The following is a 286845-nucleotide window of genomic DNA, read 5'->3' as shown; positions in this document are numbered from 1 at the left end:
GAGGAATGTTGTGAAAATCCAGCTGATAGATGTATGAGTGTGCTGTTCACATCTCAGGACACAAGGCAGTCACAAGATCAGAGTCCTGACATCCCCAAGATAATTTAAAAATGACTCAAGTTCTTCACTTGTGATTTAGAGCAACTAGAAGGGACATGGAGTTAGAAATTCTTCCTAATATTTCCCTCTCTTCAACCAGCAACCTCTCTCACCACCATCACTATCATCTCTTTTGGGGTTCCTCTTTCTCCAAAGTCTCTTCATTCAGCTCAGTATTTACTGAGTACCTACTATGTGCTAGGAGCTGTTCTAGATACTTAGGATAGAGCAGGGAACAAAACAAATAGGAATCCTCACCATCCACATGACCACATGGAGATTACAGAGCCATTCCTGGAGCTAGCTCAGCCAGGTTGCTTGGGGGCTTATAGAAGTCACATGGTTCCATCCCTTTTGAGGCCTCCACCTGGCCAGTCTCTCAAGGCGCCTCTATGAGCTCCATGGGACAGGCAGTGGGTGTGGTGGGGGAGGCCAGAGTTTGGACTTGTCCTCAGTCCTACCCCTTAGGAGCTGTGAGGTCAACAACCTTCCTGACCCTGGGTGTCTCTGTCTGCAAAAATGCAAACGTTAACCCCTTCCTTGGCAGAGAGGATTAAATGAAATGTGGCACATAGAAATATTTTGCCTGTCTGTCCTTTTCTTTCACAAAAGAAGCCTTCATCTTCAGACTATCAGACACCAGCACACTGCCATTTGTGGTCTTTATTATTGTGGTCACCTCAGTCCTTCAGAGCCACATGTACGTGTGCACCACACCTACACACAGACCCTTATGAGTATTGTACCCATCGGGGTTTCTAGTTGCAAGCAACAGAAAACAACTGTGGCTGATATGAGCAGAAAAGGAATTTATGGCAAGGATAAAAGTTTGACTTATGAAATTGATACAGGACAGGGCACATTCCCCCAAGTGACAGGGGAGACCAATCCCTGCATGGAAAGAAGAGGGCCCTTTGGTGGAGAATTTAGAAAGAATTCAACACACACACCAAAGTTAGAGTCAAAAGGAAAGTTAATTAGAAAAAGGGTAACACTCCACAGAGTGTGGTCTCCTCTCAGAGACAGAGTGAGAGGGACAGTGGGAGGGTCAGTAAAGGCAGAGAGAGGGACCCTAAGTGTTTGGGGAATTCAGTTTATATATCGTTCTTTAGTTCCTGTGAGTTATAGTTTAAAAGACTTCGTTAACCCGTTTCCCTTGACATGGACATACAGTGAGGAAAGGGAAGGGTATGTAGCCTGAAAAGGTAAGAATATGTAGAGTGAAAGGCCTGCTGGCAGGTCCCATAAGTTCCCATTGGTTTTAGCCATAGGGAATGGCTCTCAGTTCCTGTTTCCCCTTCACAGGTGCGGGGAATGGGTTATTAGCCATCCCAGCGGAAATCTTCCTTTGTTCTGAAGGTGTCCTCCTGGCTTGGCCGCAGGGCTGATCAGCATATTGCAGTCTCTAAATGTAGCTTGATTTAACATTTTGATTCTCTTGCCTCCTCCCTATATTAAAATCATAGAAGTTCTCCAGGCCTCTACCCCGAAGGCAGAATGAACTCCATCAGAATTAACTAGGAGGCACAGGTAGCCTCGTGCCTTCCGTAGAGCTGGTACTCCTTTGATGTTATCTAATAATAATAAAAGCTCATCTTCTTATGTGATTCCTCTGCTTAAAATCCTTTAATAGTTCCTGCTGTCACCAGAAAAGTCCTGGCTGTAGACATCCGTGGTGGGGTTGGAGATGAAGGCTCTGAATTCTTTCCAAGGATCTGCAAACCCGGAGAGTAACGAAGCTTTGTCTGGAGGCCAGCACACATGCCCAAGTGAGGGAAGAAACACTCTCACCCCCACCTGCTTCTCCGCTGTCCCGACTCTCCTTTCCCCTCCTGTAGGAATCTGGAATTGCTACTCTGATTGGCTGGATTCTAGGACATTGATTGGCCCTTGTTTTCCAGTGGGCAGGAGTCTCTGTGCTACAGGGCCACACACCCGAGTGCCCTTTCTCTGTTCTTGAAATTGTACCATGTGACTGGGAAGCTAAGCGAGCTTTCTGCCCCCTCTCCTCCACCCAAGCCAGCCATCCTGAGCTTTCTCCCTTACACAGCCAGCCAAAGACTTGGAGGCGAAGGGTCTGGCAGTGGGTTGAGGCCAGCCTCAGCCATTGGCCCCTGGCCCAGCTGACTATGAATCAGTACTTTGTTTCTGAGCATGGTAGTTTCTGGGTTCAACTCCCCAGGTAGTGGGGGCCAAGGGGCAAGGAAATAGCAGGACGAGTTTTGGCGTGCAGAGGTCCCTTAGCCAAACAATATCAAATGTCATCAAATATACCCTGGCTCTCCTTACTTCAAATGTCTGTAACTGGGGAGCTAAAATTTGCAAATTCATTTAGAAGGGTTGCTAAATTTGCAGTGGCTTTTTTAAAAAAATTTTCCCCCCAACTTAACTGGTTGCAAACCTAACTATTATTATGGGAGAACCCTCCTACTTGAAAAATTGGGGGAGGGGTCACTGGCCTCCAAGAACCAGACCACATCATGACCTCATGGCCCAGCCCCCACCATGTCCCCCCACCTTGCAAACCCGCACTGCAGGCCCCCGGGAGTCCCACCCTCAGTGCCTTTACTTGAGCTCTTCCCTCCGCCCGGCCTGCCCTTCTCCCACCTTCAGCTCAGGAGACGTGTTGCGCCAAAAGCCCTGGCATTCTCTTCCATCGCAGAACCTAACAGGAAGTGCTCCCTTGCTCATTTTGAAGCCTCTAACATCCCTTTGCCACTCCTCAGTGTGTGGCCTTGGGCAAGCTACTTAACTTCTCGGAGCCTCAATTTTCTCAGCTGTGAAATGGAGCCAATGAGATCGACTTTCAGGAACAGGTGAGGATGAAAAGAGAACGTTAGCCAAGGGCTTGGCTTGGTTTCTGGTGTGGTTCAAGCCCTTCAAAGATGAAGGATCCTGGGGCAAAGACTCATCCAAGTTCGCATAGCCATGTAGAGGCGAGACAGGTCTCAAAGACATTCCTCACTGACCTCTCTCTAGTCCAGGCCTGTCGGTGTACCTAGACAGGGCAGAGCTAGGCAAGAACCAGTTCCCTTTTTACTAGCAACAGTTCCCTTTGGGACCAACTATTGGCCCCCTGGGGCTGACTGAGCACACATACCTATTTCCTAATGGGACTGAGGGGAAATGACTCTGGGCGTCCAGGCCCTGGGAAGTTTGGCAAGTGCCTTTTGCTTTACACATCCTGTGATTCTCCCTGGGGCTGGAGGAGGCCCAGCCTACTGCAGCCAACACTATAACACGAGCAGAGCTCTTCAGTTTCCAGAGAAAGGAGAAGTGAGAGGACACTCTCCCTCCCCTCTGTTCCCCAGAGTGACTTCCTTTCTGTTTTCCTTTCCCCTCAGCCTTCAGCTTTCTTGAGAAATTGTCCTTCTTGCAAAGCTAATGCTTTCAGTATCAGAAGCAGCCCTCCTTCCGTCAGCCCTGAGACAGCGAAGTAGGCTGCCATCCCAGGCCTAAAGTCTATTCTCACCTCCCCCTGGAAGCCTGGGGGGATTGCCAGGTCAGGCTGAGCTTGTCTTTCTCAGGCTCCAAGCAGTTATCGTCTGGGATTTATGCTCTGGGTTCTGACCCTTTTTCATTTATCCACTATTAAATATATCTCGTGATCTAATCTGAGACTGCAGTAATAATAATAATTATAATAATATAATAATAATGAATAATGCCATGAGAAAGACGTGCCCCCACCTCCAAGGTACATACCCAAAGGGGCCTTTTATGAGACTCGAGGCTCAAGAGACAGACATTTTTTAAGCATAACAAGATAGGGGAGACGACCTCTCAAGACAGGGCAAGTGAAGGAAAGGAAGAATGGAAGAATCCAGGGCCAAGGGGCAGGAGGCTTACGAGGCCTCAGCAGACCACAGGGATGATGGCCTCATGGTCAAACCTGAGCATCTGGGCCTAACGGAGGGCCTGCACGTGAAGAGGGAGCATGGGGACAAATAAGAGAACTGAGGTTCGGCAAGGTTAAGCTCAAACTCACACAGTGAGCTAAGTGGCAAGCTGGGATTTGTACTCAGGTCTGCAAGGTCCCAGCCCACAGCTTAACTGCCATGCTGTACTGGGACTGGCCACTTCTCACAGTGGTGACCGAGTGGCAGGCTCACGGACGCAATGCAAGCCGTGGATTCCTTTCTCTTTGCGTGTATCCAGCCCAAACCCGAAGACCAGAGCGCCTAGATCTCACCTTGTGGTGCCTCCCGTGTGTTTTCCTGGGGGCCCCAGGGCCCTCCAGCCAGCTAGTGATGAAAGGTGAATTATGACTGTTTACTGAGCACCTTCTCCATGCAAATTAATTCACACTTATTATCTCCTTTAATCCTCAGAACAACCCCCACGACAGCCATTGTTTCTCTATCTTTAATAAGAAATCCAAATTTCCGAAGGCTCAAGAACAGAGTCACATACAGCATAAGTAGCCTGGCTGGGACTATAAACCTTGGTCTGCAGGCTCTAAACCCAATGCATTTACTTATGGAAATAAAGACCAGAAGAGGACTGCAGAATAGAAAGATGGACAGCCCCTGAATTAAGCAACTCTTGATCCAACTCACTTTTGAATTCCTGCAGAGATAACGTATTTTCCTTACGAGTTAAGCCATGTTGAGTTGGGGATAGCAGGAGAGAGTTAGAGGGGATGATGGAATTATCCTATATCCTTATCGTGGTCCGGGTTACACATAGCTGTACATGTATTAAAATTCACAGAACTAGAAGAAATTGTAAGGAGTAAATATGGCATTATGTTAAGACTTTGTAAACCTGGGTAGTCTGTTCTTATCTATATATTTGAAATATTTTGCAATAATAATAAGGACCAGAAAAGAAGAGGAAGGAGAGAAAGAAGAGGAGCAGGAGGAGGAGACATTGGAACGATCCTGTTTAGACGCGATGGCTGGAGCTGCTGCAGCCATCTCATGACCATGAAAAAAGCAGTGTGAGGGTAAGTCTGAGACATTACAGTGGCAGAGCTGAGAGATGAGAGAGGGCAACTGTCTGTTAGCTGCTGAATCAAACAGAACCTCAGATGTACCCTTTCTCTGGACTTCTTCTCTGAGGTAATAAATATATTTATAACTGAAGCCAATGTAAGTTGGAGATTTCTGCTACTTGGGTCGAAGACACTGTCACTCATACAGAGTAGAGAGTCAGATCCGAAACAGTGGGGAAACTCCATGGCCAGTGGCGGTACTGAAAGAGAGGTCAATAGGTCACTAATGGACTCATCTGGATTTGGCTGGGCATGAACCATCAGGGGAAGTGGTAGTTAGTTGGTTTTAAGATTCTGATTTTGTAGCAATGTAAGTCATAGTCATGTGAATTTCTTTTTAAATGCTCTTTTCCTGTCTGACACTCTTACATAATGCCACATCTGCCTGGGCCCAGGGGATTCAGGAATTTTGCGCAGTTAGAGCTGTAGGTATTCAAAACTAAGTAAGATAATTTTTCAAAAATCTAATTTTCTGACAGGTCGCCCATCTGTGTGTTTTGGCTGCTACTTAAACCTATCTTCCTTGTACAGATACAAATATCTGACTCTGGGGGCCCAGGAAGGTAGAGATAAGATGAGGACCCAGGGTGACAAGTTCTCCTGGCAACTGCCCTGGTAGGGAGAGGAAGTCTTCTCTCCATGAAAGATAGTATGACCTGGACAGGGACATAATTGCTCTGTGCCTCAGTTTCTTCGTCTCTAAAATGGAGACGAATTATCCCTCCCTCATTGTTTGTTTTTAGGCTTGGAGAAAATAAATGAAAGTGTCTGGTATATAAAGATGCTCTACATAGGTACTGTTTTCATTCTCAAGCAAGCCAGAAGGATTCCTGATGTTGTGGATGGGGGCACATCCTTTTAAAATCAGGCAAAGAAAAGAAAAAAAAAAAAAACCTCAGGAGATCTCCCATCCTCTTGCCTCAGGGGGCTTCATTAGACTTTCAGAAAATCAGAGTGGGGAGACAGGGCACCAGGGGGCTGATGGGGACCCAGCAGGAGAGAAGCTGGCCTCCCCCTCTGCAGGCCCACCCGTCCTCTCATCACCATGGAGACTGAGCTGCCTGCCCTGCAGGGTTCCCACCCACCCACGGCCTGAGGCTGCTGCAAAGGGAGGGGCAGGAGCCCAGTAGACAGAGACCTGTCTGGAAAGCTGGAGGAAGGGGGGAGGATCTATGCCTCCCCCAAACCCCCAAGGTGCTGAAGGACTCAGGCTGGTGTGGGATGCATCTGGAGACTGAATCTCAGCTCAGCCCCTAGCTGCGTGACTGTGGGAAGAACAGTTTCCCCCTTCAAGCCTCGGGTTTCACAATCTGTCAAAGGAAGGGGTAACAAGAATAAAAACAAAAGCTCGATGAAGAAAGCTGTGGAATGAGAAAGCAGTGAAATATGGCACATGTAAAATATTTAGTGCTGGGGAGAACATTCCCTACGTATTGTTTATTAAAAAAGGGAACTTTACAAACCGTCCAGTATGATCCCGCTTTTATTGATTCAAAAACAAACAAAAAAACAAAAAAACAAAACAAAACAAAACAAAAAACAAACTACTATTTTATGCTTACAAAAAAAGAGAGGAGGAGAAATACTCTAAAATACACTTCTACTTGTTGTCTCCGGAATGGGGATTGCACATCATTTTTATCCTCTTGGTTCTTTCTCAAATTTTGGCCAACGAACATGGATTACTTTTAAAGTCAGAGTGAATTAATAGCTACCATTTGTGCACTTATTATGCAGAGGCATTGTGCTAAGTGCTTTACATGGTTTAAAACCCTTTCTATCTTCATAATCATCCAGGGAGGGAAAGTACTCTGATTATCCCCACTTTACAGAAGAGGAAGTTGAGATTCAGAGAGGTTAAGGAGCTTGACCAAGGTCAAACCACTAGAGAGAGTAGTGGAATTGAGATTTAAAATCACAACTGAGTTATCGGACTTCAAAATTCAAGCATTTAATTATTACCACTACTGCCCCTCGGGATAAGAAAATGCTAAAGGTTCTGTTTTCTTAAATGTTTTGCTATAGAAAATATCGAGAAAGTCAGAAGTAGAAAGAAAAATTTATCTTTCAATTATAAAATGAGTAAGTTCTGGGGATCTAATGTACAGCATGGTGACTGTAGTTAAGAAAACTATATTGTACACTCGGAATTTGTTAAGAGAATAAACCTTAAGCATTCTCACCGTACACAAATAAATGATAACTCGTGAGATGCTGGATGTGTTAATTAGTTTGGTTGTGGCAATCACTTCACAATGTATATATACATTTTTCAAATCATCACGTCAGATACTTTAAATGTATGTAATTTTATTATAGATGTCAATTACATCTTAATAGAGCAGAAGAACAATATATAATGAACACTAATGTACCCACCACCCAGTTTTAGGAGAGGAACGATGCCAGGAGCCAGAGTTCTGAGCTTACACACGCACACACACACACACACACACACCTCACTTACACACCTCACTTCCACACACCACATGCACACACTTCCCAGGCTCCATTTCTGGCCGCCTCTGGGGCTGAAACCCCGACCGGGATGGGGAACGGGAAGCAGCCGTCCTCCCGTCTCCCGCCCCCACCCAGGTTCCTTCCTCCTTTCTACATTCTAGTGACTTGCATTTCCACAGCCAGCTCCTTTATAGGTCCCTGGTTCCCCGCCAAGGCCTCGAGGCTTTGGCAGCTCTGGAGCACGCAGACATGGCCAGCGGCCCTGACAACACGAGGAGGTGGGCAGCCCTGGTGGTGCTGGCCACCCTGAGCACAGCTGTGACAGCAACCACGAACCCCGGCGTCGTGGCCAGGATCACCCAGAAGGGCCTGGACTACGGTAATCAGATGCCTTTCTTCCTACCTCTCCCATCTCTGAGGGGCATTTATTGAGCCCTTGCTGTGTGTAGCCCTTTAAATCCAGGGCACGGCATGCTCACAGCTTCTTAAAGCAGGCCCTCTCACCTCGTCTCACATCTGCAGAAACCGAGGCGAGGCAAGATGCCCTAGAACACAGGGTCAGGGAGCGGCAGGGCTGAGGCTGGAGTCCTGGGCCTGGAGGACTCCAGGTCCAGGACTCAGGTCCCTGAGGGTCCTCACGGTCCCCTCCTTTCCTCTATCCCAAGCCCAACTCGGGCTTTTGGGCCCTTTACTGCCTTCCAAAGCTGGTTCTCAGCCCTGCCATTTGCTTCGAAGTCGCCGGCTCAGCTTTGAGCGTGGGCAGAGCTCACTCAGGCTGTGAGGAGGCTGAGCAGGCAGCAGGGGAAGCGTGGGGAGGGCCCTTCTTAACGGTCTCCCTCAGGGCAGCCACTACCCATCTGTGCACACTACCCATCTGGGTGACCCAGAGAGGGTCCCTCAGACCACGCATCCAGGCCCAGGCAGAGGAAACCTGCTGACCTGCTCAGATCTGTGCCAGGCACTGTGCTAGGAGCTTTGAACGCACGATCTAGTTTCATTGTCATTTCAACCCCGGGCGGGACACACTGTTACTAGCAACATTTACAGATGAGCAAACTGAAACTTGGAGAAGGTACTGCGTAGGCCAGAGAGGGCAGCCTGGATTTGAGTTCTGGTCTGATGTCCCAGCGTAGGGTTGTTCGATGCTGCCTCCCAGTGGCATAAAGGTGAACTGCAGAACAGTTGGGGGCTGGCCAATCCCAGAGAAATCCCACTGAGAAGGCGGAACCTTGTCCGCTGGTGTACTACGGGGCTCATCGGGACAGGACTCAGGGGGACCTGGTGTATCATCTCTGAATTCCTATCCAAGCCCAGGCAGGACACCTCTGAATCCCAAGGGGGCAGACAGAAAACCACATGAGCTAGGAGAAAGGAGTATGGCCCTGCTCTGAACGCAGTGCTGGGGTGGCCCTGAAGCCTTCCCAGGGAGCAGAGGCTTGGGCTCAGCCTTCAGGCCCAGAAGTCTTCATATTCTGTCACAGCAGCCTCAGTCTCCCCTTCTGCTCACACCCCATAGGGCAACCACAATGGGTTTTCTGAAATGCAGCAAATCTGCTCATGTCAGTGATTCCCTCAGGCCCTCGGAAGATGTCCGCATTCCTTGGCATAGCATTCGAGACCCTTCAAAACCTGGTCCCTGCTAACTCACAGATCCTGGCCATCCCACATTTTCTTTCCTCTCTAGGCAGTGCCAATGTATGTGTCGTTTACTTTTGAATTCCCAGAAGACTTATCTCAAGTCACAGGCTCTAGGCCTAGATTCAGATCCTGCCCTCATCCCTTGTCAGTTGTGTGCCCACTTTTGTGAATCTTAGCTTCCTCATCTGAAAATTGGGGTTGGTAATGGACTTACTTCCTACGATTGTTCAAGATCAGTAACCTAATCCATGTACAGAGCCCAGAACAGTGCCTGGCACACAGTAAGAGCTTAAAAAAAGTTTATTGTTGTTGTTGTTGTTATTGTTATTATTATTTCCTAACTGGCTCTTAGAAAACACAAAGCCTGGGATCCTTCATTTTGCTAATTACTCCTTCTCAGGTAATGTTTGCCTTTTAAATGGTTATTCGATGATGTTAGCCACGTGATAACTGATAGTAGAATTCCTAACATTGGGACAGTTACTCATTTATTGATTCAACAAATATTAAGTGCATTATAATATTAAGAGCCAGTCACTGTGGTAAATGTAGGAAACATTTATTTACATTAGTAAATAAAATAGACATTGTCACTGACCTTCGAGGGTAGGGAGAGATATTAGTCAAGAAGTCACATGGATAAATGCATAGTTACAAACAGTGTTGGAAGCTCCAAAGGAGATGCCCACACCATCATAAGAATGATAATGAGGGGGCTTGCTTTCATCTACTGAGTCAGAGAAAGTTCCTGGAAGAAGTGATGGTCAAACTGACTAGAAGTCAACCGTGTGAAGATGGGAGGAAGGGTTTCTTAAGCAGCAGGAATGGCATGTGCAAAAGTCCTGGGGTAAGAGAGTCCAAAAGCCAGAGAGATGGAGCACCTATGAGGGCACAGCACAGAGCAGGTGTTCAATAGATACCCATAGGATGCAGGACTGGGTGTTTGGAGGGCGGTGATATTTTAGACCAGGGGTTGGCAAACTATAGCCCACAGGCTAAATCTGGTATAGTGCATGAAATAAGAATGACTTTTACATTTTTAAATAGTTGAAAAACGTTTTTAAAAAAAGATCTTACAACACATGAAAAGTATATGAAATTCACATTTCAGTGTTCATAAATAAAGTTTTATTGGAACACAGCCACCCCCATTCATTTACATTCCGTCTATGGTTGTTTGGGGGCAATAACATCAGACCTGAATGGTTGTGACAGAGACAGTATAACCGATGGAGCTGAACATCTTTACCATCTGGCCCTTTACAGAAAACCTCGGCTTTAGATCTCTTCAGTCTCACTGTCCCTGTAATGGACAGGGGCAAGGGCCCAGAGCTTGCCCTGCCATGCCAGCTCAGGCTCCTGGGCTGCATCTGTGACCATTGCTCCCTGCTCTTTCCCCTCAGCCTGCCAGCAGGGAGTGGCCATGCTGCAGCAAGAGCTGGAGAAGATCGAGATTCCCTCTTTCTCAGGAAGCTTTAAGATCAAGCATTTGGGGAAAGGTGAATATAGCTTCTACAGGTGAGGCCTGTCTAGCTCGATCCTCAGTATGCAGGACCTTGTAGTGTTCTGGGGACACCAAGGCCTAGAATCGCAGAGCCACAGACTCCTAAACTCAGAGAGGTTAGGATCCCAAAACTAGTTTTTACAACATCCCTAGGAGATACAATCCCCCAGGCCGAGTGTGGAGGAAACCATGAAAATTGTCTTTCAGGGATTCACCATGTTTCTTGGAGGGGATGTCATGACCCCTAAAACCCTGTGCCAGGCCCATATATCAATTAGGATTTGGGGGAGGAAGGTTCAAGGACAGAATCTGAAACCACCTAAGCCAGAATTTATTGGCTCACATAACTGAGATGTCCCTGAAATAGTCTGGCTTTAGGTTCAGCTTGAGTTAGGCTCAAATGCCACCGGACCCTGTTTCTCTCTTGCCACCTCTCAGTATCACTTCCTTTGAGGAGGTCTAACTCTCATGGAGGGTATCAGCACCTTCTCCAAGCAAAAACCTAAGATTCACTCTGATTGGTCCATCTTAGGTTATGTACACACTTCTGAACCAATCACTGTGGTCAGGGGAATAGAATATGTTAAATAGCTGATGCCCACATCATAAGCTCCACCCCTTGAAGATGGAGGTGAAGTTAACTTTCTTTAGAGTAACATGAAATATATGTGGGAAGGGGATTCCTTCAAGTTAGATGGCAGTTCTATTACCATATGAAGGGAGTGCGGGTGCTGGGCAGAAAATTCATAAATGTCCTATAGAGAATTTTATATACCAATTCATTCAGCAAATATTTTTGAGCACTTATTATGTGTCAAACAAAGTAGGTTTTGCCACAAGGATGAAAAAAGACAGACACATTCTGCCCCTTTACAAAACTTATAGTCAATGGGTTAATATTTGTTATCTTCATTGATAGTCACACATCCTGCAAGACAGAAATTATTGTGTCAATTTTGCAAATGAGGAAACTGAGGCTCAGGATGATTAAGTGACATGCCCAGGGTCACATAACAATAAAATGAAGAGCAGGATTAACATGCAGACTTGTCTGACTTCAAAGCCTAGCCACTCCGCCCAATGCCCACAGAGTTCCCAAGACTGCTCTCGTAGCTTCTGGGTTGTCCTGGAATGTACGGGGTGAAGGGCTGAGGTGGGGGAGGGGTGAGGCTACATTAACTATTGACTGAGTCCTTGCGTGGGTTCATAGGAGGCTAATTGAACATTTTTTTCTTTGCAGCATGGTTATCCGTAGCATCCAGTTCCCCAGTTCCCAGATAAGACTATTGCCCAATGAAGGTCTTGAGCTCTCCATAACAAATGCCAATGTCAAGATCAGTGGAAAATGGAAGGCACGAAAGAATTTCATGTGTGTTTCCAAGCTTGGGTTTGTTGAGTGTATGGGTAAGCTCTTGGTGGTACTAGAAAGGATAAGAGCCAGGATCTCAGGAATGACCGATTTTTGCCTTGTTCATAACTACTTGTCCCCACAGGGTTCCTGGGGGTGTTTTTTAAGTAAGAAGGTTCAATATAACCCTTGGCTAATAGTTGCACATTTGTCCTCATCTCGATGAAGAACACTGGCAAGACTAAATTCATGCCATGTGGCTTAGGATGAAAGGCTAACTGGGACCTTTACTTTATACCTTTATTAGTTAGCTATTGCTGTGTAACAAGCATGCCAAACTCGGTGACTTGAAACAGGTCATATATTATCATTTATGTATCTCTGTGTTTGCTGGGATTCCCTGATCTAGGTTGGGCTCAGCCGTGCTCCACCCGTGTCTCCTCCTCCCTGGATCAGCGGGCTACCCAGAGCATGTTCTCGATGATGTTAGGGGAGCCAAAAGGACAACCAAAAACATGCAGATTCCCTTAAGGTCTAAACTCAGAACTGGCTCACGGTCACATTCACTGATATGCCATTGGCCAAAGCAAGTCACATGGCTAAGCCAAAAGTGAAGAGCATAGAAATGCACCAATCCCCATCCCCGCCACCAGCACAGGCAAGAGTGAGCACAGGGCTGCACGGAGGGGTGAAAAATTGGGGCAAATCATCCAAACCACAACTCCGAAACAGAATACTGGGCTCTCACCACAGTCACCCTGTCTGCTAATGGTAGTGGCCTCGGACTGACCAAGCACTTCAGCAAATTCTCTTTTGTGGGAAATCCAGGGAAAAAAATGGAAGAGAAGACACTTTGATGGGGAGAGAGTTGTGAATCTTCTCTCCCCTACAAGGACCCTCACTTAACTCTTTACTGGGGCCCTTTTGCTTCTCACTTCACTCACTGACCATAAAAATATATATATATGAATACTTCATTACATTATATAAGAGTTGACAAACTATATTATGTCCACTGCCTTATCTAAAATATTTCATCTCCGAGGGAGGAATTATTCACTCCACTTAATGAACAAGAGCATTCATTAATTAAAGTCATTGGCCCGAAACACCCAGCTTTTTAGTGGCAAAACTGGTGTCTCACTTCTGATCTGGGGTCTGAAGTTCAGAGAGGTTAAGAAAACACTTTCAAAGCCACATGGCTTGGGCAGAGGCTGAGGCAGTGGGGAAGAGTGGGATTCTGTCAGGTGGACCTGGCTCTCACTCAGCTGCTGTGTGACCTTGGGCAAGCAGCCTCCCTCTCTGAACTCCATTTCCACACCTGGAGTGGGAATAACAGAAAAACTACCTTCCAGCATTGAAGTGAATTTCGAACGGCAGTGGGGAAGAAAGTGCTTGCTTCGACTCTTTCCTCTTTGTCTCCCTTTAGAAAAACCAAAGGCAACTTTGACCTGAGCGTGGAGGGCGTCTTTATTTCAGCTGATCTGAAGCTGAGCTGTGACCCTACCTCTGGCCACTCCACCATCTCCTGCACCAGCTGCAGTGACCACATTGACAGTGTCAACATACACATCTCAGGCGGCAGCCTGGGGTACGTATGACTTCCTGGGACTGTGGATGGGAGGATGGACATCAAGGAGAACTGTCCTAATCATCCCCATATTCAGAAAACATGCACTGAGTGCAACCTCCATGCCAGGCCTTGTTCAGAGACCTTGGGTGTAGGGGAGGGACAAGGGTCCACAGATGAAGTGGACACCACCCCTACCTTGAGGGGTCTCTTGTTCATTCAACATGCATTCAGCAAACTTTACTGAGCACTTACTATATGCCCCAGGCTTTGGGCTAAACACCGTATTTGCACTAAGTTATACAATCCTCACCGTAAAGCTATAGGCATTCATCCATTCACCAGTCAACAAACATCAACTAAGAATCTCCTATGCACCAGGCTTGTGCAATGTGCTAGGGAAACAGCAGTGGCCAATAACAATTTAGAAATAGCTAACGGCTATTGGAAGCTTACGGTGCGCCCAGCGCTGTTTTAAGCATGTGCCTTATCCCATTCAATCCACACAATGACTATGAGGTTAGTGTACTATTACCCATTTTATATAATAATGGCAAACCAAGACATGGACAGAATAGGAAATAACTTGGCAAGTACTGGGAGGGATTCGGCCCAGGGATATCTGGCCCCAGATTATTAGCCACACAGTCCCTATTCTCTTGAAGCTTCCAGCCCAGTGGGGAAGACAAGCATTAACCAAATCATTGCATTAATGAGTGGCTCATAAAGCATTTCAAAAGGGTATAAGAACTAAGAAAAAGAGGCACAGAGTGCTGCGGACACATAGAACAAGAAGATCTGAACTAGTCTGGGAGCTGGCCAGTCCTTCCTTTGTGAAAAGACATTTGAATTAAGATGAAAAGAACAAGTAGGAGTTAATTAGATAGGTATTGGGGATGGGGGTGTTTTCGGCAGCGGGAACGGCATGTGCAAAGGCCCTGTAGTGGGAGGAGGCGCAGCACACAAGAGGACATGGCAGAGCAGTGTGGCTGCTGTGCAGAGAGGAAAGGGAGCAGTGAGGAATGAGGCTGAGAGCGGCAGGAGCCCAGCCGTGGCCCTACTGAAGAAACAACCTCATAAACAGGTAACGCACACAGTGGGAGAGGTGTCTAATGGGTCATGCGCAGTTGCAGCCCGGGGACAAGGGTGCCTAGGTCTGTTTGGAATAGGAAGGACAGCTTCCCAGATGAGGCAGCCTACCTAGTACAGCTCAGGGACACCTGGGAAGCCTCATACCTGTCTCCACGTGTCAATCTCCAGGTGGCTGATCCAACTCTTCCACAAAAAAATCGAGTCTTCGCTGCGAGACACCATGAACAACAAGGTAAGAGGGGCTCGGGTTCTCCTCCCCGGTCAGAGCAGGCGGGGCCCTCCCTACCCACACACCTCGTGCATCTCCGGACACTTCTGCTCTCGCCCAGGCCTCTCCAGCAGTCCTTATGGCCCTTTGAAATGACGAGTCCAGATCTAAAATTCAGTCATGTCTATTTTTCTGTGGAGTCCAGCGAGAGACTAGGAAAGGGTCACATCACAACCCGACAACCCCCGCCCCCGCCCATGTCCCCTTCTGCTCTCCCCCCGAGATTCCTGCCTTCGGAGAAACCTCTATCCTCTCCCCCAATCCTCTCTTTCCCATCCCCACTGCACCCTGAGCCCCTTTCGTGGTGCTCCCCACCCAGAAAACATGCGATTAATGAAGCTGCTAGACTGGCGTGTGGCCAAACGGTTTCCGGAAGCTAGAACCGGCCAGTGCTCTAACCCGGCCTTCACCCTAACCTGCCGCCCCCTACCCCAGCCGACTTCAGTGGAGAAAAGGGGCCATTCATTGGGCTGGATTTCCATTAACAAACCATCGACTTCTAGAAATCCCATGGGCCTGTCTTGCAAGCCAAGTGAGCTTGGGCTTTCTCCAGAGGGCAGTGGGGAGGTTCAAGGCAAAGGGGTGACCTGGCCAGGTTTGTGCTTTAGAACAATTTCTGTGGCTGCTGTGAAATGGCTAGAAGTGTCAAGAGTGGGGGTAGCACTCTTGGGGGAGACTGAGGAGTCTTTTAGATGGGAGATGCTGGGTTTCTCAGTCAAAGGCACAAACAATGTGGGTAGGAAGACATCAAACAAATGAGATCATTTATCTGAAGGCACACTGTCAAAAAAAAAATTTTTTTAATCAGTGCATGGTTGTCAAAATGCATAACAGTGGATTATAGAATAGCTATTAGAGTCAGAATCTCAGGATTTTAATTCTGACTCTCAGGATTAAATAGCCGCGTAACTGTGAATCAAATTACTTGACCTTTCTGAACCTCGTTTCCATCATCTGTAAAATGGGGGCATTATACCTTCTTCCCCAAGCTATTGTAAGGATTACTGCTATCCTTAGTATGCTCGCCCATAGTTCAACTGTCTTTGTAATTAAGTAATGATCTGAGGGGAGTGTTAGCTCATATTTAACATTTGGAACTATTAAAACAAGTAATTTCTTGATAATACCTTAAGAGTGGCCTCTCAATAGCAGCCTACCTAAAAAGTGAAAATGCTGCTGCTTCTCACGAAGATGATGATGATAATGGCGGTGGTGAAGATGATGGTGGTGAAGATTATGGTGGTGAAGATGATGGGGGGGAGGATGGCTGTGGTGATGAAGATGATGGCGATGATGATTATGGTGGTGAAGATGGCGGTGGTGGAGATGATGGTGGGGAAGATGGCGGTGGTGAAGATGATGGTGGGGAAGATGATGGTGGTGATGATGATGGTGGGGAAGATGGCGGTGGTGGAGATGATGGTGGTGGAGATGATGGTGGTGAAGATGATGGTGGTGATGATGATGGTGGGGAAGATGGCGGTGGTGGAGATGATGGTGGTGAAGATGATGGTGGTGATGATGATGGTGGGGAAGATGGCGGTGTTGGAGATGATAGTGGGGAAGATGATGGTGGGGAAGATGGCGGTGGTGATGATGATGGTGGTGGAGATGATGGTGGTGATGATGATGGTGGGGAAGATGGCGGTGGTGAAGATTATGGTGGTGATGATGATGGTGGGGAAGATGATGGTGGTGATGATGATGGTGGGGAAGATGATGGTGGTGGAGATGATGGTGGTGGAGATGATGGTGGTGAAGATGATGGTGGGGAAGATGGCGGTGGTGGAGATGATGGTGGGAAAGATGATGGTGGTGAAGATGATGGTGGGGAAGATGATGGTGGGGAAGATGGCGGTGGTGGAGATGATGGTGGTGGAGATGATGGTGGGGAAGATGGCGGTGGTGGAGATGATGGTGGGGAAGATGGCGGTGGTGGAGATGATGGTGGGGAAGATGATGGTGGTGATGATGATGGTGGGGAAGATGGCGGTGGTGGAGATGATGGTGGTGGAGATGATGGTGGTGATGGGGAGGAGGAGCAGGATGGCCTTCATAGGCTGAGTGCTTACAGTGGGCTTTGGCACTATGTTAAAAGCTCTTCACAAGGGTTCTAGAATTTAACCCACACAAAATCCTTACAAGAGGGCTGTCACGGTTGTCCCCACTTCACAGATGAATAAACTGAGACACAGAGAGGGGAAGTGACAGTGCCGGGATGCCAACCGGGCCACCCCGTCTCAGAGGCAAAGCTCTTAAGCATAACAAGGTGTTGTTTAGAAGCGAGCACTGGCCTGAATGAATGAATTGACAAGTGGATGAAAGAATGAATGAGGTGACCAGGTTGTCCATGATGCTAGGAAGGGCCGGAAATGGGGAGGAGTGAGCTGGGGAGTGGAGTCCCAAGGAATCCAGAGTGAAGGGTGGGTATCTGGGGGAAGGAAGAGCCTGCCTGAGTCTGTGTCAGGTAGGTATGTGGGGAGTCTGATGGAATGGAGCACGGGAAGTGGGGGCCAGCAGCAGGAAGCCCGGATCCAGGCTGTGATGTGATTTGCTGTGGTTTGGAGCCATCTGGTGGCTCATGGGTGAGCGGCGTTGGAGGCCTGCGGCAGAGGGACAGGCAGCCTGAGTCCAGCTGGCCCCAGCTGCCAGACGTGCTGCCCCTTGCACCTTTGGGCCACTTGGAGAAGAGGTACAGGCTCCTTAGAGAATAGCATTCTAAGTCCTTTTAGGACATCTGGAGTCTTATGTGATAGAAACACACTCCAGGAAACCAAATGTTCTCCCTCCTTCATTCTTTTCCTCTTCCCTTCGTCCCCCAAATGAAATAACTTGATTGACAGAGGGGAAGGAGGGAGGGAAGTGTGGAAGATGCCCTCTGGGCAGACAGGGAGCAGCCCTGAGCAGGAGTAAGAAACTGAGGGGTTTAGTTGGGATGAGTTGGCCTTGGGGGCCTGTGGCTGGCGCTCAGGGGAAAAGTGTGGGCTGCACACCCAGTTCCGTGTGCTGGCCATGTGGCAGGAGCAAGGAGGAGGTGACTTTCTTGGGTCTACCTCAGGCAGGTGCTGAGACAAAGATTCGGGTGCAAGAAGTTTATTAGGAGGCCAACCAGGCAGCGCAGCTAGGAGCGTGGGGGGAGCAGGGACCGGAGCGTTACTGAGTGGGCTGCTGCTGCAAGCAACTGGGCTCAGTCTTGTAGATGATTCTCAGAGGAACCGTGGGACACATGCCTCAGAACTGCCCCCAAAGGGTGAGGAAGCTGGGAAATTTATGCACCCACCCTCACCCCTTTTTGGTTGGGGCTGTTACTGGCAGCTTTAATGCCTTGGCCCTTGGGAACAAGGACTAGGGAGCAGGGAAGGTCCTCAGGCAGAGAGAGTTGCCAGGTGTGTGGAGAGCCGTTCACACAAGGTGCAGGTGACCTGCGGATGGACCGTCCAGGGGCCATGGGTGCGTGTGGCGGGGCTCTGGGAGAGCCTGTGGGTGCAAGCCCCGAGGAGCTCTGATCCTCAAGAGGGAAGAGCAGCTCACCCAGGTGTCCAGGGAAGAGCTGGTAAACGGACAGGCAGAGGGTTGTTGGTCTGAGGACTCTAGAAAGAGAATTTCTAAGAGACAGTGATCTACCATGCCAAGGGCTGCCAGCAGTCAGAAAAGGCAAAGACTGGAGACACTCAGTTGGATTAATGAGGCGAAGGTCATTTGAGACTTGCGCTGAGCAACATGGTGAAGGTGAGAACTTATCTGGCCACCCCACCCCCAGGCCTCATGCCTTCACGTTAGGGAAGCCTGTGATATTAATCCTGTTTTCCAGCTATCAGTTCGAAACAAATAGCCCTAAATATAGAGTCATAAAACAACTACCACTTTATAATACTCACGCATTCCGTGGATCAGGAAATCAACAGGCACAGTAGGGCTGGCTTAGCTTGTCTCTGCTCCATGATGTCTGGGTCTCATCTGGGAAGACCCGAAGCTCAGGACTGGAACCACCCACATCTATGATGCCTGGGCTGGGAAGACTTGAAGATTCCACTCAGGTGGGACTGCTGACCAGAGCAATTACTCACGGCCTCACCATGGAGCTGGGGCTTCTCACAGCTAGGTTCCCAGAGGGAGAGACCAGAGAGGCAGCATTTCGAGACAAAAATAGAAGCTGCACAACCTTTTGTGACCTCATCTTTGAAATTATACGATTTCACTTCTGCTGCAAGTCACCATGTCCTCCCAGATTCGAGGGGAGAATGCACAGACTCCATCTCTTGATGGCGTGTGAGAAGAGCAAGTGGAATGGAAAATACAACCTGCCACATTCCATTTTCCAGATGAGAAAATAGAGGTCTAGAGAAGTGGAGTAACTTCATCAATAGGAAAAGTAGCATGTGACCCAGGTCTTCTTAGACCTGTGCTTATTCCCCTGTGGGTCAAGTGAGGGGCGGGGAGGCTCCTCTGGCCACCCTCAGCCAAGGTGATAGTGCCCACCCAGGCTTGAGCAGAGAGCCCACCTCCTGCTCCCACAAGCACAGACAGAAGGCTGACCACTGATCACCTCCGGCTGTTTTTTCACTTCATTCCACGAAGGATCTGAGACAGTAAAAACAAACCAATAAACACAAACAAACAAACAAAACACTCACATTAAATAGAAAACATAAATACCCATTAGGAAAGTTTCATACTACAGTAGGAAATAAAGAGCAGACATGTAGATCATCCAGTCATATATAGTTACTATTTCCAAGCTACGTGTTGGACTCTGAGCTTCCTGGTGGCCAAAGAGAAAAGGGAAACTTGATTAGTTTCATGATTTTGGAGGAAACATTTCAGGAAAGCAAAACATGTTTAGATCATTATTCCCAAAAGACATTTTCCACTATGGGAAGCCTTCACTGATCACTTCTTTCATTCTTCCCAGATCTGCGAGGTAATAACCAGTTCTGTGTCCTCCAAGCTGGAACCTTATTTCCAGACACTGACAAGTGAGTGCTGGGCAGGGCTAAGGAAGTTGGCATGGAGGGGGTTGGGGAAGGGAGACAGAAAGAGTGTAATGGAGCCAGAAATTTTCCCAGACAGGCCTGGGCTTGGGCAGGAATGAATGGAACAGATTATTTTCGAATGGCCGTTGGTGTTGGATATCTATTGCCCCAGGTCCTTTTGGCAGGTCCAGACGTGAGGCAGAAATGCAGCCCACACCTGCTCGTTCCCCTATCGCTCACAGGCCACAAAATCAAATACCCCCAGCTCTCTGAGGCCAGACGTACATAACCGACCTCGGATTTGAGGCTGGTCATTTCACCTCCCTGGGCCCCAGTTTCCATATCTTTAAAATGGGGACCATTCTCTTTAACCTCAAGTGCTTGGTAAACTGTGAAGAGCCATTGTGAGGGAGGGAGGGCCCCTCTGGCCTAGTGCTCATTATGGGCCACGCACCCAGCAGAATGGTCTCCTCTCAGCTTCCCTATTTTACCACGAGGAAACTGAGGCTCGGAATGGAGCTGTGACTTGCCCAAGATCACAAAGCCAGTAAGAAGCAGAAGCAGGATCCAAATTCAGGTTTCCTTACTCCAGAGGCGCAGCTGCTACTTTGACTTCCTCTCTGGAAAGCCTGGCATGGAATGCACATAGTCCATGCCCATTGACAATGCAGTGCCTTCCACTGGGCACCACCCACCCTCTCCAGGGGCAGAGCCCATCCTGGGGGTGTTCAATGCCATCGCAGTGTCTAAAGTTCAACTTCATCAGGCAGGAAAAAGATATTGGTTTGAACCTCAGCTCCATCACTCACCAGATGTGCCATCTTGGACAGGTTGCCATTTTTGAGCCTCTAACGTGGGAAGGAGGGGCTAAAGGAAGGACCAATATTTATTTCATTCTCATTGGTGACTCTGGGAAACAGAGAAACCATTCAGACCTGAGCCAGCCTGGGCTCAGCCTGGGATATTATCACTGCTAATAGCAATGCCTTCTGGCTCTCAAGGCCCTACCATGTACAAGGCATTAGGCACACACCTCCTCATTCACTTCTCCAGAACCAACGAGCCACCAGTATTAACCCATTTTACAAATAACAAAAAGTGGCTTAGAGAAGCAAAAGGACATGTCCAAGGTTATACAGAGTCTGATTCAAGTCCAGGTCTCTCTGCTCCTTGATCCTGTGTTTAGGAGCTATTGGAAGGAGAGAGGAAGATGGTGTCTGTGAGTGTGGGATGTGGGTGCATTTTCCTTTAAAGGGAGCTCAGGGTGGGCTCCCTAGAGGAGGTGCAAATGGAACTAGCACTGTAGTTTTTGATTCAACTTTAGAGGATGATGACCCTGCGTCCCAAAGATGCTGCCCTGGGGAGCCAGCTCATAGTCCATCTTCTTCCCCTCTAGTGACAGCCAAGATAGATAACGTGGCTGGGATCGATTACTCACTGTTGACACCTCCGACAGTCACGGCCGAGACCTTGGACGTGCAGCTGAAGGTGAGACTTACTCTTGAGAATCATATACCCTCACTCCAGGGGCTCCCCATCATCATCCGAAGCAAATCTTCCAATGATTCCACCCCCTTCCTTTCTGTCCTCAAGCATTCCCCCACTCCACTCTCTGCATCTTCTGCTCCAGTCGCCCTGGCCTCCCCGCCATCCTGAAATGCACTTTGCCTGCCCTCTCCCCAGGTCCTTTGCTCCTTCTGCCCAGGAGGCTCTTGCCCAGATACCCACATAAACTCTCACTGCCTTCCTTCAAGTCTTTGCTCAAACATCTTCTTCCTAGAGATGACTTCTCAGATCATTGTTGCTGAAACAGCTCCCTTTTTTTCCCCCATACCCTGCTTTATTTTTCTCAGCAGCACTTATTACTAACACACACACACACACACACACACACACACACACACACACAGTCACAAGTCTATCTCCCTCACTAGGATGAAAGAGAAGGGGCTATGACTGCTTTGTTCTTTATTGTATGTACAGCACCTAGAACTGCGCTTGGCGTATAGTAGATGCTCAATAAATAATTATTGGCTGGATGAAAGGACGAATGGATGGAGTTTCATTTTATGCCCCTTCCTCCTCACTCACCACACTCTAACCAGATACACTGGACTTGTACTTTCTCAACACATCGCACTTGTTTCCTCATCAGGGACCTTGCCATATCCAGTCCCTCTGCCTGAACTCCCCTCCCCCCTCTACCCGCTGGCTTCTTTTACACTCCAGGTGGGTCTGTGCTAAACATTACTCTCAGGCAGCTTCCCCCGCCCCTCATCACCCCAGCTGGAGTGGGTTCCACTTCCTGAATTCTTTCTGGGTGTACCTCATTCAGGCTCTCCGCAGTTGGCGATTATCTTGCTCTTTACTGTTTACTCGTTTGTTCTAAAACACATTTGTTAACAAAAAAGAAAAAGAAAAGAAACTTTAGAAACTACAGAGGAGCAGAGAAATAAATAAATGGGAAGGAGGAAAGAGAAAGATTACCCAAATACTGCAACTCAGAGGTATGCACTACTGACACACAAGTTAGATTCCTCCAACCCTCCAGTCCTTGTCTATGCCAAGACCCAGGAACACACACACACACACACACACACACACACACACACACGATACAGAAGCAAATACACACAAAAACCACATACAGACATAGAAATGAATATACACATTTTTACGTGAGTGATGTTAGACACGTTGTTTTACAACTTTTTAAAAACAGAACAGTGAATTGGGCTCATCTTTCCAGGACGTCCTCCTATAGCCCTCAAACTGGCTCTTGGGTCTCTCAGTGATGTGGTGACATTTGGGCTCTTTCCATGTTTTCCCCACAAACATAACCGGAGCTGCTGTGAACATCTTAGTAGGCAGATCCCTGCCCATCTTAGACTATTGTCTAGAAGTGAAATTATTGGACAAAATAGTATATTTTTTAAAAAAAAAAATCTAAGTAAATATAGTCAATAATATTATAATAACTATGTATGGTGGCAAATGGGTACTAAACTTATCAGGAGATCCCTTCATAAATTATATAAATGTCTAACCACTATGCTGTACATCTGAGACTAATATAAAATAATATCGAATGTCAAAAAAAATAAAGAGGAAAAAAAGAAAAATCTAAGTAATACAACAGAATAAAGGATTTAAAGGATACATACTTATCCCTAAGGAATAGGAGATGAGAGGGTCCTGTTCCCCACCTCTGCCCTACTCCCCTACCCCTTTAACAACCCCCTCCCCAAGTCTCCTACTCAAAAGTAATGACCGTCATCCCTGGGGGGGGAGGGGGGTGTTAACCCTCCAGTTTCCTGGTTCTAGGCATTCGAATACACAATCATGAAAACCCATCTAGGTTTTCCTGAAGATCTGTTCCCCTGAATGGATCCACACCGTTCTTCCACTTGCTTTTCTCACCGAACGACATATCTTAACGATGAACCCTGGTTGGTACATATGTCCATCTTATTATTTTTAAGAGTTGCCTGGAATTCTATAATGTAGGTGTCATGGTTGTTAATTTTCAGTGATGAAATGATTCGGAGGTACAAAGACTATTACACACTCTCATGAAACCACCACTCAGATTTAAGAAATGTTACCATTTTGTCCTATTTGCCTCCGATATTTTGGGAAATGAAATGTCATAGAAATAAATAGTTCAGGCCCCCTTGGGCCCCCTCTCCAAACCGGCTCATCCCATACCCCTGAGGAAATCACACTGATGACTCCAGTGTGTGTCCTTCATGCCTGCGTTTTCTTTTACTCCATACTTTTTGTGTGTCGATAATTCTTATGCGGTGTGTTTTATAGGCCTCTAAATTTTACATAAATGGTATCCTACCACATGTATCCATCTACGATTTGCTTGTTTATAACTCAGTGTTATTTTTTTAGCTAAATAAATGATCTGCTTTTGTAGCATGTTGCCAAATTGCCCATCAGAAAAACTATAAACATACATTCTCCAGCAGTATGTGAACACTCACCAAAAACTGGATAGCGTAGATTTAAATGACATATACAACACAAAAGTTTACTTCTCTTTTTAAAAATCATTGCTAATTTGATAGGTTAAAAATAAAACACACAGAGCCTGTTGTTCTTTTAAAGTAGAATTTCTGTGCTTCCTGGCAAAGTTGAGGCAGAGCCAATACAATGGATAGGATTGTGCTCCCGGACCCTGGAGGCCGGGGTTCAATTCCAGTTTGCCACTTACCCCTGAGTGACCTAGTGCAAGTCACTTCACCCACGAGGCATGCGATGCCGCTGCTGGTCTCTGGCCCTGGCTTCCTGCTCTGTGAACGTGTGGTTGGTGCCCACGGCCGTTCCCCCCACCCGCCCCATCAAGTTATAATTCCTGAAGGATGCCGGTCTCACTGTGTCGCCTCCACCCCCAGGGAGAGTTTTTCAGTCTGGCCCACCGCAGCCCCCCTCCCTTTGCCCCGCCGGCACTGGCCTTTCCCACCGACCACGACCTCATGGTGTACCTGGGCATCTCTGACTACTTCTTCAACACGGCCGGGCTCGTGTACCAACAGTCTGGAGTCCTGAACCTGACCCTCAAGGATGACATGGTAAGGCCGGGCTGGGGTGGGTATGGGAAGAGGACTCAGAGTGCAGCAGACGGTCTGGTTTGGGGGAGATCAAGGTCTGGTATCTAGAGGCAGCCGGACCCAAGTTCAAATATCGGCCCCCGCTTTTGCAGCTGGGTTACTTGCTACAGATTCGTCCAGTTATGCAACTTTTCAGAACCTCACTTTCCTTACCTATAAAATACCAAGAACAATATCATCCTCTCAAGGGGGTAATGAGGATTAAATGAGATATAAACACATGAAAAGCACTCAGCACAGGCTTAGCAGGTAGGAAGTACTCGATGTGTAATACAAGTACAGCTAACATTGAATGAGTACTTGCTGCACGCCAGGCTCTGTAATCCAGTCTTAGCATCATATTGCCATTATCGTCATCACTGTCATTGTCTCAGTCTGTATGTTTGTGGCCGAGTCCTGCTCTGGGCCTCAGTTTTCCCATGTGTAAAATGAGGAGATGACCATCCTCTCCAGAGTCTAGATGCAACCGGATCCCAACGCAGTCACCAAACGCGAGGGGTTCCTCTGATGCTGCTCCTGGAAGAGATGTCAGTTCTCCCTCTCCGTAGGGCCACCACAGGGGTGCCGAGCCCCACCTGTGCCCTACGGAAGTAAACAAAGGCCACTCATTAAGAACTCTTCAGTGTAAGGGGGTCAGCCACCATCACGTGCATTTGGCAGAGACTCAAAGGCAGGCAAAGGGGTGGGAAGACTTTATAGTGAGAAAAAGAGAGGGCTTCAGGTATGCACTTAGGGAGGTTGTTGACTTGGGGAAGGTGGATGTAGGCTAATAGAAACTGAGCATCCTATGTGATTGATTTGGAAGCATATCTGGCTTTTTCGAGGGCAAAAAAATTGGGAAGCTGGCAGTCATTGACCAGTATTGACTGTTTTGGGTTGATTGCTGCAGAAGGTGTGGGTCAGCATTCCATTGTCGTATGTGGTCTGGCCATTGTCTGTTCATATATTCAACCTCTCACCCCTCATGTGGAATTTGCTCACCCCCACTTTATAACATAATCCCCCAGAATGTTCTTCTCTTCTTCCCTTGCTACAGATTCCAAAGGAATCCAAATTCCGACTGACGACCAAATTCTTTGGAACTCTCATACCGCAGGTAAGAAAAGGCTTGCTTCCTTTTATAAAGTCAGCTCATGAGGTGGTCTTGGGGCGTTAGGAGGACAGGGATCTGCTGAGTGGCCTGATGAGAGCCCCCTCCAGATCCAGGGGCAGCCCAGTAGCTTTGTGCAGCCCATCCCCTAAACAGAGAAATGCTCCCAGCAGCCAGGTGCCCAGGTGTGAAGGTGGATGCTGCGGCTCATCCATTCAACAAATATTTTCTGAGGCCCCACCACATGCCAGGGGTCCCGTGCTGGGCATCCAGCAAAACAAACTACGTTCCTACCCTCTCGGAGTTCCAATCCAGTAGAGAGAAAAACTTATTTTTCAGGCACCCAAAACAATGCAAAAGGAAATGCAAACTGTGATAAGTGAAGCCAAAAGGTTGATGAGATCACTTTAGACAAGGTGACCAAGGAAAGCTTCTGTTTCATTCTGTTCAGTCTGCCATAAGCAAATGCCACGGACTAGGTGGCTTAAACAGTAGAAAGTTATTTCTCACAGTTCTGGATGCTGAGAAGTCCAAAACTAAAGTGGCAGCAGATTCAGTTTTTGGTGAGGGCTCTTTACCTGGCCGGTAGATGGCCACCTTCTTGCTGTGTCCTCAGATGACCTTTCCAGTGAGCACCTATGGAGAGAGTGAGCTCTCTGGTGTCTCTTCTTATAAGGAAGCTATTGAATCAGGGCCCCGCCCTTGTGCACTTAATCATTCTTAATTGCTTCCTTAGAGCCTCATCTCTAAATACAGCCACAGTGAGGATTAGGGCTTCAATATATGAATTTGGGGGCCAGGGGGACATTCAGTCCTTAACATCCTCTCCAGTGGTGACACTTTCAGAAATTTTTGTACAGGAGGTACTGGCGTGGAGGAAGTGTGACTCATAAGCTTAATTTGCATAACGATCACATTGTTTTTAGTCAGACTGTGAGTGAGTTTACTTGGGGGAGGACTGGAGGCCAGCAGAGATGGAGTGTCACCAAAGCCCTCTTCGTTCCCCCTTGAAGTCACCACTGCTTTTTGAGGAGGTGACATTCGAACTAAAACCTGAGGAAAAGGAAGGAGCCAGGGTAGGGAAGAATGGAGGGACAAGCACTCAGGGAAAGAAGGCGGAGAGTGCAAAGGGTCTCGGGAAGACAACATGTCCTATTTGAGGAGCAGGAGTCCCACGTGGCTGGCGTTGGAGGCGCGTTGGGTGAGGCTGGCAGGGTACCAGCTACCAGATCGTGCAGTCTTCAGGATTTAGTTAAAAAGCAATGAGAAGACATTAGAGGTATTAATGTGGGTCCAGGACAAGGCAGGATTTAGAAACATTTAAATAAAATTGCTCCTTTTGTTGGTCGCCCCGCTGGGGACTGCAGGTGGCCACAATGTTCCCTGACATGAAGGTGCAGCTTCTCCTCTGGGTCTCCTCCCCACCGCGCCTCACCATATCCCCTTCTGGCCTTGCCCTCACCCCTGCGCTGGAGACCCAGGCCTTTGCTGTCCTCCCAAACTCCTCCTTGGCCCCGCTCTTCCTGCTTGGCATGGTAAGCTGTTCCCGAGTGTGGGCAAACGGGGGGCCCCGGTCAGGGCCAAGAGCACTGCTCTCAGAGTCAGGGGGACCAGTGTGAATCCAGTCCAGATTCAAACCTGGACTGCGTGGCGGCAGGACCCGAGATTGGAGCCAACATACTAACTGCTTCGGGCTCCTATAGCAATTCATTCATTCAATTATTCATTCCGATGTTGACTTGGAATACGTGTACCGTTTCTGATTCATTCGCTCACGTCTTTGGTCATTTAATTATGCATTTGTGTATTGTTCATTTATTAATGTATTTATTCAATTATTACTTTATTCAATTATTCATTAGATTGCTAACTTGAAAGATGCTATACCTTTTCTGGTTCATACAGGCATCATTATTCATTTATTCGTTTACTTATATCTTTGTTCAACTGAGCATTCATTTCTATACTTACTTGTTCACTTATTCATCACGTCTTCATCCACACATGTCTTGGTTTATTCTTTCATTTTTGTGTTTAATCCTTCACTTATTCCATTGTTGATTTGTGGCTTCTTTCGATCATTCCACGAATATTTGCCGGCACCCGCTCTAGCCACTGGGAGTGAGGGTCAGACTCTCTATCAGTTAGGAGATACTCCCAGGCCTCAGGCAGTTCTGCCTGGTCTCAAGTTGAGGCCCATTTTGTCCACTTTGCAGATTTAATAGTTTCTGGGTGTTGCCCAAGGTCACACAGACAGTGGGCAGGAAAGCTGAGGCACGAACCTCTGTTTTCTGACTCAAATATTTGTTGAATGAATAAATGAATGAATGGCTCTAAGAATAGGACTGGCCTGGACTCCAGCCCCATGGTCTGGCTAACATAAGCCTCAGGAGTAGGCTGAGAACTCTGACATGGTCTCAGAAGCCTGGGAGAAAATGGTACTTGGTCGACAGTCCGGGATTCATCCACAAACATGAAGCAAAGGAAGAGGCCCCTCCTCCTTTGGTTCTGTGGGTCTGACCTGGCCATCTTGGCTCCTCTGCTGGCCTTTCTGAAGCTGACCTTTCTGGTCCTGGAGGACTTCCAGAGCCCCCAGGCCCTGGGTCAGGACTTTACTTCCTAGGCTGTTACTTTGCAGAGCACGAACATTTCTGTGGAAGTTGGCACCAGGTCCAATAGGCTTGTTGGAGAGCTCAGCTTGGACAAGTAAGTGAGCCTGTGGGGATAGGAAGGGGGGCTGCCCATCTGTTCTTGGTGTCCATAGGCTAGCGATGACTTTATGATGTCATCTTTGCTTTCCTGTGTCATTGCTTTCCTGTTCACTCATCACATTTAAGCTTCAAATAGTGTGCAGATGGCACAATATCCCCATTCTGCAGACAGTAGTAAATTGAATGCTCAGAGACGAAGTGACTTGCCCGAGGCCACACATTGTAGGGTGACCAGCCATCTCAGTTTGCCTGGAGTTTCCCAGTTTTAGCACTGAACGTCCCACATCCCAGGACACACCCCTCATTCCTGAGCCCACTTATGACTGGACAGTGCAGGCCGATGATCCACTCCACAGTGAACCACAGCAGCTCCCAGCCGCCCCACGTCCCCGGCCTTCCATGGCACTTTGAAAACCCTCTTCAACTTCTTTGTCCCTACCCTTGGGATTTCACCAACCCTCCCCCTGCTGGGGGAGTCTGTGATCCATGTGGGATCCGACATTGAGGCTGCCGGAATTTGAAGAAAATTCACCTTGGCAGGCACCAAACTCTCCAAACTTCAGTGTCCCTGGCTGTAAAATAAGCCTAATAATTGTTCTTTGCTAACAGCATCATCGTGAGGATAAAATGAGGTATTATTATGTGCTGAAGTGTTTGGAACACTGCAAGGGATGAAGTAAGTACTCAATAAGCAAGAGGGAAAGACAAAGAAAGACACACGGACAAAGAGAGATGCAGAAATGGAGGGAGAGAGGAGAAAAAGATAGACACAGAGACAGACGCTCAGAGACACATACACACAAAGGAAAGGAGGAAGGGGAGAGACAGAGCAAGAGAGACAGACAGACAGACACGTCAAGAGGGAGCCTCTCAGAAGAAGACGGAAAAACACAAAAGGGGGAAAGAAGGAGAGAGAGGGAAACCCTCGGAGAGAATGGGTGTGACGACCCCAACATTTAGACCTGGCCTCTGACTCTTAATCATGTTCACACTGTTCAGCTTGAGTCTTGGCCCACATTCCTGCCCATATCAGCCTTCTCCCTGACACGGAACTGTCCTTAACCTTGAGATCAGCTCCTGAGGTTTACATGCTGCTCATTTCCAGGGGCATCATTCTGACAAGTGTTACTGCTTTGGAAACATGTGGATTTAATTTTCCTTGAAACACCTGTGGGCTTCTCACGTAGAGGAGCCGGAGAGGATACAGCTGGATTATGGCTGAGCACAGACTTTCTGAAATATGCAGCAGTGGGGGTTGAGAATCCATAGGGCAAGAGTCTTGGGGCTCCCAACTGTTAGAGAAAAAGAGTGAGTTTTGCAAGTTTTCAAGTTTTGAAGGGTATTGGAGACAATAAGAGTTTGGGCACCAGGGAGATCTGTTTGAAATCTTACTTTGCTAATTGTTAACTGTGTGACCTTGGACAGATCGCTTGACCTCTCTGAGTGTCAGTGTTCTTATCTGTAAAATGGGAGTGTGATGGCCCTTGCCTCTTGGAGTGTTATAGACACTTTTATATAGACACTTCCTGTAACACTTTTCCCAGTGTTATAGGAATTCACTGGGAAAAGTACTCGATATAGTGAATGATAGGGGTTCAATAAAGTGCTATGTATTACCCTCTTTCTCTGAGATCACTGTTAAAATGTCATACAGGCTATAAAGAGGGGATAGTTTATTGGCTCAGATCATTGAAAAGTCTAAGGATTTCAGGCAAGAGTGGATCCAGATGCTTAAATAATGTCCTTGTGACTGACTCTCTCCATCTCTTAGTTCTACTTCCCCTCTGGCTGGCTTCGTTTCCTAGCAGGCTGTCACTAAGTGGTGGGAAAAAAAAAATGGTTACTGGCAGCTCCCTAATTTTCCTGTAGGAAAGAGAACACCTCAGTCCCAGTACTTCCAGTAGAGGTGCGGGTCACAGGTCCATCCCTGAAGCAATTACTGTGGCAAGGGAGGTGGACTCTGCCCTTCGGCCAGCCCACCCCAGAGCCTAGCACTAACCATGCAGAAAATGAGTGACTCCTCCAAAGGAAAAATCAGGGAACTATGACTAGAGGAAGGGGGATGGATGCTTAGTGGAAAAACGAGACGACATCCAGTAGAGCAAGCCTCTTCTCCCCAGTAACTGGACCCTCATATGGGTCCTGTACATGGTGGTCTCAGCCTCCCGCACCCCTTCTTGCAGGCTGCTCCTAGAACTGAAGCACTCGGACATCGGCCCCTTCTCGGTGAGTCTGAGGCCTTTGGTGGCTCCTTCCTTCCCCCGACCTTGAGATAACTGTCCTGAGGGCCACTCAAGCTCATGGCATCATTTAAGGAGGCCACTTGTTTATTTGCATATGATTTGCATATGAGGTAATGATGGGAGGAGCTTTGTGGGCTAGAGACCTGAGCTAGAATTGCTTTTCTGTGCTTACTCACGTCACTGTGGGGTTTGGGCAAGTCATTTCCCCTTTTGGAAACTTAGCCCTTCCCCACAAATAAGGAATAATCCTTTCCACTCAAGTTAGCATGGTGAGGTTTAAATGGGATTAAATGTGCACAAACTAGTACAGAAAATCTGCTCAACAAGTATTTGTTGAATGAACAGTGAATTAGTTTACTGAGCACCTACTAGGTGGCAGGCATTATCCCAAGTGTGGGGATATGTTCATGAAGAAAACAGGCAAGTGACCCCATGTAGAGCCTTATAGCATTGTGGAGAAACAGACAATAAGAAACGAAGATCATTTCAGTCCAGATCCATACTATAAAAACAAGACAGGGGTGAGGTAGAAAGTGACAAGGAAGTTTGAAGATTATGATATGGTGTGACCAGGGAAAGCCTCTCTAAGGAGGTGATGTTTGGGCCACGGGGGCCAGCAAGAAGATCTGCTGTGGGCAGAGGAAATCGCAGGGGCAAAGGCCCTGGGGCCGGTTTCACCCCCAGCCTTCTAGGCTAGAATAGATTTGGTTTGAAGGGCAGTGAGAAGCGGTGAACTGTTTCATGCAGGAAGTGACATGAGCTGATTTATTTATATCTTTATGAAAGATGTCCCCAGGTGGGGTTAGAAGAATGGATTACAGGGGACAAGAGTAGAACATGTGGAGAGGCATCTGTACTCGTCCATCTAAATGGAGAAGCAGGTATATTTGTCCATCTAAGAGATGATGGGGCTGGGACTCAGCCAGGAAGGAAGGGATAAATGGCCGATTGGGGACATACGGTACTTTTGAAGTAGGATTAGACAGAACTTGGTGAGATATTTGATATGTATGGCGAGGGAAGGGGCAATGAAGAATGACACCTATATTTTTGGCTTCAGCAGCTGGGTAAATGACAAAGTCACTCACTAAGCTGGAGATGGACAGGTGGAGGGGAGAGAGACAGGTATCTTGACAGACCAGGTAGATGATTTCCCTACCTGGAATCATTGACCATCGTTAAGTAGACTCACTCCTGCCTCCCCTGCCCAAGGAGGGCACTGGGGGTGAGTGGCCCACTCAGTAGAAGCTTAAATGCTCTTCGACAGCCATCCTCAACGAGCACCAAGATTGTAACTTCCACTGGAAGTCACGGCATGCGTCTTACTACGTGTGGCCTGAGTCTCCCAGGAACCTCTTGTTGAACCCTGGAGAACATTTCCTTGGACCTCTGAAATGCTCCCTCCAAGATCTCCCCCAAGTGGGTGCCTTGTAAGCCACCCAACCCCAAAATCAGACTGTCCCCATGTCCCCTCTCAATCTAATAGAAATACAGCCAGCCATTTCCAGCAGATGAGATCACAACAGACCGACTCAAAGCAATCTCACTGTAATTTCACGGATTTACTGGTGATAAGCCTCTCCTAGTGACTTGACTCAGTGTGTAACTAACTTCTGCTTCTACAGAAAATAAAAATTTTAAGTTCCTAGATTCATGGGAAGAAAGGCACCACATTTGATGAGCCCAGAGAATTATAGTGTGGGGAAGGAAACTCAATTGTTCTGGAAACAAAAATGTACATATTTACAAGTCGTAAATGTCACCACTACAGGCAATCCTCTTGAGGGTGTTATATTATTGTTGAATTTTTTTCATCATTGCAAAAGCAAAACATATACATTATGGGACAATCAGACCCTAGAGGTTTGCAAAACAACATATTTCCTATTTTCACCACTTAGTTAATAATTTGGAGTCTCTATCCTTCCTGACCTTTTGCTATGCATATTTGATAACAAAATGGAATTACATAGTTTCTACAGACTGTTTTTTCACACTCAAAAATAGATTATGACTATCTCTGTAATGATAAATATATTTCTACATTATTATTCAAAACCTTTGAATAGTGTTTCCTAGTATCAAAGTGCCACCATGTCCCGCAGACGATTCCCCAAGTTTTGGACATATAGATTGCTTTTAATTTACTGTTTTGGTTATATTGATCGCTCTGGTGAGCATCTAAGTTTATGCTCACACCCCTTGTCATTTCCTTAAGATAAATGCCTTGGAGGCATGTTTGTAGCCCACCAGGCAAACACATTTTTAAGGCTTTTGATGAACATCATGGAATAGCTCTCAAAAAGATTAAACCCCTTTACCCCTCTAGCCCGTAACATCTGAGATAATGAGATTACACGCAGGTTTTTCATGTTTAAATACTCTCTGCTGACCTTCCTTATTTCTGCCTTATACCTTATGGTTCAGCATTCGCTTTGTATCTGGAAATTTTAGGGCAAAAGAGATCATTGCCGTGACCTTGGTCTCGCTGCAGGGTTCCATGTCATCACCTGGGTCCATCTCGCCACGGTTTTCCAGCCCTGAGGTTGCCCTGCACGGGAGGGAGGGTGGCAGAAGACCGCGGATGCCTCAGTGCCCTGACACGGGTCCCATCCCTTTTCTGACTTCCAGGTTGAATTGCTACAGACCATCATGAACTACGTGGTGCCCGCTGCTGTGCTTCCCAAGCTTAATGGTGAGGAGCTTTGGAGAAACAATTGATTTTTAGTCCTAGGGGAACTGGTGGGGTTAATTCCTAATTGACCTAATGCCTGGTCTCGGTTGTGGGAGCTGAGGGATGGTCACCCCAAATGAACCTTAACTTGCATCTGACACAGAAAAGGAATGGGAAAAGGGCACCCCACCCAAGTGGAGTTCCTACTACATGCCCATCTAATCCTTATGACAGCCCCATGAGATGGGGGATTATCGCTATCTCCAGTTTTCATGGGAGGAGATCAGAGAAGTTAAGAGACTTATTCCAGGTCACAGAGCAGGCGAGATGGAACTTGGATTCGATTCCACCTCTGAGGCCTGAGACCTCAGGCTTTTCCCAGCTCTGGGAGGAAGGCCAAGGAAGAAGGGCCTCAGCTAAGAGCTTATTATGCTCACCGCACTTGTAAAGGCTCTAGGCAGGCCTGCTCATTACCTTGGCAGGGTCAGGGGCAACGGTACACATAGAGGCCCACATAACGTGTGACTAGAATATTTAATGATAAATTAATCTTAACGAATGTAGCTTCATAATCACCTAGGAGACCAGGTTTGAATTAAGGGTTCTCTAGAGTTCCGTTTCAAAGTGCGATGGTATGTGAGGAGCCTCCCCCGGCCACCACCCAGCTCTGGTTTCATCCTGAACACTGAGGGACTTCACACGGACATGAGTAGACCCCCTAATCACATGTCCGCAGGCTCTCCGCACCCCTATGAGCAGCCTCCCCTGACTGTCGCTCAGGCTTGGTGTCCACCAGCAGTACTGCCCATCACCCTCCGGAGGGCGGTCGTGGGCAACACTCCTGCACAGGTCCTGGGTGTGAGCTTGGGTGATGGGGTGGAAATGTCAGGGTCCCAGGTCCCTGGAGCGTGGTGGAGAACAGGGTGGGAGACTCTAGGGTAGCCTTCTTTGAAGGCCAGCGCACCCATGCCAATCCCTACCCAGAGCCGGGCACACCGGTTCAGGGAGGCCACCCACCTGGCTCTCTTGGGCTCCCTTCTCCTCTCCTATCCTTATCTTTACCTCCATTGCAGAGAGGCTGCAGAAAGGCATTCCTCTCCCATTGCCTGACCACATGCAGCTCTTCAACCTAGAACTTCAGTCTCGCCAGGTAAGTCCCAAAGCTCCCTTTTCACCAAATCTCCCACCACTATAGCAACCTGGTGCTAAAAGCTTTCTCTGTTGCAAGCCCCATGTCGAGTGCTTTCTACCCTTAAAACAACCCTGGAAAGTGGGTGCTCTTAATAAAAAGGGAAAAAAGACTAAACTCAGAAACGCCAAACAGCTGCTGAATAAAGTCCAGTTCCAAAGCCAGGTCCTTGCTTTTAACCATTGCCTGCATCATTCCCACATGATACTAGGTAAAAATGGAACTCACATGGTGGCCAGGCTCTCTTTCATAAGATAGCTCCATTTAAATACTGACATGTGTGTTGCGTGCCTTCCTTTGCATCCAGAGTCACTCTAGGCCCATGGGTTATAAAGCGTGGTCAGCATCTGGAAGGTTTAGATGCCAGAATGGACAGCCTCCTCTTGCCTTTCCCCCAGCCTGACTTCCAGCAGCACCGGACACTATTTACCTCATCTGTGGGAGCTTTCTTCCCTTAGTTTGGATGCGCCCCCCACCCCCACACCCACCGTTTTCCAGCCACTCCTCACCAGGCTTTTGCATTCTCTTTTTCCCGGCTTCCTCTTTCTCCTTCCTTCCCAAGGTGAGTTCTCCAGGGTTCCTGCCCAGGCCTCTTCCCTTTCCCCCACTTCTGGCTTTCCCCAGGCACCTCCATCAACTCAGGCTGACGGGCCACCTTTGTGCCACCCAGAGAGTGACTCAGCTGCACTTCCAGTTTCTGCTACCTTCCCGACTTGTGCATCAGCTGGCTTCCTTGGCACCTCCACCCCAGGGGCCCCTAAAAACCAGCACATCCCAACGGAGCTGATCACTGCAACGTAACCTTCACCCCCTGCTCCATTCCTTACCTTGGTCAATGGCTATCCTGATAACCTCGTGGCCCTCATGGAAAACTCCCGTCACCCAAATTCCTTGATTTCCCTCACTCCCAATGTCCAATCAATCCCTAGTTCCTTAGACCAGGGAACTAAGGGAGCTGAGAGCCTGTGGAATAATAGCTGAGAGAACAGAGGAAACACATTCGACTATGTTCCCCACCTTTAAGCCAGTTTATCCTTAAAAAAAAAAAAAAAATGACCCCCATGGCACAATTTAATTTCTTCATCTCTGAAAATTCCAAGTGAAGAGCACGAAGGAGCAAAGAGAAGTGGCTTTGCAGTCTTGCCTGGAACGAGGTCCCTTAAGCTGCCATGAAGCTAGGAGGACAAACGAAGGCCTCCAGAGCTGCCCGGGGGGTCTCCACGTCTGAGAAGGAAGCGGCTGCCAGGGAAGCTGCTGACAGATTCACAGGCCCTGGCAGCCCCTGTCGTGCAGACTCCAGAGGGAGCCCCCGAGTGCGCCCCGCTCTCTCCTGCCTTTCTGTCAGCGGGACAGGCCCAACTCCGCTCTCTCTCCTTTCCAGCAGGCAGGCTCCCCTGAGTTTCCTTCTAAAAACCCGGCAGCCCCACCCTCACCACAAGGGTGCACTTCCGTCTGATGACAGGGTTCCCATCTCTCCCTAGGATTTCCTGCTGTTTGGCGCGGATGTTCACTACGGCTGAAGTCACCGCGGGAGCCAGGGGTTGTCAGCTGCGCCAGGAGGTGATAGCTTGTCAGCACCCATTCCTGACGGGCCCATGGGGCACAGGCCACTTTCTCCAGGCGTCCCTCTCTAGCTCTTGACCCAGACACCCTTGCAAACTTCTCTGAACTCAGGTTCAAAAATGATTTAAACACAGGGAGCCTTGTTCCTTGGAAAAGTGCGTGATATATATTTTAGGGATTATGAGCTTCTTTCAAAGGTTAAGCCTGCATGGACGTTTCCTCCAGGGGTTGCGTTTCAGTTATAACCACAATATTTCTCTTTGTACTTTGCAAAAATAAAAAATATATGTTTTTTCCTTTGGAATTCTGTGTGCTAGCATTGTTTCTTGTTTTATGTCCATTGATTCATTCATTGGCTATGATCGGCATGGCCTTCGGTGCTAGTGTACGACACAAATGCAGTCACCTCTTTATTTCTCTAATTACTCTCTTGAGCGCCCCCACACCTGTGTTAGTAAAAACTGCCATCGTTCCTTTTTGAGGATGCTCATCCCACACTGCCCAAGAGTACTTGGTGTCGCTGTTGAACAGCTATCCTACACAGCCTGTCTTCCCTGCGCCACCCGCCCCTCCCCCCCATCCTCCCCTCCCCCCCCCCCCCGCACCTGGTCTCTATAGTGATGGTCCCCTTAATCTATGCTCCCCTCCCCTACCCAGCCATTGAGCTCAAAGCAGAACACTGGGCCAGGGGACAGAGGTCACTGGAGTTTTCAGTCAGTCACATTCTCCGCTTCAATTAGCACTTCCCCATGACTCTCCAGACTGGTGTGGAAGCCAGATCGCCAGCCCAGATGTTCCTTGGAGTCTTGGTGAGTTTCCTCCAGGGCTTTGGGACATTTCTTGCCATGGGACATCAGGTGTGCCTATCTCAGGCCATTAGATGGGTCCTAAGAACATTTTACTTCAGATCAATTGAGCATCCCTAGAAGGTCCCTTCGAGCTGTTGGCATTTGATCTGAGACCAGAAGGATGAGGAAGAGTTTGAAGCAGGCAGTGGCACGTAGGGTAATTTAGTTTAAAAAATGTTTTGTTGTGACTTCTGAAAGCATTGGAAGGGCAAGAGTGGAAAGGGGTGGGCACAAATTAGGAATCTGTTGTTTTTATTCAGACTTTGTATAGGTTGGTGACAATAAAAATGGAGAGAAGCATTTGCAGCACTTTAAAGAAAAGTACACACACGTCTGCTAACATCATCGATTCTCTGTTAAATAGAGGTAGAGGCTCTGGGGCCACACAGGGGAAGGGAGGGACGTTGACCAAGCACAGCACATGAATGATTTTATTTAATCCCTCAGTGCTCTCTGTCCCCCAAGGTGGGAAGTGTTCAATCCTTTTAGATGGAATCACCGTCCCTGAACCACACAGCTGGCAAGAGGCAGAGCCGGGATTCCCACCCTCCCCGGGATGCCCACCCTCCCTGACGTCAGAGCTCATGCTCTTTCCACCCCTCTCGGGTGTCAAAATCTTACCTGTTTGGTGCTTGGCATGTGTAAGGCAGGACTACCGTGTTTAGTTGCACAGGTTGCACACTGTAAAAAAAAAAAAAAGCACCAGGCTGAGGGAACAAAATCCTTTCTCCAATTTGTCCACCAAGAGGATGGAACCTTTTTCTACTTGTCCAGGGGAGTCTCTGATAGGAACGGACAAGCAGCCAGTGAGGCTGGAAGGAAGAGGGCAAATGGGAGCACAACATGGCATGAGGCTGGGAGGCCTTGAAGGCTGTTAAGGACTCTGAATTTTATTCCAAAAATGAATGAATGATGAATGAATGAATGAATAAGAGACGTCATTGGAGAGTTTTGAGCAGGAGGTTAACACAATCCAATTTGCATTTTTTAAAAGACCCCTCTGCTGGAGTGGGGGGCAGAGCTGGTAAGTACAGGACACTGCCCTGCCTTCCCCCACCCTCACCTCCTCTACCCCCATTCTCTTTGGACATAGTTAGCCACCTCCCACATCTCCCCTCTACTTTTCAAAACATTCAGGTAGCCCCTGCCTGCTCTCTACAAGAAAAAAAAAAAAAGCAATATTTCTTGAACCTAAAGACTGGTGAGTGGACCATACTGTGCCCTGGGGACCTTTCTCTAATGGCTGAGAAAGGAGCAGTTGTTTGGAGGTGTGATTCAAGGAGCATTCTCCAAGACAATCCAAATTATCTGCCAGGCTGCCTACAAAACCACTATTTGAGTAGCCTCTCTCCCTTTGGGCTAAGCATTGCCTGCTCCACATGACTGCTAATGTGCACGGGATTTCTTTGAGGGATGTTGAAAGTGTTCTAAAATTAGATTGTGGTGATAGTTGCACAACTCTATGACCATAGTAAAAGCTACTGAACTGTTCACTTTAAGTGGGTGAATGTTATGGTATGTGAAATATTTGTCAATAAAGCTGTTAAAAAACAAAAAGGATTGCCCGCTCCGGACTGCCTGAAAGCTCACCATTCAAGCAGCTTCCCTTCTGGGTTTGGCACTGCCCTCTTGGGGTCCCTTCTGGAAATGCTGATATTAAATATGATGGAGGGATACCCTACGTGAGGAGAGGAGGGGCGGGCCACGGGGAGACTAACCACTGTGTTCATTTTGCCACATCCATTAATGGCCCTGAGTGCCCCTGCCCTGGGCTGATCGCTTCATGCTGTTTATCTCATTTAATCTTCGTGACACCTCCAAAAGTAGACGAGGGTTCCCCCACTTTCCAGATGAGGAGTTGGATGTTTAGGGAGGTAATGTGGCCTGCCTGAAACCACACAGTTCAGTATTCAAAGCCTGGGCTGTGGAGTCACCTCACCCTGGTTTCAAATGCCAACCCAGCCCCCCATGGGCTGTGCAACTTTCCAGGTGCTACTTGACCTCTCTGATTTTCTATTACTTCCTCTGAAAATTAGAGATAAAACCTTGCCCTTGTCTTTGGTATGAGGTTGTTGGTCAGTGGTATAATTAAGAAGCTCATGGTGTGATGGTTAACAGTATGAACTGTGCTCCATGACACCTTGGGCTCAGATCCCAGCTCTACTGTTTACCTGCTGTATGACCTTGGGTAATTCAGCTGTGTGACCTTGAGTAATTAACTCTCTAGGCTTTCATCTTCTCATCTGTAAAGTGAAGATCATAATAGTACCTACCTCACAGAGTTGTTATGAGAATCAAATTTATGTGAAATCTGTGGCTCAGGACCTGACAAGTAGTCATCAAAGGTAGCTCTAAATATTAGTAAACACGGTTCCTCTCCCTGTACTGTAAGGATGATTTCTGGCATGCCGTAGTTGTATTCATCATGCCAGGCATACAATAAGCACTCTGTAAATGTTCAGTTTTTAAACGATCTGGGATTCGAACCCACATCTGAGTGACTTAAAGCCACTCTGTCAGTGATTCTCAAAGCATGACCCAGGGCTGCCTGCCTGAATAGCCCTGACCCCAAGAATCAGAACTGCAGCCTGGCTGGAAATCTGGGTTCAGTCCTGGACTCACAGTGTGACTTGGGCCAGTCCTTCGCCGCCTCTGGGTCTCAGTTTCCCCACATGTAACAACAGCAAGGGCCCTCTGGAATTCCAGGAAAGGAATCCAATAAAGTGAGCTCTGGCAAATATTAAAGAATCTTTTCTTGCTGAAATTTTGCATTTTAGCAGAAGTTCTTTAGGGGTCCCCAAAGCTATCAAGACCCAGCGAAAGGAGGCCACTGCTGGGATTTTAGATACTGTCAATTGCAGAGGCAAAGGAGGTGGGGAGGGAGAGATGGGAGAGCTCGCAGGTTCCTGAGAGTCCCCCTGGGGCAAGGGGCTGTGTATCCATATGGCCAGCCTTGCTTCAGGGCATTTCTTAGCATCCCAAGTAGGAGACACACAATCTCCAAACCACACTGGATCATCAGCGACATCACTATTTTTCTTCTGTAAATAGATATGCCTCGGGGCTGTGTGTGTGTGTGTGTATATGTGTGTGTGTGTGTGTGTGTGTGTGTGTGTGTGTGCACGCGCAGCTCTGCAGATGATGGGCTGGGAGAGGGGACTGCTAGCAATGTCAAATCCTCAAATACAAAGTACCCTACAGGGATCCAGAACGGCCGGTCTTCATAACATCGTTCTCTTTCAGCGAGAGCGCGTGTTCTCAGGAGTGTGGGCACCATTAGAGAAATCTGCACCGAAGACAAAAGGGAACAGAGTTATAGAACTGCTGGGCTTGGAGCAAACTGGGAGCTCATTTAGTCCCTTGTTCTCAAAAGGTCCGACATCAGCACCGCCTGGGAGCTTGTTAGAAATGCAGTGTTGGCCCCAAAGAGAACATGATGAATCAGAATTTGCGTTTAGACAAGATCCCTGGTATATATACACCACGAAGTCATTATCCATTCATCCATCAGTGAAAACTTAGGTTGCTTCTGTATCTTGGCTGCTGTGAATAATGCTGCAATGAACATGGAGGTGCAGGTATCTCTTCGATCCTGTTTTCATTTCCTTTGGATATATACCCAGAAGTGGAAATGCTGGGCCATGTATGGTAGTTTTGTTTTTGATTTTTTGAGGAACTACTATTTTCTGTACCAATGTATATTCCCACCAACAGTGTACAAGGGTTTCCTTATCTCCACAGCCAGAAATTATGGTATGTGTATAATAACGGAATATTATTCAGCCATGAGAAAGAAGGAAATACTGCCATTTGTGACAACATGAGTGAAAGTTGAGGGCATTATGCTAAGTGAAATAAGTCAGATGGAGAAAGACAGGTACTGTATGATCTTAGTCATACGAGGAATCTAAGAAAGCTAAAATCATGAAAACCGAGTAGGATGATGGTCATCAGAGGCTGGGGTGGGAGAAACGGGGGAGATGTCGTTTAAGGGGATGAACTTAGAACTAGTAGATAAATAAGTCCTGGAGATCTAATGCACAGCAGAGTGATCAGAGACAACAATACTGTATTATAAATGTCAAAATTGCTAATGAACTAGATCTTAATTGTTCCCACTACAAAAAAGGAATGATAGTTATGCGATGTACTAGAGGCGTCAGCTAACACCACGGTTGGTGGTCATCATATTGCAATATGAAAATGTATCTAATCAATACCTTGTATACGTTAAACATATGTCAACTATACCACAATAAAAATAAATTTCTAAACAAACAAGAGTCCCTGGATGATTCGAGAACTCTGTCCTGGTCCAACAGCTTCCCCTGTATTTGGAGGAAAAGCTAGGATCAGCGAGGGGCATGTTTGCCCATGTCACACACCTCACCAGGGACAGAGCTTAGACAGGGACCCAGGCTTCCTTGCTGCCAGTCCTTCCCATTTCACAGCTGTGATTCAGCACATGCTGCTCCCTCCTCCCGGACTGCCCTTCGCGCTCTCCTCCACAAAACCTCCACGTGATCTTCTTCGAACTTCGAGATCCAGCAGGATGTCACCTCTCTCTCCACGAAGGCTTCTTCAGTGGCCACGGAGACTCCCCTGGTGGCAGAGCATGAGTTGCTGCTGTGTATTTTTAGCTCTCTCTTTCTCAGTCTACTGTCCCCATACAAGACCTGTACAGATTTTGGAAAAGAATTCAGCTCTCTCCAGGAGAGGAAGGCATTTGCTACAAAAGATCAATAATGCAGAAGAAATGCTCAGTGTGCTAACTGTGACGACCAGAGTTCAGGCAGGAAACCAGAATCCAGCTCAGATGGTTCTTGGGATTCAAACGAAGAGGCCGTTTACAGAGCTGGGGGACAGGCTTAAAGAAACCGGCAAAGGATATTGAGGCCCCAGGAACTAGCATCCGTAGGCTTGAGGAGCAAAGAAAGGAATCAGTTATCCCAGCCCAGCAAGGGCTGGAGTCCCGTCGGTGAGGGGGTCAGGAGTGATACAGCCACTGCCAGAACCCAGATGCAAACCAGGAGGGAGCAAGGGAGAAGTGCCCTGACTCCTCTCTTCCTGACCTCTGACCTCCTGCTGTTCCGCCTTTTGGCTGAGCCCTACTACAGATGGGGAAACTGAATTACAGAGTGCCCAAGGTCACCCAGTGGGCGAGTCAGGATTCGAACCCAGGCCGTCTGGTCCCAGAGTCCATGCCCTTGCCCTTACACTGTCTTCTGCTTTATGTTCATTCACTCTTTCAACAATTATCTGCTGTGTGCCACTCAGTATTCCAGGCACTGTGGCTTCCCAATTATGGCTTTTCCAAATTCTTTTCAACTGACATCTCTGTAATCGGAACCCAATTAATATTGTTCTTGTTGAAAGGGAGAACATTTTCACTACTGTAGGACTTGATGGTTGCCGGGGTGACAACGACAATGGCTTTCGTGAATGTGGATGGACAGCCTGGTAGAGGAAAGGCCTGGAGGTTCTGACCAGCCCTGGGGTCAAGCTGCTGCCAGGGGCCTCTCCTGAGCCATAGGTCACTGCCAGGGACCTTGATCAGAGTTAGGTACCTATGGGAGTGGAAGCCTGACCTGGGGCCACGTGGCATACAGGCTCATGAAGGTCTAAGGTCTAAAGGTCACAGCTGTGGGAATTCCCACCCCTGCAAATGGCCCCACCCTGGGACATCCTCAAACCGCCACTAGAAGAGTGACATCTGTGTCCCCTCAAAGTTCTCACTCTTCAGACTATCCTCTCCCACTCTCTTAGCTGGAAGAGCCCATGGGAGCCACTTTCTCTGTCCTCCTTGTTTTACACAGGGAAACTGAGGCATAAGAAGGAAACAAGGTTTGCCGAGGGCCCCATGGCCAGGCAGGGCTGAACCAGGTGGGAGCCCTGTTTTCCAACCTCCAACCTCCCAGCCTAGGACTCATCCCCACCTCAGCAGACTGAGTCCAGGAAGCAGACACCGCCCACATGGCTGAGTCCACTCAGCCCTGCCCTAAGGGCACCCAAGCTGGTGGGGTGACAGGCAGAACCCCAAGAAACCTTGGCCTGATGACAGGAATGCCAGAGTACAGAGGAGCAGAGAGGCCCATGCTCAGTATGGGACATTCTCATCTTAACCCCAATTCCAGTGCCTTTGATGACCCACTGGGAAGAAACTGTATTACTCCCACCACATTCAATTTGTTGACAGTCAAAAGACCCAGCTAATTTCAAGGAAGAGGGCACAGAGAGTCCACCTTTTGATGGGGGGGAGTAGCAAAGAATTTGTGGACATACTTTTAAAGGACCATAATTACAAAAAAAGCAGACAGTGGTCAAAGCTATGATGGAGAAAGTGCAGAGGATTGTGGGACCTCAGAAGGAAATGTGGAGGTGATCAGGGAAGACTTCCTGAAAGTGAGGGTAGAACAAAGTTCACCTATATAGGGAGTCCTGGGGTATCCCTATGAATTAAGCACAATCTCTGCTGTAAGTTTTGTTTTCCAAAATGAAATTTTATCTTTACTACTGCAAAGGACCACACCTCAAAGAAATAAAAATTAAAATAATGACAAGCAAAAAGATTTTCTAAATATCTATAATTCTGCCCATCCAACCAGAGATAGCCCTTAGTAACTCCTTGCTAAGAATTTTCCAGATTGGCTTACATGGGAATAAAACAAAGAAATAGAACCCTACTACATGGTGCTGTTAGAAACAGACCTCTCATGACCATCTTTCCTTATCAAGTTATACATTGATTTCTGCTGCCTCACTTTAAGTGTCTATATCATGCTTAATTTAATCAATGTCCTTTCGTTGGACACTTTAGATTGGGTCCCCCTCCTCCCTTGACTATTTCACATAGCACAGCGATGGTGCCGTGACTTATTTGTTCACGAGCTTAATTATGGACTTAGGGTCAAGTTCCAGAAGTAGAATTTCTGGGTCACCGGGCGTATAGGTGTTTAATGATTTGCCAAGTTGCCTTCCCGAAAATTTTACCTCCAGCAAGGTTTGAGAACACCTGTTTTCCCGTGGTGGGAGGGGAAGGCGAGCTGGTTCTTTTTTAAATAAATAGAGTCAAGTCTACAAAGGAGAGAATGTGGATGGCGCCAGCCCTGGTTTTGACTCCTAGCTCTACCACTTGCCAGGTGTGTTATCTCGAGCAAGTGACTTGGCCTCTCTGAGCCTCAGTTTCCTAATCTGTAAAACTAGGCCTTTCTAGCAATGCATAAAGGGTCTTCCTGTGGTAAGGGTGGACAGATATTGTGACCCAGAGTCAGGCCAACCTGCCTTCTGACCCAGGATGGCGACAATTAGCTTTTAAGTATGACCCGTGACCCCAACAGTGTCGCAAGCAGATTCCAGTCCCTGTGCCTCCCTTTCCCGTCCTGATCCCAGGAACCCGCCCCACTCGGGAGCTGCCCCAGGCCTCAGTTCTCCGCTACTTAAGGGAGGGGGCACGGTCGCAGTTGCGACAATCCTGGCCAACCCCACTGGAAATCCAGGATGGCAGCTTTGACCAGGGTGCTGTCCTTTCTTCTGCTGCTGGGACTACTGCTTGCATTTTCCCCAGAGGCCCTGTGTGTCAATCCTGGCCTGGTCGCCAGGATCACAGCCAAAGGCCTGGAGTATGGTAAGAAGCTGTGGCCCTCGGCTGGACTGGCTGACCTGCTTGGCCTGGCACCAGACTGCTCTGGGTACTACTCCGGGGGCCCTGACTGGGCACCCTCCCAGAGACAGCCCTGGCTCGGACTCTGTGCCACTTGGGCACTTACTTGTCTTAGCTGGGTTCCCACCAGCCAACAGAGACAAAGATTTGGGTGCAAGTAGTTGATCTAGGAGATGATTCTAGGGCACACCATAAGGGAGAGGGAATGTGAGAGAGGAAAGGGAAGGCAGGCAGGATGGGGGATGTTACAAAACCAGCTATCACCCAGTGACTAGAACAATTCCACTAGGAAAATTCTTGGTAAAGTTTGAAAATATATGTCTTAAAACCGGAAGTCAGAATGGGAGTTACCTGTGGAGGCCAGGGCAGACCCAGAAGGAGTTCGAGGGAGCCCGTAGTGTGCTACGTCTAGATCTGGGTGGTGGCCATGGGGATGTCCCAAAATGTTTAAATTACTGAACAATACCTTGAGATTAGCGTCCTTTAGGTGCTTCGCTACGTTATGTATCCATTTTAAAGAACAGGCAAAAGTAAGACTTTATTTTTTAAAGATGCCGAAATGAAGCCTCAGAATTAATCTGTCCAAGAGGCAAGAGACCCTGGGGTTTTACGCACCACTCCCCACGGTAATTGATCGGGGGCCGCTCCTCACGTTTGTGGAGCCTCAATTGCCTTATTTGCTAAATGGGGTCATAACATTCCCTCAGGTAGGGTTGTTTTCCCGGAGAAGGAGCGGTAAGGTGGAAAAGGTAAGTGGGAATTAGCCAGAGACAAGGGGAGTAGCATTCTGACAAAGAGACTGTCACATGCATTTGTGTGCAAGTTGGAAAAATACAGCAGGGGAGGCTGCTGGTGATCGAGTACACGTGCCCTCCCTGAGGGCAGAATCCTCGCTCCCTCGCATCTTAGAGCAAATGGAAGGTCCTAATAAACATTGTTTATATGGAAACTATAAATCAGGCAAAATTTGCCTTTTGTTCCTTTCCTTATGGGAATGTACCATGTTCAGTAAACTGATCCTCTAGAGTTGGAGATTTTGGTCCTTTCCATTTTTTTTTATAATTTAAACACTGCCTTGCTGTTCCTGGCATTTACTGAGGTCCTGCTGTGTGCCAGGCACCAAGCCAAGCATGTTTTTGACCCTCCCAGTCCCCTTTAGGCTGTGCAATGCTCTCTCCTTAATCCTCACGCACCTTAATGAGAAAAGTGTTGTTATCATTGCATTTTGACAGATGGAGAATGTGAAGGCTGAGGACTTGCTCAAGGTCACCTAGTTAGAAAGATGCCAAAACCAAGATTCCATCCCTAATATCCTTACAGTTGCTTCTACACAGGCCAGATGCCATAAAGCAGTGGTCCCCAACCTTTTTGGCACCAGGCACCACTGCTCTTATGAGAATCTAAAGCCTAATGATCTGAGGTGGAGCTGAGGTGGTGATGCTAGCGCTGGGGAGCGGCTGCAAGTACGAGGTGAAGCTTCGCTCACTTGTCTGTCGCTCACGTCCTGTTGTGAAGCCCCATATCTAACAGGTCACAGACTGGGACAAGTCCATGGCCTGGGGGTTGGGGACCCCTGCTAAAGGACAGAAAAGAGGACCACCACCCAGGCACACAGCCCTCTTCCCCTTGTGGAGTGACGAAACAGGCATTCTGCTTCATCAGCCATAAAATGGGCATGCATATAACACCACCACACGAAATGCAGGATGCCACCTGGTACACAGAGGGCTCACTAACCTGTAACTGTAATTAATGCTAATCAGGAAGTCAGCTTCTCTCCCCAGATGGGTGGGAGCCATCAAAGAGATTAGAGGAGAAGGAAACAGACCAGGCTGACTGCCAGCTTTTTCCTATCCACAGTGGCCAAGGAGGGGCGGGTGGCCCTGCAGACTGAGCTGCGCAGAATTATGCTGCCCGACTTCACCGGAGACTTCAAGATCAAACATGTCGGCCGTGGGCACTATGAGTTCCACAGGTGGGGAGCCTGAGGTGGTGGGGCAGGGACAGGAGCCTGGAGAGGGAGGGAAAGCCGTGGGAATGGGTAGAGACCCCTCTGGGACAGAGAGTAAAGTAGTTCCTCACAGCGGTCAGAGGGAAGTTCTGGGAGGGAATTGGGCTCCTTCATTCACTCGTGTAACGAATGTTAATGAAGACCTACTAGTTGTGTGAGCTGAATCTCAGTTTCCTTATCCGTAAAGTGAAAACGACACTGGTATCTCCTTTGAGGAATAATCCAGGCTCCGGTCCGACCACTGGATATAGTCTGGAAGGGAAGATAGACCTTAAACTTTAAATAGAGTAGCTCAACTGTTAGAGCTGAGGTTTGTATGTACATCTGCGGGAGTTAAGGAAGGCTTCTCAGAGGAGGTGACATTTGATTTGCATCTTTAAAGGATCATTAGATACCAGCAACTGATGCCAAAAAAGAAAAGGCATGGAACATTGAGGGACAGACAATGGAGGGAGAGCAGTTCAGGCCATAGCTTATCACCTCCCCGCACCCCACCCCTGCCCGCCCCTGCTCACTACCATTGATTGCTTCCTTCCTTTCTACTTTTATTCAGTCCATCAGCAAACATTTATTGAGCACCAGTTATGTGCCAGGCAAATAAAATAGAACTTGACCATTCTTTTCCCAGTGACAGCCCCACAATAGTGTGTCATCTTGGTTTCCTGCCCTCAGCCCTTTTTTGTGTGTTTTCTTGAGCTGCCTTGGCCTCCCCTGAATCTGATGTGTCTAGGGAGGAGATGGCTGGGAGAAGGAGCTACAAACCCAGAGGGGTGTGCGTACTGACGGATCACACCCATGATCTCGAGATTCGTGGGCTCTGATCCTGAGTATGATTTAGGGCGAGCGCATCCTTTCCATGAGGTTCTATTGCTTCCTGTGTGAAAAGGGAGCAAAAACAGTGCTGACCTGTTCCGCGAGGCCTAAGTGACACCATCGATGTAAAATGCTTAGCATGGCGTGTGGTCAGCGTGGGGCACAGGAGGCACTCAGGGAGTGGGGGTACCCAGACATCTGCCTGAAGCAGCCCTACTGGTCCAGACCCCTCGGGGAAGAAGGTACAAAGGTGAGCAAGATCCCTGCTGAGGCTGGCCCCAGGCCGGGGCTGATGCTGCCCTCCATTTTTCTCTCTCCAGCCTGGACATCCGCAGCTGTGAGCTGCTGGGCTCTACGTTGACACCCCTCCCCGGCCAGGGCCTGAGTTTTTCCATCTCTGACTCCTTCATCCAGGTCCGGGGCAAGTGGAAGGTGCGCAAGTCATTTCTGTAAGTTGGCTCGGCTCCCAGGCTCTCGGGTCCTCGGCCTTGGCCTCGTTCCCATTCTTCTTGGGTCCAAGGGGTTCCTAGCTCACAAGAAAGAACACAGGATGGAGGGAGGGAGCCCAAGCCCAGAGGTCACCCGGGTTCCAAGTCCTGGCTCTTGGACCAGTCTCTTTCCCTCTTCTGCCTCCCTAATGAGGTTGTGGGTAAACTAAGTGAGGTAATAGTGTATCTTCTTGGTTTGCTTCCCCCAGCAGCAGACCCCAAGGCAAGAATTCAGGTGCAAGTGCTTTATCTGGGAAATGATCTAAGGAAATATCCATAGGGGTGTGGAGACAGTGTGGATGGAGCCGCACCTCTGAGTTACCCAATTGCAGATATGCGACCCTATCTTCCTATTTGCCATTGATCAAGGGCAGCTCCCCAGGCACTAACTTTCCAGCCCTTTGAATTGTTCTCTGACCTCCAATGTCCTTGGATGGAAGCGGGGTTTGTCTGTAGAGGCTGCCATAACGAAATGTCACAGACACGTGATTTAAACAACATTTATTTTAAACAAAATTTATTTTTCTCACACTTTTGGAGGCGCGCGTCCAAGATTAAGTTGTTAGCAGATCTGGTTTCTTCTGAGTCCTCTCTCCTTGGCTTTCAACATAAGAAATCTCATTAATAATTTTTATGTTCATTACATGTTGAGATGATACTACTAAATTAATTTTACCTCTTCCTTTTTGCCTTTTTAAATGTGGTTCCTAGAAAAATTTAAATTAACTTATGTGACTCATATTATACTTGTATTAAACAACAATGCTTTAGAAAGATCCTCAGTATATATATAATAACATATATATATATATATATATCAACTATGTATGTACATTTATTCAATTTCCTCATAAAAGAAATTAGGCCACATTCTTCTGTCCTGGCTTTTTTCAATGAAATATATTAAAGATCTCTTCATACGAGCATGTGTTAATTTTCTCATTCTTTTTTTTAACCTCTTTTTAATGTAATATTTTTATTGAGATGAAATTCACATAACACAAAATTAACCATTTTAAAGTATATAATTTAGTGGCATTTAGTACACTCATGACATTATGCAATCACAACCTCTACCTAGTTCCAAAACATTTTTGTCACCCAAAGAGATAACTCCTCACCCATCAGGCAGTCACCTCCCACTTCCCCTTTCTTCAGCCCAGGGCAAGCCTGTGGGTTCAGGACATTTCACATAAATGGAATCCTACAATATGTGACATTTTGTGTCTGGCTTCTTTCACTTAGCATAATGTTTTTGAGGTTTATCCACATTATATAGCACATGTCAGGACTTTATTCCTTTTAATGGATGGGTAATATTCCCTCGTCTAGGTAGGCCACATTTGGCTTTATTCTTTTCGAAGGCTGCACAGCATAGATAAATGCCCACAACTTATTGGATCTGTCCCTACTAGCTGACATGTGAGTCATTTCCTCATTTTTTGCTATTACTCATGACACTTCAGTGAGCTGCCCCACACATATTTATTTATATTGGACAAAAGAACTACAGAATAAAGGCTTAGAAATTAAACTTCTGGGCCAAAGATATGTGTGTGAGATTAGGATAAATCCATGAATTCGTGTCTGGAGGTGTTTACCCAGCCCCAGCGTCTGAGATTTCTGTCTGCCCGTGCCTTCACTAGCACCGAGGATTAAAATTTCAAAAGTTTTATCAATGTGATAGCTGAATACTGGCATCGTTATGATTTATTTGCATTTTTAATAATGTTTTGCATGCTTATTTGCAATCGAACTTCCTGTTCATATCTTTAATCTCTCTTTTTTTTTTCTTTTGGGTTGTTTTATCCTTTTCTTATTAAGTAGTATAGGTTTGTTCTTTGTGTATTAAGGAAATTAGCTCATATGTTAAGGAAATTAGTTCTTTGGCTTGCTCACGATGAAATTTTTTATTTTATTTTTTTTTTTACTTTGCATATGGCATTTTGTTGTTGTTGTTCATTGAAGTTTTAATTTTCTGTGCTGGCAAGTGCATCAACCATTTCCTGTGTGGCTTCTGAGACTTAGATCCTGCCTAGAAAGGCCTTAGCCCATCCCTGACTATAAATAAGTGAATGCAGGGTTTTTTTTCCTAGATTCTTTAAGGTCTTATTTGTAATAAATTTTTGCTTTGTAATAAATATTTGTAATAATTTTTTGTGATTAATTATTTGCTCCAGCTTCATTTATTTGGGAGTGAGAACTGCGTTTCATGTTTTCCCCCAAAATGGCCAGGCCTAGCCTGGGAATTGGTCATTGTTTCTCTTGTCTCCTCCAGGAAACTACAGGGCTCCTTTGACCTTCAGGTCAAGGGCATCACCATTTCGGCCAATCTCCTCTTGGGCAGCGAGCCCTTGGGGAAGCCCACGGTCACTGCCTCCAGTTGCAGCAGCCACATCCATGACATAGAGGTGGACATGTCGGAAGGTTTGGGGTAGGTCACCACCGGGACAGTGGCCAGTTTGACCCCTGGTTGCCACCCAAGTTCCCACCAGCCAGCAGCCTGGCCTTTGATAAACAAAAGGGTCGAGGTGAAATGCACAGGCACTTGGAGGTCATTCTTTGGGGGACATTGCTGAGACTAACGGATGCAGATTCGAGGCCAGGGTAATGGTGTGCCATTTCTACTAAAAAATTAATGTCAAGAAACCATCATCAGGCGAATGAAATTCAACTATTAGAGGAAAACAAGGGCTTTTGGCCAAAAGAGAGTTTGCGAAAAATATATAAGCCTTTGGGCAAGCCTCTTTGAGTCAAGTTTCCTTGATTAGAAAAATATTGATTCTCAAGCCCCTTCCCCCAACCACCCCCCCACCCACCCACCCCCAAAAAAATCTATCGAATTTGCTTGGTACGAAGCAGGGGAGTGGGATGCCTTGAATCAGTGAGTGTGCTGGGAGTTGGGACTCTGGGACCCAGGAGGGTACCAGGATGGGGTGGGGAGAACTGCCATGGGAATTGGCCTAGCCAGAAGCCAGGGCCTGGCTTTCCCTGCTGCCCCGCCATCACTGTGTTCAGAGACACATAAGCGACCATCCACTGTGCTCCTCTCCCCAGGTGGCTGCTGAATCTCTTCCACAACCAAATTGAGTCCAAACTCCAAAAACTATTGGAGAACAAGGTAGGATTGTCTGCGCTGCTGACATCTGCTGAGCCATGCAAGGGCTGGGCTCAAGTCCTCACTGACCCCTGGCCCGGGACAGCCATGCGGCCTAAGGCCCACAGAGGACAAATCATTTGCTGAAGGTCACAGAGCTGATGTATGGCAAAGCTGGGGACAAAACGTAGGTGTCTAGACCTTGAGTCTGTCCAGTGAGGCAGCGGATGGCTAGATGCTTGGCCAACAGTAAAACAGCAGAGGCCAAACAGATTCCTGCCCCTCCCTCTGCTTGCCCTTGCTCACTGCCCCCCACTGCCCTGCATTCCACAAAGGCCGAAAAGGAAATCAACACTGAGGTGCCTGCAGAGCCCAGGTGGGAAACTTTAGGCGTGCGTGAACTAGGGGAGAACCCTGATTCCTACCTGGGCAAGCTCATGAGCACCTGCCCTGGATGGGAAGGCGGCCGCGAAGTGTCCGTTTTTTTGTATTAAAAAAATTACGTAAAATCTCTGAAATTTGGAATCTGGCTAAAACAAAGAAGTTTCCATGTTAACCTTCAGTTCTCCCAAACACTCACTTCATACCAAAATCCCATTTTCCAGGTATCATACACCTGGAGCTGTCGGTAGCAATGACTGTGCTTAGCAAGGTAGAAAGTAATGAAGAAGAAAAGGGAAAAAGACACACAGACACGCGCCCCTCTCTCTCTCTCTCTCTCTCTCTCTTTTTCTGTCCAGTGTCTGGTTTGGCTTTGAGCGCTCACTGGTGATTCATCAGGAATAACAGGCAGACTCTACAGAGTGGGCATGGCAAGCTACATTCTGTTCCTTTCCTTGTTCTGGGGTTCTGGGGTCTCAGGGAGCTTGGGAAACCTGACGGCCTCCTTCTCCAGCACCTTTTTGCCATGTCGTAGTGCATTAGGGGAAACAGAGAACATTGATCAATCTGACCAAGTAGATACCAAGTGATGGCATTTAAAAAGTAGCTACATTAATTATACACTTATTTGTGTGGCTATTTATACTTACTATCTAGTTCTGCTATTCAGCTCTAAATTCTGGGAGTTCAGGGCCTCCCACAGGAAAACATCTTTAATGATGGGGTTCCAGGCGGTGCCTCCAGCCGATGCCCCTCATCAGGCCAACTACCTAGCTCAGATGTCCAGCTCTGGCATCAACTTTGGAAGGTCCAATTGGACCCTAGTGGGGTCCACATGGGGAACTACATGGTTTTGATTATTTTTGTTCATTCAGAACCCGGCACATGCTAAGTACTTACACATATTTGTAGAATTAATGAGCAATGAGCAAATATGTGAAATAATGTGACTAAAGCAATTAGCACAGTGCCAGACCAAAGCCAGGGAACTCCCTCAGCCTTTCTCTTCCTATTTTTTTTTTCCAGATCTGCGAAATGCTCCAGAAATCGGTGACCTCTGACTTACAGCCTTATCTCCAAACTCTGCCAAGTAGGGTATCTTACCCAACTCTGGAACAATGTATTTCTATCAATTTTTTAAGAGCATATACATACCTTATAAAACCTTAAATGGGATAGAAGTACAGAAAGTAAAAATTGAAAGTCTCTTTTCTCCCCAAATTTTCTTCGAAGAGGTAACCTCTGTGTTGGGTATATCTTCTCAGATATTTTCTTGCATATACCAATATAAATATATGTAAGCATATGAATATATATTCACATATGTATTCCTTTTATATGAATATATGTGTATATGCATAATTACGAATAGATATTAGTCTGTAGATAGCATAGGTATATTATCCTTTTGTAACTTAAAGAATTTTCACAAACAGCATGCATATACCAGCTCCCAGATCAATATACAGAATGCGACTGGCCTTTCGGAGACCCCTCATGTGTCCTTTGTCAAGACCCAATCAAGGGTAACCGCTATCCCAACTATTACTGGCAAACATTAGTTTTACTCTTCGTATTTGAGTGGAACCTTACAGTATTTAGAAGAAAGTATTTAGAAGACTTTCTCTGTTCAACTTTAAAATGCAAGTTCGATCCATATTGTTGCACATAGTGAGTTCATTCGTTCTCTTCGCTGTATCATAGTCCACTGCCTTTGTCTCTCCATTTATTTCCATTCTACTATTGAAGCTATTTGGGTAGTTTCAGTTTTAGACCATTACGGTTAGTGCAGCTATAAATATTCTAGTACAACGTGGATGCATTTCTTGGGATTATATCCAGGAGTAAAATTGCAAGCTCATGTGGTATGCATCAGTTCAGCATTATCAGATCCTGCAAACATTTTTTCAAAGGACGATAACAGACCTCATTTTAATAACTGTGTAGTATTCCACCCTGTGGATATGCCATCATTTATTTAATAAGTTCCCGATTGCTGGACATGTAGGCCTGCTGCCGTCCTTTGCTATTGCCAACATGAGGTAAGGGACAACTTCTTTGCCCCAGCGTGTAAGTGTGCCATAGAGCAATCTTCTACATGGAGGCACTGGATCTAGGGTGCACACATAAAGTTTGGAGGGACAGTCCCTGACAAATGGTCTGAGATGTTCTCTGATGCCGTGACCCCCAGGTCCCCCACTCATTTGTTAATATCCCTCTTCTCTGGAGGCCCAGGTGGGCACAGATAACCCAGTGCATGGGACATAGATCTCCTGTTCCTCCAGGACTTTGGGGGGAAGTGTCTGAGCCCCCTGGATAAGCCTGACCTTCCTAGTTATTGGTTCAAGTTGATAGGAGGCTAATTTCCCCAAAGGTCAAGGCTTCAGTTGTAAACTTGGGAGCAATACCCTTGGTTGGAGGATTCTCCCCACTATGTGGCTTTCTTGGCATGAAGCTCCAGGTGTGGATGGGCTGCCAGACCTGGGCTCCTCCAGCTGTGTGTGTGTGTGTGAGAGAGAGAGAGAGAGAGAGAGAGACAGAGAGACAGAGAGACAGAGAGACAGAGAGAGAGACGCTATAACCTGCTCAGGCCCCAGACTGAGCAAACCCCCCATACACACGGCTAATCCACCAGTGGGAAAAAAGAACCCAGGTCATCTCTTTCTTGATGAAACATTTCTTTGCCCCCGGGGCTGGGCTGGGTGGAGGGTCTTTCAGGGGGCAATAAAGACTGTCTCGGAAGTACAGGTCACCCCTTCTCCATCTCCTGGCACCTAATTCTGCCTCTCCCCTGGTTCACAGTCACCACGGAGATCGACAGTTTTGCCAGCATTGATTACAGCTTAATGGAGGCCCCTCGGGCAACGGCCCAAATGCTGGACGTGATGTTGAAGGTGAGGGTTCTGGAGCCAGGACTCGGTGGGTCCTGCCTCCACGTGGCATCTCCTCAGTGTTAGCCCTTTCTTGGGTCTTCCTGTCTCTCTGGCTTCAAATCTGTGCTCATCTAAACTTGCAGTTCCAGCTGTGTCCAGGGCAGGGCAATATGCAGTGGTGGGGTGTGTTCCCTGAGCCAGAATCCTCTCACAAGTGTTGTACAACTCTTAGGCCTTGAAACTTCCCCTTCTCCTTCTTCCCCTCCTTTGCCTTGCCCACCATGCCGGCAAGGTCAATCACAGTTGGCCCACGGTGGTGTAGAGGGGCTGGTCGGTAGGTCTTATGGGTTAGTATAACAAAGCTAGGAAGTTATTTATTAAGAGATTCTGGACATGTAACACTTTGACCCAAAGGAAAGCATCTTTAATGGTGGAGTTTCAGGCAGCGTCTTTAGCCAGTGCCTCTTTATCAGGCTGTATAGACAAATACCTAGCTCAGACGTTCAACCCTGGGATGCACTTTGAATGTTCAAATGAACGTTATTTTCTCTCTCCAGGCTGAAATTTTTAACCATGACCACCGCTCCCCAGTTGCCATTCTTGCTCCTGTCATGAGCCTTCCTGAGGAACATGACCGAATGGTCTACTTTGCCATCTCTGATTATGTCTTCAACACAGCCAGCCTAGTATATCACAAGGCAGGATACCTGAACTTGTCCATCACAGATGATATGGTGAGGATAGTGACAGAATAATGCTCACAGATAACAATGTAACCTGGCTTTCCTTCCATATTTCCTTTCCACACCATTTGCATTAGTGAAATAGTCAATATAACTAAGAGAAAAGACAAAGGCTAGGAAAAGTATAAATTAGCACAATTTCTGTTTTCACTTTGGCTGCCAGGAAGCTCAAAATCAAAGTTCTTTCTCCCTTACTACAACCGTGGAAGATTTTATGGTTTACTTGTCTGTGTTTTACTTTCCCTCAGTCTAGACCTGTTTTCTAATTCCTATTTTCTCTCATTCTGATGGTTTATGGAGGGTTAAAAAAAAAAAAGATTTTAGTGAATGAGGCAGGATAATAGATATACTGACAAATGGATAAAGTTACATAGACTAGACTAAGTTAAAGATAAAACACAATTATGAAGACTTTGGACCTATAAATTGATTTTTTTCTTTCCAAATCACGAATCTGTCTGGGAGCTTCCTTGTGGCCAAAATGGAAAAGGTACGTGAATTAGTGATTCATAGTGAAAAGAAGACAAAGTGTTCCTAGCACTTACGTCTAAAACAACTCTCTCAAATGTGGTTTTGTAAAGGGATACTAAATTTTGTAGCAGATTGCATCTTTAGTATTGTCTCTTTAATACTTCTGGGTTTCAGAAAGTCGTTGCTTACAGCTCTTTGTAAAAGCCGAGGCCTCGTGAACTGTTAGGATGGTGAGGGAAACACAGCACGGTCCAATCTGGATGATCCAGTGTCCCTGATCAAGTACATTCTGGTGGATGGGCGGAGTAATTTATTGCCCTTTGAACGATTTCTCACGCATGAGCAGGCCTTTTCCTTCTATCATGTTTGATTCGCGGTGCAGTCCTTTCTTTTAGTGGATAGGATCATATAACTATGTTTTATTGAGCACTCATTATATGCTAGGCCTGGTACTAAATGTTTTGTGCCCACCATCTCAGTTAGCCCTCACAATGACTTGGTAGGTGGAGACTATTATTATCCTCCTTTGACAGGTAAAGAAATCAAGACTCAGAGAGGTGAATGCAGGACAGGCATCTCCTCACTGCCATGGCAACCCCCGGCAGTCAAGAAGTCACAGTCCTGGACATTCCCCACCTCCCTCTTTAGACCTTCAGCTCTGGTGGGAGCACCTACAATTTCTTTGTGTCTCTTTGCTGTAGGTTCCACCCACTTCTACTCTCAGACTGACCACCAAGTCCTTCCGCGGCATCATCCCCCGGGTAAGACTTCCCTCAGCCCACGGGAAGTGTTGGCTGAGTCTTCAGGGGCTTCCCCTTAAGCATTTGAGATCTTGCTCCCCCACATATGTCGTGAATTTTGCTCAGATAAACTCTTATAAAAATTGAAAATCAAAAACAAAACCTCAAAAACCTGTGCACTACTCTTAGGTTGACCAGGAGTCAGAAGGCCAGCAGGGAGGCCCCCAGTAAAGGCAGGGCCACTGCAGGCTCTGGAGCTTTCTTCCCTTCAAAGCCCAAATAACACAGGCCTGAGTTCTGTGTCTTGTGGGACCTCAGGTTGCCCAGTCTTTTCTTGGTGACATCTGAGAATCCCAAGGAATGCCAACGTGTCCCATGAAATGTACCCTAAGTAATAACACCAATTAGAGAGGATGTACTAGGGACCAGGCACTGTTCTTGATTCATTAAAAAATTATATTTTGACTGGATAATACATTCTTATGGGTCAACATTCAAATAGCATAAAAAGGTATGGAATGGAAAGTCCCCAGTCTACTCCTGTTCCCCAACTGCCCTATTCCCATCCCAGGTGTACCAATACTATCAGAGTGTACACATCTTTCTGGGGACATTCTGTGTTTATACAAACAAATTTGTGTCTCTTTCACTCATTTCTTTACTCAACGGGAGGCATATTATACACACCATTGTGCACCTTATGTTTTCCCTTTCCGTACCGGGAGATCATTCCACATAGGTAGATAAAGACCTTCCTCACTCTTGCTGTCATGCGCATGCAGTCTGCCATTGTAAGAACTGACCAGAGCTTGCTTAACCCGTGCCCCATGGAAGGCGGTGGAGGTTGCTTCCAGTCTTTTGCTACATCAGCGTTGCAGTGAATAGCTTGCAGCTCTGTCATGTGCAGCATCTCATTTAATCTCACAGAAATCCACCTGTTCTCTCCCTCACATTTGGAGTCCCTCCAAAACATAGGTCAGATAGGCTGTAGTGTTTGATGTGCCTTGTGAAAGGCTAGATGATAGTTGAGAGGATTTACAATGGTGAGAAATTTTTTAAGCTTCAAGTTTTGCATTGCCTGTCCTTCCCTAAGGCACTCCCTACAGACCCCTTCTCTCCCTAGAGCCTGCAAGAGCTCAACCTCCACTGTGTTGTCAGGGCTAGCTTTGGAGGGCCCTTGGAAACTTTCTGGCTCCAACATTACCTTTGTCCCAGAAAGAGGAGGAAACTCTACCTCTTCCTTCCTGCTCACATCTTCCTCAACCCGGCAAAGCAGCAACTCATCCCACCTTCTTAGTAAAGCGGTTTACCTCCTAAACTTTCTAAACATCTTTTTACAATAGGAGGTAGATTAGATTTTATATTTGCATTAGCCAAAGTCTCACGGGACCGTTGCTATTCCACCAACTTCCCCTTGAAAAGAAGCAGTCTTGCCCCCAATTTAATTCTGTACCTACCTCTAGTTAAACAGAAAATTATGCGTGCTTTTGAAATGGAGGGATATAGCTGTGTCATATTTCAAAGACACTGGTATCTGGTCTCTGTATATACAGTTACCTGAGTGTGATGAGGGTGTGTAGAAACAATAGTTCCCACCCATCACCTGGGGTAGGGTGGGGAGTGAAAAAATTTGGTTAGAACTTTCTGGAGGGTAGTTTGCTGATTCTTGTCAGAGAGCTTTAAAAATATCCCTACCCTTTGACTCAGCATTTCCGCTTCTAGGAATGTATCCCCTCCCCCCCCCCAAAAAAAATAGCAAGAGTACACGGGGTGGGGGTGGTCATTATAACAGCAAAACCTTGGAGACAATTTGATGCCCAATAAGGCTAGATCGATGACAGTACCCATGCACAATGCAATACAATGCAGCCATGAAAAGGATGATGCAGACTCTCTATGTCCGACATGGAAAGATACCCAGTTATACCCTTATGAGAAAAAAGCACAGAGCATTTTGTGGGTGTAAAATCAACCAAAAAGCATTGTTAGCTTTATCTGACTCCCTTCAGGCTTTTCCCGCAAACCCGTATATTTTCTTCTCTTGATGTAATTGCCTCATTCTTCCCCTAGTTAGCCAGACAGTACCCCAACATGAAGATGGAGCTCCAGGGAGCAGTGATCTCTGCCCCATTCCTGAACTTCAGCCCTGGGAATCTGTCCTTGGCCCCCCAGATGGAGATTGAGGCCTTTGTGCTCTTGCCCAGCTCCGGCAGGGAGTCTGTCTTCCGGCTTGGTGTGGTAAGTTTCAAAACCTTTGCAAATGCTGTTCCTTTTTCTGGTGTGCATCCCCCTGCCCCCTGCTCCAACTCATACCTTGGCTAATTTCTTCAGATCTCAGCTTAAATAGCATTTCCTCAGAGAGGCCTTTCTTGATTGCCTTTAACCCTGATCTACCTTAGGCCCCTTGTCATTTTTCTCTTATAACATCTTATTATTTTTCTTCATTGCATTTGTTATAAAGATGCTTATGTAGCTGTTTGCAGGTTTATTCATTTAATGTATGTATCCCCCACTAAGTGAGCCTGGGCTACTGTAGGGAGAAAGGTATAGGGATGCTTTGACCTGTCTGCTCTGCCCTGTAACTGTATCTCACCCCCAAAGACTACATTTCCCAGGCTCCCTTGCGCTCTGACTTACAGCTAGGTCAGCCAATGGAAGGCACTGCCAGGAGAATGGAGGCTAGGAGGAAAGAAGAAGCCAGGGAATTGTTTCTTTCCTCTTTGACTTGGACAGAGACTTGGGCAGTGACTGTATCTTCTCCACGGTGGCTCCCATAACCCCAACTCATCCCTCTGTTCTTCTGGTCCTGGGGTGAAAACAGCTTGCCTCTGCTAATCCGAGTTGCCTCTCCAACTCTTTTTGGCTTCTCAGCAATTCCATCACTTGCATAACCAATTCTCTGTATTAATTTCTCTGCGAGTTAAATATGGAAAGTAGTTTCTACTTTTCCAATGGATCCTATCTAATAGAGAAGGGATTCTGAGTCTTTTGGGGCTCCTGCTCACTTGAACAATTTTGCTCTCTTGTTTAAGGTTTGAAACTCAACAAGACAAATTCCTGGAAGGGTGATTGCTCCCAGATGCCAAATCTCCAATTCAATATTGTTATTGTTATGAAAATTATTGTGATAAATCTATTTCAAATTAAACATAATCTATTATTATTACTATGGCTGAATCTTGACCATGAGATAGCTAGAAATGATCCCTTTAGAGATCTCCAGGGATATGCACGCACACCTTCTGGTAGTCTCTTCAAAGTTTAATTGCTATCATAGTCAGAAATCTCAAGTACAGATGTTCAAATTCAAGTTTAAACATTTATCGAGCATCTACAATGAGCCTTTGGGGAGTCTATAGTCTAGTGAGTAAGTTCCTGCTTTAAATCATTGAGCTTTTTGTTTAGAGAAGACAGCTTGTATTCATAGTTGTCCTTGTACATGACAACCTCCCTCATTCAGACCTGTTCCCTTCTACTGGTATTTCCAGACTGCTAATGTATCTGCCATATTGACCTTCAACGCCAGCAAGATCACCGGGTTCCTGAAGCCAGAAAAGTAAGTCAGCCTCCTACCCTCACGGGAGCATTCAACTGAGCTTGCTCCATCTGGCACTGTAGCTGATTCCACAAACTTCCTTTCCACCTAAACCCATTACTTCCAAATTTCCACAGAACTTACTAATACTGATTTTTCTTAATCTATGGATTTTAGACATCAGCTATACTGACTTCCTGAAGAGACAGATAAAGATTGAGCTCTTTTATACTACCCACTTCTCTTCAAGTCTCCCCAATAAGGTTAAATCATTGTTTTGGGTTACTCAGTCATTTTTTTCACTTCCACTCCTACCCCACCCTTAGCCCTGTGCCTTCTCAAGTCAGTGCCTACTTCTTCCTGGGGATCCCCACATTGCTTAGGCATCCCATGGGCATCATGCCCACACCTTTGAACCTTATCTGATTCATTATAGGGTACAAGTGGAACTGAAGGAATCTAAAGTCGGAGTAATCAATGTAAGTTATTATTGTTTTTATTTATGAAATAATTTAGGTATTAATTAATTCAGAGTGTTTACTAAGCAATGCTATGACACCTACAGTAGAAAATAGAGAAAGAGAGAGCTGCTCTCCATCCTAGAGGAGTGTAAAAGTTCTCAAGGACATAAAACATAGGGCCAAGCAAAGGTTACATCCCAATATTAGGCACTACTATATAATTAAATCTTATATATAATATATAATTAAATATAATATATAATTAAATCTTCCATTGGAGATAATTCTTTTAATTGCAAGAAATGGAAACAACTTATAATGTCTTAGTCATACAGGACAAATGTATAGAGTCGTATAATTAAAAAGAAAGAAAGAAAGAAAGAAAGAAAGAAAGAAAGAAAGAAAGAAGAAAAGACAGGGGAAGACGTAAAGAAAAGAAAGAGAAAGAGGGAAGTGAAGTAAGGAGACGGACTAAGGAAGACTCCTTCCATTCCTTCATTCCGGCCTCCCTTCCTCCCCTCCCTCCTCCATCAAGCCCTCGACTCCCTCCCTCCCCTCACTCCCGACCCTCCCTCCCTCACTCCCTCCCTCCCCTCCCTCCGCACTCCCTCCCTCCATCAGAAATAGAAAGAAAGAAAACTAAGGTTAGAGGTTTCAGGCAAAGCTGGATCCCGGTACTCAAATTAGTTCACCAAGACTCTCTTCATCTGTCTGTCTGTTTTCATTTGTGTTGACTTCGTTCTCAGGCAGGTTTTTCCATTAGTGAAGAAACAAAATTTCCTGTAGTATCATTTTTTAAAAAACTGATAAAATAATAATTTTTGAAAATCCTTGTGCTAGCTCTCATTGGATTAATCTTAGTCATGTGACCATTCTTTAGCCAATCACTGTGGCCAGAAATTCTACAAAGCCAATTGACCAAAGATACATTTCTTAGATCCAGAATTTTCAGTCCCTAGCACTATGGACTAAAATTGGAAAGGAGGGCTTCCCAGGGGGAAATAGGGACTCTGTTATTAAAACGAGAGGAATCGATTGCTGGGCTGACAAAACTGAGATGATTTCCGCAAAGAGGAAAAAGTGGCGAAATGGACAGCTCACCACTAAAGGAGGATAGAGAGTGGAAAGATCGGTGTGAGCTGAAGTGATCAAGGAGAGATTTCTGAAAAGAGGGAAGTGGGGTGATGGCAGCTCCCCCTCGCAGGCAGAAGAGGGTATGGGAAGACTTTATCTTGCAGTCATTGTCTTCCTTTTTACCATCCTATACATGCCGGCTTCCTCTGACCACCCTCACACTGCCAGACTTTCCCTAAAGAACTTACGAAGGAGAAATAAGCACGTAAAGTGCAGGGAGAGACACCATCCCTAGAGATCCCACGGATGATTCCTTTCAGAGAATGAAGAAAAATGTGACTAATGACACACTAATAGTGTGTCTGTGCATAGCATGTAAAAATGTTTCATAAAGTAAAACATTCATATGTAAAGACACACACACACACACACACACACACACACACACACACCCCCTATCACGATTTCAGAACATGGACTATAAAAAGCCATTGATCTGTAGAATCAGATAAACCTGGATTCGAATTCTGGCCCCGCGACCCAATTTCTAGCAAGTTGCTTTTATTCTGTGGGCCTCAGTTTCCTCATCCGTGAAAGAGGGACTTTAGTACAGACATCGAGGAGTCATTGTGAAGGTTGAATCCGATATGTACGGAATGCCCTGAACCTATACCTGGCACATAGTGAGCATTAAAAGTTGTGTTTCATAATTTTCATTCTGACTTAAAATTTTTTGTATTGCATAAGTAATTTAGGAAAACATTATCACTATTAAAAAAAATTAAATACCAAAGATAAGGTTAAGCCAAACCTTAATGTTCTTCCTAGAGAAGAGACAGTTGGGTACATAGTTTTCCAAAATTTTTCTATCACTTTTCAGCATGTAAACGTGCACCTCAAAATAGTCTTATCTTAAAAAATAGTGGCATGATGTAGGTGTCTGAAATTTGCTTTTTTCAAGTCTTTTGTCATGTCAGCAAAATGAATCACCCCACCCCCAGGGTGGCTGTTTGAAGGTTTACTGGTAGGCACGAGATGGCACATGTGCTCACCGTGGACCTCTTCTGTTCTCTACCAGATCGAGCTATTGGAGGCACTGCTCAACTACTACGTTCTCTACACCTTTTACCCTGAGATCAATGGTAAGAATCACTATGGATTTTGAGTGGACACTGCTTTTGTGGGGAAAGAGAGCTGAACTTGGAATTGGGAAACAGGCCTCTCCTGTAGGCTACGAGACCTTGGGCGAGTCATTTCTCTCTGAGCTTCAGTGGCCTGTAAGATGGAGGTATTGTAGTCAACCCCATCTCCTTCCAGGGCTTAAAGGAGAGTTGGGAACGGGGGCAGCTCTTTAGAGCACAGGAAACTCCTAAGAGGAGGGACTCACAAGAGTGCACCTTTTACCCCGAAGTGGCAAGTGAAAGATTAAGAACCAAGTTGATATATAGGGCACAAGACATCCCACCTCTGAATTCACATGCCCAAGACAATTGCCAACTCCCTAGTTAAAAAATAAAGCATAAAGACCTAAACCCTGTTTTCACGAAGCTCTACTTCATTTGGCTGCAATAGAAAGCAAGACAGGGACGAAGGGCAGAGAGCAGATTCCCATCAAGCTTCTCATGTGCTCCACACCTACCACTCCTCCACACAGCCTCATGGCCGAGAGCTAAGGCTCCTGGGACAGGCTGCCTGGGTTCGAACCCCGGTTCTGCTGCTTTCTAGCTGTGTGACCTAAGTTCCTTGGCCACTCTGTGCCTCAATTTCCTTATCCGTAAAATGAGAATAATAATATCTACCTCACAGTCTTAGGTGATAATTAAATAAAAATATACTGTGTAGAGAGTCTGCATGGAGGATTTTTTTTAACTTTGTCTATAATTGTTATTTATTAACAAATGTCTCTCAACTTGTGTCTCAACCTCCAGATAAGTTGGAGAAAGGCTTTCCTCTTCCTCTTCTAAAGCGTATTCAGCTCTACAATCCTGTGTTCCAGATCCACAAGGTCAGTGGGTTCGAGGGCCTCTGAGGAATTGGGGAGGGGCATTGGTTAGCTTTTCAGTGGGTGGAACCCAGCCCAGTCCTGCAGCTGGGAATCCTAGCCTGGGGTGGGATGCTCCCAGCATGGCTAGAGGCCACGAAGCCATCCTCATCTCCTTCAGAAGTGGCACCTCTACTAGGGCAAGAAGTAGTTACATAGTCTGTGCCATACTGCCTTCCACCCCTGACCATGGGTGACCAGCTCATTTTAAAATAGTGCAATCCTAGATATGCCAGCAGGTCAGGTTCTGAAAGCCACTTGTACAATTTTAAATTGTCTTCTAAATTCTTAATTGGAAGAGTTTCATTATTAATATATGCTTGGCATGCTCCCCCTCCAAGACCCATTGTCCCACCACACCCACAGTTTGTATTTTGGTGTACTTCCTCCAGTCCTTTTCTTTTCTCTAAGCATTTTAAAAAGTTACTTGTTTGGGGCAATTGCATTGCTCGCATATATTTTCTTTTCTTTTTTCTATTTGTTGCAAACTAGTTCCTCCCCCACCCCAATGTTAAGTACTGTCCCATCCATCAAACGGACCACAATTTACTTAACTAATTTAATCCCAAGGAATTATGTCTGATTCTTCACTATTCTGACCAAGCATTTTATGATCCCCTGCCCTACAGTTCAGGTTATCCTTCTAGGACAGGGCCTGTAAGGTGGGATGAGTGGGTTGGCGGGCTTGGGAGCATTAAAGGAGATGCTGCACTGTGCCTGGTACATCGTCAGCATCTAGCAAATTAACAGCTACTGACAAAAGTGAAGGGCAGCAGAGTGGTCAGGAACATGATAACTCTGACTGACTGTTGTATTTGAACAACAAATGTCCAAAGAACTTTTGGGCCCAGACATACTCGACATCCAACTACTGTTGAGTGTTTACAAGGAGTTGGGCCAATCATTGTTCAAAGCAAAGCCTGAGTGACAATTCACATGGCCGGCTTGAGTTTTTCCCTCTATAAAAATGGGGTGCATTTTAAACCTCGCTGGGCTCTCATGAAGATGAGAGACCAAGTATGAAAGCTTCCAGCTCAGTTTGGCACATGGGAAGTCATGAGAAGATTTGTTGTATGGGATCATATTCATTAGAATTTTGAGGTCAGTGCTGTTCATTTGTTTGACCTCCAAAGGCAGGGGGTGGATCGCTATGGGAAACAATAGGACTTGGTCTTGAGTTCAGAATTCTTGCCCCTTTGGGTGACGGAAACTTTGGAGGAAGTCAGAACATAAACCTCAGCAGCTCACAATTTTGTATTATTCGCCAAGGGAAGAAAATGTAGGTGACACAAAGGACATTTTTGAGGCCTGCCAGGAAGCAGCAGTTTGGAAAATGACATAAATCGCCACCTTAGAGAAGACAGCTGCCAAAAGCTGTACTTTATGGAGAACTCGGGGACAGAGGGACACTCACCACTTATGCACTGATCTGGTTTCTGGCAGAGCGTGTGCTTCCCCAGATGTGAGTTTCCCTTTAAAACAGAGATGCATCTTTTTGGAGTAGAGGATGCTTTTACCATCCAGTTCTGTCTTGTCTCTCCTAGGACTTCCTGTTCTTGGGCACCGACATCCAGTACATGAGAGTTTGAGGTCAAGGAAAAAGACGGAGCTTGAAGGCCATGGCTGGATCAGCAAGTTGCATTTCCGGATATGCAGGATATTCCCAGATCTTCTGGGAGGATGAAGACTTCTGTTCTCAGCTCTGGGGGCGAGGTCTGCCTGGCCCCTTCCCCACACTCCTCCTCTTCTAGAGGTGTACCCACACCTTCTCTGACTCTGGAGTTGTCTTTCACCTCCAGAACAGACAATTCTCCCCACTGGCCTGTATGATCTTTAAGGATAAGCACCATCTTTTTTATTCACCGTCTGATCCTTGTGTGTGCTCAATAAATATTTATTGTATGGTTCAATGAATGAGCCACCTGAACCTCCCAGCTGAACCTCCCTACCTCCCACCCTCTGTCCTACAGGGTCTTTGGATGGTCGGCTCCATCTGTGGTCTCCAAGGCTCCACCCTGTCCGTACTCCCCTTTATCATCAGGCGCTGCTGGGCGGACCTCAATGAGAGAATGAGGAATTCTGCTCCCCATCCAACTCTGGGCCTGGTGCTGGTGCCCGCCTTCTAAGGTGCTTGTCCATCATGGTTCACGAACAGTTCATGGGCAGTTCATGGGCTCACTTTGCTAGGTGGCCCCTCCCTCACGTCTTGCCTGCAGTGGATAGCAGAGCCAGTGAGTTTCCCAGTACAAAAACTCAGCCTCCTGCTGTTTCCCTATTGAAATGGATGTAAATTAGGAGGAAATGGATGGGCCAGGCTTTTGGTCCAACGCAGATAAAAAGCTTATCCAATGGTCGTTTAAGAGTTAGGCCTGGAGGAAAAGGCCTTGATTTCTAATTACCACACCACCAGCCTTAGATCACACTTGCTAAAGAGTCGTTTCCAAGATATATAGTTGGGTCCTCAGGGACTGGAAATCAGAAGCCTGGTTTGATATTTTTTTATTGTGTTAATGAGCAGATGGATGGAGCTGCCGGCTAACAGATAATTTACAGGGAATAGACCCACTTACCCATATGTAACAGAGATGCATTCCAAGATGGGACAATGTGCAGTCACCCACCTAACAGCAGGATAAACCTTGGCTTCCCCTCCTCCCTCCTCTCTCCTTTTGTCCAGTTGTCCACCATCATCCATCCCTATGGTGGCCTGGAGAAGGGCTCAGACTTTGTCCAGTACTAGCCATGTGGCACTGAGCAGGTCCTTTTCCCCCTCAGGGTCTTCATCTATTAAACAAGGATAATAGTAATAGTAGCCACTTCCTACGGCTGTTATAGTGATGATGTTAGGTAATCCATGTCAAAGGATTTATTTAGCCATAGTGGGCTTCAATATTTATTGGCTGGACATACTTACCTGTTTCCTATTTGCGAGCATTGAGCTGTTTGGCATGGGGGAAGTAAAAGCAGCTCAGACCTAGTTCCAGTGCCTCGGGTATGGTGGAAAGAGCTAATCTTGATTCCAACTTATTTGCTTTTGGTTCCTGGCAAGGCATCACTAAGCCTCAGGGTCCTCAAGTGTCAAATGTGACTGGGAACCCCTCCTTACAGGGACTAGGGACTTGATGGGTTCATGTCAAGCTTTCAGGGGTGCCCAGGGCATGACCTAGTTGATATAATTATCACCTGCCTCACTTTGGGGTACCGGAAGCAGACCCATATTTGAATTCCTAGCCCAGGCACCTTCGCTTCTCAGGTCTTCTCCAGGTGCCTCTGCCAAGGATTCTATCAGGGAGAGAGGGGGAAACCCTGGAGACACTTTTTCCCACCATGACTCAGTGCTCAATAGTTTTCTACTCCCATCCCTGCCCCCTTTCTCTCCCCTCTGGCCCAGCATCCATAAAACTGCCAGGGGCTTCTGTTTGGGGCTTCCTCACCAGTGACACGACCCCAGATCCACCTGGTCTACCGGCATGCTATTTAATAGGGAAAACGGAACTGGACCAGGGCATGTGGGGGGAGTCAGTGCTTTCTCTGGTTTGAGCTTCTTGCTTATACCATCAGAGTGAGTGACTAAATGCCTCACTGGTAATTTCATTTTGGCTTCTTGTTGCTTTAATCAACTGCTCTGACACCTGGCAACTCAGCTCTCTCTCCAGCTCTGCCGAGCTCTTGACAATAAATAGAGCTTCGGTGAACAGCTGCATCCATACGTCAATTCTTATTCACACACCCATACAGGTATAATGCAGGCACTAAACGTCCAGAAATGAAACCAAATCATTTAAAGAGACTGTTCCATTAGTTTAGCAATTGAGCATTTGCTTAGTCTCTCTCTTCTTTCACACTTGCTCCTTCTCCTGAAGCGGTGTCTGAGTGTATAGGGGAGGGAGCTCACATGGAATTATGGCAGTGGAGCAGGGTAGGGAGATTGCATAGTAAAGAATTCAGCCTTGCTCAAAGAGAGGTCTGGTCTTTGCCCTCATGAGGGGTCATCTCTAAGACCTTGGGAAGTCCTGCCTGATAAGAGTGTTTTTGTCTACCTAAGGCCATTGGACCATGCCAGACAGTCTAACAGTGTGATCTATGGTGGGGGCTTTGGGTACCATAGTAACATCTGGACCTCCAAAGTGGCTAGAGACTGCAGTCACCGATGTGGGTGATCAATCACCAATAAAAATTCTAGACTCTAAGGCTTGGGTGAGCTTCCCCAGTCAGCAATGCTGCATACATATTGTCACACGCTGGTACCAGGAGAATGAGGCCAGCCACAAACCCACAGGGAGACAGCAACTTGAAGCTGTGAGCTTGGAACTTTCCCAGAATCTGCCCAATGCACTTCTTCCCTTGACCGATTTTGAATGGTATCCTTTTCCTTTAATGAACTGTTAACCGTGAGTATGACAGTTTTCCGTGAGTCTTGTGAGTCCTTCTAGTGAATTGTGGAACTTATGGGTGGTCTTGGGGGACCCTGTGTCATAAGTTGCAATTGATATTAGAAATAAGGTTGGTCTTATGGACTGTATCACCTCTGACTTCGCAAGGGGTCTCCTGTTCTCCAGCTCCTTTGGTCAATAGACACACTGCTGGCCTCAGACACTGAGCATGAGGCCAATGACACATCCGTTCTCTGTGGCCTGGCTGAGCCCAGAGGGTCCCCACCTCCTGCTTCCAGATGACTCATCCTCAGCGCTGCTCTTGTTGGTTCTGTAAATCCTGTATTGATCAGGCTCCCTCACTACACACTTCAGAATCCTCTCTGGTTAGTATAAGCAAAAAGGGGGGTTCAGTCTTCAAGGCTTTGAAGACTATCAGTGGATGCAACACCCCCATGTACAGTAAGTCCTCACTTAACATCGTCAATATGTCCTGCAACCTTAAGCAAAATGACATATAGTGAAACTAATTTCGCTATTGATATAAACAAGAGTTAAGTTCCTGTGGCATCTCAACAATGTTATAATGAAATGATGTTGATGACATTACTCAAGGATCTGCTGCATATGTCTTTGGTCCAGACCTTCTTCCAAGATCTCAGCCTGTCCCCTAATTACAGGCTTGACATCCCCCTCAGGCTGACTGGATTTGGGGGCTGCACCTGGTTCACATGACGAAGGAATCTGGAAAGGCATCCTGAGGATCTCCCCCTTGAGTCTGGTGCATAAATCCGCCTCCCCCATCACATCTACCTGGGTCTTCTCCCAGCCCGCAGAGAAATGCAAGCAGTAAAACACAGAATACAGCTGCTTTATGGGCCAGAAGAAACTGATTTCCCACCTGGGGCCACTAAAGAATCCAGAGTTGTATTCTCTACTTTCCTCGAAGAAGAATTTCCCCCGCTGCAAGTGATCTCATGAGACCCTTAATGCAGACCTATCAGCAGAAATCCCAAAGCAGGTAGGCAGGCTGTTTTTAAAAAGATGCTCTCATCACTACCACCTCATCTTGGCTGCCGCGGTAGACCTAGAGCCATCACCTGCTCACCTCCCCACCCCACCCCCGCCCCCGCCCCCGCCCCCGCCAATCCAATCAAGCACAACTTGCTTTTAGCCCCACCCCTCCACCCCAGCGAGCTTTGTGGACCTGAAGTTCGATCAACAGTGGTTCTCTAAGAACTGCCCCCACAGTTCTTTTTAAGAGTCAGCAGAGATCCAGTCAAGATGCAGGGATAAGTAAATGCTGTGCTTGCCTCTTCCTTTGACTGCATTAAAATTACAACGAAACTATAGAACGATTAACCTGGAGGACCACCTGAAGACTAGCTGAATGTAACTCTTATAACTGAGGTTATAAAGAAGAGGCCACATCAACTTTCTCTTTATGCCCATGAGAGGTCTTCTCTAAGCCCTTGGGAGATGGTTGGCACCCCGCGAAGGTGCAGTAATGTGTTCTGAGCAGAAGAAAACTAGAAACACACAACAATGAACAAAAACGTCGCCTCCTACCCTTATTTGCATCCACTAATTGCCGTGCCTCCAAGGTCCTGGATACTGAGAGGTCGAGAGAAGTCCCTGGGGGATGGAGATGACCAGCTTGCACTCCTCACCCTCTACCTGTTGCTGTCGTCCGCCTCCTTTGCCTTTTATGCTCACCTGGAATCCCAATCCCTGAGTTGGTGGAGGCGCCCCCTGGTAGCCATGAGGGTCATAGCCACCAGCTGGAGAAAGGCCCAGGAGCTTGGGTCCGCTGCTCTGCTTCTGCGTCCTTATCTTTTAGTATCTTTATGTGAAGAAAGACCCCTGTGCTGGTTTATGCCACTATTTTTTTTTTTAATTTTAACTTTAAAATAACTGTAATTCCATAGGAAGTTGCAGGAATAGTACAGAGAGGTCCTGTGTGCCCTCGCCCCAGCTTCCCCCAGCAGTAACATCTTACAGAGATGTAGTACGATGTCAAAACAGGAGATGGCCTTTGGTACAGACCACAAGCCTTATTCAGATTTTGTCAGTTTTACATGCAAGCATGTGTGAGTGTGTGTGTGTGTGTGTGTGTAAGTTCTGTGCTATTTTATAACACATAGATTCATGCGACTGCCACCAAAATCAGGAACCACCACTGTTCATTGTCTCAAAGATGCCCCCCTCAAAGTCACTGTTTTAAGGATGCTTGAACTCCCTGACACATCCATTACTTTCCCGTTAAATTCTCTATGTGGGTTTGTCCTGAAAGTATTTTTTCTAATTGTTGGTTTAAGCATTTTATGTAAGTCCATTAGATTAAGCTATGAGAAAACTTGAAAACACCCTTAGTAACTAAAAAAAAAAAAAAAAGGAGGCTACGTCAAGAGTGACCAAAAAACATTAAACGAATTTAGTAAAAGTCAAAAAGAAAGTCAATATAAATATAAAATGGCTGAAATGAAAAACAGACAAAATCTAAGTGTTGACAAGAATGTAGAGTAACTGCAACAGTTGCCCACCGCTGTTGGGAGTGTTAACTGGTACAGTCATTGGAAGCATCTATGAATTTTGAACATGCTTGTTCCCGTGACCCAGCAACTCCACCCCTTAAGATATGCACCCAAGTGAAATCCCTGCACCTGTTCAACAAAAGGCAAAAGCTGGTATGTTCACGAAGCACTCTTTATAATAAGCCCTAACTGAAAATAACCTAAATGTCCATCCGGAGTGGGTAGATAAATTGTGGAATATTCACACCATGAAATAGTAAACAGCACTGAGCACAAATGCACTTTGGCTGCATGCAGTCACAGATGGATCCGGCAAACAGATGCTGAGTCAAAGAAACCCGATACAAAATGGCTCATTCTCTTTGATTCTATTGGTACAAAGTTCAAAAACAGGCAAAAAGAATTCATGGATGTCAAAGTCAGGAGATTGCTCACGCTGCCAAGGAGGAGGAGTAAGTGGAAAAGGGTCTCTTGGGGTTGTTATACTGTTCTGCTTCTTGATCCCTGAGCTGGTTATACGGGTGAGTTTACCCGGTGAACATCCATGTACACTTATTATACACACACTTTTCTGCACCTTTGTTATACTTCAAAGAAGTATACGTAAGACAAGTCTATCTGTATTTACGAGACTTCTTATAGTTTTTTTTTTGATTACTTAGGCTATCAATAAAGTTCCATTTCTCCAGATTTATTCATCTAATATACCCGCATTTGTGTACCTTGTATAGGCTGTTAATCATGGCATTGTTAGTAATAGCAAAACAATAACAAAACACAACCAAATGAAAACTGAAAGCAACCTGTATGACCTTTGGTAAGGACTAGTAGATAAATTTTTTATGGAGCATCTATGCAAAGGAATACTATGCAGCTATTAAGAAGAATGACCATATATGCCAACATGAAAAGCTGTCAAAAGGATTATTAAGTGGAAAGAGTAAGTTAGGTAGGTATAGTGTTCTCTTCTTTTATTTAAAGTGATATAGACACATACATACGTGTGTGTGTGTGTGTGTGTATATATATATATATATATATATATATATACAGCAAATATCTAGGAGGTTATCTAAGATATTGGAAAGAGAAGTTACTTCTGGAGAGTAGATAGGAAAGGTTCATAAAGTTGGAAAGTTTTTGTTTTCTTATGCTTGTTTGAATTTTCATATACAAACAAATATTACTTTTTAAAAAAATTTAATGTAAATCAAAGTAATGTAGGCACATGCTTAAAAATCAAATGTACAAAGGGCTTATAATAAGAAGCCATGGTCTCAGAGGGAACAACTTTTAATTCCTTATATGTTTCTATTTTTACTTCTTTTGGTAAATGTCTCCAAATATAAAATAATGTTCCTATTTTTCTTTTTTAATTTACAAACTTTAAACAAAATTCTTATCTTTGTGAGGATGAAGCTCATTAACCTGCTCCATTTGCCTTCCTTCTCTCAAAATAGTTATATAACAATATTTTTGGTTTTTCTATCGGTAAATTTATAATTTTACATATTATATTCACACATATATTTTTTTCTCCATTGACAAGATATATATTGTCTCTTCTCTTTACTCGCTGTGATCTTGGCCCTTTATGAGCCAAGTTTTCCTCATCTGAAAAGCAAACTAGATAGCTATCCACAGAACTATTTATCTTTCTTTCTGAGCACACAGCTACATTTCCTAGACTCCCTTGCAGTTGGGTGTGGCCATCCAGCTGAGTCTGGGCAAATGGAATGTGGGCAGAAGTGACGTATACTACTCTAGCCATACCCCAGGAACACCACCCATATAAATCTCATTCTCTCTCCCCACCCCTCTTTTTCTGTCTCTGAAAATTGACACCCAAGGTGACTTGAGATAAATGTATTGAACATAGCAGAGCTTCCAGAAGCCTGGCTCCCTGAACGATTGCATGGAGCAGAGCTCCTTCCACCCCCAACCATCATTTGGACTTTACAAAAGCAGAAATGAACCTCCGTCATATTTAGCCACCGAGATCTGGGGATTTATCTATTGCAGAAGCTGGTTTTGGTTTTAATTGGTACAGAAGGTAACAATAGCAACCCATGAGACTACTGAAAGACTCGAATAAGTATAAGTATGTAAATTATCAAATTTGTAGTAAATGTTCAATAAATGAGAGTTATTATTATTGATAACATACTCCTTGAGCATCAGACTTCATGGTGGTGGACAGGAGGAATTGGGAGAAATGACATGTTCTGTACTAGCATGTTCCTATGTAGGAGACACTGTTAGATGTAACCATTGTCACATGTGTGTAGTTTATTCAACATTACTGTTATATACAGTGGACAAACTTAAGTTCTTATTTGAAACATCTAGTCTTTCTAGATTTTTAGAAGTGCAGAAAATATGTTAAAAGTAGAGGTAGTAAAACAACACATTTTGTAGATATCCCTTTGTCAAAATTCATATGAAACACTATATTTTGGAGATGGGATGATCAAAATGATCAAACCACCTCTCTGAGCAGTACACGTCATTATGTTTGTGCTGGTTCAGGAAGGAAAGAGAAGAAAATGCAAAGGGCTTTATACTAGTATGTTTATAGTTAGGCAAGATTTACCATCATTTCATATGTTTGTGTATTTTGTTTTACTTAACTGTGTATATAGTGTATATAAAGGACAAATGTCATAATTTAAACATCTAGTCTTTCTAGATATTAAAAAGATTGCCAGTGTATCACAGAAGAAGAGTTAGTGAATGAATACATTGCGTACAGTTTGTGTTAAAATTCCTGGGAAAGGCTTCTGAAAATGAGGTGAGGAAGTGAAATTGTTTTTAAAAAAAACTCCCCTTTAAACATTACAGATGTTTATTATACTTGTCCTCTGGGTTGAAAGAGATGAGAAGGGAAAGGGTTCTAGGTCAGAATGTTCCTATTTAGCCTTTCAGGTTATAGCCTTTGAGTGTGGTTTATTCAATGCTACTGTGTACATAGTGGGCCAACTTAAATCCTTATTTGAAACGTCTAGTCTTTCTAGATGTTTAAAAGTGTACAACATGTTAAAAATAGACAGGTTAAAGTAACACGCTTTTATCTGTTAATTCCTAGAAATGATTGTATTTTGGGAATGCAACTGTTAAACCTGATGTCTTGGAGAGTATGCTGACTATTCACAGAGCGGTGGGGGTAGGGAAGAAAGTACAGAGAGATGGGTTCTGTGCCATGAGTCTTTAGACAAGTTCAGATTGTCTAACCATTGTTACATGTGTCCATTTTAGTTAATATTGCTACGTATTCAAGTATAAAAAAAAGTCCTAATGCTCAAAGTATATGAAAAGTAGAGGTAGTAAAATAATGACTTTATAAATGCCCTTTTGTTAGTTTTGTTACGTAGGACTGTCTTTAGGGAATGCCTTTGTTAATCCACCTCTTGGAGCTAGACGTGGTCCTGTGCTTAGTCGTTGAAGTGGTGGAGGAGGGAGAAGGGGAAGGGTGTAGGGAAGGGCTTTTTGCTAGTATCTCCATATGTAGAAGACAGTTTTAGGTTGTAATCATAGGTCTATGTGTGCATTTTTATAAAGTACCTCTGTTTATCGTGGACAAGGTACATTCTTTATTTTCAACATTTGAGCTTTTTAGATGTCCCAAGATGACTATGATAAAAAGTAGAGCTAGTGAAATAATCAATTTGTAAATATCTTTTTTTTGTTATAATTGATAGAAAAGAAGCATCTTGGACATGGAATTGTTAAACCATCTCTGAGAAATGGATGTCAGGACTTGTTCATTATATTGCCAGCAGAGGGGCAGAAGGAAGGCTAGAGGGAGAGGGGCGTGTATAGGTGTGTTAATATTTACATCGTGATGATAACCATTAATGTTCGAGCATCTCTTGGCTGTACTATAGGAATACATTGTTAAGTATTTCAGTGGAAACTTTCCTTCTTGTTAATATTTTAAAGTATAGACCATAATGAATTCTCTAAGAATCATTATACTTTGTGTATTCTGTTGCTTTATATCTCATTTTTAATTGAACATTAAAGGAATGTTCAGTATTTTAATTGTAACGCTGCCAATATCTTTATCTAGAGGACTATTGCCATTTTTGCCAGTTATGAAATTTTTGTTGCCAGGAAAGACAGAATTACAATTTCTTTTCTTCTAGATTGAGTTGGAGTATATTTCTGGTTATCAAAATACTCAGATGGCTTTGGGACTTTGAAATAGTAAATATTCATGATGTGTGAAAAAGCATGATATATAACTGTATGATCTTAATTACTTCGAAATAAAATACTATTTATGCAGATACACATGGGGACCTAGAAGGACACATCTAACTATAAATTGCTTGTGATTATAGATGACTTTGTGCTCTGCTTCTTGCATTTTTCGGTTTCCTATTATATGCACATGTTAACCTTCTAAAATAATTGTTATTTTAAAAACCTAAAATAAAAATCTAATTTTATTTTCTTGCATCTGGATATCCAGTTTTCCCTGCATAATTTGTTAAAGATACTTTACCCACTGTGTAGTCTTGACACCTTTGTCAAAGATCATTTGACCATATACGTGTGGGTTTGTTTCTGAGCTCTGTTCTCTTCCATTGGTCTATATGTCTGTCTTTATGTTAGTACCATACTGTTTTTATTACTGTAGCTTTGTAATACATTTGAAGTCAGGAATTATAAGGCCTCCAGCTTTGTTCTTCTTTTCCAAGATTGTATTGGTTATTCAGGATCCTTTTAGTTCTATATAAATTATAGGATTGTTTTTCTACTTCTGTAAAATAATGCCATTTAGATTTTGATAGGGATTACATTGAATCTATATATTGCTTTGAATAGTATGAACGTTTTGACAATATTAAATCTTGTAATCCATGAACATGAGATGTCTCTCCATTTGTCTGTGTGTTCTTTAATTTTTTTCAGCAATGTTATTCAGTTTTCAGTAAACAAAGTCTTCTTTTTCCTTGGATAAGTTTATTCTTAAGTAGTTTATTCTTCTCAATGCTATTGTAAATGGGATTGTTTTCTTAATTTCTTTTTCAGATTATCCACTTTTAGTGTATTAAAATATGACTAATCTTTGTATGTTGACTTCATAACCTGCAACTTTGTTGAAGTTGTTTATTAGTTCTAACAGTTTTGTGTACATGTGGAATTTTTAGTGTTTTCTACATAAAATACCATGTCATCTTTGAACAAAAATAATTTCACTTCTTCCTTTCTGATTTGGATGCCTTTTTTTCTCATATTTCTTGCCTAATTTCTCTAGCTAGGACTTCCAGCACTATGTTGGATAGAAGTGGTGATACTCGGCATTCTTACCTTGTTCCTAATTTTAGAGGAAAAGTTTTTTGTCTTTCACCATTGAATATGTTAAGTGGGCTTTTTATACATGGGCTTTATTGTGTTGAGTTAGTCTTCTTTTCCTAATTTGTTGAGTATTTTTATCATGAAAAATCTTGAACTTTGTCAAATGTTTTTTCTATATCTATTGAGATGATCATGTGATTTTTATCCTTCATTCTGTAAATGTGGTACACGATGTGTGTATGTTGAACCATTTTTGCATCCCACGGATACATCCTAGTTGGCCATGGTGTAGGGTCATTTTAGCGTGCTGTTGAATTGGATTCACTAGTATTTTGTTCAAGATTTTCGCATCTATAGTCGTCAGAGATATTGGCCTGTAGTTTTCTTTTCTTTAATTGTCTTTGTCTGGCTTTGTCATCGGGGTAACACTGACCTCATAAAGTGAGTTCGTTTGTGTTCTCTCCTCTTTAATATTTTGGAAGAGTTTGAGAAGGATTGGCATTAATTCTTTTCTAAATGTTTGGTGGAATTCTCAATGAAGCCATCAGGTCCTGAGATTCTCTTTGTTGGGATATTTTGGATTACTGATTCAGTCTTCTTACTAGTTGCAGATCTGCTCGGATTTCCTATTTCTTCAAGATTCACTCTCGATTGGTCGTATATTTCTGGGAATGTATTCATTTCTTATCCAATTTGTTGGTATATAGTGTTGTTCGTAGTAGTCTCACAAAATCCTTTTTATTTCTGTCATCAGATATAATGTCTCCTCTTTCATTTAGATTTTGAGTATTTTCTCTTTTATTTTAGTCTAGCTAAAAGTTTATCAATTTTTTTTGATATCTGTAAAAAAAATCACCTCTTAATTTTATTGATTTGCTCTGCTCAGTTAACCCTTCCTTTCCTGCAGTAAGAAAGTATGTACCTCTCTAGACCATAAATAACCAAATAGTCTCTCCTGGATCAGAAGTCTAGAAGCCTATTTTCAGCTCTATAGTTCGTTCAGCAACGGCTTGTGTGGTATTGTGAATTGCTCTTTAAATATTTTGTCATCTAACTTCCCTTGAGTTTTAATTGTAATTTACTCTCTAAGTAGATTGTAATTTCCCTGTGGGCAAGGAAATCACCACAGCCCATTGCAGTATTGATATATATCTGGTGATTTGATGTGAAGTCTCTTGTCACTTAACCTAACACTCCAATCTTTCTTCTGGTTATGGACTGCCCTGGGCCCTTGTCACAGAGCTCCTCCAATTTGTTGTTAATTGTCTTCATATCCTCGTTTATGTTACACGTGCTTGGTTAGCCCAGCATTTCACTTTCGTTTCACTCCTACTCAGATCACAGAGCTGCCCAAAGGATCCCTCACCCTGTTCTCACTCTTTTGATGATCCCAAGCTGTCTAACCAGACTCCAGAGGGTACTCGAGAGGTAGATGAACCATGACATTTTAACTCAGGAGTGTGGAAACCCAGGGCAGCAGGGGTGGGAGGCCTAGTAGACTGAGGTGATCTTTACCATAGCTGATATTTTGATGGATTTCCTTGACAATTTCCCATTTCACGAGGGCCTGGCGGAAGTCACGCAGAGCAGCAGTATCAAGTGGGTTGGCTCCAAGAGAAAACATCCTTTTTAATTCTAACATTTCATGATTTGCAGTTACTTACTGCTATGAATTGTGTGCCCCCCAAAAGATATGCTGAAGTCCTACCCCCTAACACCTCAAGCTGTGACTTTCTTTCAGAAATAGAGTCTTGATAGAGGTAATCTATTTAAAATGAGGTCATTAGGATGGGCCCTAATCCAATATGACTGGTGTCCTTATAAAAAGGGGAGGAGGAGATCGGGACACAGAAACAGACACATGCAGGCGAGATGATGTGCAGATAGTTATATGATGCTGGAGGCAGAGGCTGGACTGATAGAGTTGCAAGCCTAGGAACATGTGCTGCTACCGGAAGCTAGGAAGAGGCAGGAAGGAGTCTCCCCGAAGTCTTGGAAGGAGCATGGCCCTTCTGTGGGTACCTTGATTTCAGACTTCTGGCCTCCAAAACTGGGAGACAATAAATTTCTGTTGTTTTAAATCACCCAGTTTGTGGCACTTTTTTATGGTAGCTGTAGTAAACTAATACGCTTATCTTGTCCATGCTTCTTTTCCCTTATCCATAAAATGGGGATTTAACGTTCACTTCTCAAGAGTGGAGAGGGTTTCGGCTGAGATACAGATATCAATGGGCTTAAATTAGCCATGCAAAGGTCAGCTTTCTCACTGAGATCACCACACCTGTTCCAAGCATCCTTTTGAGAGGAAAATCTTCCAAAGCCTTCGTTCCTCGGGAGATGGGCTCTCAGGTTGCCATGTTCTTGCCTCAGGGGATCATCCTAGATGGCTCAGCTCCCTCAGGATCATTTCTGCTTGCCATGGGAATCTCAGAGGTGCTGTGGCAGAGAATCAGATAGTGGTAGCTGCCGATATTTGGTGTTTAATTATTTGGAAAATTCCTTTTGTTTTCATTTGAACATTTAGTTTCCCCAAACTATGTGCCAGGGTGGAAAGAAGAGAAAATGCACTCATTCCACAAATATTTATTGAGTCTGCAACTCTCTGCCAGGTGCTGTTAGGGTACTTGGGATATATCAGTAAACAAAACAGCCCCCCAAATCCCCACCTCTGTAAAGCTTTTATTCTAGTGGGAGAGAGAAGCAATAAACAAAAACATAATAAGTTAATTATAGAGTCGGCTAAGAGATGATCATTGTTATGGGAGAAAATAGAACAGGGTTATAATTCAATCTTTATTTTGTTGCTCAAATAGTCCCAGCTTTAAAAAGCATTAGGAATTTCTTCAATTTGGCTCCTGTGTCCTTTCACGAGGTCCCCACCATTTTCTGAGAACTTCCTTACTCTCCAACATGACGATGTGTTCCAGAATCATTTTACTTTCCCTCCCCAAGCTCTGGAATCAAACATTTCTCCGAGGAACTTAAGTTTGGTTTTGTTTTTTGTTTTTTGCTTTGTTTGTTTGTTTGTTTTTTAGAAAATGGCATTTAGAAAGCACGGTCTGGGCACTAGATATCTAGACGTGCTCATCGCTACTGGGATGTCACTGTCTTCTGAGAGGACAGAACTAGGAAATACACGTGGGTGGACTAACACATTCAAACACACATCCATATTTATTTCTATGTTTATCCATCGGTAAATATATTAAAAGCCATAGATTCACACTTATATTTTTGACCCAATTCCAACGCCACGCAGCTCTTATTTCTAGTTTATTTTTCTGACAGTGAGAAACCAGGCTCTCGTTGTTCAGAACACATTTCCTTTTTTGCCGAATACTAGTATACATTTATTTATTAAATGGAGTGCAATATATGTCTGTAGCTGTATGTTATTCAATCAAATACTATTTTCCTAAGTTACTTGGGTTAGTTTTTTTATTCCTTATGTTCTTCAGGAGGATTATTTTGTTCACTTGTAACACTGGTTTATTTGCTATTCTTTGCATGCCACTTTGGGTTTCTCCCATCTATCCTGGCTGGTTTGGGTTATTTGTTTATTGGGTTTGTGAAATATTACCATGGTTCTGAGAGTTAAGGCTATACAAAAAGATCTACTCACCAGCACTTGGTATTGTCAGTATTTTTAATTTTAGCCATCCCAATAACTATGTCATAATATCTCATTGTGACTTTAACTTGCATTTTCCTAACAGCTAATGATGTGAAACATCTTTTCATGTTTTTATTTGCCATTTTTATATCTTCTTTGGTGAAGGATCTTTATACATTTTCTAATTGGATCATTATCTTAATGTTGGGTTTAGAGAGTTCTTCATATATTCTGGAAACAAGTCTTTTGTCAGATATGTGATTTGCACATATTTTCTCTCAGATTGATGCTTGTCTATTTAATTTTTTAATTTTTTAATTACAGTAGGCATACAATATCATATTGGTTTCAGATATACAACATAGTGATTCGACATTTATATAACTTATGAAGCGATCACCCCAATAAATCTAGTACCCGTCTGACATCATACATAGTTATTACAAATTATTAACTACATTCCTTATACTGTACTTTACATCCCCATGACTATTTTGTAACTACCAATTTGTACTTCTTAATCCCTTCCCCCTTTTCACGCACTCCCAACCCTCTCCCATCTGGCAACCATCAAAATGTTCTCTGTGTCTATGAGTTTGTTTCTGTTTTGTTTGTTCATTTATTTTGTTATTTAGATTTCTGTATTAGTGAAATCGCATGGCATTTGTCTTTCTCTGCCTGATTTACTCCACGCAGCACAATACCCTCTAGTTTCATCCATTTGTTGCAGATGGCAAAATTTTGTTCTTTTATTTATGGCTGAGTTATAGTTCACTGTATACATGCAGAACCTCTTCTTTATCCATTCATCCATTGATTAACATCCTCGTTGCCTCTATATCTTGGCTATTATAAATAATGCTACAGTGAACATATGAATTCACATGTCCCTTGTCCTTTTATTTTCTAAACGGGTCTTCACAGACCAAAAGTTTTAAAATTTGACAATTATCAATTTACCAATTATTTTTCTTTTGTGGTTTGTGCTTTTGATGCCAAGCCTTAGATCATGAAGATTTTCTTATGTTTTCTTCTAAAAGTTTTATATCTTGTATTTAGATCTATGATTCATTTTGAGTTAATTTTTGTATATATTGTACAGTTTGGTTTGAGGTTTATTTTTGCTTTTGTAAGTCCATTGTGCCAAAACTGTTGAAAGAATTATTCTTTCTCCACTGAGTTGCTTTTGCAACCCTGTCAAGAATCCATTGGTCATACTTGTGTAGGTCTGTTTCTGGATTTCATTTTGTTCCCTTGGTCTATGTGTCTGTCCCTACACCAACACCACCATTGATTATTGTGGTGACATAATAAGTAGAAAAATCAGGTAGTGTAATCTCTCTAACTTTATTCTTCATTTTCAAGTGTTTTAACTATTCTAACCCCTTTGCCTTTATGTATACATTCTGGAATCAGCTTGTCTGTAGTTACAAAAATTCCTGGAACTTTGATAAGAATTACGTTAAACCTATAAATAAATTTGGGGAGAAATGTTATTTTTGTTATGTTGAATCATCCAATCTATGAACACAGTCTGTCTCTCCATTATTAAGGTCTTTGATTTCATAATTTCGTAGTTTTCATCAGATAGATCCTGTACATGTTTTATTTGATATATACTACGTATTGCTTTTTCGGAGCCATTGTAAATGGCATTGTGTTTAATTTGTTTCCAATTGTTCATTGGTAATATATAGAACTATGACTGACACAACTGATTGCTGTGTGTTAACCTTCCACTGTTTGGCTCATTTGAATGTAGCTTGTTATTCTTTAATTATATTACTGGATTCTACTCCTTAATCTTTCATAGAGAAGTTCTGCTTCAACATTCATAGGTGAAATTAGTCTGTAAATTTCATTTTGCTGCCTTGTCAGATTTTGTTGTCTTTGTCAGCTCAGGCTGCTATAACACAATGCCAAAGATAGGGTGGCTTGCTTAAACAACAGAAATTTATGTCTCACAGTTCTGGAGGCTGGGAAGTTCAAGACCAAGGTGCTGGCTAATTTGGTTCCTGGTTAGGGTTTAATTCCTGGTTTGCAGATGGCTGCATCTTACTGTGGTGGATAGGGAGGGAGATCTCTTTCACATCTCCTCTTCTAAGGGCACTAATCCCATCGTGAGGGCTCCACCCTCCTGACCTCATCTAATCCCAACCATCTGCAAATACCTTCACACTGGGAGCTGGGGCGTCAACATATGAATTTAGGAGGAAGACACATTTCATTCCTTGCAATATTGGTAGCCTTCATCAAAATAACTGGACAGTTTTCCTTATTTATGCTCTGGAACAATTTAATGAGCTTTGGAATTATCTGTCACTTGTAGATGTGAAAGAAACTGTGGAGTTCTCTTGGACAATTTTCTTAGCTACTTCCATAGTTATTAGTCTGTTTAGGTTTTCTATTTCTTCTTAAGTCAATTTTGGTAATTTGTATTTTTTAAAACTTAATTGGGTTTTAAATCATTCTAATTTTCAGGAGCATTAATGCGGCATTGTGATAAATAAGCTTTTATAATTCTGTTTTCCCCCTTTTATATTTTATAATATCATGCAACAGTTAAAGAGAATAACATAGATCTATATATGCTGGTGTGGAAAGATCTACAAGACATAATGGGAGAAAAGAGCAAGTCTCAGAAAAATAGAGAATACATTTTTTTAAAATAGGCTTTTATTTTGGAATTCAAATCTCATTTTTATATGTAAAATGGATGTAAAATGGTCTGAAAAGATACCCACTAATAACTAGCGGTGGCAGTATCACCCTTCGACCTGAGCGAGAAGGACCTCTGCCTTGAGCTCGCATTTTACAGGGGCCTGCTCAAGCTCCCTCCAGATGCACTTCACCCCACAGGGAACACACTCATCTAAAGCCCAAGACTTCCTTCTAAACCAGGCTCTGCATGCCTGCGACCCCAAAATTCCTTCCAAGGTCTGGAAGGGCCTCACCCCGGGTGCATCCTCCTGAGGATGGAGAGCACCACGGCTGGGACCACGGCTGGGACCACGGCTGGGCCCAACTAGTAAAGAGGTGTTGTTCAAAGAGGATGCAAAGGAACTCGGATTGCACATGGGAGTCTCCACACGTGTGCACGAGGCCCTCATGGTGCCGGTGGAGTGAGCATGGGAAGAGAAGGGAGGCCCTGCTGCCATGTTCTACCAAGCGACTCTGGAGAGCCTAGAAATTCTAAATCTGAACCTGGCATATTTATTTGTCCAGGTGGAAAGATATGACATTTTAATTTAACTGTTAGCTGGATTTACAAAAGAAAAAAGAAAAAAAAATGTAGCCATATGGCATGGGGGCCTCAGTTTGACGCTTGTCCTAGGCCCCACAAATGTCATGGAAAAGCCTGGTTAATGATGTTACTTCTGGGAAGAGACGTGGGACTTGAGGAAGGAGGAGTGAAAGAAGGTGTTATGGACTGAACTGTGACCACCCCACCCCCAATTTCATATGTTAAAGACCTGACCCCTAGTACATCTGAATGTGACTGCATTTGGAGATAGGATGCTTAAATAAATAAGTGATTAAGTTAAAATGAGGCTGCTAGAACGGACCCTAATTCAAACTGCTGTCTTTATAAGAGGAGGAAATTCAGACACACAAAGAGATACCAGGGGCCCTTGTGTACAGAGGAAAGACCCTGTGAAGAGGCAGCAAGAGAGCGGACATCTGCAAGCCAAGGAGAGAGGCTTCGGAAGAAACCAATCCTGCTGACACGTTCATCTTGGACTTCTGGCCTCCAGAATTGTTCTATAAACCACCCAGTCTGGTGTTTTTTGTTTTGTTTTGTTTTTTTGTTTTTTTGGTTTTTTTTGTTTTTTTTTTTTTTATGGTGGCCCTAGCAAGCTGATACAGAGAGCTTTTAACTTTTTGCTTTCTTTTTATTTATTTGACTTTTATGTTAACAGCACATGTATCCGTGCATTATTTATGTAATTTAAAAATGCATATTACAATGTTCTCTTATTGTGCTTCTCTATCATTTCTCATTCCTAATTGTGCCTTCCCTGTATGTGTTTTTCTTCTCTGATTAAGCGGCTAGTGGCTTATCTATTTTACTCTGTGTGATTTTTTTCCACAATGAATAAGAACTTCAATTTATCATTTCTACCTTTGTTTTGTTTTCTGATTCATTATTTTCTGTTTGTCTTTATCTTGTCCTTGTATTTCTTTTATTGCTCATTTTATATCTTCCCGGGTTGAATATTTGATTTATGTATCTTTTTTTCTCAGAATGTAAGTGTTTAAGACTAAATTTTCCTTCAATACGGTTTTAACTGTGTCTCGTTGCTTTTCACACACCTAAATTTTGACTTCCTTTTGTTCTCATATGGAGTTTTAAATTTTGTAAAGAGGGTTTTACATTTTCCATGTGGTTGATTTTCATGTCATTTCTACTTTTGTTTTAATTTCTGGTTTTATTACTTGGTGATGAGAGAGGTCTCTACTATTTCTACTTTGGGAAAAGGTACTGATATTTTCTTTCGAGCCATGGTCAATTTTTGTAAATGCTCTCATAGGTGTTTAGGATAAGGTAATATGACCACTAACATTAACCTGATTAGTTATTTGATTCAGATCCTCTTTATCCCTTCGTGAGCTGTGGTTCATGGTAAAGCCTTGAGCCTCCCTTTATCCAGTGTGGTTCAATTTATGTATCTATGGTCAACCGGCACTGTGAAAGGGTGATGTCAGAGTGCCGCTCCCATCTCTCTCATCCCCACCCTGCACCCAGGTTGACGACTTGGGTTAGGAGCCCAGCTCGGAAAAACCAAGGGTGGCAAGGTTACAGGCTCCCATTGTCGTGAGGCTTGAAGACAGGCCCAAGGTGTGACCTTCCCTAATTCTCTTGAGCTTACCTCCTGCCCTGAGTCCTCAGCCAAGCGAAGATATGTTGGCCAGACCCTCCTGGGTCCTCTCGCTTACTTTAAGGAACCTGCCCTACTAATTCCCAGGAGGTAAAATCCAAGGTTTTCCTTAATGTGTTGCTGGTGTCTCAGTGTATCTGGAAGGTACTGTTGCCGATTCTCTCGAATCTGCCAAGTTCCCTACAGGCGGCATGTTCTTCTGTTACTTGCTCCGTCATCTTGTCTCTGCTACTGCTGTTGTTCATCCGAGGGGAGCCACTGGGGCTTTCCCTCTGCCATCTTCTCCTCCTCGTTTCCCATCTGAGCCAATTGCTTCTGTCTGTTGCTGCACTCTGTGGAAGCCAATATCTGGATCCTCGCTAAACGGAGAGACTATGTGTGGAAGTGTCTGACTCAAAATAAAAGTTATTAACTTTGTGGGTCCCTGGGGACACCTTGAAGGTCATTCTGAAACTGGAGTTCAGCAAGAAGTCTATGTGCCTGCCTGCTGATGAGGACAGACAAGGCTTGTTGAGGTGCTGTTGAGAGAGAATACAGTGACTTCGAATTATAAGTCTCGAGGACAGGGAGATGTTCACAGTTGCATCTCACACAGGCAATTTGACATGGCCTCCAGGGAAGCAGCAACCAGGCTTTATTGGTTTAATAATATTCTTTTTATTTTCCTGAACAATATCAGGGAGTCTGTTGAATTGTATATAAACACTGTATTCTCAAATTTTCTTTGTTTTTCCTTTCATATTTTAACTTTATCTTTCTCCTTTCCATTTTGCTCTTTTCATTCCTTCTCATGATCCTGTAACAAATATGTAAGCCCTAGAATTTCTAATGTCCAGGAAACATTTTTCCCTTTTCCTCTGAATAAGATCTTATTAGCTCTTTTTTTTTTTAACCATAATTCCTACCTTCTCATTGTCTTTTAGAAACAGAAGAATCTTCTGTTTATTTTAACTGGCAGTGACTGTGTAAAACATTCCTCGTGTGTGTTAGGTTTCACCAGGTTATGCTGCAGAACAAACAACCCAAGGTCTTAGCGGCTGACGACCACGATGGTTTATTTCTCAGATTACGTGCCAGCTGCAGCTCTGCTCCAAGCCCACTGCATTCTGGATCCAGGCTGCAGGAGGAAAGGGAAGATCGAAGTGCAAAAGGGACAAGCTGCCCATATCTAATCCCTTTAAAAGGGTTTTCCCCAGAGCCCATCCCTTCCTGGTTCAGTTGCGCTCACTTGGTGGCCTCCTACAGTAAAGCAGCAACTCTAGCCCCTGGTTCCTGGAAGGTATGGCATCCAACAGCACCTGGTTGCCAGTAGCTGCCCCCAGCATTCCCACCTCTGGCGATTTTTGTATCCAAGTGCCTCTACTGAGACACCGCCCTAGTAACAGCTTTCCCTGGCATCACAGTTTTCTGAGAAGTTCCTGAAGACGGATTTCCAGCAAGTTCCACCAGCGCAAAGCACAGTGACTTCTCTGCCACAGCCATGTCCTCTTCAGGAAAATCTGGATGTCAGCCCCGCAGGGAGAGAAAGGGAGAGGGAAGAACTCCCCTCCCTTCCCAGGACACTCCCAGAGCTCTCTGAGCACAGGCCTGCCTGCGAGGGACATCTTTGTTGCCCATCCCTTCCTCTAACCCAAGCACCAGTGCCAGGCAAGATGGAAACCAGAGGTGGTGACAGTGACTCGCTGTGTGAGTTGGGCAGGTTCTTGCCTCTGTAACCACCCCCTCCTCAGGGCGGGGGTTTGTGAGCCTTAAATGAGAAAGAGAATGAACCGCACTTGTCACAGTCCCTAGCACACAGTGAACTCTCAGTTAATGCTAGTTGCGGGTATTATTACTAGTATTATTTTAATAGCTCCTGGGTAGCTCTTCAGAAAGAGGGTCTTTCACCTCGAGCAGTGGGTCATCTCTGGCTTAGGAACCTCCAGGTGAGTCCTGACAGCTTCGAGGGTCCTGGGGCATCCAGAGAATCATTCTGAAGGGACAGGAAGGGAGAGCAGGAGGCAGGAGGCATAAGCAGCCAAGCTCTCCTGGTAAGACAATAGCTTGAATTCACAGGAAGCATCAGTGAGATCTTTCCAGAAATAGAGACGCTGCATTGAAAGCCCAGACTGCAGCGCCACCTACTGGCCATGTCTCAATCACTGTACTGTAACTATATAATATGCACAGAAATACTTAGGGGTAAAGGCCCACCGGGTCTGCACCTGACTTGCATACAGTTCAGGAAGAAAAAATATATACTTAATTATAGAGTTCTCATTTTATATGTATAATCTTGGTGAATGGTGTTCAGGAATTCTTTGTACTGTTTCTGCAACTTTTTCTAACAGTCTGAAATTATACTAAAACAAGAAGTTTAAAATTTTTTCACAGCCCTTCTGAGAAAATAAAGTGATATAATGCCACCATAATTCAGTTACACATTGAAATGATAACACCTCGCCTTTTTATGGAGCCCTTTAGTAGGTGTGTACTATTTACTTTTTGTGGTTTATCTCATTTAATCTTCACAGCAAGAGATGCTATGATTACGCCCCAATTTTCAGGTAAAGAAACCTTCACCTCAGAGAGGTGAAGTGACCTGCCCAAGGTCACATAGCTCATAAATACTGGAACAAGGATGATCACTCTGAATCCAGAGTCATAAATATCCAAATAGCAGCACTCAGGGTCCACAACACTGGGTGACAGGGTTGTCACTATTGAAAGGACTTGGGGACCATTCCTGTGGCTGCAAGACTGAACTCGTAAACAATATAAATGGAGCCACTTTAAAATGGAGCCAGAGCTGCCAAGCCAGAGGAACTGCCTTGCACGTTTTATGTCTCAAACCTTTGGAATGTTAAAATGGCAAAATAACCTTTAGTCTGGGCCTAAAGTAACACTGTGTCCCAAAGAACTGTTTGCAAAGATAACAAGAAAGCAAATATTATCTCTACCTCCTGATTGATGACTACCGGACTGAAAATTAAAAGCATTGGTTAGAATTAGTGTCACCGTGTTATAGAAATGCCTTCCTTCTACTGATGCAATGGTTCCCCTTTCCTTTCTCATAAATACCTCTTGCCTTTGTCTCCGAATCGGAACACCCCTTCGGCATCTGCCTGAATCAGTGCTCCCCAAATAGCTATTCTTTTTTTATGTGTATGTATATCAAATAAATGCTTGTTGCCTCTCACTTTGGCCTTTTATTTTAGGTTAACAAACTCTACACTCTCCTTTGCCCTTGGTCCTGCCTCTGCCCTTGCCATTGCTCCCTTCTCACTGTTTCCCATGTCCCTCCCCTACTTCCTCTCTGCCCCCAGTTTCTTCCCAAGCCGTCTACTTGGGAGGGCACCTCCTCCCTCCTCTGCAGTCCCATAGCCCTATTTCTGTCCCCTCTCTTAAAGACTATCCAACTCTCCATCTCCTGTTATATAATTCCTTTGGCAGAGGCAGCAGAGTCTAGCTGTTGCTAGCTGCAACTCTGAACCCAGACAAGCCTGGATTCAAAACTCAGCTCTGTCATTTACTGGCTGTGTGATCCTGGGCAAGTCACTTCACCTCTCTGGTCATCTTTTAAGTAAAACAGAGCTATTATAACTCAACTCATTATAAAGAGAAAGTAACCTGAGCTCTACAACACCTTTCATATAACACCTGACAAGCAGCAAGAATTTAATCATAGTTGCTTTTCCTATGTCCCATCTCCATAATGACTGTTTTAAATTTTTTCAGATAAATTACTTAAAGCATGTGTCAACGTTTTATTTCAATCTTGCCACAAAGCCAAGTCAGAATTCCCTTCACAGGAAAAGAGAATGGTTGGGTAGTCATTATTAAAATGAATACAAGACAAAGAATGTCTGATAATCAGCTGAGTGTTTGGGTAGCTGATTTCCCCAAAGAGGTTTTAATCTTGTTAAAGTTTATCAGAAAATTGCTGAAGCATTTATCAGGGATGCTAATTTCCTCCCAGAAGGAGGCACGAATTGCATCAAGCGAGAAAGTTCTATACTGGGCTATGGTTGGGACACTTTTCCTAATCACATCCATAAGCATCAAGGCTGACGTTTCCTGAGGCCTCACTGTGGGCCCAGCTCGGAGCTGTGTCACAGGCCTAGCCTTGAAGCAGATGCCGAATGCATGTCATCGTTGCCCCCCTGGCCCACTCCTACTTAGCACGGTCCCACTTACTTCAGGGTCAGACTAGGCAGGGGGCTACTAAATACTGATGGAATGGGTGAATGGGAGTAGTGGCCATCACATCCCAGGCCTTTGTACAGTGTGGGACACACACCCTCTCCTGTCCTCCGCACCATCAAGAAGGAAATAAACGTGTTTCTGAGAGTAGAAACCATCTGGTGCTCCCCCAGCATAGTGTGGTCTAAGTAGGTGCTTTTCAGGAGAATGTGATTCGGTTAGACTTTCTTGGACAATACCATTGGGTAAGGTCTTTATCAGCTAGATGACAGGTGGTTTACCCTGGCCACAGACTCAGCGGAGCGACCAAAGGCTTGTTACCAAGCATGGATGCCTTTCCTCTGACAGACAATGAAGAGTTGGATCCAAGTTGCTCATTAACTTCTTTAGGGATTTGTTGGACATCTTGTTACTGTATGAACAAACAGATGGACTTGGCTGTTGGCTGCAAGAATATTTTGGAAGGAGCAGATATTCCCATTCATTATAAAAAGCAAAACCCTGGAAGGGGTGTGCTGCCTCCAGGCTGGTTTCACATGAGGTCAGGGGTCTTCAAAGTGTAGTCCCTGGACCAGCAGTATCAGCATTGCACCTGGGAACATTTGTTGGATATGAGAAGTCTCGGTCCCACCCCAAACTTACTGAATCACAAACTCTGAGGCAGGGCCTAGAAACGTGTGCTTTAAGAAGCTTTCTAGGTGATTTGGATGCAAATTCAAATTTGAGTTAAGTTCGGGTAAGTTGTGATATCTTTTCCTTTTTCCATCTTCTCTCATTTTCTACCACCTTCTCTTCCTCCTCATTGTCCTCCGTCCTTCTTCTCCTACAAACCAGTACCTTCTCAAAAGCCCCTAGGATTCAATCTAAGTGCCCAGCTGGATTGTGAGACCCCTCAGTGGATCACCAAGGAAGACGGAAGATTATCAAGCTCCAGAAAATTGTCACTTTCTCCCAGCTGAACGTTTGCCAGCAGGCCTGCCAGAAGACATTTTAATGGCATCTGAGTCCATGGCTCCACATGCTTCTAAAGCAGCAGTGAGATCAGGCCAGAGTATGAAGAATACGGGGCCTGGAGCCAGCCTTAGCTGATCATAAGGATGCATGAAGCAAAATGGCTTAGGAGAAGAACAGCAACCTAGAGAAGAGGTAAAGAAGTGGCAGAAGGTGACCTCAAAGGGCCTGGAGCAATGGAAACATTCAGAGAAAAAAAAAAACACAGCAAACAGCTGCAGGAGGAATCCGTACACATGAGCCTGTACTAGGCTCTCGAACGAATTTCCTGATCTGGAGGCTAATAATATTCAGTGGCTGTTCAAGGAAAGGGTGACTCCTGAAGGCTGGAGCACTTGGGACACTCATATGACGCTCAAAAAAGAAGACACAGACCAACTGATTCTTTTAATAAACATTTGCAATTCGCCATGGTGCCTGCCAGATTTTAAGCAGAGTGCAGATCTAGTACCTCAGTCCGTACAGCGGTGCCTTCTGGCAAGCTCTCCAACCAGCTCCACAGCCATCTCTGGGTCTGCTTAGACCACTCAGGATCCCCAGGCAACCCAGAGAAACTAATTTCAAGGCCTCCTGCTCTGGACTGAATTGCGTAACCCCAAAATTTGTTGAAACCTAACGCCCAATGTGATTGTATCTGGAGTAAGGAAGTCATTAAGGTTAAATGAGGTCATCAGGGTGAAGCTCTAACCCAGTAAGATTAGTGTCCTTATAAGAAGAGACACCAGACCAGGGACAATACTCTCTCTCTCCCTCCCTCTCTCTCTCTCTCTTTCTCTGCCATGGGAGTACACAATGAGAAGGCAACCATCAGCAAACCAGGTAGAGTGCCCTCACCAGAAACCAAATTGGCTGGCAATCTTGATCTTAGACTTCCCCACCTCCGGAATGTGAGAAAATATGTTCTGTTGTTTAAGTCACCCAGTCTATGGTATTATTATGACAGCCCAAGCTGACTAAGACACCTCCTTCTGCCTGACCACACTAAGCTGTCCAGTTGTCCTGGCTATGCCACAGGTTAGGGCAGAGGACGGCCCGGAGATGGCCTCTTTCAGAGTATTATTTAGGAAACAAAGTCAGCAATTCCCCTCCTTGTCCTCAGTGTTTTCTCTAATACGCTTTTCCCTTTTCCCCTGAAAGCCAAAGTTCACAGAAAGGAACCTGAAAATAAGAAATAAGAAGGCCCACAGAAGAAAAATAGGGTACCCATCTTAGCCTTTTGTCACCTGTTTCTCTGTTCCCCTTCTCCTTCCTCAGTCCCCCAAGGTCAAAATACGGTAGGCTTTTCTTTTGTAATTCCTAATTATGTCTTTATTCTTCCTGGCTCCAGCTAAGCCTGAATGGTAGGCAGAAATATTTAGTCCACATCCCTGAAAAATCCTATGGAAACAGATTCTTCCTTATTGGTATAAGGAAGAGATAAAAGAATTGTGAGAATTCTGCCTTGCAAGGCTATTGTCCTGTTGCATAATCTTATTTTTGAATGGTAAAAGCTGACACTGTGATTTTCCTTGACATTCTTCTTGTAACAAATTTGAACTTCTTCATTTATTAACAGTCCAGAAGTCCCCAAATGGAAAAGGTCTGAATTTGTTAAAAGGCTCAAAATTGTTCTTGGTTATGCGCAATTATGGGTATTTCTTTTGGGGGTGGGGTGAATAAAATGTTCTGAAATTAGATAATGGTGATTGTTATACAGCTCTGTGAATCTCCCCCTGGCCAAAATTCTGAATGGGTTTACAGATTTAATTTATAAAATTTATAAAAATTTAAATACTTATATTTAATAATAAACTATTAAAATATTCACACACAAAAATACCTTGAAAAATAATTATCATATTCATATAAGTATAGAGTCTGGTTTTTTTTTCTTTAATTAATTCATAGTGAACCAGAGACACTGTTGGCCCAGTAAAGAGACGATTAACCTACTGAGAGTCTAAATCAAGAAGCCCTTTGAGAAAGGGGAGCTCAGTAAAATACGGCCTTTTTCCTGCCCTCACCCATCCCTACCCATCCTAGGCCTTACTAAGGTTATTTTGGGATTATGGAATACTGTTATAAATATTATAAATGTTAAGTGTTATAAATATAGATAATAGGGAAGTAACTACCAAAAAGGGACTGAATTTTATTTAATATTATTTTTAATCTAATTTTTCTAATTAGAAGAGTATGTGATGACACTTATCCACCCCTTCTTACAGTAATGCCAATTTTCTCAGTCCTGTATGCCTACAGGCTTCTTCCCTGCAAGGTTCAATATTTCTTTACATTGAATGCAAGAAAAAAGGAAATTGGGGCATCTCTTGGCAAATGGACTATGGTAGCCAGTCTTTATAATGAAGAGGGGCCAACCTCTCTCACTGAGTCAGTATAGGCCTTATGTGGTTTTGATTTTGTCATAACAGATATGGGGAGCCATCGAAGTATTTTAAACAAGGAAGAAACATAATCAGATTAATGTTTTTAAAAGGATGATCTGCCTGCTATGTGGCAAATAGGCTATAGAGGAGCAAGAATGGAACCAGGAAGACTAAATAAGAAGTTATTTGCCATAGTCCAAGCAACCGATATGGTGGTAGCTTGGATGACCAGGGGGAATGTTAAGAAGTGGCCAGATTCTGGACACTTGCATTGATGAGATTTGCTAATGGACTGAAGTAGGGTCTTCTTCCCCCTAAGTATTTGGCTTAATTGCTGGATGGATGTGTGATAGAGTTGTCTGAGATGCCTATGAGACATCTGAGTAGAGAATTTGGGTAGAAATTTGGTGCTGTGGGTCTGGAGCTCAGGGGAGAGATAAGAGCTAGAAATATAATGTGGGGTCTTCTACATATAAGAAGATACTTGAAGCTAAGAGCCTTGATGGGGTCACCTAGTAAGTAAGAGAATAAAGAAAAGCCAAGCCTGGAGCTCAGGACTCTCCAACATTTAGAAGTTGGGAAAAGGGGCAGATGTGAGAAAAAGACCCTCAGAACAAATGGTAAATGAGGTAGGGGGGGGGGGTGCTGTCAGGAGAAGGTAGTGTCCCAGAAGCTAGGTGAAGAAAATGTTTCAGTCAGCTGTGTCAGATGATACTGAGATTGGCCAAGACGAGAATGAGAATTGACCACTAGATTTGGGATGATGGAGTTTGTAGGTGACCTCAACAAGAGCAGCTTTGGCGAAGTGGTAAAACCTGATTACCTCAAGTTAAGAACAGAAGAAGAAAAAGGTAGTGAGTCCATGCAACTAACTCAGTAAAGGAGTTTTGCAATGAGCCATTAATTTTCTATGGACCTTCCTGGTGCACACTATTCTTCTCCACTCTGCTCTGTGCCTAGGGAAGCCTACACCAGTAGGCTCCTTACCCTCTGGCTTCCAAATGAGTCTGGCAGGAGATGGGAGGGAGGATAATGAGTGGGATACAACTCTCTTCTTCCAGGTCCGGTTACTGCTTCCTCCCGACTCCCTTTGTGCCTGGGGATATGACAGTTCAACTGTCAGTAACTCCAGGATTCTGCCCTGTCCCTTGTGGTTCCTCCATACCTTGCCCATACCTTTGAAAACAGTCCCTTAGTAAATAAACCCTCTTTGAAGTATCCTAATTTAAATGTATCTTCTATTTCCTGTTGAGACACTGACTTATATAAGCTATAAGCCAAAAACTGAGCAGTAGAAAACCTTGTAAAATAACTTTTTTTATTATTAAAAATTTCAAGATGTATCAGAGTAGAAAGAATTTTATAATAAATTCCCATGGATGCATGACCTAGCTTCAGCAACTAATTTATGGCCACTCTCATTTTATTTAACCCCGGCCCAATTCTCATCTCTGCCACTGGATTATTTTAAAGAAGATCCTGGACATCCTAGACGTTCATCCATAAGTAGTTCAGTATAGATATCTAAAAAGTAAGAACCGTTTATATAACCACAACACCATTGTTGCACCTTAAAATTTAACACTAATTCGTTAATATGAAAATACCCAGGTGGTGTTTGCATTTCCCCAATTGTCTCATAAATGTTTTTCCCTATTCAATTGTTTTGTACCAGGATCCAAACAACCTCTCTTAAGTCTCATAAGTTTCTAAATGTCCCCTACATCCATCTACTTTTTTTCTTTGCCATTTTTTGGTTGAAGAAATTAAATCATTTGTCCTGTAGAATTTCCCAAATTTTTTTCTAACTGTGTCAGAATGGGGTTATTGAACATATTCTCTTCCCCCTGTATGTTCAGTAAATTATTAATAAGATTTAGAGGCTGGTCAGATTCAGATTTGAGTTTGAGGCAAAAAATATATATGTATACAGAGGTGTTTCTCTGTACTTCTATTAGCATCTTATCAGGAGTTACATAATATCTTTTTGAGTGCAATAAGTACACCTATTATCCAGATCTTCATTTCTAAATATTATTTTCCACTAAAATGAACCAGGCTCCTTGGAGAAATGACTGATACGAAAGCTGAGGCAGCAACTATAAGATGAGCATGAAATGTCTTCTTGCACCAGAAGTAAATAAGTAAATAAGAAGGAAACACTCTTCCTTATAGTAGAATGTCAATTAATATGTAATTATATGTTTTGGTAGCTTTTTATCTTGAAATAATTTAAAACTCACAGAAAAGTTGCAAAAATAATACAAAAATCTCCTACAGACCTTTCACCGAGATTCCTCAATTGTTAATATTTTACTAGACCTAGTTTAACTATCAAAACATAAAGTTAACATTCTTGTGTAAGTTGAATTATAGTATGCAAATTTCCATCCCCATTTTCCAACCAATGCCTCCTTCTACATGTATATTGCCAAAGATACGAAAGAATATCCTTACAATAATTTCTTGGCAATGGAATTAATGGGTCAAAATAACTTAAATAAATATTATCAAATCACCCACTGTGAGTGAATACGAACAAAAACCTGGTTTTGCTTGCAGTAAAATGGCTTTGGTTTAGGTGGCTAATCTGCTCTATTATACATTCATTTCTTCAAGGCCCATTTGACTGTGAAAGAAGAAAAGTCAAGGTCTTAAGTTTATCAGTCTCCATTCATTCATTCAGTCAGTAATTCATTTATCAAATATTTATTGGGTGCCTACTGTGTGTCAGAGAGTGTGATGGGAGGTAGGTTATAGAGTTGTAAATAAGATAAGGAAAACTTTCTATACCATAAATGTTTGTGTTTTTGTTAGTTTAGCACCAAATATTTTTTAGAGGGGGAAAAAGTTTATAAAAAAGTGGTCCACTTAGAAAGGAGGTAGACATGTCCAAGCTACAAATGAGAAATGGGCTCCATCTCCTGGTCTAAGTTTCAGATGCGTAACCTCCAGCCCTTCCCAGAATGAAATAGCCAGATGCAAACGAGTTCAACTTGTTAGAAGGGAATATAACAAAAATCTAACATAACTTGTAAATGCAAATAGCCCACCAGCTAGAACATTTGCTTCTAAGAATAATTCCGACAGATATATTCGCACTTGCACACAAATACTTTTGCACAATGATATCATTTTGAGTGTAGTTTGTCATAGCAAGAATGGAACTAATCCAAACATCTATCAGGAGATGGGTTAAATAAATTGTAGACGTCTGCATAATGAAATAATCTGCAGCTATTAAAATAGATAAGCCAGATCTGCATGTGCTGGTATGAAACCATCTCCAAGCTCTATTATTAAGTGCAAAAAGCAAGGTGTAGAGAACTTGTGTTACCTTGTGTGCTTCTGTGGTCACAAAGTGCTCCTGGAAGCAGAGAAAGACATTAACTCTGGGGAAGGGAGATGGAAGAAAGATAGTTTCACCCTTTTATACCTTTTGTGCCATTTTTATCATGAATAGATGTTGCCTATGAAGATATTTTTAATCACATAAGCTAGAGCTTCAGCCCAGTCCTGGAAACAGATAAATAGAAGTGAGCTTGGATAAAGAACCAGTGACAGGCACAATGCCCCTGCTGCAGGTCAAGGTCTGTGCAGACCTGGGTGGATCTAGAATAGAGGTCAAGTTGTCCCAATTAGGGGAAGAAGAAAAAAGCCAAGGCTAGGCCACTCATGGGTGTTCACAGATTGGAGTGAGCTCCCTGTCCTTGGGAGAAGGATTTGTGTGGAGGGCAGGGGGAGACCAATCTCAAGTAACATTAAATCAGACCTGTTGAAGGTGCTCTGGAGGGCTCAATGAAGAAGACGACACCTGTAAAACTAGCTCGAAGGCACATTTTCAGCCCAGAGTTTTTGAGTTCTAAAGCATAAGCTTTCAATTTCTTGTCCCTAACCTCAAGTGTTGGCCAAAGAAAAAGCAAAAACTTCAATTAGGAGTTTTTCTCTACTGCTGGTTCCACATTTTCAGCAAGATCTGATATCTCAGGAAGCCAGCTCAGGGGATGGTCCTGACACAGGTGAACTAACTGTCCAGGCTCAGCGCTCAGTGCATTTCCAGATGTTATCTTATTTGACCCCCATAAAAACCCTGCAAGGCTGGTAGTATCATGCCCATTTGGGACATAGGATGAGATACAAGGTCATGAAGAAACAGTCACACAGACCTTGACTCGAATTTCAGCACCACCATGACTTTATCTGCTATCCTAACAGCCGATGGGACACTCTTATGGGTTGAATTGTGTCCCACCCCCAAATTCATATATTGAAGTCCTCACCTCCAGGACCTCAGAATGTGACCTTATTTTGAAAGAGGGTCATTGCAGATATAGTTAAGATGGGTCATTAGGGCGGGTCCCTAATCCAACATGACAGGTATCATTATAAAAGGGAAAGTTGGAAACAGACACACCCAGGAAGAACAAGATAAAGGCAGAATTCGGGGTAATGCATTTACAAGCCATAGAATGCCAATGATTGTCAGCAAACTACCAGAAGCAAAGGAAGAGGACCATAACAGAGTCTCCCTACAGTTCTGAGAAGGAGCCGATGCCACTGGCACCTCAATCTCAGACATCTACCCTCCAGAAGCCTGAGAAAACTAATTTGTTATTGAAGCCACTCAGCTTGTGACACCCTGTTATGGAAGCCCTAGCACACTAATACAGGCAGTATTTTCTGTCTTCTAATCATGATGGTGTCCCGCTCTGTGGGCATCCTTAATGCAGATCTGCTCCATCCTCCAACTGGGGCTGGACCTCCTGACCACTCTCCTGATTAAATTATGTCCTGGCAGTTGTAAAGACTCTCAGCTATCCTTTCCCCACACCATCCTATGGAAGAGGGGAAAGCATTCTTGATTGGTTGGTTCCTCTAAACTACGCCAAGGATGAAGGGCCCCCAAAGGAACTGCTCCTAAACATGTAGGGGCTCTGCACCAAGCAGACTGACATCTCATTTCCTCATTGCTTATGAGTCCAGGACTTGTTGAGTGGCCTGGTGACCCACAGCAGGAGAAAAGAACATTGCTCAAGGATGTGATGGTGCTATGGACAAAGAAGAGGCAAGGACCGCCTCCCTGAGAGCCCATCTTCTAAAGGGATGGAAAACTGGACTCAATTCTGGCCATGGGGCTAGGGCTGAGGGCATGAAATTGGGGGCTGCAGGGAGATGATTGTTTCAAGGACTGATATTTGCCTAGAGCTGATTGAAATTGAGGGGGCCTCTGTTTACCCACCCTGAGCTGACAGACATTGGCTTGGTCAGTAGTAATGACCCTCAGTAAGGGTCACCTCACCACCACTGAGATAAACAAAAGAGGATAGATACCAAACTACCCCAAGCAGCCTGCTTCTCCCTTACAGAAACAGAGCAGGAAAGAGGGACAGGTATGTGAAAGAGAAGACTCCCCCAACACACACACGCACATGCCCACACATACATGCAAGCACAGGCACATAGACACTCATGTGCAAACATGCACACATGTGCACACACACACACAGACACACAAGCTTGAGCACCTCTATGTCTGTGCTCCCATAAGTCCTAGAAAATAAGCTCTCAAAGCACCTTCTATGTCTCCTAGCACTTACCACAGTGGAATTTTATGTTGATTTGATGGGGAGGAGATAGGAACTGGGAAGTTGCAAAAGAGGGATGAGCATGAAATTGTTCACTGTACATGTTATTGATCGAATTTTTGAACCATGCATATATTTCCTATTTGAAGGACATTTTAAATACAATAAAATAAAATAATTGTTCTTACTACTTTGTGGAGTATTACCCCACAATTTAAAAAAAAAAAATGAATTGTCGATAAACAAAACAGCATGGATTAGTCTCAAAACATAAAGCTACATGAGAGAAGCCAGTCAAAAAAAGAATACATATTGATGGGAGGCATAGAACCGGCAAAATCGATCAATGGTAACAAAGCAGGTCAGTGGTTTTGGAGTAAGAAGTGAGGAAGGAGATTAGGAAGAAGCACTGGTTTTAATCTTGATTATAATGTAGTTGCATGGATGTAGACATGTGTCCAAACTAATCGCACTGTATACTTAAAATGTGTGCATTTTATTGCATATAAATTATACCTTAATAAAGATGATACAATATAGGCAAGAGAAAACTCAAAAGTGTCTAGAGCTTAGAGTTGCAGGATCCATCTGTGCTATTTGCAGGCTGAATTGAGATGGCCTTGCATAATTTCAGTGAACAGCAGATTCTAGCAAAGCCAAAGTGAAGGTGCAGTGAGCTAGGGCAGTGGAAGGTCCAGCTGGAGAGGTGCATTGCAGCCAAGTCGCAGCAGTCTTTACTGGTAGGCTGGGTGTTAGGTTTCAGTCTGTAGATAATGGGGAATGAATGGATGGTGTCCAGGGAGAGAGAGGTATGGTGGGGAGGATCCTCTGGCAGCTCTGGGCAGCAGAGTGCTGGAAGAAAAAGAGCTTGGAGACTGTGGCACCACTTCTACTATCCTCGGGCCAGAAATAAACCACAAATGGTTTCATAAGTAAACTCTCCCTATCTCAAATTGCTGAAACTTGAGTTGCCTCAAAGCCTTAAACCTTCCCCTCCTTCCTTCCCAGCTGGCTCAGTTCTTCATCTGGCCCCTAGCTTTATAAGCACCTCTCTCAGCCTCTGTAGTCACATTCAGTAAGGGAGGCTACTACAAAGAGACTCTGACCAACCCCTGCCCTGGGAGGAGCTCAGAACAGGATGATGGCCAGACCATACTGTGTGGCCCTACTGTTGCTGGCAGAGGTCTTCGGGCTTGGAGATGGGGCATCGAATCCTGGGTGTGTGGCCAGAATCACCAGAAAAGGCCTGGATTATGGTAAGGGGGTTTGGTCATTCCTCTGGTGCTCACTGTTGCCCACCAGAGTGGTGTAAACAGGGCAAAAAGTCACAGGCTTGGGTTCTGCACCTGTCTGGCTTAGAAACTTTGACTACATCATCCTTTGGGCTTCAGTTTCCTCATCTTAAGTATCAGAGGCTAAGGATAGGACTAGATCAGCATTTTTCCCAGGGTGGTCTGTGGGCCGCCCACATTAGCATTGCTGGAACACTTGTTAAAATACAGATTCCAGAGATCTACCCAAGACTGACAAGCCAGGCCTGGGAATCTGCATTGTTGACATTATGGCCCAAGCAACAGTGAAAAGTCCTAAGGCTTGACCATACTACAGTAAATGATTCTTCAAAAGCCCCACTATATTCCATCATTGCTTTCACAATCTGGTTGAATGAATAAATAACAATGATTGCCATTTACCTGGCACTTTGAGTTTAATTCTCAGGCTCAGGTTGATATTAGTATCATCATTTACATGTGGGGGAACGGAGCATCAAGGAATTTAAGGGACTCTCTTGGGATTACACCGATAGTAAACTGTGAATCCTGCATTCAATCCCAGCCTTTATGATTGCAAAGCCTGGCCACCCAATTGTAATGCTTAGCTACTTCCCACTAAACGAGCTAATCCCTCTATTTGCCTCCAGCCCACCAATATGGAGTAGCCGCCCTGCAGACGGAGTTGTCCACCATCAAGTTGCCTGATCTTTCAGGAAGCTTCGAAGTCGGTTGGATTGGAAGTGTGAGCTATGAATTTACGAGGTGAGGTTTTCATTCTCCACCACAGGGGCAGTGAAGAAGGAAAAATGGGGGCCTGAGGTCATGAGGAAAGCGGATAAACACGCGATCATCACTTGGACTAAAGGCAAAGGAACCATGGTCGGCTCACATTTTATCAGCACACTCTCTCTTGAGGAAAGCATCCACAATGTCCCCAGTGAGGAATGAAGCAGGGGGCCACCTGTCCCCTGGTAAACAGGCCCTGGTCCTCATCTCGCTCTTCGTAAGACTTAACTGACCCTAATAACCCTCTGCCTTTCACATATTCAGTCTTAGAGTCCTTGGCTGCAGATTTTCCTTCCCCAGTCTCTTCAGTGTCCAGAATAGGTCCTTGGGGATCATTTATCCATCAGCGATAGAAAAGGCTGCCTCTTGGAATCCTCCCCAAGTCTCTGGAGACAATTTCCTGAACACAGTGGACAAAGAGGAACTATTTTAAATTTGTGCATGTGTGTGTATGCATGGTGTGTGCGTGTGCATGCATGTGTATGCACGTGTGCACGCACGCGCACACACACTATCTAGGCCATAACATGTGGAGGGCATTGCCCCTTAGCACAGCCCTAGAATGGCCCTTTGGTCCTGGTTTTCACAGTAGGTTACTGTGGTCTGTTAACACATCCAGATCTACCACCAACTGTGAGATTTTCAAGATCTGGGACTGAGTTTTGAATCTCTGTGGCTTCTGTGCCTGGAGCCAGGTCAGACAGAGCGGGATCTCAATGAGTGTTTGATGAGGGAACTAATGAGTATTAATGTGACAAGAGCTACAAACTCAAAAGGCCACAGGGAAGTGGGTAATGCAGATGAGGGTACCAGGCAAGGACAAGCCAGGAACGCAGAACCCACAACAGAAACTTCATTGGAGGGAATTTAATATAGAGAACTTTCTTCAAAGGTGTTGTTGGTAGAGCTGAAAAGCCAAATAGGGAATGATAAAGCAACTCAGAAATCAGCCACAACAAACAAAGTCACTAACATCCCTAAAGCTAGAGAGACGAAAAGAGGAGAAGGTATCAACAGAGCCAGGGTCTCTAAGTAGGAACTAAGAACATGAAGAAAGGGATGTCTGACAGGAGCTGGCCCCAACATGGAAATATAACCACTGCCAAAGACACAACTCCAGGCAGAGAGAGAAAGGAAAGAAATACCTTGGCTTCTCCCTTTTTCCTGTCCACTCACTTTCCCTCGAGGACTTCCCATTGGCCGATCCTAACTAAAAGCGGGCTGCAAAGGAACCTGGGAAATGTCATTTTCAGAGGTCAGTCCCTTCCAACCTAGGTCAGAGCAAGAGAAGGAAAAGGAATGAACCGAGAGCTAACAGGGCACAGGACCAGTGCAATATCTACCTGGAGGACCCCTGCCCCCATTTAAACGGGGGCACCTGCTCTTCACCTGCAGTTGATTGACGCTGTAAGGAAATATGAACATTGCCTTTTGATCTTTTTCAAGAGAAGTCAGACATCTAGGGGTTTTTTCTTTACGTTTTTAGTATAAAATTTCCTAATTTAAAAATGTTGGTGATGGATTCAAAGTTTTAAGAACACTATAGGAAAAAGCATGTCTATAGCATATCTATCAGCTATATGGCCCACAGATTACTGGCAGGTAATCTCAGATCTAAATTGTGAGCCTGTATTTGTATTTGAAGTGCAAGAAGCAGAGAGGAGAAGCTGTATCCTGGAGAAGCTCAGGCCCCAGCTGTAAAGACAGGACACATAATGTGAAGTCATCTCACAGGATCCTAAAGGTGGTGAGGATCCAGTGAGTTGAGACAGGCCAAGAGCAGCTAATGGCGGTGGGTGTCAAAGTAGAGGGGAAGGTCTTTGGTCTTGAAGGTTGTGGATGGCTTCTTAAAGGATGAGGAGCCTGTGCTGATCTTGAAGGATGTGAATGCAATTGCTTGATTGTCCTTTGTGGTTTAAGTCAATAAATTTGAAAGAGAATGTGAGAAACAGGAGGGGATTCTGGGGACTCATTCAGAGAACTGATGTGCTGCTAACCTTTCTGGGTTTGATAAGTCTGCCTTCCTTCCCTAGCTTAAGGATCCCTAGCTTCAAACTCCAGAACTCAGATCTGACTCTACACCCAGGGCAGGGTGTCAGAGCCTCCCTGTCCAATACCTACGTGTCTGTCAGAGGGAACTGGAAGGTGCAAAAGAGTTTCATGTAAGTAGTACTTAGATTAGAATGTCTCTCAGCTTTGGGCCAGGGCATGACCTCCCACCCTGGACTTCCATTTTCAGGTTCTTAAATGTCCAGTCTATAAAGGACCCAGATCTGACTAACTCTAAGCCTCAGTTTCATTATCTGTGAAATGGGGTTAATAAGAACTCGACTCAGATGCAGCTGCGGATGAAATAAAATAACATACGTAAGGCATTTAGCCATATGTCTGGCACACAGCAAATACTCAGTAAACTGGCTGCCTTAATAGCTGATGCTTTCAAAACAATACAAATGGAGCCACTTTAAAATGGAGCCAGAGCTGCCATGCCGGGGCAACTGCCTCGCACATCTTACGTCTCAAAACTTTCGAATGTTAAAACGGGGTAAAATAACCTTTGGGTTGGGCCTAAAGCAACTTGGTGCCCCAGAGAACTTTTTGCAAAGATACCAGACTGATCACTCCTGGACTGAAATTTTAACACATTATTTAGAATTAATATCAATATGTTATGTTCACCGATAGAAATGCTTTCCATTAATATAATTGTTCCCCTTACCTTTCTCATAAATACCCATTGCCTTTGTCTCCTAATTGGAACATTATTTGGGCTTCTGCCTAAATCAAAGATTCCTAAACAGCTATCCTTATTGATCTCAAACAAATGCTTGTTGCCTCTCACCTTGGAAGGCCTTTTTTTTTAGGTCACCAAGGCTGACAGGATACATAGCTTGTTAGTGGAGAACTGGGAGACAAACCTAGGTCTGCATTCTCTGGCTCCTCTTCCTGTAGGTGACAATTATCCACCATTTGGTTTTCATTTCTCCCAACCAGCACTCTAAAGGGTACTTTTGATCTGAGTGTGTACAGGATTTCCATCTCAGTTTCTCTGAAAATGAACAAGGACCATTATGGACGACCCACTGTATCAGTGGCTCACTGCAGCAACTCCATTGGCCATGTCAGCATTGACATTTCCGGAAACCTAAGGTAGGTCACCCCATACACTTGCTGGAGGTTGTCAGGACCACCTTGGCATCTGGCTCAGCATCCAGGGGATGGTCCTAATGGGGCAGAATAATGAGATTTAAGATCATTGAGATCAGAAGTCAGTGAACTAAAGGCTGTGGGCCCAATCTAGTCTGCCACCTGCTTTTGTAAATAAAGTTTCATTGGAACACAGTCATGATCATTTGTTTACATTTATCTGCAGCTGCTTTAGCACTACATCAGTAGAGTTAAGCAGTTGCAGCAGAGACTGTATAGCATGCAATGCCAAAAATATTTACTATCTGGCCCTTTAAGAAAAAGTTTGCCTGACTCTTTGGCAAGATTGCCTTTAACGGCAACCCAGCATCCCAAAGCAACTTGCCTGGAAGGGAAGCTAAGTGAATTTCGAATGAATGAAGGGTGACCGCCTTCCTACTCTGTTTTGGTTGGCACTGCATCACTCAGATCCTGACAGGAAAGAGGGCAATTCAAAAGGCACTGGCAAGACTCTAATGAAAGAAATATTAACCAGAGACTAACAACAGTAGGGAGCTATTACCACCCCTAGGATTGAAGGTGAGAGGGAAAGGAAGGGTGTTACCAGAGCCTAAAAAGGCCTGGAACCTTGGAGAAGGGGCCCTGGGACAGGAGTATAGCAGTATGGCAGGCAGAGAGGGATCCGGGTGTAAACACCCCAACTCCCTTCTCTTTCCTGTCTGCGCCTCCCATAAGCCCAGCCAGAAGGCAGACAGCAAGAAGTGTTGACAGATGAATTTATAGTTGACTGTCCCCCCAGGATGCTTTCTGCAGAACCCTGAGAAGCACTCGTGTCTGATATTACTACATGAATTTATAATACACATAAATTTCTAATATGCACCACTAATCATTCAATCAGCAAGCATTGAATGGTAAAAACTTTATGGGAGAAAAAATTTTACTGGAAGTAATTCCACTAACGTAGTTCACTTATTTCCCATAACCTCTCACCCTCACCACCAGGTGAGAACATAAGTGTGAAAGGCTCTGTTCTGGGCCATGATATTCAAGGTCTGGTGTTTATGGCTGGGAGGGACTCTCAGTGGGCAGCTTGGCCTGAAGTGGATTAGAATCACCTCATGAGCTCCATGAAGTTATTCGCCAATGTCCCTCAACACTTAACTGGTGCTCAGCGGGTAGGAGGGGCTCAGTACATGTTTGTTGAATGAATAAGTGAGTGAATGACTAATTGCCAACTGCCAGGTGAGTTGTTTGGCAGATTTGGAGGGTTATAAAAAATAGGCCAACTCCCCTTTTAATGTTTAATGTTTTTGAGTAGGTAATTCATTGGCATAGTTCAAAATTCAAAAAGTACAAAGGGTACAGAAAGAAAAAATCTCTCTCCACTCTGGTTCTCCCACCAACCAGCTCGCGTTGACCCAGCAACCAATGCTAACCGTGTCTGACGTCTCTTTTTATTTTATTTCATTTCTGTGTGTGTGTGATAATTCTACTCTGCCATCTTGACCAGACCGAATGTCTCATTCTTGAGAGTTATGCAGGCACACTTAGATATTTTGCCTTTGTTTACACAAATGGTAGCATGCTATCTAGAGTATTATGTCCCTAGCTTTTCTTACTTAACAATGTATTTGTAAGCCCTTCACACAAGAATACAAGAGCTCCCTTTTCAAAGTACTTTATTATGTAAAAACACTAAAATGTATATTATTAGTTTCTATTGATAGACTTTGTTTTTAGTTTGGGTTTTTTTTCTTCCAGTGTTCTGCTACTACAAATAATGCTGTAAAGGATAACCTAGTGCATAATACCATTTTTTGCCTGGGCAGATAAATTGTAAGATAAATTCTTAAAATTGTATGTGCATTTTGACATTTCAATATATACTAACAAATTGCTCTCCATAGAGTTTGCTAGTTTCCACTGCCACTAACAAGGGATGGAAGTGTCTTGTTCCCTCCCACTATCCCCAACACAGCATATCAAAGATTTAGCTTTTTGTCAATCTGAAGGGTGAGGGTATCTCAGTTCTAATTAGTGTTTATCTTGTTGTGAATGATGATGAGTATCTTAATATATGTTTGAGAGCCAGGTATTTTGTTTTTCTGAATAGTCTATTTGTATCTATTCCTATCCTTCTCATCTATTTTTCCCCCCTCCCCAAACAGTCCTCAAGACTTCTGATCTCTAAATTCACCAACCTCCTTTACGGTGCAAGTTATAAAAAATTCATCTCAGATGTTGAAGCATTAAAATGGATTTGATCAGCTCACATGCACCTGTAAAGTCCATGATATTGATCCAAAGTGGTGACTGGACCAGCATCACCAGGAATCTGTTTCTTGAGTGCGTTTTACTCTCAGTCAGGGTCCTCCACCCTTAGAAGTGGCAAAGAGAGCCGCCAGAAGCTCTAGGTTTCTTGGCCCTTACTGTCTGTCAACTTAGCGGAAGCAGTCTTTTCCCCATAGCACTCAGAGGGAAAGCCCCAGAGAAGGCTCTCATTGGTCAATGTGGGTCACGTGCCCATCTGGGCCAACTATTATGGACTCTTATTGGCTGAGCCAGGGTCTAGGACCCGCCTTTAGACCTGGGTGTAGTCCCATTGAACCACAAGGACTGGAAATGGAGAAGTGGGTTTTAAGAAAGGAAAAAGATGCTGGAGGAGTTAAAACCACAGATGTATATAGTTAACACCCCAACCCTAACGGGCCTACTACTACTTAACATTTTGATTCAAGAGAATACTATGGGTCGCCCACCCTTGGATTAAATTCACCTGGTTGTGTCCCTTCTTGGAATAAAATGGGAAATGTCACCTCCGCGGGAGTTTCAGTTAGTCATAAAGTGGATCCTGACCCTCTTTATTCTTTTTTCCAGCTGGCTCCTGAACCTGTTCCATACGAGAATTGAAAGCAATATCAAAAATATCTTGAACCAAGAGGTAAACAAAAGATAAACAGATTTGTAGTTAAAGATCATTGGCATGTACATATTTGATATTTGGAAACAGCTTTGTCTCTTAAGTATGTTGCCATTTGAATTTGTTTAGCAAAACCTTCCTCCTTGCGAAGACAAACCTTAAGGCTTTCCCCAGGTAGTATGATCACATATGCTAAATCAGCATTTGAAACTGGCAAAGTGTTTGGTATCTAGTTGTAGATAATATTAGATATGAAGAAGTGACTTTGGATCCCTCACACCAATCACAAAAATCAACTCTTGGTGGGTTAGTATTTAAATGCCAAAACGAATCTAAAACTTTTTAGGAGAAAACCTAGGATATCTTTCTCACTTTGAGGATAGGAAAATGTTTATTAAATAAGACTACCCCACCCCCCTCCAAAAAAATGCATCATATTGAGAACAGCACTAGGGGTGGCCCTCAGCATCTCTCATCTCTGGAAAAAGGCTTGATCTTGGAGGCAAAGGGGTATCTCTTACATTTACCCTTTGTGTATCTCTGGGCAAGTTGATGCACCCTCTGATGCCACTTCCTGCCACTTAGCCACCAAGGGACCATGACCTTAGCAGACCCAAGGGCAGTGCTACCTTGACCACCATCTATTTTTAATGTGGGTTCCAGAAAAGTCTAGGAACTTAAGTTGGGCCCACATGTGAGAGGCCACCCCAAATGTTGACCAAGTGTTGATGGGGGTATTAGTTTCTTTCCCTTTTCACCATGTTCTCCCTCCCACCCCACCCCCACACACACCTACCTACAAGGTGGAGATATAACCCATTACAGTCCCTGGAGTGGTAGCAGGGAGGGGTGGGACATTGCCAAGGAGAGGCGGAGGAGGGACTCACCTGGCTTTCTCATCCACTTTCGGCAGATCTGCAAAATGGTCCGGAAGTCAACAACCTCATACCTGAAGCCCTATCTCCAGACTCTGCCAGGTTTGGAGCCCTCACCCCACTTCTCTGGGTGCCTTCAGATGCCATGACACCTAGTACCCCTGGAACCACCCCCCCTCAAGAGCCCTGGGAGAATTTTCCCCTGTTGAGTACCTCTCCATCCTACAGAGTTGAATATGGAGTGACCACCTCTCTTTGGGGTCTGTTCTCTGGAGGTGGGGGAGTAAGACAATCTACCTTCTGGGAGCATGAGGTGGGCAGAGGATTAGGTATACGTGTTAGCTCTGTACTGGCTGCTTTAACAAAACAGGGGTGCTCCGAGCAACCTGTGCAGGGCTGGATACCCTCCCAGCCCTGCCCCTCCAGCTGCCACTGGGACCTTTTGCAATCACAATCAGATCATGTCTCCCCCTCTTCTTGAAATCCATCAATAACTCCCAGCTTCAGGTCACAAGGCCTGGCGTGGTCTGGCCCTGACTACCACACCCCCGTCTCTAGCTTTATCTTGCTCCCCTCCCCAACTCAGACAGTTACTCTCTTGTCCCCATTAGTCCCTCCAATATACAGTGCTCCATAACACTACAAGACCTTTGCGCGTGTCACTCCTTCTGCCAGGAGTGCCCTTTCCCCACATCCACCTTTCTTCACCCAATCGATACCTGCTCTTCTTTCAGATCTCAGCCAAAGCAACACCTCCTCTGGGAAGCCTTCCCTGACTTCCTGTCTAAGTCAGGTTGCCACCCCCCCCCCCCCACTTTACCCCTCCCTGTTAAATGGCTGGCATCGTCCTGTGAACTTTTGCTACCTAACCTCTAGCAGAATTGCAATTGTATATTTATTTCTTTGAGTATTTGATTATTTCATCCTCTGGACTTGTGAGTTCCATGAGGACAGAAACTTTAACTATCTCACTCAGCTGTTGCATCTGCCCATTGCATTGTGCCTGGCATATAGCAGGTGCTCAATAAATATTGAATGGGTGAATGAATGTGTCAATGGGTAAATAAATGAAGCACTCCCTCTGTGACTGAAGTACCATGGATATGCCCCAGCCCATTTCCATTCTCCAAAAGCTACAGTCCACATGAAAGGAGGTCCCTGGAGTTGTGCAGTATACAACTTGAACGACTGCATTTGGCTACCCTGTTCACAATGCTGCTTCTTTCCCATTCCACAGTCACCTTGATGATTGACCAGGTTGCTGGCATTGATTACAGTTTAGTAGGATCTCCCCAGGTGACCTCCCAAGATCTGGACCTGCCCTTCAAGGTAAGGGGCTATGGGAAAAGGGCTTTGGAGCTCCACTTCCCAGAGTCAGCTCCTACCCACCCCCCTTCTCCAGTCCATTTTCCTATCAGTCTACATCCCTGGCCAGTGCCCACAGTGGGCAGATGTAGTACTCAGCACTAAGAGCAAAATTTAAGAAGATGTCACTGAACTAACATGGTAAATCTCTCTAGAGTCCAGAAGACCTTAGCTTGAATCCTGGCTCTAGAACTTGTGTGCTGGGGAACCTTGGGAGAATTACTTAACCTCTCTGAGCTTCTATTAAATGGGTATAATAACAGCCTTACCTCATAAAGTTGCTATAAGTGAGATGTGTGCCTGGCACATAGCACATATATAGGGTAGCACTGTTATTACTACCTGCCTCCCCCCTACAGTAGACTGAAGAATGGCTCTCTAAAATGTTCTAATCCCCCAAATCTGTAAATGTTACCTTACATGAAAAAAGGGATTTTGCAGATGTGATTAAATTAAGGATCTTGCGATGACAGGATTATCCTGGATTGGGAGGGGAGTGGGCGGTGGTGGTTGTAATCATACAGATCCTTGTAAAAGGGAGGCGGGGAAATAAGGGACAGAAGCCAATGTGACAATAGAAGCAAGAACCTGGAGCAAAGCAAGAGGTGATGTGGGAGAGGGGCTACAAGCCAAGGAACACAGATGGCCTCTAAGGGGTAGAAAAGACAAGGAAACAGATTCACCCTTGAAGCCTCTAGAAGGAGCACAGCTTTACTTAACATCTTCAGTTTAGGCTTCCGATCTCCAGAAATGGAAGGGAATAAACCTTTGTTGTTTTAAGCCACTAAGATTAAGGTAATTTGTTACAGCAGCAACAGGAAGCTAGTGCATATCCTTTCCTACAACTTCCTGCCTCTTCCACAGCTCCCCTGTGGGTTGAGCTAGACCCTAGAGGGCCACCCCTTCCAATTTTATTTAAGTAGCACTTATGTGCTTCTTGCTCTGTGCCAGATGTTGTTGTAAGTATTTGTACCAATATTGGCTTCTCTTAAATTTCATGCTACCTCTGCGAAGTAGAAACTATTAGCATCATCCCTGTTTCACAGATGAGGAAGTTGAGACTCAAGGCAGTTGGTAGCTTGCCTGAGGTCCCAGAGCTAGTATGCGGCAGACCAGGATTCAAACCCGTACGGTTAAGCTCCAGAGTCCATGCTTTTCACCACAGGCTTCGATTCCTCTTCTATGTCCTGAGCATAGGAGAAAACAGGACCCCTCCCCACAAAAAGGGGGGTTTTAGACACCTGTCAGGACCTAGATACTGTGGGGCCAGAGGGACTCTTTCAGGACCCCTGGCCCCACATGCTGGAGAGGAACCACCACCCCAGCCACAGCCCAGGGCCCAGGAGACCTCACCCAGTCAGGCTGTGGATGCCTCTTCCCGACACCCTCCCTGGTAGGAACTTTGGGTGGCTGATATGTCCCTCTGTCTCCAGGGTGAATTCTTTGGCCGAAGCCAGCACTCCCCAGTCCCCTTCGATGCTCCGTCCATCAGGCTGCCCCAGAAGCATGAACACATGATCTACTTTGCAGTCTCTGACTATGTCTTCAACACAGCCAGCTGGGTTTACTACCAGGCTGGGTACATGAACTTCATATTCCGAAATGAAAATGTGAGTAGAGGATGGAGGAGACTGGGGGTCCCAGGAGAGAGCATCAGGTGGGACTGTAGACCTGCTGTGGGCACTCTAGGGAGCTAGAAGAATGTGGAATTTGGAGCCTACCCAACATGAGTTCAAAGTGAAGCTGTGGTCAGTTTCCTGTCTGTGCACATGGATCTCCACGGATTATATGAGAGATTGTAAAGAGCTTGGTGTTTGATGCACAATACATATTTGCTATTATCAGAAGTACTTTAAAAAATAAGACAGACTCTGGTGTGTCATATCAGGTCCTCCCAGCAACAGATGCCAAGAGAGCATTAGATCTGTGTTTTATTAGGGAAATGCCCACGAAGGATAAAGGAGACAAGGAGAAAGAGGAAGTGCGAGAACCCTCACGCGGTACTGATATCTGTGAAGAAAGAAGGAAAGCAGACAGATTGGGTAGAAATGCTGCTGCACAGCTCTGAGAAGTCTCAGCTAAGCTGATGAGCAGGCAAGAGCAAAGCTTGCTTATTTAGAGGAGTGCCGCACACATCAGGCAGACATGTAAGGCGTCAGCTCCAGGATAAAACCTTAAGTGCGATCTTTCAGACCTGACCACAGGCACTTACACAGCTTTCCCTGGCAGGCCTCGCCAGGCCTGGAGCATGGCCAGCGTTGGTCAGTCGCTGGAGGGAGACGCGGTCAAGGACTCAAGCCCCCTGCCCTTACCCCCACCACGGGGCTGGCATATGTCAGCATTCTTAGCCAAGACACTTCTGCTCAGAGGCCTCCTGATGGTTGGGGGGAGAAGGGGAACCTCAGCTGAGACACTGTGCAGGTGCCTGTGCTGAGACCCCTTGCTAGGGACCTCGGAGACCGTTTTCTCCAGCCTGACCCAGTACTCAGTCCAGCAAGTGGTAAACCCTGCCACATCTAGCGTGGCCCTGGAAAATAATCCTGAGTAGGAATGATGGGAGATTGAGAAAAGCTATAAAACAGAAAACGGATCGGGAGGCTCCTGATAATGGAGTAAAGAGTGATTTTATTTTTGCAAGTTGCCTTTATACAAGAGCATACATTGGCTGGCTAAAATGAGATTATCCCCACCCAACCTCCATATCCTATTACAACCATTTGCATTTCCATAAGGTAACCCCCGCCCTGCACAGCCTGCTAAGATCATTTGCATTTCAACACCTACATTACTCTCCCGTCGGTTCCTACTTCCCATTCTTAGGAGGATTTGTGGAGGTGAGGCAACCCTTGGTTGGCCTCAAAGATTGCAAGGACCTTGTCAGCCTGCAACCTGTTCTGAACACAGTACTTTTCTCCTCCTGGCCCTTCCCTCTCTCCTCCACCTCTCCCCATCCCCCTCCCTCCTGGGTCCATACAACAACAGGAGCCTTTTGTTCAGGGTTCCCTTTGCAGTAAGATAAGCCCCACCCACCATCTGTACTGATACATCTGACCCTCACAGGTGCCATGCCACAGGGAAAAATGGAAGACCCGGGGCGGGGGTGAGGGTGGGGGAGGCCAGTGCCCTTCGCTGTCTAGTCTCTTGCTTACACTATCATCTTGAGTCCCAGCAGTGATCTGGCAAGATTCTTCAGCTCTACCACCCCAGCTATTCTCATTGGGGGCTGGGAGCTTTCTGGGAGAGTGTGGCCTCAGCATGAATGGTGTGGGACCTGAATGTGAGGCTGTGCCGGAGGGGTGGAGGGCGGCTATCAGCCAGCTGCCCTCCTCTCTGCTGATCCCATTAAAGGTAATTCTGAGCAGCATACGGCCACAGCCCCACACTATGATAAATGCTATAGAAGCTGCCCAGGTAGGGAGTAGAGATCTTGAGGGAGGAGAGACCAAGGGAGGTGTAGGAAGGGTTCCCCAAGCTGAAATAGCAGCAAGTCCTAGAGGTGAGTAGAGAATGACACCACGAGAGATGGCAAGAAACAGAGTTTGGGGAAAGCCATATTCAAAAACACATTAAATGCAGATAGTGATGATGATCAGCCCTCACTGGCCCTTTAGGAAGTATCCTGAGAAATACTAAATAACAATAACAGACATTTATTAAGTACTTACTATGTCCCAGGCACTGCACTTAGTGCTTTACCCATATACTATCTCATTTAATCCTTGCAACACCTGTACAGCAAGAGCTATTATTATCCCCATTTCACGATATAGAACCTAACAAAGTTTAACAATCAGTCATGATGGAACCCAAGCTGCTGGACTTGAGTCCACACCTTTCACTACTATAATATCTTGCTTTTCGAATCATTTCCTTGTTTTCCTGCTGCAGATTCCCCAGGATGCCCCTTTTCACCTGGACACCAAATCATTCGGGGCTGTGATTCCTCAGGTAAGACCTGTGCCCACTCACTACAGAGGACAGAGCAAGCCCCTTGACCTAGGCCAAATGAGGAAACTTTATTTGGACATCTATGAATTGTGCATAGACTTTCTCCAGATAAACAGTTTACCTATTAGAACAGTGGGTAAGGATAAGTTTTTAAATTTTTGATACAAAATTCTCTTCATTTTCTGACTCCTTGTGGCATAAAGACAAAGGATATGGATTCAGATTGCCTGCATTTGAATCCTGGGGCTGCTGTTTTCTATCTTCAGAACTCAATCTCGTTGGGCCCGTTTCCTCATTTGTCAAATACTACCTGCCCTACTGGGTTGCTGGGAGGATCAAAAGGGAAATAACAGCACTTGACTGGCACAAATATATAGGATCCTTCCAGGGTACAAATGGGAGCATGTTGGGCAGACTAATTTGGAAGTAGAGAGGTAATTAATATTTGCTTGATGTTTATGGAGAACATAGCTAAAAGTAGCAGGAGCAGAGAGGAGAACACTCAGCCTCCCCTTTCTTGAAGCTGACAATTCAGCTCAGCCCCAAACTTGTACACTAGTCAATACAAGTTGGCCAGCATAGAAGGCAGTGTGATGACCATCCACTGTTATTGGAATATGCCCATTAGGGTGTCTCACCTATCTCAGATGCTTTATCAAAGAGCCCTTTCCCACCACAATAGCCATCTACTGGAAGGGAGTTCTGGAAAATACAATTCCCTCCATCCTGTGATATTTCCACTGCTGGTTTTGGGACCCTAGAGATTTGAGCCTTGGGACTCCACCCATCTAGCCTTTCCTGATACGGCTCAGGGTCCCTCTTTCTGTCTTCTGCCCTTCTTTCTCCAGCTGGCCAGGTCGTACCCCAATATGGAGCTAGAGCTTGAGGTGTCACCTGAATCAGCTCCATTCCTGACGATCAGCCCTAGAAATGTGACCCTCGTGCCAGTAATGAACATCCAGGCCTTTGTCCTCCTGCCCAACTCCTTTGATCGCAAGACACTCTTCCTACTAAAAGCGGTAAGTCTGATCCTGGCTGGAGCAGCCAAGGGTCATGCTTGCCATGGGTGTAAGCCCCTCCCCTCAGCTGAAAGACTGAGAATTGATAGATGCTGGAAACTATTTATTTCCACTGGAGGTATAAATGGGCCTTGCAATTCTGGTCTGAATGGCCAGACTTTCTGAGGGCATAGTTAATCAAATCATCCACTATCAGAGTTGCAAAAAGTCATTCACTCCAGCTGAGCTGAAGATTCTAACTTTCTCACTGCTATGTTTGTTATGAAAAATTGTTTAAAGCATAACCCCATTTAAATTGTTATAAGTAAATTAAATTACCTTTTTAAAGAAGGTATAAAATGGAAAGAACTCTTAAAATAGCAATACTCTCTAAACTGATTTATAGATTCAACATAATCCCTATCAAAATCCCAGCTTGCTTTTTTGCCAGATAACAAGTTGATTCGAAAATTCATATGTAAATTCAAGGGACTGAGAATAGCCAAAACAATCTTGAAAAGGAAAAATAAAGTTGCATAATTCATACTTTCCTACTTCAAAACTTACTATAAGGCTATCATAATCAAGATGGTATAGTGCAAGGATAGATATATAAATCAATGGAACAGAATCAAAACTCCAGAATTAATTCCTCATATTTGCAATCAATTTATTTTCAACAAGGGACCAACACAATTAAATGTGGAAGAACAGACAACTGTATATCCACATGCCAAAAAAAAAAAAAAAAAATGAAACTGGACCCCTTCCTTACACCATACACAAAAATTAACTCCAAATGGATCATAGACCTAAATGGGAAAGTTAAAACTATAAAACTCTTAGAACGTATGTAGTAATAGAGCCTTCTTAGGTCAACTCAAAAGCACAAGAAGCAAAATGAAAAATAGATAAATTGGACTTTATCAGAATTTAAAACCTTTGTGCTTCAAAGGACACCATCATTCAAAAGCAAAAAGACTACCCACAGAATGGTAGAAAACATTTGCCAACCATGTATCTGATAAGGGCTTGGAGACGCTCTGAACTTCCCTTAGTAGTCAGCTCCAAAGTTCAGTAGTGCTTATAGGCAGACGAATACCTATTTGAATTCTCTATACCTTCAATTTGGGCTTATCCACCCTTGCAATAAGATGGAGACCTCTGAAATCTCAGCTCATCTTTCTTAAAGTCAGCCATGGAGCCACTAACATCTGCATCCTCAGTCTATAATCCTCGAGTAGCTGCTTTTTGCCCATATGTCCCACTTCTGGCTGTGGTTTCTATTTCTGGGGATGTGTCTCCTGGACTGGGAGCCAAGAGGATGCCTCCATGGGTTGTCTGGGTGACCCCCTTTTGCTTTTCTAGAGAATCAACATCTCCGCCACCATCAATGTGAGCTCCTATAGGATTGTTGGTTCATTGACTCCAGGAAGGTAAGAGCCCACGGGTTGGGGGTGGAAAGGGATAGGACATGTGGTCGGAGCATCTAGTCTGGTTCGCTGATATTGCTGAGGTTGTCCCTTGGAAACAGAGGCCTCCACTGAGGCCAGCTCATTCTCTAAGCCTGTGCCCCTCTGGAAAAGGCGTATTGACGTCTCAGGAGAAAAGCCAGAAGTCGAGAAGAGTCGTCAGATAGCAGAGTTTACCTTCAGGTCCTCTATCACTTTGGGCTCCTCACTTGAGCTGAAACTTCAGCAGAGGGGGTACTCAGAAACACTAGTATACCTGAAGAAGGTAGGGCTTGAAGCTGTGTACAATGACTTTACACATTAGATTGAGAAAAACTGTCAATATTAACATCAAAAAGTGGAGATTTCAGATGGACGGTTAACGGTGCCCCCAAGCCACTGCTTATTGCTCCATTGCCCAGATACTCAATCGATAGCTAAGTATTTCTTTAACCAGTGAGTCAGTGAAGAGTTCAGGCTTTGGGCAACAGGGATCACACTGCCTCCGGGGGCTGGCGACTTGCCCTTGCAGTGTCCTCTGTCCAGAGCCCTCATCAGTGCCCCACATCTCACCCACTCTGGGTGCTGCTTTCTGCTGAGGTAAAGGTGCAATGGTTCATCAAAGGGACGAATTCCTGGCCTCAGGGTCAGATGCTTGTTGGCTGATAGAATGCCCTGACTCCATCAAAACGAATGTCTCCTGAAGAAGTCTTTAAAAAGGGAAGCTAATGGTGAACCTTTGGGACTTTGGGAGGTCCTGGAATTGAAATTTATGTGTAGACCTGGCTTGAGGGGGTCTCTATAGTATTGGGGAAGACAGCCAAGGGATTAGGCTATGAAGAGACAGACAGCAAAGAGAGGATTTGAGAGGACTTCACATGAGGATTTTACTAAGGGATGATTAAAATTACTTTGTCCCATGAGCAGAAAACGGAGATCTGTCCAGGGTGATCGGAATTTCTGAACAAGGGAACCAAGTCAGCAGCCAACAGAAAGCCTATTAGGAGGGATCAAGAGGAGAAATTGGGGTTCAGCGTTTAGTGACAGCAATCCAGGTGCCCTGAGTCACTTTCCCTTCCTTCACTCCAGGGGCTGCCAGCTGCTCGCCAGCATTGTTTGTGGTGCCTCTTTTCCATTTTTATTTATTCCCGTATTATGCAAATAATCCATTTCATGACAAGAAAAAAATTGGGAATTATGAAAGTATAAACAAGCAAAATCATCCATAACCTTGCCCCATAGAGACTATCACTGTTAATAGTTTCACGTTTCCTTCCAGGTTTTTTTTATTTTTATATAATGGGAGATGTAGTACATTACTTTTTATATTCCACTCTCTCCAGTTAATATTTATATCATAATTTCTTCAAGTTTTCAAAGATGCTCAGATAATAGTATTTTTTTTTAACGCCCCTTCATAAATAGTGGTGCATGCTTAAAGGCTTAAACCCACGAGCACCACACTGCAGAGGAACCCTTGTGTGCCCAGGCCCTTAAATGCCCTGCCAGTCGGCACTGCACACCCCACTGGGCTAAGTGCCGAAAAGTACCAGCCATAGCCTGGGATGACCATGCTTCTCTCTTCTCTACACAGTAAGCTGAAATTGGAATTGAAACACTCCAATGTTGGTTCCTTTAATGTGAGTTGTTTTCTCTCAGTATTTCTTGTCTTCTCCAAGCAGGGCTTCACAGGGCTCCAGAAGTGACAAGGTCCCAGATTAAGAGATGCACTGCAGTCTTGCAGGAAAGGGGACACCATGCCTGAAAATTAACCGTCCATGAAGGGTACTGCCTGAGAGCTAGAGTCAACAGGACAGACATTAAAAGCATGAGATTTGAACGAAGATAGATCTGGGCTTTTATACCAGCTCCGCCACTTGCTAGCTGTATAACCTTAGGCAAATCACTTAACCTTTTGGAGCCTGTTTCCTTAACCGTAAAATGGGAATAGCTACTTCACATGGGGGAATGTCTGACATAGTACGCTCTTAATATGTTCATTATTGTAATGATAGTGATCCAGGTGCATGATCCCTTATCTACAGCCCTTAGGACTGATGGGTTTCAGAATTGAGGATTTTTTAGGTAATCCATGGCATGCACCAGGTTATAAAACACTTTCCACAGGATCTGAGGCAATACTCTATAATCGAATGCAATATTTCTGCCATACAATTTTAAAATATTCACACAAAGTGATATAAAGAAACACTAAATAGCCCCATGACAGTTCGGGCCATGGTTTGCCATAAAATGAGCTTGCACACACTTATGGAGAATGTTTAGATTTGGGTTTTGGAAGGTGGGTTGCAAACAAGTTGCTGTGATCTGTGCTAGTCACAATCAACCTCTATTTTTTAGGTGGTATGACACCTAAAAAATAGAGGTTGGTTGTGCTCTTTCTTTGGACAGTTTTCATTTAAGTCTTATTTGATCCCTTTGCTCTGGCCCTGCTCTGTTCCAGGTGGAGTTGATGGAAGTCATCCTCAATTTCTACACATCCAAAATCATATACCCCTCTATCAACGGTAATAGCTCCTAACTGCTCCATGTAAACGTTGAACTCTACCCTTTCTATAGAGCCTCTCTTCTGTGGTGGCTGGGGTACTGGCAATCCATGACCCTTGCCCTCAGGGAGTTCACTTTGTTGGCAAGGCAGTCGTGTTAGTTTAATCAATGCCACAATAGGAGCACAGTGGACTCCAGGAGCTTAGAGGAGGCACTGAACTTCAGTTAGAGGTCAGTCCAGGAGGTGAGGGATAAGTTGGGTCCCGAAACATAAGGAGTTTGACCCGGGGAGTAAGAGCATTCCAGGTGGCACTGTGAACACCTGGAGTCAGCACACCTGGGTTCTGAGCCAGGTTAGGTCACTGACTTTCCATATGACCTTAATAGAAGTGATACTTGGGACAGAGATTGCCTGAGAAGCCAGCAGGCATCCTCCCAGTCCAGGGCCCTCTCCAACTGGCCTCACCATATGCCTTTTACAACCAAGTAATAAGAGCAGCAAAATTGGCCTGGAAGGGACAGTGGGTGAGATGGTTGTCCTCAGGAAGGAAATGCTGCATGGCCCAGCCCTGGCCACTGGGTGGTGCTCTAGGGAAGGCTCTAGAGGGGGTTAATAGAAGCCCAAGAGGCTCTCTGCTCCTGAAGAGGCTAAATTTCGCAAGTGTTTCCTGTGCCCATGCCCCACCCCCCACAAATCAGCCCTGAATCCAACCGCCTACATTTCAGCAGCCCACTCTCACTGGTCAGCTACAAACACCATGTTCTGTCTTCACACCTCCCCAGCCTGTTGTGTCTGGCCCACCTTTCTCTTCCAGCAAAGCTTAAGGAAGGCTTCCCGTTACCTCTGCCCAAGGACACCTTCTTCAACAGCTTGGAGATCCAAATCTGTGAGGTCAGTGAGAAGTGGGGTCTGGGAGGGCTGCTTCAGGGTTGGATACACCAGGGAGCCCTGAACTCCCAATTACATCATAGACCTAATTTTCATAGAAAATTATTTTTTGAATTTTGGTGTATAATGGTGAGTTTTAATTATCTGAAATCTTGGCTTCATGTAAAATAGCTCAGTTCTTATAATTCAGGTCAAACATGTTAACTGAATATCTACAATGTACAAGGCCCCTAGCCACAAATGGCAGGGGAGTGTGCAAGGGGGTCAGATTGGATGCACCCCCTCTGGGTTGAGGGGCTACCTTGACAAGCCCCAAATCTCCTTGGTGGTGTAAGATCCCCGCTGGGCCGCTGGCCAGCCTTCCCACCCACAGCAGCAAGGAATAGTCCTGCAGAAATACTGGCCATGCCTCCTAGAGAAAGAAACTTATCAGGGGCAGGGGACAGGGACAATTATAGTACATTTCATCATATAAACCCAGAAGTACTAGATTGCAATGTCTTCACTGTGCGTATGTTCTCACTCCAAGGTGATGCAGGACTACATTCCCAGAAATTAATTATGTGAGGGGAGCAAACTCGAACACCACCCATGTGGTGCACTGTTCCCCAGGGAGAAGAAAGTTCTGGAGGAAAGTGACATTCATGGATGTCCTCTAGAAATCAGCAGCTCGGAAAATGCAAATAATATCCTGGGGGCAGAAGCTGATAAGGACAGTGTTTTACAAATATCTCCTTCGACAAAAGCCCAAGGCCTAGATTTTTGTACCTACCAGGTTTTTTATTAGAGAACTTGCCTCTCCCTTACAAAGGATTCCATTTCAGAAAGCTCCTATGCATATTTTCAAAGTTGTGTATACTTTTTTCCCCCGTCTTTTCCAGATAATGACCTTTCTTGTGCCCTTTTGCCTCCTCTCCAGAACTTCTTGCTCTTAGGGGGCAACATTAATTAAGCTGAAGCTGAAGCACTGGATGACATCACACCTGATGATAGCTCCCCTGCCCCGTGGGGCTGCAGGGGCTGCGACCAGCTGTCTCCTCTCCCAGGAGGGCCCCGTCCCCCATGGACGCTAATCACCAGGGAGCCTATGGCACCTGAAGACACGCCTGACCACGGGACACCTTCTCCATCTTCATCCTCCTCCTCCCGCTTCTCCGCCCCACTGTCTTTGCTAGAATAAACTTTGATATGAAGGAAAAAAGCACACACAGTGTCCAGTCACCACGTAGCCCAAAGTTCGACCTTAAACATGTAGTTGTACATGTCATTTGATGTCACTGTTGAGGGAGCAAGTTGGACAGAAGTAGCTCAAAGCTTTGTTTTGCCACTTCTTGGCGTATATTGAGATGAGACAAACAAAAGCTGAGGGAATTTACTGCAAGACTTGCGTTACAAGAACTGTTGAAAGAAGCTCTTCTACCTGAAACAGAAACATACAAAGCTTTGAGTAAAATGACAAACATTATATACCTATCAATGATCCCCTTGAGGGATCAAACTGTCTTATTTATCATTATATTCCTATTTCTAGCATGGTGTCTGGCTCATAAATAGCTTAATTTCTTTTTAATGAATGAACTTTCAATCTGTCCATCTCTCTATTCTCCTAGCTTTTGATTCTGCTATGGAATCTTTCCACCAGCTGCTCAACCAGGCCTTCTGGTACCCAGCAGTTTCCGGGCAAGGATCACGCCTCCTTGACCTTAATCCTGGTTCTTGGGTCACCTTGCTTGTAATGCTCTTCTCAAGATGTCCTGAAGACCTGGGATAGCTCCTGCTTCAGACACTGCAGTGCCAGGGAGACAGGAATGAGGTCTTGGTGTCTCTAGTTCAAGTTGTTAAGTATTGGCCCACGTTTCTGCTGCTGTCTGAACCACAGCAGCAGACGTTAACAACCAGTCGCAACTTTCTCAAGTGGGCCCAGATTCCTATCTTGGTATCTTTTCAGGCAGCTGTGACCAGCTGACTAAAGGTGGCAAAAGAAGTCAGAGGATGGCCCTTGAGTAGGTCTTAAAGAAAAGGGCAAGACAGAAAAAGAACCTTCGACTTCTGGATGCCTCTCCTGGGAACTGGCTGGCAGAGAGGAACATTACAACCATGAAGAATACCCACCCCTGCAGTAGAGGCCACCGAGGTGTCGAATTCATCAAGGCAGACTTGACAACCTGAATTCTACCTCAGCCCAGCCAAAGTGGTTTTCAATTTCAAATACAGAAATTGGACAATTACCTTCAGGCTTTCATCACAGCCTTTGGGACATATTTCCTCATGTAGACCCCCCCCCATCTGTAAAATGGGATTAAAAAATTCACATGTGCACATCAGCACATGATGGCAGTTCCTGACTTTACCTGTTATCTCCAAAAGCCTGATCCTGAGGACGCCATCCAAGGTCCACCAATGGCAGCTGCCCCACATTCACCCTGCTCCCACCTTTACTCAGTAACCTGTCCTTTCAAGTTGACACCAGGTATTTTACATCCCAGATAAGCTGACCAACTCATCCCAGTTTCCCTGGGGTCAGTCCCACAACCTGAGAAACCCCTCAATCCCAGGCAAACTAGGACAGTTAGTCTCACAGCGTTATTTACTTATGTGTCAGGCCCCAGAACTCCAGGCCACTCCAGCTTCCTCAGTGACATCAGCACTGTCTCACTCGAGTCCACTTGGCCTGACTATTCCTCAACTCTCACAGGTTCTAAATCAGAGCCAACTACCATTGCTTGTTTACTTCCTCATCCTAACCGAACACTCCAAACAGCAGCCTGTGTGCCAAACCTCAGGCGCGTGACAGGAAAGGCTCAAGGAGTGAAAACAAGAGCTGGCCTGTGACCCACTTTGTCCATGCTCAGCCTTGCTGGCACATGGCTTGTTACTGATTTAAAAGGCAGACAGAGCAAGTTTGTCAGGTGTATTGAATCGGCGGGCAAAGAGGAACGTGATGCGCAGCTAAAAATTCAAGGGATAAACTCTTGGTTATGAAAGTCATTTCAGGCATGGCAGAGGGACCTGGGGCTGGTCTTCCCTGTGCATGGCCCTCTGAGGGTACTGTTAAGACTCAGGGCAAGTTGAAGTCCCCGAGGCCCCAGTGCCAGCGCTTTCCCTCTGATCTCTTGTGCCCCCTCTAGTGTCCGCAAACATCAAAAGAATACAAAGGAAAGGAAGGTGAGACCAATGACTTGGAGTTCCCATAAACACAAACCAGCTGAGGATTCCCAGCCCTGGGCATTAACTCACCTTAGGGAGAGATAACAGCAAACACAGGTCCCACATCATCCTGAGGGTCACTGACTCATGGCCTTGGGACCTCCTTCAACAGCCTCCAACCTAAGGCTGACCTAGGAGGGACAGAAAGCGTAGAAGCATTCAGGCCCCAGCACTCCCCAGTGAGAGGTCCCAAACGGCCAAGCCCAAGCTCCTAGTTCACACACACCAAACTAGGTATTACCAGAATAGAAAAGATAATAAAGAAAATACATCTTAAATGTGCAGTTTTCATAAGAAATGATTTTCTTTCAAGCAATTCGTGATCAGTGCAACTGAACAGATAAGAGTAATTCACAAGAAGACAGCTCAGTGCTCACTGACAGGGACTTTGACACTGAGGTCCCAATGCATCTTGATGAAAGGGATGGACCATCACCCTCAGCAGCTCTCATGCCACACTATCATTACTTATCTGCCCAGCCTGTCACAAGACCCCAGCAGCTGTCATCCTATTCTGCAAAGATCCAGGCAAGAAAAACAAATGGAAGATAAACTTCCAGCAAATCTTGATAGATGCCTATTATCTTCGAAGATCAAGACCACCAGGCCCATTTAAAGAACAAATGAGAAACATCGTTCAAGCTTGAGAACATTACATAAGTGAGCCCCAACTCAATCCACAGGACTCTACACCCAGAGGTTTGAATTACCAGGTCTGGGGTTGGGAGGGCAATAAACTATCTTTTCAAAACAGTCAACTCTGCCCACTAAATCATCCAGCCTAGATGAGGAGCCCAAGCCCAGGAACTAGGCTGTGGGCCTCTGAGGCAAAAGGGGCAGAAGGTAGGTTTAAAAGACAAGGAAAATCTCAGGTTAATTAGATGGCTGTCTGCACCAGAAAGCTCACATATATTATTCTCGTTACATTCACATCATCGTGAGATGGGAACAAAAACATCTGGCAAAAAAGGACCCCAACCTCAAAGACAAGAGAGCCGAATGTCAACAGAATAAGATCTGGGAACCATACAGGAGCCCTCAGGCCGAAAGTGGAGATCGGTGAAATGGATACCTTGCCCTCACCTCCAACTTCACCTCAGCCAAGACATGCCTCTCAGGGGCACCACGTCGTATCTTCTGAGTCTATGAAGTGAAAGCACTGTCGCAGGCTTCTGCCTCCCACAGAACCCGTCTGCAGCACACAGAACAAAAGGCAGGTCAGCCCTCTGGCGATGGCTCACTACACATCTAGGTGCCCCGTCTGCAACACAAAATTCTAACATGAACCGGAACACATGCTAGGGAGTGTTGAGTCTACAAATGGAGATTTCAAAGACCCACAGGCCCGAGAATTTCTTCTCTAATAAACCCCTGGGGTTACGCTTTTCAAAAAGAGAACCCACGAAAGCACGGATTAAAAGTCAGCAAAAGGAGGGTGATCGGTCAGTGTGTTCTTCCCTGCTCAGTGACTGACAAGAATACTCAATCTCCTGGTAGATTGTGACACGTGAAAATTTTTTTTACTGGTTCAGAATTGATAGAACCCCTCTTTGCCCCTACATCTGGCCCCCACTTTTATTTTTCTTTCTCTGTTTATTAGACATTATTGATGGTTCTTAGAGAAGCGATACAAGTTGTGCTCAAGAAAGAGTAAAGGGATAATTTTTGAAAATAGAAAAAAAAAAGAGTAAAGGAGTAACAATAACACACAAATGAGCATTTAAGGCATGGCTGTCTTGGAAAACATTATTATTATGGGTTATCCTCTACTCCTACAAATTCATAAAGCAGAGCCCATGATTTATAATCCTCATCCATGCCCTTCAGCACTAGCTGAATTTACTCCAGTGTGAGGTCCTACTATAAATGTTTCTGACGGAAGGATCCTTAACTTGAAAAGACAAAGCGAAACGCACAAGTCAGGAGGTTAGCCCCGTCACCACGTCACGCGGGGACCAGCAAAGGCCCAAGCTCTGAGCAAATGGCAGGAGAAGAAAGCTAGTGTGTGAAAGCTCCAGGGTTTGGAAGGGACAGCTGGACCCTTCAAACACGGGGAAAACTCCTTTCAGCGATTCCTCTCCCTGCACTATCAATGACCAGGGCACAGGCAGCCCACGATCACTTTCGAATGCAGGAGCAGAAAGGGACAGAAAGAGAGCCAGGAAAGATGGAGGCTGGTGCCAGGGGCCTGGGGAAAGGGGAATGACCCGAGCAAGCACAGAGCCCTAGTAGCTTCTGTTGTGTCCCGCAAAGATCCCATAAAACCTCCCTGCCGTGGAGTCAAGACACTTCCGGCATAAAAAAAACTGGAAATGCTTTTAGGCTGGAAAATATCGGGATCATGTGGTCCCGGCACGACTATGAAAAAACATTTTTAAATCTTCTATGCCATGCCAGCTTTGCTTTTCAGATGAAGCAGAGGTTGAGACTAGGTCACAGAGCTAGACAGGTTCAGAGGCGGGACCAGCGTCCCTGGTGCCTAAATCCACATGCTTCCATCACAGCACATAGCTGACGCTCCAGCACTTAAGAGGGAGATGACCCAGGGAGCCCTTTACTCAAGTAAGTTTCCACAGGCCCCTCCCCTGTAACCATGTGAGAAATTGCTCCTCAGCAGGGACAACTGGGAACTCACAGAATGCCACTTTTACCCTCCTTCCCCTTATATGACCGACCAGCCAAGCCCGAGGGAACGTGCATAGTGACTTTATAGAGACAAAATAACAAAATTCCAGAAAATGGTCCCAAAACCTTACCTCCAGGCCCCATGGTCTAGCGTTCCGACTGATATGATGACTGACGTGAAGGTGACTGACGTTTCCCATGGTGCCTCTGCATACACAGACCCATATGCAAGAGACAAGCCATGAACGGATACTCAGGGCTGGCCCTAGGGGAAGAGAACACTTGTCACAGAGGCTGGCAGATTACAGCACCCACAAATGCAGGCTGTTCCTGTGAGTACCTGAAAGACTACACTGCTGTCTTAGGAACAAGAACAACTTAACTCTGGGAACAGGTCTGCAGATCACCCGTGGTCAGGAGTACCATCCGTGTTATCCTATGTGCCGACTGTGACCGATATGTTGCTAACCAGTCTGTGCCAAGGCCAGGTTTCAAAGAGGGGGCCATGGCTCACTGACAGTGACTAGCAGGAACCAGGAAGGGTACCAGCTGGTGGGAAGGCCCCATCTAGTGTAAGGGCTGCTTATGTATATATCCTTGACTATACTGAGCTTGGCCCAGCTCCATTACTACCCTAGTCCCTGTCCCTTAATCTAAGGGCTGAAGGAAAACTACCCTCGGTGGACCACAGGCCCTGCCCACGCCAAGACTAAAGGTAGACCATAATAAGTAGATCTTTCAATAGAGAAACAAAACTTCCAGCAGGAGAAGGGAATGCAGCAGCCCGGGCAGGCTGGCTTGCTCAAGGTCATCGTTCTCCTGACACTCCACAACAGGATGAGCCCTACCACCTTACAACATGTCATCTCCACGTCACCATCTTCTCGTTTTGTTTTGTTTGTCCAGTGTCACATGTCAGGTACATGGCACAATGCAAAACAAGATGGAGGAACTGTCCTCAAGGAGACCACGGCATGGGGCATGATAAGCAAATCAACAATTTTTAGGTATGATTAGGGCTGAGAGAAGGGGCCAAGGAGGTGGGAAGGGGTGTGATGGGGAGGGGAGCCCTAGGGGGAGAGTGACCAGCCCATAAACATAAACTCCCTCCGGCAGGGCCCTGCTCAGCATAAGGGGCTCTCCATGAGACCCATAGCACCAGGAAGTAACCACAGGTACCAGGAAGTAACACAAACTGATGGAAAGACATGTACGAAAGCTCCAGGGTTCGGAAGGGACAGGATGGGCCCTCCAAACACGGGGAAACGCTTCCAGTAATTATTCTCCCTGCACTATCAACGACCAGGGCACAAATAGCCCACAATCACTTTCGAATGCAGGTACAGAAAAGAGCAGTGAGTGAGCCAAGAGGGGAGGCCATTGCCAGCAGTCTGAGAAATGGCCTGAACTGGGAACAGAACAGCACACAGGTCAATGACCGGATTTACAACCTAAATTACAGAAGCCACACCTCACTCTCAGGGATTGCTTACCAGTCCCTGCCAAGAGCTGAAGAGAAAATTAACAGCAGATACAGTGAGAATCCTTGGATTCTGAAAGACGGGGTATAAGTGGTGCCAACAATGAACATTTGACAGGGTTCTCATCAGGCGCACAGAAGAGCACTTAGCTGGTCACTGATTATGAATCCAGGTTTGACTCTAAAATGCAGTCCTCTGTCCATTCTAATATACTGCTGTTTTCCTCTTGACAGCACAGCAGCCTTCATCAGGGGCTCTCTCAGGAGCAGAGAAGGGCCCAGGCCTGTGCCTGCTGGCCCAAGGGGACAAAGCTGGGAGCCCTGGGAAGCAGCCTTCGCCTGCATTCTCACCCCCCACACCTCATCACCGAAACACTTCTGGCTGCGCAGCCTCACAGAACTTGAGCTCAAGAGAAACAGACGGGACACCACTTACCTGGTACCTCACAAGCCAGGCTCTCCTTGAGGACATCTCTAATGCACAAGGAACGGCAGTCATGTGATACTCCTGTAGGGGACAAGAAGACAGCATATGATTCTACTTGGCACCACCTACATGTCCAGAAAACCAACGTGCTCGTCAAAAGAAAGCCATTTAGGAAATCTCGGTTTGGATATAAAGGCACTGACAGCCTATCTCCCTTGATCCTCAGTCTACTTCATGCTTGGTCACTGCCAGTCACCTTAGGCTGTTGCATTTGAAAGGAATAGGCATGGATCCTCTAAACTTGAGGAAAACTTTGCAACTTTTCTTTTGCCTGCTTTACCAGGACAAGGGCAGCCTGTAATCACTTCAAACACAGGGACAGAAAAGGACACAAGGCAGATGAAATTGGAGACCCGGGTCAGAAGACCACAGCTGGAGCTCCAAAACCAACCCACACACTCCCTCGGTAGGACCACTCTCATTCTTTGTTAAAGCTTCACAGAAACCAGCACTGAGCCAGGCACAGAGAGCACTCAATAAACCAGACACCAGAGGTCAGGAGGCACCTAAAAGGCGGTGGGAGGTAGGAGGTTTGGGAAAGCTCCAGGGTTTGGAAGGAGAAGGGGTGGGCCCTCCAAACGCGGAGAAATGCTTTCGGTAATTACTCTTCCTGTACTATCAATGACCCAGGCATGGGCAGCCCACAATCACTTTCAAACGCAGGGGCAAAAAAGGGCAGAAGGTAAGCCAGGAAGAAAAGCCCATGTTCACCCACCATCTATCTGCCTAGGCAGTAGAAAGCTACCCAGCCAAGCTCAGGAGCCTGAACATTATCATCACTTCAAATACATTCCATCCTCCCTCATCAAGAGAGTCCACAGAAAGATCAACTTTTGGTAAAAATCCCTCAATGGTTTCATTTACTCCACAAATATGTACTGAACACCTATGTCCCAGGCATTGTGGGTTCGAAAACAAACTAAAACACAGACAAGGCCTCTTTCCCATCAGAGAGCTCTTGTAGTTCCTCTACCTGAAGTAAAGACAGGAGAATAAAGAAACTTACCCAGAGTTACAGCTGAGGGGCTGAGTCAGGATCTGAATTCAGGCCTTTCTGGACCCCATGCCCACCCTCATCTACAACACAGGCCTCCTTCTGCACCAGGGCCTTTCAAGACAACTCGGTGGAGCACACTGGAGCTCCAGGACCACCCCTCTGCGGTGGGGCAGGAAGGCAACAAGCCCTGAGCTCAAGGTGCTCAGGAGCAGCAGCACTCACCCAGGGGACTGCTTCAACCTGCTGGACACAGTGGGGGCGCATCCAGCAGTGCAGATCAGGGTCCTGCAGGAGAGGAGGGGGCGGGCGCCGGCTGGTGGAGGGCCCGCACGCAAAGCCTTCTGGGGAAGAGTTGTCATCTGTCTCCAAGAGCCACAAAGACACAAGGCCTAGGCAGAGAAAAGCACGGGGAAGCGGCTTTAGTGCAGAACAGGGGATGGAGTCCAGACTCTGGGGCCATGGAAGGGTCATTAAGGACAGTTTGTCGGCAACTAACGAGTGGCTTTAGGGATTAAATGCCTGGAGTCTGAGGTGGGTGGGGGCAGTGAAAATCAGAGGGCCCTGGCGTCCCTCAGGCCGGGGATCACACGTGGCTCCGCACGACTCGCTGCGGTACCTCGTGCTCAAACATCGTGGGCCCGGTTTCCAGCCGTTAGCGGGCACAAGGCTGCCCACACGGAGTGGGTAAGTCCGGCGACCCGACGCCCGCACCAGCCTGTGACCTGAGGCCCCTTTCCCTTGGACGCAAACCCTAAAAGGTCCACACCTGGAAGAGTCCTGCAACCGGGAGCCAGGCCTAGGCTCTACGCGCCCCCCGGGCCTCAGTTTCCCTCCAGTGGGATGGCATAGACCACATGTCCAGCTTTCCCTGCAGTGGACTCACCCAGGCCCGGCGATCGACAGTGCCGGACAGCAGTGGAGACAGAGTTAACAATGTAGGAAAGTGTGGATGTCTGGAGATTTCATGAGACCGCGAGAGACGACCAGGACACTGACTACTCGGCCCACTCAGCGCCGGCGGAAATGCGTCTCCAACTCGGGCTGCAGCCTAGAGCGGCGTCTCGCCTCCCAAACCCGCGCAAGTGGTCCTTTGCGCCCCCTGGTGGAGCGGAGCTTAAATTCTGACTGGAGTGCTTGGAACAATTTCCCAAAGTAGTCTGAAATTATGTAAATAACATTGCCTCACTTGTTTTACTTTTCTGTTTGTTCCTTGGTGACTGGTTCGTTATTAATCTGTAGAAATTTTCCCTCTTCCACTCGAGGAGCTAGGCGTTAATTGTTAGCTTGGACAATGGGGATCTGTCCGATTAACCACTATATCCAAAGTACAGTATTGGCTGGCATTGTTGACCAAATGAATGAATTCTGCCCATGTGTTTATTTGGAAATTGCTAGTCTAAAATGTTTTTTCCTATGGCCTAAGACTGGAATGTGAGGGTGACTAGAGATGAGCCTAGAGAGGTAGGTAGGTGCTTTGCTGAATCTCATGCTAAAGGTACATGGAATCAGAGGATGAAACAAAAGGGACTTGATCAGTGGCAAAAAAGACAGAGGTCCTATGCTCCTAACATCACACTAGAGACAGGCCTGGGAGGGGACTCATGGCCCCCAAATCTCACAAGCGCTAATACTGCCTGCGTCCTGGGCCAGGTGTACCTCTTGTACCTGAAGCAACCCTGCCACTAATTCAGCCACATTCTGAAGTGTGACGAGCCCATCTCTGGGCCTGAGGAAAGGGCTCCCTCAATCAGATTCCTGGCATTCACCAAGACAATGTGGAAATCCAGGCCAGATGGATGAACTGAGAGAGAAATGAGGTCTCTAGGGGTGTGACCACACCACATTCTGTGTTCTGGGAGGAGCTGCTGGGATTCTAAGACCGTGAGAACATTGAGGGTCTCTGTGATGAGAGGGGGTCATGGAATGCTGTGGCTGTGAGGACAATGGAGAACGGGGTCAGGTTCACACACTTGTGGCCACATAGCCCTGCTGTCCTCTTCTGCCTTCTGCTCTTGCTCTTATTCTCCATGTGACCTTGGCTACATGACCTAACTTTTCTGCTCAGCTTTAGTTTTTCTTTTCTGAAAAATGGGCTGAGACAGAGTCTTGCCATGAGAATTAAATGAATAATTCATATCAAGAGTAGAGCATAGAACAAATGGTCAAGGCATGGCAGTTGTTATACTTTAGTATGTCTGAGAAAGTTGAGAGCTTCTGTCACTGTGAGGACACTGGGGGATTATTTATGAAGCAGAGAGAGAGTGTTCTGTGTTTGAAATGTGTAAGGCAGCTCTATCCAGTAGAAATATAATGCCAGCCACATATGTAATTTAAAATTTTTTAGAGACTGTGTAAAAAGGTAGAAGAATAAATTTAACCTTAATAATGTATTTTATTTAACCCAAGATAACCAAAATATCATTTCAGCATATAGTCAATATTTTGAAATGAATCATGAGATATTTACTATTCTTATTCTTCGCACAAAGTCTTTGGAACCCAGTGCACGTTGTACACCGGCAGCGCACAGTAAGTCGTACTGACTACATTCCGGTGTTTTGTAGAAACACGTGGCTGCTGCGTTCATCAGTGAACATCTAAGGCCATCTGGTTTTGATCAGTCCTTTGGAGCCAAAAGAGAGAAGCAACAAGCAGGAGGCTGAGAATATGTACCTTCCACGCCTCTTATCCTTGAACCTGGGGCATCCTGAGAGCAAGCTCCCCTAACCGTGTCCTCTAGGGTTTTTATAGAGACTTCTTTACATATGCATAACTGATTAAATCATTTGGCAGTTGGTAATTGATTCAATCTTCAGCCCATTTCTCCTCCCCAGAGGTCAGAGGTCGGGGTTGGGATTAACAGCTCAACCCCTGGAATCACATGATTGATTCTCTTGGCAAACAGCACCCAACCTTAGGTGCTTCTAAAAGTCACCTCATTTACATAAAAAAAAGAACACTTTTATCTCTCTCAACACTTAGGAAATTCCAAAGATGTAAGTAAGGAGACTTGGTGAAAGACCATTTATATATGAGAAATATAATGTTGGTCATCTGAATGACCAAATACATATTTCTTATATAAATCACAATATTGCAATAAGTGAACAGTGCCCAACCCACTCCTTGGACAAAGGTTTGGACTCAGTGGTAGGAATGTGTGCCTGCTATCCAAGAGGTCCTGTCCAAGAAAAGACCTGAGTGAGAGAGCCCCAAGAAGTGGCCTGTTCATATCACTAGGGGCTCAGACAAAAGGTACCATGCAGGAGGCCTCACAAAAACTCACAAAAAGCCCTGAAATAGAGGCGGGGTGGGGGTGAAGGTGGGGAGGGAGAGAGAGAGAGGAGGGAGAGAGTCTCAGCATTAAATACACACCCAACCGAGAGAGGTTTTCCCGCCTCCACCTTATTCTCTGTTTGAATCCTAGAGGTATTGGAAGTGGGAAAGTGAACAGTAACCTGGTAATTTGGATAAGAGAGAAGACTCCCACCCCCTTTCAGCAGATGCTTGGTCCAAGCTGGCAGAAAGAAGTTCTACTTATAAATGATCATTGAAAATGCAATTAATACATTAGACTAGACATTTAAAATAATTGAATGGAAACTATGTTCCTCATTTTTAGTGTTTATGAGACTTATTACCTGAGAACGATCAGAAAAGCTATGAGGCCTGCCTGATATTTTTCTAAGGACAGCGAAAATATACTTCCACTTAGCAAGTCTAAAGGGACAGGCAAGAAACAATAATTATGATTATATACCAGGAGTACTGTTTTCAACAAACCAGTCACATTAATAAAACATCGGGCTGTAGCTAGGAGGACAACGCTCCATCAATGTAGAATTTGTGACCTCATAGTGGCTGAGAGATCCCTGTGGCCTGGAGCCCCTTCCTTTGGGGAGGAGGAACAGCTGGCTGGATAGATTATTCCAAGGAGCCTAGGTTAGACCCAGGGTCTAGGACAGAAGTTAGCAACTGACCTTGTGAAGCTTGCAGAAGCTCCAGGCCCTGTCCCTGCCCTAAGAATGAGCACCATGCTGATGATCATGCTGTACCTGACCGTCATCCTCCTTGGCTTCTTCCTGCTCCTCTGTTACTATATCTTTCGGAAGGAATAGACTTGGGTTCCTCCAGGTTGAAACTGATGCCTGATGGAAGCCCTGACCAGTCCAGCCCCCTGGGCCCTCTCAGGCAGGACAGGCTCTTTCCTGAGCTGCCTCATGGCCTGGGTCTTGACCTATATTGGAGTCTCCAGCAGCTCCACACCCATGCTGCCTGCTCTGACAGACTGAGATGATGTAAAAGATTTTCCTATCAGAGTCAGCTCCCACCTAGGTCTCAGTACCTCCCTCTCCCTGGGACGCCTACAGCCTCTGACCCCTACGGCCTCTCTATTACCAGTTTTGCTTCTGGTTCATTATTGTTCTGGGCTGAAGGCCATTGGTTATGGAGAGAAGATCAATGGGGACTCAATGGAGGTAGAAATGGCTCAGGCCTCTGCCATGGGGACAGGCATGAGAAGGGATGGCCCTCTCCCTTCAGAAACTGGCAGCACTGGAACCTGGGGAACCAGAATCCCAGCTAAAGACTGATAACCTCAGCAATGACATTGGACTTTTTTCTACCCATGGTGGATGATCCTTGAAACAACCTTCTTGACTAATGAATCTGAATGATCAACTCAGGCTTCCCTGAACAACAACTTTGGATCTCCTTTGTTAACTAAACAACTGAGACATTTGTGACTTAAAAATTGTGAACTTTTTTGTCTAAATACATGGGCATTTCAGAACAACGATATGTGACTTTGGCTCATTATCTTTCACCATACCAGCTGACCACATTAGTTCTTCGCTTCTAAGACATTGGATTTTCCTGACCAAGGACATCAGACATCCCCAGCTATTTATCTTGGAATTCCAGGATAAAAATAGGAGACTGTTTCTATGATTTTACCTTTATATATGATATCGACTGATGGTTTACAGGGTATATTCTATTTTTAGAATTCTAAGATTTTTTAAAGTTATGAATGAATATTAATTTTTATAAAATGATGATAACTAAAATTTATTAAACTAGCTTACTATAAACTGATAACCATTAAAAAATCACTTATGACACTGTATTATTTTCAATGTATTATTTTACCTATTAAAAAAGTTAATTGTAATAAAATACACATAAAACTTACCATCTTAACCATCTTTGAATATTCAGTTCAATGTCCAATACATTTACACTGTTGTGCAACCAATCTCCAGAACTCTTTTCATCTTGCAAAACTGAAACCCTGTACCCTTTAGACAACTCCCCATGCTTCCCTTCCTTCGGCCCCTAGCAACCACCATTCTACTTTCTTTCTCTGAATTTGTCTACTCTTGGAACCGCTTATAAGTGAAATCACAGCACATTTGTCTTTTTGTAACTGGCTTGTTTCACATACTGTCATTAGGGTTCTTTCGTGTTGTAGTATACATAAGAATTTTCTTCCTTTTAAAGGCTGAACAATACTCCAATTTGTGTGTATACCACATTTTGTTTATCCATTCACCCATTGATAGATACTTGAGTTGCTTCCACCTTTTGGCTATTATGAATAGTGCTGCTTTGAACATGGGTGGACAAATATCTCTTTAAGGCCCAGCTTCCAACTTTTCGAGAATATACCCAGAAGTAGGATTGTCGGATCACATGGTAATTCTATTTTTAATTTTTTGATCCACCGCCATACTATTTTCCACAGCAGCTGCACCATTTTACATATTTTGTCTATTTTAAAGTTGAAAAAACTAGGTTCAGAAAGATTAAGTAGCTTGCTAATATAGCTGAAATGTGGCAGTCAAAAAATTTAAATATGTCTCTTGTATCAGTTTCCTAGGGTTGCCATAAAGTACCACAAACTCGATGGCTTAAAATTACAAATTGATCCTCTCATTATACTGGAGCTTAGAAGCCTGAAGTCAGCATGTCAGCTGGACCATGCTCCCTCTGAAGCTCTGGGTAGAAGCCTTTCTTGCTTCTTCCAGCTTCCCATGGTGGCCGGCCACACTTGGCATCCCTTGGCTTGCAGGTGCATCACCCCAGTCTCTGCCTCCTTTGTCACACAACCTTTTCCTTTAAGTGTTTTTCTCCTCACTTATAAAGACACCAGTCGTAACTGATGGAGGGTCCTCCCTACTGCAACATGACCTCGTCTAAATTTACATCTTAATGTCATCTGCGAAGACTATTTTCAAATAAGGTCACATTCCTAGGTACCAGGTGTTAGGACTTCAACATATATTTTGGAGGGACACTATTCAACTCATTGTACCTGTCTCCCTCCAAACCATGATATTTACCACACTTTTGACTTCCTACTGTCATACACTACTAGACTTCCCAATATAAAGTAATGTTTTCGTTTATGGGACAAATCTTATGTGATATCAGTGGATTATTCTCTTAGACTATAGAAGGAGGCAGACACTGTGAATTTCTCTCGTTCATTCCTTTACATCCCAGTCATTAAACCAAAAAACAACAAAAACAGGAGTTGTTAGAAAAGTAGTATAGCTTTTCAAGTGTCTTTATGAGGAAAATATGTTAACTAAACAGTTGTTTTGGGAATCACTGGGTAGTAATTTCCTTTACCTTTTTCAATTTTCTGCATAATCAAGCTGTGGTTGACATTTGTTGGGTACACTCACTAGCACAGTGCCACATGGAATGGCAGTGCTCAATTACCATGTATTGAATGAATGAATGACTGTATGAATGAGTGACTCAGCAGTGACCCTGCCTGCTTTTTGCTGCTACTTTTCTGTCCCGATGGCTAATGGCACCAAATGGCTGGTGGTTCCTCCTCTCCCTACAGCTTCCTCAAGCCGCCATGTCCACTACTGAGGGAGCCATGGTCACTGCCATGGTCAAGGCAGGCTGAACCACCATACTACTCCTGCCCGGGTAGGCCCCCAACACAGCACTTCTTTGTAAAAGACCCACTCGAAACACACATTGTTCCTGGTGCTTGATGAGAATGTACTGCAGTTTTGTTTTGTTTTTAACTTCAGTAGACACATTGGCTCACTAACAAATAAGGGCAAGCCACTGAGAATGGGCTGTTGTCTGAATGTCAAGAGCAAAGCTTACCACAACACATTTCTTCCAAGGGCTCAACGTGCCTTGTGTTCTGGAATCCCCAGTTAGATAGGCCAGTGTTGTAGATGAGAAAGTGGACTTGGATAAGCAAAATGCATATAGCGCCTCATACAACAGATTCTCCATGGACTACCTTAATAACTGGCCATTTGGAATAAGTTAAGGAAAAGACTTGGCTTTTAGCCAGGAGTGTTGGTGACTGAAACCTAATTTGTGCTAAAAAATAAATTATTGAAAGCTTATGTAATCAAACAAGGGAAGGGCAGAGGTGGACCTAGGCCTCCAAGAAAATAAACACCAGAGTCTGAAATTCCACCAGGACTGCCTGTCCTACATATACATCTCTTTCCATGTGCGGACTTCGCTTCACATTCACTCTGTTTCTTGAATACAGTGAGGGAAGATATGCTGGGTTTACTCTGAAGCACATCTCCATCTATCATCCAAAACTGAGGATAGTCAGGTTTTACAGGTTGTGTAGGTCATGCAATCCCAACTCCTGGAAGTGCCATTCACGTGACAGTCTCTGGTTGAGAAACAGATATTGGGGATGCTTGGATGAACATGTCTTCCTAGCACATCTTCTCTGGTACAGCAAAGTGACCCTATGTTCTACCATTCTGAAGGGGATTTCAAAAATCCTCATTCTTCTCCCTCCTCCTCCCCTCTCCCCACCCCTCCCCACCCCTCTCCTCCCCCCCTCCCCGCCCTTCCCTTCTTCTTCTTCTTCTTCTTCTTCTTCTTCTTCTTCTTCTTCTTCTTCTTCTTCTTCTTCTTCTTTTTCTTTTCTGGGAGACTGTATATGGCTGAAAATCTTTGTAGAACTTACCTATAAAGACACCTCGGTATGATGTTTTTTTTTTTTTTGTGGAAAGATTGTTAACTGATTCCATTCTTTAAAGTGTTTTTAAATGATTCAAGCTTTCTATTTTTATTTAAGGTAACATTGTTAAGTATTTTCTAGAAATGTGTTTATTTTGCCTAAATTTTAAATGTTATGAGCAAAAAGTCAAATATATTGTTCTCTAATATTTTACTCTCAGATCTGACCATACTACATCTCCTTTCTTATCACAAAAATTTTTTTGCCTGCATTGCTCTAAATATAGTTATGCTCATTTTCTGCCATTTTAGTTTCTGCTCTGTTATTTCATTGATTTTTACATCAGTGCCCCCCTTTTTTGTAGCACTTGTCATGTTTTTAAATTATTACATATGCTGGCTCATTTGTTTATTATCCCCTGTAGACTATAACTGACAAAGTCAGGGACCATATCTTTCTTTCTTGTTATATTTCCAACTCTTGGCCCTATCCGTGATATGAAGTAGCTGCTCAATTTTCTGGATGGATGGAAGTCGAGATGAACAGATTGATGAAAAGATGAATGTTTGGATGGGTGGGTGGATGGATGGATGAATGGGTGAGAAAGCTGGTGTTCCATAAATGTTTTCTAGATAAATGGATGGATGGATGGATGGATGGATGGATGGATGGATGGATGGATGGATGGATGGACGGATGGATCGATGAAAGAATGGAGGGAAGCTTGGATACTTGCTTGTCAGAATTTCAGCTCCAATCCACTAGGAGGCACTAAGGGACCGCTGGCGCGCGTTCGGCCTGGCGAGACGCCGCTCTAGCTGCAGCCCGTGTTCCCGGTGCTTTTCCGCCGACCCTAAGCAGGTGGAAGGCGTATCCCCGGCTTGTGTCTCCGAGGGAGTGCCCCTGAACCATCCCGCGACTTCTCGCGCCGTCCCCCACTGTGACCCCGCCGTTGCCAGCCCTGGCGCCCCGGGTCAGTCGCTGCCGGGCCACGCCGCCCTGGTACCCGCGGCGGCCTCCAAGGCTGGTGCTGCGTCCACCTGTCCCCGACAAGAGGAGAAACTGAGGTTCGGAGGGGGCAGGAAGATCAGGCCGGAGGTCAGCTCCCGAGTCCTGGCCCGATTCCCTGTTGCGGGACCGCCCCCTCCGCCGGGTGAGGACCCCTCCGGGTTCGTGTCTGAGAAAGGACCCCCAGGTCAGCGATGTCAACGGCCGACGCTGCTTCGGAGCGAACAGAGGTGGGCGTCCAATCCCCAACCGCACCCCCCCGGGGGGGTATCCTTGAGCCAGCTCACGGCCAGAAACGGGGTCCGGCGACCCGTGGGCCCCAGGCTTAAGGACTTGAGATTTTCACTGTCCCCACCACCACCTCTGACACTCAGCATTTAATCCCTAAGGCCACTGTTCGGTTGCCTATAAAGTGTCCTTATGACCGTTTAGTCGTTTCCTCTCAATAACCTTTAAAGGAAAGTGTAAAGCCTCCATTTTACAGACCGTTTGGCTGAGATTTAAATTCATGGACGCCCCCAGGGCCCCAGAATCTGGATCCCACGCCCTGTTCTGCACTAAAGCCGCTTCCCCATGCTTTTCCCTGCCTAGGCCTTGTGACTTCGTGGCTCTTGGAGACAGATGACAACTCTCCCCCAGAAGGCTTTGCTTGCGGGCTCTGTACCAGCCGGGTGCCCGCCCCCTCCTCTCCTGCAGGACCCTGATCTGCACTGTTGAATGCTCCCCACACTATGTCCAGGGGCTGAGGCAGGTCCCCTGGGTGAGTGCTGCTGCTCCTGATGACTTTGAACTTGGGGGCTTATGGCCTGAGTTCAGATCCTGACTCAGGCTCCTCCTTAGTGTATAATTCTGGGTTGCTTCATTCTCTTGTCTTCACTTTGCTTCAGGTAGGGGAACTACAAGAGCTCTGGGAAGACAGTGGCCTCGTCTGTGTTTTATTTTATTTTATTTTTGAACCTACAGTGCTGGGCATATAGTAGATACTCAGTACATATATGTGGGAGGAATGAACAATTGAGGCATTTTTACCAAAAGTTGGTCATTCTGTGGACTCTCTTGATAAGGGGAGATGGAGCCTTTACATGAAGTGATAATAGTGCTCAGGCTCCTGACCTTGGCTGGGGAGCTTTGCCCTTCCTAGGTGGATAACATGAGCTGATTTCTGTGAGACTTTTTAAAAAAGAGGATAAAGCTTGGGCTGTGTCTCAAGGAGCTATGGGCTGGTTGCAAGGCCAATTATTAGATTATTTCTCACCAAGGGCTTCCCTCCAGGAAGCCATTTCTGCCTCCCTTCTCTCTCTTGTCCAGGTCCTCAGCATGCAGGGTTCCTGGTGTGATGTGACTTGAGGTGAGAGTATTAACCATACTTTGTGGAATCATTGGTTTTCTTGTCTTTTTGCTTCTCTCTGCTCAGATCTTGATGTCAGTGTCTGAGTCTTGCTTCTCTTTAGCCTCAGTGCCTGGCAGGTGCTCAGTGTTCAGAAGCTGTGGATCAAATGCACAAAAGGAGCCAAGGGGAGTGGAGATGAATCCTTGTAAGGTGGCATGGCCCATCACGTGTGGATGATCAGGGCAAGACTGCTTGTGAGCCAGCCAGCCAGAAGAGGTGAGGGCACTTCTGTGTTTTCTCTTCTTGGAATTGTTCTTTCTATTGGCCGTTATTCATTGGCGGCCCCTTAGCATGAGATGGAGCCCAGTCCACCAGGGGAGGATTTTCCACATGCAGCCTCAGGTGCTCCTGCCCTGCTTCCCTCCCCATTTATGCCAGGCATTGCCTGTCTGGTGCCACACACTCCCAAACCTGTTCTGGATTCCACATCCTATTTAAGATCCAGCTTCCAGAGCCTCTACAATGTCATCAGAGTTTGCACAGAAGATGATCTGAAAAGCCCTCTCTGCCACATCTGTTGTCCCATGTGGAGCTGTAAAGTTCTTTCCAGTTCATAAGAAAGTGGTGTGCCTTGTGGATTAGGAACAACAGCCCACATTTGTGAAACTACTAGCCGCTGTGCCAGATACTCTGCATGTGCTTGCCAGGACATGTTGTGATCAGGTGACATCTAAGTTGCTCATTCAGGGCTTCTCATTTATTGCAGAGGAGGCAGCTCAGTGCAGAGGGGCCCTTGAGTGTTGTCTCCAACCTGTCAGGAAGTGGCTGGACCAGGGTGCTCTCAAGACGAGGTCTGTTCTCTGAGGATCTGGGGCTTTGCATGCCATAAGGTGCACGCAGAATCCTTGGGTGTGATGTACTCTGGGATATAGATAAAGGAGAGATAAGGTGGCTTTGTCCTGGCCCCCAGTTTTACCCTCTCTGGGACTTCTGAGAACACACCTGGTTCCCCTTTATGTGTTTGGTTCTGAGAGCCCTCTGGGAGCCCCTCTTCAAATTTTATGTTGTCAGCAGAAAGGATTTTGACATATCCACTTGTCCCCAGGTCTTAATCTCTCTGTCTCCTAGTTTTGGACTGTTTCTTATCCCCATTTTCTCCTCCATAAACAAGGAATACCAGGGTCATTTTTTTTTTTTTTTTTTAAAGGATCACATAGTCCCTATCTCTTGGAGCCTAAGAACTCCATCACTTTCCTTTCATGGATTTCTTCCCTTTATGTCTCCTGCCTGGGCCAGGATGGAGGAATTTTTATAGGCTTAGAAGCAACTTCTGGGTCTTTTTGCTCAATTGGGCTGACTGCTCCAGCCTCCGCTATTGGCCCCCTTTTTTAGCAAGCCCTCTGTCCTTTTCTACCCTGTATTCAGAAGTGATCAGACTGTGCATGTCCTGTTCATTGGTAGTACAGTCAGAGGACATGTGGAAAGGGTTGTCTCATGTTTGGAGGGTCCACACCCTCCCCTTCCAGTTCTGGGAGTTTTCCCACAGTTTCTCTTTGCACACACCTTTGGAATCCAGGCCTTGGGGGCTGCTGTACGTGCATTAGAGTCATCGTTGAGGTTTTCACTTCCTGCCCCTACTGTTGGGAACCAGGCTATGTGTGTTGCTTAAGTTCCCCCTTGATGCCCAGCACAGTTGCTGTGGGTCAGCCATGGTACCTCCCATAAACCTGGCCTTGGCATTCTTTTCAGCCTATCACTGATTACACTTTAATCAGTCTTGGCCACTCTGCCGTAGACCATTTTCTGTCTCTTTAGAGTTAACTACTGTACTTTTCATGAGGAAGTCTTCTGTCTTTTCAGGAAATAATGACAGCGAACATTGACAGACTGCTTAGTATCTGTAAGCAGTATCTGAAAAGCCCTCTCTGAGAGCTTTCTGAGCAAAAAGACCCAGAAGTTGCTTCTAAGCCTGTAAAAGTTCCTCCAACCTGGCCCAGGCAGGAGAGGTAAAGGGAAGACACCCCTGAAAGAAAGTGATGGAGTTCTTAGGCTCCAAGAGACAGGGACTGTGTGATCCTTAAATTAAAAAAAAAAAAAAAAAAAAAAAAAAAAAAAAAAAAAAGGCCCTGGTATTCCTGCTTTTTGGAGGAGAAAATGGGGATAAGAAACAGTCCGAAAGTAGGAGGCAGAGAGATTGAGACCCGGTACAGGTGGATGTGCAAAATCCTTTCTGCTGCTAACTAAGCTCTTTCCTGATGCCTACCATGCCCTGATGTGGGCAAAGACAAATTGGGTGCTCCTTTGTGGCTTCTTGTCTGTTGCAGATGAGTTCACTGTGTACGGAGGCATCACAGGAGTTGTCATGTCAGGAACATTCCAGACCCCAGTGTCCTTGAGGTAAGATCTCTAGTTTATTTTATGGAGCATTGGTTCCTGGTATCCAGTACACTCATTTGTGGATCCCCAGGGGCTTTGGGTGAAAATGTAAGGGAGCTGAGAGGTGAGTTGAAGGTAGCATGCATGAGTCCCCAGGTCCGCTCACCACCCCAGCCCCAGGCAGCCTAGATCACATCCGGCTCTTCACATGTCTTTAGCAGCTGCTGCAGGCTGGGGCCTCCAGAGTCCCGCTTGGGTAATGAGAGCTCTCTGGGGTATCTGTCCTCTCTCTTTGGCAGCAGAAGCATGTAATGGAAAACGGGTGCACCTAGGCATAAGATATTCCTGTCCCTGGGTTTGAACCCTTTGTGCTGCTCTCTCAGCCAGTGACCTACTCAGACATGTATTTTCTTCATTTGAAAAACAAAGCTGTGGTAGAGGTGACTTTTGTGGTGCTTAAGAACACATGATTTCTAGCATTTCCAACCCGGATATTTTCCCAGTGGTTTCGCCCGAGGCAACTTCTCTTTGATTTCCCTTGGCACAAGGGAGGTTTTGTGGGGCTTTCGCAGGAAAGAATGGCCACTCCTGGGGTCTTGTGCTTGGCTGGTTTGTTTTTCCAGACTCCACTTGTTCCACAGGGCTTTGACACCTTCTCTTCCTGGGTCTCTCTCTGCCCTCCTATGCACCTGCATTGAAAAGTGATCACGGGCTATCTGTGCCCTGGTCGTTGATAATGCAGGGAGAGGAATTACTGAAAGCAGTTTCCCGTGTTTGGAGGGTCTATACTTGTCCCTTTCAAATGCTGACGCTTTCATACACTCCTGCTTCTATAGCCAATGCTTTGCATTTTGAGGCATTGTAGGCTGCTGTGTGAGGGTCAGTGGCAGGAGGCCTTTTAGCTTGGCCTTTGTCAGCATGGCCTCCTGTTGTCAGAACCAGGCTATGTCTGTGTCAAGGTTTAGACACTTCAGGGTTGTTAGGAGCCAGGGTGAATTATACATAATGAATAAGCACAGTGTTGGGTGCTTGTAGTGATTGCCATTAGATTTCCAAAGGGAAGCTGCTCTTTGGAGATGGTAGACCTGGGCAGGTCTTTGAAAGAGTGGGATATAGTGAGCACTAGGAAGGTAGTCCAGGGAAGGGAGCCACACGAGGACAACTTTGAGGCTGGGGTAAGCACAAGCACCTGGGGCGACAGATGTGCAGGCAAGTAATGACAGCGTGGAGGGAATGGCTGCTGGGGTGGTGACCTTCGCTGCTACTGCCATGCAGCGAGCCTCAGTGGGAGAAGCCCCTGGGGACAAGCTCTCTGTCTCTCTGCCAATTACATCTGCTCTGTTGCCCTGAAAATTTTTTTTTAAGACAGTGTTCATTTTAACTCTCTTCTGGGAGCATTGACTTTTTTTTTTTTTTAACCAAGTTTGGTGTGGAAAAAAACCTGGCAGCTCATTCGTGATTAAGTAGGGGCATTCTCACTGATACCGGCTTGAAGGAAGATGAGATGACATCGGAAACCAAACACCTGTGACTTCCTGCTCTGTGGTTTCATCACTCTAGGGGTGCTGTCTTGGATCTGGAGATAGTTGGAAGAAGCCCCAAGGGGATGGAGGCTCTGGCCCTATCAAGATGGTGACCTGAGTCACAGCTCCCCTGCAGGGGCCTCCTCGTGGTGAGTCAACGCCAAGGGGTTAAGTCAGCCTCCGTATCTGATGTGGAAACTCCAAGCTGCCGGCCTCATGTGACCTTCTCCTTTAGGTGAGAGTGAGGAGCGCTGCTGCCACCTGACGCATCGCCAGACCTTCTTATCCCTGTTACCTTTGCACGAAAAGAAAGGACTTTTCCCTCTGAGTGAGCAGAGGGAAAGCGCTGGGGGACCGTATTCAGAGTTGGGGACCTTCAGCTGGCTCTGCCCCTTCCCAGCAGGTGTCACAGAGCGTGCGGACCAGGACTGCCAGTTTCCTTCCATCCGGGCAGGTCACCCAGTGTCCCCTACGTCTCCCTGCCTACTCTTGGTATAACTTTTTAGGACCCAGAGTTTTGTTTGAGTTTCCTGTGCTGCGCATTGTTTTCCTCTCACCTACCTCAATAAATCTTGAAACTGCCCTACTGCTTGGTTTTTGTTTTTCTTTTCTTCTTTTTTAAAATGAATCCCTCCATGTGCCAGTGGGGCAGGGTATAGAGAAAGTGGGTCGCAGGGGCAGATCTTCCAGCTTTCAGTCATTGAGTCTTTCCACTTGGCAAACTCTAAGGCCTGACCTAGAAGATTGGAGATGGGGTGAAGAATTTGGACTCAGGTTGAACAGTCCCAAGTGCTTCTGGATGGCTCAGGTTTGGGATAGAGGAAGACTGTTAGAATCATTTGAGCCAAGGCTTTGGAAAGGATGATAATGGGTAGATATGGAGAGTAGGTCAAGGGCTGCATCCTCAAGGAAGGCAGGAGTGTCCTGTGCTCTGGGGGTGAAATTACACCTGGTGAATTTAGGGAGTTGGTTTTGAGCAGGGATGGGGGCGGGGTATGCAAGGAGCCCTTGGGAGAACTCTGAAGACGTGGTGGGCAAAGACCAAGTGTTGGGGTTAGTGTTACCACGAGGTAGCAAATGTGTTCAGGAATAGTAATGGCAGCTATATGCCAAGCATGCATTTATCACCCTGTGGGTTCCTGTTACCCTGTCTTCATTTGTCAGGTATCATCCACACAGAGGCCATGGTGGAAAGGGAGGAGTTAATTGTCCATTCCTTCCACTGAAATTGAAATCCTCTTGACTAGGCTGAGGTGGAGACCAGGTGGTCAGGCCTGCCTTCATAAATTTAGCACCTTGATGACCTCCGTCAGCAGGAGGCATCCTGGGGGGCTGGAGGGTCTCTCTCCTTCCCAGTTCCGGCAGAGGTCTTTCTTTCTGACCTGCCTCTCTCCTTAATTCCTACCCAGGGACCATTTATGCTCTCTAAGATGCCCCATCTGCCCTAACTCCTCTCTGCCTCAGTTTCAGCCAACCGTAGCCTCTCCTAGTGAAAAATGACCACGTTTCCCCCAACTTGGCCAGAGTTCCTTCCTTTTCAGTGAAGTTTTACTGTTAGTTGTTGCCTTGGCATTTGCAGACCTCTTTCTTTAACACTGACCGTCCTCTCACTGCAGAGCAGCTTCCGGTCAGCTTTTGGTAGCAGCGTCTGCACTCCCTCCGCCTCCCCTTTATTCTGTTTATTCTCTCAGGGTTTTCTTGGCTGCCTACCTCAGTCCTATAGCTCTCCCTTGCACTCTGCCACCCTTGTCGCACGGGACCCTCAGCCCCAGCACAGACTTCCCATTCTCCAGGGGAGACATGCAGGGCCCTGCTCACTGTCCATGTCTCCCTGTCCACCTTTATTTCACATATCACGCCCCACAACCACTACAGACTCCCTGCCCACCCGCACAGCCTCCACCCCAGCCACTCTACTGCAGGTTTCCGAACATGCTCTCCTTTTCCTGGCCTATGTGCCTGGAATGCCTCCTGCATTTCAGATGCTTGCCAGACTCAGCTTGTGTCACTTCCTTCAGGAAGCAGTCACCAGGCTAGACCTCCACCCAGATTTGTTTCCCTGCCCCTCCTTTCATTTACACCCAGTCTCAGTTATGTGCAGGCACAATTCTAGGAACCGGTTAACAAGACAAAGGAGCAAATCCCTGCCCTTATGGTACATCCGTTTTACCATAAACAAAATACTAAAACATGTTATGTGCTAGAGAAGGGCCAAGGGAAAAAAAAAGAAAACCTGGAAAACAAGACAGGAAGTCTGGGGGCCGGCATGGGGAGTGGCACTTTAAGCTGAATTGACAAGGAATGCCTCACCTGGGAGGTGTGATCTGACCCCTCACTTCTGGGTGTTCACTGCAGCCTGTGCACCTCCATCACAGCGTGGACCCAGGATGATAGGAAACTTTGGGATGGCAGGTCCAGGGAACTGGGCGGGTGGGCAAGAGGCCTCTGAGGCCATTGCAGTGCTGCACCTGATTATAAATGTCTGCCATGTGGTAAGGGTGGCAGCTCAGTCAAGTTGGGTGGCATCAGCCAGTCAGACCAGGCTGTGCATGTCTTGAAGGTCAGGTTCTAACCCTGTCAGCTTTGTAGCACCTCGCCTTTCCTCCCCTCCCACCCACAGCTCAATGGGCCAGGGAAATACAGTCACCCAAGGACAGGCCTATCCCATGACCTTCACCTAGAACCAAGGGCAGTGATAACCAAGCCAGGCAGTTTTCCTCCTGGGGATTTCTGAGTGTGTCAAGAGTCTGGGTAATTGGTTGCAGGAACAAACAGGAAGAGACAAGAACTGAGTCCCTTTAACAGCAGAGTCCAGGGGTGCCGAGCATTGAGCTTCTGTTGCAGGCAAGAGAACCAATTCTAGAACTCGTTATAGGGGTGGAGTGATACTCCAATTTTCAAACCACGTTCATGCTCTACAAGGCCTGGCTGTGAGCAGCACTCAGACTTGCCACGAGGCCTAGGGATTCAGTTTTCCCTGAATTTTTTATAAGGCATGGCCATGTGATAAAAATTCCTGTCTTCGTTTTCTTTATAAGAGACCTTACATTCACCACTATTGTGCCATTACTAGAGGGTGTTATTCACCAGCATAGTGACTGACACATGCAAAGAGTACAGTCAGTACTCAAGGATGAGGAATGAAGCCAGAAGTGGCCTTGATAGTGTACGCCAGGAATAGCTCACCAAGGTCCCTCGGCCCCAGTGACTACAACTGCCTTATCACCAGGATACCTAACTCCTGCACTGGGAAGCAGCCTAGTGAAGTCATTAACAGCCTGTTGAATTCTGATGTTGTCCCTTAATTGCTGTAGGGCCTGGTGCACATTCTTTTGCCTCCTAGAACCTCAGTTTCTTGCTCTGTAATTTGGCCATCAGAATAGCACCTACCCTAAATAGTGAGAGTTAAATAAAATGATGCATGTTAAATGCATAACATAGTACCTGCTTCATACCAAGCGTTCAATAAATGTCAGCTATTTTTATTTGATGAGCATGTCTAGCTAGTTGATAATTAAAACGAAGAACGAATATAAAATGTCATTATGACAGACTCATCTGTTAATGTGACACCATGAATATCTTTTCCTTTGATAATTTGCAGACATCTCAGTGGGACTAGTGATTGAACTTTTATTAAATGCCATGCACTGTACTAAGTAAGCCACATATATAATTACCTCATTTAATTTTCACAACAACCCAGTGAGGTAGATTTAATTATCCTCCATTTTATAAATGAGGAAACCAGGCTGAGAGAAATGAACAGGCTCTCTTACTTCTAAGGAGTATCTCAGTTTGTTTTCCATTTTCTGGTATATACAGGCTGATTTCATAAATAGCATGAACATGCCAGGTTGTCAGATGCTTGTTTGTACTGGAAAATGGAAATTAGAATATTTTACTATTCCTTCCATTGCTTCAAATTGTTGCCTATTATCCAGTCTTCCTAAAATAGTCTCCATCTAAACCAACAGTCGGTCTCGAGGACTGAATTTGTGAACCTGACATGTACAGAGACAATAGGCATGTTTCGGCCAACACCAAGATATCAAGTGTCCCTCTCATTACCGTTGTGTTATCTTAGGTTTGCTGAGCTTGAGGAAACCTTCACAGAGTTTTACCAAGGTGACCCAAGAACCAGGATTAGGAGCAAGAAGAGCCATGAGCCTATTAGAAAATTGGTGTGTCGTCCCAGAGGCCCTAGGGAAGCAGCCAGTGGGAGTTATGCAGCAGAATCAAGCCAGCATGGAGAACACTGGAGGTTCATCTGTCCGTTTAAAGAAATACTTGTTAGGCAATGTGCAGACAACTATGTCGATCATAAGTTCTATTCACACCCCACATATTTATAGAACACTCACTGTGTGCTGGGCCTTACTCCAAGCTGGGCATACAGTTCTGAACAAAGCAGAGGAGGAGCCACGCGGAGCTTATAGACTAAAGAGCACTGTCCATTAGAAACATAATGCAACCTATATTTGTAGTTTAAAATTTTCCTAGTAGCCACATTAAAGAAATGAAAAGCAGATGATATGCAATTTAGCAATATATTTTATTTGACCCACTACATTGAAAAATAACTGTCGTTTCATCATATAATCAATATAAAAATTATTGATACTTTACATTTTTTTTTCTCCAAAATAAGTCTTTGAACTCTGATGTACATTTTATGCTAATAGCACATCTTGGTTTAGACTTACCACATTTTAAATGCTCAGTAGCCACATTTGGATGGTAGAGACCTAGATGATGAGCGGTTCAAGGCTAATTCTGTGGAAGAAGAGTATTGTGAAGATGCTTCTTTGACAAGAAGCCTGCTATATTTGTAGGGACTTAAAGGAGGTGCTCCAGCCTGGGTTCCCCACTCTCCGGTATCCCTCTTCCCCATCTTGGCAGAGTGGGGCCAAGTAGACAGCAGATGTGCCTGATGGAGTCCCACATCACATTCCAGAGCCTTCTGGAGGCAGGATGCCAAGTTCTGTATTGCTTCTCAGACACGGCCTCCACCTACTGGAGTTAACCTTAGCATACCCAGAGTTTATCTATTCAGTCAGTCACTACTTGTTTCTTGAGCACCTATGAGATGCCAGCCTTTATCCTAAGCCCTGGGAATACACACCAGTGGGCATAGAAAGGTATTAGCTCATAGTCCTGTTATGATAATCAAGTAACCCACAAAAAAAGAAATAATTAAAAATTAAGAAATGTTGTGGAAGACAAACGAAAGGGCACAGAGACTAAGGTACACCTGACCTCTCGTGGGGATCAGAGAAGGTCTCCCTGAGGAAGTAGAATCAACTGAGCCAAGGAGGAGTGGTCCATGCATAGAAGTAACATGAAGGATGCAGGGAGGAGTTCAAACACGGCCAGTGTGGGTGGCGTGCAACACCGAAGATTAGAGCAGCAGCCTGGAGTGGGTGTGAGAGCACTGGCTTCAGAGTCACCTAGACTGGTTCCAACCCAGCTGGGTGATAAGTTTCAACCTCTCTGAGCTTCAGTTACCTCCTTTAGGGGGATGTGGTAAAGATTACAGAGAATGACATATGAAAACTCTTAGTATAGCAGGTGCCCTGATTTCATTGTTAAATTATTGATCTCGTTAATTATTGAAGGTTCTTCTCCGCCGTATCAAGAAAGGTGGCCAAGTTTTATGTTTGTTTCTTTGTCTTAGGGACTTTGGGTTGAGGATCCAAAGTACAAGTTTTTAGGGAAGTGGAGACAGACCTCTCCCCCTTTATTTTTTCCATCGTTTTATTTTTACTTGAAGATTTGAACAATGCAAGTAATAGACTTGCCTTCTTTAAGAAAAACAATAAATGTTTTATTTTAGAATAATTTTAGATTTACAGAAAAGTTAAGAACCTAGTACAGAGAGTTCCAATGTGCCCTTCACCCAGCTTCCCCTAATAAGCACAGTACATTTGTAACCATAGCACATTTGTCAAAATTGAGGAATGAATACCAGTTTCTTGCTAATGTCCATTTTTCTGTGCCACTTCCAACCCAGAATACCACGTTCCATTTAGTCATCATGTCTTCTTACTCTCTTCTAATCTGAACCAGTTTTTCGTTGTTTTTTTATGACCTCCTTTTATTAGGAGGGCTATTGTCTGAGGCACTGAGGGCATTTTGCTTATCCGGCCTGACTTTCCCATCTATGACACTGGCCTACACAACTGGCCCCAGAGATTCCAGCAAACAGGGAAGCTTGTTGAGCTTTCGAAATAAACATGTTGTGATAGCCTTTGCTTGTGGCATCCAGACAACGGTCCATATTCAATGGCTTGCCCTTATTTGTTGGTCACTAAATTTATTTCCTGGTATTAAAAATAAAAGAGCAGGCATGTTCTCTCCAGGCAGGAGAAAATATATATATGTGAATTGGACCTTTTGACCAAAGGGGATGTTCTGGTGTATGAGCAGCCACTCCATTAGGGGTCCTCATTGGCAATTAAGACTGCCTGGAAAATGGTGCTCTCGAGAGTGGAGGAAATGAACTCAGGGAAGGTCAGGGGGGCTATAGGAAAAGAAGGACACCAGTCAAGGCAGTCCTAGTCCAAGGCCTTGGGCAAATATTTTTTGCATGTTCCTGTCTATATAAACAACTCGCTTAAAAATGTATTACAAAGAACATAGTCAATAATATTGTCATAACTATATACAATGCCAGATGGGTACTAGACTTCTTGGGGGGAAACACTTCATAAATTATAAAAATGTCTAATCTCTATGCCGTAAACCTAAAATTAATATAATAATGAATGTCAACTGTAACTGAAAAATAAAAATTAAAAAAATGTATTACAATATTCATGGGCCCATCTGGAGTATAGTGATTTATTGATGAATATTTAGAATAATGGGTTGAGAAGAGGTTCTGGGACTTCATTTATTATCTTATCAGTGTATCTGAAGATTCTTGGTAGACCCAGGTACCATCGTCTCCTGTTCAAGTCCAGGAACCATCTCTTCATGTTTTTTACTGTAAAGTGTGCCATTCTTACTTGACTTCATATTTCCTACTGCAAAAAGGTATGCTGTTTGGAACCTGTTAGTACCGAAGGAATACAGATCTTAGCTTTGTAATTCTCTAATACATCTGTTTAATGCTGGATATATCATTGCTGTGATGTTGCATCATATGTGAGTGGTGTTTCCTGTATATTGACTTCTGGTGACTCTTTCAAAGATTTTTCCTTGCCTCATTGACAAGAACTACAAATACAAATCTTACCTGGAATATGCAAGAAAATGTGAACGATAATTTATTTTCTGGTCATGTTAAATTTACCATTTAGAAAATTGTTTCGTAAACATGGACTGACACACCTCCCAGTCACATCTGGAACTCTTTAGGTCATAACCACTACATTTCTAAAATGTGATTGTTTCGATGTTGACCACACTTATGCCTTCCACATACTACCAGCAGCGGGGAGCACAGGAAAGGGGTGCGAGAGCAGAGTGAGAAGAGCAGTCCCATTCATACAAGATACATTCATCCCTTGTTCTCTGCAGCTTAAGACAGATGAGAGCACCATGCTATCACACCCATTGATGACAAGAAAGTACATACATGGGAAGAGCATGTTGACATTGCTGAGCAGCATCTCAAAAGTCCTTGGAGAAGACATGCACTGCTGCTCCTGCCAAAGGGGGTAAGGCGACTGCCCCAGGGGCTAGCTGGGGAGAGGAATGCAGAGCACACAGAGTAAATGATGTCTGCTGCCCTATCCGCCATTGCCCTGGCCAGAGTGGCACTGTGGTTTGAACACAAAGGAGTGAGCCAACATCCAGGCCTACACATGTACTTCAAGCCCAGGTGTCTGCAGTAGACTGTTGGTAGCTCAGAGTCTTGAACTCAGCCTGGTTTCAGTGTGAGTAAGAGTCACTAAAATCGGCATGCCGACACATCGTTGCAGCAACCCAATTTCACAGGAGCTGGTGCACCAGCTAGTAATAATGAACTCCTCACCAGGCTGTCCTAGAACCAGAGCTGGTCATGAAGCACCAGGACGATGCCATAGAGTGGGTCCTGGAGCTCCTCAGGACATCTGGTCGACCCCACACATAAGTGAGAGAGGCGGAAGTAAGAGAGAGTTGAAGAATTCTCCAAGGAGAAGAAATGGAGAATGAGGCCCACAGGGGATGACTTTGCCTGGTACTGGGTCGCCCTGCCTATATGGCACTTCTGGCTCTGGACGGTTCCAACCATTGGAGTAAGATTTGAAAAATTTCAAGGTAGAAATTCCTGGCTAACAGGTGGGGCCTGGTATGAACTTGGGATCCTACTAAGATGGCATTGTTGCCCTTGGAGGGGCACTTAGAACATTTTGAGGAATGCCAATCCAAAGTGCAGTGCTCCTTGAGGCACATGGTCCGGGCCAGGGACCGCTTACCTGGGTCTAATGATGGTACTACTCCTAGCCACTAGATATTCACTAAGACAACAGCAGCAGCAAGAAAGTGGGCTTAATGCTAAGCCAATGAGCCTTCCATCTATCCATCCATCCATCCACCCACCCATCCACCAAACAAATGTTTATTGAACACCTATGCTGTGCCAGTATTGTGTTAGGTTCAGGGGAAATAGAAGTGGGTCTTCCCAATCATTATCTACCGCAAGCTAGTTCTACACAATTAAAAAAGGAAAAAAGGAAAAAATTGGATACAGATGACATACCTCTCATACAGTTGTTTAGTTAACAGCTTTTTCTGCTATGGCTCTTGGAAAGTGTTCCAATTACTATGATTGCATGCAATTTACCCCAAAACTTAGTGGCTTAAAACAAGGATGATATTTATTTTTTTTCATGAGTCTGCCATTTGGGGTGAGCTCAACAGAGTTAGTTTATCTTGGTCCTATTTGGTGTCAGGTGAGGTGACTTGAAGCCAGGGGACTGGAATTATCTGAAGGCTTCCTCACATGTCTGGTCATTGATGTTGTCAGCTGAGACCTTAGCTTAGGCTGTCAGCTGGGACAGCTAAAGTCTCAGCTGACAACATCAATGACCAGCCATGTGGCCTGGGCTCCCCCCTGACATCGTGGCTGTGTTCCAAGAGTGAACATTTCAAAAGAGGTAAGCCAAGTGGAAGCTGTATTCTCTTTGTGACCTAGCCCTGGAAGTCATGTAGCATTACTCCTGCCCTGTTGGCGAACACAGTCACAGCTCCCAAACAGACTCAAGGGGAGGAAACGTGGATCCCAATTCTCAGTGGAAAGAGTGTTGGTTAGGTTGGAAGAAGAGCTGTTGGTGTGATCAACTTTGGGCAAAAAAAGTTTGCCACAAAAGATTAATACATCTACTAATTTTTTCCTTTTTTGAGTGCAATGCCTGTTAATACACAGTAAGAGTACACAATATGAAGTGATTTTAACATTATAGGTTCAGTTGAAGACACTCTCCTAATTTGTTGTGTTTCTAATTAGAAATTATGTTGTCGAACAAATTTGAATTGTGTACTGTATTTGAAGAATCCATAATGTTCTACTCTGTATAGAATTTCATGCGTCTCTTCGGGCTCTTGTGTGTGTACACTTTTCTCACATGTCTCAAACTGTTCTGATGTTTAGGCTTTAATTTTATCTCAAGGGTTGTGTGTGTGTGTGTGTGTGTGTGTGTGTGTGTGTGTGTGATAATTTTACATTTAAGTGAAGCAGTCAAAGAATTTTTTAAATTAGTAAAGAAAATAGTGCAGGAATATAACATCAGCTTTAAAGAATGACTCACTTGCATCTTTCCTTTGCCAACCCCCACCTAATATAAATCTTATCTTCCTGGCCAGCACAATAAGTCCTTATACCTTGTCTTTTGTGTAAAAACCATATTTTCAACTCAAAATTATTTCCTGCTTATATAATTTTTGTTTGCATTGTTCCATTGGTATATTTTTCTATTTAGGTGTCTCTGGTTAGAATTGAACACATATTTTTTCCCATTAAAATGAATGCATCTATATATAGAGGCAGAATTTTCAGGAATGAATTAAAGTCACCAGGTGGGAGATAAATGTATTTGCATCATCTCTCTAAGAGCTTTTAGAAAGTTTCCCAGTCTTCTGTCTGTCACTTTTCTAATTTCCATCACCCATTACTCTTCCAATTTGTCACCCCCATCATCATCCCCTTACCTGTCTGATATATTATAGGAGTGTTAGTACTTGAAGATTCAGAGAAAGGCCCTGAGTATGAAAATCTACCTCCATAAATGGAGGGCAGGAAAAGACTGAAGAAAGAGGCTGGCCGCTCCAGTCTGGTAATTAATAGGGTTTATTAAGTGAAACTTACATATGAGGTGCATCTTGGGTGGCTGCAAGATGAAATAGATTCCTATACTGCTTGGCAGGCACAAAGAATTATGTAGGACAGGTGGGATATTTACAGGGTACTAGTATGTGAATGCTACCAGGTACAGGAAATTACTTTACATGCTTGACCAGCTCAGGACAACGGAATGTTCCAGGAACCAACATGCAGTGGGAGACAGAAAAGGGGTACTGGTTTATGTTAGAATGAATATCCATTATGACCAGACAGTCTTCAAGGGAGGGTCGAGGGAAGCAATCCCCTGCTTTTGGCCTGGGTCTAGCTAGCTCACATATCAGGCATCAGTCATGTCTTAAAACAGTCTCTCCTCCACGAGGTGTTCAATATTTATTGTTAGGAATGCACCTGGTTGAAAGTAACAGAAAACTCTACTACCTGGTCTAAATAAGACTCTCCCCTCCCCATAAAACTGGAAGGCAGTCCAGGGTTTGTACAGCTGCTTTAGTATATCTTGAAGAACTAGGCTTCTTTTGTCTTTCTGTTCTGCCATTCTTAGCATAATCCTCCTCATGGTCTCAAGACAGCTGCTGCACCTCCAGATGTTATGCCTCAGTCCCAAGCATTAAGTAGGGGAAAGGTTAAGGTCACGAACTTCTCCAAAGACTTCCTTTTTATTCTAGAAGAGTTCTCCCTTGGGACTTTTGCCTGCATCTTATTGGTCAGAACTTTGTCTCATTGCCACCCTCCGCTGCAAGAGAGTTTGGGAATTTTGTACTTGAATTCCAGCCTCTGTAGTTTAGAAAAGCAAGGAATAAGTGGTTGGAATAGATACTGAGTGAGCCTCTGATTTGTCATATGGCATTTAATTGAAATATATTGATCTACAATATGTTCTGGATATATCCCTGCCTCTGCTCTTACTCCTTGTTTGTTCTTTTTCACTCTTCCAGCTTTCTTTCCTGGTAGTGGCAGAGTGGGGGTTGTGTGTTGGGGGGGAAGGGCATTGGTCTTGGGGAAACATACTTCTACCCTTTCTAGAATATCTGTTCCCTTGCCACTCATTCCTCGTGGTCTTCTCTCACTACAGATAAGGAAAATTCGGTATCTTCTTTGCTCCCTTCTGCTCTTTCCGGACAATTGTGCCTTCAGCACTACTTAACACCCTGATCCCTTCTTCCCTGAATATTGACAGTCTCAAGAGGGTCCTTCCTACTCTTTTCTCTTAGCCCAAATTTCTTCTTTTACACTCCCAAGGTACTTGAGCTGACTCTCTTTAATGGTATTATTTTCTTCATTGAAACTGAAACCAAATTATCTAAAGTGGTAGTTTACAAAATGTGTTTCGCATCGTAGGTGCTCAAACTGGTATCTTCTATTATTATTACTATTAATAACGTCTTATCGCCTATATCAGACTCAGCTCATTAATGAGAGGCTCTGAATCTGATGTCTGATTCATCACTGTAACCCACACTTGGCCTGGAAATGAGCAATGGTCATAATTAATGCTATGCCGAGATAATAAAGGGGCCGCAGGCAGGTAAAGGGCAACATTTCAAAGGAAGGGTGCTGTAATGGGGATGTGAGAAATGCTAAAACCTGGCTGAGAGCCAGAATCTGGAAGAGAAGACCCTTATTCCGTCGACACTTAAAATAGGCAGAGTCCGGCTTGATTCACTGGGACCCAAGCGGAGCGCCTCGCGTCTGAAAAGCGACGAGGTAGGGCATCCGTCATTTCACTCCACCTCCTCCCCTTGGTCCGGAAAGGGAGGAGGGAATGTATCCCGCTCGGCCGTCTGGGATAGCTGCGCACGCGCAGCTTCCGGCTTCATGTCTCGGGAATTATTTGACGCCACCGCTTCGGACCTGCAGAAGACTCCGATCAGGCGCGCCGCGCACGCGCAGTGGCCCACTCGGCTCGGGGAGTTATTTGACGCTGCCGCCCCTGGCAGACGGAAGTTGCCTGAGTAGAGCCCAGCCGGCCGGCCCGACCGGCCTTCGTCGTCCCCAGGCGCCCTCGGAGAGTCGCTGACCGGTGGACGGACCAACTGCCTGAGGACAGCCGGCAGGGGCAGCGAAAACGCCGGCCCTATGGCGCAGGTGGCGTGAGGCGGAAGGCCGAGTGCGGCCGGCGGTGGCGGCCCCCGCCCCAGCGATGCGGGCCCCGCCCGTCGCCTCAGGTAACCGGGCGGCCCTCCCCGTCGCGGTCGGACCCTCCCTTCTCCTCCCCTCCGGGAGGTCCCGGGACGGCCAAGTTTTGTGTCTTGGCTCTGGGTGCTGTAAGGGGCCGGGCTGAGGAAGCACATCTCCGCATTTTTTTTTCTGGAGACCCACGGGGTCCGGAGGAACGTAGCCCCGGTTGGCGACGTCCGTCGGGTCTGATTAAATCCGGTCTAGCTATTGATAGCTGCCCCGGCCAGACGAAACTCTCTTGGCAACCTGGGGGAGGGGGCGGGTCTGGAGCGGAGCTAGACAACTCCGGCGAAGAATTTGGTCCTGCAGAAAGGTTGGTCCGAGTTGCTGCCGTGCTATGGGGACGATGCCGCCTACTGCACAGTGACACTCGGATGAAGAGTTGTTACTGAAAATAAACAGCTAACTCTTGTTAAGCGCTTACTATACGCCAGGCATTGTGCCAGGTCATTACGTTCACCACATCTAACTTCACAACAACCCTGTAAGGTAGGATTATTATCCCCATTTTACTGACAAGGCAACAGAGGTCCTGAACGGTTAGGTGACTTATTTGCCCAAGGTCACTTAGCTGGTAATTTGAACCCAAGCAATCTGACACCAGATTCAAGTTCTTAACAATTAGGTCAGTGACTCTCCAACTTTGCTGCAGGTTAAAATCACCTAGGGTAGCTTTTAAAGATTCCTGATGCCCAGATAGCACACCCAGACCAATTAAATCAGAATTCGCGGGAAGTGGGGGGCGGGGAGCGGTGATGCCAGATATAAGTATTTTATTAAAGATCTCCATATGATCTCAGTGTGCAGCAAAGTTTGAGAACTGCTACAGGAGGTAATTCTGCATTCAAAAGACGTTTCAGTGTTTCTCTAGTTTAAGTGTAGGAAAATCATCTGGGAGTTTATTAAAAATGTGAGTTTCACTGGTAGAGATATTTTCATTAGGCCCATGGACAAGTACACCTTGTTAAAGCCTGTTGGGGTGGGAAGTAACTTTCTCTGCAGCATTTCTGAGTCAGCTGGACCTTTTGAAGTGTATACATGTCATGCAAAACTTAGTTTGCAATTTTCCTGAGTATGCCGGAGTCATGGGTGTAGTGTCTCTAACCTGTAGGTCTACTTTGCATACGCTGGTCCTCTGCCTAGACCATCCTTCAGTTTCTCCCCACTTCACACAAAGGCATACGCTTCTGATCTCTTACACACATGCATATATCTGTTTCTTCCTGTCTCTGGCTGCATAAGTCCCAACATTCAAGATGCCTCTATCTGTGACCACTCAGCCACTTTGGGTCTTTGCTCCTTGCTACTTAGCATCATCATAATGGAATTTACCAATTATTTTTTTCTGTGTTGTGTTTCTGTCTTTTACTAGATTATAAGCAACTTGAACCTTGTTGTCTCCATCTCTGTATTCTTTCCAGTGCTTTCGCATACAGACTTACAAAGGTTTTATTGAATGGAATGTTTGATGATCCCTTTTATGTCATAGACTTCATGCTACAAACAGATTCTTCTCTATTTCCGTTTTTGGAAAAGGTATTTGGTAGTTTTTAATCTATAAAGTTTTGTTATTTTTGCTTACAGATACTCTAGCTAGGTTAATTTATCCATCTAGCAATTGAATGAACACATGAGGCACTATGTAGGACTAACTGGGAAGTGACTATGTAGGACTAACTATGTGCAGTCAACAGTGGTTGATTTTTGATATCTGATTTTATCACAATCAGATGCAATCAGTTCTTTAGTGGAAAGCTTTTTACTGCCTTTAGGCCTTTGCACGTATTCCCCACTACATTGTCCAAAATAGTGTTAAGTTGTCATCCATTCAATGTCATTGCTTTGTTGGTACTTGGTAAATCCTAGTAGATGGAATTGCTATTGGAAATAGATTATCCTATTTACCAGGAGAGATGACATAAGAAGTACTTAATGAAGATAAAACCTCGATGTCAGAGGGATTGACAAACTTAGTATGCATTTACTGCAGAATGCCTTAAGTGCTATTGTCCAACATATTTACATGTTTTAAAGGAAGGCAGGGCAATCATTCAGATTATATTCACTCTCTTGGCTGGTCTTAAAACCATGTAAGGTTTGTAAAAGTGCGTATGTGTGTGAAGGTCATTATAAAGAGATTTTTGGACAATAAAGATTTATTTATAGCAGTTAAATATGTTGAAGTATGTGACTGAATAAAAACACATTTCATATAATGACTTCTTTGCAGTAAAAGGATTATTATAGATTTTCTTCAGTTTTGTACTGTTTTTCAACTTTTAGGCTAAGGCTAATAGAAATTAATGAGACAATTCCTGTTAAATTCAGATACTCAAGAAACTTATTCTTGTTTCTCTAATCAGATATGGGCAGAGTATCTAGTTCTGGCCGCAGCACATGGAAGAAACTCAATCTTTTAGCCTGAGGATCTAGTCGATCTCCAAAGTAAAGGTGGAAAATTCACATGCTCAGTAAAAGGCCAGAAATGACTCTAATCATGATAGCCTGAGATCTAGAAATGGATTGTTTCAATTGAGATGCCCATCAGTGTTAGCAGGTGTGTTCCCTGGCATGTGTAAAGTCCTTTCATATAGAATTCATGATTTCTTTTGGTACAAGATGATTAAAGGTATAGAATTAAGGTACACGGAGTTTAATTCTAAGTTTTTATAGGTGAAGAAAGTAGGTAACTTGCCCAAGACTACATGGTTGGCTTCTAGAACGTCTAGGGCTAGAAAGCAGGCCTCCTTTCTCTGGAAGCAGTGTCCCCTTCCACACGCATTCGTCCAATGTGAGAGGATGTCTTTTTTGTTGTTGTTATTGTTGTTAGAGGATGTCTTTGTTGTTGATTGTGTGTGTGTGTGTGTGTGTGTGTGTGTGTGTGTTTGGGGATTGGGGAAGTGGACAGAATAGTCTGCTATATTTGAGATATTCGGTTAGACGCATAGTGAGTGCTTGGTGTGTGACCTATACTTTGCTATATAAACTGGGATACCAAGGTAAATTAGACACAGCCTCTGTCCTCAAGGAGTCTATAGTCAGGATTGTGATCAAAGTAAAAGTATAGTATCTAAGGCAGCTCTGTCAAATAGAATTTTCCGCAGTGATGGAATTGTTCTATTTTATTTTTGCACTTTCAGTATGGTAGCCACTAGCTACATGTGACTATTGACCACTTGAAATGTGAATAGTGTAAATAAAGAACTGAATTTCTGATTTAATTTAAATTTTAGTAGTTACATGTGGTTATGGCTACTGTATTGGACAGAACAGATCTGAGGCATAAAAAATGAGAACTAGTGGTGGTGCTGGTAGGGGACAGGCCAAGTATTCATATTTTTTTGGGCAGAGGCTAGACTGGCAAAAACTGTTTCCACTTTTAGAGAGGAATGTAGGTAGAACCTGTCTTTCTTTTTTTGTAATTCAGGTGTTTGATAGGATCCATAACAGTTAGACTCTGGTGCATAGGTGAATACATTCCTTTTTAGCCAAACTTGATTTATATTTACCTCGTAGGTCAGTAGAACTACAACAGAAATATAAACTATGGTCTTTTTGCCTTTATTAGTCATTAAGTTATATGGATGACCTTGAGTGTACTTGTGTGCCTTAAAATCCAACATGGCGCATTTATTTACTCAGAGTTTTGGCACTCTGTACCCTATTTTTCCATAGAAAGAAGGCACAACATGTAATATGTACCTTGTATTTGTACATCTCAAAGTATGTTGACTTATGTTGCTTTATTTGAACCTTCTCCCAAGTCATTTTAGCTAGGTACTATAGGTATTCTCCCTGTTTTACAGATGAGGAAACTATGACAAAGAAACACCAAGTGACTTGTCCAAGGTCATGTGGTGAGGTATGGAGTCAGAAAAAGGAAAGAGCATTGGACTTCAAGGCAAGAGGTGGAGTTTCTTGTCCCAGCTCTACTGTTAACTTGATGTGACCTGAGCAATTCATAACCTCACCTAGTGGCTAGAGACATCTGTCTTACATTTCTAGCCTTGTTATTAGAATAAAATAAAGTAACATGTGAAAACTCTTTGAAAAGGATCAATTATGCAGAACTACATTGTTATTAAGCAAGATCTCCAGTAGTTTTTTGTTGTATGATGCTGCCTTTATATCTAATCACATCAGTTATCATGTTGAATACTACCATACTATGGTTTCGTCATTGATTTTTCTCATCTTCCTTATATGAAACCTTCTCTTGGGCAGCCATCGTGTCCTGTGTATATCTATAGGACACAATAGTACGTTTACCCTGGGACATACAATACCTGACATGTAGCAGATGTTTAATAAATGTTTAACTAAGTAATTGATATCTGGATTTACTTTGTGAAGTTTAAAAAAATGTTCTCTGTAATTAGACTTGAAGCTCCTTGGAAACAGGGATAATATTTATTTACTGTTATATTCCCTGTGCCTTATATATAAGGCACGTAATAAATATTGGTTGAATGAATCGATGTAATTAATGTCAGGCTGTGGTCTTAGTGTGTCCACCACTATATTGATCATTTTGGTAATTTGTCAATTAAGTCAAACCTTCATGTTACTCTGTGTAGTACCTACAAGTCATATGCTGTTACTCAGCACACAGTCACCTGATAATAGAAACTTCCAGAGAGATAACCTAAAAATGGGCGCACATAGAGTTGGGAAGGAAATTAAGTGATCTACAGGGGAGCACAGTCATCTTTCCCCTCCTCCTGTCATATTTACTTCTGGAGCATTGAAGGTAGAGACTTCTCTGCTAGCAGTTCAGATTGTTAGCTGACAGAGCCTATCTGAGAAGGAGACTCTTGGGATCCTTAACATAGCAGTCAGAGCCCTTAATCATCTGACCTCAGTTATGTCTTCATATGTCACTGCAGCGCCCAACCCTCCCTGCCTTGTTCCATCCTTAATATAGTAGCTACACTGGAGTTTGCTTTTCTACGTGCCCTTTGGCCTGTCTTGAACACTTCTATCAAATTGCTTTATTAGGAATTCAGTTCCTGTTGTATCATTTCTATGATAAAGTTAAATTTTCTCTCATTCTCTGTCCCCAGTTTTTACTAAATTAATTACCAATGTAGCATTCATAGTTTTTCAAAATTGGTCACTGCTTAACTTTGAAACCTTACCTGCCACCTTCTACATACAGCTTGCTTTTCTGCCACTCTGGGTTTTTAGTTTCTGGTGCTGTTTTTTGGTGGTTGAAGCAAGCGTCTTTCCTCAGATATTTTTCTTTTCTATCTGCCCCTTCTTACTCTCTCTTTTACCCACGTCACTTTGCAATTCATATGCCCCATAAGCTATAGTCGTTCCTGATCTTACCCTATTGTTTTCCAGCTTGGCCCATATTTCAATCAGAAGTAATCTTCTCGTCTCCAAACTTACACAATATCTTGCCTATAGCTTTTTTTTTTTTTTTAATGGCATTTAGCACTTCAAGTTTCTAATTTATGTTACAGTTAATATATGTGTGTCTTGTCTCCTCAATTAAACTAGAAACTTGTTTGAAACAGGAACCAAGCTCTATTATTCTGTCTCCTTCCTGGTCTTAACTGCATTGGGTATAATAGATGGTTAATAACTATTTGTTAAATAAGTCAACTTGGTGGTTCCTGGCAGTGTCTGAGTTTTCATATGTATAGTCAGGATACTGATATGTACTTACCAGTTCTGTTACATGATCTATTAATAAAAATGTACTAGTTCCACAACTCAGACCTACTTGCATTTCTCTGTGATCCTTATAATCTTTAGTCATGTTTATATGTGTTTATTTAGTTTTAATCATGATATATGTTTTTATTCCTCTGTAGAATAGCTATCATTATTGATTGCTTACTATAGACTAGGACATGTTCCAAACATCTTACGTTCATTGATACTATAATCACTCAATGGCAGGGAAGTAGGCTATTATCCTGCTGTTATCCCCATTTTACAGATGTGGATGCCCAGACACAGAGGTAGAGTAACTTTTGCAAGGTTTCCCAACTTGTGGGTGGTAGAGCTGGGCTTTGGATCTAAGAAGTCTAGTTCCAGAGCTCCGGCCCTTAACCAGTCCTCCTTTATATTTTTATGCTGCTTGTCTCTATCTTTAATGACTACATTATAATATATATAGTTTTTATGTTCTAAGTATGAAGTTATCCCATTATTGACAGTTAAATTATACCCACTTCTCCATCTTATGTACACTAGTACAGTGAATGTCTTGTGCATTTTTTTACTGAGTCGCTTTATAAGAAAAAAATTAAGTGGTATTGCTGGGTCAAGGCATGTGATGTTACTATGTCTCCTGTTATGTATTGGCCAAATATGCTATTCTTAGTGAATGGTTAGAAAAATGACATGAGCCTGAGGTGCATTACAAGTGGGCCAGTTAATTGACCCCACAGCAAGTGGACTAGGCTATCAAGGTATAACATTGTTATGCCATGGTGCTATCCTGAGATACTGATGTGGATGTGAACATCCTTGTCCCGGGAGACCTAGGCTGTGCAGCAGTTCCTGGTTCCCGAAAGTAATGATGTTCTCTGAGATCTCTGCTTTCGTTGCTTTGGATAGTCTGAGCTGCAACAGCAAGAGAAGGTTCTTATTTGTATGTTTAAGAATAGGCTGGTCACTGTCAAAACTGGCCTAAGAGAATGTAATCCCACCAGATTTGTCACACTATACTCCATCCTCATCTGTTTTCTCCTGACAGCAACAAAACTCAAAGTTACAGGACCTCCAAAGTTGGGTTATAAGCCCAGCCCCTGGCTCATAGCTGGGTTAGGGCGACTTCCAGGGCAGCAACAGCTCATCCACAGTGTATGCCACAGGAATGGGGCTAATTCAGTTACCAAAATCAGCATATGCCTTAATGTTTGCTCAGAGGCATAATTGACCCACAGATAAGTTCTTTTTAGCCCATGTTGTGTGGATTGTTAAGAAGCTTGAAGTATTTGCCAATATTTAAAGTGTAGGAAACTTCAAAGAAATGTCCACATTTTCTGTATTCTCTTGAAAAATTGGATTACCTGACAATACTGGGTCTGCATTCCTTCAAGGTAATAATTGGCTGTGGCTGAGTAGTGACTGTGCCTTTTAAAGGGAGCCTGTATTCTCTGGTTTGCCATACCCACCCACTTCACTATTTATTACCTGTTTGGTTCCTAGATGGGAGGGGGAGCGGGGAGGTGTTTAACCTTTACAGACCTAATATTTAGTAATGATCACTCTATTATCCTGAAATTACTAGATAATATATAACCTACTAACATAATTTTTAAAAAATCAGTGAAATTCTTTAACAGGTGAAAACATAAATTACTATCCTTTCAAAAAAATTAGTATTTAAAAAAAATGCTCAGGTTCTAGAGGACATAACAGAGTAGTCAGATGCTTGTGTCTACTTACAAATTGAGAAGTAAGACAGTAACATGACACTTTTTATTTTTGACATGTTCAAATAAGGGCAAAATAAGTATATATGTAGTTCTTCACAGCAGTGGGTGGTGATTATGTTCCTCACAGCAGTGTGTGGTGTTAGCAACTCAGATGCCACAAGTGGCATGCGTTTGGTGATGTGATTTTTCCGAAATGGTGAACAAGTCTTGGTATGGTAAGGTTCTAAACATAAAAAAGTTCAGTCTTTTTCCTGTTTATACTATTAATCTCATTAATAATGGAAGATTCAGTGGGTATTTTAAAAAGGCACAGAACTTTTTGTATTTATATGTAACCTGGAATTAGATTTTTGGGCTTCAACAATTAACAGTGATTTTCTGGCAGACATTTCAAAGTCATGTGAAATGTAGTGTAATTATTCATTGTGCAGGACTGTCTCCTGCATTGCAGGATGTCTCTGTTTCCTGACTCTGCCCATAAATACCAACAGCACGCCCCAATCATTGTGTTAACCAAAAGTGCACTTAATATTTCCAGAATACCCTGTTGGGGCAGTTCTCGTCTATGGAAAACCATTGCCCTAAACTCCTGAATGTATCCTGTTGGCCTTACCTTATCAGAATTGAGTTTTTATCACTTGTTTTGCTAATTTAATAGGTACAAAATGATATCTTAGTTGCTTTACTTTGTGTTTCTTTGATTTCCTTGTTTGTTTCCAGTATTTGTTTTCTCTCCATTGTTTTATTTAATTTGCCTGTAATTGTAATGCACATGTTTGTCTTAATGTTTTTTGTCATATTTTGTTAAAATTTAGTGTTTTTCTGTTCATACATTTGAATATTTTAATTCAACTTTTTAATTGTATCCTTTCCGTACCTTTCTAGTTTACATGTTTTTCGAAAATATTTCATTTTCTCACATTTAAACATGAGTCCATTTAAAGAATTAAAATTTTTTATGTTTACAAATTTATAAAGTTTTTAAGAAGAATTTAAGAGCTGTTAAACCTGTTTTGATTGTTTTTTTTCCTGTTTTATTTTTTTTTAAAGAATGATATTCCTGTCTTCAGAATTGGGAGAGGTGGTAGCTGTTTCTTAAAATGCGGATTCCCAGGCCCCGCCCACCCTGATCTACAGAATTAAGTTTGAATAGGGCTGGGGCCTTGGCATATGCATTTTATACCAGAGGTTCCCCCCCACCCCCATGATTCTTAATATATACAAGGGAGTTTAAGAGCTAGCTTGTCTTTAATTTTTTTTTTCTTAAAACATTTTTTCTTTCAATAAGATGTTATTTGGAATGGTTGCTAAATACTTAAATATTCGTTGAGTATTTGGAAACCATCAAGTACTTTTTTTTTTTTACTAATAGCTTAAAACAAATGAGCTTTTTAAAATTTTTATTTGTATATGGTATGCCAAATTTTGGACATACTTCAGTGGAATAAAGGGAACACTTTCTAACATCTTCCTTTTCCCCATGGCATGGATCAGGCTTGACATTCTGAAACATTTATTCAGTATCCACTGTGTGCCAGGGACTCAGATTTAGGAAATAAGGTTTCCATTCAAAAAAGATTGACACACTAGCAGTGAAGATGTCTTTACACAGCTAACAAATAAGCTGATATGAAACTTGGTATGGACAGCCTATAATAGGTACTCAGAGCTGGGGAAGATGGGTGATTTGAGTCAACAAAAGTTTTATCAAGAGAGGACATTTGAGTTGTTCCTTGAATGACTACTTCATAAGGAGGATCAGGGTTGGGAATGGCAGTTAAGTCAGTGGGAGAAGCATGAGTAGTAATATAGAGTATAAAAAACGTGTTGGGTTTGAGGAAGGTTTTCTAGAAAAAATTAATGCTAGTCTCTTACCAGTTTGAAGAAAAATTACTTAAGAGATAGAACTTTTAAAAGATTAAGTGTACCCATGTATTTTGTTTTGTAAGTGTACTCACTGCTAGCTGGGCAAACTGTTCAGAGCAGGTAGAAAATGGAAGTTAAATGAATTGGAAAGGCCTAACTGTCCTTGATCTTCTTCATGAACATGGCATTTATGATTGTAATACTTACATTGCATTCATACAGATATATTTTCTGTAGTTAAAATTTCTCATTTGTGTGATAGATTATCATTTCATGGAGAATATACAGCATAGGAGAGGCAGTACATGCCATGGTTAAGAGCATGGTCCCTGGTACCTGGTTTAAAACCCAGCTTTACCACATTATAGCTCTGAAGACTCAGGTAAGAAGCAAACATCTCTATGCCTCAGTTTTTTCATCTGTGAAATAGAGATAACATTACTTAATAGTCACAGTTATTTTGGTGGTTACATGAGTAGTATGTAGTAAATGCTTAGTAAGTGGCAGCTCTTAATATGTTTTCTGAAGGACACCATGACTTCTAGATGTTCCATTACTAGAAGTTTGTGTACCACTGCTACAGAAAATGAAATTGTCTCAAAAAATATTAGTACAATTTGAGGACATTGGTGGGCAATTGTAGGGTGTTTTCAGCATGTTTTAGGTACTTGGAAACCATTGACTAAAAAATCTGGGTCTTAGAGTAAACTCTGTCCTTTGTCTTCCTTTCTTATTTAGGGCAGTCCATTCATCCATCTTTTTCTATCATGGAACATAGAGGAAGATTCCCTCATTCTCTGAGTGTACCAACTCTGATCATTTTATCCCCGTGCAAAATGGCTGTCTGTCCCAGCTCTGCTCCAAGGCTTCTGAGGGTTTTCTTGGGAAGGTGCTGAGACAGCTTCTTCCCAGGGTCTGCCTTCTTACCTGGTCTCACCATGAGGCTATTTTAGGACACTTCTCAAAACATTTGTGTTTTTTTTCTGTCGTCTTGAGGCAGTATCTTTACAGCTTCTTTATCTTGCCAGGTAGGGTAAGTCTATATTTTACTTCCTTTTATTAATTTGCAACAGTATAATTTGACACGTAATTTTATTTTGTCTTTTCAGGTGCCATTTGGATAGTCCGTTAGCGGCACGATGTACTCTGAGTGGAGGTCTCTGCATTTGGTGATTCAGAATGATCAGGGCCACACCAGTGTGCTGCACAGCTATCCAGAGAGCGTTGGACGAGAGGTGGCAAATGCAGTGGTCCATCCTCTCGGGCAGGCTTTAGTTACTCCTTCAGTGGCTGGTAATGAGAGTTTGTTAAAGACTGACAAAGAAGTAAGTGTTTCTTCATTTTATTCTACTATGTGAAAATATAAGTTTGTTAATGAAAACTTTATTAAATGATGCCTTTTTAATGGATTTATGCTCATAGTACTGTGACTTCTCAGTTTTGACCTTATTCGGGTTGAGGATTGGGGGCTCAGAGTTTGTGGCATTTAGGAGGATTATGTTGTAGCGTCTTGCCGCTAGGGCTTTCTACTAGCCAGACTCAGTTATCCACTTGGGCTTCGTGCCTGAGACAGTCTTGAGAATTGGGCCCTTTCTCCTAAGCTCAAGGGTTCGTCTTCAGATTTCCATCCAGAGGTGTGTTTGGAAGGTCTTCATTCCTATCTGAGGGGCATTTTTCTCTCTTCAGAGTACCCTAGCAGAGACTTACCCTGAGAACTAGTGCTTGCCCTGGTGCACTCTCCTCTTGGTGTATTTGTAATCCCTTGCTGCCTTGTCCTGGGAAGAGATGACACATGTGTAGATACAGGTGCTACGGTACAGCCCTGTTTATTCTTCTTTCCTAGCCTTAAAAGGATATGAGGGAATAATCCCTGAATCTGTGTCCTCTAGAATTACACAGTGAAACCATAGTGTGATATCACTGAAGATATCTTCTCCTTTGTCTTTCATCTGCTAATTAGCAACTTGCAATCTCTTTTAAAATTCTTTCTCTCATGCAGTGAAATCCTGCCCCCCCCCCCCCGTTTGTCACACCATCACTGTGCTCTTATAGTCTTCTTTAACATTTATTGCTATTATATATTATACTACATTATATTGTTATATTACTGTTATATATTTTCTACCTTTAGCCTTTGCAGTTGTTCTTGAGCTTAGAAATTTCAGTGCACGTGTTTATCTTGATTCAACTTTAGTTTTAAGCTGCGGAAGTCTTTTTGAATCTAAATATCTAGCTAACAAGTTAGCTGTCCTTTTTAGCTTTATGACATCTACAAATGGACAGCATATAATCTATTTTTCTCTTTTTTCCTAAGTTAAAATAATCTTGATACATTAATCCACTGTTACTCTTTCATCTAGTGTTTCAATCAGTTATAAATCCAGTTATTCTACCTTCCTCTGGGCTATATGTCTCCATCTCGTCCACAAGGATCTCCTGCATCTCACCAGGTTTCTTGCTAAAGCCAAGATCTTCCTTTGCCAGAGAAGGCTGTTAAAAGCATGGTGAGAATAGCTTCAGATTTCTAGGTGGAAGACCAGGGTTCAAGCTTTCAGCTTTTCCAAAGCAGTGACTTAGACCAATTGCTCAATTTTACCAAACTCCAGTTTTCTTACCTAAAAAGGGAAGTTAGTTTATCCTCTCATGCATGATTATTTTGATGGGTAAATGACATTTATGAAAGTGCTTCGTAAACTTCCAGGATTATACAGTTGTCAGCTGCTTTCATAGTAACCCTGTTAATAAAGGAATGTAGCTCGTCTGGCGTGACTTGTTCTTTTTGAGCAGGCTGGTTTCCAGTGATCATGCTTTTCTTTTATAAGTGCTCACTGATCATCTGTTTAGTAATTTGTCCCAGTTTTGTCTGGAATTCACCAAAACTTTCCAGTCTACACTATCTGGAATACAGTTTCATCCTCTTTTTCAAATTGGGCTCTTTTCCTTTTCTCATCACACCTTATTCATTCTTTATGACTGAAGGCACTGGTTCAGCAGTCTTGTAGACAAGTTCTTTCAGCCTTTAGGATGTGAGTCAGATGGGTGAGGAGGCTGGAACTCATTTAGTGCAGCTAAATGCCTTTGAAAAATCTTATCTAGCTTCAGTCCCTTCTCACCTGCATTTGTCCTTGCCCTTCCATTTTAAATATTATTTTCTTTGGCAGGGAAAATAGGCATCAGATAAGAGTTGAGCAGTTCATTTTCCTTCCTGTAGTTTGTTAATATTGCATAATCTGGAAATGGAATGTGATCAAATGTACACGATTTCCTAAATGACACATGTACCCAGTATGCAATAAAGTGGAGAAAAATATCTAAAATTTTCTATTCTGTGCCTCCATTCTCTGTGGAAAATCAATATGACCTGTACTTACTTTTTATTTCACAGAACAAACAGTAATAATGTTTAAAGGGTAAATACTAACATAGACTTCATATTTACAAATAAGTAATTCTTAAAAATTTTGCTTAGGAAATGTCACTATGTCTTATACATGCAAAATGCATTCTCTAGAATAGATCTACTATATTTGTTGAGATGAATATACTCTCAATTGAGAGTTTTTTTGGAAATAAAAATGTTACATTTTAAATCAGTCTGCTGAGATATAGGTAGAGATGTTTAGTAATTCTATATGCATACATATTTTTTTGTTTAGGTAAAATGGACCATGGAAGTAATTTGTTATGGACTGACCCTTCCATTGGACGGAGAGACTGTAAAATATTGTGTTGATGTATATACAGACTGGATTATGGCTTTAGTGTTGCCGAAAGATTCTATTCCATTACCAGTTATTAAAGAGCCTAATTTATACGTTCAAAGTATACTAAAACACCTGCAAAATCTTTTTGTCCCAAGGTAAGCTATACCTGTTTATCTAGCCTGTTATCAGGATCATAGTAAAACATTCATAAATGTTACTTATTTATAATGTAGGAGCTGATTTCATTGTTAGTTTTTTTTTTTTGAACTTAACCTTCATTATTTGTTAATTAAAGAATGTATTAATATGAATGATAGCAGAGATGGGCTTATAGAATGTTTACTAGGCATTTTTAGCAAGTGTGTGCTCATTTTAAAGGCTTTTGGCTTTCTTCTGAATCTTATAGCTAATAGATATTAAAATACTGTGATACCTTGCCTTTCCACTCAAAAAGACATACTCTTGCTTATCTTAATTATTAAATCCACTTAAGCCTTCTACCTTAAAGTGAATCTTTCTTGTGAGAGAATGAAGACATTGAAGCAAGCAGAGTTGACATTATTATGGGCAGATTTGTAGTAGGCCAAAAGATTATCTTGACAATTTGTTACTAATTTCTGCCCCTTCCTCAATATTTAAGGCAAAGACCTTAAATATTGTAATGTAGGTAGGATATGTTCCTTAGTTGTGCTCAAGTTTTTTTTCCAATTCTAAAGATTTATGTCATTATATAGAATTTGGGACATATATAAGTTAATGGAGAAAAAGGCATTAGTTTCCTACCCATTCGTGGGGATTTTCTGTAGGAAAAATCTGTTTTGAGCTATTTTTTATGTCTTTGAAAGAGACAAGGGTGCTTGCCTCCTTTTCTAAAGTTCTGGTTAGAGCTTTTGGTCTGTCAGATGTGAGGGACTTTGAATCATCCAAAAACCAGCTCTATAAATTTTACCTTTTAATTTACAAGGAAGATTACTTTGGAAAATCTGAATTAAAAAGGAAAAGTCTCCATTTAGAACGCTGATGTCTAGAGTCAAATGTAAACTTACCTTGTTTGAAATGCTTTCTGTAATCGGGCTCCTAACCAAATTAGCTGCTACTAAATCTACGTGAGCCCTGCTCTTTGGTTAGATTTATAAATTAAACATTCTCAAGACTCTTTAAAGGTCTTCTCCATTATCGCCTACCCTTTCATCTTCCTCCTCCTTTCCCTCTCCTAGCCGTCTTCTCCCTTTTGTTGGTTTATCTTAAATTCTGCCTTGTGAAGAAAAGTCTTACCTGACCATCAAGGCTCACAGTGATCACACTTTCTGTGAACCTACTTACTTTCTGTGTCATTCCTATATCTTGCCACTGTTTTATTGCTTATCTTTTAAAATGTGAATGGCTCATTTCCCCATCTAATCTACTCAAGGGCAGGAACTGGGTTGCATATATTTTGGGCTTCCACAGTGCAATACTGGTATTACCTAAGGTGTGAATTAAATGCTGGTTGCTTGTATTTATTGATTTCAAATGGAAATAATAACAGGAAATGGTTGGTAGTAATTAGCATATTATTTGGGGCTAAGCAGGTTCTCCTCAAATGATATAATAGCTTTTTCTTGTCATTTCATTTAGGAGACTAATTTGTCGGTCTTTTTGTGCATGGGACAATTTCCTTCCTTTTTGTACCCTTGCCACCTCTCGGTATTCAATTAATTTGTATTGATGAAAAAAGTCAATGGCATTTGAATTAGTTAGGCTTTTGCTTTTCTCTTTTGAGGCACATGTCCACCTTATAAATTGTTGATTTTACTATTTGGTAAATTTTTTTCTCAAAATTGTGTGTACATTACTTCCGAGAGGGTACTGAACTGAATATTAGCATTCTTTGGGCTAGTAATGTCTTAGGGAGCTGAATAATTTCAGGGCTAAATATTGTGAATTAGGATTTCATCTCCTATTTGATATTTCAATTTTTTAAAATTTAGATAGTTCACAAAATTGTCATCAAGTTTACTCAGTTGTTTTTATAAAAAGGGACACTCAAAATAGAGGGAACTGCCCTTACCACTTTACTAGAGATTAAATCAGAGTGGTTGTATGTAACCTTTCTCATTTGCCTATCAGTTTGATTTTTTTTTTTGTATAAGTGAGAGGATTGTGAGCTATCTTTTAAAAATGAATAGGATTTCGATTATATTGCTCAAAATATTGTACTTTAAAAAATATGATTTTCTTATAAAGCAGCAGTTAGCTTACATTTTTGTAAAGAGCCAAACAGTAAATATTTTAGGCTTTTTGGGCCGTATGGTGTCTGTCACAACTACTCAGTTCCGCTGATGTAGAGAAAATACATAAATGAATGAACATAGCTGTGTTCCAATAAAACTTTATTTACAAAAACTGATGGCAGCCCAGTTTTGACCCATGGGCCGTAGTTCATCAGTCCCTGTTCTAGAACAGTTTTTCTGCAGAGTACAAGTTGCTTTTGAAAATTTGGAAAGAAAAGGAACAGTGGTGTTTAGACTTTTCTATTTATTTTTTTAGTGAAAATTATTTTATTTTTCTTAGTTTTAGAAACTTGGACACTGCTCCTGAATTTAGGCCTTCTAGGTGAGGCTACTGTACCAAATGTTTCCTTTCTTGCCACTGGGCAGATACCTGGAAATAGTGGGTAGGCCTAGGTTACCATTGGGGAGGCATGCAGTGTTACTGCTTGCTTGGAAGAGTGTCAGCCCCAGTGTCACTAGTGGTATTTTAATTTCTTATTCTGGGCTTCCTCTTATGTGGCTAGATGAGTTTTGGGGCTATTCTATAATTTTTTATTCTTCTTCAAGTAGCAGAGCAACAGATACAAGCTTGAGCCCTCACGGCATCACATGGACTGGATTCACCTCCAGCTGAACATGGGACATCTCCCTGCTCTTGGGGGCTCTTGGCTTTTTCTAGGTGAATGTCTCATCATTTGCTATAGGTCTGACTTTTGGTGTTATTTGTTTGCAACTCTAGGGTAAGTGTCTGGTTTGCTGAGTCATAGCTTAAAATCTGAGGATCTCTATCCTAAGGGGTAGAAGTTCCAGGGATAGTCACTTCATTTTTTGGATTCTTGAGGGGGCTCTGAGATTTCCTACTCTGACTCAGATTTTTTTTTTTTTAATTTTTATAAGTTTATTTGAGCCAAACTGACATGTGCCAGAGGGCAAGATCTTAAATGCTCCAGAGAGTAACAGTTTTGCAGCTGCTTTTATGCATTTGAAATAAGGAGGGATAATTCAGACATGTTTTATCAGTTCTTTGTGACATGTCATACATAATATATAGAAACTTGGCCTCAAGATTTATTCCAGTAAAGTTAGTTACTTGTCTTGGATTTCACAAGGGAGATCTGGAGGCCAACTCACCGTTTGCTAATGCAGTGAGTTTCTTGCTGTTCTCAAAATTCTGAAGTGTTCTGCTTTGGAGAGTAGGGATAAGGGCTGGGGCTTGGACCTCTTTTCTTTCTTCCTCTTCATCCTCAGCCCTTATACTCTGACCTGTTTTATTCTGTTGGAAAAAAATGGTCCCGTGTACTAAAGAGAGTTGTAAAACTGTTCTAAGCTATCTTGAAAACCTTTGGAGTCCCCATCTTGGGTTAAGATGCCTTTTTTTTTCTTTTTCTTTTTTCTTTTTTTAGAACAGCAGTAGCAGGTGCTCATCTCTGAGGCAATTGCCTGTATACCTCAAGTTTTTGGGTCCTTAGGCTCTTTGCTAGCAGACATTAGCTTCAAAGAGACTGTGAGCACTATGAAATCCCATGCAGAATTCTCATGAATGTATATTTAAAACATTTTTAAAAAGAATGCAAAGGCTGTTCTGCTTCAGTATGAGTAGCAGGAGTGGCTGTGGGTATTCATTCATTCAGCAGAAACCTATTGCATACCTCTTATGTGTCAGGCACATTGTAGACAGAAAATTCAGAGGTGAAGCTTACATTTCTAGCATTACCCTCTCCCCAGGAGCTTTTAGGCTTTCATAGAAGTGGTAGGTTGATAACTGAGTGCCGAGTTGTATGATGGAGAAGTAACTTTGAACTGAAGAGGGTGTGCCTAGTTCCGCCTGCTGATGCTCTTAGGGAGCATCATTGGACTATTGTGTGCTGTGTCCATAAGTAGCCTGCCCTTAAGCTGTTGCTTTCTCTTCTCAAGACTCATCGGTGATATCTGTCTGTCTGTCTTCAGACAGGAACAGAGCTCCAGTCAGATCCGACTATGCTTACAGGTCTTGAAAGCCATTCAGAAACTAGCCCGTGACTCATCCATCATGGCCCGAGAAACCTGGGAAGTCTTACTGTTATTCCTTCTGCAGATTAATGATATACTTCTAGCTCCACCAACTGTTCAAGGTTTGTTTATTTTTTTTCTAATTTATGAGCTTCAAACACAGTTTACTTTTAAATTTTGGCGCAATAGTCGACAAGCCAAGATGAACAATTCTTAGAATGAAAACCCTTAAAAGCACAATATGAAGATATTTTACCTTCAGCGATGGCAGGGAGGGACTCAGTGAATTAATGTATTTTTGATAATGCTAGGAACAATAGCTCGTTTAGTATATTAGCTAGAACCTATATAGGAAACAACTGACTGATTAAATTATAGCCTATATATAATGTGCCTGATTACAAAGTAGTTAACAAAGTAGACTCTGAAAACTTAATAGCTACAGAGATATTTTGTTTAGCTCATGAAACTTATACAGTCTTCAAAGTGTTCTATTCGGAAGTATGACAGTATTCTATTTGTTGCTTAGCCATTAAAAAACCTCCAATTTTCTAAGACTTTAGAGTATATTTTAGAAGCCCTGATTTGTATTTTATAGCACAGTAAGTTTATATTCTAGTTCCAAGTTCCCTGTTGCTTATTTATCTGTGTATTCTCTACTAACACATGTGAGTGTGTTTGTGCTGTCACGCAGATGCAGTGTCCAGGAAAATATCTAAAAGGAATTGTGGAATTTTTGTGTTCAAAGGGACCCCATGATAGTATTGACAAAAGCTGGCCAGTTACTGATTTCTTGTCTCTGTTACACACTCCCCAGGCCTGGGACCTCAGCAACACCAGACAGTCTATCCCCTTCTGGGGCTCATTATTGTCGAAACTTTGTTTTTGTTCATTTGACGTACCCATTCTTATAACTTTTCATTCTAGTTCCACATTTGCCTCCTGGAGTTGTGCAGAGCACAGACCACTGCTATTATCCCTAGTTCCAGGACTCAGAGCAGAAGAACAGCTCTGTTTCATGGTTGAGGCTCTCTGCTGCCCAACACTAGGCATTTTGCTTCCTTCTTTGTCTCCCTCTCCCTCAAAGGGGTGGCTTTCAAACACCTGAAGCAATTTTTAACTAAGTTCAGAGGTAGAAAGACCTTGGTATTTGTTCTGACTCTTTGACTCATTGGTTGTGTGACTTGGGCAAGTTACTTAAATTTCCTGAACCTGTTTTCTTACCTTCACAACGGGTTAATAATTGGTAATAGCATAAATACCTCTCCTGTAGAATTAACTTGAGGATTATGGGCAGTCACGTATATCAACTGCTTGGCAAGGAAACTAACTCCTAGTAGTCGTAGTCACTTGTTATAGGCACTCCTCCTTTCCCTTCTCCATTCAGTGCTGCTGTCCTGCTTGCCGGAAGGTTAAGTTCTTCAGTAAGAACTCAGCAGGGGCGACTTGAAAACTTTCAAAGTAATAATTGGTTGATGTATCTATGATTTCTCTCATAGGAGCTCTTAAGAAAAGTCCCCCCCCCCCCCATTATTTAGTGGTTATTTAAGAATCAAAACTTAACATTGCAGTTATTTTAATTTTTTGACCAGTTCTTTCAAATTAGTGAATTAAAGATTCTGTTTTAAAAATAAATATACCAAAGATATGTTTTCTTTTTGTTGGTAAGGTGGTATTGCTGAGAGTCTAGCAGAGAAGTTGATTGGTGTTCTCTTTGAGGTTTGGTTACTAGCTTGTACTCGGTGCTTCCCAACACCTCCTTACTGGAAAACAGCCAGGGAGATGGTGGCTAACTGGAGGCACCACCCAGCAGTGGTGGAGCAGTGGAGCAAGGTCATCTGTGCGCTCACTTCAAGGTACGTAATTGATTTGCCTTCCTTCATCCATCTGGCCTTAGGCAGTGTTCCCCTAGTTCTGTGTCTTTCTGGGATTCATGGAATGCATTATGAAAAGCCTGTATCCTGTGTTTATTATTACAGTACTTTAGATACAGAATGGAACCACTTTTTAAAAATAGATATGATAGTTTGGCTAGTGTCTGTCTAATCTGAAACCTTTCAGATTGAGCACATATCTTGGAGAAGCATTCTCCCTCCCTCCCTCCCCCCCAAAAAAACCCCCATCCTTCTTAAAATATTCATGATCATTATTTTTAAAAAAGAAGCTACAGAAATGTATAACAGGAAAAAGTTAAGTTCACCAGAAATCCTATTATATATATTCTTACATAATTTTACAGAAATGAGATCATACAGCAATGTGCTACTTTGTAACAAAAGTAGGCAGTTTTAAATAATAGTTTTACCTTTTATACCACTTATATACAATACCATTATTCTATGGTAGGCTTCATTTTTTTCAGACTTGTTTTTTTTATTTCAACCCTACACATTATAATATATAAAAAATGATTCTTTTTAAAACATCTTTATCATACTTTATCACACCTAAAAGTTGTTAACAATTCTTTAATATTGATTAGCCATTCAATGTTCAAATGTTCCCGAATGTCTCAATATTTTTTCTTTTGACAGTTGCTTCCACTGTAAAAAGAATCAGAAAACAAACAAGGTTTAGACATTGAATTTAGGTGACATGTTTCTTAAGCTTGTTTTAAACTATAGGTTTCAGCAGGTTTTTTTGTTTTTTTTTTGTTTTTTTTTTTTCAGTTTTTTTTTTCTTTTTCTTTTTTTGGTTGAAAAAACTGATTGTTTGTCTTAGAGTGTTTCACATTCTGGATTTTTCTGATTATGTCCTAGTTGTGTTAATATGTTCCTTTGTCCCCTGTATTTCCTGTCAACTGGTAGTTAGATCTAGAGATTTGGTCTTATTCAGGTTTGATGGGGGGTGGGGTAGGGGTGGAGGTGGGAACAAATGATTCGGAGGTAGTATTATATATCAGAAAGTAGACTAGTTTTTTTCTGAGTTAATAAAATGTCTGTATCTTTAGCGTTATTTAAACTAAAAGATGAAAGTTTAGAATAGTCTGTTGATTTTTTACTGTCGTGGTGAATGTCAGTATTATGAATCTCTTTTCTAGTAATACTTTTATTTTGATTATAAAAGCACTACATGCTTATAATAAAAAATTTGGAAGGTATAGGGGGAAATATCCATCATTTCCAGGTAACTAATGTTAACATTTGAATGTATTTTTTCACTTAGTTCTCTTTTTAAAAAAATCAATTTGAGATTATTCTGTATAGTTCTTGTCACATTAATTAACTTATGCCTTATTGCTTCTTAAATAGATCTCAAGAGCATATTTTTAATGATTTTATACTTTCTCATTATATAAATGGAATTATAATTCATTTAATAGGTTCCCTGTTGTTTTGATATTTATCTTGTTCTCAGTGTTTAAAAATATTGTTTGTATGAATACTTTATACATAGTCTTTGTGTATATTCTGATTATTTTAAGATCTAATCTCTAGATGTAGAATAATTGAGTCAGGTTTCTGAATAGTTTTATTCCATTTGAAATACCACTATTAAGTAATTGAATTGTTGAATTACTTTTAAGGTACACCATAAATTCTAAACTTTATGTAAAAGTTTTATTGCAGTTATTATTATGAATCAGTTATGGCTAGTTATGTTGCAGGAGTTTGCAGTGGGATGAATGTTATAAAAATAATTTAAATAAGTTATTAGATGACTAGATAATTATATAAATATAATTGCATATTAAATTATACAATTTGTTTATGTCATTTGCAATTATAAAAATTTAAAAACTTATAATTTTATAAATTAGTAACATGTAATTTGTAACTTATAAAATCATGTAATTATAAATGTTATATAATATAAACCTATTATATTTATATGGTAAAATATAAAATTTGTAGTGTTAAATATTTAATTTATATTACTTATGCTATAAATGTAATATATATAAATTTCTAATATAATTATGTAACAATATAAATAAAATAACATAAACAATTATTGAAATAAGTAAATTAAATATTTAAATAATAACTTTAAAAATATTTTATAAAATTGGAAATTTCCTTCCAGTTTATTTTATAAACAAATTTTCATTTATTCATTTCCGTGAGGTATAATACATGTTTCATCTATTTTCTCATGTTTTCTTATATTTTAATACTTGAATGTGTCTTTCATTCTATTAAGAAATGAACTTAATGGTGTGCATTTTCTTATTTTTTAGATTGCTACGCTTTACATATGGTCCTTCATTTCCTCCGTTTAAAGTTCCCGATGAAGATGCCAGTCTCATCCCTCCTGAAATGGATAACGAGTGCGTTGCACAGACATGGTTTCGCTTTTTGCATATGTTAAGGTACTGTTATTTTAGTTTTTATGTGCTCTTTACTGAGTAACGTCTTAGGGCAGGAACCAAGCTATCACTCTCTTGTTGGATTTCAGAGTGTGAGAAGAAGCCACATTGGACAGCACATACCTCTACGTCATGTGTCCTCCTACTCCCTATTCCAGTAGGGTCAGGTTGTTCTCTTCTGCTCTTGGTCTGTAATCTCTAGGAGCTTGTTCCCTGGGTTCAATGCAGCATTTGTTCTCTTGCTTGTTGCTGCTGACTGGGTGATGATATCTCTCCCAGGACTGGAGATTACCTTGTTCCTCTCTGTGACCATTACTGAATAGTTAGTTTGGCTCTCAGGGCCCCTTCTCTAGTAGTCTTGTTTAAAAATTTCACAGGGGGATGGATATATTGCTACTTCCTGCTATTTCTTTCGTTATAGTAATTCTCTTTAATTGTTTTATTGCTTCCTCTGTACTAGCCCCATCCTTGTGCTCCAGAACTTTTGTACTGCTGTGTACTGTCTTGATTATCAAATGTTTTCCTTGCATATCTTCTCTTTCTGGTTTGACTAGCCTTGTTTTTCTATTCATGTACTAGAGATTCTAAATTACTCTGTATGGCCTTTTTGTAAATTATAGATGTTAACCATTTTCTCTCATTCTTTTTCAGTTTGTAGTTTGTGTTTTTTATCTTTCAGTGATTTCAGTTTACTTCTAAAATCTATTTTTCAGTTGTCATTTTCTGTTTCTTTTAAGATTAGAAAGTCTTTCTTTGTTTTCTGATGGTATTGATACTCACCTATGATTTCTCCTGACTTTATTTCCTTTGTGACATTAAATTTCTTTTTGTCTTTGGGTCACATATTCCATTAATCACTTCATTTTTATACAGGGTTCACTCTTTTATTGTTTTATTGTTATAGTAGTTGTTTATATTTTGTAGGCCTGATGTCTTTTCCATTTTTCCATTTCTAAGAATATTTTTTATCTCTTTGCTTGTTTAACATTCCAGATAAATTTTAGAATCCATTTGACAAGTTATAAAACACAAGTAAACAGAAAAACCCCACAAAACCTTTTGGGGTTTGGATTGTATATTAATTAGGGTTAGGAACATGTCCTACATTAGCAGATGAACCAGAAAAAATCTTAGTGGTTTAGTATATTGTAAGTTTTGTATGGTCTTGGGTAGAGGGTGGTTCTGCTTAAAAGTTGTTTAGGGACCCAGGCTGGCATACGCTCTGCCGTCTCCAATATGTGGCTATATTAGAGCTTCAGCTTTCTAAGCAGGAGCCTCTGTATGTGACTGGCAGACAGGAAAGAGAGAGAACAAGGAAAATTATGTGGGAGGTTTTTATGGACCAGGCCTTGAAGTAATGTGAATCACTGCTACTCACATTCCATTGGTCAGAACTTGTACACATGGTATGCTTAATTACAAGAGAAATAGGAAGAAAAGAAACACTAGTGAACAGTTAGCCAGACTGCTAAATATAAAAATTGTATTAAGCTGATATCTTAATATATTGAGTCTGCCTTTCTAAAAGGCGTTTTTCTTTTTTAAAATTTTAAATATCTTACAGAAGTGTTTGGTAGTTTTTTTTCACAGAGATCTGCATATTTCTTTTATCATTCCTAGTTATGCATTGTTGCTGTTGAAAAGGGCTAGCTTTCTTTCTGCTATTAAATTAACTTATAAGTGGCTGTTGCTGCTATAAACAAAATGTTTCACTTTATTTCTGTATATTATATTTAGGCATTTAAAAGAGCTCTGAGTATTTTACTGATTCTTGTGAGATTTCTAGACATTATGGACATTAATCTGCAAGCAGGAAATGTCTCCTTTCTAGTAATTCATGCCCGAGTCTGTGATAATTAATTAAAAAGTGCTTTGGTTGCAGTAAGACCTGTACATGAGTTCAAGTTCTATTGTTTTGTGTGTGTGTGTGAACTTGAGCAAGCAGATAGTGTCTCTGAGTCCCAGTCTCTTTTTAATGTATGAAATGGGGATAATATAGTCGACCTTTGAACTGTACGGGTCCACTTATAGGTGGATTTTTTAAATATTGTAAATATGTTTTCTCTTTCTTAATTTCTTAATAACATTTTCTTTATTTAAAAATACAGTATATAATACGTCTAACATGCAGAATATGTGTTAATCAACTGTTTATGTTATCAGTAAAGCTTCCGGTCAACAGTAGGCTATATTAATAGTTAGGTTTTTGGGGAGTCAAAAGTTATATGTGAAGTTTTGACTGCGCAAGGGTCAGTGCCCTTAACCCGTGTTGCTCAAGAGTCAACTGTAATAGTATCCATCTTGTTATAAGAATTGAAGAAGAAAAAGCATGTAAAACAATACAATGTTTTTAGTGTGCGGTGGGTGTTTGAAAAGTTGTCATGATTATCATTATTGTGTGTATTATTTTACTGCATTAGTCAGAACTTTTAAAAATCTGTTGAATTACAATGATATTGTTTTGATATCCTTTTATTCTTATTTTCATTGTAATACTTCTATTACATGAAATTTTGAGTGAGATGTTGGTGGTTAATATTATTTTTTTTTATGTTCCTGGTTTCCTAAGCAACTAAAACTTTTTTAAAGATATAAATCAGGAATAGTACTGAATTTTATTCAAATCATATTTTGGGAATCTATTTAAGCACTTAAATGTTTTTTTCTTTTTTATCTATTGATGTGATATATTCATTTCAATATTGAATTATCCTAAATTTCTCAGTGAAAAGTTATGCTTGGTTATGGAATGCTGGTCTTTTAATATTTTTTTTTCCCCTAAATTGTCTCTAGTTCTATTTTGTAACTAATTTATGTTTTGGTAACAACAACTAAAAATAAGAGTAGGAAACTTCCTATTTTTTTCCTACGCTTTTTTTTGTGTGAAAGTTATATGTTACTTATGAATTTGAAATAAATCACTAATAAAACTCTAGTCCTGGAATCTTTTTTAGAAGTAATTTGTGGATAATCTTTTTCTACATCTTTACTATTAATTGATCTTTTTGGGTTTCTTTCTTTTTTGCTGAAAGATTTTATTATGTTAGTGTTCTTTCAGATCTAAAGAATAGGAACCTACTTAAGCAAATGCAGGTGAAAAAGAGGGATTATTGTCTGATGATAGAGAGGTTTCATTTGGGCTCTAAGAAGCAGTGAACAAACATCCAGTACTCAAAATGGGGAGGGATCAAGGGAGCCTTGGGACAAGTTACTTTGTCATCTGTCTCTCTTGGCTTTTTTGCTTGCTCTCTTCTCTCTCTCTGACAGGCTTCCCCTTAGTTTCTGTTTTTTTCCTGCATTTGGGGTACATGCAGCTCATAATAACTGCCCAGTGGTATAAACAGCTATGTGACTTATTAACTTCAGCCATTTCAGTTCACTGGGGCTTTTCCTTTGCTCAGATTTTCAAAAGGGATAAATTGGATTAAATTATTTTTGGTAATTTAGCTACATCAGTGGTAGATCTCTAGCAGACATCTGGATAGACACCTTTTGGACAGTTAAATGAGCTGGTTAAATGAGCTGTAGCTGGATAAGGCAGGTCATGAAGGTTATTCAGAGAAGGCTACCATGGTCATTGGCAAATTTTCTGGGAAGGGGACTGAATATAATAGAGAGATATGCACCCAAATTTTGTCTGGTATGTTATGCTTTATCATTTTCCAGGAAATAGAAATGTTTCCCTTGATTAGAATACTGCTCTTCTCAAATGCTTGTCCTTGGACTTGTTTGTGCATGGTCACCTGCCCTTTAGGCCCCACCTGGAGGTTCTGTTTCAGTATATCTCGGTCGAGTCTGGATTTTTAACAGGCTCTCCACATGTGTCAGACATACAGGGCATTGGGAGCTGCGTGAATGCAATTCCTATGATCTGACCTATATCCTTTGTTACCTATTCTTATTTTAAAATTTATTTTTTTGAATCTGTTTTCTGAATATTCGCATGCCAGTAAAATCATTTCAGGTTTATATCTGGAGAAGCTGGTATAAGCTTTTGGCACTGCTATTAGACTTTTTATCTCCTCTACCACACATGATGAACTACAGCTCTATGGTTGAAATGTGCTAACACTGGAAGCTCATTTTCCATATGTGTATATATGCTCCATGTTCTCACTTGCAATTATGAGTCTAAGTGGATGGGAGAAGAGGTTTCAAAGGGCACGGCATCTGTAAACTACTGATTTGTATTTCTCAGTTTTGTTCTTTTGGCCTTGTAGCTAGTGGAAACTCTTTCCAGGTACTGGATGTAGGTCAATGAACAATATTGCCTTGCGTTGAAGAGGCCATAAGGGACAGCCAAGGAGACCATTTCCAGTGGAAATCTAAATCTATTTTTTAATGGAAATACTTAAAATTATTTATACATAAAATATAACAAGTTCAAATATATTATTTTGAAATATATGGCCTTCATAGATACACATGAACACAAATACTAATTTCAGTTTTAAATCATTTTTTAAAATTGGGTATGTTAATACTAATGTAAAATTTTCTCCTTACAGTTTTTTTTTAATTACACTTTTTATTCATTGCTTAATTCTAAACATATTAGAAAAATACCAACATATACATATAAAAATTAAAAATGTCTAGTCTTATTTCAATTATCATTCTCAGAATAGTCAGAATAATAGTCTACCATTTCCTTATTACCTTTCATTTAGAAGTTTATGTAAACACACTGCAGATCTTCTGTAAAGAAGTGTTGACGTTTGAGTCCCTAGCTTGTTAAATACAGATTAGTCTTCTCTCTGAATTAAAGAAATAGGCACAAACAGCCCTTAAATTAGATTGCATGTGGTTTATTGTTAAAGAAACTTCTAAATGTATAATTACTTCTTCTCTCTCTTTTGATAGTAATCCTGTGGATTTGAGTAACCCAGCCATTATAAGCTCTACTCCCAAATTTCAGGAACAGTTCTTGAATGTGAGCGGAATGCCACAAGAATTGAATCAGTATCCCTGCCTTAAACATCTGCCTCAAATATTTTTTCGTGCCATGCGTGGAATCAGCTGTCTGGTGGATGCATTCTTAGGTGAATTTTGTGTATGTTGTTAGATGTTTGGAGAGCTAAATGTAGATGACTCTAGAATCTAGTTTTAGAAACTGTTACGGAAAGCCCAGAGAAAACGATGAATGGATTTGATTATTAATAAAAAATGAGAAAAAATTATTTGCAACAAATGTAATAAATAGCTAGAGGGTTTTTGTTTTTATATAAATAGATCAAACGGTGCTAAGAAAAAGAATAAGTAGTGGTAGATGAATGGACAAAGAATATGAATTAAAGATTTGCAAAAAAGAAAAGTGTTCATTTTCATTAGTAATAGGAGAAAATATAAAACGCATTAAGTATCATTCTTATGTGTATCATTAGAAGGCAAATTATACCTTTTGTGAACCACTCCTTTAAACTTTTTTACATTTTAGAGAGATGAAAAGTTGAAAGGCAATGATATTTATTACATATCATTTTCTGAAACATTTATTATGTGTACTTATTACTTTATTACATAGGAAATGTATTAGTTCAAATCGAGTTTGACTGCCACATAATGACCAAAAATATCAGTGGTTTAAACAAGATAGTTTATTTTCACATGTGTTAAGCCCAGGGTTAGGCAGTACAAGGCAGCTATAGCAGTTTCAATATTGTCAGAGATCCAAGGTCCTTCCATCTTGTGGCTCCTTCTTTTGTTCACTCTCTTATGGGCCATGGTGGTTGAATGAGTTCCAGCTATCCTGTTCAGGAATTCGGAAGGAAAGAGTCTATATTTGATTGGTCCTTTTAAAGAGATTTCTTGGAAGACCTACCTAATAATCACCTACTTCTCTATGGTTGGAACATGGCTACATTTAGTTGTAAGGCAGGCTTGAAAATGTAGTTGTTTATTCTAGGTAGCCATGTCTAGCTAAAATTTGTGTTCTATAACTCAGGAAGAAAGGGCAAATGGATAGTGGAAGGCCACTGACAGCTTCTGCTATAGTCTGTCCCAAGCCTTCACTGGTGTTGCTTAAGGAAGATTTTCTATGACCATATATTTTGAACTTTGAAGAATAACTCCATTTGTCTTTTTTTAAAGGCATTTCTAGACCCCGATCGGACAGTGCTCCTCCAACACCCGTGAATAGATTAAGTATGCCTCAAAGCACTGCTGTCAATACCACCCCACCACATAACCGGAGGCACCGGGCTGTTACCGTGAATAAGGCCACCATGAAGACAAGCACAGTAAGAGTTTTAATCACTATTATTATGCTATATAAAGTTGACCTACCATCCTTTTAAAAAAAGTCCTATTTTCTCAAACTTTTCATGAGTGCGGGTATATTCTTGTTTTTTTCTAATAGGTTAGTACTGCTCATGCCTCGAAAGTTCAGCAACAGACATCTTCCACTTCTCCTCTGTCAAGTCCAAATCAGACTAGTTCAGAACCCCGGCCACTGCCTGCCCCTCAGAGACCAAAGGTTAACAGCATCTTGAATCTCTTTGGATCATGGTTATTTGATGCAGCATTTGTTCACTGTAAACTTCATAATGGGATAAACAGAGACAGCAGCATGACTGGTAAATATTGCTCAAGAAATATGTTATCATTTTTTCCTTTTCTTTTTTTTTTAAATCTTTCCTACCTGCAAGATTAATATGTATCTTAAAAAGTTCTCTGTCTCTGACCAACTGGTGTCTTGTGCTTAACCCCTTCCAGCTGATTAACAGAATTTTGGAAGTTTTCCTACCTGTCCTTTTTATGTTTGTTCAATGATGTTTGGCTTTTGTCTGGTTTTATTAGACACACTTCAAGTTAGCCATTTTTTTGTTGAATCAAATTCCTTTCAGTTGGTGACCTGGAAGTTCCCTTCATGTCAGCCAGGATAATATTAATACAAATAATTTAAGATTTTCGACAAGAAATTTATTCACAAGAAGTGTTTTCTTAGATTTTGACAGCCATTCACTTATTAGTACATATAAATATCAGAAGATTTTTGCTTCGCAAAAGACTAACCTCTCAGGTTTTAGTCTAGAAAACTTTATTTCAAGAGTACACTTCCAAAAATATCATTTGTTCTGAAACTAAACTGGTAGAGAATTAATAGCTCAACCCTGATATCTTTATTTTTATTACAGAAATGAAATACCACCTAAATAAAATCCGATGAATTTCTGTCAACTTACCGTTATACTTGAAAGTAGCGGCATAGGTAGGGTACAGGATGTGAGGCTGGGGTAGTGCAGAACGTACTGAATATTTATGACATGTCTTATAGAGCTGAATAATAATAATGGTTGATATTTATTTACCTGAATTACTCTGTGCCAGGCACTGTGCTATATGCATTAATGAGTGTATTGGTTGTTTGGTAAGAAAGCACTTTTCTACTAGGGTTGGAAATAGCTTGAGGGAAAAGGATGCCTAATTGCATTAGTTTATGTATCTCTAGGGAGAATGTTAATTTCAAGGATAGAAGTAATGGCCATAAGGGTCTCTCTTTTTTTCAGAAATACATTCTGATCTATTATGTATCATCTCAGAACTAAGGTCTGTGTCTGTTAGCATTATACAGATAGAATTATTTTGTATGTTCTTATAAATCTTTAAAATTTTTTAAAAATTTGAATATAAAGACATTTTCAGGAATACAATTTGAGATTGTATGGTTGAGTTTCGGGATTTTTTTGTTTATTTTGTTCAGATTCAGACACTGTTTTCTATCATTTCCATATTATCTTTTATTTACAAGTTTGAAAGTAGTGCTTATTTATAGATAAGTAAATGTACTTATGATGACTAAATGAAAACTTTTAAAAACCATTTTTGGCTTATATTTTCTTATGTTCATGTGCTTTATATTTTGAGTTTTATGAACCATGTTTATATTAATTTGTACTGTATTTTCTAAAATGCGTCGGTCATGTTTTTATTTTTATTAAGATGCAATGCTTACCATGTAACTTTTGGGTATCAAGCTGTTGACACTAAAATCTCTGAATCCAGACTGGCTCAACCTGCTGCCTCCTCGGTGGGCTTGCTTAAAGGAATTTACAGATCTTCCCACTTTCTAGGGGGTTTGTAACAGCTTTGCTCACCCTCTTGTGCCAAATGATAGATGCCAGAATTCAAATTATGCGTGGACAGCAAATTCTGTACGTTTCACTTGGTGAGGAAAGGATAGGAGCCCCTCTTTCCTCATTGTGTTCTGAGATGAGAAAGGCTGTTACATTACCCAGGAAATAGAAGGTGTCCAGATAATTGAATGGGTTAGAGCACTATTGGGTACCCCTTCTTGAGGTCTTGGGGATGGTGGGAGATTTGGGAATACTAATACTGTTAGTCTGTTTTCTAAGTACTGGCTGTCATCAAGGAATTCCGCCACGTAGTTCACCTCTAACTTAAAATGTTTGCTTTTCTGAACTGGTTAGCTTTAGATTTACTTGACAGTACACTGTGCTTTGTGAAAGTAACATTGAGCTGGGAAGGGTTAATGAACTAAAAATTTTAATGCACATAACGGGCAGTTGAAAACTTCAATTCTTTTGTAGTTGTGTAATTTTCTTTGTTCATTGTTTTTGCATGATACAGAAATTACAATTTTGGATCTGAATGCACAATTTCCTATGTTTTTGAACTAGCTTGTGGTATAAAGCTTTTAATCTAACTCTTAAAAAGCTAAAAGGCTTCTTAATTATTGTAAAATTTCACCATCTTTAAAGTATTTTATAATTACTGCTGTCCTTTGATTTGTTTCCATTTATTTCTATTATCTTGCAGCATCTTTTATCCAAATTCTTCTTTCTTATAAATCTTGTAAGTAGGAACCAGAAGCTTCTCCTTAATTGCAGTCATGTTTTTATTTTTTTTTTCATAATTCCATTAAAAAATTTGATTGTCATTGTCTCTTGTAGTTTTTGCACTTGGGAAGAAAAATACTTTTCTGTGTTTTGAATGGGGAAGATTGTTGGCAAAGCAAATTAATCTGCCTGAATCAGTCCCATTATTTCTGTACACTAGTCTGGTCATGTCATGAATTCCAGGATTTTGCACTAACTGTGTTTTGGCTTTTTTTTTTTTTTTAAGCTTTAAGCTTATTTTTATACAGATTTAGTGTTTGATTTGTATGCATTCTGCATGTAGTGTTTTTCAAATGTATTATTGCTGGATAGCTTATTCAGGACTAAAAATGGCTCATGGGAAGTTGCATAAAGATTTATGCTTGACTCTGCATTCTATTAAATCTAGTATTACAAAATAATTTAAACATTTCATGTAGAGTGATAAAAGATTTCAGAGTGACTTTCAATACACTGTGAAATCTTTTGTTAAAAATAAAAGCAACTTTCGAAGGGCTTCTGTTTCAGTGACAGCGAATGACCATGATAATCTTTCTTACCAGTTCAATTTTCTGATTTCTCAACCTCAAGTTAGCTGCTGTCTGTGGTTGTTAAAATTCATTCTCATTTTGCTTGGTTGGGCGATTCTTTGGTGTGTGTTTTGGAGTTGGGCGGGTGGTGGGAATGCTCTCTCTTCCTACTCATTTTGTCATCCTTAGCTTGGCCTCTCCCTAAAGTATACAGACTGGCTTGGGATTGCCCATTCAGTTATGATGGCCGTCTGGGGTAGTGTGTAAATAGTAGTAGCTATTTTTCTTAACGTTTAAGCATCATTCTATAGGGGAAATTAAAAACAATAAATAATAGAAAAGCCAAATTATGTGTTATATATCTGTATATATACAGATATATACCAATGTACTCTCGTGATAAAAAATTTAGCTGGAAAATACTTGTAGAATTTGTTAAACTGATAATACCACTGTAAATTATTACCCATTTTCACAGAAGATTTCAGAGAGCCCTTTTAAAAAAAAAAAAGACATAGTTGCTAAACAAAACCGTTATTGGATTCTATTCGCATAGCCATTTAATGACACCAACATTTGATCTTTGTGTCCAGGGTCCCATGAGCCTATTTGAATATTGACAAATATAATAAAACCCTCCTTTTCTCTCCCCAGCCATTACAACACAAGCTAGCATGGAGTTTCGACGGAAAGGGTCACAAATGTCCACAGACACCATGGTTTCCAATCCTATGTTTGATGCGAGTGAATTTCCTGATAACTATGAAGCAGGAAGAGCTGAGGCTTGTGGGACACTGTGTAGGATTTTTTGTAGCAAGAAGACGGGAGAAGAGATTCTGCCAGCTTATTTATCCAGGTCTTAGAATTTTTTTTGTTTATTTTTCTATTTGTATAGTTGGGGTAGTGAAACTACTATAGCATGGCTTGGTAGGCTAAATTAATAAGTAAATGTTGGTTTGAAATACCTGCAAATGTCTGCAAGTAATTGAAATTCTTGCTTGAATTCTTCTATATTACCCACCTTTATTAGATTTGGTAAAGATCCCTAAAACCCTTTTTATTTTAGAAGTATTATTTATTCTATTTGACTTTTATTAACTATGGAGAGAGATAGAAGGACCATACTAATTTTTAAATAAACATTTAGCACAGTATTAGATACTGTGGATGGTCTAGAAATGTTAGCTGAAGTCCTCCCTCGAAGGAGCTTATTTTCTTGACTGAGCAAAGCCATGCACACAAGTAGCAATGATCCAGTTGTTATAGTAGTTGGCACAGAGAAAGTCCTGTGGGCATTCAGAGAAAGAAGCAGCATACACCTACCTTGGGGGTTCAGGAAAGATTTACAGAGGGTTGGAGGATTGTGCTGGACTTACAAAGGATGGATAGTGTTTAGACTATATTAGCAAATTGGGTAGGGTCATCTTACTGAAATCTTATGACTTCTACAAATCTTTGTGAATGCCTCTGCCATCCATTCAGTTGCTCCGGCCAGAAACTAGGAGTCATTTTAGACTCCATTTCTCTCCCTCTGCATCTTTAGTTGGTCAACTAACTCCTCTGTTTCTGCTACTTAACCTTCTTCCTAATAGCTCCACTCTGTCCCCACTATAATGTTTTAGGCCTTTTACTTTTTACCGTAATGGCCTCATATTTTTGTTGACTCTGTTTTGCCCTCCTCAGCTGATCATTCACATAGCTGCTGAACTCATGTTAATATCAACAAGAGCATTCAGGTGTCTGTGTATCTTAGGAGATAAGATACACAGACACCTGAATGCTAAGTTCTTAGGAGAGAGGATTAAGCTGACTACCAGAGGGAACAAAGTAGAGAAGCATGTAGATGTGAAACAGAATGGTATATGCAGGGAACTAATCAAGGGTATCTTAATAGGCTCTTGGCTTTAAGTAACAGAAAACCATCTCAATGTGACTTAAAAGGGGAATGAGTAATGAGAACCTAGTGCTATTTAATACATTCTAAGATCAGGATGTGCAGCAAGACCTCATGAAGGGCAGCAGTCAGGGACTAGAAAGTGTTCAAGGACCAAAACAATTTTCTCCTTTGTGTTTCTCTGTCTTTGTGGTCTTTCAGAACTACTTCATTCTTCTCCGCTGATCATTTTCTTATGTTGCAGTATGTTTCTAAGTTCCCAGTTTTCTTGGCCTTGGTCTAAGTGACCAGTAGGGCCAATTAGCATCTCTAAATCCTAATTGCAGATTCCTAAGAAAGGGAATCTGATTAATCAAGTGTTTACCTCTGGTCTAGTCAGCTATGGCTGTGAAGGTGGGTCACATAGAATGTTGGCATACCTTGTGTGTGGTGGGATACATTTCTCAAGAGGAAGAGTACTGGTTGGGGAGATATCCCAGACGGTATCAATAGTAGTACGGAAGAAGGCTATGACCATGAGCTTTCTGTCTGGTCCCTAAGACTGGCTGGTTGGTGGTATGACCAACTGAAAAACAGATTTGCGAGGGGGCCAATGATGAGCTTAGCTTTGAATCTATTGAATTTGAGGTGCCCATGGGATATTTATCAACAAATATTTATGCCAGACACTGTGCACAGGGAGTACTGGAGTACATCAATGGACATGTCTTGCTCTCAGGTACCCAAGATGTATTTGGCTAATAGATCTGGAGCTCAGGTGAGAGGATTAGGCTAAAGACTGATTTGATTATATTCTGTGGCTTAAGTGGTATTTAAAACCAGGCTAGTGGACATAACAACTTAGAGAACTAAGGGTGGCAGCCTGAGGAACCTCAATATTAGGAGGCAGGTAGAGTAAGAGGATCTGTTAAAGAAAATAGTCATAGAGATCAGAGAAGAATAAGGAGAAGTTCGAATGCTTTATCAGAAGTTTGAATGCTTTAAAAAGGCAGAGTAAGTTAAGACTTAGACATGTCTTCTGGATTTAGCAATCATGAGGCCTTTGGCTATTTGTTAACATGGTTTTGGTTTAGTTCTAGGGAGAAAAGATGGATTGAAATGGGTTGAGCAATAACTAGGAGGTAAGGAAGTTGTTTCACATGAGTTTTGCAGAGAAGAAAAAAGTGCCTTACAGTCGTAGAAGAACATACCATTAGGGTTGCTCTTGAATGATGGAAGACTAAATACTTAGTTGATTGGGTTTAGAGAAGCAGGTTAAAGTAAGGTATACTCGATGTAAGGTATACTTTACGTATATTCCTAAAAGGAGTCTTATGCAGAGTGACCTTCATATCATGATAAATGCAGGGTTGAATGAAGTTTCTTTCATTGTCCCTCAAACACTAATGAGTCAGGGAGAAAAAGACACAACATACTTTTTTTCAGGAATTGTGAAATTCCACAAAGTTTTACTGACATGGAATTAAATTCAGTAATTCTTCCAGTTTATTGATGATTACTGCAGCCATTTGTTTGTTTTGTTTTGGTTGCTTCATTCGCAGGCACCTATAAATTTGGCTAAAAACTTCAAAAAGGTATAATAGATTTGAATCTTTTTTCTTTTCATTAGTAAAGATAATTTGGTTTTTAGTATATTTGAGTCTGAATTGTTCTAACACCAGTAATACATTTTAAAGAAGTTAAGAGTGGAAATAGACTTTCAGATGACTATAGAAAATATTAATAATTGTGAAAACAATTTATCAGTTTGTTTAAAATTTTTTTCTTGCTTTCCTAGATTTTACATGCTTTTAATTCAAGGTTTGCAGATAAATGATTATGTGTGCCATCCTGTCTTGGCCAGCATTATTCTAAACTCCCCTCCTTTGTTCTGCTGTGACCTGAAAGGGATTGATGTAGTGGTTCCTTACTTTATTTCAGCTCTTGAAACCATTTTGCCTGACAGGTAAGCTGGCATTCTATACTAGTATATCAGTTGTTGGGTTTGACCTGATCTTTTCTGGTGCTTCCTCCTCAGTTTCCTAATTTATCCTGTCCAGTTGTCTTCATAGCTCTGGGGAACTCAGCCCACATTCAGCAAGTGTAGAATATCCAGACTCACTTCATCTGCAATCTCCTTCAGTTCTGCTTTGTCCATGGGCACATTGATTCCTTTTTTTGGCCTTGAGGAATAAGAGCAACCCCAACCCAGAGGTCCTACTTTTGAAGAGAGGCCTCGCATTTAAAATCAACCAGTCAGTCAATCCATTAGTCAGTCAATTAGATGCTAATTTTATTTTATAATAGTTTAACATAGAGATTCACACACATGCAAGCATACAGATTGCAGACTATAAACTCAGTGGAAATTAGGTAATTGCATTCTTTATGAAACCAAACCCAGTGCTTGTATTGTAAAAAATTGGCCTAATGTATTTGGCAATAGCTAAACATACTTTGGTTCAGAAATACCGATAGCTATTTTTTTTTTCCTTTTGGCAGAGAACTCTCCAAATTTAAAACCTATGTAAATCCAACAGAATTGAGAAGATCTTCCATTAATATCCTGCTTTCTTTGTTGCCTCTCCCTCATCACTTTGGAACAGTCAAATCTGAGGTAATGTTAAAAAAGTTTTTTTTGTATTCTATGTTCTGTTTTGTGTGCTAATTCAAGTCAAATTATATTTTGAAAATGGAGCAGGAGCTTTTAAAAACTTTTTACAGATTATTTTAAGTGACTCAACAGAGTTGATTTATCGTAATATTATATTCCTTCTATCAGCCAGCCAACATTCCTTGGCCTACCATTTCAAGTAGTGATAGACTCATGACATCTGATAACATGTGGTGTGCATGTTAATGACAGACATAGCAGAGTGGCTAATAATAGTCAGACTGAAAGCCTTGCTTGTTAGACTGATCTTCTCTTTGTCCCCTGTAGCAGTGTCCACATGGGCATAGTGTACCACAACAGTCAATGTGAAATATTATTTTTTTTTTCCATAGGTGGTCCTGGAAGGAAAGTTTAGTAATGATGACAGCTCTTCTTATGATAAACCAATAACATTTTTGTCCCTGAAGCTCAGACTTGTGAATATACTTATAGGTGCCTTGCAAACGGAAACGGACCCTAACAACACCCAGATGATATTAGGTTTGTGTTCATGTATTTTTTTGTAAGTGAAAACCCAGATTCTGTTGACCCCAGGCATGCCAAGGAGGCAGGGGTCAATGATGGGAACCCAAGCCTAATAAAATTCTACTTATTCTGAATCAGAGGCAGAATTCATTTGCTTTTATATGTGAAAAAATTTAGGTCACTTTTGCTTAGTTTTATTTGTATTCTTTGTTTTTTTCTTTTACTTTTGCCTGTTCTCTCTCCTCTGCTCCCCCTTTCTCTTCTCCCTCCCCTTCTCTTTTTTTTCCTCCTTCTTTCTGCCTCTTTCTGTTATTTCTGCCCATTATGTGCATATGGAAATATGTTGAGGTGGGTATAATTCTGGAAGCTATGTCAGAACCCTGCTAGGAGGAAAGTGAGGGGTAGCTGTTGCTGTGCTTCATCCCTTTTCCTTACTGTTTCCTGCTGGTTTCCTAATCGTACTGATTCTCTCTCTTAAATGACACTTCATCATTATAGTTATTGCCATATTTTAAGCCTTCATTACTTCTCAACTTGATTACTGCAGCTGTTTTTTACTGTACTTTCTGTCATTTCATCAAAGCCAAGGGCATGATCCCACGTATAGGTGCTGGGGGTGGGAGGAATACTAAAGAAGTGAATGGCATGGCTTTTATCCTTAAGCAAGTCTCATTGCATAGGTTGGATTTTCCTCACAAAGTAGTCAGATAATAGCAGAAGGCAATGCTGATTGCATGTCATGTTGAATGTCTTCAGTGTTGAGAGAGAAACAGCAAGGAAAACTTCATGGGGGAAGTGGAAATTAAATCGGATCTTATAGTGCAGGATTTAAATAGGCAGAAATGAAGTTAGGATTTCATTTCAGGAAGGAAATGACAGTTAAAGAATTGGTGATGGCAGTAATCGTTGGAATGGATGCTCAGAAAGTATAGTATGTTACACAGTGACAAAGTGGAATAGTTAGGGAAGAGTAAAGTAAATCCTTTCATTTTGGAAAATAGTTGAAGGAACAGATTAATTCTCAGTATGAGAGCGTCTCTAAGTTTTAGTGTTTTAAGTTATTCAAGTAGCATCATTTGAAATCAGATAATTTCTACAGTTGATAATTTAGTTTTGCTTTACCTTTGTACTGAAGAGCCCCCTTGTACATTTCAAGGAAGAGTCTACTGTCACTCTTGCCATGGATTGGCAAAGCTGTATCTGTCCTGTCTTTATCCACTATGGACAACAGTTCACCCCCACTGGGATGAGAAGCAATGTGCTAGGTTCACCATTCTTGTTTCTGTACTAGCCTTTCTAGGGCTATTAGTTTCTTGATAATAAATACAGGCAGCTTGCCTTCAGAAAATGCAGGCATGTGCAAGCCCTGAGCCATGTGGCTTTAATCATTCTTTAAAAGCAGTTGGTCAGAAAGATCATTGTGATTATTATTTCGTTATTTTTAAAAACAGTCAGTATCTGGTTTTTAAAGTATTCTGTGATATTTTTCTTAGTTTGTGTTACCTTTAAAATTGAGATGTTTATATCTGATCTTTCACACCAATTTAAAAATACCTGATAATGCTCATGTTTTATATAAATAAAAGTTTGACCTTCAAATTTATTTAGAAAAATGTGGTTTTAAAACTTTGGGGGCAGATTAGAATTAGGGAATTTCTAAAGTATATCTTTTCTGACCTGTCAACAGATTTATAAGTAATTATATGGAAATTTAAGGAATTCTCAGCTAAAATCATGTTATCTTTGTTGTTATTGTAGCCATTTTAGTATTCTTGTCATATATTTACATAAATACATTTTTTTCTGCTATAGGGGCAATGTTAAATATTGTTCAAGATTCAGCACTTTTAGAAGCCATTGGTTGCCAAATGGAGATGGTAAGAAGCATACCACGTGTAATCTGTCAGAGAATATCAACTTCTGATTTTATGTAAATTGTATTCCAAAGTGTCTGTCCTTATGGTTTTTAAAGGCATTTGTTTGTAAATTTAGCTAATTGATTCAAAAGGATCCTGTTTTAAAATATATAGTTTGAGGCTTCTTACCTTTCAGTGCCTCATCAGCTATACAGCAGGTCTTTGAGGGATTTTGCTTGAAATTCCAGCTAAACGCAGTCTTTCTTCCTGGACAGCTGGCTTGTAGAAAAAGCCTTCTACTTCTTAATTTCTTCATCCCTAGTAGATCTAGTGTTGGCTGTTACCAAAGGTCTAGTTTACTCTTTTCCATCTCATCAGCTCGTTCTAGGCCCTTTAGACCAAACTTTGAGGGTCCCTCAAAGCACCAGTGATTCTAAATGAAAAAAGCTTCCTCGAGACTCCCAGTACCCCCTCTTCTGTCTTCAAGACATGTGATCCTTGGAGTAGAGGCTGGGAAGTGAGGAAATTATTGGAGTATACTGGAGTGAGTTGAGTGGATCGAATATTATAAAGGAAATTATATTCATGTCCCAGTAGGTGGCTAATAATAATTAACTGCAGTTATCTGGATATAATGAATTGCCTATTTATATGGGGGAGGGGGGCAACGAGGGAAATCATTAACAACTAACTTTTTTAGCTCTTATACATATAGGAGTTAATATTTATACTAACCATAGTATTGTATTGCTGGTGTTTTATGATATAACTACATTTGAGAGTTACTGTTAATGTTTGATTTTTTTTAAATTTTTTTTTATTCCTGTTCTGAAGTTTTGCTCGGGATGCATTAGAGTATTTCTTTAAGGACTCAGAGTGACTAGCTAGTGAAGTCTAGTGAAGATGGAAAACCATCTGGGGCTGGTCCTTAGTAAGCAGCAGCAAAGAAGATTCCCAGAATGGGCACTCGTAATCATCAGACCCTTCAGTTTGTATCTGTGTACCAGATTGTGCTGTTTAGTCGGCACAGTCTATTTTATCAACATAGCTTTTAATGATTGACCTCTAGGTATACTTGTAAACTATGGTTGTAGCCTTCAAACATTTGATTTATTTTTATTTGACTAGGGTGGTGGAGAAAATAACCTGAAGAGTCATAGTCGCACTAACAGTGGTATTAGTTCAGCAAGTGGGGGAAGCACAGAGCCCACAACTCCCGATAGTGAAAGACCTGCTCAAGCTCTCCTAAGAGATTATGGTAAGCCATACTTGTTTTTTTGAAATCCAAAATTTATAGAATAACTTTTAATGCCCAGAGATAGAAAACAAACAAGCAAAATGTTGTTAACACAATTTTAATATTCATGGTTTTTTAATGTATTTAAGTATGATAGAGAGGCTATTAATCTAAAAGATAAAGAAAACAAATCTTGTGAATTTAGCTCTACAACTTTTTAGTATAGATTCTAGGAAGTTTTAGATTTTATAAATGATTAAAATTAGTGGTCAGGAAACATCTCTGGATTTTGTGCCAGATGCTGGTCATATAGACTCAAATAGGATGTGGGCTCTGCCTCAGAATCTAATGGCAGAGTCAGCCGGTACATCAATTATTGCAGTGTGGTAAGGATGGATGATAGGATATGCATAAGATAGGAACCCAGAAGGGACTCTCTGTGGTTAAAACCTATTTGCCATACTATAGCTGGTTAGATTTTTTATTCACAAATTTTAAGTAAGAGTAAGGAAATATTTGTCAGTAGAACACCCTATTCATTAATGTCTTTTACCCTAAGCAATTACTTTATGTGTTCTGTGAGTTTGTAGGTGCCTTTATGTTTTTGTACACCAATACTAATAATGTATTAAATCTGTGAGTGTTAATCCAACTATATTGGAATGAAGTCTAGATCCTTAGATGTAAATTTGAGTTTTTAATCATCTGGGGAGTTCCTGAGCCTAGGAGTCTTAAGTTTGATTTAAAGTATCCTTGAGCACGTCAGATATACAAGGTCATTATGTGGATATTCAACACATTTATAAAGTTTTTAAAATTATCTTACTCATTATGCATGGATTTAAGTATACTGTAGGTGAAAGTTTGTTTATTTTTCATGCTTTCTGAAGCATGAAACCAAAGAATTTTTTGCATTATTGTATGTGTTCTAATATAAGTGTTTGAAGTGATTATTGTTTGTTTCAGCATTCTGAACTGGTGTTAGTTCTGCTCGTAATGTCATAAAATAATTTTTACTAAGAAATCCAGATTTGTGTTAGTGTCGCATGAATGTCTCTCTTTAATGATCATTCCTTTTTCTGTTGTCACTGCCCTCTTTCTGATAGGATCGACAGGTATAATGTCCCTAAAGCTTCCTTTATGAATTTAATTTGTCCTAATTTATTATTAGCTAAGTAGTTATTACTTTCAAATATAGAATTGGAGGCCCAATAAAAACACAATGACTTGATTATTTAATTTTTTTTTAGAAATACTATCGTAGTCTTGGAGAGTTAAATGTTAAAATGTGTTTAAAAAAAGCAATGCATGTGACTTTTGATGGTTTAAACCCTGAAGATAATTTCAACAGATGCTTTAGGATAATTCTCAGCATCTGAGGAGATTCTAAGATTTAAATTCTTTTCTCCATATAAAATTCCAAGGAAATAATTGATAGCCATTTTTTTTTTTATTGGCAATTAACATTCTTATAAGAAATGTACTTATATTGCCAAATCCCAGTGGATGTCTCTATAAAGGTACCTGAGCTCGGAACTAGAAGCTGCTCTGGTCCAGTGTGTATGCCCTGTGCCCTGTGGTTCAGTCAGGTTTGACACTCAGGCCGGTGGGGCGGGGAGCATAGCACTGTGTGGGTGCCCGTCGTGCTCACTGTGGCTGCTGTGGTCTGTGCCTGGTGGAATGCTGTGCTTCTCGTTACTAACGCTTAGTTGTTTTCCCTCCCTGTGGGATGTGGCATTGGGGTTATATCCTAGCTCTTAATACAGATTCGGCTGCTGGGCTCCTGATTCGCAGCATTCATCTCGTCACCCAAAGACTCAACTCCCAGTGGCGGCAAGACATGAGCATATCGCTGGCAGCTCTAGAGCTCCTGTCTGGCCTCGCAAAGGTGAGAAGGACAGTCCTTTAATTTTAGCCCAGTAGGCCTGGACCATGGCTCTTTTTTTTGTATCCCCCTACAATCCCTTGGTTTGGGTACTGCAGTATTGCTTATACTCAGACATAGTTTATATTCATAGCATGCAAAAGTGAGCCTCCAAGTGAGATTTTTACAAAATTAACTTCATTTTTTTTTTTATTTTTGTATTTGCTTATAATAATCTTAACTTTTCAGCATGACATTTCGTGCCATTATAGGATCATCTCATTTTAATAAATAAATACATATTTGGTAAAGGAAGAAAAGGGGCTCTTTTTATCAAAAGTGATTATCCTAAAATATGCTATTTGGGACTCTCTGTGACTCTTCCATCTTCCATTATCAGAGATAGGTGAAAATTTATATACTTTCACATTTTTTTTCACAGCTATTATTCAGTTTTGTGGAACCTTGGAGCTAGGTGGCCATTTCCATTTCTCTATTTTTTTTTTATTGAGGTGACATTCACATAGCATAAAATTGACCATTTAAAAGTGAACAATTCACAGGCTATTAGTACTTTCACAGTGTTGTGCAACCACTACCTCTGTCTAGTTCCAAAACATTTTCATCACACCAGAGAGAAAATCCATACCCATTAAGCAGTTGCTTTTTGGTCTCCCTTCCCCACAGTCCTTTACAACTGCAAATCTGCATTCCGTCTCTATGAATTTACCTATTCTGGACACCTCGTATAAATTAAATTATATCAGATAGTATGTGACCTTTTTGTGTCTGGCTTCTTTCACTTAACATGTTTTTGAGGTTCATTTATGTTGTAGAATATATTGGAATTTTTATTTCTTTTATGGCTGAGTAATAGTCCATTGTATTTATATACACCAGTTTGTCTATTCATTATTCATTTGTTGATGCACATTTAGGTCATTTCACCTTTTGGCTATTGTGAATAGTGCTGCTGTGAACATGTGTGTACCTTCACTTATTTATACCAATTTTCAGGTCTTTTGGATTTATACCTGGTAGTAGAATTGCTGGGTCATAGGATATTCCTATATTTAATTTTTGAAGAGCTGCAAACTGTTTTCTACAGTGACAAAATCCCTTTACGTTCCCACCAGTGATGTATGGGGCTTCAGGTTTCTCCACATCCTCATTAACATCCAAGTGTTTTCTTATATGTAAAATGGGCAGGATTATCTTGTGTGTAACATCTGGTATTATGAAGATCAAATGAAATGAAATATGTATAACACTTTGTTAGCAAAAAGGTGATATATACACATAAGGTGATATTGTCTGAGATGGTAAAGTTCAAGTCCTTATTTTATAGATGTGTAGGCAGGTGAGCAGAGGCTGTGACTTACCTAAGCCATGAGGCCACATAGGCAAGAAAACCTAAGATGTTCTCAATTCTACTTAGAGCTTACTTCAGAGGATCTCAGGGATAAGTGTAATGGCCGTAGTTTTGTGGGGAGCAGTTACTGATGCAGAAATTAAGAATAGCCATCCATGCAACTTACCGGGCCACACTGTCTTTGAGAGCAAGGTACAGTTTCCTGTGACATTTGGCATAAGCAGTAGTAAGGACTTACTAGCCCTAGGTGGAGTGCTACTCTGGATCTGTCTAACAAATCATAAAGGGTAGCCCTGCCTGGTTTCAAGACTTAGCTCTAAAGCTACAGTAATCAAAACAGGTCTGGTACTGGAATAGGGTTGGACAAATTGATCAGTAGAATAGTATAGGAATCCAGAAATAGATGCACATATATCTGAACATCTTATTTTTGACATAGGTGCAGTGGTAATTCAAAAGAGAAAGGGCAATCTTTTCAACAAATGGTGCTAAAACAAATCATATTTATTTATAAAAAAAAAAAAAAGAACTTTAATTCACACCTTTCACTATGTACAGAAATTAATTCAAAATGGATCGTAGACCTAAATGTAAAACCTCAATTCCAAAACTTCTAGAATAAAATGTGGGAGAAGATCTTTGTTGTTTGTATGAAGATTTGGGTTATACAAAATTTCTTATGTATTATACCATAGAAGAATGAACTATTAAATTTGACTTCACTTAAATTAAAAACTACTATTATTCAAAAAAAAAAATACTGTTAAGAGAATGAGATGACAAACTGCAGGTTGGGAGAAAATCTTTACAAAGTATATGTCTAGTGAAGGATTTGTATTCAGATTACATAAAGACCTCTCAAAACACAGTAATTGCCTTTCCTTTTGTTGATGCACAGTAGCAATATGGTGGTGCAAATTTCTAAGAAGAGGAGGTTCGTTGATGGTATTTTCAAAGGTAAACTGAATGAGTTCTCACTCAGAGGCTTGCTGAACGTGGCCACTCTGGGGTTGAGGTCCGAATCATCCCAGCCAGGACAGAAATCATTACGTTGGCCTCACAGATGCAGAATGTTCTTGGTGAAAGGACCAGCAGATCTAGGAATTGACTGGTGTAGTTCAGAAGTTTGGCTTCCCTGAGGGCTGTATAGAGCTTTCTGCTGAAAAGGTGGCCGTAAGAGGTCTGTGTGCCATTGCACAGTCTCTACATTACAAACTTCTAGGAGAGCTTGCTGTGTGTACACCAAAATTTGTCAAATTGTACACTTTAAATATGTGTAGCTTACTGTATGCAGTTATCCCTCTGAGCAGCTGAACAGAACTTTGTACCCTATGGAGCATCACCATGGGGTTCACTGTGTACATGTTGGTCGTGTGCATTATGTACATGTAGGGGGCTTGAAATGTGTACATGTTCCATTGCCAGCTATTTTTTTGATCTCTGGCAATGATAAGTAGGTGTACCCCAGGAGTTTAGGTTTTAGGGCATGGAAAAGTATGCTAAAATGAAATACTGTTTTAGGGTTTGAAAAATGCCTTCTATCTTTATATATTCTGAAATACTCTGTTTTCTATATAAATAATATTCTAAAAAGTAAAGCTTCCTGTCACATTCTCAGAAAGGCCAGGCCTCAGTACAGATGCTTTGAAATTGGCATAATGCTTCCTGGCTAACTGTGTTCCCATACGAATATCCTCAGGTGAAGGTGATGGTTGATTCAGGAGACCGGAAGCGAGCCATCAGTTCTGTGTGTAGCTACATTGTGTACCAGTGTAGTCGGCCAGCTCCTCTTCACTCCCGGGATCTGCACTCCATGATAGTAGCAGCTTTTCAGTGTCTCTGTGTCTGGCTGACAGAGCATCCCGATATGCTGGATGAAAAGGTTAGTTTACTAGATCTTAAAACAGCAAATAGAAACAAAACATAGGTTGGGAAAAAATGTCTTTTAAAAGAGAATATCTAAATTTAAGTACAATGTTGCATACTTTAAACTGATTATATTTGTTGTATTTCAGTAGAACACTTGTCTTTTTGAGCACAACTCAGAAGCTATCATCATACTTATATTTGATTGCAAATTAACCAAATTTTCAAAAAAAAAAGTTTTTTCGAAAGATGAAGCCTTGACTGATTTATCTGAACTATCAAGAGTGTTCTTTCTTGAAAGGATGGTAGCCTTGAGATAGCCAGTAGGCACTTCAATAACCAAGAAGGGCAGTTGATAGCCAGACTACAAATCTAGAGTACAGCTTGTCCATAAAGATCGCTTGTATCTAAAAAGTTTCATTTTATGCATGTTTGTCTGCTTTTATGGAGGCACAGGTGTCTAGGTTACTTTCTCTGCCATTGTTCTATGTAATTCTTTTTTTATGGCTAGGCAGGCAGTTATAATGAACTCACAGTGTAACTAAGAAATACCAGGCTTATTGAATATTTGTTGAGAGCTTTATATAGTTTTAAAAATAATTCTGTTGATTAAATCTTAGCCATTTTCATTATAACTTCTAAAGTTATGATATAAGAAATTGCTTAAAAATGTCAATAATTGATGAGCTTCTCGTTGGATAATGTAACATGTTTTAAACCATCCAGGTTTAATGGATTATTGTTATACTTTAATTTGCGCTTTCATGATTTATAGTCCATGGTAATTTTATAAAAATTATGACTAATAAAATTTAATTTATCATTACTTATTATCTAACTCTGAACACTCAAATTTATTTCTTTAAGGAGAAATGGGGGGGGGAGTTTATTGTATTATTATATTATTATAATTTATACATATTAAGAAAATGAGAAAGAAACTAGAGCCCCACCACCAAAACACAACCACGATTAATATTTGATGTTTCCTTGTCTTCTTTTAAGACAAGTGTATTATAAAAACCGATTTGCTTTTCCTTCTTCTAGGACTGTCTTAAGGAAGTACTGGAGATTGTGGAACTGGGTATTTCAGGAAGTAAATCCAAGAGCAGTGAGCAAGAGGTCAAGTACAAAGGAGATAAGGAGCCAAACCCCGCATCTATGAGGGTAAAGGATGCTGCTGAAGCCACCCTGACATGGTATGTAAGTGACTGCACAGGGATTCTGCCTAGAAATTAAATGGAGTTAGCTGTGATTCTTGGTTAATTTCCTCCCCAGTTTTTCAGCATTAAGTGACACAACCCCTTTAAGATACTTTTCCTTAAGAAATAAAATGGAAAAGAAAATATCTTATTTTTTCGATCAAAGGAAACCAGAAAGTTGAGGCTGAGAGTTTGGGTCCTGGTTTTTCTGTGCTAATTGTTGTTAATTCAAGTCACATCTTGTTAGAATTAGAAAGGATCTTTGACAGCCTTATTCTACCCCCTGACTTGATGGCTGAGTCCAGAGATAGGCTCTGTCTGTGATCATGTTATCAGATCTCTTGCCTTCTAGTTCAGTGATCTGTATTCTCTGCTTCACCATTTATATTATATATTATAGATTCATTCAGCCAAGATTTATAAACTCCTATGAACTAATAGGATCACAAAGATAAATCAAATTCAGTCACTACCCTTAAAGAGCTTCTTGTCCACTAAGGAAGATAAGATATGAGCGTAAGTAGCTGTAATACTAGGTAGAAAATAAATGCTGCAAGAGAAATAGGTACAAATGAAATGCTGGGCAGTTGGAAGGCAGAAATTAATACTTCCAGTTAAGGAGAATCAAAGTAAGATTCCTAGGGAAAATGACACTGGACCTGATTTTTAGAGGATAGGTCAAGTTTGAACTATAAACCAGACTCCAGGTTGGTTAAGCCAGTGAAGGAACAGAGATAGGTGGGTACCTTAAAAAATAGCAGTGAGTTTGCGCTTGACTGGTAAGTGATGACAGTAAGAGGGAAGGAAGGCAGGTTAGGCACGTTTATGAACTGCAAGGAAGAGGTAAGTGGAGAAGATCAGGTATCATCAGTGTAGATGGAAAGATGGGGCATATCACAGGGTAAATGTGGATGAAGACCCAGAAAAACATAAAAGGAAGGAGGAATGTCACGTCAGTCTGGGTCGGCTTATATTGGTCTTCTTTGTGAAGTGGTAGACAGCACAGCTTGAAGATTTGTACTTAAATTAGCCCTTACCAAGATCTCAGAATCTTTTATGAGTTCAGTGGTCTGTTGATAACTGGGAAAATAAACAATAAAGTTGGATTTATTTGTTTCTCATGGGTTTAGGTCACTCAGTTTTAGAAAAGTACTAGCTTTAGTTTAGTCTTACTCACTGTGCTACTGGTGGGTTCTTAGTGACTTTTTTCGTGGAGATTTGGCTAATAGCTAGAAAATCAGAAAAATGTTAATAAGGACTAGAAATAAAAGTTGAGAGAGAAAACCACATATGGGCTGAGGTAAATTTAAAAGCATTATAAAAGAACTAAGACTTGATGTGTGTTTTGAAGAGTAAGGAGGATATGGAGAGAAAGGGGAAGGACAGTTCTCATTGGGAACTCTACATTGTACAAAAATAAGTTTGCTTCATCCTAGCCTGGGCAGGACATTCCCATGAGCATGTGGCTGGCAGTGAGGATTGGTTATGTGTGCACGATGAGTAGAGAACCTGGGGTGTTTCCTGGCCAGTAGTTATGGAGGTGGCTCATCTGCATTACTCCTGCTGGTAACTTTACCGATGGTATCTCCAGTTTTCAGTCTTGAAGGGTACCCTGAACAGTGCTGTCATTATGGAACATGTCCAAAACTAAACTTCTCTTCCCTCACAATTATAACTTTATGTCAATATCACTTCCTTTTCCAGTTATGTAGACACAAAACTAGCTTTTTTTATTTATCTATGATTTATCTGTCATTTCTCCTAACAAACCAGTGTCTGAGTCCAATAGACTTTACCTTTGAAAATGTTTCCTGCATCCTCTCTAACCTCGGATAGCACCCTAGTCCAGGTTTTTCTCACTTCTTGCCTGCTTTCCTTGATTTTCAGTCTCTTACCCTTCCTGTTCAACTTGCGTTCTATCGCCAAACTCATCAGTCTTAGCCACTATTTTTGTTCTGCACTATAAGTGATTAAAAACTAAATAGATTTCTGTTTCCTGCCATATTATATGAACTCCGTGGTCTAGTTTTCAAGGACCTCCTTATACTGCTTCCACGCAGACTGTCTGATTTTTCTCAGTACATCCCTTCTGTCATAGTTGGGCCTGGCTGGCCACTTGTGGCTGTAAACTGTGCATACTCATCATGTCTGTATACCTCTCGTGGGTTTTAGGACTTCCCTCTTCTCTCAGCCACATCCTCCATTGTCAGTGCTCACATTAAATCTTGCTAACTCCATAGGACCTTCTTTGGTTATTCTGCTGCATAATGACTCTTTTCTGTATTTCATTGCTCATTCAGTCTGACCTCTACTGTACAGCATGGAGTTCTGCGTTGTCATAATTGGACCTTGTTTTGTTTGCTGCATGCTAATGTTGTCCCCCCAACCTGGGTAGAGGTCATGTTTCGTCTTCACACCCCTCACAGTGCTGAGCACACAGTAGACAATTACAGAATGCAGATTGGCTGGTTGGGTTTTTTTCTCCTCGGCGTACTAATATAAATTTAGAATTAGGTCTCCTGGAAGTCATTTCATCAGTCTTTCTGCTAAAGTCACCTTTAGGACGTATTTACCAAGTTATTTTGTCTTTAACCCCATTTCATTTTAATTGTTAAAGACCTGACATTTACATTGAGCTGAAATCTCTACCACTTTAACTTGCACGCATTGGTTCTGATTCAAACTTTTGATAGTGAAATCCTTTTTTCCAAGCAGTAGCAATGTCTGAAGACAATGCTTGTTCTCTCTGGTTCATTTCTGCCAGTACTTTTAGCTATTTTTCATAGGACAGAGGTTCAAGTACCTTTGTCATACTGGTCATTCTCTTCTCAATGGTGTAGGTTTGGCTTTGTACCTCATAAAGGTCATTTACTGAATATAACATGCTAGATGTGGTCTGGTGATCTTTAAACTCTGTAAATAGTATATTTTCATTAAATGTACTCAGACTTTATTGGGTTTTTGAGAACTAGTAATTTGCATTAAGTCAGTTAAAATCTTTGAGTCTTTTCCCACACATTTAGCTTTTATCTATCTTTCTGTACTTACTTGTTTAGAAGTATTTGGATGTAACATACAGAACTTTACATTTACACACAAAGTGTTTTTCATGTAAAATTTACTTTATTATTTTTAGTCTTTTAAGATTCTTTTGGATCCCAACTTTTACTCTGATATATTAATTCTGCAGTTCAACTTTTGGTCAGCTGCAGTTAATGAGACTACCTTGTGTGTCCTAATCAGAGACACTGATGAAAGTATTGAATGGAAGTAGATCCACAAAACATGTCATAAGAGATTTCCCTTCAGGTTCCAGAGATTTTAAAATGTCGTCTATGGGTTTATCATGATATGCTGTCAAATACTTGCATGTCTTGATTTCAGAGACATTTCTCTGCCTTTCCAGTCCAGTCACTATCAGGAAGAGAAAATGTGGTTAGGCTGGTGTGATTTGATTTTGATGACCTATTCCCTTGTGAGCAGGCTGTTTGGTAATGTTTTAGAATCTTGCGTAGAAAACAGCAAGCTCACATGGTCCATATGCTTTGTGACGTCCATCTCTGTTCCGTTTTAGGAAACCAAAAACACATTTTCCCATTAATGGTCTTCTGGTATCTCACCTATTTTTCAAAAATCCTTCGGTCTGACTCATCATCAGATTCTCCTGGGCCTTGAATTCTTTGATAGTCCTCCTAGGAGGAGAGAAAATAGAAGGAAAGTATCTCTTGAGCAATATTGCTTTTCAGTATCAGAGATATTCAGGTTCAAGCATTAGAATGAACGAGAAAGAGGCCACTTAAGCTGAAGATTGAGGTGATAAAAGTGGTATTGGGGAATACATTTTTCAAATGAGTTGCATTGAAGGGTCAGGTGATATTAGGACCACAAGATAAAATATTTATGTTTTCATTACAAGATACTTTCTCTCTGTACTTCAGTTTCTTCATAATGAGAATAATAAAAGTACCTATCTCATAAGGTTGTTATGATAACTAAATAAAATAATATGTGTAAAGTGCTTAGACCAGTGCCTGGCACATGGTAAGTGCTATATATAAGTTATTCATTGAATGTATGCAGTAATCTCCATGGATATAAATATTTCTAATGTAAAGGCTTGATCACTTGAATTTCAACTTTCAAAGTATGTTTTCCTCATATGTCATTTAATAATTACAACAGTTTTGTAAAGTATAACTAACTATTAGAGCATCGAGTTCCCTATCAGGAAAATGAGGATAATATCTGTTCATGACCACACAGTGAGAAGGCAGCAGGCCCTGGTTTCTGGTCTCTTAATGATCACTTATCTCTTCTGAGCCTGAGTTTCCTCATCTGAAAAATTGAGGGGTTTTGGTTGATCTTCGGGTCCTTTTCTAGGTCTAGAATGTTTTAGCACACTCCTAAAGCTGCAGCACACAGAAAATTTTAATATGTCTGTAGGAGCTTCATGATTTGGAAATGTGATTAGTTAGGTTCCCTGGGTAGCAGCTCTGAAAGAGAAATTTACTTGCAAGAAATTTATTGGAAAGTGCTGTCATCATTAACCCCTAAGGTCAGTGAAGGAAGCAGGATTAAGCAGAGGGAAGAACTAAATTATAATGCAATTGAAACAAAGAGCTCTGGAGCTGGGTTGGCTCTTCAGCATTCTCTCAAGGTAGGGCAAGGGGGCTGGGACATTATGCCCTTGCATCATTCATTCATTGCATGTGAGCTGTCGCAGGAGGAAGCTATGATCTTAGGTGAGGTTCTCATTGGTTGAAGGCAGGTCCTGAAGAGGCACTCAGCTGAAAGCTATGGCCACCATCTCCCTGCATCTGGGAGAAAGGATCTTTTAGTCGTGGAGATGGAAATCTGGATAGCACACCACAGCATCCACCGCAGGGAGTAAATTTGACCTACAAAGAGGAAGTATGGTTGTGGTTAATTAAAATCAAAAGAGCAGAAGGACACATTGATGCATGAGGTAAACTTAAGATTCTACTTTGGGAATTAACTGTTATCTTTTGTATTCTCCATAGTATCATGCAGTTGCTTGGTGCATTTCCTTCACCCAGTGGTCCCGCCTCTCCTTGTAGTCTGGTGAATGAGACCACTTTGATTAAATACTCCAGGCTGCCAACCATAAACAAGCATAGCTTCCGGTACTTTGTCTTGGATAACAGTGTCATCCTGGCAATGCTGGAACAACCTCTTGGAAATGAACAGAGTAAGTTTCAGCACTTTGGGTTTTCTCTACTGCTAAGTCAACATGTTCATCAGTACTAGCAAGCTATTTCCAAGATCAGGGAAGTAATTATGTATTTGTCAAAAAGACGTCTAGCTGTGGGATAATAGCAACTGAAGAATAGAAGATCAGAAAATGGAATATATATTACATAGACTCTTTTAGAGGCTCTTAATTTGTATCTGAAATATCAGAAAAGAGCTCTGTAGTTTTATAAAATTTTTATTTTAGTGGACCATTTTCTGTTGTTTACTGTGTATAAAAATTATTTTTACTCTTTCTTTCTTTTCTTGAACTTTGGACCCTGCCCCTCACTCCACATTGTTTTATTTCAATTATTGGTGTCGCCCAAACAGCTGGAAATTTGAGGAGTTATCTTTGCCTTGCCTGTTTCTTTGTGTTAGTCCTTTATACAATCAATTTTAAAATTACCACTTTTTGAATCTTTCATTTCCTCTGTAACCCTCCCCATACATTCACGTGCAGGGCCTTATTATTTCTTACTAAGATAATTGCCATTGCTTTCTACCTGGTCTGATCTCCCCACCTTCCAATCCAAAATTTGTTACCCTCACCTCCATCCTGCATGTTGCTGTCATCATATTCAACCTCAGATACAGATCTGACCATGCCAGTGCTCTGCTGAAAACCCTTTAGTGGTTTTCCATTTACACAACATTCCCTGTTTTCTTCTTCTCCCTTCCCCAAATAGAAACCTTTTCAAAGTAGGTGATTACCACTATTACCCAGACTACTCAAAGTTTGTATTTTTTCTGATGGTAATTGGAATCAGCCAGTATGCAAAGGAAGGAAAGTGAAGGTTACAGAATCTGCTGACTTACAGGGACCCAGGGAATCACCTAGTGTACAATTCCCTCATTAACAGGTGAAGAAACTGAGGCTCAGAGAGGGTATGTGACTTGTCCAGGGTTACTTGAGAAGTATACAGTATGACTAGGACTAGAATCCAAATTTTCTTAACCTTTTTGTTTTCGTTGCTCCACAGTGATAGGGTTTTCTCAGTAATTTAAGACTTGCCTTCTTACCTTTGCAAAGGTGAACAGTGTCTTAGCGTCCCATGGAAATTTGGTTGAATATATGAGTAGGATCTCATAAGTCTATAAAAATGAAGGCAAGATGTTTCCCTATAGTTCAGGGGTAAATTAATACCATCACAGGTTTCCATATTGATGTGGTAAGATACAGTGACTTTAGTATAAAGTAGATGGGGCCTTTAATTATTGCCTAACTCCCCAGCCTCAGAAGTGCTGGTCCCAAATCTTTCCTGTGGGAACTTTCCTTCTCTACCCCAGACCTGGGGGATTGCTTGACTATTTTCTTGACTTGTGCCCATTATTGTGATTCCTCTTGTCTCCTCCTCCCAAGCCACCTGCTGAGGAGTCTGTAAAATCCCAGTATCCTCTCTGGTTTTTCTGGCTTGAGGTGTGTCAGCCCTTTTCCTGATTTTTTAAAACTCCCCTAACTCTCATTTCAAGTAATTTGATTTCATTGGAAGTCTACCAAAAACATAAACAGAAAGATTTTATAGATTTAAAGGACATTGTAATAATTAATAACAGAAGAAATGAGAGAGAGAAACGTGAACAACTTTGACTCCCTCACCAAAGACAAAAGGAGGGAATAAGAAAGAAGGTCTGGGTCACTCAGGAAGTCCATCCTGAGTTCTTTAACCCCCTTTTCCTGCCCTGAACTTCTACTAGGATGGAACAGTGCCTGCCTTCCTTTGGTACAGTGATAAGCAAAGGCATGGACGAAGAAAGCGTTAGCACTGCAAGTCCCAGAGTGTCTTCCTGCACGTAGGTCATTCCCAGTACCCGGAGTTAAGAATGTTGGCTAGGACAGTGCTTCCCGAAGATGTGTATGTATAGAATTGGAGATATGTGAGATGATGTTAATTAATGTGTTGGTTTTATGTATTTATATATTTTATGTATTTTTAAGTGTGTTTAAAAATATGTATTATTAGCACACCAAATTATGGTTTACCATTTAAAATAAATTTTAGTTTAAAAAAAGGAAAGAAAGTGTTTGATATAAAGTAAGATACTAGTATTTATAGTACATGGATATGGCAGAAACCACAAAGGTGGTACACAGAGGATGGAAGTTTGGGAAATGCTATGCTAGGGCTTTGATGTTGGAAGCTTTACAGTTGATAACAGGTATATTTTAAGTGGTTGTCAGAAATAAAAATTTTTACACCATTTTGTTCCAGATGATTTTTTTCCCTCTGTCACTGTGCTGGTTCGGGGAATGTCTGGAAGACTTGCTTGGGCACAACAGCTTTGCCTTTTACCCAGAGGAGCAAAAGCAAATCAGAAGGTACACATCAGAAGTTACAGGGAAGTGACTAGGAGTGGGTGTATGGACACGAGTGCACATACGTGTGCATGATATAATTTAAAGGTTAAAAAATTTGAACTAAAAACCACAGAAAAAAATAAATATTTTTGAGCCTAGCCCAGGATCTCAGTCAGGGGGTTTACATTAGAATCAAGAGCCTAGAATTTCAAATTCACTGAATTGCTCTTCAGAGACATCTTCAAGGCAGGTATAATTTCAGAAAGCTTTCTAGGTGATTCTGATGTTCATTTGTGATTGTTCAGAACTACTGGCCCCATTTTTTTTTTTTTTTTTTTGCATACAATGTTAAATATAAAACTCAGGTACATTTGTATATAAAAAGAATTTGACCAGACCCTTGTTCTCTCTGGCAATAAGACTTAGTTTCAAATGATTTATTCCTATATGATTAATAATATACTCTATAGTTTTCTTAATATACTGTTTAATTTAATGAAATCTTACTTTGGGGTGGCACAATTTATTTTCTTAATAACATTGGTAATTTTGTGAATAAAATTTGCTCATGGGAGAATTTAGGAAAGTCCAGATAGTAAAAAAGAAGTTTTAAATCACCTGTACCTTCACTCTGTAGCAGATAGCCAGCCATTGTTAATATTCTAGTGGATTTCCTTTCAATCATTTTTTCCTTTCCCGACACAGTAAGAAATAGAATTGGAGTCATTTTTCACTTATCACATTGTTAGCTTTTATTTATGTTACTAAAAATTCTTTTAAACTCGACTTAATAAAATTTTACCAGCATTAAAGAGAGATACAGTCAGAGTATGTGTCTAAAACCATTTAACATCTTAGATGTCTCTATTAGATAAGATATGTTTATCTCCCTGTGAGGAGCAGCACATCCCTATTTTTTCTTGGCAGCATCATGCAGATTGTATTCTGTCAATAGTGCTATAAGCTACTAAGCATTAAAGACTAAGGAGGAAGGAGATCGGGAAAGAAATTGGAATTTGTTGCTGGTTTAATATGTGCCACATATATTTTTATTTAATCTTTACAACATCCTCATGATGGGTTGCTTCCATTCTTCAGGTGTGAAAATGGAAGTCTCACAGCTAATGTATATTAAAGCAGGGATTTGGAGCCGTGGAAGCCTAGATTTGGTGTTCATACACTTTCAGTTAAGCCATGTTAGGTTCTAAGTGAATTCCCTGTCTGGAGATGCTCAGTGGAACTTGTACTTTATTCTATGGAATGATTTGAGACCCTGGGGGAAAAGGGGGTTTGAGCCTTTATCTCTGAAACGTCTTACCCATTGGCTTACCACTGAATATGCGAGCTTCAGATCTGGGGCACTAGAGCTCCACAACCCATTTATCACCCACAGAATCTTTAATAAGTCGATGAACATTTTTTAAAAAATAAAATAGAGCACACTGGTACATAGGCTGTTTACCTTTACTATTAGCAGTAAAATTTGCAGACTCTTACTGAGTTCCTGTATTATATAATCCTAGAGAAACACAGTTGTCAAAGAGACCAGGGAAATACATTATCATTACAGATGGTACCACATGTAATAAACATAATGTTATTTGTTTTATTTTAACAGCTTTTTGTGCCTGAACCTCGTCCAGCTCCTAAAAATGATGTTGGATTTAAATATACTGTGAAACATCGACCATTTCCTGAAGAGGTGGATAAGATTCCTTTTGTGAAAGCAGATCTGAGCATTCCAGATTTGCATGAAATCGTGACTGAAGAAGTAAGAATAATAAATTATTGTCAGCTCTTATTAAGGGAATAACTGTAAACATTCTTAAGCAACTTCTGTGGTCAAGACACTGACTTTTTTTTGGTGTAATTAGAGGTGATTCATAAGATGACTTGGATCTCTGTCATCCAGGACATTACATAGTAAGACAAGTATAGATTGTGGCTGATTGAAAGGAACCGGACCTCTCAGAGAGAGTCACTGGGCTGCCTCAGTTGGATCATGGTAGTTATCAATACGGTGGTGACATAATCAGACTCCAGTGGAAGATGTCTGGAGAAAGGAGGCCAACTCAGAGACTGTTTTGGCAATCTGGGCAGGAGAAAGGATGGAATACCTCGCCAATAGTGGAAGTTTAAATATATGGAATGTATTGTTGACATATATCCAAGCTGTCTTGGATTGAAGAAGGAATGAAAAAAACCAAAGGACTTTAGATTTTGAGCTTGAGTGACAAAGAAGATATTGGTACCAGTTATAGAAATCTGGACATTAGAAAGAGGACAACTGTGGAAAGACAGGAAAAATTTATTTGGTTTAAGTAATTGGTACCTTAGGTCAAGGGAGAAGAATTTTAACAAGTGAGGAACAGAGGTATGTCAGGGCATGAGAGAAGAGAACAGAGGCTTCCTACACTATCAAATGTTAGAGAGATTGGGGGAAGGAACACTAAGAGGCCCCTGGATTTTGGCATGAAATTGTAGCTGCCATTTGTGACAAGGTTCAAAGGAATGTTAAAGTGGGGCCCAGAGTATAAAAGGCTGGGGAGGGAATGATAAATGAAAGGCAGCGAATATAAGCTACACTGTTACCAGTAAGGAGGGAAAGGTATAGAGGGGATAATCATGAGGAAGTACCTTGCTTAGGAAAGGCAAAGCTAGTTCCTTCCTTCTTCTTCTTTTTTTTTAAATTCAAGGATGGGAGGAATATGAACACACCTAGAGGTTGAAAGGAAGGAACGAGTGGAGAAAGATCTGCGTCTGCTGACACTAAGATGGTTAAGGAAATGAGTAACAGAGTAAGGGCCCTAGAGCCAGTAGGGTTGAAAGTCTATGTGATCACGTCTAGAAAAGGGGTAAGACAGGAGAGGAGAGAGTAGGTGAAGGTTCAGAGGCATTTAAGTGGTGAAAAGAAGGGAAATTGAAGGAGTTTATGTAAATTTTAATTTTAGTTCTTAGCAATGAAATAGGGAATCAAAGATGGCTCTTAAAATCACCAGGCAGCCTGGCTGAGGTTAAGTAGCATCATTTGTAGTGAAATTACTTACTCTGCTAACTTTCTTTAAAAGTCCTTGGGATCTGGAGGCATAAGTAAACAAAAATTGATGTGGCAATCAACAGGGGTAAGAATATGGAAAAATAAGGAACAATATAGTCATTTCTATTCTTAGGGGGTATTAAGTCAGTAGGATGCTAATGGCCTGGGAAATTTTGGGGAGGGGTTGGATGCCTTACAGTGATGAGAAATGAAGGTGTGGGAGAACTGCGGAAAGGGCTTATAATTGGAAAAGGGAATTTTGGAATTGTAGCTCTTGAAAGTACAGCACACCTGAGTGCGAAGTGTGCTCTCTTGGATGGCCAAAGTTACGAAGGTTGAGCAGGTTGTAGAAATATAAACCAGCTTGTCAGAAGGATCATGGCTCAGCAGAGAGGATGGAATATTAAACTAGGATTGATCCAGAAGGGAAGTGGAGGGGTCAGGTGACAGAGTATAGTGGAGTAATCCATATGGATGAAGACTTCAAAACGTGAGAGTATTTCTGCAGGATGAAGATGGACAGTGATCTGGAAGAGAGGTGAGAGCAAAAGCTCTGCCCCTTTCTTGAAGGGGAGCAGAGACTAAATGGTTTCATTTACAGGGAGGAGATGAAGGAACAGTTATTGAGGCCATAAGGGAGTTTCTTTGGTATTTGTTTTAATGTCAAAACATATTTGCTTAGTTGTATACACTATATTGAATTGAAACTCATTGTTGATCACTGAAAAGTATCTTCATTCACTTTGTTGCTTGTAGTTTATTTTCATTTTAAAATTAATCCTATTTTATAATATAAAAATAAATATTTACTTATTTCAGTTAGAAGAAAGACATGAAAAATTAAGGAATGGCATGGCTCAGCAGATTGCTTATGAAATACACCTTGAACAGCAAAGTGAGGAAGAATTGCAGAAGAGAAGTTTTCCTGATCCAATTACAGATTGTAAACCCCCGCCTCCTGCCCAGGAATTCCAAACAGCACGCCTTTTCCTTTCACACTTTGGATTTTTGTCCTTAGAAGCATTGAAGGTAATTTTCCTAAATTTTTATGAGTAAATACATTCATAAATGAACATTCAACTGATGATAGCTAAAACATTTTTGTGAGGATCAAAGGAATTTAAGGAAAAGATACTGGTTAAATCTTACCCTGAGTGCAAGTAAATGAAATTCAGTGGTGCTATTTTTTACCATATGAGTCCAAAAGGGTTAGTCCTATGAATGCTTTCAGAGTCCTGTCTGAGGAAGCTGCTTTATTAATATATCCGGCCCTGAATTTTCCTGAGTAATGTAGGGCCCATATCACATATATAATTAACACCTATAGATAATTAGAAAAAGAATGTTAAAAATCTTCCCCTAGTAAAACTTATTACTGAAAGAATGGGCTACAGCTGTTTCATGCCACTTTTAAAAAAGAACTAGTATTTGTGAGCTGTGTCCTGGCATTACTTGTTGCCAGCTATGTGTTCTTGAGCAAGTTGCCCGACTTTTTCGGGTCTTAGTTCCTCGTCTACAAAATGGAGATGATCAAAGTATCCATCTTGTGGTCATGTAAGATACTTCATGCAGTACTTAGCACAAAGTTTCAGACTGTGAATAAATATTGCCATTATTCTTAATTTCATTATGCTTAAAACAGTTTTATAAGGAAAGCGACGCTATCCCTAGTTTACGGATGTGGAAACAGGCTCGAATGTGAAATAGCTTGTCTGTGGTGGATTTGGGGTTTATACTAAGGCCTCTTTATTTTGAAAAGCACAACTGAAGATTGCCAGACAAAAAGTTGCTTATTGTACAAATTGTCCCCTGCCCTGCTTCCTAGAAGCTATTTAGTAAGAAGTCATTTAAATTTCTGGGAAAGCAGAGGAAACATTGTTGTCTGATTTTAGATTGCAGCATGTAGATGGAAAATATTTTATGTTGTAGAAAAGTGAGTTGACGATAGGGAGCATAAACATAAAAACTCCCTTAAAAAAAGCATAAGAAAAGAGAAGAAAGAGGAAACGAGAAATACAGTGGCATATATAGAAGACAAGGAATAAAGATAAACCTACAGATGATTAGTGATAGTCCTAATGAGGAAAACTGAATGGAGCAGAAGCAGTAATAAAAATATACTAGAAGAAAGTTATTGACATCCTGTGGACTGAGAGAGATAAGAAGAGACCTAATAACATTGTCTCTGAGGTTGTAATTTTCCATTTATGTTATCTATTCTTGTTAAAGATCTTTAAGCTTTCCAATAAATAATTCTCATGCTTTTTCATCTGTGTCAGAACATAGTTTTAAAGTCAGAAAGTTATTTGGTTTGTTTTATGAATTTCAGCATATATTTAATCACTTAAACCTGACAGCACACACATAGAAAAAAGCTCTAAGCCAGTCTTACTTATGAATATATGCACAAAGTATGTAGAGTATTAAGGAGAATGTGAGTAAGACTAAATTCAACATTATGTTAAACAAATTACCTCTACAACCAAATAAGATTCATCCTAGGAACTCAAGAGTTATTGGGAAATATTAGTGAAGCTATTATCCTCTTAATAGATCAGTCAATAAAACAATGTCAATATGTAGTGGAACAGTATTCATCCTGATTTAAAATAAAAACCAAAAACTTAATCAGAACTAGTAATGCAGATCTCTCTAAATGGCAGCCCATGAAAAACTAGAAACACCATTTGTTAAAATCAAAGGCAAAGGATATATCTGCTTTCACCGCTATTGAGAATTTTTAGTCAATGAAATTTTTGTATTTTAAAATAATTATAGATGAAATGGAAAGTTATAAAAAAAAAAATGTGCAGGAAAGTTACCCCTTACCCCAATACTAACATCTTACATAACTGTAGTTATAATTATCAAAACCAGGAAAGTCAATGAAATATGAAAAGAAATTAAGAGATAAAACTATTGGAAAGAAGACAGTTCATAGGTAATATGACTTTTAATTAGCCAACCCTAAGAGAATCATAAAATATTTAAGATGAGAGTTAAGATCACCACACAAAAAAGTACAGTATCACGCTAAATAGTTTCACTGCCCTAAAAATCCACTGTATTCTGCTTTTCATCCCTCCTGCATCACCTCCCCCAACCCCTGGCAGCCACTCACCACAGTTTTGCCTTTTCCAGAATTTCATGTAGTTGGAATCATACAGTATGTAGCTTTTTCAGGTTGGCTTCATTCACCTAGTAATGTGTGTTTAAGATTCCTCCATATCTTTTTGTTACTTGATAGCTCTTTTTTTTTTTAAATCACCGAATAATATTTTATTGTATTGGATGTATCACTGTTTATCCATTCACTTACAGAAAGATGTCTTGGTTGCTTCCAGTTACAAATAAAGCTTCCATAAACATCTCTGTTTGTTTTTGTTAGACCTAAGTTTTTAACTAATTTCGGTCAATACCAAGGTATGCAATTGCTGTGTTGTATGGTAAGACTATGTTTAGCTTTGCAGGAAACCACCCAACTGTCTTCCAAGGTGGCTGTACCATTTTGCATTTCCACTAGCAATGAATGAGAAAAAAGTGCATTAAATTTTTTTTTTCCAGAAAGCATGATAAATAGAGAGAAAATAGGACCTAAAATTAAATAAGTATTATCATCTCAATTGTCTTTAACAAAAAGAGCAAATAAAAGAACTGGAAGGAAGTACACACAAATGTTAAATCATTTCTTTAATTTAGGATTATGGTTGTGCCTGTGCCTGCCACTTTGTAAATTTTATGCTTAATATTTATTAAACCATGAACAAGTATTGCTTTTATAATTAGAATAGTGAAAAGAAGTAATAATTTCTCTTTTCCTCCTTTGGCGATAGGAACCTGCGAACAGTCGACTACCTCCTCACCTTATTGCACTTGACTCCACGATATCTGGATTTTTTGATGACATTGGGTATCTGGATCTCTTGCCATGTCGTCCCTTCGACACAGTTTTTATTTTCTATATGAAACCAGGTCAGAAAACAAACCAGGAGGTAAGATTTCTGAATTTGGGGGGTGATTTTTTTATGCTCATAAATATAAAACTTTATATGGCTTGTGCTTATCCATAGTAGGAGATGAGTTATACTTGACACTTAAAAGACTTGTGAACTAGTTTAGAAACTGAATTAATAAAAAATATTATGCTTAGAGTCCTGAGTCATGAATCTCAATGGATGTGATTTAGAGTAGAGCTATAGCATGTCTTTCTTCCTCTTAAGAAATTAAGATTCTTAAGACTAAAGAAACTAAAATACCGTTGGTTAGACAGGCCTGATTGCTTAAGAAGAGTAAAACAATATTTAGTGAACATCTTCCCTGTGAATAAAATGTCTTTCCTCTTAAGGAACTCACCTTCCAGGTAATTGCACAAGCAAATAATTTCACTTGAGGCATGTGCATTGCATAGTGAGAGAGATAACACTTGAAATAAAAGATCAAAACAGAATAAGTAAAACAGTTGGATATGTGTAAAAAAAAAAAGCTAGAAGAAAGATGAAGAAATTTGTAAAATAGGTGAGAGTGGAAAACAGCAAATGGCAGGAAATTTGAGGTGTCTGTTGGAAATGAATAGTTGGAACATGAAATAGGCAAGTAGTTACCAACTGTGACTAGGAAAGGGTCAAAGGAAGTTTTGTAAAATTGAGATATGTAGGGCATTATGACTGCATGACCTTGGAATTTTATTATAATCATTATAAGACCATTAACTAATCAAATTGAGCACACCTTGAGAAATTACCCAAAGTCAAAAAATATTTATACTAGAAGCACTATTTCAAATTATTGTTGAGCTACTAGAAAAGGGGATTTGGTTTATGGGAAAGTTTTTCTCATTTCATGCTACTGATTCAATAAGTATTTAGTGTCGACTGTTTGTTAGGTGCCAGAGTTATAGTGGTGAACAAGATCTACAAGGTTTCTGGCCTCCTAGGACTGCTGTTTAGAGGGAAAGGCAGATGATTAAATTAAAAACTATAGCAAAGTATGCTAAGCATATGAGCATGTTAAAGGAGCCATAACAGGAAAACCTAACCTAGTTTTATGAAGGCATCCTTGGAGGAAAAGACATTTAAGTTTGTGTTTGATGTATGCATTGACAATAAGTCAAAAGGAAGAAGGAGGTTGTTACTAACAAAATAATAGCATGTGTAAAGGCCCCGGAGGTCATGATTCTATCTTCACAAAATTCATTGTGGGGTCTAGTATGCTTGGATCTTGGGAGAATGTGGGCTGGTGGTAGCCAGGGATGAGACTGGTAGACTCAGATATTTTTGAAACAATCTCAGTAGAATTGGATTAATTCCAGGGTTTGGGGATCTGTTTTGAAGGAAGTCTGTGTATCTAATGGTTAGGATGAGAATAATGGGGCCATTTCTCTCCTCCTTGTAAAAGAAGATAACACAGACCCTGGAGGTAACTCCTAAACCAATCAATTTAGGTTTTTTAGCTGTCTAAAGACTGAGAGTGACTAGGAAACAATGAAGATTCTCTGAGGCCTCCTTTAGAATGGCGAGACCTGCCTTTGCTGGCCACAGGGTAGATTTAGATGAATTTCCAGCTGCCAGCCAGTGGTCTTCAAGTTGAATTTGACTCACTTATTGTATGTTGACTAAATTTTCAGAAAATGCTTATTTAAGAGTTTCACTTATGATTAAAAACTTTAATTGGAAGAAAACTGGATCTGGCTGTTAAATCAGTTCCCGGCACTTAAAAGAATATGAAGAGATATGGGTGAACTAAGTAGGTACACTTCTAAGAGAAGTGTTTAAAGAGATGATGTGTTTGAGAGATGATGGACTGGCAGTGATGCCCAGTGGACTGAGAAGTAATAGGAGGAACACCCCATATTTTGATTTTATCAGGCCTCTTGATGGTCTTGACATAGATTAGCATTAAATCAACTACGTTAGTGATATGTAGACTGGCTGCATCAGTCTTTGGGTCAACTTTTAAAAATAGTGATTTCAGGATTCTATCTGCTGACTCCAGTGTAGAAGGCCTGGCTAGAGTAGGCTAAGACAATCTTCTGTTTGAGAAGGTACCCAGGTGATTTTGGTATGTTACCCCCACCCCTTTCATTTTTAATTTGTAGGTGATGCCTCATTTTTTTTCCTTTAGCGTAGGTTTTTCAATAGCATCACTGTTGTTGTTTTGGGCAAGATAATTGTTATGGGAGCTGTCCTGTAAGTAGGACTTTTAGCAGCATCTTTTCTACTCACTAGATACCAGTAGCGCCCCACCAGTTGTGGTAACAAAAATGTCTCCAGATACTTCCAGATGTCCCCTGGAGGGCAAATTCAGCCCTGTGAGAACCACTGTTTTAGAACAAGGGGCTTTTCTTTTTTGAGTTAGTAAATATCCAGATATTAAATTTGGTACTTAGCGAAGAGGAGAGAACCTTCTGGAAACTTCATTTTTTTCTGGAATAGCTGCATTCTCTTCTTTGGACTAAGAGAAGAATGTTTTTGCTCTCATTTTTTAGTCCTTATTGAATTTTTAATAGGTTCGTATTATAATATTCGTCAAGGTCTGTAAGTAAATAATTACATACCTATGTAATGTTTCTCACTAACCAGACAGTAACCTTTGTGAAGGCAGGGACAGTGTTTGTTGTTTACTTTTAATAAATATGTCTGATCCAGTAATTGTTTTGCTAGGGAGGGAGCTAAGGGCTTTACTTGCATTATCTAACTTAATCTTCATAACTGTCATTATCATCCCCATTTTATAGATGAAGAAACTGAAACAGTAAGGTTAGGAGACTTGCCCACGGCCCAGCCAAGATACAAAGTCAAATCTGTCTACTTTGAAAGCATGCATTTTAAATTACAGTGATATATTCCCCAGTTTATACTGAGCTTGGACTTGATTTGTCAGACACTTCAAAGCTAACTGATTTTTATGAAGATTCATTTTGATACACTCTTTTATTCCCTTTGTTATAGCTGATAATTGGTATATATTTCAGATTTTAAAGAATGTGGAGTCTTCCAGAAATGTTCAGCCACATTTCCTAGAATTTTTGCTCTCACTTGGCTGGTCAGTAGATGTGGGCAGACACCCTGGTTGGACTGGGCATGTTTCCACTAGTTGGTCAATTAACAGTTACGATGATGGCGAAGGACCTGAACAAGGTAAAACTCATAATGGTGATTTGTTTTTTCTTGTTTTGTTACTCTTGATTCCACTCCCCCCTGCCCTTTACTATGATTTTGTAGTCTTATTTAAAAAAATAAACAGAGGTATATAAAGGGAAAATCTCCTTCCCTTAATCCTCCTAGTCCTCACATGAGGTTACTTAATAATAGTTTGTATATTTTTCTAAAAATTTTCTTTGTACATAGGCAAAAAATTATAAACAAACGAATGAATTTTATAACTAGAGTTATTCATATAAATAATGACTTAATTATCACAAGGCTAATAAATTCCTTTTTTATAGCATGAGTAAGCAAATGCTATTTTCTACAACAATATTACAATGAATTTAGGTTATAGTAAACAAAAAATTATAAAGAAACAAATGAATTTTATAACTAGAGTTATTCATATAATTAATGGCTTAATTATCACAAGGCTAATAAATTCCTTTTTTATAGCATGAGTGAGCAAATACTATTTTCTACAACAATATTACAATGAATTTAGGTTATAGTAAACAATACAGTTTCCTAACAAGTGTATTTTTGTCTAATAAATACGGTTTTCTATTAACAGATGTGTTTGTGGCTATCATTAAAGGCTGCATTCTTAGATATTATATAAAAACCTTTGTAGTAAATAGCTGACTATCTCTAAGAGATTCATGCCCATCTCTATAAATCCTCCTGAGGAAATGTAATCAGGATAACAAATACCAGAGCAAGTATAAATTTAAACTTAAAACCTTTGCCCCACCTGGCTAATGTTCTTTGTTCTGAGGGTTCCTGCAGTCACTGGAAAGTTCATAATCCCTCTCCGAGGCTGGTAATGCTTGTGTCCAGTGCTTTGAATTATCAGAATTCTTCTGTCAACAGGATTATACTTTCGTAAGGTTTCCCATTAAATGCCACTGTGACTTGTTACCTCTAGTTCTTTTCTAATTTCAACCAAGGTTGAATCAGAGTAATTTCCACATATCCTTTAATATGTGCTTATATTTATAGACTAAATTCCCCCAAGTAACATCGATAAAGGATATGCACATTTTTCAGTTTGATAAATATATTCGTTGGATGCTTATGGCTGCTAGTAACGGAAAACCTGACACATGCTGGCTTAGATTTAGTCATTTATTGCCTCAGGTAACTGAAAGTTCAAGAGATTAGTGTACATTTTTGTTGTCATTTAATCAGCACTCCAGTTCTATTTCTCTGCAGTTTTTTCTTTAGCTCTGCTCTCCATGTGTTGGCTTTGTTCACAGCCAGGCTTCTCTCTTAGTGCAAAAAGGCGGTTCTAGCCTTTACATTTACATGCCACATTAGCCTGGAAAAGTCTCAGAACCGCTCCACTCCCAAATCCTGAGATGCATAGTAACTAGACCATCCCAAACCTGTGACAGGAGAGATGGAATGACCCTGACAGAAAAATATGGACAAGGTAGAACTGGTTTGAGGGGTTGGTCCCACCCACAGTGCACAGCTGCTGCAAACAGTAGGGGAAGGTGAAGTGGATATCGGGGCAGTAACCATAACATCTACTATAGTAGATAGAAAATGCCTTCTTAATTTCTCAACCAGAAGTCAACAAACTACAGCTTATGCCTATTTTTAGAAATAAAGTTTTATTAGAATTCAGCCACACTCATTTATATATTGTCTGATACTGCTTTTATGCTACAGTGGCAGACTTGAGTAGTAGTGGCAGAGACCACATGGCCTATAAAATCTTATTTACTCTCTGATCCTTTACAGAAAAAGTTTGCTAACCCCTGGTCTAAACTTCCCGTTTGCCACATCCTTACCAACATTAGGTATCTTCTAGTTTCTTAGGTCAGAATTTTTCTATTTTTAATTACGATTGAGATTTAGTTTTGTATTTTTACTTCTTTCTTGAGAACTACTTGTTCATTTCCTCTTCCCAATTTTTTTTCAGGTTGTTGGTCTTTATGTATTACTACTGGTAGGATATTGTGTTCATTGTAATTGAGAATTATACTAGTTCTCAGTAATGTTACTTTGATCTTGCTGGCTTAGAGCAGATGCTATTACTAAAACTGCCTGTACATTTTATATCATATCACTGACCACTGGGGAAGGGGGAACAGAAGCAGAGCTGAGGAGGAGCAGCAGAAAAGAGACCGGGGACAAAAATGCCTTGAAAGCAAGAGTACGTACGTACATACAGACAGACAGGCACGCATACACACATGCACGCCTCAGCTCCCTCTAGAGGGACTGTGGGGTCTTGGTCCTTTTGATTATTACTTCTTCCCAAAAGACTTCCCTTAATCTGCCTCATACAGGTGAGCCAAAGGCTCTGCTCATCAAAAGTGGCCTAATTTAGAGTAATTTCAGAAACTGCAAAATTAAGATTTTATGATTTAAAGTTACTGTAAAGACATTTAGTAAACATTTATAGTTTATTCTTATACACCAACTTGTTCTTGTTAGAAATGTACATTCTATTTATCATCGCTTTATTAACCAGTTAAAATTTCACAAAGCAGGATGAAATTTTTTTTCCCTACTTTTTGGAACAGTAATGTAGTGTTTTTCATTCCTAGATGAAGTGGTTTCCTCAGAAGATGTCGGGGCTAGCATTTTCAATGGACAGAAGAAGGTGCTGTATTATGCCGATGCCCTTACGGAAATAGCTTTTGTGGTTCCTTCTCCTGTGGAGTCCTTAAGTAAGAATATTTTTTGTATAGTGCTGTTTTACGATATATTTGGCATTCACTGGTTTGTGCAGTGTTACTGCATTGTGAGAGATTCTAAAGTTATCTAAGGCATTCTGCCTGTAAGACATGGTAGCTTTTAGCTTATGCAAAGGTATAGGACATTAGCCCCTCTTAATTTTCTTAAGGAAAGTAAAGACAAGTAGCTCGACCCTCTGCTAATATTTAAATAGCGACAGAGACCCACTCATTAATTAAAGAAAGCTTTAATTAATCAATACATAGAAGCCCCATTTTCCAGTTTATTCATTAACCATGAGTGAGCCCACACCTGCTTCCCTATTTCCACATGAGAGTCTTTATATGGAACCCCAGAGAATCTTACAATTGGAAGGCTCTCATGAAGGCCTCTGGATGGTCTAATACCAAGCAGGAGAAACTTCAACAGCCTAGAAAAGATAGAGATCAAGCCTGTTCTTCTTAAGAATCAGGAGTGATTATTACTTTTGAATCAGAATTCATAGTATTATTTTACCTAAAACCTTTGATTCTTGCAAATTAAGCCCATTTCTTTGTGCCTTACCAGCCAGTAGGTAGAAAGGTACCTTCTTTTTCATTGAAGCCATCCATAGGATGGGCTGCTACACATCACATTTGCACAGTTTCATCTCCAGGATAATGAATTTTCACATGTACTACCATGGCAGCCGCCAAACTTTTATTTGTACTTGGAACCCTTGACTTCCCACTCTGGGCCCCTCCCTGTCTCATACTGTGGGACCATTTATGTCCCTGGCAGGAGTGGCCTTCCATGGTCTAGGTCAGTATCTTACCATTTTGTCAAGACTGTGATCTACCAGCTGTTTCCAGAAGCCAGGCCTTGTCCTCTGTAGGCTGAATCCCTGCCTAGTGTCTCTGGCCTCGCCTGTTAGCACCAATCCAGTCCTCTCCGAGCTAGATCCATGTACTTGCACTGTAGTTCCCATAGTTGAGCCTTCACCTCCAGTCATGAAACATCTGTGTCAGCTGTGCCCTTGTCTTCTTTCATTTTGTTTTTTATAACTTTCCATGTGTTTGTCTCCAACCAGATTACTCCTTAATCACAGAGACTAGGTTCTCTGTAGCTTTTGGATGTCCCAGTGCTACTTGGCAGCATGCTACACGATTGAATATATAATCAGAACAATTTGGAAATAACATGGCTTTTATTACTTTCCACGTCTGAAAATTCAAATACTTTGTAGTCTTACCTCAGTTATCCTGTAGAGCAGGAGCTGGCAAACTATGACACACAGGCCAAATTCAGAACACCAAGAGAGGTTTTTACATTTCACGCAGTTGTAAATAAAATACAAAGAATATGCAATAGAGACCTGTACAGCCGGCAAAGCTGAAAATGTTTATATCCTGACCCATTACAGAAAAAGTATGCCGACCCATGCTCTAGAAGCAATGCTTTGCCTTAAGTGACTTAAGTTAGACTATTAGCATAATTGGTTTAAACACTTTTTGTTCCGTAGAGATAGTAGGTATTATAATATTTTGTTTTCTTTACTCGTAGCTGATTCATTGGAAAGTAACATCTCAGACCAAGATAGTGATTCAAATATGGATCTTATGCCAGGAATTCTGAAACAGCCATCCCTGACACTTGAGCTTTTCCCTAATCACACAGACAATCTTAATTCCTCACAAAGGGTAAGTCATTTTGTTGATATATCTCCAAAAATCTATAGTGAAATTAGGGTAATTATAGAATCATACCTGAAAAGCTTTTGACTTTAACCCAGAGAGTAATCATAGCTGTACTTATTCATTAGTAGCTTCATTTTTTAAAAAAACAAATTCTTGCAGCTTTCTTTTTTTCAGCTTACACCAGGTAGTTCATCCTAAAAGAGCCTCTGTTGTTTTCCTTGATTTAGCCATTCCGGTACCATGTTTGGTTCTCTTACCCATTTCTTCTCAAGCCTAGGTTTTTATTTTTTCCCAGAGATACCCACTAAAGGTACAGCAGTGGCTGTACATTTTTTCTTACCATTTCAGTGGATGTTATATGTTTTTTCTCCTCATGTTACCTCTTAATCCTTACTGGAAAGCGACCAGAGTAAGTGATAACGAGAGTACAGGATCCGTTCCGAAGTGTAAGAAGATTGATTTTAAAAAAATAACAATAAAATACTTGACTGAAGCCATTTTTATAATGTATAAGGTTTTAATTAGGGTCCTTCTATAGTGAAAATTATTTTTAATGTTAAGTATATGCTTAAAGTATATGGAAAAGGTTTTCTCCTTTAAAAATGATTTAGGAAAAAAGGTTAAGTTGTATAGGACTCTCTGAAATAGACTGATTTTGAAAATCAGGAGTTGCTCCATTTAAAAAGATTTCACAGAATACAGTTTGGAAATGAACAAGTCATTGTTGGGTAGTAATGCAGGATTTTAGCCAGATCTTACAGTCAGTGATTGGCCGCCCTTGTACTCGTTTTCTGAATGCCAGCATAGTTATTCCTTAAAATCCAAAGGATGACAACTCTTAAAGCACATTGTTTTTATTCATCACATACTTTGTAGACTACTAACAAACTAAGAAAAGAAAAATCATTATCTCAATAGATTCAGAAAAAGCAGTTAGGCAAGTTTGGAGGAAAACTCAGTGTGTTAGGAAGAATTCTAAGATGACCCCCCCCATGACTCTTGCCCTTATATAATGTCATCCCCTTGCATGTGAGTGCAACCTGTGAATATGATGAGATATCTTGTGATTATATTACATTATATGGAAAAAGGATTTTATGGATGTAATTAACCTTATTTTGAGTTAATAAAAAGGGAAATAATCTAGGTAGGCCTGACTTAATCACAGAAAATAGTCTCAATAGTCTCCGAGTGTGGCTGGATGTGTCACTGTTTTGGGGGAAATCTCTTGGTCAATCATTTTCTGTGATTGCCACAATAGAGACAAGAATTGGGAGAATTGCCATGGTCTCTGGTAATCTGATAAAGACATGTATATTTTTTGTGTTACTAAAGCAGTTTTATTTTTTAAATTCGACTTAGGTACACATAGCTTTGTTAAGGCTTTAGCGTAAACTTAGCTCTGCTGCATGCCTTGAAAGTGATGGGGCTCAGAGTGCCAGTTGCTAACAGAGAGCCACATAAGGCCTGCTAGCTTTTCAAAGAAACTTAAAGCTGATTAGGTGGGCAGGGAAGCCAGGAGAAAACTGAATAATAGTAACGACCTAAGCAACTTTTTTTCTTTTTACTGACAAAAAAAAGGAATTTTGTAGCCTAGATTGCAGTTGGTCTGAGAACAGTTTGCTAGTGGCACATTTAAGAGAGAAAGATCCCCACACAAATCAGTGATGCTGCTGTGATGGGGGAAAGCATACTGCTTTCTAGCCACATAGACTAAAATCCTTTGAAGTGCTAATTAGATACTGCCTGCAAATTTTATTGTAATTAACGTCAATTACAATTGTTTGGTATTCCTTGCCCTTTTTTCCTTTGAGGATTTTAGGCCTTCATTTCCTTGTTCTAGGTTGAGATTTGATAAAGAAAGGAGCCAAAGAAGAGCTTGTGTACAAATGTCTTTCACATATTTTTTGTAAACTGATTTCCCGTGACCTGATCCTTATGATGCTGGGCAGCTTGATGAATGTATAATTTTAGTTTTATTAAGCCCTTTTTTTTTTCTTTTTTTCTTTTGCCTCCTCCTCTGCTCTTCTCTGCCTCTTGTAGCTCAGTCCCAGTTCCAGAATGAAGAAACTGCCTCAGGGTCGCCCTGTGCCTCCTCTCGGACCTGAGACAAGAGTTTCTGTAGTCTGGGTAGAACGCTATGATGATATAGGTACTGTATAAGGACTTTCTCCATAAATAAAGTTATAATAGAATAAGTGACTTGCTAAATGTCTAAAGGAGCGGCAGGCAGGATAGGCGTGGTGTGGTGGCCATGAGCTGGGACTGGAGTCCAGCAAGCTGGGTTTGTATCCCATCTCCATCACTCACTTAATTTCCTTAAGCCTTAGATTATTTATCTCTTAAATGGAGACTCTCATGGCACCTATTTATTTCCTTGTCATGAAGATTCAATGAGACTAGTGAATACAGAGTCTTTATCTGTGCTTGGTATTACTTAATGATTTATTGCCAGTTGGTCCAAATCATTCACAGGACCTCTGGAAAGGGGAAAGGGAAGCACTTCACTCACCCTCTTTCCACGAACCCTGCTGTCTAGTTTTAACGTGAAGATTAATTTGTCCTCAGGAATTCTGCTGTGGATAAGTTCCTCATGACTTTCATATAAGCAGCGTAAGAGCATTAGAAAAGCATAGCCTGGAATCTCATCCAGTTCATAGTTTGTGGAAAAGTGTAATATAGTTGCTTTTCAGTCTCTCCAAAACCCTTTCTAAGCCCTCAAAGACTGCCATGTTCTCTAAAGACTCTCTGCTTTAGATGAACTTAACTAAAATGTCTTGAGAGAGAATTATTTTTGTTTATGAGGAATAGGATTATATATTGTAGGACAGCACAGGCATATTCTTGTTACCTGCTTGTGTAAAGAGATTAGGAAATTAGATTTTCTATTTGTTTGGGAAATTGGAGGGAGATATTAATTGTAATGCTATTATTTTCTTTCAGAAAACTTTCCCCTCTCAGACCTGATGACAGAAATCAGTACCGGTGTGGAAACTACTGCAAATAGTAGCACTTCTCTAAGGTACACTTATTTGCTGAAGTTTATCAGTATGTCTTTAAGCATAGAGAAACTTATTTTTCGAATATGTTGATTTCAGTTTAATCAAGAAATAGACTTAATGAAACAAGGGATGAAGGCAATAATAAACACAGTTAAGGATAAAGAATCACAGCAGTTTGTAGATAAATGTACAAGGTGAACAAATTAGCAGCATTTTCAAATGGCATAATTAATTGCTGTTTTGTATTTATCTGCAGCAAAAAGACAAATGGAGATGTGAAGGCTTCATTAAGTATTAATGAAGACTATGATAATAGGGTAGCAATATTAGATGGAAATAATGGAATTAAATTGGTCAAAACATTTTGGATAGGTAGTTAAAATATCCTCATCACATGAGCTATTAATGGAAAAATATTTCTAAGTAAAATGTAATACTAACTTTATTATTATCGTAAGATTTCTATTTTAGCTGCCCATGCACAAAAAGGATTAAAAAAAAATGATTGCAAGAATAGTAACAGTGTATCTGTAGAGGCATTATAGTTTCAAAGTTTTTGGCTTGCTTGTTTTTCGTTTAAACAAATACTTTAAAATAACTCCAGGGGTACAATTACCATCTTCAATTTACAGATGTGATGAAATAGGCTTATAGTGCTTATTCCTTAGCATCACACATTCAGTAAATAAAAGAGAAAAGGATCTGAACCTAAATGCTAACCTCATCTCTCATGTCTCACAGAGCTACCCTTGATATTTTAACTTTGAATAAATTCCCTTCTGTTTACATGATTTGGTTTGTATTGCATATAAGATGAATTTACATTATACATTATTTACCTCTAACATTGTTAAGATTATTGTTGTAGAAATGAGGCAAGTAAAGACGATTTGTTATAACATTATAATTTTAAAATTTCTAGAACAGGGCAAATCATCTCAAAACTTTGTGTTTTTTTATGCTGAAGTATTTAAAGCAAATTACAGATATCCTAACATTCTAAATATATCAGTATGCATCTTTATAAATTAAAAACACTTTTAAAATAAAGATAACATCATGATCATTAAGTTAGCAACAATTCTGAAATTTCATCTAATAACCAGTTTACATTCAAATTTCTCCATTTTGCCAAAAACATCTTTAAAACTAGGTTTGTTCAAATTAGAATCCATTCCAGGAGCTTGATCCTGTATTAATTGCTTCAGTCTCTTTTAATTCAAAGCAATCCTATTTCTGTTTTTTTCTCCATGACACTGACTTGCTGAAGAGACTAGAATACTTTTATGAGATGGACTTTTTTAGAACTAGTTTCGACAAGAACTTTTAAGTGTCTCATATATATATTTTTTTTATCTTTTTAGGTCAACAGTTTTAATGTGATTAGACTGTAAAATTTGTATTAGAATTTGCCTTGGGGGTGGAATTAGTATAGGATTGAATTTTATTTAATGTCTTGAAAAGTTGACTCACTGTTGCTTTGGGCAAAGTCACTTTACCTATATAGACAGAAAGCTCATTGTGTTGCAAAAGAAAAAAACCAACCCTGACATATAGCAAGCATCACAGACTCACACAGGTACCTCTAGATGCATTGGCATGTTCCTGACACATGATATGTAACTCAGTCTTTCAAAGGTACTCCTGTTACCTCTTCAGAGGCTTTGATGGCTTTGGCTCTGCCAAGATGTGGCCATTTATCTTTCTGCTCAAGAGGCCCTCCAAGCCTCCTCTCCCAGCCCCTGAAAACAAATTATATCAGGAGTTCCCATAACGGACCTAAGCTATATTCCTACTTTTGCTCTCAGGTGCTAGCATTGACTGCAGTGGAATTCCCTGCACTCAGACCAGCCCCACTTTTGTTCCCTACAAGAAGGAGGAACTAAGTGAAAGTCCCATGGGTGGTTGCTAGATTTGTAGCATCCCACAGTAGATTTCTCTGGGCCTTTTTCCCACCTCATGTCCCCAGGGGTTTTCTAAGTACATTTTAGTGCCTTTTTTCTCAGCTTAAAAGCCTGGCCCCAGTGATGGGTACTTAGGGTCAGGTGTTGGTGGAGGGCTTCATCATGGGCTCCCAGAAAGAGGACTCTGAGCAGACTGACTTCGTTAGCCCTTCTTAAACCCTGCATGGCAACAGACCCCCTTGGTATTCTTATATTATACATGAGGGATTTCAATACTTGATTATCTGGGGTAAAAAGAGTTTTCTTTTCTTAAGATCTACCACTCTTGAAAAAGAAGTTCCCGTCATCTTCATCCACCCTTTAAACACTGGATTATTCAGGATAAAAATTCAAGGAGCCACTGGAAAGTTTAACATGGTTATCCCTCTTGTGGATGGGATGATCGTCAGCAGGCGAGCGCTCGGTGAGGTCTTCGCATGTGGCTGGCGGGTTACGTTTTCTTTCTTTTTCTCTCTAACATGTTTACGAACCAAAAGGAATTAGAAATAAGGAAACTGTGGTATTACTTGATAGTTCTCATGTGTAAAAAATGCCATGGTCTCATTAGAAAGGAAGGATATTTTGTCCTATTCTGAACTGCACTTAATCTAGTAAGTATGAGTAGAACTATAATTCACAAACTTCCAGTATTCAGAAATGAAAATAGTTGTTTATAATCCAGGGTAGGAATTGGGTTGTCAGACTAGATTTTGACTCTTTTTTTTTTCTTGTCATTGAGTGTTTCGTCTGACAGTTTTATCTTAGTGGAGCTCTGTCTTTCTGGGGATGGGGAGTTTTGCAAATGGATTGATAATAGTTTGAGTTTGCAGAGAATAGTTCACTTCAGTACTGATAGTTCACCTACCTGACTGGTTATTCACATTGATTTTAAAACCCTCTGTTTTCAAGGTTTTCTGGTGAGGCAGACTGTAATTAATATTTGTAGAAGAAAGAGACTGGAGAGTGACTCCTATAGTCCGCCACATGTCCGCCGGAAACAAAAAATCACCGACATTGTCAACAAGTACCGGAACAAGCAGTTGGAGCCAGAGTTTTATACTTCACTTTTCCAGGAAGTTGGACTCAAGAACTGCAGTTCTTAGACCACTGTGTGTCTAGGAATCTTGAACTCCAGCTTGGGGTTATAATATCAAAGCAAACCAATTTGATAGGTGATCACTGTAAAAATAAAAACAATTCACTCACCAAGAGGTTACTGTTTAATCACCAAAATAGAAGAAACACATTATAAATCCATTTGATAGAAGACTTCCAGCTTTCTAGTGAAAATGGGCTCTCAGACACAATCATATTCCTGCTGGTAATGATGATATACATTTTAGCCATAAACTTTCTTTTAAAAGTAACAATTTTAGTTAAATATAAGCCTTTTGAGGAGAAAGGCTTTTATGCATCTCAGTTAAACACATGCATTGGTAGTTATCAAATTTGGAAATTAGAAGTTGAAGATAGTTTTATACCTCACTTTTTAGGAGGTTGTGTTCAAAATTAAAATCTGTCTCAATCTTCCAGGACATTTAAAGACTCTTATTGATAGCATGGAGGAGAAGGAAAGAAATCTCAACTTTCTGCTCACTTGTAGGTCCATTTGTTATCCAGCTATCCAGCTGACAGGAAAAGAAGAAGAACATAGATAAGCAGCCTGACATTAAAATATTTCATATTTTCTCTCCACATTTCAAAAAATTATTATTCTCATCACTGCACAGACCCTTCTGAAGGCGTCACTTTCCATGTGGCCCAGGAACAGCTCTAAGATGGAGGTATGGCCCTAACCTTTGATGGGTGTACCGATGGAGTTTGTGGAGTTAAAAGTTACAACAGCAGTGATGCCTCCACTCTCCAGGCATTGTCTAGCTCGGTGATATAATGACAGGTTAAACGTTTGTAATTTCTTGGTTATGTAGTAAGAAATGTAAATTAACACCAAGGGTTGAAAATTATTTGGTTTTATCCATTGTCTCTCATTTCAGGACCAAGCAGGAGACTGTAGAGGTTTATGAAGCATTCTGATTTGGGGTTCAGGAAATAGCCTCTCACCACTACTAATTCAGATCTCTCCCAGAGAGTTACTGTATTTGATTTCATCATAATTGACAAATATTAGTGGCTGCCTTCTTGGGTGGCCACTGCTAGAAATGGCTGTTATCATATTTTCTGGATTTTGCCAGCTGAAGGCACAACAAATCCCAGCCTGGGTTTTAGACATACTTCTGTTACCTCGCTGCTACTTTTCTGCCAGGGATAAATGTTTTGAGGTAGCCAGACCCAGAACATCCTTACAAGGATGCCTGTTACAGTGCTAGAGTATACACTGCTCATTTCTCCTGTTCTTATGTGCTTTCTTCTTAGGATTATTTTATGTTAAGAAAATAAGTGACATTTAAAGTCCAAAGAGGAGTGATCACAGTTGTATAAGGGGTGATTTCACACTTGAACTCCGATGTCAATAGATTCTGTAGGTCAGGGCTACAATGGTCTGTTCGATTTGATGTTTTGGTGGTTTAATTAGGGAGTGGGGGATAGTGTGGGACTTAATTCCCTGTGCAGATATTTCTGTACCAGAAGTATGTATTTTGTCATCTGTGAGCAAGAGATGTGGGCATAGCGGCTTTTGGTTTTAAGTTTAATGTACTTTTTTCTTCATGTTTGTTTTAAGCTCAGGTAAAGGTAACCTTCACCTTCTGTGACTCCAGTTTCCATTCAGGGTATAATGTTATTCAGTAATTAATTTTGTTATTAATCTGGGCAATAAATTGATGTTTCCAGTTGGTAGCATGGGAGAGGAGGATGTGTAATAAAGTTTAGCAAGTTCCACCCTAAAAGTGTTTTAGTAGCTCAGCAGGTATAGGTGAGGTTTAACAACTTTCATGGAAATTCCAAATTGATGGTTCAAGAGAAAAATGGGCTCTTGTTTTAGTGGACGTGAATAAAGAAGGCTACAAATCAGTGTGCAACTTATAACATTCCAGAGGTTAAAAATAACTGATATAGGTATATTTCCTCAGTGTAGTTTTTCAAACAAAACTTTGACCTTTGGCTTAGTCTTACATTTCTGCTCAGCCAAATGTACTGTGGTGTGCACGTTGGGGGTAGGCTTCCTGATCCTGTAATTTGCTCTAATTTCTGGCCACTCTGTAATTCGAATGGCTTTGATAAATGGACAACCATGTTGAATGCAGTTTGTGATACGAAAGACTTTATGGTCTCCCAGGGAAGGAGTGATGGATCCAGGACCATGCAGCCCCCAAAGGCTTAAAGCCCCAGTATGTAAGGCACAGACAGAGTATGGGGCATACAGATTTTGGTTCCTTCTACTCAAAATAACATCTGTCTAAAAATGGGAGTGTGGTAAGAACCCTTGAACCTTTCACTAGTATGGGTTTGAGTTCGTGGTCACTGAGTTCATCTGCCTTTGTTGTAAGTCTTTGAGTAGAATAATGGCAGGGGAGCTTATTTAGTCCCTAATAACAGTCATTAGTAGTCCACTTGGTAAGTATGCTAGCATGTGTTGGGGACAAGCTGGGACACTTGGGTCTGTGGTTTAAACAGTTTAGTTGCTACATGTGACAAGTACACCAGGAGGTGACCAAGGCTGGCATTCAGAGACAAGGACAGAGGCAGGTAGTCCCTCATACTCCTTTCTCACATTTGAGGGGCTTCCCTTCTCTCTAGCTGGGAGCCCAAGGACAATGAGCAGGGCTGTTACTATTTTAACCCTTTCCTTGTTCAGCCAACTCTCCCTTTTGTCCAGTGCTTTCTCCTGAGGCCCCCCTCTTGCCTATTGGCCCTTTGGCAGTAATAGTTACATTAGCTAGTTATGGAAGGTTGTACCCCTTCTGCCCTGGTCCCACACATACACACACACACCCATCCACGTCATCCTCCGTGTCCAGGTCCTCTACTTCAAGGCAGGCAATTCTCCTCTGGACTCATTTATAAATACAGAAACCTACATCTTTGGCTAGTAATGTCATGAGGCCTTCATGGGTGGTTACGTCTACATACACTGAGGAAGTATTTGTCAGGCTCTGCAGAATGATTTTTAGAGAGGCAGAGTCTTCAAGAGTTATTTATTTCTACTGGAAGGTGAAACTTTACCCAAATAGGAGTCCGCCTTGCTCAGACATGTTTTGTGGTAGGCGGTAAAAAATGTATCAGAGGTAATTTGACACTCCTGCTGGCAGTAGTTCTCCATTCAGCATTTAAAAAACCCATTCAGGTTATAGCTTCCTAAAAAGAATCAATTTATATGTTTACATGAAACAATGAATTGTGTTATGTGAACTGTTGTAGGGATTTCCATGACAGCCTCTTGTCCTGAGATGGAGAGATTGGAGGTAGTCCACTCGCACAGTGGAATCAGACTGTGGGTTCTCAGTAGCTAAAGAAGCCATGTACTGTATAGTGTTTTTCTCAGTATCAACTCATGTTCTTCAGATGCTTTTCATTTTTTTAACAGTGAGGGAAAAGGTATAATTTGGGATTCCACAGTGCCTTGCATATAGTAGGCGCCCAATAAATATTTGTTGACGAAAACCAGGTTTCCTAAGTCCTTGTCTCTTGCAGTGACCAACAACATCATCTCCTCCGAAGGGCTTGGCGGTTGTAGCTAAAAAATAAGCAGTATCATTATTTGCTTGAAATCATATATACAGTTTGTATGAATTTCGGTATGTTGCCAAGACATGATCTTTTTCTTATTGTATTTTCTGTAAATATTTCTGGCACTGAACTGTAAAGGCGAAATGTAAATACGAAGGTGTCCCCGTGTCCCCTCGCCTCCTGTGTTTCCTCTTCGTTGGTTCGGGAAGAAGGCCCAGAGGCTCGTTTGTATTTATGCCGATCCTTTGTCCAGAAGAAACCCATGGAATATTGAATGTAATACATTTAGTCAATTAAATTTTAAGGAGATTCTTACCTAACGGCGTGTGTGCTTTCGTTTACAGGCCGGGCGTTGGATGCCTGCATGGGTGTTCCTGATTTACTCTCTCCAGGGGCTCTGCTCTGCTCTGGATCCCCTTCATAATTTAGATGTGTGGGTTTTCATCCTGGTTTTATAGAGTTTTCATCAAGTACTTCAAATGTGATGTTAAAAGAAAAGTATTTGTCCCTCTATGCTAGAAGGAGTTTAATTAAAGCACCACCAGCAGAGACCCACCTTACAGAGGTTAGCAGTCGCCAAGGGCTGGCGGGCTCTCTGTGTCCTGGGAACACAGAAATGCCAGTTATACTCTGCCTGCAGAAAGTCTGACTGCTAGGGCTGGCCAGTCAGGGATGGGGGGAGAGGCAGAGGTCGTTGCCGGCCCCTCCCCCACCCCTTTGAGTAGGGTTGGCTGCAGAGGGTTCCATGGGTCCAGTTTGACACTTCAGTTCCTAGATGACAAGTGGAGGGGGGAGGGGGGATGTTGTACCACTTTGGGAAACAGCGATGTGTGCCTTTGCCAAGAGCCAGGCCCTCCAGCCTGGCACTATCTCCAGGTGACATCGGTGTGTGGAAGATGTGCATTCGAACCTTTCCCACCTGTGCTGTCCAGTTCTCTCTGACTCCAGCCCTTCAGGACCCAAGTGCTAAGAAATCACCCCCAACCCCAACGCAGACCACCTAGCTCCTGGTCTTGGCCTCTGGGCCTTGAGTGGCCCACCCACCAGGGCGCTGTGCTGCTTGGAGACGCATTCTAATACCATCTGCCCAGACAGCCTCTTCTGGGAACCTTGGTCATCCCACAGCTGGACTAAGACATGTCTAAACCCACTGGTCCTCTACGCCCCTGCTCTCCCCTCTCCGTTTTTCACTGTGGCTGGCCCTTCTGGGCTGGCGGCTTCCTATGAGGGTTGTTCTACCCCATGACTTCTTTTAGGTCTACCACCCACTTCTTGGCAGCCACCTGGAGCTGGGTCTGCCCAGCTTTCCAACCTGTGCTCCACGAAATGCTGTGATCTCAAAATTAAATCTGCATCAGACTGGTTACCCATTACTGTGTCAAGTCCTGAGCCTCAGTCCCTGTAGGTTCTGACTCGGCAGAGCAGGGCGAGTGTGGAAATCAGTGTGTTTCATAAACATTTGCTAGCCTCCACCCTCCTGCCAGCAGCAGCCGAGGCAGGTGGTCTGAGTACCCTCTTGGAGAATATCGTGCTTCTGCCTTCCGCTCCACAAGCAGCAGCCATTCCTGGTGTGGGCTTCCCACGCTAGTCAGGCTCCCAGCCTGGCCGGAGTTTCCCTCCAGCTCAGGGACTGTTCCAGAGCATCCTTCCTGCCACGGGGCCTGGCACATGGAGGTTTACTAACTACTCTGTGAATGAATGAATGAATGAGTATATGAGTGAATGACAGGTCAGGTGGGAGGAAATAAGAGTGGCATTTGGAATATTCTACCCACTTGGGAGATAGAGGAACAGGGTTAAAGCCTAGAAGCCCCTCACTGAAAACCCTGATGAGAGGTGCCGAGGCGCCCGGATTAAATACACATTTACTGCTATGTGTTAGGAAGTTTTCAGATGGCAGCCCAGTGACCCAGTCTGGCTCAGCAGAATTGTTTGGTTTGGCCAACAATGTCTTAGTGATCAACATTTTTAAATTGGGAGATTTCACATAAATATTCAGGATTTTTTGGCTTTCTTGGAATAAGTCCCGAGAGCTGGCAATAGTGGACTTGCATTTCTCACGTTTCAGTTACTGGCTGGAGCTATGACATCTGCCTGCTTTAGATGCACTAAGCCCATCCAGTTTGCGCAGTCCCCACCACTCCCACAAAGTGTAAATGTGGACACATGTCGCCAAATTTTGGAACCAGGGACCTGGCTGGCTCCTGGAGGAATCTGAGACCTTAAATCTTTGAATATCCACCTGGGAGTAATGTTTATTCCAGCACTATTGGAAGCTTGGTGAGGTAAGATTTATTTTCATCCTGCAAGAGGATCAGGGAGGTAGCCGGTGAACTCAATAGCATCTTAGCAGGGAGTCAAACCCACGCCTACCTGTCTGGAAGCCTCAGCATTTGTTCTCACTGCTCTGGCTCCTGACCGTTCACCCAAAACAGCTCTCCCTTCGCCTGAAGGACACTCTGACTTCCTTGTTACGTCACCAGCTCAGTCACAATTGGACTGAGAGCAGAGCATGGCCCAGCCCACCAGGTCCCCAGGGCAGCCCTGCCAGCCCAGCCCAGGCTGGCCCAGCTTAGCCACATATGCACCATGAAGTACCCTCTGGTGCCGCTGGTGAACGACCTCACGTTTTCTTTCCTGGTTTTCTGGCTCTGCTTGCCTGTGGCCTTGCTGCTGTTCTTGTTGATCGTCTGGTTTCGCTTCTTACTTAGCCAAGGTGAGCTTGCCCAGGTGGGGCCCTAATCCTGGATCTGGGCATGGGGTCCAGAAACTACAGCAGAGAAAGGGGCTTGCTTCGGGCATTTTCATTGCTGACTCAGAGTTTACAGGTCGTAACCTGAAAGAGAAAAGGACTGACCTGCTAGTTTAGAGTTTCTTAACCTGGAATCCAAGAATGAGTCCCCAGGTTTGACTAGGAGGCAATATGTTATGTGTGCGCATCTGTTCTAGGGTCACTGCTAGCACATAAGGTCTTCAATGCTAGCAGTGGCCCTTGGAAAGAGGTGGCCCCTTTGGGTAGATGAATTAGTAAAACATGCCCTTCCTGTGAATGCAGCCAGGGCACAAAGCTCAGTGAGCAGGGAATGGTCTGGATTTCAGTCCTCACCCCCTCAGCTCAGTACTTTTATACAATAAACGACTTGTACAGTGGGGTATGGCAGCCTTGGGTATTTGTCAGAGGTCCAGTGACACTGTTTTCTGCCCAGACCATGCATCAGAGAGGATCTGGGTTTCTCTGAGACATAGGATCACTGATAAGCTCAGCACGCCACCAAGAAAAGCAGGAGGCGGGGCATAGCTGGCCAAGACGGAAGCTGGGGACTGCTGGGCAGGAGTGCAGCCCGGCCGGCCACACGGCACAATGACACTCTGTCAGGTGTCAGGCGTCCTGTCTCCCTGGGCCTCTTCCTAGGGACTGCTTGACCTCCCACCTGCTCCTCAGCCCCATAACCTTTGGCCAACTGGGCAGCGAGGGCACTGAGTGTGCCACCACCTCTGGTCAGATAGCATTGAGACAGGATAAGCAATTCACTCCCTAACCTGCCCCATGACCTCAGATGTGGGGGGCTAGTCATGATGGAGTTATTAGCAGTTCCTAGGAGACCTTCCAGGAAATGTTTGTTTAAAGTTGTGATCTCATTCTCAGGATGAACCACAACACTGACTGAGGGCTACATCTCAGGCATCAGGCTGGTGGCCGGTGGAGGTCAGAGCACTTATCTGTATAGTGGTTATAAAAGCTGTCTGTCTGGGGTCTAAAAGATGTGGGCCCAGATTTCAGCCTTGCCCCTTAGCAGTTCATAATAACAGATAACCATTTTTGAACACTGCGTACTAGGCTTTGTGCTAAACATTTGATGTGTGTCACTTCATTTAGTCCTTGGGGTAACCCTGTGAAGTAATGTTTATTGTACAATTGAGGAAACTGGCTTGGAGAGGAGAAGCAACCTACCCAAAGTCATACACCTGTGAAACACTTAAGAGTGCTGATCGTCTGGTGTCAAATCCTGGCTCTGCCACCTACCAGCTGTGTGGCTTTGGGCATGTATTCTCAGAGCCTTAGTTTTCTTATCTATAAAATGGAGATAATAATGGTCCCTACTTCTGGGGCCGTGGAGAGATGCACATCAAAGGCAGGGCACACAGTATATGCACACACGGCACATAGTAGGTGCTTGTAGGCTAAGAAGTAATCCAGTCAATGTTGATTTTGTCGAGGTAGGAGGAAGTATACAAGTGGCTTCGGATGGCTTCTCTGCAAGTGGGGTCACTTTAAGGTCTAAGGAACTAGTCTCCAGTAATTCGTTCTCCTCAGAGGCTCTGCTCTAAAGCCATCCACCCCCTGCCCTGCCCCACCCTTTCTCACACTTTCTCCTGAGTGGCTGTTTCCCCACTGATGCCTCATGTGGCACTAAGAAATAAGCCCTTTTATTAATTTTGCAACGAGCAGAAACTGTCCTGAAAGTGAGGTTAGCGGCCCTCCCTCAGGGAGCCTGTCTTCTTGGAACTCTCTGTATCATTGCATCTGTTTTGTCCTTGTGCCAGGAACTGGCCCAAACCCCAGGGTCCAGGGCTTGCAACACCCTGCCTAGCCTGTGGTTTCCTAGTCTGCTATGCATCTCCTTATTGGAGTCACTTTGGCCTGAAAACTAGGATGAAAAGCAGACAAGAGTAGCTCTGATTCTGCCTCCCCACCCCTGCCTGGCCTGCTCGTCAGGGCAGATTCTGGGCCCAGGAAGCAGAGGGTTGACCAGCAGGTGCCATGTGGCCCTCAAGGACACGATTTCCCAAGCTGAGCGGGGAGCAAGTGGAGAGGAAGAGGGAGCTGCCTGGTGAGACCGGCACTAAGGCAAGGAGAGACTGTGGGCAGTTGAGCCCTGGGGAAGCTGGCCATGGGGACAACAGAAGTCCTTAGCCATCACGGGGGGGAGGGGAGGAGGAAGCCACACATGCCCTTCAAGGAGAGTATGTGCTGCCAAGGATATTTCCTTCGCAATTTGAAAGGAAATTGCAGAAAGAAGAAAGAAATTCTCCAAAGAAATGGATTTTAGGGCTGAAACAGAAGTAGGCACCATAGGCCATGCCCACCCCTCATGCTGGTCCTCGGAATGAGTTGTTAATTTTGAAGCTCTCTTTGAGTTCCCAGGCTTCAAACAGGTGCACCCAACAGAACTTCCCAGGACTGTGGAGCGAGAGGCAGGTTTGAGTTCAGCACAACCACTTCCTGGTGGCAAGCCCAGACGTCCCCTTCCTGAGCCTTTTTCATTATATAACTCAAATAACACCAGTCATTGCCTCAGGAAGTTAAGAGAATTAAATAAGCAAATTCATGTAAGACACTTAGCACATAGTATGTGTCGGAAAATAATCACGATGTCTAAAGAACAACAGTCACTCCAGACCATTGCACTGATTTTTAACTCATAATAACCACCAACATCGTTGAACACTTGTTTTACATGTCTTACTTCAGTTAGCCCTCATCATAGAATAGGCTACTATTATGCCCATCCTATAGATGAGGACATTGGGCCTCAGCCTCATCTGTCTGTCTCCTGTTCTTGGTCTGCAATCTGAGAGCTCTCTTCAGCCTCCATTACTTCTCTGCAACCAGTGAAACAAGTAGACGTCGTAAGAAAAATACTGATCTCCCCTCCCCCTCTCCTTCTCACCTTGCCTTCCCAAGGTAAGCCATGTTAGCAAGTTCATGCACCTGTTTAATGGTGCACATAGGTTTTGCCCCCCAAATTAAAAACAAAACAAAACAAAAAAATGAGGGAGGTGCTATTTTTCTAAAAAAAACAAAAACAAAAACAAAAAGGGATTCTACCATACACCTTTCTCTGCAACTTGCTTGTAATACATCAGACATCTTTCAAGGGGAAAGATACAGACCAAATGCAGTTGTTTCAACAGCTTCGTGACACATGCCATCTGGTGGTAGTCTGCCATACTTCAGCCATCCGACCTCTCCCGATGTGGACGTGCATGCACGTGGTTTCCAGAGTGTTTTATTGCTTGTGTGTGTTTTGCCACAAAATAGTGCTGAAATGGAAATCATCATACATACAGACTTAGATATTTGTTAATAAATGGACTGGTGGACAAATGGACGGTTTGTGTCTCCTCGGTGCCCTGTTCCTGGACCACATTCAATACAGGTAGGTCATTTGCTCACCTCTAGGGTCCTTCTCTGTTTTGTAGGTGGATATGGCCACTTTCTGAGTCTCAGGACAACCTTTTTTTTTTTTTTATCCCTGGTCACATTCAATGCTATGAAATTTTTCTGAGATCTCAGAGCTGTCCCATATGTCATGACTGCTTTGGTCCCCTGGCCTCAGACAAGGCTTCAAGGATGCCCAGACCTGGCAGAGGACTTCTTTTGGGTCAGGGTAGGAGACAGGATGTGACCACCCAAGGGGCCTTGTCTCATACCTCCACAGATTCAGAGGAAAATGACTCAGATTTATGCTTTGATTGGGAGCCCTGGAGCAAAGGCCCAGCCAAGTTTCACTGGGACAAGACACGCCATAACCAAAAGGAGGAGAGGCCGGCCTGGTGAGCCTGTTCTGCCAGGTGAGGCCCTTCAGAGAGGTGGGGTTAGAGGGGCAAGGGGAGCCTCAGAACCTGCCCACAGCCTTGGGCAGCCATGTGGCGAGCCAGCTCCCTTCACCATATTGGAGAGCTTGCCACCTCCGCCATGTCAGAGAAGCTTCTGCCCCATTGTGTGGGAGACCTGTTTGTGCCACGTTAGAGGTCCAGCCACCTCTGCCATGAAGAATTTCCTTGCAAAGATCCCCCTACCTTTTACTTCTTGGCCTCACCTCCCACAGCTCTCCTCAGGGACTTGGCACTAACTGTTCCCGCTGCCTGGAACCCTTCTCCCCTAGACGTCCACTAGTGCACTCCCTCACCTCTGGGCTTTTGCTCAAATTCGCTTTTCCAGCAGGGTCCCCCTGACCTCCCGCTAACATAGCCATCTCTCCCCGGCTCCACGACCCCCTTACTATGCTCTCCTTTTGTCAGAGATAAAGCACTGATCACTTCCTGACATGCTCGATAATCAATGTGTCCAAAGCCCCCACAGCAATGCCTGACACACAGTGGGGACGCAATAGATATTTGTAGAAAGAATGACATGATGACAATGATTAATAATAATAGTAATAATAGCTAATACTCATTGGGTGCTTACTAGGTACCAGGACCTGTGCTATGCATTTATTTCCCTTCCACAAGCTCATTTATGAAATCCTACAAAGAGGATGTGACTTTTACCTCCATTTTACAAATGAGAGTGCAGAATGGCAGTGCAGTTAAGTAATTTGCCCAAAATGACAGAGCTCCAGTGCTCGTTGCACACGTAAGAGACCTCATCCATTCTAATGGGTCAAATGCCATCTCTATGCAATGACCTCCAATGTGTGTATCTTGCTCTAATCTTTCCTCTGAGTTCTATTATCTACCTGACACCTTTTCATGGCTAGGATGGGATTTTATTATTATTATTATTATTCCTTTTGCTGCCCATCAGAGCAAGACACAACGCATGATCTTCTGCCAGCTTTTCTTCATCTCCATGAACAGCATTACCATCAATGGGTCTAGTTGTTTGAGCCACACATCTGGGAGTCAGTCTCATGCCTTTCTTTTTCTTCCACTCCACATCCAGTCCCACCCCATTCTCCATCTCTCCACGTCCACTTCTCTCTGTTCCCAGAGCCACCGCAGCCTGTCCTAAGTCGGCTCTATCAACATGTCACTAAGTCCCTACTCTGGATCACGGCTTGCAGCCTCTGCCCCTTCCTGTCTGGAGGAAGTAGGTGGAGGCGAGAAGCAGGGACCCTCACTCACCCTCAGCTACAGTGATTCTTAGCCTTTCCAGGTCGTGACCTGGACAGCAAAGGGCCTTTTCCCCAAACACACACATACGCATGCACTCAGAGTTTTGTGTGCAGGGCTGGCCTCATGGGGTGTGACTTGTGTGCTCCCACAATTCCACCTAAGGAAGGCTCGTGCTTGGTGCAATGCTCTGCTGACGCTGTCTTGAAATTTTTAACAAGGGGCCCCACATATGATGTGTCCTGTCTTGTTTGTGTACAGTTAGTGGGGTTAAAAAAGGAGCGATTTGAACTCTGCTTGGGAACTCTGTCCCATTTATGCAGAGCCTTTCCTACCCCCGTGTTGTATCTGTTCTTCTCTTACTCTCATTTCATTGTCCTCCCTACACCCAGCCTGCCATTTGTTCCCAGCCTGGTTTTCCTGGAGTCAGCTGGGCGTCGGCAATGGCCGAAGCGGATGGGAGAGACTTGCCGGGGAGGAAAGAGGATTTTGGCAAATGAAGTCTTTCCCTCAGACCCTCACCTCGTCTCCTCCACCCATGGACCCGCGAATGCCTCCAGAGGACCCAGCTGTTCTCCATTACAGACGACTCCCCAAGCCCTAGTCTGTGAAGATGGTATAAGCAGGTGCACGGGGAGTAGCTGGCCAATGGAACTCAGAGGAGGTCCTAGGGCAGGGCTGGTCCATAATAAAGAAAGCGGGGGATTCTGATGCTCAGGAGACTCCTGACAAATGTGCTGTGCCTGGCCAAGTCCATTCATTCAACAGGCCTCGGAGCCCAGGCCTAGTCCCAGCACCAACCTGAGCCATCCCAACTCCCTTGGGACCCCTGACCCTCCTTGCCATCTGTTCAAAGGGCTAGGCAGTCGATCTTGCTGATTTTAAACTCTCCTTGATTAGCCCTCAGATTGATTTTAGTAACATATTGATTTTATAAATAATCTGAAGAGTGCCTACCATATACACCTAGTTATGCTAAGACCACAGTATTTAATGAGCACTTACTGTGTCCTTGGGCTCTTTTCTGTGTGCTTGACACTCATTATCATTTTTAACCATCACAGGATTCTATGAGGTAGGGGCTTTGGTTATACCTGTTTTGCAGATGGGGAAACCAAGGCACAGAGTAGTCAACCAAATGGCCAATTCACAATGGTCGAATTGAGATTTGGACCTAAGCCCTATGACTCCAGGGTTGGAGTGTTGTGCGGAGACCTGGGGCAGGCACTTTGAAGAAGCCCCAATCTGTCCATTCACCCCCATGGCTACCCAGAGGCACCCAGGGCTGGAGAAGGGGACGGGCCCTCTGGGTATTACCGGGTATCACCTTCATCCCCTTTTTCTCTCACCCCCACATCCCGCTAGCCACCACAAGGTGTTTAAAATGTCCAAAGGAGAGAGAAGGAGCCCGAATTATTAGCTGGCCCCCCAGACTTTGGTCTCCTTGGCTCTGCTTTTCCTGTTCTGTTAGTCTGATTGCTTCATCCAACGTGTCTCTCCCCTGCTTAAAGCCCTCCGTGGCTCCCCATGTCTCCAGGATCAAGTCTGAGTTCCTTGTGGGGTGAGAGAGCCACCCTTTGGGATCCGAGCCCCACTGAGTGTGCTGGACCAGGTTTCTGTTCTTACCAACAAGGCTGCAGCGAATGCCCTTGAACTTATTCTTTTGTATACAAGTGTCCTTCTATCTACGAGATAAATCCCGAAGGGCGAAATTGTTGCATGCAAGATCTACCCATTTACATTCTGCAGATATTGCCAAGTTGTCTTACCAAAAGGTGACACTGAGAGTATAGAGAAAAGTGCCTGATTTTCCAAGCCTTTGGCCCACGGTACACCCCCTAACACACACACACACACACACACACACACACACACACACACACACACCTTTCTCTACATATGCTTTGTTTTGGTTGATGAGCTTTTTTCCCCCAGCATTGAATAAACACTTTTGGTAACAAACCTCCCTATGGCCAAAGCTTCTCCCTGGCTTTGTCTCGCATTTTCTCTAACCACCTTGCTCCGCGGAGTCCCATGAACAGCTCAGTTGGCCACTGTCCCCACTGTGCTGTCAAGGGCTGTCAGGCATTGTCCAGCCTCCGCGTTGACCTAGAAAATCCAGGTGAGTCCCCCCCCACACACACACACACAGTCCCCAAGCACTCTGGAGGAGCCAGAGGAGCCTCCAGGGGGAGCTCCGCCGCTGCGGGAGAGTGAGCACAGCTAGGCTCTGCAGCTCTCGGCGGGGCCTGCACCTGGAAGCACCTGTGGCAGATGGCAGGGGAGACAGCTCCTCAGGGCCCCTGGCAGGCAAGCAGCTCTGGATGGCGGTGGGGGCCATGCGGAGATGCCCTCCTGCTTTGAGTGGGGGGCTGAGGCCCTGGGCCTCTGAGGGCGTGGCTGGGGGCCCCTTCCTGGCCTTTTGTCCTGTTAGACAGGAGATGTGCGTGTGCGTACATGTGTGTCTGATAAACACACGCCGTGATTCTCTAGTGCTGGGCTCCCCGAGAGACATCACCCCCATATAGCAGCCATGGCCATGTGCCTGCCACTGTGCTAAGTGCTTCCCACATGTCATCTTATTTGATCTTCGCAACAGTCTTGTGAGGTGGGTCATGGTTCCGTTTTTAGGTAAGGAAACTGAGGGTCATAGAGGTTAAGTAACTTTCTCCAAGTCGCACAGCCTGGAAGCAGCCTATTTTTCTGACTCTTCACTGAGATGTGTTTCTCAAGATCCATACACTGTCCCTGGCTCTTCCTGGACTGGATCCACGCAGCTTCAGGTCGTGGTGTTGATGTTTGCAGCAAACACAAGTAAACTGGGAACAATGCACGTCTCCGCAGCCCCACGGGCTCAGGGAGCTGGGAGGCCCGTCGCCGAGGCCCGATGGGGGCGCGCTGCCGGGACTGTCAGAGTCGCAGGAACCGTCTGATGGTCTGTGGAGCTCCCTCCCGTCGTGACCCATCTCCAAGGCCTGCCACAGCTCCAGGGGCCGCAAGTCCAGAGCCGGGGTGCTGGCGGGGTCAGGCCCCCTCACAGCCCGCAGGGAGGAAACCTTCCTTCCTCGCCGCCTCCAGCTGCCCTGACTGCGGCTGCGCCGCGCCCATCTCTGCCCGCATCCTCACAGGCCTGCTCCCTGCGCGTCACATCGCCGCCTCTCTGCACGTGTCTATCTCGGCCCGAATTTCCCTTTTATTTACGGGCTGGTCACTGGATTAGGGCCCACCCTAAAGGGGGCATTTTAACTTGATAACCTGTCCAGATTCTGTTTCCAAATGAAGGTCATATTCTGAGGCTCCAGGGGGTCAGGACTTGGCACGTATAATCCCGGCGGGACACAGTTCACCCCCTCGCCCTCTGTCTGTGAGGACCGAATGCAGTAACACATGTAAAGCTCTGAACACAGCACTCCGTAAATCGTATCCATAAGAAAAGTGCCTGGAAATAGGTGCCCACTGCACATCGTGTGCCAGGCAGAGTTTCGGTGCTCGGCACGTATTAGCCCACTGAATCCTCACAACCACTGAAACGACCAGGAAGCCGGGACTCAGAGAAGTTAAGGCATTAGCATGAAGTCACACAGCCTAAGTGTCAAAACCAAGGATCAAACCCCAGGCCTATAGGAGGCTCCACTACGTCACCCAGGGTATGATAACACTGCAGTGGGGAGTGGGACCTGCTTGGAGGGACAGAAAGGCTGGGTCTGAGGGGCATGGACTGTTCTTGACAGCGAGTGGGTGGGCTGGCGCTCAGGCTGCCCGGGGAGGTGCTGGCAGGCCTCCAGGGTGCAGGGCCGCCAGCTCTGAGTCACTCTGTTGTGATCTAACCGGCCTGGCCGATACTCCAGGGCTGGGACCGGGCCGGCTGGGGCTGAGGAATGTTGCCCAGAGAGTGGACACACTTCACTTCGTTCTCAGCACACACGGCTCTCCAGGAAGCCAAGAGGCAGAGCTTCCTTAAAGAAGCTCGAAAGGCCGAGGCTACTCTCTCTTTCTCTCTCCCTTCCAAGGGTTCCCTACACCTAAGAGAAGTCATAAGATCTTCTGTTCAGGTACTAACGTGTTGACACACTCAAGCATCTATTTATTCATTCACTCATTTACTTATCCACCCATTTACCTAATGGCTCCCTCATTCATTCATTCATTCACTCACTCATGCTCACATATTCACTCTTCCACCTATCCATCTATCATTTATCCATTTTTCATTCATTTATTCTCCATCTATCCATCCATCCATCCATCCATCCATCCTTTATTAAGCACTTACCACGTTTTCCACATGAAGCAACTCATTCCTTCCAAAGTACTTTTCCACCCACTCTTATTGCTACTTCAACTTGCATGTTGGGAGGGAAGGCCTGTGTACCAATGGGACCCTCAGATACTTGGCCTTCGGGCGGTGTGGTTCCCAAGTCTCCCCCTCAGGAGGAGGCTTGGGAAACGCGGACGGTCAGTCACCTGCACAGCCTTAGTCTGCATGTAAGAGCCAGTGACGGGCTGCTGAGACTTGGGGCCCCCGCGGGCCGTTTGTCCTGTGGGCCCCTTCCCACATTCTGATGCCAGGACTGTGCATAGTCCTGGGCGCTGTGTCTCTAGGGGGACATCGGTTATTGGGCTCCTGTGGACCTGTGCCCCTCCTCAAGGAACACCGTGGGGCTGCTCATCTTAGTGCAAAGGCAAATACGCTGCCTGGGAGGGCCACTGACACCTAGAGCCTTAGACTAGGGCTGGCTGGGCCAGGGCAATTCAGAGGAGACCACGACATTCTGTCCCAGCCAGAAAACAGTGTAGAGACTCCTGACCCAGAACGGATATAGAAATAGGACACAAGCTAAGGAAGCCAGGAGGAACATCCCTTCCTCATTCCTGCTCCTTCACATTCCAGGCTACAAGTCGGTTCCCAGGGAGGCCCTTCCCGACCCCCGGCCACTCCCATTTCCTGCTCCCTTAGCTTCGTTCCTCCCTCCCCACACTTGCTCTGCCTTTTTTACGCTCTCTAAACACTCCTGCTGGCTTGCTTTTCTGTTTCCTGGCAAGTGTCACCATCCTCATTTTACCGAGGAGGAAGCCAAGGCTCAGAGAAGGCGGGAGACCTGTTCAAAGGCACAGAGGGTGTGGCCAAGCCAAGGCGAAGACCCGGAGGAAGCCAAGGCTCAGAGAAGGCGGGAGACCTGTTCAAAGGCACAGAGGGTGTGGCCAAGCCAAGGCGAAGACCCCTGGGTAATAGATTGTTTTTTCCATCCAACTAGGTATTTTATTAATGTAGTTTTATTTAAAATCGGTTGTCTGTAGATAATAATAATGGCAATACAAATCTTATTTCATGACAGTTTTTTAAAGGTGCTGCTATTTCTGCTTTACCTCAGTGGAGGCGGGTGGGCAGGGCTCAGGGGTGTGTGTGTGTGTGTGTGTGTGTGTGTGTGTGTGTGTGTGTGTGTGTGTGTGTGTGTATGTCTGCTTGCAGGTGGCCCTGGCTGAGCCAGCCCTGCCAGGGAGGAGGTTGGACATCTTCTGTCCCAATGTGGGGGTGTCTGGGAACTGGGCGTGCCACAGAGGCCCAGCAGCCTTCCTCTTTCTCGAACTGTCGACTGAGTCAGCCCCACAGCAACAGCAGTGCAGCGGCTGGCCTGGCTGCTGCGAGGGTTCCAGCCCATGGCGGAGCCTGCCCTTCTCCCTGCCGCCCAGATGAAGAGGCTGGCCCCGGTGTCGCTGGCCTCACCATGTCCCCGGATCCCACGGGCCCGCATCGCCAGGCGGCCGGGGTGCTGCGCCTGGCGCTGGACTGACCTGGGCTGCAGGTATGGAGTCACAGGAGGGGGATGGGAGAGGTTTGGGCTATTGGTGTCTTAGAGCCAAGGCGGAGGAATGAGGCGACCAAGCTGAGGACCTACTATGTGCCAGGGGTCCATGTCATCTCAGTCTTCACAACGCCCCTGTGAGGCAACGTTCCCTTCCCATCCTACAGAAGAGGAAATGTAAGCTCTGAGAGGTCAAGCAAACCAGCTGCCAGGTGAGGGAGGTGTGTTTCAAACCTTGGTCCATGGGACCCCAAACCCAGACCCTTCCTGGGCCACAACACTGCCCTGGCCTCCTGCCGTTGGCCTCCTCCAGGGGTCACTGATTTGGGGATTCTTAGAAATGCGAGTGACCCGTATTATATGCTGTTTACCCTTCTCCCAGATATAGAGAGTATTAGGGACCCTGGGGTTTATTTGGGGTTTGGGATTCAGGACCTTAAGCTATGGAGCTTCAGCCGGGTCGGCGTGGCTGTGTGGCCACTTGGGCTGACAACTGCGTCACTCCCCTGCCTCGCTCAGCCTGCCTCTGACAGCCAGGCCGGAATTTTTAAAAAAGTCATTTCTCCCCGTATATGATTTCAGCATATTACAATATGATTGTTACAGACACTTAAATGGTGCAAAAGGCTCTATGCCTATTCTCCCAAACTTACTGTTAAAGTTTTGGCATATACCGGAGGGGAATTTTTTTGACGTGTAGAATAATACTTGTGTAGTTCCACACGAATAGGATCGTGCCACCCGTGTGCTTCCAGGCGTCCTTTGATCCCCTTAATTAGTGTCATGGACATCAGTAATATAAAGATCTAACCCGTTCATTTTAACGGCCTCCCAGAATCCAGCTTTATGGATGTCCTTTGGTTAATTTGAACCAATCGATGTCCTAGCTAATGGGCAATTAGACTGGTTCCAATATTTAACAATTCTAAGCAATCCTTCAACGAACGTCTTTGGGGATTTGTGTGGGCAAAAGTCATTTCTGGAAGGGTAATGGCGGGTTTAAAAGAAAGAATTAGAATTATGAGAGATCCTCCCCAGTCACCCTCCAAAAATGTTCCAGCTCAGCACACGCCTACAGCAGGGAACCTCCCTTTGTCCCACTCATTTCCACCCAGGACCTGAGGGCCGACCGTGGCCTGTATGTGGAGAGCAGATTCGGGGAGTAGGAAATCCTGATCCTAGAATAACTGAGCCCACAGAGCTCCCTGATGCGGGCACAATTTCTAGACCCAGGGAAGAGGTGGTGAGCTTGGGGAGATCATTTCATTCACAGAGTATATTCACTGGGCTCCTATGCATGGCAGGGCCAGGCCAAAATTACTCAGGATGTGTGATTTTATTGAGAATTGCTTTTAATAAGCCAAAGACATGACTGTTTATCTCTATCTATCTATCTATCTATCTATCTATCTATCTATCATCTATCTATCATCTATCACCTATCTATTTATCTATCTATCCATCCATCCATCCATCCACCCACCCACCTATCCATCTACCTACCTACCTACCTATCATGGCTGTTCCCCTGACCTTAATCTCATGGTTCCTTGTGATCCCCGAGGCATTAAGTTCACTATAAGAGCACCTGACACATTGAATGTGCTCAATACTTACTGGATGAATTTCGTTGCATTCCCTTTTTTACTTCAAACAGAATGAAACGAACAAAACTAACACTCTTACTTCCAGAAGTTTTTCAAACTCCAGAGTTCTGTAAATCTTTTATTTAAATTTAATCTTTATTATAATTTTGAGTATCGAAAAACTACTCAAAAGACATCACATACCTAAAGTGATCTTAATAAGCCAAATACTTATTTTGTCCATCAAAATTATATAAATTGTATGATCTGTAAATGCTTTAAATTAAACTTATAAAAGAGTTTACAGTAATATCATTGTTCTCTCTTTTGTTTATTGAGAAGAGATTCCAATGGCAAAAAAAAAAAAAAAATGTGAAAACCACTTCCCTGAGACAGGGCTGGTTTGTCTGCTCCAGGCCAGTGCTTTCGTGTATCGGTTCACAAAGTCACTAGGTCAGTTCTCCCTACCCTCTAGTTCGTTCATCTCACCGGTCACTCACTTGTGACTCATTTATTTATTCAACAAATTCCAGTGGGACTGTAAGCTCCCAGACGCCAGGCCAAATCTGTTTTTGCTCACCTGTGTATCTCTGGCACCCAGTGCACTGCAGGTGCTCATGAAATAGTTGTTCAATGAATGAAATGCTCACTGTCTGTACGTGATGTCCCATGATGGGTACGGGGGCATGAGGATGAATATGATCCTCCCAGCCCTTGGGATGTCCACAGGTTGGTCCAGGAGGAAGACTTTGGACTGACCCACTACAATAGGATACACTAAATGTTGATTAGAAAGACCTGAAGAGGGGGACTTGAGTCAACGTTGTCATCAAATAGAATTTCCCATAAAGTGAATGGGATATGGAGTTTGAGGTCTGTGTGGACTGATTCTTAAAATCTCAGCCTTGAGCTGATCCTTAATGGCCCAAGCATAGCAAGATGACTCTGTAGGGATTACCTCCACCCTTGCTTCTCAATAGAAATATATTTCCTGTTAATTTATGAGTAAAAAATAGCAACCGATATCCACTTCACCTTTCTGCCTCCAACCCACAACAATAGTAATTGTGAGCAGTTCAGTATAAATCCTACAAGATTTTATGCTTCATAAATATATATTTACATAAATGCATATGGAAAATCTAATATGATCCAATTCATGCATATAACACTTATATACCTGGAGCGTTTTGTATTTGACCTTTTCCATGTGATAATATCTCTTCATGGAAATACAGAGAGATTAGTTGCAGAAGGACAGCCTACATTGCTCTCTTTCAAGGCTACATGGTATTCATTTTATGACTAAACTACTTTTGTTAACTAGCTTCCTATAATGGACTTTTAGGTTCTCTCTCTCTCTCTCTCTCTTTCTCTCTCTCTCTCTCTCTCTCTCTCTCTCCCCCTAAGTGGAGGCCAGCTTTTGTTTTCTTTTGTTCTTGACTCTCTTGACTGGATATGATAGCTCTTTTTAGTCTTCGCAAATTGTATTTTGTTTAAACTCATCTTTCTTTTATTATTAGTGCAGTTGGACATCTTTTCACATGCTGAGTGTCTGATAGACCACAGAGGCAAAATGGGTCTTCCTAGACCCATTTGAGTCTAGCTCAACAGTCAGAATCCCTTAATCAATAATGGGTTAGGTGACTTAGTTGACAGTAGTTTGTGGAATAAACCAGTTTTACAAAGTCTGCCTAAACTCTTATTTTGCTCATGTGTAGCTCTGAGGTCTCTGCCATTAGGGTTAAAGTCGATCAATTTCTCCATATATGATGTACCTTTAAACTCCCAGACACACACCCCTTTATGTGACTCCAAGCACTGAATGGGTCACCCACACACAGTTGTAATGGATCTGTTGTAGAAGGCGACCCTGCATCTCAAAGTCCAGCTTCACCACTAACCAGCTGTGGGACTCGGGGAAGTTACTTAACCTCTCTGAGCTTCACTTTCCTTTTCTGTAAGATGGTTGCAAATGACAGATCCTGCCTCACGGGCTTGCAATGAGGATGGAATGAAATGAATGCATGTGAAGGGCTTAGCATAGTGAGGGTATACAGAGTGTACACAATACATGCCAGACATAACTCTGGGAGCTGACTTCAACAGCACAGGCTTGTTTTCATGTGATAAGTGAATTCCTGACTCCTTGGAGTGGTAGAAAGATCTGCATCTGAGTCTCAAATCCTCCACTTACCACCTCTCCAAGCCTTTCCTTTATTTGCAAAATAAGTGTCATTCTAATCGTTGCTGTTATTCGCACTGAAGTCTTCTGAGGTCTCCAGAGAACTGCCACCTCGGCTTTGGCTTTGCGAAAAAAGCCCTTGCACGCAGATTCTCTCACCAGCAGGGGAGATTTGACTGACTCTTACACACCCAAGAAAGGCAGGTCCCTTCTACCGGGGCTTCCTATTTCCCCTCTTGCCTCACAACAAAGCAAGGGAGAAGGCTCTAATTACACGGAGGGCTTAGGCTCTCCTTGTTTAACTCTGGGATTCTCCACGCCTGCAAATCCCCTCCCATTAGGTATTGCTGACTCCACCTGGTTGGCCAGCAGATGCTCAGAGAATGTGCGAATGCCTTTTCCTTGACACTTACCAACCCTAGGTGTTAGCAATCCTTTTGGCGTTTGCCACCGTGACGGGTGAAAATATTTCATTGTTTTAATTTGCATTTCTCTAATAACTCATGAGGTTCAACATCTTTCTGTACTGAGCATTTACATTTTATCTTCAGTGGCTGTTGATTCATACCTGCTGTTTACTTTTCTATTGCATTTTTGGTGGGTAGTTTTTTCCTTGTTGATTTCTAAGAACTCTTTATATAGACCAGACAGTAACACTATCATTTGTCAGAAATATTTAAAACACCATTTTATCATTTGCTGCAAATATTTCTTCTCAGCCTGATCCCTGGTTTTATTAATTTACTTATGGTGTTTTTGTTATAAAGAAGCTTTACATTTTGATATAATCAAATCTCAGGTGTTTCCAGGTATGGCTTCCGGATTTTATTTTGCCCAGAAGAAATGTTCCTCCCCACCCCTTACTTCTGGACTCCATTCTCGTCAAACCCAAATGCAGGCTCAAGAGACATTCCTTTGTACTTCCCAGCTTAGTAACCTGCTTCCCTTGCTGTGAGCTTTGACTGCCTCGTCCTGCCCGCTTCCCCGCTATGATAACTGACGTTTCCTTGAAAACGAAGTTCCAACATCTCCTTGTCCAGGAAGCCTTCTCTCCTGAACCCCATCCCACTCTGGTTACTGCCCTCTCCCTGGGGGCTGTTTGCCCCATCTTAGGTGGTTGGTAGGCTGCTCATTGGTTGGAACAGTTTTGCTTTTAAGCATTTGTTAGAGCACTTATGGTGGGCCAAATGTTTTTCGTGCATTAGTTTACTTCATCCTCACGACCCAGTGTATACTGTTATCATCGCCATCACCCTCATTTTGTGGGGGCTCTGGGGAAGACGAGGGTGCTTTCCCATGGCCACACATCAGGAGGACAGGCCCAGACTCAGAAAGTGTGACTTCAGGAACTGGGCCCTCAGCCACCGTGTTACGTGTCTCATGTTGCTGCTGTAACAAATTTAGTGTCTTAAACAATACGCATTTATAATCTTAGCGTTTTGGAGGTCAGAAGCCCAAAACGGGTCTTCCTGGATTAAAATCAAGATGCTGGCAGGGCTGTGGTCCTCCCTGGAGAATCCAGGGGAGAACCCGCTGTCCAGCTCCTAGAGGCCACCTGCCTGCCTTAGACTGTGGTCCCCTTCCATCTTCAAAGTCCTCATGCTAACATTTTTCCTGCTTTTCACCTTTGGGCTCCCTCTCCCCGTTTAAGGACCCTAGTGATTACCCTGGGACCACCCAGGTAACCCAGGATAGTCACCCCATCTCAAGGTCAGTCGATTAGCAACCTCAGTCACACCTGCTGTGCCGCATAACTGCATCCACGGATGCTGGGAGTCAGGACCTGGGCATCTTTTTCTTTTCCGGTGGGGGTGGGGGTAGGTGTTCTGCCAACAACGGCCACTCTTCCACACCCTGCTCCACACCTTACCCACCTGCTTCTCCACACCCCCCAACCCCCGCCAGGAGTTCACCCTGCCTCACCCCCTCAGCAGCTGCATCAAAATCACCTGGAAGGCTTGTTAAAACCGGGAGCGCTGTGCCCCCCGGAGTTTCTTATTCAGTAGTTCTAGGGCAACCAAGGGAAATTCACAGAGGTCGTTCACATATCCAGGTTTTCTAGCAACTGGATCAAGCACCCACTTTTAAACCTAAGTTGGTTAAAATGAAATGAAGTCAAAAATTCAGTTCCTCGGTCCTGCTAACCACATTCCAAATTCTCAGTAGTTACACATGGCCAGTGGCTATTGTATTGAGCAACACAGTTCTATACGTTGTTCATCATATAAAATAATCTGAGTAAATGATTCCGGCTGGGACAAATAGTTTCTATAACCTTGGATCAGGGCAAGCCTCAACCACCCTCCGCCACCCCAAAACCTGCAGTACCTTCTGGCAAACACCTCAGGGCACACAGCCCATTCGAAGGGGAAGCCACGAGGAGACTCGGCTTCAGCCAATTGCTGTCACTTAGGGGTGGGCGGTGGGGCAGGATTTTCGTCTCTTTTGAAATGCACTAAATACAATGGGATGACCACTCTCTGCTACTTCAGATGGAGATTGGCTGATCCTGATTTTCTGGCTGGGAATATAGGTCAGTCACCTCAGAGGTCACGGGCAGTACCTTAATCTCCTCCAGCCATCGCAAAAATGCAGGCTGCCCCTCCCAGAAGTGCCATGTGAGAATGTTGATGCAATCCATTCGCTCCCACCCCACTCTTGAAACCTTCTGTGCGATTCTCTGAATCCCAGACACATCATGATGCCCCCAGCCGAGCTCCCCAACACTGGTTGCACAATGCAATCAGCTGGGCAGCTTCAGACAATACTGATGCCCGGGTCCCATTGCCGGTGGCTTTGCTGCAGTTGGTCTGGGGTATTGCCTGGGCACTGGGAGTTTGAAAAGCAGCTTAAGTGATTCTAGTGCACGGTCAGGGCTGAGAGCCACGGGTCCATGGGCCTGGTCTCCTCACCTAGAATGCGCTTCCCATCTCTCTGGCTCTTGCTCACCTGGACTAGCGCAAGGAGCACCCACAGCTGTGCCTTTCTTTGTCTCCTGGCACGGCCTCAGACCTAATTAAGGAAGCTAAATTATATTGATTATATTTCACAACGTTTTTATCCTTGTTGCCTACAACACACAAAAAAAAGTCATGCTTGACAATTCTACAACCCAGAGATCAGCTCTAGCAGCATTACGATGTAGAGGAAATGTGGTGAGCATCGTTGAACAATTCAAAGAACATACACGCTGCCTGAATGAGTCTTGTCTCTTGAGGGGAAAGTTGTTGCCTTGCAGGGATTTTAGGAGCTCAGTCGAGATGATACTCAAAGGGATAAACACAGGATTCGACTTTTATAATATCTCATTCCTGCCCCACCCCATCCCCACAGGGACCGCTTCATAGATGGCGGTGTTGCTGGGTACTGATGTCCATTCAGTTTGTGGACTGCACAAGGATATTACACCCAGTGGGGTGCCGTGCACATCATAGTCATAGCCTGAGTGTTAGGAGAGTACCCGTGTGGGCATGGGAAATCCAGACCTTCTGGCAAGTCCTAAGGCAGCAGAGGAGAAACCCGCATTCACACACATGGCCATGAACATGCTCATCGGAGAGTATGGACCTACACAGTCCCTCACACACCCTTGTGCATGTGGCTATGACCTTTCCACCTCTGAGCTGCTTTTCAGCCTCTGTTCTCCGAGGTCTGACTCTCTCACCTTTCATTTGACTCGGGACCTGTTATGTCATTTCACCTGGGGGTTGGAGATAGGATGGGACACAAAGTGTGCATGCAACATGGGCATCTAGGATTTGGGAACGTGTGGGCCCACTGCTCCTCTGGCCGAGCTGTTCAGGTTATTCAATAATACACCGTCTCCGTCAGCTATCACTGTGTAACAGATGATCTCAAACTCAACGGCAACCATTTATTAAAGCAAAACTCACTATTCACGCCACGTGTGTGGTGGTCAGCTGAGGGTTAGCTGATTTGGCCTATGCTCTGCTGGGTGGCTCCATTTCAAGTTGTGAGTCTGGCTGAACTTGCTCCTCCTGCTCGCTGGGCTCTGGCCTGTGCCACGTGTGTTCCTGCTGGGACCCAGGCTGCAGCCACCCAGGGATAACCTGCCACAGTGATGGGGGGTGCAAGAGGGCCAGCCTCAGCACCCAGACACACGTCATGCCTCGGCTTGCCTCACGTCGGCTAACATTTCATTGGCCAAAGCACATCAAGTGCCCGAAGCCCAGTCAGTGGATGGAGGTGGCGAGGGGCAGTAGCTTCTGCCTCTAGCAGGAGGAACGGGAAAGTCACATGGCAAAGGCCTTACGTGGAGGGAGGTGTAATGAATTGAGAGCAATAATTTGATTTATTTCATACTAACTTAATACAGAGGGACAACACAAGCCACACACTTAGGACTTTTTGTTGGGAAGACATTTTCGAACACTGTGAAAGATAGAAGAACTAGGACCAAAAATAACTCTTGAGTTTCTACCAAAAGCCTCTTTCTGCACCCTGGGGGCCAAACCGTGGACAAGCTAAGGTCTCTTGTTTTTCCCTTCTTGCACCTTTGCCTGTGCCCTGTTCGAAGCCAGGGATGGTTGCAACTGGGTGTGACCAGGTTCCTTTAAGCATTCATCATTCAACTGTCCTCGTCCCACGCTGAACCAGAGGCTGGTGTCAGCAATTCATCATATAACCTCTAAAACAGCGCAATCCCTAAAGCGTTGGCTGGCGGTGCTGATTTCCTGAACATTTGGGGAGAAGACAAAAGACAGCATCGAGTCACACACCGTGCGCCATTCCTCCCGTGGCAGCGTCTCTGCCGGTCAACTCGTCCCCCTCAGTCCCTCCTTCCTCGTCATCCCCAGCTCCTTTCCTGCCCTTCAGCCAAGTAAAGCTTGGCATGTCCCCAACAGAGTGGCTCCTCCAGCATGCTCCATTGGGGAATTACCTCGATCTGTCACAGTAGATCATTGTCTACCAGTAATTCTGAGATGGGGGCATCTTCAGGAATCAGGGAAGCCTGTGGCTCATGATAGGGAGAGGAAGCTTAGCTGATAAGAGGCAGAGCTGGGGCCAAGTCCCTGGCTGGTGGTTTTCTTTCCTGAACCATGTGCTGTCTCTGGTCAACGAGGGAGAAAATTTGCACAAGGATCTTACCTCATAGTGGTCGAGAATGTGGGCTATGGGGCCCGATGTCCTGGGCTCAAAGTCCAGTCTTGCCATTTACCAGCCAGCTAACCTTGGACAGGTTCCTTAATTTCTGCGTGCCTCTGTTTTCTCATCTATAAATGGGATGATAGTAATTAAGGAATTCATGAGGATTATATAAGTTAATCCACATCAAGCAGTGTTCTCAACAGGGGTGGTTTTTGCCTCTCAGGGGGCATTTGGCAATGGAGACAGGAATGATTTTACCGTCTAGTAGATGGAGGTCAGGGATGCCGGTAGATGTCCTACAATGCACAAGACAGCTCCCCAACCCCCAGGACAAAGAATGACCTGACCTCAAATGTCACTGGTGCCCAGGTTGAGGACCCTGGTGCCATGTTCGGAGAAGTGCCTTGGACATGCTCAGTGTTAATGTGTTGTCATACTCCAGCGCCTGCATTGGGGTCCCTCTGTCACTATGGCCACATGGCTTGTGCTTGTGACTACAGCCTTCTTAACTCATCGTGGCCTCAAACATTCACAATGAGAAAAGTAATAATAATAATAATGATAATTATTATTCCAGCAGTTCCTATTTCTTGTGCATCTAATACAGGCCAGATTTTTGCCAGGCACCTTATTTACATTGCTCATGATACTCACAGTGAGAGCAGCTCTGATTAGCCCCCAGTTTGCATAGGAAATAGAGGCTCAGGGAGGTGAAACCTCTCACTCAAGATGCTCAGGCACAGATGGAACTCAGCCTGTGTTGAACTCGGGAATGCTGTGCAAACAGTCGCTGCCCATTTCTGTGACCTGTCAGCCTTTCATCAGTCAGGGAGGTGACAGCAAGGGCAGGCATTCAGAGAGGAATCAAGAGCCACTCTTGGGGGGAGCCTTGGCCAGGCTGAGCTGGATAGGAGGCCCGGCCACGCCTGTCCTAATGTGCCACATTCTTGGTCCCTCAGTCACTCTGGCTTTTGGCCTCTGTGAGCAGACTCTCAGCCTGGCGGGGGTTTCTTCGGCTCTGCCCTCTGGCTGCTGCTGTTGCCCGTCATCTGGTTCCTGAGGCCTCCTGGGACCCCATGGCAAGGGTCTTGCTCAAGATTATCTTGCAGAGCCCCATCCCTACATCTGTTTTCCCATTTTAAAGCGATGGAAACTGAGGCCCAGAGAGGGAAAAGGACACATCCACAGTCACATGGAGAGTGAATAGAAGGCTTAAAGAGCCTGGATGTCTAGCGCACTGCCTCATACAGGTCACCTGGAGGGAGAACTAGCCCACGTGCGTGCGTGCGTGCGTGCAGAGAAGGGCTTTGCATTCGGGGAAGCTCTGAGCAGCTGTGAGGGCCACCGCAGCCCTCTGACCCAGTGGTGTCCGTCATCCACATGCCGGGCTCGTAAGCCTGTGGCCACTCGCTGTAGGACAGGAGCCAGGGCTGTTCCCTGGCCAGGCAGTCTCAGGCACGTCACTTGTCCTGTCTGAATCTCAGGTGGGAAGCACCCAGAAGCAAAACGTATTTTTCGAGCTAACATTTATAGAGGACTTCCTGTTCCAGCACCTCGTGTATACTAGCTTTCTAGTAACTAGCTGTCGTAGGGGCTCAATGAACATTTGCTGACTGAATGAAGTAGCTGTTAACCATACTGCCTCAGGTCGTCCCCACATGAAAAGGAGGAAACCAAGGCTGGTCAGGCTCACGGGCTCCCTAACGTTATCTCACTCTTTGAAAATGACAGATCTTAGATTCAAAGTCTGACCCGTCTGATACTGAAGCTCAAGTTCTAAACTTATTCATCTGGTTATCTAGTGCTTAGTGGGCATGTAGTAAGTGCTTACTAAATGCCTAAAAAGAAAATTACAACCGGAGACAATTAATCGTACTGTACGCTTAGGATCGGTGCACTTTTTTGCATGTGCTATATACATCAAAACGTTGAAAACAAACAAAACAAAAAAATGGGCCATGTTTGTGAAGCTCAGAACAAATTTGTGGCTGTGCTGAGCGCCCGCTGTCTGGCTAAACGGGAGGACTCGTTGCTACACCACAAAACGTGATCTTGGAACAATGACAGCTTTAGAACGGTTGGGGTTTCATTTCACGTTTGTTCTTTCTTGTGCCCCTGTCTCAAAAAGTTCACCTAAAGCAGCGATTGCTCCCCTCTCACTGCTCAGCTGTGTCCGAGTGGCGACACAGTTAACAACTTTTGTTTGGGTTCGCTCGCTGCGTGGTTTTCAAATTGTCACGAAAACACACAGATGCCGTAATTTCCAAGCGAATTACAAAGCCACTCAGGAAACCGAGCTGTGCACCAGCATGGGGTAACGACAGATTTGCAGGAGGCACACTGCCTAGCAGTTTTCTCTAAAAGCATAAATAGAGTGGAACAGCCAATTTTATAATTAAATGGGAATCGTCTCCAGTCGAGCTTCTGCTCAGTGAGATGTGCCTGGCCAAGCTGTTGCCCGGGAGAGGCTGCGTGCCCTGCCTGACCGCATCTGAGTGTGTTTCAGCGACCGAAGCATTTTTAACTCGGAGTTGAGCTCAGTGTGTGGGCAGGACACTTGGGAAAAAGACGTGAGCTGGGGTCTATAGGTAAGGAAGGTACTGGCAGGACAGGCCATGTGCAAAATGAATCAAGAATGTCAAGATGGTGCTTGGCAGAGCACTGAGCCATGCATGAGGTGAGTCCACATCTAGCAATTTCTTTTCTACTTTCGCCTCTGCACAGAGGAACAAGGTTCTAAATGTGAGGATGCTTATTGCAAGGGTTACATGTGATACTGACAAGTGGAAACACCCAAGCATCTATCAAGAGGGAGTGGATTAAAAAGCAATATACCCAGAGGAGGATATTTCGAGTACAATGCGCTGTGTGGGGGACCCGCTAGTGATTCAACTGCTCAGTGATGTCATCTAGGACCCAGTTTAAATTTTTTTTTTTTTTTTTTTAATGCTGTGTGTGATATCCACTCTGTTCTGAGCCGGATCCCCATTGTGTGACTCCTAACTCCTTGAAGATGTCTCATTTTCGCCCACGACTAGAGCAAATTGTCTGTACCCCAGAATTCCCAATAAGAGTCCTGAGCATTTCCTTCCTTGAAACAATTTTGTGGCTGGAGGAATGCACACAATGGTTCTTTTGTTTTGTTTTTAAGTACCATCTTTATTGGCATATCATTCGCATACTACATAATTCACTCACTTAAAGTATACAGTCCTACAGTATACTTGGTATATTCACAGAGTTGTACAGCCATCATTACTGTCAATCTTAGAACACCCCAAAAGAAACACCAGACCCAGCAACAGGCACTCACACCACAGTTCTTTATCCAAATTGACTCGAACCCATTTCTGTGACTAGGCTGGGGTACGGTCATGGCTGCTACGCAACGGGGAGTGAGCAGAAAGGATGTTGGGACGGCAGCCACGATGTCCACCGCCCCTGTGCTCCGCTCGCTGGTGACGTTGTGATGTCCCTTTACCTTTCCCTTGCCCCTCAATGCTCACGGCCTCCTGCAATGTGCCTGGCGGCATTGAGACTTGCTTTCCCTACCTCACCAGGCTCTCATTTTAAGATCGTCTCTGAGCAACAAGCATGGAACAGATCACATGTAAAAGGGATGTGGCGGCCAGGGTTGGGGGAAGCCCAGCTGTTGTAGAAGGGACCAATTTTGCGAAGACACGGAGGATTGAGAGAGACTGGAGAACCTGCACACTCGTAACTGGAAAGCCAGGTTCATATGGGAAGATGGCAAATGATGAAACCCACGTTTATGCCAATCTCACACTTCTAGCAGTTCCTGCTTATATTTCTTGCTATGCTATTAAGTGCACAAAGTACCTCATTGTCATAGGTTCTTTGTGGATTTACTCTTTTTTTCCCTCCTCTTAGAACACTTCTTAAGCTGAAAGTCTTATTGATAACTTTATTCTTTTTGTAAGCATTTATCTAATATTTGGTCTTTTTGTTGTCATTGTTGTTCTTTTGCATTGTTTGTGCTTTTCCCCAGCTCTGTTGAGATATAATTGACGTATAACATTGTTTATGTTTAAGGGACACAGTGTAATGATTTGATACACTTACATATCGTGAGATCATTATCATCAAAAAAGTAGTTAACACATTGGTCACCTCTCGTAGTTATCATTATTTTGTGTGAGCGGTGAGAATATTTAAGATCTACTCCCTTAGCAGCTTTCAAGTATAAAATACAGTATTTTACCTATAGTCACCATGCTGTGCATTAGATCCCCAGAACTTATTCGTCATGTAACTGAAAGTCTATATCCGTTGGCCAACATCTCCCCATTTCCCCCACCTCACAACCCTGGACAACTACCCATCTACTTTGTTTCTACGAATTCGGCTTTTTTCGATTCCATCACACGGTATTTGTTTTTCTCTGTCTCACTTATTTCACTTACTATAAGGCCCTCGAGGTCCATCCATGTCATCAAAAACAATAGAATTTCCTTCTTTTTATGGCTTAAAAATATTCTGTTGTCTATCTACATACCTTACTTTTTTAATTCATTCATCCACAATGGACATTTTGGTTGTTTCTATGTCTTGGCTACTGTGACTAATGCTTCAGTGAACACAGGGCTGCAGATATCTCTTCAAAACTGTGATTTCAATTCCTTCAGATAGATACCCAGAAGTGGGTTGTTGGATCACAGGGTTAATCTATTTTTAATCTTTTCAGGAATCTTAATACTGTTTTCCATAATGGCTGTACCAGTTTACAGTCTCACCAACAATGCACAAGAGTTTTCTTTTCTCCACATCTTCACCAGCATTTGCTTTCTATTGTCTTTTGGATAATAGTCATTCTAAGAGATGTGAGGTGATATCTCATTGCAGTTTTAATTTGCATTTCCCTGATGACTGGGGTACGTGTGCTTTTTATTTTTTAATTTTTTTAAAGCAGCAATGGACGACTTTTTTAAAAAGCCAAATTGGATACAGAAGATGTAGTACGTATATACAATGCAATACTACTCAGCCATAAGAAAAACGAAATAGTGCCATTTGTGACAACATGGCTGGACCTTGAGAATATCTAATGCTAAGTGAAATAAGTCAGATGGAAAATGCAAGAACCGTATTTCACTCTTATGTGGGATATTAAACTGAAAGCAACTAGTAAACAAACAAGACAAACAAACAAACGAAAACTCAATAGACATAGACAACAGTATGGTGGTTACCAGACAGTAGATAAGGGTAAAGGGGTCAAACATACGATGACAGAAGGAGATCTGACTTTGGGTGGCGAACGCGCAATGCAATATACAGATAATGTATTATAGAATTGTACGCTTGAAACCCATATAATTTTATTAATCAATCTCACCCCAATAAATTTTATAAAATTTTTTTAAAAAGCCAAATTGAGTCTTTTTCTTTTAACCAAACAGTTCGTACCATCTATGTTTATTGTTTCCTTTGTCTTTTGTCTGTTTCCAGATGGAATAAGGAATTTTTTCTATAATCTTGCTGGGGATCATTACTGAGCCCAAGATATCTGTAGAATTTGAGGAATAGACGTTTTTCCTGTTTGATGAAATTGGGCATATATTTTCTCTCTCTAGTGACAAGGTGATCTCTGATCTGTTTTGTTGACAAGTCTTAGGGTCTATGTGGACGCCAGCTCCCAATCCACCATTTCTCAAGGGCAGCAGCTTAGACATCACATTCCCAAGCTCATCTGAAGCACCAGAATATCGTTTATTTGGGCCAGGAGACTGGCACGGTCTTAATCTGAGATTATTTGCACAAAGTGGAACCAAATAGTTTGTGAAGAAGAGGAGCTGCAGGGATTTGGGGCTCTGAGGCTAAACCACAAAGTCGTCAGCTGAACAAGGAGAGGCTGGGACTGGGACCCAGAAAATCCAGCGGAGGTCGGTCCCTCGCCATCTCTCCATGGCCGCAGAGGGGCCTCTTTTTCGCTTTTCTAAAGGAGACTGGCTGCTCCCACCCCACCATTTCACACGGCTTCCCAGTTCATGTACCTGACTGACACTAACTCCCTAAATCTCTTGAGAGAATCTGATTGGCTCATTTGGTGGATAGAACCTCTGTGATCTGGGACTTCGGTCTGTTCAGTTTGACTGGAGGAGAGGAGGGGCTGAGGTGGTCGTGTGTTGTAAACAGGGAAGCCAGGGCCACGGAAGCCGGATTCACAAATAAGGGGATGTGGGTGGGGAGGAGACAATTGACATTTCAGGTAAAAATGTAGTGAGACGAGTCAGGATCTGTGCTGTAATTTCCTCATGTGCCCTGGTGTTTAATTCCCTCTTATCAGCATTGACTCTTCCATATGTGTGTCAAAGGTGGTTCACCTTGCCCAAGAAGGAAGAAAGAAGCAGAGGCAGGTGGTGCTTTCCCCATCCTCTGCAGCATCATTTGTTTCTGAGTGATTCCGAGGGGGCGATGGGAAAACTCGTATATTTGCTGAGACTAGCTGCGTGTCTGTCACCCTGAGACGTATGCTCGATAAGCTCTCCCAGCTCCAGAAACTCCAGGCAGGTTTCTGGTGAACCACAAAGCCTCGAGACAAACTCCATCAGGAGCCGAGCTTTGCCTGACTTTTCCCCTCCCTCCTTGCTTACTGCAGTTCCAGCCCCTCCTCAGGTCCAATGAATCAGCTTCCCCAGAAGAACCCCCTGCAAGCACGCCCTGCCGGATGCTCCCACTCCCGGCTGTCCTCGGCTGAGAGCTTGTCCATGGATGGCTTCTGGATGGAGGTGGAGCAGATCCAACAGAGGAATGAGCCGAAAGAAGAGGATGGCAGTGGGGGTGAAGGTCGACTCCCAGAGGGTGAGGAGCCCTGGAGGGGGCTGCTGGGTGGAAGGGGCAGACGTGTGAGAGGTCCAGACACCAACTGGAACCTGAGAGAGCTTTCTCTCTTGCTTGGACTGGTGCAGTATCCTCTCCACTGGTCTTTCTGCTCCACGCTTGCTCTCTGCTATCCGTTCTCCATGCACCAGTCAAAATGTTCTTTTAATAATGTAAGTTAGATTATGCCTATTATTATTATTATTACTAGATCTTACTGTTCTGGGGTTTACAGGGCTCAGCTAGGCGGTTCTCCCTCGGGGACTCTCATGCAATCACAGTCAGATGGTGGCTGGGCCTGGAGTCATTGCAAAAGATTTCCCCTGTGTCTGGTGGTCGATGTGACCAACAGCTGGGCTTCACCTGGACTGTTGCCTGGAGTATCTACTCTTGGCCTCTGTGTGAGGCCTGGGCTTCCACACAGCAAGGCACCTGGGTTCCAAGAACAAAAGCTGAGAGAGAGGAGGTTGGGGGCGGGGAGAGAGAGAGGGCGGGAGAACGGGAGAGAGCCAGACAGAAGCTGGCTTGCCGCTTGTGACCGGCTTTGGAAGAAAGGCAACGGCACTTCTGCTACATCCTCTTTCCCCGTGTCCAGCCACATTCAAGGGGAAGGGAACTAGACTCCACCTCTTAACGGGGTGAGAGTCATAGAAATCAGGGACACGTAAAACCAGCACATCGCAGCTGACAAGGCTTGACAAAACTGGCCCAGCCCCCCCCCTCGCCTCGTGCCCTCTCCCCCTGTCTTTCTACCTCTCCACTCTGCCACTTGGGCCTCCTTGCTTCCTTGACCGCGAAGGCACACGCCTGCTTCAGAGCCTTTGTCCTCGCTGCTCCCCCCGCCTGGAGCGCTCTTCCCCCAGGATCTTCATGGCTTGTTCTCTCCAGTCGAGACTGGGCTCAGACGCCACCTGCCTGGACAGTTCAGCTTCTCTGCCCTTCACTCTCTAGCCCCTCGCCCTGCTTTATTTATTGTTAGAGCGCTTATCCCCGCCTGACGTTACATGGTGCATTTATTTGCACATTTATCTGTGTCCCCACTTGAGTGTAAGCTCCACGAGGTTAAGGTCACTGTCCACCACTGTATCCTCAGCCTTTTAAACGGAGCCAAGCGCATTCTCGTACTCCATCTTACTTGTTCAGTGAACGAGGGAACGAAAGGCATCTGCACAAAAACCATCTCGGTTTGGCATATAATTCAGCTGTGCTAGTCCGTGACGTACAAAACGTGTGGTCACGTGGGAGGCTTAGATCTCCCAGGGCCCCGAGTGGTCTACCTGCGGTGTCTCCGAATGTGAAATGCAAATTCTGGTGATCTAAGAGGTCGTTTTAGGAGATGGCCCCCACTGCAAGCCACCCGTCTGCCATCATCATACGGCCGTCGATCTCATTTCAAACAAAACAGAGGAACAGAGGTCGAGGTGGACAAAGGGGATTTAGACAACTAAGTGGAAATGAGAGCTTTTTTAGACTCACAGGACAGCGAGACCCTCTGGGTGGCACGGAGCCAAGAATGTGAATATATTCATTGTTTTCCATTAACTTTTACGTAGGCAGGTGATGTGGATGCTCCGTTTATGCTTGGGATAATGTTTCCTTTTAAAATGAATTCGTTTGTTCTGGGCCAATGCACCAAAGTAACTAAAATAAAATAAAATAAAATAAAATAAAATAAAATAAAATGGACTTGTTTAAGTAAAAATGTAACCCATGATAAGGGGAAAATATTTCGTAAATAGTTGTACAGAACAACTGAAATGCAGATAAAATGATAAGGGTGGTAGGTGAACAGCTGCATACCAGGAAATACTGGTTTGTTTGTTTGTTTTTTTTTTTTTGTAAGATTCTGCACAAATGACACCGCAGTTAGCAGGAAGGGGAAAAGGCCCTGACATTGCAGTAGAAATCGTGCCTTCGCGAGCTGGCACAAGTTAGGGGACGACCACAAAGTGTGGCTGCCCTGGAAACATTTGTTTGGTTCCCAAGTGCAAGGGAGACGTTGGGGAAAGACTTATTTTTATTTATTTATTTTTGTTCATGCCTACAGCACCTGGTCTTCCTAAGTGTGGCATGGCCGTAGACAGGGAAGACTCTTATGTCTGGCTTACCTGCACGATGTGGGCTTCTGCAAAAGCGGTTTTGCTTTTTTGAACCGCCAGCACCTGGTTGACTAACTCGGTCAACACTGAGCACAACTAAATACACCCCACTAATCCGATGCTCACGCATGGGTACAACTTCCTCCCGAAGAAGGGAGGAACTGCCCAGGCCGTGTTTCTCAAGTATGATCTCAGACTCCGCTGTATTAGAATCGCCTTGGCGGCGGGACTCGAGTGCAGATCCCCAGGCCCTGAGCCTGAACTCCTAGGACAGACTCTCTGGAGTTGGGACTCGGGAATCTGCAGTCACACAAGTCCCCATGATTTGGACGAATGGTTTCGATGTAGGACCATGGCAGTTTCCTTACCAAGCACAGTTGAGGGGACTATTCCATCACAAGCAGTCTTGACTCGAGTGAGACTTCCCAAGGGGACACCGGCTGCTTGCCCACATTCTCCACGGGTGGGCCCATGTGACCCCGTGGTGGTCTCTTCCAGATTTGGGAGAGGGAGTGAGTTCATTGCTGCATTTTAGAATCAGAACATATAGACGTCATTCCTTAGCTTGCTGTTTCCAAGAGAATGTGGTGCTGTATGTTTAAATCCAGGGACTGATTTACGCCATCTGTACCTTCCAAATTCTCAGATGTTTGCTAGGTCTTCTCCTCATTGAAGCGTGTGGTTGGCATTGGTGGGTCTCCCATGATCAGATATGTGGATGTTTCCTGCATCCATGTGAGTGTGTGTTTCTGTGTGTGGTTAGTGCTGGTGGCTGAGTGTGTGGCTGTGTGTGTTCATCTGGGCGTTGATGACAGGTGTCATTTGCCCCTCTGTTCGCAGAAGGAGAAATTGAATCCCAGTGGCTACAAGACACAGGCCTGTCAGGCCTCCTTGGTGGCCCGGGCCTGGACGGTCATCACCGGGGGCTCCTGTCCACCCTCACACAGACCCAGGTGGCTGCCGTGCGCCGCCGGCTGGACATCTACACCCGCTCGGCCCGAAGACGACAGAAGGCACCTGTCAGAGATGTCAGGGATATCTTTGGGGGCTTCAATTCACAGGTCAGTAAGTAGCATAAGGGTCACTGCAGGCCCTGTCTGCCCGGGCCCATTGTGATGCCGCCACAGCACGCGATGCGGTGGTTCTGCTGCAGGACTGCCTTGGTGTGCTCTTACATACGGGCTTGGATGCCCCTGTGTCCCCACGGTGCGTGTAGGTCTGTCTGCCGTGTATGCCAGAGTGTGTGTGTTGTCACTGTGTCCTCGGAGAGGCCTGAAAGCTTAAGTACTCTCTCTATCGAACCATTAACAGTACAATTTTATTACTTTTTTTATTATCATTTGTATACCCTGCTGGTACTTGTAACCTGACAGTTTGTGGGCATTTGATTCTATCTTGGAATGAATTTGAAATGGCATAACACATGATTGATACGATAGGCGCTGAAGGCAGACAGACCTGGACCCCAATGCCCACCCCCCACTTGGCAGCTGTGGCATCTTGGGCAAGATCTCTGAGCTTTAGTTGTTCCGGCTGTGAAGACAGGTCACGAATGGCTTCTATTTCCCAAGGTTGCATGGGTATCATCTGCTTTCCACACAACTAATTGGGAATTATCTGTAATTTGCATAGGAAATGTCTTCAGAGAATGGAGACTCGTGTATGAAATGGACCCAGATCAGTTCCGGGACCCCTAAGTCTCCTCCAGGTAAGTAGCCTTCATTCTCCAGGGCCCTGGGGATCCTCCAGGCTGCACCAAGAGGCTGCTCTGAGAGGTAAGAGAAGGTGCGCACCTCTGAGCGTTTTCCTCTTCTTACTGGTTCCTTGCCTTCCCTGCTTGAAGGCAGTAGAAAGAAACCCCAAAGGGACAAGTTGGGCCCTTGAGTGGAGTTTTCCCATCAGGCGCATGGGCCTCAGCTTGGAAAAATTACCTCTTGGGCAATGAGCCTTAGCTAGGAAACCGCTTCCTGGGGCAATGGGCCTTAGCTAGAAAATTACTTCCTGGGCAATGGGCCTGAGTCCTAAGTTTATTGATTTGATCCTGGGGCTTTGAGTGGGAGCCTGGGAAATCACTTCTTGGGACCAAGGGCCTGAGTCCTCAGCCTAAGAACTTGCTTCCTGGAGTCCTGATCTCAGCCGCCTAATCTTAGGCAATGCTGCTGAGTTTACTGAGCCTGAGCAAGGGCACAATCCTGAGAAATCACTGCCTGGGGCTCTGAGCTTGGAGGAAGAGGGAGGAAGCCAGTCCTGACTGCCTCTCTGTTCTGTTTCCCCAGCAGCAGCAGAGCCTGAGGGGCCGCAGCCACAGGCTGGCAGGGAGGAAGCCTTCCACATGGACTCTGCCTACTCAGAACAAGCTGCACTGCTGCAGAGAAGCAGGCCACCCCTGGGAGACACCTGTGCCTGGAGCAAGGGTTCTCTGCCGGTGAGGAGGCTGGCGGCCAGACCCCCTGCTAACCGTTCCTCTCCACTGCTTAAGGAATTTACTCCCACCCCTGCAATAACCTCTAATCCAAAGTGCAAGCCCTTTCATTCACTCGAATGTAATTGTTCTTTTTATTTTAAAATAATTTCAGAGTCACAAGATATAGCAAAAATAGTACAGGGTTCCCATGTACGTTTCAGCTCGTTTCTCCAGCGGTAATATCTTATGTGACCACAGTACGTCAAATAAAATTTTAAAGAATGACTTTCTATTTCTAAAGTATCAGATAATTAATGTTCAACATTATCTTCTAGACTTGATGATTTGATTTCCCCATTAAACTATGAATGACGATAACGATTAATAATGCTAAAGATACCACGTATTGACCTTTGACTGTGGACCAGGCATTATACCAAGCACTTCACATACATGACTTAATTTGATCCTGTGGGCAGTAATTGTGTAAATAAACTTAAAAAATAGTTATAATAATCGAGTACTCACTGTGTGTCAGGCACTGCTTTATATGCTTTCTCAAATTTAATCTTCCCCCAAACCCTGTGAAGTGAGTACTATCATTAGCCCCAACTTACGGACAAGAAAACCGACAGAAAGGTAAAATTGCTTACCCGCACACTCACAGGTGAAGTCACAATTTGAACCCAGAGAGTGTGACTCCACAGCCCCTACGGCAAGCAGTAGGTTCTGTTATAGCCATAACGTTATTACATACAACCGCACACAAGCTTCCTTTCCCTCCTCTGACGGAGCGCCCAAATGGGGTACTGGGGCCTAATCTGGTTAAGTCCTCCAGGCAGATGCTGAGCAAACCTGGTCCTCATTCTTGCTCTTTTTCGCCGCCGAAGGCAGGAATGCCTGGAGCTGCCTGCAGATCTCCATCTTTGCCTCTAGATGGCGCTGTCGAGCATTATTTATTTTTTTATTAATATTCTATTATTATTCAGAATGAGGAAGAGGAGCATTGGATCAGGAGGCCGCATGGCCAAGGGTAGGGTCAGATGAGGTGAGGGTGAGCAATGAAGGACCAGAAGAGAAGCAATAACAAGAGGCCCATTGTGTGTGTGTGTGTGTGTGTGTGTGTAGGTGATCCCTCTCCTCCAGCTTCACATGTTGAAATGCAGGCAGTAGAAACAATTTCCACTGATTGGGGAACCCTAAGTGTTTTATACTTCTTAGCCCATTTAATCTCACAAAAACTTTATGAGGCAGGCACTATTTTATGATTACAGGTGGGGGATTAGAGGCTAAGATGTGATCCAGTCAGAGGTAGGGCTTGGACTTGAACCTGGGATGGAATCCTGAGCCCCTGCTCTCATCCACTCTGTTCTTCCTCTCCTACTCAGGGAGGTGGGATGAGGGAAGGTGGGCGGTGTGGGGGGGGGGACATGGAGAAGCGGGTGGAGCCACAACACACAGGTAGGACTTGTGGCTTAAGCGATTGTCTCTATTTCTCTCCCTAGGAGTTCAGGATCCCCAAAGGCAGACTTGGTTTGACCAGGATAGGAGACCTGGCCTTGCAGGACATGAAGAAGATCCCCGCTTTGGCCCTCATCGAGCTGACTGCACTCTGCGACGTCCTCGGCTTGGACCTGAAGAGGAGCAAGGCCGGGAAGCGGAAGGCAGCAGGTCAGCAGTTGGGGCTCATTGAAATCCCTGTGGCTACAGTCCTGGGTGTCTCGTCCAGGGAGCTGTGTGAGGAATCCTCCACCAAAACGTGCTTAGCTGCTTTACTTCTTTCCGTTATGTGTATTTTTGCTGCATATGAAAACAATTTCTGCTCGTTGTAGGAAATCGGGTCATAGAGTAAAATCCAAAAAGGAAAAATACAATTCAGATATAAACACTATTAACTTTTAATATATCATCTTTATCTCCTCCCCACCAGGTATGTGTGTCTTTTTTTCACTGACCACAATAATGCAATATAACAAGCCACCTCAAAACTAATGACAAATCAATAATTATTTACTCTTGTTCACATGTTTTTAGGTGAACTAGGGGTTGGTTGGCTGATCTAGGCGGGGCTTAGTTCCAAATCGTGAGCAGGGGCTGGGTCTGCTTCACGTGTTCCTTATCCTCCTGGGACCAGCAGGCCATCCGGATCATGTTCTGATGACAATGGCAGAAACACAAGAGGACAAACCTACCACACGATGTATTTGAAACCTCTGCTTGCATCATATCATGGAGGCTACTGCTCCATTGACCAAAGCTATCACCTGGCCGACTAGCAAGGAGTGGGGAAGCATTTCCCGCTTCTTTAATGGGAAGAATTGCAAATTCACATGGCAAAGGGTGTGGAGACATGGAGGGGTCATGAATTTGGGACAATATTATTATTTGCCACAACTATTAAACATTCTTTGAAAACATGATTTTTAACCAGGGCACTATTTTCCTCCTTCTGGAGATATCCTAATGTATTTAATCTTTTCCCTATTAGTGGATTTTTATTATGTCCAATGTTTTTTCTATTGTAAAACACAATCGCTGCTCCTGCTGCATATATAACTTTAAATGCTTCAGATTATTTTAGAATATACTGACAAAATTCTTAGTGTATATCACTCTTCAATAGTGTATGAGAATGTTCATCTCATTACATCATTGTCAACATTATACATTGTGGTTTTTTATTTGTTTCTTTAAAGACAAGAGAATGGTGGCTAAGAAAAACCAGGAGTCGGGCTTTCGTAGAGAAGGGGTGGGCAGGTGAAGAGAGAATGAAGGACACTGCAGAGCACATTTGGGAGGACAGGTGGACCCGAGAAGATTGCAAAGCCAATCCCTCTGAAGCTAGACCCTCTATCCCAGTCCATTGTTACGTCTGATACCCAGTGCTCCCTGGGGCAGGTTGTCCTCTGAACACCTCTTTATCGCCGAGATTTCCTGCTCTGCGATGCATCTAACGTCTTCATTATTGCTGAGGCCGGTTTGAGCTGGGCCACTGTCCAGAGAGCTCAGTCCTCACTCAGGGAAAGGTGTGATTGCGGTCACCCAGGAGGTCTTGTAGGTCGTAGCCCAGTTGTCATTCCGGGAAGTGAAATGCCCTTCTGTTTTTTTGACATCCCACAGAAGCTCGCCTTTTCGGTGTGCCCCTCGAAGCCCTGCTGGAAGCTGACCGCAAAGCCCACCCCAGCACCCAGGTCCCGCTGGTCCTTCAAGCTGTAAGTTGTCCCCAGATTGGGCTTCTTTAGCTGGTGAGAGGCTGGCTCTGGGCACCACTGTTGGGAGATGTCTAGCCTAGGAGATAAGAGCATGGAATTTAGACTCAGGAGAGCTGGGTTCAAATTCTGGCTCTGACACATGCTTAGCTGAGAGACTTCGGGGGAATTTTTGAACCTCCATGAGCCTGCCTTTCAGAATTGAATGAGAAAATACATATTTAAGAAAAAAGCTCTGAGAACAGCGCCTGGCTCATGGAAGTGGCCAAGAAAGCTATTATTTCTCGTTTTGAGGGAGACCTTCTAGCTCTTTCCTCTTCTTGGTTTTCATGAAAGGCAAACGTGCTAGTTTAATTCCACTTTTCAATGGTCACCAGTTGAAATGTTGGTTTCTTCCTCTCATAGCTGCTGTCCTGTTTGGAAAAGAGAGGGCTGGACACTGAAGGCATTCTCAGGGTGCCTGGATCCCAGGCCAGGGTCAAGGTAATGGTGTGGCTTCCCCCACATCGCCAAGGTCGACCTCCCAGCACCCTCCCGTGTGAATTAAGGCAGGAGAGAGCCCAGTTCACGGCCTGTCAGTGCTCTGTCTCAGGTCTCTGTCTGGTGCAGAATTCCGGGAGGGTTTGAAAGGCTGGAGGTGGCATAATACGGCATAGGGGTTGAGAGTGGGGGCCCTGGAGTCAGACTGCCGACCTTTGTTGAGCGAAAGTTACCATTAGGCCATTTAATCCTCATATCGACCCCACGACGTGGGTGCCATTATTATCCCCACTTTGCAGTTCGGGAAACTGAAGCCCGGAGAAGTGGTACAGCACCTTTTTACTGGAGCCGTGGGCCAGCTTCTCACTCACGCCCCTTCTTCCTTCAGGGGCTGGAACAAAAGCTGGAGAGAGATTTCTACGCCGGCCTTTTTAGCTGGGATGAGGTTCACCACAATGACGCGTCCGACTTGCTCAAAAGGTTCATCCGGGAGCTCCCGGCGCCTCTGCTCACTGCGGAGTACCTTCCGGCCTTCGCTGTGGTGCCCAGTGAGTGTCCCCCAGCCCCTTGCATTTGGGGAGAAGAGCATCCGGTGGCCTGGGGTCAAGAGGAGGAGTGGTGGGAAGACAGAACTGCCCGTTCCCTGTGACCTCGAGCTGATGGGGAGGAAGTGTGAGTGGGTGCACGTGTGTGCATGTGTGTGTACACGTGTGTGCATGTGTGTGGCGTCTATCGGGTGTGTGCGCGTGTGCAGTGTCATGTGTGTATATGTGTGTCGTATATGCACTTGGGTGTGTGTGTGTGTGTGTGTCGTGTGAAGGAGAGAAGAGGAGAGAAGAGGAGAGTGAGCTTTGCACACCATGGTCCTTACCAGTCCCCACATGGACCAGTTCTCTTCTTTCCATAAAGTCCATGGGATCCAGCTCATCAGGTTCATCTAAGTGTGCATCTGTGAGCACACGTGTGTGTGCATCTGTGTGTACATCTGCAGACTGGTATGCGCTGCACAGATCCCCTCTGTATTCTGCACGTTTGTGTTCACATCTGGACCTCTTCACAATCCTTAAAGGGTAAACACGGTCACTTGCATTTTTCTCAAAAGAGTAAAGCGACCTGCCTGTCACCCCGAGGGAAGCCTAGGCGGACTCTCTCATTCTCTCTCTCTGGTTCTCCAAAAAAGCTTCAGGCCTCAGGCAGCCTGATTTCCACCCCAGGGCTAGAAAGCAGGGACCTAGAGAAATCCTCTCTAGTCTTTGCTCCTCAAGCAGAGCAGATCAGATCACATCTCTCTGCGGCTTCACGACTCCACAACCCGCTTGGAATAAACCCTCGTTCTCTACCAGCCACAGGGCCCTCCTCGCTCAGGCCCTCTCATCTCTGACCCGCCTCCTCCCGGTCCCCCTCCTGGACCCCTCTGTCCCCTCTATCTGGCTGCGAGAGGACCATTTCTCTTCGCCCTTCAGCCTCAGCACTTGCTGCTCTCTCTACCTGGAAATCTGCCCCCGCTCCATCATTTGGCTTGGCTGCCTCTTGGCCTTTGGATGTCAGTTCAATGTCAGCGCCTCAGAAAGGCCCTCCCTGATCTGACATGTCTGCCCACTAGGCACTGCCTGTCATAACACTCTGTGTTATTTTCTTCTTAGTAGGAATCAATGTCTAAAGATACTTAGGTTATTTCTTTGCTTGTTTATTGTCTGTCTCCTGCCCCCAAACATAAGCTCCATGAATCTGCCGCCTGTTTGTTTCCTTCACTGCTATGTCTCAGGTCCCTGGACTGGAGCTTAGCATCTAATAGGTCCTTGACGGTGTTTGTTGACTGAGTGAATGAGTGAATGAATGAATGTCACACAGGATCTTAGGGACAAAGCCCTGGGTGCCTTTGTGTCCCCCCTGCACAGCTGTCCTCCAGGCCCCTTCTAGTTCTCAGCTGATGGGTCTGGTCTGATGAACTCTTTCTCTGAATTCTATTCCTGCCACCTCCCCTTCTCCCTAGAGACCCCGACCTCAGGTGTGGGACAGCTTTTCCTTTTCAACGCCTCAAAACACAAGGAGCTATCTATCTCCTCTCCTAAGGGTGGATGCCGGGCCATTGCGTTTCTGACCCTAGGCTATGTCTGTCAGTCTGCACATTGGGGCATGTGTGTGCACACGTGTGTGTGTGTTTGCATGCACACACGTGTATTTTTATTTACACGGTATAGAGAGTGAGCTTCACGTCCAGCACGAGTTGGGGCTCTGTCTGAGCTGACACTAGACCAGGAAGCAGTCCCAGGCTTATAACGAAGGCTTTCCTGGCTGTCCCTGGCTTCCCAGCTCTGGAATCTCCACTCCCCAAGTGGGGCCTCCAGAGTCCCTGAGCCTCCCCGGGAGACCTGAGACCGAGTCCTCCCTCTTCCCTCAGACATCCCTGACCTGAAGCAGCGCCTGCAGGCCCTGCACCTGCTCATCCTAATCCTCCCGGAACCCAACAGAAACGCCCTGAAGGTAAAAATTACCTCCAGCTGCTGCCTCTCCATCATCTCAGCCCACAGCCACGGTGACGGCTCCAAACATGCTCATTCGCTCCTTCATTCGTTCAGCAAGTCTGCTAGGTGCCAGGGGCAGTGATGACTAATAGTGGTGGCCAAGTCTTTCCTGAGACTTTTCCCCTGAAGAGAGCAGACGAGTTCTGAAAGGACACAGTGCTCACTAGGGTGTGCACTGCCGAACATCAGCTCTGGGTGGGGCTCACGGGTGTCACAGGGAAAAAAGAGTTCTGTGTCCAAATAAGATGGTTAAACATGCAGTTACTGACACAAAGTTAAAGATCGTTCTTTCCTACAAGACTCCTCTGAGCCTTTGACCTTTGATGCACTTGAGCTCTGTGAATCTCCAAGTGAGGCTAGATAGAGCATGTAGCAGTTTTCCAGGGTGATAGTTCACGGACCTCTTCTGTTATAGAAAGCCTTGCCTGGCACTGGTGTTCATTCTGTGGGGCACCAGTTTGGGAAATACTCTCTCAGGGAATTCAACCTGTGTATTATGGGAGTGGGTGCTCAGGACGGGCTGGGGCTGGGGCACAGACTTTGCTGAGCTCCTAGTACCCTGCCTGTCCTTGGGTCAAACCCCAGATGTACCTCTGGGGTGAGGCTGTGAGGAGGCCCCAGATCTACTGGACTCCTTGTCTGATTTGGACATGGGAGACCCCAAGGAAGTATTCGAAACCAGATAGAGCTGGGCTCAAGTGGCTTCTCCTCCTTGTGCCTCAGCTTTGTTGAAGAGAGAGCCTCTTTGAATTTCTGTTTCCTTTTCAGTCAACATAATAACAATAGCACTTGTGTGGTTGTTTTGGGAATATAAGAGCTAACACATAAGGAATCATAGAGTCGAAGATGTGGTACTTTGTAGGTACTCAATATATGCCCTTCCTTCCTTTCTTCCTTCCTTCTTTCTTTTTTTTCCTTCTATCCATCCTCATACCACCCAACCATCCATCCATTCATCTTTTCACTCTTCTATTTCTCCCTCCTTCCCTTCATCCTTACCGGCCATGTGGCCTTGGGCACATTCTCCAAGCCAGTTTCCTTCTCTGCATAATGAGTACAGTAGAACCTACTGTATAGAACTGTTGTGAGGATACAATGAGATGATAAATGCACGTAAAGTGCTAACTAAGGGACCAAGAACACAAAGAATACTTAGTAAATAGCAGCTATTATCATTTTCTCCCTTTCTTCCCATTGCTTCTCTATTCTTTCCCTTGCCTTTTGGGCAGATTCAGATTCCCCAGATTCAGAAAAAGCAGCTCTCTTGGGATTTGCCCTGAAAAGACCCACTTCTCAGAGCTGCGGCTCTTTACTGCCGCGAGTTTAAGATGTCTCATTAATCCCTGAGGGAGCAGGGAAGGGGAAGGGTCTGGGCCCCATTTTGCAGAGCAGGAAACAGGTCGTGGGGTGGGCTGATGGCAAAGCTGGAACTGAAACCTCTATTACAGCCCCTGGCTCCTTCCACATGCCCCCAAGTAGCACAGCGGGGTGTTCTGGGGAGGGCGGGGGTGTCGCAGGGACGTGCTGAGATTGAAAGGAGGTCCTGTGCCCCCTGCAGGCGCTCCTGGAATTCCTCAGGAAGGTGGTGGCCCGGGAGCAGAGCAACAAGATGACTCTGTGGAACGTTTCCACAGTGATGGCCCCTAATCTCTTCCTGCACCGAGGGCAGCCCCCCAAACTCTCCAGGGGCAAGGAGAAGCAGCTGGCAGAGGGGGCAGCCCAGGTGGTGCAGATGATGGTGCACTACCAGGATCTGCTCTGGACGGTGAGTGCCGTGGGCCACCCGTGAGTGGAGGAGTCGGGGTGTCCATCAGGGTGGCAGGCACGAGACCCTGTTCTCCTCTGCTCTATTGCCACTGCCATCCATGTTTGTGGGTACTGTCCTTTCAAATCCCTAATTTTGTCTCTTCTGGGACCTTCGTTGGATCCTACATATGGCCAGGGTCATCTTTTTTCCTTGCCCTAGGGTCCCAAAGGTATCCACACTGCCATACTTTTCAGTCAATCCATTGCCATCTGGTCTATCCCAGACTAAGGGGGGGGGGAGGGTCTTGAGCTCCCACAAATAATTCCTTCACATTAAAATTTTAATGATGCTGAAAAAGTTCCCCATCTGCGGCTCAGGGAAAGGCCTGAGCCAGATAACCAAGGCACCCCTGCCCCATGAGCCTTGCCCTACATAACAATCCAAAGCCAGGGACAAGAGCAGGGAAAGAGACCCCTGATGTGGGCAGGCAAGGCCTGGTGACAGTTGAGGGTGGAACAGGATCACTGAGAAGTCCCTTCCAGCACTCGAGACTCCCACAGACACAAAGTGGCATTGCCCACCACTGCCGATCAGGCCACTACACTTAGAAATGTGAAGCTTCTTCTGTCTACATCTGTATTCATCCTTCCATTTGGTCACCCACCCACCTTCCCACTCACCCAGTAACCAGTTTATGCATCCATCCACCTACCCATCCATCCATCTATCCATCCATCTATCCATCCATCCATCCATCCATCCATCCATCCATCCCCCACTCACTTTTTCTCCCTCCCTCTCCCCTTCATCCCTCCCTTTCTTCTTTCCTCCTTCTTATCTCTCCCTCCATCCACATAGTCATTAAGATAGCTTTTTATTCCAAAAACTAGCGAGTGAAGCTGTGTGACTCTTCTCAGTTTCTCCCGCATCACACTCAGGAACTCCTTTGGGTTCTGAAGGCGCCAAATGCCAGCTGGTTCTCCAGACTCATCCTGCACTTCCCACCTCTGAGTTTTTGCTTATGCATTCACTCTGCCTGGGTGGGAGCCTGTCATCCTTCAAGAGTCATTTCCTCTGTTGAAAGCCCCCAACTTTCCCCATACAGACAGAGGCCCACATGCCCATAGTTCCTGCCTTCTCTGTGCCCTTTCAACTCTCCGAGGTAATGTGGCTACTAAAACACGTTCGGTTATAATACTTTTATTGCAGGGAGTTTAAAAAATTCATGAAATGCTTTCTGTTGTAAAAGTTTCAAGGAACATAGATGTAGACAAATAAAAGAATTTCCTCTCACCCTTCCACCAACTGTCTCATCATGTTTAGGTGGCACACGGCCAGTAAATAGAGGGGCCCAGAATGGAACCATTTCTGTCAGACCCCAGGGCACGGGCTCCTTCTTATCAGGGCCCATGGACTCTGGATTCTTCTGACTCTCTCTGCTGGGTTCTGATCCAGTATGGATGGGTTGATCGGGCGGTCTTTGAGAATTTGCTATTGCAGAGCTCACTGGGGCTTCTCTGAGCCATAGCCATCTCCAGGTGTGTTTTGGGGACACACTTGCCCGAGTGTAACAATGAACAGTTGTGTCACAGTGAGTGCAGGACCTTCCACCTTCTGTCTGGGGAAGCTGCTGTCCACTAAACCCGAGGGCCGACTCTCAGAGTCCCCTACTCCATGGCCCTCTTTAGGGGCCAAATGTTCCCTAAAGTTCGACAAATATGCATTGCCAGGCCCTGTGCGGCGGCGTGCTGGGTCAGGAAAGAGGCCATCGTGACACCAGAGGGCTCTGCCTCTCACCCCAGTTCCATGCCCCTGCTAAGACTTGATTCTTTCTATCCAGGTCGCCTCTTTCTTGGTCGCCCAAGTTCGAAAACTGAATGACAGCAGCGGCCGGCGCCCCCAGCTCTGCGACGGAGGCTTCAAGACCTGGCTGAGAAGGATACACGCAGACAGGGACAAAGCTGGAAGTGGCCCCGAGGCGGTGAGTTCCCATTTCTCCCGCCCCGCCTTCGCGCTCATCCTCACCCTCCTTCGAGCACTCACTACGGGGAGCGCAGGAACGGCACTGCCGATTACGGCCACTAGGGGGCGCGCCGACTCCGTTGCAGGGAGCGAAGAGTCGGTGTCTCGGAAACCAAGATGACAGGGCTGAGGAAGGAGGAAGCGGGAGAGATGTGGGGACACCTGGAAGCCCTCTCCCCTGCTCCATTTTCAGGCAGCTCCCTGTGTGCCTTATCGAGCGTTGGGAAAGTGGGGGTTGCTCTGTGGGGTATGGGGTGATTGGGGCGTAGAGAGGGTAACAGAAAAGAAAGGCCTTCTGTGGGTATTGAGTGTCCTAGGAGGAGCCCTAAACAGGGTCTCTTACCAGAGTCCACAGAAAAATTGTCCAGTGTCGCGTTGTGCGTGATGTACGTGGGCGATGAGTGTTTATATAAACCTATGTACATGTGTTTGTAAGTGCACTGCATGCACTCCTGTTGTGTGTGCAAGTGTGTGCACACATGTGCATGCATGTTTCTATGCCTGTGTCTGTGTATACACACTCTGGGGCATGCTATGTACGTGAACAAGGTATGATCTGTGCTTAAGTGACTGGTACGTTGTGTATGTGTGCATCTTGTATTTTTAGTGTATTTGTGTAAGTGTACGTGTATGTGTGTTTATGCACACACATGGGAATTCCAGGTGTGCATGTGTGTGCCTATGCATATGGATCTCTCTCTCTGCAGACTCCCAAAGTGGCAAAGATCCAGGTGGCCTGGCTTATCAAAGATCCCCTGGAGGTGCCCCTGACCCCCAGCACCAAAGTAGCCCATGTCCTCAGGCAGTTCACAGAGCGCCTCAGCCCTGGTTCACAGGGTCAAGAGGGCAGTAAGGACAAGGACAGCCTCCTCCCACGGTAAGGGGCACCTTCCCGAGACAGGAGCCTATCTCCTGCAGGGAGCAGGGAGTGGGTGCGAAGAGGGGTCAGCACCTCAGAGCTGAAGGCCAAGAGGGTTTGCATGTGCTGTTGGCCTTTCCCTTTCTGAGGTGATCAGAACTGGGTTCTCCAACCTTCTTAGAGAGCTTCCTGGCTTCAAATAATAATGATAAGAGTATTCATTCATTCTATTTAACAGGTATTTAATGAATGCCTGTTATAGACCAGGTACCATACAGAATGCTAGAATCACAACAAAAAGGACAGACTGGGACCTTGGACTTACAAGTTCACAGCCCCGTGGAAGACATAAACAAGAGTCAAACAGTCACAAAGTCAATACCAAGTTACAAACTGTATTAGATTTTGTAAGAAATACAGGGAACAATGCAAATGTAAAACAAGGCACCTGGCATAGTCTGGGGGATGAGATAAGGCTTCCAGGCACAGAAAGCTGCATGTGAAAAGGTCCTGAGGCGTTGTGGCTAAAGAGCTGGAAGGGGCTCCGTGGGGCAACCATCCTGCCAGGATGCAGGCAACAGCTTGAGCGCGCAAGAGCCTCTTTGGTGGAGTTGGCAGGAAGGACTCTAGGAATGTCCTTAGCAAGTGTCTAGTCCAGTTCTTCTTTGTATAGATGGGAAAACTAAGGCCCGGAGAGGGGAAGGAACTTGCCCAGAGCCACATGACACAGTGGGGACAGACGGAGGAATTGAACTCATAATAACGATATGATACTTATATGATAACTGTAACTATCACGTATAATCATACGATATCCTTAATCGATTGACTCGGAATTTGCCCCTCGCCGCGGGCTCCTGTGTCCATATGTCACCCTTCGTCTCAGCACCTTCACAGCTTCCATTCTGATGCCCGGCAGGTGAGGGCCTTGTGGCGGGGGCCTATGGCTGGCTCCCCGCCAGTGCCTTCCAGCTGCTTCTTCCCTGCTTCTAGGCACTAGGCTCCTTCATGCCTCTGGCTCTCTCAGGAGGGTCCTTATGTCTCATCTCCCACCTGGGACCAAAAATCAGTGAGGACCACCCCCGCCAGCCTGGCGTCTATAAGCAGTTGTCGGTCTTGCTGCCTCAGGAAGGAGGTCAGCGATTTTCTGCTCTCTGTCTTGCAGCAGCAGGTCCATGAAGTCAGCCAGCATTGTTCTCTACGAAGTTGGAGGAAATATCAGTAAGTTCTCAGTGGGGAGTGGGCGCCCAGGTCCCTGGAGCTCTCTGACCTTGAGGGCCTACTGAGCTCCTCTGGGGGATGCCAGGGTCCGCCTCCGGTTGAGCCTTCCCCTCAGGCCTCTGTCTCCCACGAAACTGGTGGAACGCTGCTGCGGGGTTAAGGGTCAGCTTGTGGCCATACCTTAGGATTCCATCTTGTAGCTGGAGTGGCCTCAGGTGTAGAGAGGGCAGAATTTTTTTGTTCTGTGGCATGGTTGTCAGTACCAGCAGTGAAACCGATGCCTCTGGTCCTCCCTAGCTGGAGTGGACCTCCTCCTGGGCCAGTGGTCATGGATTCCTTAAGGAGTTCTGCCAGCGCCTGTCCAGCTCTGAGAGGCCCCTGGCTTTGTGGCAACCAAAGATGGGCAGCTGTTCCCAGCTGCATTCCCTAGAAGCAGCAAGTCTCAAACTTTAGCAATGCATCAGAATCACTGGGAAGGCAATTAAGACACAGGTGACTGGGCCCTGAGAATCTGCACTTCTAACAAGTTCCCAGGCAATGTCGATGCTGATTCGGGGACCACCCTTTGAGAGCCACCAGCCAAGGAGCAGAGGCTAAGGCAGGGTTTCTGGAGTAGTGGTGTATTGAGGGGTGCTCCTCAGGAAAAGCCTTACGAGGGAGGGAGGGAAGGACGAGAAGAGCTGTAGTCTAGCCTTGGCCGCAAGAGGGCTCTGGAGGGCCAGCCGAATCAGTGTGGTTCCCTAGAGCCAGGAGAGGCAGTCTTTCCTGCCTCTGTAACAGTCAGTCATTGGCTGTGGGCTGCCCTGGGGGCGGGGCCATAAGTTCCTGGGCAACAGACATCAGTGGCAATCCTCTCTCCAGATAAAGGTGTAGCTGTGAGCCACAACGGCCAACGGTCATAGGGCTGGGGAGGGGTCGGGGCGCAGTTGGTGCCCTGATCTGGCGAGGACCTATGGGAGGGCCATCAGCATCTTCCGCTGGCGCCCTCAACCTTCTTCACCCCTGCTTCCCACAGGTGAGCATCGCCTGGATCCAGATGTCTACCTCTTAGATCTGTACCGCGCCAACCCCCATGGCGAGTGGGTCATTAAACAGAGCCCCACCTAAATCCCGGACTCCAAGGATCAGCCCTGGATGCCATACCTTTGCCCTCGCAGGCTCTGTGCCGGTGTAGCCAGCGTGGGAGCACAGCGTGGGAAGGCCTACGACTTCCTTGAAGAGGTCTCTGAAACGCGTCTCCGTCCCGAGGAGGACTCGCAAATGAGGCCATCTCCTCCCTGCAGAGCCCTCATCCCGTGTGCTCCCTGGCCATCAGCATGGCCCTATGCCACGCTTGCTGAATGACAACACCCCTTGGGGGACTTGGAGCTCCACGAATTTTTGTCCGTGATTTTCAGCCCTGGTTTGCGGCACCTCTATCAAGAGGCAAGTATTCCTCCCCCACCCCCCAGGAGAAATTGCTTTGAACGAGGCCCTGCAATGTGTAGTGGGACAGCCCTTGAGATGAAGTCCGAAGAGCTCCGGGGCCTTTGCCGAGCCCCTTGATGGATGAAAGGGTTGGACCTCAGGACCCGGAGCAAAGGCCATGGACATGAACAACCGGGGAGAACTGGAAAGACGAAAAAAGCTCCCTTCACAGCTCTCCTGTTTTCAGTGTTGCTTCCTACGGTCTTGCCATTTTTTAATATGATATTTAAATTCTATTTGAACATTAAAGGCACAAATTAAATGTCACTCTTACTTTGTTCAACTCTTTTTTTCTCACCAGCCCCAGCTCTCGGTGGGTGTTGTCCTTCCCGTGAGTTAATGTGGGAGTTTGGTGACAATAACGTCTTGCTGTGTTTCTCAACGTGGTCTGGCCGCACCTTGAACCTTCAGCCACCCAGAGGGGCTGGGAAGAGAACTCAGAGGGAGAAGAAGGGAGTCATGACAATAGTTGTTGGCGGCGGGGTGCTGCAGAGACAGCGTCTCTGGGATCCTGTCCCCACGCATCTCACCGTCTGCAGTCCTAGGTCTCTCCTTCCCTCCCTCCTTTTCCCCACCCTGGGTCTGTCTCCTCAGAGCCAATAATACCTCATTCATTCATTCATTCATTCATTTAGCAATGAATTTATTAAGCCCTCTATAAATGTGTCAAGAGCTTTACGAGTTTAATTTTCACAGTAATCCAGTGTTTCCATTTGTATTCTCCTAGAAGCAGACCCCGAGACAATGATTCAAGCTCAAATAGTGATCCCGGAAAACACGAGTGGGGAGATGAGATAGAGACCAGAAAAAAACCTATAAAAGGAAGCATCATCGAGCGAGTTACCACGGTGGGCAACCAGAGCTTAATTCTGGGGAACCGAGAATGTAGAAGATATTCGTTAGCGTTATCGCCACCCAACAGGCAAGGCAGCTGGGCTGTCCATTCATCATCTCCTGTGAGCCATCGGTTGAGGGCTCTTGCTGAGGAGGGTGGGTGTTAGTTCCTGGTACTTCCAGCCTGCATGAGCACAGGCATAGTGGGCTCCAGTGGCCAGAGGAAGCCCTCAGGCAAAGAGAGACAGAGACTGGCAATTAGAAGTCGGCCACTGTACACCGAAATGGTAAGTGCTGAAGGGGTATTGGTGCGGCATGGATAGCGCCTGCTTGACCCTGTAAAGTGATGATGGTGATATTGATGGTGGTGACGGTGATGATAATGGCGATGGTGATGATGGTGATCGTGATGGTGATGACGGTGATGCCGATGATGGAGATGATGCCAAGAGCTTTACAAATTCTATCCTCACAATAATCTAGTGTCATAGTTTGGGTGGCGATGTGATGATAGCAGCTAATAGTCAGTCTCCAAGCACTTACTATGTGTTAGGTACTTTACGTACATTAACTCCTTTAATCCTCACAACCTCATGAGACACAGTATCATTACCTCTTAACAGGAGAGGAAAACCGAGGCTCAGAAAGTTAATGTTACTAGGCCACATGGCTAATTGGTGACAGGATCCAGTTCCCAGGCAGTTTAGTCTGGTGTCAACAACCAAGCTCTCAAACTATTTTGCCTTAAATATCCATATTTAAAAGCGTTTTGGTGATAGTCACTTAATCAGTCTTCCTCTCTCTCCCCACCTCCAGCAATGCAAACACCCTCAGAATCAGAAAGAAGGAATTTCCCTAAAGAAAACCTAGTAAGGAGGGATTAATCCTGGAACTGCCTGGCAGAGTGTCGGAGCTCATAGCAGGTTAAGAGCATTGAGTGGCCTCAGTTTCCCCAGCAGCCCCACCCAAAGAGCACAGACCGGATGAAGCCCAAGTTTAGCCCAGGATTAGCACCACAATCCTACCAGGTGGGTATTACCATGGTCCCATTTTACATATGAAGGATCTGAAGTCTGTAGAGGTTAAACCATGTGTTTAAAGTCAGAGAGTGAGGAGCTTGGATGCCCAATTCTAAATCCAGTGCTCTATCAGCCACCCCAGGATTGCCTGAAGCGGGATCACACCTGGTAGTTCTAGGGAGAGAGGACCGTCAAGAAGCAGGGAGATTGGGAATGTTATTCAAGTGGGGGAAATAGCAGGGCAGTCAGCCGGATTTGCTGCTTCAGTCCTCCAATTTCTTCCTACCCCCCTACAATACACCTATAAGCCCTGGAAGACCTCCCTCCAAAACACATCCCAATCTCCCCTCTTCACTCCTTTGCTCCTGCTACCATCCCGATCCAAGCTGCCACCATCCCAATGCCCCTGATGATGATGATAATGATGGTAATAGTGATCATGATGATGGCGGTGAGGATAACGGTGATGGTTGTGATGATAGTGCTGATGGTGGTGCTGATGGTGGTGGTGATGGTGATGATGGTGCACAGTCTCAGTGGCTTCAATGCCTTTTAAGTACTCTTCCCTCTTGCCCTCCTGTCTATCTTCTGAACAGCAGCCACACTGGCCCATTTAAAACAAAATTTTAAGTCTACTGAAAGCCCTCCTACCGAAAACCTTCCAGAGGGAGCCCACACCACTTATAACCTTGTCCCAGCTCTTTACCCTGACCTGCTCTATAAGGCCCATTTAATATCTCTGATGCCATTGACTCATACTCCCCCTCACTTTGCTGAGCCAGCCACACAAGCCATCTTTCAGTTCCTCAGACATACCAAGCTCTTTCCTGCTTTTGGGCTCTTGCACTTGCCAGGCCCTCTGCCCAGGACACTCTCCCTCCAGCTAGTCCCACAGCCAGCTCCTTTCACCTCCAGGTCTCCGCTCAGACTTCCCTTCAAGAGGCCTTTCCTAACCATCGCAGTTGACGTTGCTTCCTCTCCTACTCTCTCTCTCCCATTCACATCTTAATTAATTAATTGATTATCATTACATGACATTATCTTATTTAATTAATTTTTTTCAATCATCTGTCTCCCTGACTAGGAGGTAGCTCCATGAAGGCAGAGACCTTATGGGATTTCGCTCACCTTTGTCGGTATGACAGTACGTAGTAGGTGCTTGATAAAAGCGTATGGATGAACGAAGGAATAAACGAATCTCTCTCTGGCCCCTCTGTCTGTTTCCTCCTGACTTAACTCTGACTTCCCTGGTTTGATATGTGAAAATGAGGAAATGCACCTGAAGTACCTATAACAAGTGCTCATTCAGTGCTGTCATTATCATTATTAATTAGTAACAAGAGCCAGGCAGCCTGAGTGACTAATGATATGATCCCCCCCCACAGCTCCCAGCACCTGCATTGGTCCCATTGCATGGGTCGGTGCCTCCTTTACAGGGCCAGGGTGATGGGGGAGCTGTGTGGTTGGAGAAACAATCCTTTGACCTTGGTGGAGGAGAGGCAGGTGCCCTAGTGGGTGCTGGGAGCCCAGGCCTGGCTGTGCTAACTTTGCACTCAGAGTGGGCCATCAGCCATCAGCGGAGGATCCCGGTTTAATCACACGTCAGTGTCCCCATTCATCTTCCATGCTATCTGGAGGCTCATCTTTCCCACTCTGTGGCATCATGGTGATTGATGATCCTGCCTCAGCTCTGCTGCTGGGTTAGCACAGCTCACAGTGGGTGCCCAGATTCTCTGGGCTCTTCGCAGTCTGTGGCCAGCTTGGGCTGTGATCGTGTTTCTTTTAAGAAGCCCTGTTATGGACCGAATCATGTCCCCCACCCCCAAATGTACACGTTGAATTCTTAACCCCTGAGATGACTATATTTGGAGATGGGTCTCTTAAAGAGATAATCAAGGTTAAATGAGGTCATGTGGGTTGGACCCTAATTCCACAGGACTAATGTCCTTATAAGAAGAAGATGAGATACCAGAACGTTCTTGCTCTGTGCGCTCAGAGGAACAGTCACATGTGGACGCAGTGAGAAAGCAGCTATCTATAAGCCAGGAAGAGAGTCCTCACCAGAAACCAAATTTTCTGGCACCTCGATCTTGGACTTCTAGGCCCCAGAATTGTGAGAAGATAAACGTTGTCTAAAACCCCTGGCCATTTCGTTGTGGTGACGGAGCAGACTGAGACAAGCTCCTGCTGCTTCCAGCTTCTGAGAGGCAGAAGGTGGTGTTTGGAAAGATACACTCCAGTGGGGCCGTTGCCTTGGGTGAAGGGCAGGCATGACCTTCGAGCAGAGGAGGTGCCCACCTGGCTTTTGGGTGGTGCTTCCCCAGGAGAGACAGCACTTAGAGGTGGTCATGCTGGGCTGGGTGCCAGACCTCGGGCTCCAACCCACCTTCATGGGGCTGCAGGTGAATTGCCCAACCTCTCTGTGTCCTAGAGGTTCAATCTGTTGTTTCTATATTGCCGCAGAGGGTGGGAAGGATGAAATGATGGAATCTACAGTCACTTGACAATGACATTAAGTGCTCACTATATGCCCAGCCCTGGACTAGGCTGGGATGAGAGTCAAAAACAAGAGAGAGAGCATTCCAGACCTCGCGAAGCTCAGACTAGCAAAAAAGACACAGTAACTTAAAAACAAAATGATCTCACATCGTGATGAAATTCTGCGAAGAAAATAAAGCACATAGAGAGGAGTGGTAGGGTGTGGGGAACATGGGTGGATCTTTGTTCGAATGGCCCAGGAACGGTCTTAGATTGGGGGCAGGGGGCAAAAGCAGACCCTGAGCCAAGAATAAGAGGGCCAGTGGTTTATTTGGGGGGTAGTCCCAGCAAGACCCAGTCGAGAGCGGAGACGTGGGGTGGGGAAGGGCCGAAGCCCGTGAAGGGTGTGTTCATGCACAGGTTGCAGCAGCCGGGCAGCTGAGGCTCGGTGCTGAGGGCCTTCTGGGAAATGGTGTAGATGTGCGTCTGACATGTGCCAACCACCAGGTAAAAAAGGTAGAGCATGATCCGCCAACTTTACGTTTAGAGTGCTACCCTGCAGTGTTCAATCCCTGATACATGTGGCCACCACAGATGCACAGGCCAAGCATCTTACCGAGTCAGAGGAAGATCTTAGGCAGAGAGGCCCAGGTGCTTGCAATAGGAAGCCATTAGCAAGGACAGGAACGGTGGGTGCCAAAGGATGTGAGTGGGGCAGATGTGAGTATAGCACCTGCTCCAGAAGACCTCTCTGAAGAGGTAACACCTGAGCTGATGCCAAAACGCTAAGAAGGGGCCAGCCCCTGGAAGAGCTGGGAGAAGAGGTTTGCAGGTAGAGCAAACGGATCTCAGCCAAGGCCAGCGTTGCTGGAGCAGCATGTGCCCGGGCAGAGGCTGCCTGGGGAGCCTGAGCTAAAGGATGGATCAGCCACCCTCACAGAACTTTCTTATCCTGCCCTCCCCTCCGCCTTCATCCATATTCTTTCCACCTTTTGTCCTCCACCCACAGTGGAGTCAGTGATTGGCTGGTCAAGAGAAGGTGGGTGGGGCCTTGGGGGCCCAATCTCAGGTGGCTCCATCCACTCATTGGCCCCTGAAGGAGGTGGGAGGGGTGGAGAGATGCTGCCCATCTGAGGGAGGTGAGAGGCAGGACACCACGGAAATTCTGCAGCCGCTGCTGCCCTCACTTCCCCAGTGCAGGCGGAAAAAGGGAACAAACCACCTGGCCATTCAGTGATGCTCTCACACCACATGGGCATTGCCTCCTTGTGGCCCGAAGCAGCCCACTCCCCAGAAACCCCAGGGAGCCCCAGTGTAGCCTAGCGGCCATGTCAGGTTGGCAGAATGGCAGTAAGGTGACCCGGTAGGCTGAGTGGAGTATGTGAGCCCCACGGATGGGTCTCCTGTCTGTGGTGGCCCATAGAGGACTCAGCGAGACAGCGTGGAACACTTCTCAGAGTTATTCGCTCCCATGGTGTGAGGGAGAGGAGCATGCGAAAGCCTACTCCCACAAGTCATTGACTGAGGGAAGTTTTGAGGGTGTTAATGCCCCTGCCCTTCCAGCCTGAGTGTTGGGGGGAAGCCCCATATCCTTGGAATTTGCTGGAACGTATGAAGTTGTAAAGCCTTAGGGATGGATGGGGTACAAACAGTGTTACCTCACTTGCTCATAATTTAGTTCACCTGAGTTCCAGTCCTCAGTAATGCTGCAAACCTAGGGTACCATTTCTTTCTTGGAAACTCGCTCCCTCAAGCATTCTCCCAGCTCCCCCAAATCAAGTATCCCTTTGCAGCAAGGTATGTGTCTCCAGGAGGTACCTTCCTTGGGAGGGGCTCCATATCCACCAATGCTCCTCAGTGGCAGGTGCCCACCAGCAACTCCACCCTTCATCCCAAGCAAAAAAGCAAGCCTCTCTCCATTCACCTCACATTCCCCACGCCTGGCTCCTTGCTCTCCAGCTCCCTTTGGTCCCAGTGTTTTCTGAACTTACTCTATCCTCTCTGGCCTCAGAGCCTTTGCCTATGCTGTCCTCATCTGAGAATGCACCCCCGCCTGATTTCTTCCCGTTGAAAATTTTCGACATGTAATCTACAAAAATTTCTATTGAGAGCCAGGCATTGGGGATGGAGCATTAAATCAACACAGACCTTCTTTTTCAGAGTTGACAGTCTAATGAAGGAAGAAAGACATCAAAATAAGTCATCTCACCAGTATCCAGTCGCTATGTAATCACGATTGTGGTAAGATGAGATGAGATGAAGGAGAGGGAGGTGCATATGCAGAGGGCAGGGGAAATGAACCAGCCCGGAGCTCCGCAGGAGGCTTCTGGAGGGAGTGATGATGATTCAGCTGAACGTGGAAGATGAACAGATGAGAGGTGAAAGAGCATTTGGGGCAGAAGGAACAGTGTGTGTTAGGCCCTGAGCAGGAGAAACTGAAAGGTTAGCGTGGCTGGAGTCAAGAGAGGGCAAGTGAGCAGTGGTCAGCAGACTGGGCAGGGACTGGAAATGGATCCCAAGAGCTGTGGAAAGACCAGATGGGTTTAAATCTACCAAACTTCCCCGCCTAGGAATTCTGAGACTGCTCCCTAGGTCCCCAAATTCCCCTGCATGAAGTTGCCCTACTGGACCGCTCTGGAGACTGGCCGGGGGCCCTCACTGCCCCAGGCCCACCGAAGGGGTCCCGTACATCCTCTGAGAAGCCTTCTAACCTTGAAATCAGAAGGGACCTCTGCCTCCTACATCCTCCCAGGACTTTCCTCTTTGGCATCTGAGGGGCACTAGCAGGAAGGTGAGTATTTCTCAGGCTGCCGCTGGAGGCGAAGGTGGCGGGGCTGCTGGCTACGGGCAGATGGCTCCCTCGCCATGTCCAAGGGTCCATTCCACGTCTGCCTCTCACACCTGGAGACCACAGGATGTTTGTAATTGGGACATTAAGGGATTTGTAAATAACTTCATCTTCAAACTTAGTGGGGAGTCCCTTGTCCTGGTTTTTAGGCCTGGATGGGAAACAAATGACACGAACAAACATTGCTATTGTGCTTTGCTAGTCCCTGGGACCAAGACTAGGGTGGTGAGAAAGAAACTGGTTCTTAGCAACCCAAACTGCTGTCCCTTGCCCCTTGCTGGGTGGGAGCTGCTGAGAGGGTGGGAGATGCCTTCTCCTGAGAACCCCTCACCCCACCCCCACCACGTTGCATTCTGGGGGAGGGTAATGGGAGCCACTTGTCATTGTCCCTGAATACTGGCTGGCAGGAGGCCCAGGGAGGGGGCTCCCCAATAGGGAATCTGCAGCTGCCTGTCTTTAAGGTAAAATTACCGTAATTACTCCAATTACCAAATCCATCAAGAGCTTTGGACTGAGGAGGCCGGAGAACAATTGGATCTGAGGAGCGTGAGTCATGGGGGTGGGGGCACAGAGGGGGTGGGGGTTGCTGTTAGACTAGGCTCTTGATTGGGGTGGGGGTGGGGAAATGCAGAGGAATCATGATTAGCCGAGACCCCACTTTGCTCCTTCGGTGAGATTTTTCTCCTGGATTAGAAAGAAACAAAGAACAAAATCTCTCAATGGCTCCTTCTCTTTTTTCCCAGAACCCCAAATGACTTGGATGCTCTTTTTTACCTGTGACAGTTGGAAGGAAAAACCAAGGTTGAGGCCTGGCATCTCCTGGACCCTTGCTCTGTGCCAGGCGCTGTGAAAAGAGCCTTTCAAGCATTGTCCCTTCCAAGCCCATGGAGCAGGTTCGGTCCCATTTCATAGAGGTGCATGTCGTGCCGTTCCTCTCAGCCTGGATGCTGTAGGGATCAAACTCTGGCCACTGTTTGCCTCTGTACCCCTCGCCCCAGCCCTGCCCCTAAACCCGTTCTTGATGCACACTCAAGAAGTATTTGGTGAAGCAAGTGACGCACAAGGCTGGCGGATTTGGTAGGTTAATGGGAAAATCACATAATTGGACATATCCCCTTAAATCACCCAATCTCTTCCCCTCTGCGCCTTCTCTATCCAACCTGCAGCCTGGACACTGGTACCTGGAGATCCTGATGGGACCCACCTGGCATGGAAGACCGCTGTGACCATCAGGCCACCCCACTGAGATAGAGGGTGACCTTGATCACCTATGGGAATGGTTTCAAAGTTGTGGAGCTACGTATATTTTACGACAATTACAAATATACACATAACAAAACATTTACCATTTTAACAGTTTTTAGGTGTACGATTCGATGGCATTAAATACATTTACATTGTTGTGCAACCATTGTCACCATCCACCTCCAGAACTGTTTCACCTTTCCAAACAAAAACTTTGAACCCGTTAAACAACAACTTCCCATGCCCCATCTCCCTTAAGCTCATACCAGTAACCACTATACCATTTTTCCTCTCTATGAATTTGGCCACTCTAGATACCTCATGTAAGTGCAATCATACGGTTCTGTGACGACGCATTTCATTAAGCATGTCTTTAAGATTTATCATGTTGTACCATGTATCAGAATTCCCTTCCTTTTTAAGGCTGGATAATATTCCATCGTATAGATAGACCAAATTTTCTTTATCCATTTGTCCATTTGATGTACATTTGGTCGTTTGCACCTTTTGGCTATTGTGAATAATACTGCACTGGTGAGCATTGGTGTACAAGTACCTGCTCAAGTTCTGCTTTCAATTCTTTTGGGTATCCACCCACAAGTGAAACTGCTGAATATGTGGTTATTCTACGTTTAATTTTTTAAGAGACCACAGTACTGTTATATGCACTTACCACACGCACGCGCGCGCGCGCACACACACACACACACACACACACACAAAACAATAATGTTAACTGTTACGTGGTTTCTCCCAAACTCTGAATAAAATGGACATTTCATGGAAGGGCACCCATGGCCTCTGGCACTCTCTGGTACCCTGCTAGGCTACTCATATGCCTCTTTGAAAAGTATGGCTATCACTTATTCATTCATTCATTTGTTCGATAAATACTGGCCGGGTACCCTCAGTCTGTCAGGAACTCCACTAGATGCTGCGGATATAATGATGAACAAAAGTGGACATAATCCTGGCCTCCAGGTGTTTACAGCTTGGAGGGGAGGCAGGCGTCAGTCATGAGATCTCTGTCCTGTAGCATTAAAGGCCCAGAAGCCATTCCCAGAGCCCAGATCAAGAGACAGTGTCTCAGCTGGGCTTTTTTGTGGACTAACCCAAACCCCGGGTCCCTTCTCTCCCTGGGCCTCATGTTTCTCATCTGTGAAATGGGGACGATCACTCTCCCCTCCATTTGCATTGGTGTGGCAGCATGAGGCTCTTGATTCCTCTCCCTCTCTTTCTATTTTCCCTTCAGTGAATCAGCAAAGGAGAATTATCATCCCCAATTTGCTGACAAGCAGACTGAGGTTCAG

The 286845-nt window shown here is 43.7% G+C and overlaps 6 protein-coding genes, 2 long non-coding RNA genes and 5 other non-coding genes across 26 annotated transcripts; 9 read left to right on the top strand and 4 right to left on the bottom strand.

Moving 5' to 3' along the window:
- The first annotated feature begins 7721 nt into the window (after positions 1–7721).
- Positions 7722–36303, top strand: LOC107512590 (bactericidal permeability increasing protein). Its single transcript, XM_016148282.2, has 15 exons — positions 7722–7934; positions 10597–10711; positions 11938–12066; positions 13475–13636; positions 14876–14939; positions 19888–19951; positions 21345–21436; positions 24352–24528; positions 25604–25663; positions 27025–27192; positions 28296–28363; positions 30552–30594; positions 33243–33306; positions 34359–34435; positions 35956–36303. The coding sequence occupies exons 1-15, from the start codon at positions 7805–7807 to the stop codon at positions 35992–35994; spliced, it is 1452 nt and encodes a 483-aa protein (XP_016003768.2). The 5' UTR covers positions 7722–7804; the 3' UTR covers positions 35995–36303.
- An 8079-nt stretch (positions 36304–44382) lies between these two features.
- On the top strand, positions 44383–65150 carry LOC107512579 (lipopolysaccharide binding protein). The gene is made up of 15 exons (XM_016148260.2): positions 44383–44509; positions 46406–46520; positions 47690–47818; positions 50136–50291; positions 50915–50978; positions 52362–52425; positions 54138–54229; positions 54766–54942; positions 56124–56183; positions 58233–58400; positions 59651–59718; positions 60134–60176; positions 62311–62374; positions 63161–63237; positions 64818–65150. The coding sequence occupies exons 1-15, from the start codon at positions 44383–44385 to the stop codon at positions 64860–64862; spliced, it is 1449 nt and encodes a 482-aa protein (XP_016003746.2). The 3' UTR covers positions 64863–65150.
- Positions 65151–98208: 33058 nt separating this feature from the next.
- Positions 98209–117924, top strand: LOC107512588 (lipopolysaccharide-binding protein). Its single transcript, XM_036229811.1, has 15 exons — positions 98209–98377; positions 99043–99157; positions 101215–101343; positions 102176–102331; positions 105209–105272; positions 106165–106228; positions 107364–107455; positions 108925–109101; positions 111380–111439; positions 112288–112458; positions 113806–113873; positions 115483–115528; positions 116353–116416; positions 117212–117414; positions 117898–117924. The coding sequence occupies exons 1-15, from the start codon at positions 98260–98262 to the stop codon at positions 117922–117924; spliced, it is 1554 nt and encodes a 517-aa protein (XP_036085704.1). The 5' UTR covers positions 98209–98259.
- Positions 117925–118040: 116 nt separating this feature from the next.
- Positions 118041–127114, bottom strand: LOC107512589. 3 transcript variants are annotated; one of them, XR_004953613.1, is made up of 7 exons: positions 126965–127114; positions 126304–126470; positions 125034–125105; positions 123249–123382; positions 121565–121753; positions 120523–120623; positions 118041–118705 (listed from the first exon to the last, which is right to left on the bottom strand). It is a non-coding gene; the product is annotated as an uncharacterized LOC107512589 (long non-coding RNA). The 3 variants fall into 3 exon arrangements; XR_004953614.1 differs by having other exon boundaries at positions 121576–121753; XR_004953612.1 differs by having other exon boundaries at positions 121588–121753; positions 126965–127113.
- On the bottom strand, positions 122495–122628 carry LOC118610163. The gene has a single exon (XR_004953818.1). It is a non-coding gene; the product is annotated as a small nucleolar RNA SNORA71 (small nucleolar RNA).
- LOC118610165 lies at positions 124327–124459 on the bottom strand. Its single transcript, XR_004953820.1, has one exon. It is a non-coding gene; the product is annotated as a small nucleolar RNA SNORA71 (small nucleolar RNA).
- Positions 125616–125749, bottom strand: LOC118610166. Its single transcript, XR_004953821.1, has one exon. It is a non-coding gene; the product is annotated as a small nucleolar RNA SNORA71 (small nucleolar RNA).
- A 7745-nt stretch (positions 127115–134859) lies between the features above and the next one.
- LOC107512587 lies at positions 134860–140870 on the top strand. Of its 5 annotated transcripts, none has more exons than XR_004953611.1 (8): positions 134860–135285; positions 135647–135815; positions 136364–136403; positions 136507–136661; positions 137152–138391; positions 138710–138782; positions 140185–140433; positions 140520–140870. It is a non-coding gene; the product is annotated as an uncharacterized LOC107512587 (long non-coding RNA). The 5 variants fall into 5 exon arrangements; XR_004953608.1 differs by having other exon boundaries at positions 134861–135285; positions 136328–136403; XR_001597324.2 differs by having other exon boundaries at positions 134865–135285; positions 136328–136403; positions 137152–137236.
- On the top strand, positions 137799–137930 carry LOC118610167. Its single transcript, XR_004953822.1, has one exon. It is a non-coding gene; the product is annotated as a small nucleolar RNA SNORA71 (small nucleolar RNA).
- On the top strand, positions 139449–139582 carry LOC118610164. Its single transcript, XR_004953819.1, has one exon. It is a non-coding gene; the product is annotated as a small nucleolar RNA SNORA71 (small nucleolar RNA).
- Positions 140871–152500: 11630 nt separating the features above from the next.
- Positions 152501–230027, top strand: RALGAPB (Ral GTPase activating protein non-catalytic subunit beta). Of its 3 annotated transcripts, none has more exons than XM_016148276.2 (30): positions 152501–152737; positions 163123–163338; positions 165670–165872; positions 169917–170080; positions 171628–171814; positions 174139–174270; positions 179131–179309; positions 180358–180506; positions 180626–180842; positions 184289–184490; positions 187306–187473; positions 188010–188124; positions 188514–188661; positions 190459–190523; positions 191631–191760; positions 193506–193627; positions 196675–196857; positions 197889–198040; positions 203065–203252; positions 205507–205613; positions 207211–207363; positions 209449–209658; positions 212463–212621; positions 215600–215765; positions 218336–218458; positions 220008–220144; positions 222185–222293; positions 223085–223163; positions 225362–225510; positions 225996–230027. In XM_016148276.2, exons 2-30 carry the CDS (start codon positions 163153–163155, stop codon positions 226187–226189), a joined length of 4476 nt encoding a protein of 1491 aa, XP_016003762.2. In that variant the 5' UTR covers positions 152501–152737; positions 163123–163152; the 3' UTR covers positions 226190–230027. The 3 variants fall into 3 exon arrangements, with proteins under 3 accessions (XP_016003762.2, XP_016003761.2, XP_036085311.1); XM_016148275.2 differs by having other exon boundaries at positions 152502–152737; positions 193494–193627; XM_036229418.1 differs by lacking the exons at positions 152501–152737; positions 163123–163338 and having other exon boundaries at positions 165763–165872; positions 169957–170080; positions 193494–193627.
- Positions 230028–230150: 123 nt separating this feature from the next.
- On the top strand, positions 230151–239683 carry ADIG (adipogenin). The gene is made up of 3 exons (XM_016148277.2): positions 230151–232428; positions 236156–236288; positions 237947–239683. The coding sequence occupies exons 1-2, from the start codon at positions 232302–232304 to the stop codon at positions 236272–236274; spliced, it is 246 nt and encodes an 81-aa protein (XP_016003763.1). The 5' UTR covers positions 230151–232301; the 3' UTR covers positions 236275–236288; positions 237947–239683.
- A 2897-nt stretch (positions 239684–242580) lies between these two features.
- ARHGAP40 (Rho GTPase activating protein 40) lies at positions 242581–277378 on the top strand. 6 transcript variants are annotated; one of them, XM_036229417.1, is made up of 16 exons: positions 242581–242633; positions 242712–242780; positions 258858–259060; positions 262018–262238; positions 262810–262885; positions 263454–263602; positions 265087–265252; positions 266702–266793; positions 267196–267273; positions 267659–267818; positions 269672–269754; positions 271354–271560; positions 273383–273523; positions 274272–274441; positions 275589–275644; positions 276660–277378. In XM_036229417.1, the coding sequence occupies exons 3-16, from the start codon at positions 258880–258882 to the stop codon at positions 276749–276751; spliced, it is 1872 nt and encodes a 623-aa protein (XP_036085310.1). In that variant the 5' UTR covers positions 242581–242633; positions 242712–242780; positions 258858–258879; the 3' UTR covers positions 276752–277378. The 6 variants fall into 6 exon arrangements, with proteins under 6 accessions (XP_036085310.1, XP_016003753.2, XP_016003752.2 ...); XM_016148267.2 differs by lacking the exon at positions 242581–242633 and adding an exon at positions 243025–243358 and having other exon boundaries at positions 242725–242780; positions 275592–275644; XM_016148266.2 differs by lacking the exon at positions 242581–242633 and adding an exon at positions 243025–243358 and having other exon boundaries at positions 242726–242780; positions 263457–263602.
- Positions 277379–286845: the final 9467 nt, after the last annotated feature.

The sequence above is a fragment of the Rousettus aegyptiacus genome, unplaced genomic scaffold, assembly GCF_014176215.1.
Source record: "Rousettus aegyptiacus isolate mRouAeg1 unplaced genomic scaffold, mRouAeg1.p scaffold_m13_p_12, whole genome shotgun sequence".
Lineage (NCBI taxonomy): Eukaryota > Metazoa > Chordata > Mammalia > Chiroptera > Pteropodidae > Rousettus > Rousettus aegyptiacus.
This window is presented reverse-complemented; position numbering and strand designations above follow the sequence as displayed.

Coding starts and splice junctions, on each gene's coding strand:
- LOC107512590 (XM_016148282.2), top strand. CDS start 7,805: ATGGCCAGCGGCCCTGACAACACGAGGAGGTGGGCAGCCCTGGTGGTG. Junction 19,952..21,344: donor TTATTTCCAGACACTGACAA/GTGAGTGCTGGG, acceptor CTTCCCCTCTAG/TGACAGCCAAGATAGATAAC. Junction 30,595..33,242: donor CGGACATCGGCCCCTTCTCG/GTGAGTCTGAGG, acceptor TCTGACTTCCAG/GTTGAATTGCTACAGACCAT.
- LOC107512579 (XM_016148260.2), top strand. CDS start 44,383: ATGGCAGCTTTGACCAGGGTGCTGTCCTTTCTTCTGCTGCTGGGACTA. Junction 59,719..60,133: donor GGGTTCCTGAAGCCAGAAAA/GTAAGTCAGCCT, acceptor GATTCATTATAG/GGTACAAGTGGAACTGAAGG. Junction 63,238..64,817: donor CTGTGTTCCAGATCCACAAG/GTCAGTGGGTTC, acceptor TGTCTCTCCTAG/GACTTCCTGTTCTTGGGCAC.
- LOC107512588 (XM_036229811.1), top strand. CDS start 98,260: ATGATGGCCAGACCATACTGTGTGGCCCTACTGTTGCTGGCAGAGGTC. Junction 106,229..107,363: donor CTATCTCCAGACTCTGCCAG/GTTTGGAGCCCT, acceptor CCCATTCCACAG/TCACCTTGATGATTGACCAG. Junction 115,529..116,352: donor CCAATGTTGGTTCCTTTAAT/GTGAGTTGTTTT, acceptor GCTCTGTTCCAG/GTGGAGTTGATGGAAGTCAT.
- RALGAPB (XM_016148275.2), top strand. CDS start 163,153: ATGTACTCTGAGTGGAGGTCTCTGCATTTGGTGATTCAGAATGATCAG. Junction 188,125..188,513: donor TTGGAACAGTCAAATCTGAG/GTAATGTTAAAA, acceptor TTTTTTCCATAG/GTGGTCCTGGAAGGAAAGTT. Junction 215,766..218,335: donor TGGCGAAGGACCTGAACAAG/GTAAAACTCATA, acceptor TTTCATTCCTAG/ATGAAGTGGTTTCCTCAGAA.
- ADIG (XM_016148277.2), top strand. CDS start 232,302: ATGAAGTACCCTCTGGTGCCGCTGGTGAACGACCTCACGTTTTCTTTC. Junction 232,429..236,155: donor TCGCTTCTTACTTAGCCAAG/GTGAGCTTGCCC, acceptor ATACCTCCACAG/ATTCAGAGGAAAATGACTCA.
- ARHGAP40 (XM_016148264.2), top strand. CDS start 243,213: ATGGCGGAGCCTGCCCTTCTCCCTGCCGCCCAGATGAAGAGGCTGGCC. Junction 243,359..258,857: donor TGGACTGACCTGGGCTGCAG/GTATGGAGTCAC, acceptor TGCTTACTGCAG/TTCCAGCCCCTCCTCAGGTC. Junction 271,561..273,382: donor ACCAGGATCTGCTCTGGACG/GTGAGTGCCGTG, acceptor CTTTCTATCCAG/GTCGCCTCTTTCTTGGTCGC.